Genomic DNA, 285787 nt, shown 5'->3' on the forward strand with positions numbered 1-285787 from the left:
GTCTGAGGAGGATGCCTCTCGCTCAGATGAATCCGCTTCCTGCACTGGCTCTGGCTCCGGCTCAGGGTCAACCTCTGGGATCAGGATCACCACTTCAGCTCTCTCCTCAGCAGGTGCAGCTCCCTGTTCCGGCTGTCTTGGAGTGGGGACTCTCGGTTGGAACTCTCTGGCAGTTGGGTTGAGCGGCTGAAGAGCGGGTTGGGGTGGCAGGACGAGATGGTAGTCTTCCTCACTAGAGCTCTCTGTACCTGCAGGCTGGATGTTGCACTTAACACTTGTCCCTCTTCCTGGCGACGTTCTGGTTCTCCTGCTTCTCCTTTTAGGGTTGGGGACGACAGGCGCTGGTTCAACCAGGTAAGGACAAGGTAAGAGTAAGTTTCTGTGCAGCACACGTCTTCTCCCTACAGCATTCAGAGGCTCAACCACATAGACAGGGCTTCCAGGGCCTTTGCTCTCCCTCACCACATGGACAGTGTCCTCCCAGTGACTGCGGAGCTTCCCCGGACCACCTCGAGGCGTGAGATTTCTCACCAATACATGGTCACCCGGGTTCAGCGTGGAGCTCCAGGCGCGCTGATTGTAATAATCTTGGCCCTTTTTTGCAGACTTCCTCATGTTCGTCAGGGCAATGGAATAGGCTTCCTGCATTGCCTCTCTCCACTTCTCCGCATAACCAGCAGGGGTCTGTTTCTCTGCGTCACCGAGCTTCTTGGGAAACAAGAGGTCAACTGGGAGGGTTGGTTCACGTCCAAAAAGCAAGAAGAAAGGGGAGTACCCTGTCGCCTCGTGGATGGTGGAGTTGTAGGCATGAACTACTTTGTTGAGGTGCTCCTTCCATCTGGCCTTTTGTGTCTCCTCCAGTGTCCGCAGCATACTCAACAGAGTCCTGTTAAAACGTTCGGCAGGGTTAGCTTGGGGGTGGTAAGGTGTAGTGCGAGAGTGTTGAATACCACCATATTCCTGGAGCTTCCGAAACAACTGGTTCTCAAACTCTCTCCCTTGGTCGTGGTGGATCCTGGATGGAAACCCAAAGCGTGGGATAAATTCGTCAAACAGCTTTCTGGCAGCAGTTTTCCCGGCCTTGTCTTTGGTTGCGTAGGCCTGAGCGTATTTAGTGAAATGGTCCACTAAAACCAGGATATACTCTTCCCCCCCGTTGCTTTTCTCCAGATGTAAAAAGTCTATTGAGACCATCTCGAATGGTGCAGAAGTTTCAATGCTTTGAAGTGGTGTCCTTGTGACTCTGTTGGGCCTTTTGTTTTTGATGCAGCTGCAGACACGTGTAACGTAGTGCTCCATCTCCTGCCTCATTTTTGGCCAAAAGAAGCGCTCTCGGGCCAGGGCCACCATCCGGTCAGCACCCAAGTGTCCCATCTCCTCATGGAGGTACTTATACACCAGGGGCTTCAAGGGCTCTGGCACCACCAGTTGCAGCCTGTTGTTGGTCTTCCTCCACAGGAGTCCATCTTCACCCAGCTGCAGCTTTGGCCATTCTCTCAGGAGAACTCTGACTTGCTCACTCTCTGCAGCTTTGTCTCTGTACTTCAGGTAAGTGTTTTCTCTTTTCAGGTTAGAGACCCTCTGGATGGCTGGATCTGCATTCTGCTGGGCCTGGATGTCTTGGATGGAGAAGGGCTGAAGGGGTGGTACAGCACTGCCATCTGGTGGTAGGACATCCACATTACAGGTGACAGCAGAAATCCAGTTGATCTCACCTGTTTGGCTGCTTTTGACTGCTTTACAGATGCTGTCCATGACCTCCGGCTCACACTCTTCCGTGCACTCCTGCATGATGGTTCTGATGGGCTTAGGTCTGCGAGAGAGAAAGTCAGCATCTGTGTTAGCTGTTCCAGGTCTGTACTTGAGTGTAAATCTATAGTCTGCCAGCTCTGCAACCCAGCGGTGACCCATGGCGTTGAGTTTTGCCGACTTGGTAACGTAAGTGAGTGGGTTATTGTCACTGTAGACTGTGAAGTGTGGCGCGTGGAACAGGTAGTCACGGAAACGCTCTGTGATGGCCCATTTCAGTGCGAGGAATTCCAGTTTTCCTGAGTGCAGCTTGTAGTTCTTCTCTGCAGGCGTCAGGGTTCTGGATCCGTAGCCAATCACTCTCAGTGCGCCATCTTGTCGCTGGTACAGCACAGCACCGAGCCCTTGCTCTGAGGCGTCAACATGGAGAATGAAAGGCTGCTCGAGGTCTGGATATGCCATAACAGGTGGATTTGTAAGTTGGTTCACAAGCGTCTCTAAAACTGCTCTGTGTATTTCTGTCCACTGAACCGGAGAGGAGGGTGGGAGCTGAGCACCTGAATGTTTTGTCCCCTTTTTGTGGCAGTGTTTTGGCTCACCTTTGGGCTTTGCCAGCAGGTCATACAGTGGCTTTGCAGTCCTGGAGAAATCCTGGATGTAAGCTCTGTAGTAGCTCAAGAATCCCAGGAGCTTCCTCACCTCTCTCACTGTAGCTGGGGTCTGGTACGTGAGCGCCTTTACTGCCTCCACCTCTCTTGGGTTCATCCTGTATCCTTCTGCAGAGATCACACGACCAACATACGTTACTTGTGGCTTAAACAACTCACATTTTTCGGCTCTCAGCTTCATCCCACAGGCTCTCTGTCGCCGCAGGACTTGTCTGACGTTTTCCACATGTTGGTCAAATGTGCGGCTGAAAACAAGGACATCATCCAGATAGGGCACACAGACTTCATCCCTCAGATCTCCCAGGCATCCCTCCATGTGGCGTTGAAAAGCAGCCGGGGCATTTGAGAGGCCAAAAGGGATCCTGGTCCACTCATAGAGTCCCCATGGTGTAATAAAGGCTGTGTATGGTCTGCTCTTCTCGCTCATGAAGCCTTGGTGGTATGCTTTGCCCTGGTCCAGGACGGTGAACCAGGAGTTTCCACCCAAGTTTTCCAGGATTTCTTGGATCCTGGGGATGGGATGACGGTCTGGCCAGGTCTTCTCATTCAGCAGCCTGTAATCAATGCATAACCGGAGAGTGCCGTCCTTTTTCCTGACGCAGACTACCGGTGAAGAGTAAGAGGAATAGGACTTTTGAACCCAACCTCTACTCAACAAATCCTGAATGTGAGCCTTGACTTCCTGATACAGGTGTCGGGGTATGGCATTGTATGTTCTCTGGACAGGAACAGAGTCTTTCAAATTAATGTCCATTTGCAAACCAGTGATACAACCAGCATCCCACTCATCTCTGGCAAACACGTCACCCTCCTCCACCAGCATCTGACGAACTCTGTGCTGCTGCTCTGCCGAGAGGTGACTCAGATCTACAGGCGGGACCCATGGCTCCCTCTGTGGTGCTTGACTGGGCTGCTCCGGTGAGGATGTGGCACTGCCCTCTGGTGACTTGGGCTCTAGTGGATAAACAGCATCAACACTGTGTAACCAGCCAAGCGTTGTGCGGCCACAAAGTTTAATATCACAGTCTGTTGTGTTTTCAACAGTTACCTTAATCCTTGTATTCTCTTGATGTTGAATGAGCTGTTCTCTTACTTTGAGTCCTGTGGGCCACGGTGTCTCCGGGTTAGGCTCCAACACGACGTGAGTTCCACAGAGCAAACCTTGCTGTAGATAGTTGCATTGCACTTGGATGGCGTTCCTCTTTGGGACAGTAACTGGCATTCTTCCCAGACGAGCAATGTGGGGGTTGTTTTCAGGTGACGGCTTCTGTAAAACAGTTAGAACAGCCCTCGCAGTTTCCTGACCCACATCAAGTGCTGAACAAAATCTCCTTACCATGTGACCAGAAGGAAAACAGCTTCCAAGACCCTCATTTGCCAAAGCCAGCTCCTCAATTACATTAAATCCAATAATAGGACGTTCCAGATCTGTAGAGGCAACTAAGATGGGAACAACTACTGGTTCATCACTCATCCCAGCAACAGCATCTTGTGACAGTGCAAACTTCACTTCAATCCAGCCCTGGTATGGAATCTTTGTCCCATTTGCTGCGGACAGATCCAGCCCTCCTTCTTCCAGTAACTCTTCCACAGGCCTCACAGTAACATGGGGTAAGTGTCTCTGCTTCCACTCATCCCCAATAATGGACACTTGTGAGCCAGTGTCCCACAGCACTTTGGTGTCAACATTGTTCATTGTGGCTCGAACAAGGCACCTCCTCCCCACCAGCTTAGCAGTTTGATGTTGTTTACCAGTGAGGGGCGCTGTGGTGCAGAATATGTCTGTGTTCTTACCAAGATGTACGCTAGTTTCGATCTTGTTGGTGGAGGCTGTGGTGTTCCTAGGCGCTCTGCGGCAACCAATGGCCCAGTGGTCTATGCTCCCACACTTGTAGCAGTGGTCGCATTTCCCCCCTGGATTGGTCCGCTGGCACTGGTGACACTGCCGGTTGGGGCGTGTCCTTGGTGGTGGTCTGTTGTAGCTGTGGCTGGCTTGTCCCCATGGTGGTGGTTGTCCGGGTGGCTGGTGCAGGCTTGACAGCTGAGTGGTGAGATTCTGAATGGCTTCACAGATTGCTTTGTTCCCCTGGTCTACTTTCTCCATCAATGTGTCACGTTTTTCAAACTTTTGCTTTTTATAACTGGTAGAGTTACTGTCATAACTGCTGCTCTCTGAATCAGTGAAATGTGGATCATTACTCACCGCTAACACCTTGGCTCTGGATTTGCTTGACAGCTTGCCCTTCCTCTCCATCTCCAGGTTGTAGGCGGCGGTCATTTTCTCCAGCAGAACTTCATCAGTTATTCTTGGATTTTGCAAATATGGCTTTAAGTCAATACGGATGGTGTTATCTTGGAGTCCGGTAAGTATGGTTTGCAAAAACTGATTTTGGATGAGCTCTGGGCTGTACTTCAAGCCAGTGTCTGCTCTCTCTGAAGCAAAGAGTATCTGTTGCCTCAAGTCCATAGCTCGAACTAAAAACTGGACTGGAGTCTCTCCGTGATCTTGTGCAGCACGAGTTAAGGAGTGGTATAGCTCATTAGCATCTTTTTCAACAAAATGAGTCCGCAATATTTGTTTCAGAGCTTTCAATGACAAATCATCTCTACTTTCCAGATAACTTCGCAGTTTTGTTCCTGGAATCATAGCTTGAAGGACTGCATCAATAATTTCGCATTCATCATATCCCTTCTTTAATGCTTTTGTAATTTGTCTTTCTAAACTTGCATATCCCAGCTTATCCGTTTGATTATGTTCACCAATTTGTCCATTAATTTTCAAGTCTTTTCTATACATTGGGTGAACAACAGTTTGAGTTCTTTCAGACAAATTATTAGCGGCAGTAAGCGTGGTGGCAGACGTGCGTGGTCTTACCACAGGTTCAGTGTTGCTGGGCGCAGTACCAGCTGTGTCCGCCAGAGGGCGGCGTGGCGACGTGGGACCAGACGTAGACAGCGTTTTTCTCAGTTCATCAATTCTGTCATTTATTTTCAATAACAATGACATTCCTTCATCTTCAAGCGACGTGACATCCTCACACTCCAAATGCTCCAGAATTAGCCTTCTCAATTTGCGAGGAGAGTTTTTTTCTTCATCTTCAACATTGATTTCAAGTGTAGTGCATATTTTAAGAAGTTCCGAAGCAGGTAAGGCAATTAGCTTTCCCTCGATTTCTTCCAGCATATTTTCCCATTCAGACACTTGTTCGTTAAAGTCTGGCATGATTGGAAAGTCTTTTACCTTGGCTTTGATCGTGACTTGCGGTGGGTTGTGTCGTCTTCCTTGACCTCGCTTCCGTTAGCATTAGCTCCGTGATAGCTTCGTGTTGGCGTCTCTCGTAGCGTATTCCACTCACGAATATAGTCCACACACGCGCTCCGGTAGCCACAATCCACGGTAGCGATCCAGGTCATCCACAAACTTAATCCAACCGGGCAGAAACACCAAGATTTTGTTGCCCCCTCGAAATCACCAGGGAGAATCAGTCGGCTTTTCAAAGTTTATTTTGAGCTCAAATATTTACAGAAAAGAAAAGGTAAACATAGGTCCCACGTCCCAGATGTGACAAGGCTTAGGCCACGGCCCGACTACTGCGCCACAGCTTCTGTCCTGAGGCTGTGGGCCTAGCTCTTTTAAACTAGCATAAACCGGTCACGTGATGGACGCGCTTCCGGTTTCAATTATAAAAAGGCAGTGTTTAATTTAGCGAAAAGATTAATAAATACTGTTATTTACAGTGAACCATTTACCAACAATAAGAAAGCGCTTAAATACTTTGTCGAAAATGGGCCGACAACACCACCGTTTTTATATACTAAGATATGTTCTTACCTCACTTTAGTCGAGTTAATATATCCCCGTCTGGTCATTGTCCGCGCGCTCTGTCACGCAAACGGAGCACATACGCAGCCTCTCCCATATGTGACATAGCTCCGAAAAAGCTCACGATAGAAGCTACCAAGCTCTTCCACGTGTTCCCTATTTAAATAAAGTTACGTGAAGTGTTTTCATGCGAAGTATATTTACACAGAAATGTAACGTGTCGATTTTATAAGCAAATAAAAAGGGGGACTATATTGTGAGGCGTAATGATACGAGGAGTAAAACGTCCGCGCAGTAACTCCTAAAGGTTATTGACGGAAGTGAGCGGGGGAAGTCTTTAGGAGTTACTACGCGGACGCTGTGCTCCTCGTATCATTACGCCTCACAATATAGTCCCCCTTTTTATTTGCTTATAAAATCGACACGTTACATTTCTGTGTAAATATACTTCGCATGAAAACACTTCACGTAACTTTATTTAAATAGGGAACACGTGGAAGAGCTTGGTAGCTTCTATCGTGAGCTTTTTCGGAGCTATGTCACATATGGGAGAGGCTGCGTATGTGCTCCGTTTGCGTGACAGAGCGCGCGGACAATGACCAGACGGGACTGCGGTCAAGTGAGCCGTCATCCGCAAAATGCCAGTCAAGCCAGCCGTAATGTTGTTTTGTAGTGCGCGATTACTGCCGCTAGCACGGTAGGCCAATGGGCTCAGGTTTAGGGACCGTCAACAATGTATTGTACGTTCTTTTACGACTGCACTAGGCCAATGCACTGAATAATAGGGACCGTCAACAAAATAATGTACGTGTAGACTACTGCGAATACGCGAGACCAATGTACGGAGAATTAGGGACCGTCAACAATGTAATTTCTCCTCTAAAAATTGAATCTTTCCGACATTTCGGATGGTATTAAAGACTCCTTTGAAAGGTTTCACTCATTTCTCTGTGGGTTGTTGTTAGTCACCTCTCACACTCACTATGTGCATAATATGACCCAATTTCACTGTACAATTTATGAATAAATACACTACCAATATGCCCATTTGGAACATGTAACAAACGGTCCTTTTTCCTACATATAGGGAAGGTTTTAAAGAGTCCTTTGAAAGGTTTCACTCATTTCTCTGTGGGTTATTGTTAGTCACCTCTCACACTCACTATGTGCATAATATGACCCAATTCCACTGTACAATTTATGAATAAATACACTACCAATATGACTATTTGGTCATTTTGAACATGTCACTAAAGCTCCTTTTTCCTACATATAGGGAAGGTTTTAAAGAGTCCTTTGAAAGGTTTCACTCATTTCTCTGTGGGTTATTGTTAGTCACCTCTCACACTCACTATGTGCATAATATGACCCAATTCCACTGTACAATTTATGAATAAATACACTACCAATATGACTATTTGGTCATTTTGAACATGTCACTAAAGCTCCTTTTTCCTACATATAGGGAAGGTTTTAAAGAGTCCTTTGAAAGGTTTCACTCATTTCTCTGTGGGTTATTGTTAGTCACCTCTCACACTCACTATGTGCCTAATATGACCCAATTTCACTGTACAATTTATGAATAAATACACTACCAATATGACTATTTGGAACATGTAACAAACGGTCCTTTTTCCTACATATAGGGAAGGTTTTAAAGAGTCCTTTGAAAGGTTTCACTCATTTCTCTGTGGGTTATTGTTAGTCACCTCTCACACTCACTATGTGCATAATATGATCCAATTCCACTGTACAATTTATGAATAAATACACAACCAATATGACTATTTGGAACATGTAACAAACGGTCCTTTTTCCTACATATAGGGAAGGTTTTAAAGAGTCCTTTGAAAGGTTTCACTCATTTCTCTGTGGGTTATTGTTAGTCACCTCTCACACTCACTATGTGCATAATATGACCCAATTTCACTGTACAATTTATGAATAAATACACTACCAATATGACTATTTGGTCATTGTGAACATGTCACTAAAGCTCCTTTTTCCTACATATTGGGAAGGTTTTAAAGAGTCCTTTGAAAGGTTTCACTCATTTCTCTGTGGGTTATTGTTAGTCACCTCTCACACTCACTATGTGCATAATATGACCCAATTCCACTGTACAATTTATGAATAAATACACAACCAATATGACTATTTGGAACATGTAACAAACGGTCCTTTTTCCTACATATAGGGAAGGTTTTAAAGAGTCCTTTGAAAGGTTTCACTCATTTCTCTGTGGGTTATTGTTAGTCACCTCTCACACTCACTATGTGCATAATATGACCCAATTCCACTGTACAATTTATGAATAAATACACTACCAATATGCCCATTTGGTCATTGTGAACATGTCACTAAAGCTCCTTTTTCTTACATATAGGGAAGGTTTTGAAGAGTCCTTTGAAAGGTTTCACTCATTTCTCTGTGGGTTATTGTTAGTCACCTCTCACACTCACTATGTGCATAATATGACCCAATTCCACTGTACAATTTATGAATAAATACACTACCAATATGACTATTTGGAACATGTAACAAACGGTCCTTTTTCCTACATATAGGGAAGGTTTTAAAGAGTCCTTTGAAAGGTTTCACTCATTTCTCTGTGGGTTATTGTTAGTCACCTCTCACACTCACTATGTGCATAATATGACCCAATTCCACTGTACAATTTATGAATAAATACACTACCAATATGACTATTTGGTCATTTTGAACATGTCACTAAAGCTCCTTTTTCCTACGTATAGGGAAGGTTTTAAAGAGTCCTTTGAAAGGTTTCACTAATTTCCCTGTGGCTAATTGTTACTCACCTCTCACACTCACAATGTGACTAATTTGACCCAATTTCACTGTGTAATTTATGAATAAATACACTACCAATATGCCTATTTGGTCATTTTGAACATGTAACAAAAGCTACTTTTTCTAACATATAGGGAAGGTTTTTAAAAGAGTCCTTTGAAAGGTTTCACTAATTTCTCAGTGGCTAATTGTTACTCACCTCTCACACTCACTATGTGCCTAATGTGACCCAATTTCACTGCACAATTTATGAATAAATACACTACCAATATGCCTATTTGGTCATTTTGAACATGTAACAAAAGCTCCTTTTTCTTAGATATAGGGAAGGTTTTAAAGAGTCCGTTGAAAGGTTTCACTCATTTCTCAGTGGGTAATTGTTACTCACCTCTCACACTCACTATGTGCCTAATTTGACCCAATTTCACTGCACAATTTATGAATAAATACACTACCAATATGCCTATTTGGTCATTTTGAACATGTAACAAAAGCTCCTTTTTCTTAGATATAGGGAAGGTTTTAAAGAGTCCGTTGAAAGGTTTCACTCATTTCTCAGTGGGTAATTGTTACTCACCTCTCACACTCACTATGTGCCTAATTTGACCCAATTTCACTGCACAATTTATGAATAAATACACTACCAATATGCCTATTTGGTCATTTTGAACATGTAACAAAAGCTCCTTTTTCTAACATATAGGGAAGGTTTTAAAGAGTCCTTTGAAAGGTTTCACTAATTTCTCCGTGGCTAATTGTTACTCACCTCTCACACTCACAATGTGACTAATTTGACCCAATTTCACTGCATAATTTATGAATAAATACACTACCAATATGCCTATTTGGTCTTTTTGAACATGTAACAAAAGCTCCTTTTTCTAACATATAGGGAAGGTTTTAAAGAGTCCTTTGAAAGGTTTCACTAATTTCTCTGTGGCTAATTGTTACTCACCTCTCACACTCACAATGTGACTAATTTGACCCAATTTCACTGTATAATTTATGAATAAATACACTACCAATATGCCTATTTGGTCATTTTGAACATGTAACAAAAGCTCCTTTTTCTAACATATAGGGAAGGTTTTAAAGAGTCCTTTGAAAGGTTTCACTAATTTCTCAGTGGCTAATTGTTACTCACCTCTCACACTCACTATGTGCCTAATTTGACCCTATTTCACTGTATAATTTATGAATAAATGCACAACCAACATGACTGGTCATTTTGAACAAGTAACAAAAGCTCCTTTTTCTTACATATAGGGAAGGTTTTAAAGAGTCCTTTGAAAGGTTTCACTAATTTCTCAGTGGGTAATTGTTACTCCTCGTAGTTGTGGCCGTAAGGTCTCTGGTGCCTGTCGCGGCGGCAATCCCCGAACCCGGTGGTGGCGCCCGGAAGTAAGGGATGCCGTCAAGCTGAAGAAGGAGTCCTACCTGGCCTTGTTGGCGTATGGGACTCCTGAGGCAGCTGAGAGGTACCGGCAGGCCAAGCGTGCTGCAGCTCGTGCGGTCGCGGAGGCTAAAACTCGGGTCTGGGGGGAGTTCGGGGAGGCCATGGAGGAAGACTATCGGTTGGCCTCGAAGAGATTCTGGCAAACCATCCGGTGCCTCAGGAGGGGGAAGCGGTGCTTCACCAACACTGTATACAGTGCGGGTGGGGAGCTGCTGACCTCGACTGTGGATGTCGTCGGTCGGTGGAAGGAGTACTTCGAGGACCTCCTCAATCCCGTCGTCACGTCTTCCAATGAGGAAGCAGAGGCTGGGGACTCTGAGGTGGGCTTGTCCATCACCCAGGCTGAAGTCACCGAGGTGGTGAGAAAGCTCCCCGGTGGCAGGGCTCCGGGGGTGGATGAGATTCGTCCTGAGTACCTTAAGTCTCTGGATGTTGTAGGACTGTCTTGGCTGACACATCTCTGCAACATCGCGTAGCGGTCGGGGACAGCGCCCCTGGATTGGCAGACCGGGGTGGTGGTCCCTCTCTTTAAAAAGGGGGATCGGAGGGTGTGTTCCAATTACAGAGGAATCACCCTCCTTAGCCTCCCCGGTAAGGTCTACTCCAGGGTGCTGGAGAGGAGGATCCGGCCGATAGTTGAACCTTGGATCCAGGAGGAACAATGCGGTTTTCGTCCTGGTCGTGGCACACTGGACCAGCTCTATACCCTTCATCGGGTGCTCGAGGGTTCGTGGGAGTTCGACCAACCAGTCCACATGTGTTTTGTGGACCTGGAGAAGGCGTTCGACCGCGTCCCTCGTGGTGCCCTGTGGGGGGTGCTCCGGGAGTATGGGGTCTGGGGCCCTCTGTTAAGGGCTGTCCGTTCCCTGTATGACCGCAGCAGGAGCTTGGTTCGCATTGCTGACCGTAAGTCAGACCTGTTCCCGGTGCGTGTTGGTCTCCGCCAGGGCTGCCCTTTGTCACCGGTTCTGTTCATTACTTTTATGGACAGAATTTCTAGGCGCAGTCAGGGGCCGGAGGGTGTCTGGTTTGGGAGCCTCAAGATCTCATCTCTACTGTTTGCAGACGATGTTGTGCTGTTGGCTTCAACAAACCAGGACCTTCAGCGCGCTCTGGGGCGGTTTGCAGCCGAGTGTGTAGCGGCCGGGATGAGGATCAGCACCTCCAAATCTGAGGCCATGGTTCTCCACCGGAAAAAGGTGGCTTCCCCTCTACAGGTCGGTGGGGAGTCCTTACCTCAAGTGGAGGAGTTCAAGTATCTCGGGGTCTTGTTCACGAGTGAGGGACGGATGGAGCGTGAGATCGACAGCGTCAGCAGTGATGCGGTTGATGTATCGGTCTGTCGTGGTGAAGAGGGAGCTGAGTCGGGTGGCAAAGCTCTCGATTTACCGATCGATCTACGTTCCCACCCTCACCTATGGTCATGAGATTTGGGTCATGACCGAAAGGACAAGATCGCGAATACAAGCGGCCAAAATGAGTTTCCTCCGCAGGGTGGCTGGGCGAACCCTTCGAGATCGGGTGAGGAGCTCAGTTACCCGGGAGGAGCTCGGAGTAGAGTCGCTGCTCCTTCACGTCGAAAGGATCCAGCTGAGGTGGCTCGGGCATCTGTTCCGGATGCCTCCTGGTCGCCTCCCGCGGGAGGTGTTCCAGGCATGTCCTAGTGGGACAAGGCCTCGTGGAAGACCCAGGACACGGTGGTGGGACTATGTCTCCAAGCTGGCCTGGTGTCGCCTCGGGGTCCTTTTTCTTACATATGGGGAAGGAAACAATTACCCACTGAGAAATGAGTGAAACCTTTCAAAGGACTCGTTAAAACCTTCCCTATATGTAAGAAAAAGGAGCTTTTGCTACATGTTCAAAATGACGTCATGTTGGTTGTGTATTTATTCATAAATTATACAGTGAAATTGGGTCAAATTAGGCACATAGTGAGTGTGAGAGGTGAGTAACAATTACCCACTGAGAAATGAGTGAAACCTTTCAACGGACTCTTTAAAACCTTCCCTATATCTAAGAAAAAGGAGCTTTTGTTACATGTTCAAAATGACCAAATAGGCATATTGGTAGTGTATTTATTCATAAATTGTGCAGTGAAATTGGGTCAAATTAGGCACATTGTGAGTGTGAGAGGTGAGTAACAATTAGCCACGGAGAAATTAGTGAAACCTTTCAAAGGACTCTTTAAAACCTTCCCTATATGTTAGAAAAAGGAGCTTTTGTTACATGTTCAAAATGACCAAATAGGCATATTGGTAGTGTATTTATTCATAAATTGTGCAGTGAAATTGGGTCAAATTAGGCACATAGTGAGTGTGAGAGGTGAGTAACAATTACCCACTGAGAAATGAGTGAAACCTTTCAACGGACTCTTTAAAACCTTCCCTATATCTAAGAAAAAGGAGCTTTTGTTACATGTTCAAAATGACCAAATAGGCATATTGGTAGTGTATTTATTCATAAATTGTGCAGTGAAATTGGGTCAAATTAGGCACATAGTGAGTGTGAGAGGTGAGTAACAATTACCCACTGAGAAATGAGTGAAACCTTTCAACGGACTCTTTAAAACCTTCCCTATATCTAAGAAAAAGGAGCTTTTGTTACATGTTCAAAATGACCAAATAGGCATATTGGTAGTGTATTTATTCATAAATTGTGCAGTGAAATTGGGTCAAATTAGGCACATTGTGAGTGTGAGAGGTGAGTAACAATTAGCCACGGAGAAATTAGTGAAACCTTTCAAAGGACTCTTTAAAACCTTCCCTATATGTTAGAAAAAGGAGCTTTTGTTACATGTTCAAAATGACCAAATAGGCATATTGGTAGTGTATTTATTCATAAATTGTGCAGTGAAATTGGGTCAAATTAGGCACATAGTGAGTGTGAGAGGTGAGTAACAATTACCCACTGAGAAATGAGTGAAACCTTTCAACGGACTCTTTAAAACCTTCCCTATATCTAAGAAAAAGGAGCTTTTGTTACATGTTCAAAATGACCAAATAGGCATATTGGTAGTGTATTTATTCATAAATTGTGCAGTGAAATTGGGTCAAATTAGGCACATTGTGAGTGTGAGAGGTGAGTAACAATTAGCCACGGAGAAATTAGTGAAACCTTTCAAAGGACTCTTTAAAACCTTCCCTATATGTTAGAAAAAGGAGCTTTTGTTACATGTTCAAAATGACCAAATAGGCATATTGGTAGTGTATTTATTCATAAATTGTGCAGTGAAATTGGGTCAAATTAGGCACATAGTGAGTGTGAGAGGTGAGTAACAATTACCCACTGAGAAATTAGTGAAACCTTTCAAAGGACTCTTTAAAACCTTCCCTATATGTTAGAAAAAGGACCGTTTGTTACATGTTCAAAATGACCAAATAGGCATATTGGTAGTGTATTTATTCATAAATTATACAGTGAAATTGGGTCAAATTAGTCACATTGTGAGTGTGAGAGGTGAGTAACAATTAGCCACTGAGAAATTAGTGAAACCTTTCAAAGGACTCTTTAAAACCTTCCCTATATGTTAGAAAAAGGAGCTTTTGTTACATGTTCAAAATGACCAAATAGGCATATTGGTAGTGTATTTATTCATAAATTGTGCAGTGAAATTGGGTCAAATTAGGCACATAGTGAGTGTGAGAGGTGAGTAACAATTACCCACTGAGAAATGAGTGAAACCTTTCAACGGACTCTTTAAAACCTTCCCTATATCTAAGAAAAAGGAGCTTTTGTTACATGTTCAAAATGACCAAATAGGCATATTGGTAGTGTATTTATTCATAAATTGTGCAGTGAAATTGGGTCAAATTAGGCACATAGTGAGTGTGAGAGGTGAGTAACAATTACCCACTGAGAAATGAGTGAAACCTTTCAAAAGACTCTTTAAAACCTTCCCTATATCTAAGAAAAAGGAGCTTTTGTTACATGTTCAAAATGACCAAATAGGCATATTGGTAGTGTATTTATTCATAAATTGTGCAGTGAAATTGGGTCAAATTAGGCACATAGTGAGTGTGAGAGGTGAGTAACAATTACCCACTGAGAAATGAGTGAAACCTTTCAAAGGACTCGTTAAAACCTTCCCTATATGTAAGAAAAAGGAGCTTTTGCTACATGTTCAAAATGACGTCATGTTGGTTGTGTATTTATTCATAAATTATACCGTGAAATTGGGTCAAATTAGGCACATAGTGAGTGTGAGAGGTGAGTAACAATTACCTACTGAGAAATTAGTGAAACCTTTCAAAGGACTCTTTAAAACCTTCCCTATATGTAAGAAAAAGGAGCTTTTGTTACATGTTCAAAATGACCAGTCATGTTGGTTGTGCATTTATTCATAAATTATACAGTGAAATTGGGTCAAATTAGGCACATAGTGAGTGTTTTGAGGTGAGTAACAATTACCCACTGAGAAATGAGTGAAACCTTTCAAAGGACTCGTTAAAACCTTCCCTATATGTAAGAAAAAGGAGCTTTTGCTACATGTTCAAAATGACGTCATGTTGGTTGTAAATTTATTCATAAATTATACTGTGAAATTGGGTCAAATTAGTCACATTGTGAGTGTGAGAGGTGAGTAACAATTAGCCACTGAGAAATTAGTGAAACCTTTCAAAGGACTCTTTAAAACCTTCCCTATATGTTAGAAAAAGGAGCTTTTGTTACATGTTCAAAATGACCAAATAGGCATATTGGTGGTGTATTTATTCATAAATTATACAGTGAAATTGGGTCAAATTAGTCACATTGTGAGTGTGAGAGGTGAGTAACAATTAGCCACGGAGAAATTAGTGAAACCTTTCAAAGGACTCTTTAAAACCTTCCCTATATGTTAGAAAAAGGAGCTTTAGTGACATGTTCAAAATGACCAAATAGGCATATTGGTAGTGTATTTATTCATAAATTATACAGTGGAATTGGGTCATATTATGCACATAGTGAGTGTGAGAGGTGACTAACAATAACCCACAGAGAAATGAGTGAAACCTTTCAAAGGACTCTTTAATACCATCCGAAATGTCGGAAAGATTCAATTTTTAGAGGAGAAATTACATTGTTGACGGTCCCTAATTCTCCGTACATTGGTCTCGCGTATTCGCAGTAGTCTACACGTACATTATTTTGTTGACGGTCCCTATTATTCAGTGCATTGGCCTAGTGCAGTCGTTGTAATAATCTACGCTTAAAAGAACGTACAATACATTGTTGACGGTCCCTAAACCTGAGCCCATTGGCCTACCGTGCTAGCGGCAATAATCGCGCACTACAAAACAACATTACGGCTGGCTTGACTGGCATTTTGCGGATGACGGCTCACTTGACCGCAGTCCAGACGGGGATATATTAACTCGACTAAAGTGAGGTAAGAACATATCTTAGTATATAAAAACGGTGGCCTATTCCTTTAAGTTTGTAGTCAGAGGTAAGCTACAAATCTCATTAGGCTTCTTTTACAAATGTTGAGATAAAAGGGCGGACTGAAACTCCAGGGTGAGTCCTCCTTTCAGTTATAGGATCTGGGACTGTGGGTGCCTCAGGCCTACACAGTGATCAGACGACCCAGGCAACCCCCCCAGCGACTGATCTTCCATGGGCTGTATATCTTCAGACACCTTTAGACAGACAGCTGTGTACCGTGTTGTTGCCAGCTGCAGTGGTAACCTCACAGACAGAATGCCCCTCTAGGTTGGACAAGCAGGACACCGGGACTTGAACCCGGCACATGCTACCCATTAGGCCATCAGCCCGTATTTGATCAACACTGCTATTTGAAATATGTCTATGGTACTTTCAACCTATGATGTCATAGCAAAGCAACAGAAACCTGTTACTATGTTATTAATTGTGTTATAAGGCCCAGAGTTGCTAGTCTCCAACCTACAAATCTTAATTATTGCCAAACCAGGGCTAAACCAGACCTAAATTCACACATGGCCATGATGGACTGTAAATTAAGAATGGATGAGGTGAGGGTGGCTTCCTCCATAGTGTTCAGCACGGGCTAAATAAGGCTTGTTCATGCTAGTGATTCAGCTGGGTTTTTGGAGCCAGCACCATTATTTAGAATACTATTTAGGATGGAAATTTAAAAAAAAAATTGTGAAGGGGAAAAGGACAAACATATAGAGGTCAGAATGACAAGTTTATGTTCAATAACGACACAAAGAGATGCGAAAAAGTTTCAATGTAAAGCATAGGAGCCAGGAACATCCGGAGCCTTCCCCGTTTCCTCATGGCTTCAGGAAGAAGGAGTCTGTAATTAGTCCATTCGTCATTTACAGGCTATACACACAGCACAACTTTAATTATTCTCAAAAACTATTTAAAAAAGTAGAAAAGTTTATCAGTGATTTTTATTCCCCTTGCGGATGTGCTCTTGGTGTGTCGTGCGCTGCCCCCTCCTGCTGTGGAGGGGTCAGTGCGAGGTGAGGTCCTGACAAACAGAGGACAGGCCAAAGTCTGGAGCCAAACGCCATCTGCTCGACTGGCCCCAAGGAGTTCCTACTGTTTCATATGTAACGCCCAGAAGGCAACAAGTCCCAAATAAACTTTCCAATGTTTGGATTTCTCCTTTGTGATCAGTAAAGTCTTTGGTAAAGTAATCAGTAGAATATTTAAAGTTGCAGTTCCCAGTTTGCGTGTCCCTGCGGTAGCCTTGCTTGACATTTCTTGGCAGCCCCTTGAAGAGTGAAGTTTTGCATGCATCTGTGTCCTCCAGTGATTTCTGAAAAATGTTTTTTACAAGGCACTTGACAAAAATGCCCCCCATTGAACCACATCACTATGGTAGTTTATTTTAAAGCTCCCATATCCACATTTCCCCTGGTTTGGGGCTGGAAATAACCAATGTACTGTGCAAAATAGAATATAAATAGACAAAATATATTTAAAATAATGCAATATATTGAACCAATAAATGCCAATGACTTCTCACTTTATGCCATTTGAAAGCTTCACTGGCAGGTTTGCATTTGAAAATCTATTGATTGGCTTAACCTGAAGTATCTACATGTGATGCTGAATCCATTTTTCATGGGCGGTGTGTTGTGTTTTGTGTACACACATGGATATGGATGTGGTAGATGCGACATGTGCACTTGTTAAACTCGGCACTTCACTTGAGCGTGTGGTTTGTGTCTATTCAAGGTCGCTGTGTGAATGGGCTCTGGTTTCCATGGAAAAAATGCAGTAACTTAAGTGTGCAGTGCCAAGCAACGGGCCATGTGTGTGCGAGTGGCAGTGCTGGTGGCAATACGACAATATCACGAAAGAATGGGCTGTATGCAGAGATCTTCCTTCCTGATCGCTGATTCTGTCTGTCTAATTCGCCCACAAGTCTAGAGATGGGCAGTTCGATCCCACCTCTGAGTCCGACCAGCGCATTCTGTTCTTGTGTCATTGGGCAAGACACTTCAGCTGCATTGCCTCCTGTCTGTGTGCACTGGTGTATAAATGCAGTGTGTTTGAAATGCAGCGCAACAGATGCAAATTCACTCACAGCTGTGGTCCAAAAATGTGACGCTAAACTTTTCCTCCAGGTGAGTGACATGTCAGCCCCGTGGGGCGGTGACTCGGGCGCGTCCTGTTGGGAGGAGGCCTTGGACACGCTGGCTTCAGAACGCCTGGACTTAGACGCGAGACCTTCTTGCTGTGACCTCTCGCTACTGTGCCACCAACAAATCAAAATGTAAATATTTGTTTTTACTTGTAATTGAGCAAGCACAAATCTGCTGTGTACTTTTTTCATACATCATACAAGTTTACATTGCATTACTTTTGCAGAAATGCTTTTCTATGACATCTCTACCGTGTTGAGGGTAATGTGCTCATTAGTAGCCCACTAGAGTACTCAGAATGCTTTCTTTAAGGAACGGTAATCTGAGAAACATATCACGCTTTGCATTCTCAAGTAATCTAGTACTATGTAGTATCTTTTTCAGTTACTTGTTAGTTCGGGTCGTCTCCTCTCTCAGCCTCAGCATTTCCCAGTGCGGCTAGGGACTTAAAAGTGGCAGGTGCGTGTGCCTGTGCAGCAGAGGAGATGCTGTAGCATACAACTTTACAGCACCTGAATGTACTTTCTTTAAAGCAGCTGTTCACCTGATTTTGCTTGTAATCTGGGTGCTTTACATTTCCACCTCCATTACTTTATGGGTTTTCAAAGGAGCTACTTTCCACTTTTGTTGACAAACTGTGCGAAGACCAATGTGTGTCTTACCTGAGCTTAGAGGAGTTGATGTGTACCTGTCTGGTCTTTGTGTGTACCCGTGGAAGAGCTTGGCCGCTTCCAACTTCACCCCAGTTTGGAGATATAGGAATAAGCTGGGAGAGGCCAAATGCTAGCAACATCTTTGGTCTTTTTGCATGACTGAGGGCACCCACAAAGACCAGACAGGTACGTATCAACTTGTCTAAGCTCACGCAAGAACATATCTCAGTATGTAAAAATGGTGGCCTGTTCCTTTAAGGACATTGATGATTGTGTTTTCAGTCATTTGTCAGTATAGATACATAAATAAGCTAGCAGAAGCAGATTTATTGTACTATTATACTGATATTAAGCTGTTGCTGGGTTTAGTTTGTACAATGGTTTGGTCTATGAAATAGAGGCCATGGCGTCGAGAAACATCCATCCATCCATCCATCCATCCATCCATCCATCCATCTTCTTCCACTTTTCCGTTTCCGGGTCGTGGGGGCAGCTGTTGGAGTTGCCCAAATCACATTGCACCAGCCCCCAATGGCTCCTCCTGCAGGTGGTGGGTCCACGGAAGGACGGCCTCACGATTAATCGGGCCTGTTGTCTCTTATAAGGGGCTTCTGAACCACTCTTTGTCTGACCCGTCACCTAGGACCTGTTTGCCATGGGAGACTCTACCAGGGGCACGAAGCCCCCGACAACTGAACTCCCAGGATCATCCGGGTGCTCAAACCCCTCCACCACGTCAAGGTGGCGGTTCCAAGAGGGGGTCGAGAAACATGTTTGGCAAAATGTTTATTACTGGTAGCACAGAAGTACTCTGAGGCGTCGCTTTAATTAAGAATGAGAGCCGTAATGTACGTTACCTTTCTAGAGGCATAACGAGGCCACACTACCCAACACTGCACCTCTTATAGAGATAGATTTGATCAGTCTTTGCAGCTGTTGTTTTGACATCACCAGAGAAACAGTCGTGGTGGGTGTTGGGTGACCCTGTGTGTCTGAGCAGAGACATAGGTGCAGTCAGAGTGGGCGAGTGTGACCCGGGGCATGTGTGAGAATGAACTATAAACATCACCACGGAGTATGTTTACTCAAAGGTCAAGTTATTCATAGGCGCTAAGTCACTGCTAACTTTCCCCTGCACTACAGAGCAATGACAGTCTGAAACATATGACGAAAACAGAAAGACTCAAAGGCCAATGTGTCTAGTTCAAAAAAGGCCCTGAATATTGATAGTCTTTACTCAAAACTAAATGCCTGTCTGGTTGGTGTCAGGATGCAGGTGGAAGAGTTAAGTTTAGCACCTCATTTCATCTCACAGATGGGGAAATCCTTATAAAAAGAATGTGATTCCGATGCAGCACGTAGTCATTATACAGCAGGTGATTACATTGTTAATTACAGGTATGGGAGGGCAACATCCTGGAGATTAAAGTGAACTGCTTCAGACGGCTCCTCTTCGGAACATCTTAGTGTGAAGGGATCCCTAACAGGCTTTACGTTTCTGTTTCTCTTCCAAACCGTCTTTTAGGGTTCAAAACTGGAGGACTAATTCCCCTGTCCATAAGGCACACGTTGCCATACCTATAACTTGTTTTATAAAGTGGTTTTATCACACTGAATGATGCCCCCGTGCTCCTCCAGCCCCCCTTGTTCATTTTCCATGCACTCACTGGGAAATCCCCTCCAGAAACTCGATGACACAATGTACTCAGACCTAGACCCGCTGATTATCTTACAGTGTGGGGGGTCCAACACCCAAACACTGGGTCTCCACTGCTCCTATGAAAGTACAGCTCGCCTGATCAAATGGGGTGATAAGAGATTTAAAGTGAGACAGTTGAGATTTGTAGGCTGGAGATTTGAATCTATTTTGAACTATTTAGCGACATAAACACAGAATTGCTTTTATTGTTAGTTCATTCTGTCTTTTCCACTCCTTATCATTTAAGAACTACCTGGATCAGAATCAGAATGGGTCTTATTGCCATTGTCAGTGAGTCAGAGTATACGTATACTAGAATTTGCCGAGTGACTGTGAGCAATCTTTAAATGGGGGTTGTTAGACAAGATTAACTTTATTTAGAGCTTTTTACCATGTTAAAATGTTGTTGTTTCATCAAAAACAGAGCTGGAGCTGCATCTCGAGTCACTCGTTTGTCACCCGCTTTGAGTAATGTTTGAATCTTCTCCAGTGGCTTTTCTTTGCAGCGATGTCAGCTCCCAAAAAACTCTTCCCGAGGTTCTTTGGTAAAGCATTTTCTGTGTCCAGAAAATGCTTTCTTCTCCATCTCCATCTCTTGCAAAGCTTAATCCTTACATTGCCGAGTAAAAACACTCGCCATCACTTCACTAACGCTACACAAGGCCATGGACTATTTTTTTCTCTTTATTGAAACAGCTGCACAGCAAAGGGGAGCAAATGGAGAGGGGTAAGAGGGGCTTACAGTGAGATCGCTTGAATAACCAGGAAGTGAAACTGCAAGAAATGTTTTGATTACTTCATCAATAATGCATTTTACAACCAACAAAGTGTCAGTGATAAAGTTGTGTTTTCCATTACACATACAGTAAGCGTAAGCATAACACCCCTTCAAACACTTGGCTCTGGAAAAATGATTTTGTTCCACATGAAACGTTGCCCTCATATGTTTTTTTTTTTCAAGTCTGGATCAAAGACTCATTATTGACTTGTTAATATATTTTGGACTTTTCTACTGACCCATTTTTATATGTAATTGCTCTATTTCTGAGGCACTTGAAAAGTGTGCTATAAATAAAGTTGAGATGACCAAGTTTCCTGTACCGTACAAGTACACAACGGCAATATGCTGCGATTGAACCATCGACCTGTGGGTCAGGGGGCAAACGCTCGACTCACAAAGCTATTGCTGCTCAAAGTTTTCAAACCAGGTTAAATATCATAGAGCTGAAGAGGCGCAACATATAAGGATTTTTTTTAATAAAGTACCCAATGTTACGCTCATGGACGACTAAGAGCTTCTACAAACAGGGAATCATTGGTTGAATCTCTAAAACATATAAATAAATAATGAATGTGAGAGCACGATCCCAATGTCCTTGCCATGCGTGTGATCTAATGATGTAACCGGGCCCCCTCCCCTCGGGCCAGTGCTATGCCCACAGTGCCCGCTCATGTGGCCAGTTATCTCTGCACAGTTGGAGCAGAGATAACTTTAGTTGTCCACAGCCCGTGCAGCTCCCCGCTCTGCCTTGCTTCTTGTTTGATGTATTTCAGTAAAAAAGGGTTGGAGCCGAGCAGCTATGGTTACTATAGCAGCGCGTCTCCGTTTATCTTTCACACAGGACTTCGCTCAGTCGGCAGTAGAGACAATGTAGTTTTGTTATGAGATTGGTTTGCCATATACATGCATGCGGCCCAGAGACGAATTTAGATCAGTATTGTTTATGAATATGAATTTGCAACGAACAAACCATCTTGGTGGGCCCATGCCACACATTTTCTGTATGACTAAGTATTGAAAATACTTTTTGACGGCCCCCTCCCTGCTCTGGGCCCTGGGTCAACAGTCTCCTGGCCTGTATCCACCAGGGCCCCTCCCCTGCCCCATGTCCACTGAAGCAGCACAGCCATCACCGTCTTCAGCTTTGTTAAAACACCAAATTCCATTGACTGCAGTCTCTCACTATTTCCCCATTAACGATCAGCCGTGTCTCGCACAAATGGCAGACCGCGAGTCACTGATGGACAGTCACTGGGACAAGCTAAAAACAATAGGTCTGTGTTTATTAAGGAAAAGGGAGGGTTTTAATCTCAAAGCCAATCAACAAACAACACCAGAAAAATGAAACATGAACTACTTATACTAACGAGAGGTTGATTATTTTTTGCGCTGCTCATTCTAAATCTATTTTAAATTGTGTCCACTGTCAGCCATGAACTTCAAGACGCGATGAACACGGTCGTTTTTTCTCCCGACAGGATGTTTTTAACATGTTTCTAGTGACTCACAGCCTGCCATCTTGAGCTATTTATTTATTTATTTATTTGGAAAAGACGCTGCTACTAACTCAAGGGGGAATATGGTTATGGTTAACCTGGCAAGAACCAGATTGATATTCCAGTGCCAATAGCATTTGCACTGACATCAATCTGGGGCTGCGCTCGAGGAGAGGTCGCACGTTTGGAGCAGCATTTTCTGATGATTGGATCAAGAACACCACAAATCCATTCAATGTTTAGTTTTGAAAAAAGTTATGTGTTTCAGCATACTTTGTGTTTTTTGTGATCAGCGCATTGTTAATTAGTGTCTTTTTTGCAAGAACCAATTTTGGTTCTGTCCGAACGGTGAAGGCAGGAGCAGTTCAAGATGGATTCTTGTGTGTTTGTTAACTCACACATAACGCAAGAATTCAGCTTGCTGGCAAGGTGAGGTTATGGTGTCTTTATTGACATAGTACGATTAGTACGATATTCACCTATTGTGCATGTTTTGGGTTAATGGGGAAAGCCGGTGCACTCTGAGGAAACCCATGCAGTCACAGGGTGAGAAACATGCAAACTCCACACAGAAAGGCCGCATGCTCGAATCGAGTGTGGGATCTTCTTCAAGAGCTCTAACCGCTCACCACCTCAATAACAAGAGAGGAAGATGCACGCCAACTGAGAAGTCACTCGGAAGTCACGTGTTGCTCACATGGCCCATGTGCCTTTGTACTTTTGGAAATTCATTGTGTTTTATCTTTTTCTACTCATTCTGGACAAAGTTGGTTATCTACTCTCATTTTGTCAAAGCACTGGTCACATTCCCACTCTGAACACACTGGTCATCCACAGCAACTGTAGTTTCCTTTGAAAACACCTTGATTGAACAGGTTGGACAGTAATGAAAGTGTGATGTGCAGTGTTTTTCGAATAGAGAAATGTGTGTCAGGAAATGTGTGCTATGTGTTTGGACGAGTCCTGTCAATTGAAAAAAACTCTAATGCTCAACCACTTACAAGTGGTTTTCATTTGGACACGTGTCTCTGTAGCAGCATGCCCTTTCATTTAGATGGAATCGATGCTGTCGCGTGCGCTCCTCTATCACTTATGCTGTGTCCTAAAATGTGCTTGGGGCATATGGTCGGGAGAGAGCACGCTGAGTCCTGGCTTGTGTCTCGGCCTCCCCTACAAGACGCCGCTCCTTAGAAATTACCCACGATGCATGGCGGCGGTACCACGCAGCAGATTGGAGAAGATAGCGCTGTTATCTTTGCAGAGGCAGCAGAGTTTGATACGATCTCTTTCTCTCTCCTTCCCCCTCATTGTTTCGCTGCTCCACGCCTGTCCGCCTTTGCTCCAGCGCTGTTCTTAGACAGAGTCAGGGACGCCATCTCCAGAGGGACTCAGCATAAAGACATGATGTTAGTGATTTGATTTAAACTCACAATGCGGAACTTTGTATGTTATGACTTTTTATTGTGTCTCTGTGGTTTTCCCTTTGTCACACATTTTACTCACCCTTACCCAGCTTTTGTGTAATCTCGGTCCAAAAAGTGTCCAAATATTTTATTCTAGTCTAAAGCACTATTGGAAGTAATATATACTCATGTAAACCTAAACTTAAAGCCACACTGTGTAATATTCACCCAATAAATAAGATACAAGCAGTTAAAGCAGTACTAAGTAACTCTTGCCATTGTTCATCCAGTTACACAATGGAGATTTTTTTTTTCACTCAAACTTGGCTGTAAACACTGTTTAAGTGGTGCTAGCCCGCAGTTAGCTTTACCCGTTAGCCTGATAGCTTCTTCTTCGTGATTCCATTAGTGTGTATTGGTAACTCCGGTCTGGTGGCAGTCAAGGTGCAATTGTGGTTTTCTGGCCAGAGACACCAGGGGGAGATGAAAGACCCCCCAAACAAGTTACTTAGTACAGCTTTAAACATGAGGTTTAAATAGGTTTGAGTCTCTCTCAATGTTTTGTATCAGTGGTTCTAAAAATTTTCACACCACCTTGTAAAATATTTGACTTTCTCAGTAACCCCAGGCCGAGCTCAAGATCAAATCAGGACTAAAACGGGTCTAGAAAAGGGTCTAGAAAAGACATAAACAGGACAAAATTATGGATTTAATTAGGTAAGTGTAATGTAAAAGTGGTTTCCCATCTTTGACTTGCATTACAACTACCAGTAGTCTCACCCCGTAACCCCTTTCCTCCAGACCTATTATAGCTCACTCCCTCCTCCTCTCTGACGATGTTACAATGTCCACAGTCATGCTGCCCTCTCTTACTTCCTAATACGTCCATGTATGAAGCCCACACCACACCACAGCAGAGGGGCTATTCCTGTCCCGCAGTCCAGTCTACCACTCATCACGTCCAATTAGAAACAACACTAAACGCTGCTATTTCCAGGCCTGTTCCTATGGGGAGATCATGACCTCTCATACAGACTTCCAGCAGACACTAAAACGGAGAGTAAATATAGGGTGGGAACACGTGTCGGACACAGATAGCTTTGCATTAGCGCAGTGTGTAGTATGTGTTGGAGGCTGAGGGCGGCTGTAGCTGGAACTCTTAAGTCACAGGAGTGTTTTCAAACATGACATTTCAAACACCTGTGCACCGCCATGTGTACCCGCCCACTGTTGGATCTTGTTGGACACAGTTACCGACCCAACCTGTGAAGAAGCGACATGGTTTGTGGCGAAATCTTGGCTTTTCAGTCGAGAGAAGACAGTTGGTTTGATTTATTGGGCCTTATATTATGAACCTAGCTTTGTTTGTTATTAAAAATACATTTATCCAATTCTTTATAGGAATGAGTTTATAAAAGTGATATTAGCACAGTAATATAAGCAACAACAATAACTCGAGCTACATAACTACTCTTTGTTCATGATATAAATATGCACAAACCTCTGTTTTTATTATGTACTTAAGGTAAACACACATTCATGTCAATTATGAGAAAGAAATTGGATGAAGAGTTATTAAAAATGTGTCTGATCCACTATACACGAGTAGTTATTCTAAAATCAGAAGAAAAACACATTGTGGAGACCAACCCAAACTTGAAGCCCGTTTATTTCAAAGCTCACAAGTTGAAGTTACAAAAGTACAGTGCTTCATTTTGGCAACGTTTGGAGTAGAAGTAGAAGTAGTTGGAGAACAGATATCAGTCCATTTGAGGATTCTCTCTTGAGAGTTCATGCAAAAAGGTGTGGGAGAAGGCCTCCGATATAATAGCACCTTTTGTGGAAAATAAAAATAAATCCTTTTGTCCATATAGTCAGTGCAAAAATAGTCAAGAATATTATATGCATACAAAGAAAATAGATATATATGCTTACTGTATAGAGCTTTCTCTTCCACGCTGAGGGCTACCACTGCAGAAAGTCTATTGAATCTTTTTGAATGTGCAAATATGTGAATTCATCAAATTAAATGAACAAAAGCTAAGCTCTACAGACTTGAGCTACTGTTTGGCTAAGTCATATTTGGGTATGTTGGGGGGTTTTTTGCCCTAGGATCTACCAAAAGGCTACGAAATTTGATACCATTTTGAGATTTTTCCCGCCATTTTGAGTCTGAAAGTCTGAACACGTGGCAAAATCCTGATTCCCAGCACAAATCCCCAAATACTTTTACCGCAGTAACAGCACCCACAGCGCAGTAATGGCCAGTATAGTGTCCCCCACGGGCCAAAAAGCACATAAAACATGCTTCCAGCCAAGTACGATACAACATTATCAGACCTTTACAAAGAAAACCCACTGATCGCACAATGTCTTCTTTTGAAAAACGTTGGCTCTTTTTCTGTCACCAAACAAATATCTATCACAAGCTACAAATGTGCATGAGAAGAATTGAGGAGCACCATGTGTTACGGCGAGATACAGCAACAGAATACGACAACTTCAAAAAAGGACAACCGCAAAGTCTTATAGCAAAACAGTCACGTGATTCCCGGTTGGAGAAAAGAGCCTGCTATATTTGTATTGCATAGTGAGTGTCTGAACTGTTGGGATTTATACGTGTAGCCTACTACTGCAACTGCTTTGAAACATGTTAGTCTTTCTCCACTTTTATCACTTGTATCATGCAAAAATCTTGATACTTCTTAACCATGAAATTGTCCCATCCTGTTCACTTTGATAATTTCTTCTACTGCTGAAGTGTTCCGATCTTTATTTTCTGTACAGGAAGTGCCCGCCTAATTTTTCCAGTCCAAAAACCATCACTGCATCCATTCTGAACCGATCAGCGCTCAAACTGTGCTTATCACAGCACCATTGATTTGTTGGCATGCTGTTTGCTTAAAATGGAGGCTTGTGCCTTTTTGGAAAATTCCCCTGTTGCCAGCGGAGGGGGCTCCAAACAATGGCAAAAGCAGTCTGTACTTATCAAGTACATTTTCAATGAATACAAGTTGGCAGATTTGCTGCATGGTAGTGAAGGAAATTTAAGCACTGAAATGATCAGAATGAGTCTAATGAAGATGTATGGCTGTGGAGACATATAGGAGCGTCTGTTCAGAATAAAAGTTCCTCACTCATTGTTTTTTTTAAGAATATAATTATAAATTAAAAAATGTGATTTAGCAGAATACTGGGCTATGCTTTAAAATTCCCTACACTACTGTGCATTTGCGATGACTTGAGAAAACATATCTCCACTCTACTTTGTAATACCCAGCGCCAACTTGATTTGTAATTCACAGATCTTCAAACGCACCACGAGACCAGAGTTACATAATGGGCATTTTACCTCCGGGTTTTCTGGCAGCTTCTGATGCAAACTCAGCAAACCGCTAACAAACTGCGCGGCTACATTAAAATGCTCTCTGTCTTTGTGGTTATAAAATTGGCTCAGTGATGGCACAGATAGAGCTTCACAGAGGCACTAGCAGCATGACAGCACCAAATGAGAACGAGCCAATCCAAGCAGGTCTGAGGTGGAAGAACTTCACTGTGTCAGTGTGTACTATGGAAGAAAATGTCACCGTGTTAATTACTAAACTAAACCAAGGGACCTTTGGATGGCAACTTTTTCACCACTCAAAGAATGTGGACCTCAACAGTCCTGCCCACCTCGAAATCCGCCTTGGTTCTGATCGTGACTTTTCTATTAATTTTTTCCCACAGACTTTAAGAGTTTAATAAAGGCATGGTGGAGGGTAAATCAGCTTGGTGGTAACTACCGATCAAAGCACATTGATACGGTACGTCATGAAAGAAAATACAAAATAAATAAATCTAATTATAATTGTGTGCTTTATGGTCATATGTTACCTTCAGTCACAGCTGATTAGCTCCCATCATTCTTTTTTTTATTAATATAGTTTTAGTTTCCCATAAATTCAATGGGAAAAAAATTGCCCCAAGGCTGGTATAGATACAGACAGCAACGCGGCATATTAGAGGACGTGGACTAACAAGAGGGGAAGTCTCTCTTTTTAAGAGGTTTTCTGGCAGACAATATTTAGCCCACACAAATAAAATTTAAGAAAACGGCACTCAGAGCTAGCATTAGCATGTAGCATTAAGCTAACGGTAGAATGATGATTAGCATTCCCTATTATATCGACAAATTTGGATCGTTGAACTACTTTGTCTTTCTCCGTGACACTGTATCTTAATTTGGTTCAGCATTTGTTAAAGCAGTACTAACTCTTGCCCCTAGAGGCCATAAGTGCAACTGCAGGTGTCGTAGCAAGTTGCGATATTTTTACTTTGTCCATGAGAGTAAATACTACGCTGTCAGAAAAGGCGTAGGGAGAGAGGGATATTGTACATCCAATTACACAATGGAAATGATTTTTTTCACTCAAACTTGGCTGTAAATACTGTTTAAGTGGCGCTAGCTCACAGTTAGCTTTGTCCGTTAGCCTGTTATCTTTGTCTTCGTGATTCCATTAGTGTGTATTGGTGACTCCGGTCTGGTGGCAGTCAAGGTGCAATTGTGGTTTTCTGGTCAGAGACACCAGGGGGAGATGAAAGACCCCCCAATCATCCTATAAACACTTGTATTACCGCCATAGGGACTATGAAAAGGTAAACAAGTTACTTAATATTGCTTAAAGTAGTAGTTGAGTAACTGGTGAAAGAGTAGTTATTTTCCCCTTTTCTTTTCCCCTTTGCCGTCTGTATCTTTACACTATCGGGCTCCATAACCTATACATACAGTGAAACAAGTTGATAATTCAACTGTATGAAACATTTCTGAAATTCTATTAGCCTGCTTCTCTCCTCTGAAGATAGCATTAGCATTTTACTGCAGGCACGGTGATAAAAATAATAATAATAATAATAATAATTGAGCTGTTACAAATAATCTCAATTTGTCCTATTATACCGTATTCACAGTATTTGTTATAAATTACCTAAAAGGAGAAAAAAAAAGCCCTACCACTTAGAAGCTAACTAGCTTAGCGCTGAAACAGACAGAAACATTGCTCCATATTATACCATATTATAGCCCTGTTGACAAAATATTTAAATGTACTTCCTTCTGCTGACAGTTGTTCTTACAAAAGCACAAATTGATCTCCAGTCTCTGGTAAAACATTGACTGTATAGCATAGGTCATTGCTAAAATGTGTTCGCCTTTAGCAATGTGTGAAAGCAGAACTGGAAAAATAGTAAAGCATCATTCGACAAACAACAGACTTTTGGCTAGCATAATCATAAAAATGTATATACGGCCAACAAAACGAAAGCTGCTCATTTTTTTTTGTTTTGGAGAGTAGGCCGCCTTCAAACTTGCATTTAAATCTTTTTATTACCTACAACAAAGTCAAGAAAAACAGTACAAAATTGAAATTTCTGCGTCAGTTGTAACACCACTTTGAGTAAGTGGAAAAGAAAATGCAGAATTATATTAAAGTAGGCTTCAATAGATTTTACGAGGTTACTTCCGAATGACCTTTTTTAGTCGCTACCGTCTTCCCGCCCATGTTTTATTCCTATGGGAGATTAGCCGAGTCTCGCTCAAATGAATAATATATGATATTTAAAGATTATGCTGCTGCTGTTTTTAACATTTTATCCAGGATGTACATACTTTTCCAGAAGGTACACTTTATCTCAAATGGTGAACATTAATGGAAATAATAATGAAATGACTAAATGCATTTTTAAATGAAAGATAGGCTCATTGATTTCCAGTAGGTGTTGTGGTTAACCATGTGATTAAATACGAAACTAAAGAGGACTCTTAAAAGAGATCAAAATGACCGGAAGGAGAAAAAACTAAACTAGATTTAAATGCAAAGTTTAAGGCTGCCTTTGACCTCCCAGAAATCCCCATAAAACATCTCCAACAGCAAAACAACTTAACCAGCAAAGCGCCGGTCGTGTTCCGTAAATGTTACCAATATATACACATAATATAATAAGTTGCATTCCGCTCTTTTAAAATTATTGCACAGTAAAAGCCTCAAATGGGCTGGTCAACCCCATAAACCCCTGTATAAAAATAGAGTAACATACACACGTCAAATATTAAGTACTTATATATATTTTTTTGTTTTTAGACAGGCACTGCCATGGCCTCCCCAGTCTCAGTTTTTCGTGTCAAGAATTGCCCTTTAGCTAATTGAAAATCTTTTGGCAAGTGTTTATTTCCGTCGATTCTTTTTGAGCCACTTTGTCCAGCTTTGGGATATCTGCAAAGTCTGAAAAGTGGCCATTTGTTTTGGCATTTCCTCCCACCTCGGTAGGTTGCGTTCACATGATGTCGATCACTCTAATCGGCCAATAGCTACTGTTAATGTCTCTCTAACTACTTGACCTATTGACATGAAACAAAAACTATCACAAAATGGATGTTTTCTCTGTGCAAATAACTTCAAATGAAATCAACATCAAAAGGTTGTGGTATTATTCATAAGCACAGGTGTGAATGTAAAAAGTTAAATTTGGATTTTCTATTGAGTGAAATCAGCCCTACATTGGAAATTCCCTGGAAAGTGAACGCAACCTGTCCTTTCAAACGATGGTCTCTACTCCGGTTAGCTTTGGCGCTAGGATCCGTGGCGTGATGCCGTTGTTGAGGTCCTCTTCGAACTCCAGCAGTTGACCCATGAAGTTGAGGTTGGGCGAGATGATGGGCCGGCGTGTCTTGACGTACTTGTAGGCGTCGGTCATGGTCATCCAGGTGTGCTTCATCAGGTAGGCGATGACTATAGTGGCCGACCGGGACACGCCCGCCTGGCAGTGGATCAGGAGGCCCGTCCCCGCCTGCTGCGCCTCCTCTGCAATGACAAGGAATAGGAAAAGGGATGGGAATCATTCAGCGTCACAAGAATTACTCAGTATTCTACAGGGAGTTTGTTGTAATGGTGACATGATTGAGCTCCTGGGGATGAAATGTATTTTGAGAGTATGAATGAAAACTACATCACCAGATTGTACCTGAATGTTTTTGAAACCAAATGTTTCAAAAACTCTTGCACACTGCGCAACAGTTTGGATTACAGGACAATACAAAACATGCTCTTAATGATCAGCTTTGTTTTTTGTTTTTGCTGTTAATCCAAGCTTTGGAACAACTTCCTCCTCTGGACTTTGTAGAATAAAGCAGTTTAAGACCATTCAATGCTTCTAGACAAACCTATCAGCCTATTAGGTTTAGGTTGATGGGGAGCGCTTAGTGGAAACGTACCAAGCGATGTGTAAATGCCAACCAGTGTGCCACCAAAGCACACTGCATCACTCCATATTTCTGTTTCCTTGGGTTTAAATCAATCAAATCTATTAAAAGAAATCCAATTTTTACATTAATTATCACAAGGACCTAGTTTTTGTAATATCTTTTCCCTGTGTTCCGTGGCTCAGTGTGTTTGAGTTTACTGGTTTCCCTGGAGATGAATGAATGAAAATTGTATTTGAATGTGGCCTATTACTTTGGCTTAGGGATGAGTCACCGCTGTTCAAGGTCCTTATCCAGATGATACTGAGAGAGCCTGCTTGGATCCAATGCCCGGACTACACATTTATTTACTTGGAATTATCCACTGCGAGAAAAACTGCATTAACTTATGTACGTTTTTTTCTATTATTTTGGTCATTTGTTTCTTGGGACCTATTGCTTTTTGGCTAGGTTTATTATGTTTGAATTCTAATAAATAGTAGAATCTTTGCTAGTTTGGGCACTTCAAGAATATACACACTGACAAAAAATACAACTCTCATAAAGAGCCACAAGCAGCAATTGTGGGCAATGGTCCACTACAGCAACACAGTGATTGAGAATTGATCTTTTATGTCTTTTACCGTCTTTACTTGGACTGGTACAAATGTTTGCTCCTTGTGGCTAATTCCTGTAATTAAACGCTTTGTAAGTTGCCTAGTTCTTGAATTACTGAGAGTAGAGTAGGTTAAATTTAACCTAAATGACATAGAACTAGCTGATTGTGAATGTACAATAAAGATATTTGTGGCGAAAACTAGGAGGCTCAGGGGACGACGGACACCAAACATGCAAAGTAGACAAAGAAAGGTCCCTCTCAGTTTGGAGGTCAACCCTGGACCTTCTTGTCACGTGGCAAGTTTGCAAGCCACTGATTGGAGCTGGAACCATTTGAAGCCAAATAATACAATACTAAAGTGCACATGCAAGTATCCTGCACATGATTCTTAAAAATAGACTTAAAAACATTATTTTGGGCGTTTCTCCATTAAAGGGGCTAAATGCAAGTTAGTCATTTTATGCTCACTACTGCCACCTCAGGTCTTATGCGTAACTGCAGCTTCTATATTAAGCTCGTGCATGACGGCACTTCGGACTGGATTAACACCTTATTGAGTGACAGTGCAGGATTTTAGCAGCAGTTGTGGTGAACAGGTCTGAGCTCATTCTACACATTAGGACATGGCTGGAAAATGTAGGGCAGGCCTACTCAATAGGCGGCCCGTGGGCCAGCTCCGGCCCGCCAACCAATTAAATCTGGCCCGTGCCATTTTCCATATGTATATCTATTTTTTGGTATTATCCCGGCCACGTTCGCACCGCTCCGCGGCGCATTCGCGCCGGAATCGCACTGCTTTGCGTAGAAGTGTGCCTGCAGCCTAGCTAGCGTCTCTCCTACAGCGCGGGCTCAAATGAAAACATGGCTCTTTAAAGCGGTGTAAACTGAGTAAACAGGAGGCTTATCGTTGGACGGACTGACAGGTTTTCTACACCAAAGCACAAGGACAGTGCAGCGTGTTTTTGGACTTTTGTTTGGATTATCTCACGCAAAAGCAGCTCTCTTCGCACACCGCGGCAGATGACCACATGTTTCCCTGTTGTCTTCATCGTTACAAAGGGCTTGACCAGCGACTGTCAGGTAAGAAACACCAGTTCAGTTGTGGATGTTTGTAAAGTGGACGATGAAGCTGATGGTGCGTGAGTTTTGGATAAGTGTACTGCACCTGCAGAGCGCGTGTTTAACCGGTCAGCGCTAAACCTCACTCTCTGGGCTCTAACTTAACTAAATAACATCTGAATCATGAATCTGACAGGTGCAGTTTCTTCCTTTCTCCCCCGACTTCATTCGATACGTCTTTGTGGGAAATGTACAAGCGCAGAGATGCTCTTTGTGAAGTTAACAGGCAAAAGAGAGGCTGAATATGTGGATGAGCTTCTTTTACTTTTATCATAAAGCTCGAGGTCTGGACAGAACAACGGCTCAGGGGTTTGGTCAGCGTATGTCCCTTCAGCCGAGGAGCAATGACTGAGCAGGAGTTAGTCATGTTTGAGATGGTCTCACATGTAACTCTCTTATTCTGTATCAGGCCTTTGCTCTGGTTTATGTGATTTAGTCCTGCCTTAGCCCTGATAGTATATCATTTTTTGCCCTGGTTTAATCCTGGTTTAGTTCTGAGTAGTCCTAGTTTATTATTAGGCTCTTTATTATTCTGTATTAATTTGTTATTGCAATGTTTCTAAAGCCTAAAATGCTGGAATATAATACAACTATTGTGTTGAGGGCCAATTCTATTCTATTCAAGCATTGATGATAATGAAATTATCATTTATTTATCCCAAAAATATGAATACGTTTGGTGGCAGTGGTTGGCTCACCGACTGACCGGCCCAGTGGCCAATGACCTCCCACAAATCTGGCCCAGTGACATAAGTAATTGAAGAGCCCTGATGTAGGGGGATGAAAATACTTAGTTTTAACATTTTTAAACTCTGTATAGTCCCTTTAATATTGATAATAGTTTTATCATTTTAAATAATGTATCTGTAAGAATTAAATAGTAATGATGAAATACAGGTGCCAGGGCTGGAGTGCGTGATACACACTTTGAGCAGAACGGCTCAGAATTGAACCCTCTTTGAGGAGGGAACAATGTTATAACATGGTTTAAAGATCTAAAAGTCCATTTTGCACAATATGTCACCCGTAAAGTACTATCCTGGAGTATCACATAGGCCACTGTGATGGAAAGTAAAAGCGCAATGCTAAAATAAAATGTTTGTTTTTTTCACATAAAAAGTTCCATAATGTACCTTTAATAATAATAATAATGCCTTACACTTGTATTGTGCTTTAACAGCCTGTTTTACCAAATTTCTCCAAGCACCACACTATAGTCTTTATTCATTCACTCCATACTTGGTGGTGGTAAGCTACCGTTGTAGCCACAGCTGCCTTGGGGTAGACTGACGGAGGCGAGGCAACTAGTCTGTGCCCTTGGCCCCTCCAACCACCACCAACCACTCTCACACTACATTCACCCAGGCTTCCTGGTGTTCCCAAACAGTCTCCCATCCAAGTACCGACCAGGCCCTTCCCTGCTTAGCTTCGAGATCTGACGGGATCGGGCAGAGCAAAGGCAGTGTGACCTATAACTAAATGCTGCTCTGCTTTTTCAGATTATACAGTATATTAAATATAGTATATAAAATAATATTCTAAATCATTTCCCATACCAATGAACTCAAAGGCCTCCTCAAAGTACTGGCGCAGGTTCTGCTTGGCGCTGTCCGTGGCGGGGAGCCTCTTGTAGACGAACAGCCCGGTGTGGTGGTGGAAGAGGGGCAGGTGGGTGGTGACGTTCAGGATGTAGCCCACATGGAGCCGCTGCAGCAGCCTCAGATTCTGGGCGTCAAGCTCGTTGCCCAGGTACAGAAAGGGCAGAATGGGGGTCAGCTCGGCGTTCTCGATGTCTGGAGTGGAGGGCAGGGGCAGAGGGTGAGGTAGCGCCCCCGTGAGGCCCGAGGAAGCAGCGCAGGGGTCCAGGCCGTCGTGCATGTGCAGGGAGTGCTCACACAGGTTCTCATGGCTCATTCGAAAACAGCTGAGACCACCTGGGACAACAGAGGTGCAGAGGAAGTCATAAGACATTCTATACAGTTGCAGAGTGGCCATTAAATGTGATAGTTGACTTTTTCCACACATATCTCATACAATTTACAGTAAGTAGGTCCTGACCATACCAAAAAGCATACCCACAAGGGTGAGCAGATAGCGGACAAAATTTGTAACTGTTGTTATTAGGGACATTTTTCAAAGATGTAAAAGGAGTGCGCTCACACCAACAGTGGCAGGAGCGAAACGAGCGGCCAGTTCCCATTCATTCCCAATGCTGGCTGGTGACCGGAAAACAGCTAAATTACGAGAGAGCAGCGCAATACAGGCGACCGGAGCGTGGGCTGCATTTGTATAAAGTTGAAATAATAAAAATCTATGGAAATGCAGAGCGATTTGCGGCTGTGACCTCCAATCACAGAACAGTCTCAGCTGCGTCTCAAAGCCCACCTCCACTGGCTCCTGCACGAGGGGGGCTCGTGGAGGAAGTAGAGTAAGCGGGGCGAAGGAAAACAAAAGCATTTTTTCCACTAGGTCTCATTTGATTTTTATTTTGAATCATGTGCAGCAGCTTTTAACTGAGTGCGTTGTGGCAAGGAACGAGAGCACGTACGGGCTGTGATCTTCGCATCTGAGCATTCAAAATAAAAATCGAGCAGCAGAGAGAAATATGCAAAACACAGCCCCAATTAGCGCGATGCAGGGTTTCAGCTGAAAATGCTGTGTCCTTGTCATTAACAAAGAGGACAATACCGTCTTTACTAAGCTACAATGGCACAGAAACGATTTAAAATGACTCATGTTGAATAGCAGTAAGTATGGACCATGTTCACCTTGGGAACAGCTGTGACTCACCCCTGAGCCAATGGAACGGTCCTTTATAATAATGGCACATTGTTCGGGTGCAATCCAAACATGCGGGTCAGGTTTTGTCCGTTTGCTTGTAATCAGTAGTATCATCATCCATCATCCAAATGTAGCCCACGTTGCCCACGTTGTGCTGCCTACGGTCACCTATCACTGCCTACTACGCTTCATCTCGCCAACAGTTGCATCTCAATCCATTCATATAAATGCACTAACGCTCCCCTAACATCATACTACATCTCCAGAACCACCAGTCTCTTCAGCCTCCCCATCTGTTCTTCTTCTAATTTATCCATTCAGTAAGCTAGTCATTGCTCCAGTCTCTCTCAGTTGAAACTGACTTGCGTGCGGCTGCAAGAAACCTGTTTTGTTTCCTGAACTGCACGGGTTTAAGGGTCACTTCTCACTAAATCTTACACGGCTAAAAATACATGCCGCAGTCTGCCTTGTAACGCCAATATCCAGCCAGAAACTTTGAAACAACTTTTTTTAAACAGTTAAGCACAAAAGGTCAAAAAAGTGAAAAAACTCTATCTACAATTCCTACTATTACCGCACTGAACATGCAGATCCAAATCAATATGGTTGTTGTGGCCACATTTTTATATATATATATATATATATAATAGATTGTTGCTGTAATTCAAATCTGCAATCTTGTTACTGCAAAATTCTGCTGCTAATACAGCAATAAGACGACGTGAAGAAAGGTTTTTGAGAAATCCTCTTCATGACTAGGCGCTAAACAGTGGCACTGAAACGTTCATGATGCCCCCGATGGACTTCTGCAAATAACCCCTCGCTTGCACCTGTTGGCCACGTTTACCCATGATGCTACAGCGTTCTATTTGCGGTGAAGGGTTGTGACACACACATACAACTGGATGCATTGTTCCAACAGGGGCTGATGTCATGCAATATTGTAGACTCTAAGGGACACGCAGCAGGAAACAACAAAGATGAAGTTGTAGTTCTCTTATAGAGCTTACAGTATTATTACATTTCTTTTACAAGAGTGCCGATTATAATCTCGATGAGATTTTTCCTGGTTAAATAAAGGTTTGAACAACTTGCAATGGGCACAGAATTTCATGAAAAGAACTTCTGTTTACCAACCAACCAGTTGGTCCACGTGTGTTTTGTGGATCTGGAGAAAGCGTTCGACCGTGCCCTCGTGGTGCCCTGTGGGGGGTGCTGGGGTATTGGGTCTGGGGCCCGGGGCCCTCTTCTGAGGGCTGTCCATTCCCTGTATGACCGCAGCAGGAGCTTGGTTCGCATTGCTGGCAGTAAGTCAGACCTGTTCCCGGTGTGTGTTGGTCTCCGCCAGGGCTGCCCTTTGTCACCGGTTCTGTTCATTACCTTTATGGACAGAATTTCTAGACGCAGCCAGGGGCCGGAGGGTGTTCGGTTTGGGAACCTCAGGATCTCATCTGCTGTTTGCAGACGATGTTGTTCTGTTGGCTTCAACGAATCAGGACCTTCAGCTGCTCAGTTTGCAGCCGAGTGTGAAGCAGCCGGGATGACGATCAGCACCTCCAATTCCGAGGCCATGGTTCTCTGCCAGAAAAAGGTGGTTTCCCCTCTTCAGGTCGGTGGAGAGTCCTTGCAAGTGGAGGAGTTCAAGTATCTCGGGGTCTTTTTTCACGAGTGAGGGACGGATGGAGCGTGAGATCAATAGACGGATCGGTGCGGCGTCAACAGTGATGCGGTCGCTGTATCAGACTGTTGTGGTGAAGAGGGTGAAGAGTTCAGTTGGGGGGTAAAGCTCTCGATTTACCGATCGATCTACGTTCCCACCCTCACCTATGGTCGTGAGATCTGGGTAATGACGAAAGGACAAGATTAGTGATACAAGCGGCCTAAATGAGCTTCCTTCGAAGGGTGGCTGGGCGCACCCTTCGAGATTGGGTGAGGAGTCCAGTTACCCGGGAGGAGCTCGGAGTAGAGTCACTGCTCCTTCACGTCAAAAGGAGCCAGCTGAGGTGGCTAGGGCATCTGTTTCGGATGCCTCCTGGTCGTCTCCCTCGGGAGGTGTTCCAGGCATGTCCTATTGGGAGGAGGCCTCGTGGAAGGCCCAGGGCACGCTGGTGGGACCATGTCTCTGAGCCCCAGAACAGTTGGAGGAGGTGTATGTGGATCGGGGAAGTCTGGGCATCTCTGCTGAGACTGCTGCCTCCGCAACCCGGCCCCTGATAAAGCAGAAGAAAATGGATGGATGGATGGATGGATGGATGGATGGATGGATGGATGGATGGATGGATGGATGGATGGATGGATGGAGAACTTCTGTCTAACTGCTAAGCCTGGGGTGGATCCATCATCCTTTGAGGCTGTACTGCATCCAGTAGCACGGGGAACATTTCATTGGTAGAACAAACAATGTATTCAATTAATGTCCAACCAATTCTAAAGGAAAATGTAACAACATCTGTGATAAACCTGAAGTTAAAAAGCCGATGGCTTCTACAAATGTGATGATCGTTAACACACTTCAGAATCCATGGTGGACGACATCAAGAGGTGCAGTCTGACAGTTTTGCCATGGCCATCACAGTCTTCTGAACATGAAGATCTCTGGATGAACCTCCAAAGAGCAAGATGTACTAGACAGCTCACAAATCTCTTAGTTCTGGAAGACGTTTCTTCGGAAGAAAGGGCAAAACTCCCTCAAACTAGAATCGAAAGACTCTTGGCTATCTAGGAAAGCCTTTAAACCTGTGATACTTATCAGTGTTGGTTATGATTTTCAGGCTGCTCAACCTTTAGTCCCATTGCTTCATTGTTCACATTAATAGAAATTTTGATCTGGGGTGCCTAAACTTTCGCACCCCACTAGAGGCACTAACAGAAATATTACCAATATCAAACCTGGACATAATAATTCACAGGTCTTACAGACAGAATAAACACAAGAACATGGCGTTCTTCAGTATGGAGCAGCATTAGTACTCGATTCATGTAAGCCGTGTAAAATGCATGCTTACATTTTATTTGGAATCTACAATCTTTATATAGTGATTATCAGCATGTCCAACCCCCTGAGTATTTTCGCTGTCGACCCCCAAACTTCTATATCAGTCTAGCCCTTTTTTTAAGCCAAAAATAGTCATTTTGTGACACTTTCATATTCAACATCACGATGTTGCCGGTAGTAATAGATCCAAGTAAATAATGCTTTTTCAATGGTCACATTGCAGTTGTGTAACAGTGTGTGTATACTGTTTGATGGCGCTCTAGTAGAAAGTATCTTGTAGAGATGACAGATTGGCCATAATTGAATGTCCAGAAGCAACATAGTTCAGTGAGCAGGGAGCGTAAACTGTGTCCAACTCTCTTAGCCACGCTCAGAAATCATCAACGTAACTCTATACTGAGTAGCTCGAGTACTTTTCAGAGCCTATATACTTCATTCAGTCGTTTAAGATTGCTTTAAGGCACATTATTATTAGTATTGTTGTTGTAGTATAACTTAAAATAATGAACGTGCTTAGAAAATACCCTTCGGACTTTAGATGTTATAAAATATAGTAACACAAAACGCCAGTAGAGGGCGCCAACCTGCCCATGTGTGAGTTTCAACATGTATCTCAAAATAATAATAGCCTCCATGCAAGCCTAACATGCTATTCTGCGCAGGTAAGAGGGTTTGACCCAGGTTTGACCACGGACAGGAGCAGAACAAGTTTGGTGAAGTCTCCGTGTGATGTATAAGTGTGTGCAGGCAATTTGAGGTGATAGAAACACACCATTCTAGGTATGTTTCACTTTTGATGACATAACATTATATCACTCTTTAGAATGGCAAGCAATAATATGCATAAAAAAATGATTCTACCATAAAATATTGTCTATTGAACCCGGAAAAATAACTACTCTGCCACTGTCCACAGCTGTCGTGATTTGGACCCTATTAAGAGCGCCCTTTAAAGCACAGAATGGCCTGTTGTCATGTTGTCATTTTTGGCATGCTATTAAAGCTGCCCATTCAATCATCTATCCACCGGTGCATAGTCCGTTATAGCTACAAAATGCTTTCAAAATGCTAATTAGCTTTTCCTCAAAAGCCCCTAGCCATCTTGCTCAAACAGTCCCTTGTAAAATAAATAAATAAATAAGATACAAGGTACCCATCTAATTTCTGGAGTTGATGGCATTTCCAAGGGAAGAAACAGGCTTCTCCTCAAGGGACAAGATGACAAGATGAGCGCCATAGAAAGTAAAAAAAAGTTGATGAGCTGGGTGTACATACGTTACCCTTGCACATATTTGTTTCCATAAACGGGTCGAAAACAGTGCAAAAACAGGACCTTATGCTAAGTCATAAGACCAACTAAACTGAATAAACAAATATGTACGCGATTCAAAACGGCTCTTAATGATCAGCGAGACACGGGCAAAAAAACATTGAAAAGGACCTAATGAAGAAGCATAATAGTAATGGTATGAAAATAGCAGCAGTTGAATAGACTTTGGCGGTAGTAACAATATTTTTTAGCAGCACGAGTTGACATAAAAGTCACATTTGGAGTAGAAGTTAACTGTCTGTATCTATTAGTACCAGTAACCAGTAGTGGGTTTACATTAGTAGTAGTAATAGTAATAGCAGCACGTACAGTATAACAGTTAGAGGTACTGTTATAACAACGGAAAATGGTGCTGTTGGGTGATGGAGAGGTGATTCGATTTCTGGTGCCCTAGCAAGGTTGGCATTTTGCAAGTGACACACAAACACGCACAAAAAAAACACAGTTTTCTTCCCAGAGGACCAACCCGGAGACAAAACAAGCAACCTATTTTATGAAGTCAACATGCGGCTGAGGAAATACAGAATAAGAATGGAGCAGAGAGATCAAGCCACCGTGATGTTCAAGTAACTAGAAGGAGGCATTGTGAAAACACAACAACATCGCAATAATAGCCCAGACAGCTTTTTTTCTTGCTAAATACTTGCGCTAGGGATGCCAGATTATTCAAGTCAAAATTGCTATTTGAATTCTCATAATTAGCTAACTTAACAGAGGAACTAGCTTTAAAACACAGCAAAACATGCGATAAATATAAGGCTTGCAGCATACATCAGTGGGGCTTCACACTATGAAGACCTGCCAGTCATCAGCTGTCATAAAGCTAGTTTTATACATAGCCAAACATCTTGCACATTCCAGTTTCATTCATATCACTACATTTTACCAATAAGCTTTCCCTCTTTTCAAAACTGCACGCGGCTTTCAGGTGTCTCAATGATTTATGTGGCCAGATGTCAATTCAATGCATAGAAATGGTGGTGTATAGTCTCTTTTCGAAGTGGAAAGCCTATTTAGGTCTGGTGCTCGCCGTGGCAATGCATCTTCTAAGAAATACATGTCAAACGCTAATAGGCTCTGGGGCTAAATCTGCTCCTGTGTAAACGCACTGTCTGGGCATGTGTGATTATTTAAGCGTAAGGTGCAAGGATAGAGGAGGTTTATGAGGTAGTGGATATTGGCACCAATATAATTCTGTTTGAAAGATTTTCGACATATTGAAAGCCTTTATGACATTTGTTGATGCAACATGTGATAAGTTGTATTTGACGCGTGGGTAGTGCACTATAGAATATGTACCTTTGAGGACGATGGGGTCCTTGCCCTCGCGCCGCAGGGACTCCAGCAGCACATGCAGGGGCTGGGCGGGATTGAGGCGATGTGGGTCCATGGTGCTGTCATCATACACCACGATGTCTTTGGAGAACAAGCCCTTGAAGGAGTCCTGAGCCTCCCTGCAGGACAGCAGGTCCAGCACAGTGATCTTGCCCTGCTGCAGCCTGCGCCGGCTGATCTTGTCTGAGCAGTTAATGTGCACGGCTCCTCGGATGTGGCTCTTGTTGTACTCTGTGAAGGGCCTGCAGTCGATGATGACAGGGACAGGCCCCACTGGGTGTCCCAGGGGACAGCAGCTTAGCCGCTTAGCCAGTTCATTGGGGTGCATGAGGCGCACAGAGGGCAGCAGCTTTGGCATGGCCGTGGGCAGGGCTTTGGGTAGGGTTTTGGGGGTGCTGGGGGTGAGCCCCGAGGCCAGACTGGGTACACTGCGGGCCTCATGGCTTCTGAGCGGAGGGAGTACAGGGCTGGGGGTGCCAGCGTACGAGAGGTTGGGGCTGCTGTGGCTCAGACTGGGACTGTCCCGCTCATAGGTAGTGACAGAGCAGCAGCTGGCACTGCTACATCCACACGACAGAGAGCGCGTGGAGCCCTTGGAAGAGGGCATATACGTGGCCCGGATGGTCACCACTGTGGTGCTGATGACCGTGTGCTCCTCGCTGCTGAAGGCGTCCACGTAACTGGAGTCTAGTGACAGAGTTAGCTCCTGAGGTCGGCTGGGCCTGGGCAGCGCCACCACAATCCTGTCGTCCAGAGGAGAGGGAGGCATGGGGAGGCCGCGCAGGAACACCGGGAGAACTCAACACGCCGCTCTGAGATAGGAGCAGAGAGCAGGTCACAACAACAGCCTGTATTATGGAGGCATGGTCCCTATCCTCACTCAGTCTTTAATGTGCAGTCACTGCGCTCAAAACACAGCAACAACATAGATCAGAGAGAGATTACTTTTTAATTTCCCATTCAACTCTGTTAGCCCGTTGCACATTATTCTAGGTCTCACATTATTCTTAATATTCTTATTATTATGAAGTTGTCCAACACGTCTCCTCTGTTAACTTGATTACACGGTGCAGTCTGTATGTGAGCTCTGAGAGGCAGAGGGAGAATAGGAATTACACGCAACAATTGGTCCAGATGGACTTAGACTGGGGGCATGTTCACTCATGTGCACTTTAAGCTGTGTCATGCTATTGCCCTGATGACTGGACTAAAATTCAGTACATTGTACTACAGAATGATTATCATATTATAACCATGTTTGATAAAAAATAATAATAATGCATTCGGATATGATTCATTATGTCAGTGGACTATGGCCAGATGATGACCCGTACAAAACATCTAGTAACCTCATTTATTCAAGTTTGACCAGTCAGTCAGAAAAGACCACGTCTATTTGTTGAACATACAAAGTCAAGTCAGCTGTCATGAAGCTAAATATTAGTATAGTGTCAACACCTGCAGGGCTACACCCAGAATTGGAGGGAAAATTGTATGACATAGTGGCCCCTTATTAAGAAACGGCCCAGTCATCAAAGCTGCATGTCCAAAACGGCATCTGACAGCGCGTGTAATGTGAATCATCCGCAAAATACTATGCAGGCTCCTAAGGTAATGTAGAGCAAGCATGTCTAAACCCAAAGCGTGTCTGCTTCAACGCTGTATGTGCTGCAGTTTTGGTCTTTTTCCAAATTGCTGCAAATACAAGACGGCATGACAAATGTCTTTCTTTTTTTATATTCATGAATAGCCGGGAGCTTGTCTCAGCCAAGAAAAAGCATGTCATCTGGCGTGTTATGTAAAAAGAAAAAAAGAAAAAAAGCGCAACGGTTCGTTTGGGGAGCAAGCGAGGCACAAATCATTGATGGCAAATTCATTCAAGAAACCCGGCATGAGGACGTGAGCCGAATGTAATGCACGGGATTTTAGCTTTCTTTGAGGCGATTCGCACTCGCCAATGCTGCTGTGTGAGCTGGGCAACATCGACATTTCCAATAAAACAAAGAAACAAATAGTGTCGTTGCCATGCGTATCGGGAACTTTAAATTGACGCAGGGATGGGCTCGTAATGACAAATGTTACAAGACACTTAACACCCCCCCCCCCCCCCCCCCCCCTAAAAAAAAAAAAAAGCTATACGTGCCCAAGTTCTAACGCAAAATGGCACGAAATGGCTCGACATAGTCCTTTATAAATTATATATTGAGTTGCGTAAAGCTGGCGGACCTACGTCTTTGGGCATGTAACTTGGAGCGCGCTGCACGGTTCCAAAGTTCGTGTGTGCGATCTTACCGGAGTGTAGTCTGCTGCTGCCGTGGACTGGTAAAGACGGGTTTACGGTGTCCGCGCGTTAGCAATACAGTCCCCATTCAGTCACTGCGTAAACGCGAGCATAATTTAGTAGCTTTTGATATCCCGGAACGATCTAAGGATAAAAAAAAAAAAAAAGAAGAAGAAGAAGAAGGAGGACGTGTGCCAGCCTCCCTCAACGGTGCCTGGCAGACGGATTGGCGGAGTAGTGAGCCAATGCAGCGCTACATGGATGTGAGAGAGTCGGGGCAGGATGGGGAGGAGGGGAGGAGGGAGTCGCTCAAAAAAAAATAAAAAAAAAATAAGGGGGAGGGCTCGGAGCGCCGAAGAGGCTGCAGGGGGCGGGGCCGACGGGAACAAGCCACGCCTTATAATGCAAGGATGATGTCACTGAGAGCCAATCAGAAGGCAAGGCATAAGCTATGTGGAAGTTTGTGTTATTTTAATGCTATGTTAGTTGGTTGTGAAATACTTTTCAATCGGTGCGAGATTTAAAGAGTCATATCTGATGCTTTCAAAAAGGAAAGTGTTAAGTAATCTGAACTTTTTTTTCCCCGTGACCCAAGCCTGGATAAATAGTGAGATCTATCTGTATTCTTTATCAAAATTTGAATTCTTGCGCTTCATTGTGTGTTGGCCGATGCTCTGACCAGTGTCACGTCCACACTTTGGGGGTCATTTACCAAGCGTTTACTCATGTGCAACACAAGCAGCATGTGCAAAAGTGGTTCCACACTCATTTTTATACACGAAGCATTCTCTAATTTACAAATCAGATTTGGGGCTCTAATACTGTAATATCGGCCATTTCAAATACTACACTGAACCCAAAGTCATGACATCTTTTTATATATATACTGTACTATGGACTTACTTCTCTCTAATATTGTTCATAAATCTGTCTAAACCTGTGTTAGTGAGCACTTCTCCTTTGCTGAGATAATCCACCCCCCCTCACAGCTGTGGCGCAACAAGATGCCGGTTAGACCGCATGAATATCTCACAGGTGTGCCTTTGGCTGTCCACAATAAAAGTCCCCTCTGGAATGTTCATGTTGGCTTTATTGGGGGGGTCTTGGGCGGTTGGGTCAGAAAACCAGTCAGTTTGGTGTAACCACCATTTGCCTCACGCAGTACAGCACATCTTCTTCCCCTGACATGTCAACCAGTATTTGTATGCTATTTTCCAGCCTGCACGCGCTCTTTAGCACCCATATCTTTATAAATTACCAGAAGGGGCGGGGGGGGGGGGGGGACTTGCACATGGAAGACTTGGACTTTATGTACCAATTTCTGATCACTGTTCCAGAGACAGGGACTGGGATAGCGCTAAAGAAAGTTGCTTGGCTCAAATAAATGATACAATTTTTTTTTAAATGGTCTTCTATGGAATTAATTAACATTATTATTCTGTTTTATAGTTCGAGATGGCAAATATTTTAGTGTAAGTATGGAAAAAGTATTGTTCAAGTCTTAGTATTGTAAACCAAGTATTGTTAAAGTGCCGGTATAAAAAAATATATATTGAAAACAACGGTTCCGTGCCCAAGTCTTGAGGAATGAGAGGAAATCATAAAAAAAAAAGACATTAAAAAATTACGCCGAATTGAAGACGGAAATTTCAATCACAAATTTCAAAAGTCACAGTAGTCAGAGTAACCCTATGTGGCAGTAAAAATGTGCCCATACCTACCTTTGCTATAAAGTGAGTCTTTTTGTCGGGTTAACCTACATTGTTCCCTTTATGTAACTCTGACTCCGAGCCGCATTTTTGTGAAGTTAGTCACTCCTCCTCCACGCCTGTGTTCAGCTCACTAAATACTGTACAATACCGTTTGTTTGACCTTTCAGTGCGTTTTAAGCTGCTAACGCTAAATATTTAGACACCAGACTGTTTGCAATCTGGTAAAGAATCTTAAATGATACTTTGACTTGAGTTGTTGGAAAATGCTCCTCATCAGCGTCATAACAGAATGAGTTTAATATTTTGGACATTGTACATGTGGTAATGGATGCGATAGTTAGTCGCCTAGTATGTGAAGTGAGAGGTCAGTCACACTCAAATTGAAATTGCAATGCGTAAAGTATACAATTTTGGTACTTTGCTCGAGTAACTTTACAATGAATACTTTACATTCACTCCACTACATTACTGCAGGTATATGTTCTGTAAAGTAGTTTAATCCCAAACATTAGTACAATAAAGCCAGGAGACTCCAACACCATATTTACTCTCTGCTGTTCACCCAGTTCAATAACGGCTTTCGAAATCTGTGGGAAATACTTTTTTTTTTTTTTTACTGTAGTAAATTTGAAATCGAATACTTTACTTTTTATACTTAAAGGGACAATACGGAGTTTAAAAATGTTAAAATTATGTGTTTTCCTTCCCTACATGTTCCAACAATGTCCTAATGTGTAGAATGAGCCCCGACCTTTCACAACTGCCTCTAAAATCACTCAAAAAGGTGTTACTTCGGGTGCCGTCATGCACAAGCTTAATATAGAAGGAGCAGTTACAAGTATGACCTGAGGTGGCAGTAGTTAGTATAAAATGGCTAACTTGCATCTAGCCCCTTTAAAGCAGTACTAAGTAACTCTTCCCCCTAGAGGCCATAAGCGCAACTGCAGGTGTAGTAGCAAGTTACGATTTTTTAACTTATTAATTGTCTTGGAGAGTAAATACGACGCTGACAGGAAAGGCGAAGGGAGAGAGGGATACTATGCATCCAATTATACAATGGAAATATTTTTTTTCACTCAAACCTGGCTGTAAATACTGTTTAAAGTGACGTTAGCCCGCAGTTAGCTTTGCCCGTTAGCATGTTAGCTTCTTCTTCGTGATTCCATTAGTGTGTATTGCTTTCTCCGCACCGGTGGCAGTCAAGTTGCAAACATGGTTTTCTGGTCAGAGACACCAGGGAGAGATGAAAGACCCTCCAATCATCCCATTAACACTTGTATTACCCCCACAGGGACTACGAAATGGATTTATTAAGGTAAACACGTTACTTAGTACTGCTTTAAGTATTAGTGTCGAAGAAAAAACAATAGTGTTACAATAGAGATACAGTAGATGAAGAATATAGGCATACGTCTGGATGTCTTATGCAGGAGAAGTTTATTTACCATCGGTGCGGGACCTGGAGACATGAACTCGAGACATTGCGCTAGTCTAACCACTAACCATTCAAGCCTGCCTATATGCTTCCACAGAAAAGGGATAAATACCCTCTATCGAGCGTCATACTGATACGCAAGCAAAACAGTCAGCGGCTGAGAGTAGGCACATGAGCACCACAGTCAAGGCTACGACAGAGATAGTACGACTGTACAGCTTGACCCACAGGGACAGTACGACTGTACACAGAACAACTTTTAGTCGTACGCTGCATAAATCTGGCCTTTATTGCAGAGTGGATAGAAGAAGCCATTTTTGAAAGAAAACCAAAAGAAGTCATCAGTGGTCAGTGCTGTCCTTGTTCGGTCAGTAAGTTTAGGAGGACGGCCGGGTCTTGGTAGGTTTGCAGTGATGCCAGACTCTTTCCATTCCTGGATGGTGTATTTAACTGTACTTTGAGAGATGTTCAAAGCTTTGGAAATCTTTTCATAACCTAACCTAGCTTTATACTTCTCAATAACTTGATCCCGGACCTGTCTGGTGTGTTCTTGGACTTCATGATGCTTCTGCTCCACAATAGTCTCTTAACAGACCTCTGAGACCATCACAGAGCAGCTGTATTTGAACTGACATTAGATTACACACAGGTAGACTCTGTTTAGTCATTGGGTCAACATGTGATCATTCAGAAATCATCAGGCAACTTCTGAAGGCAGTTGTTTGCACTAAAAGGAAAGGGGGGGGCGGCACTTATGCACATCCCACTTTTTTATTTACAAAAAAAAATCAACCAAATAAATGTATGTTTATTAGGGGTGTAACGGTACGCTAAAATTGTATTCGGTTCGGTTCACGGTTTTGGAGGGCTCGGTTCGGTTAATTTTCGGTACAAATAAATAAGAACTAACAAAATTTTTCTTTTGAAAAGCTGCCAATACACAATAGAATTCTTGCATAAAATGAATAAAAGTGACCCATTTGGGTGATATTTTAAATAAATTGCACTCTTATAATGAGAGAGTTACTGTAACTCATGAGAACCATGTGGATTCAACTCAACAAAAAGGGCACGGAGAACGGCTTTTTACTCTCGTCTACTCGCCAAACTACTGTCCTGATACTCTAGACTCACCAGACACAGTAAGAAGAGAGTTTAAATGAGAGTGAGGCCCAGAGCTGCAGCCCAGAGTCTGCGCAGAGAAAACATGAGAGCTGCGCCCGGGACACAGGTGACATGATGCAGCCGCGGAGGAGCCGCGCATGAGGCGAAGCACCGGGAGACCGACGGCCGAGCGGGACACGAGCGGAGAAGCACTCGCGCTTTGGAAGAGACAGGGGGAAGGCGGTCGGTCTCTCCTGCTCATTCACTTCACCAGACTACTCCGTTTTGGTGTTATATGTGGCGAAGTAGGCGGAGAGTGAGTGCGCGCTGGAAGAGCCTGTCCCCGTAACAACAACGCGTTGATTAATCAATGAAACAACACCACGCACCTTGCGTAGTTTGCGTATAGGAAGAACCGGCTCTGAGCGCTGGTGTAACTTTTTGGCTGAAGTGCGGACGTGATGGGATATTGTAGCGAGGCTCAAGACTTTTAATCAAATACTTAAAGCCAGCGCCTTCAACGACTGTAGTTTCTCTCGGCTACTCATGCAGCTTCAATGTACGTCACTCAATAGCGTCCGTGCGGAAACTCGCGTAGGAACTTTGTTCCGCGGCACTTAATATGACGCTAATAATAAATTTACATTATTTAATGAAAATAATACACCGAAACGGTACGCAAGTGGACCGAACCGAACAGGCCGAACCGAACGGTTCAATACATCCCCGTGAACCGTTACACCCCTAATGTTTATGGTCCATAGCATGGCAAAATGTCAAATAGTTAAAGGGGGGCCGATACTTATGCCAACCAGTCAATCAAACAAACCATCTCCTCCACCGCAGCTGCAGAAAGACCAGCCTCCAACTCTCCTCCTCTCCACCACCACCACTTTACCCAAACGTTGTAAACAATTCTCTTCACATACTGTAACTACTCAACACTACCTACGCTTTAAAAACTTTCACTTCTTGTTTTAGATGCCTGTCAGATCCAGTTTTGTCCTGATTTGATCTAGGAGACACAATCCCAAGCACTATTGTTATATGTGAGGGTTTTTTTCTTCTTTTTTTTAGTATGTATATATACAGTATAAATAGCAGAGTTGGCCAAAAACCAGCATAGGTGAAAGGGTCCGTTTGGCAGGCTGCAGCTATCACAACATGATGTGTGTATTTATTCCCATGGGCGAGCCTGAAACAATGTAGGGCACGCATTATCGCCGCTATTCTTAGTGCACCGTGCAGTTATTTATAATGGGACACAGCTGATCAAAGCCCGAGCGGATCGGGTTTCCAGTCACTCCGGTTTCATTGTGTTTAAGGGAAGTGGTCAAGCAGCTACTGTAAGGAAATGTCGCCTACCGTAGTGGTTCTTTGGTCACACTTTCAAGTTTCAAGTGGCTTTACATCCAGTTTATGCAACATTTCATCCAATTTAGGTTGAGTTCTGATTTCATCTTGATCTCTGCCTGGTGTGGGGGTATTTAATTAGTTGGTACAAGGATGATCAGACATTTTTTGAGGTTGGTTCTTTGTGGGGAAAATTTAAGTCCCACAGACCTGATGGTTATTATTCCAGGTAATACAGATTGGAACACTTCAGCATCTGAAGAAGAAACAACCAAAATGAGCAGGATTATTGTAACTTATTCCCCTTTGAATGAATGTATAAAGCATATTCTTTTCAACCTGAATCTTGTCTTTGTGGCAGAGGCGTTGAATGTATTTCCAAATAATAGTAAATATGGGGATAGGCACAAATTCATGGGTGCAAGTTTACAGAATGTTGAAATTGTGCCAATCGAAATATCAAAAGCAGGTCCTTAACCAAATCCCAGGTCAGTGTGGACACAGAACACTTGTCTTGTCAGAACATTTTCCGCAGTAGCAGAAGAAACAAAGTGACCTGGGCGGTTCCAGAAATGCAGTCTGACCAGTGAGGCCGCTTTACGAGGACAATAAGAATGACACTAAACCTTACAAGCATTTTGAAAAAGTCTGTTTAATGTGTTTGTTTTTCATCATTTAGACCCAATGTCATGTATTATTGTCATTCGTCACAGACACTGGTGATGTCGCCACAGCTGCTCTGGGTCAAACTGGCAGAAGTGTGGCTGCCATGGGCCACACGTCTGAACTGTGAATTTATACTGTACTTCATCCTTCTGGTTCTGCAAAGCACTTTGAATGAGTTTCTGGTATACAACTGTATTTGGCTTGTTGTTACTTTATTTCCCCTCTGACCACTGACCACTCACACACAAGTGGGTAGAGTAGCCCTGATATTTAATTTAAGTAAATTTTTAGGTTACTCAAGGGGGGAAAAAACATACTACTTCTGAGTAACTGTGAGTGTAAGAGTGTTTTTATGTTTTAACAAACAATCTTGATATTTTCAAAGCCAAAAACATAGATAAAAGTAATGTTTTTTCTTTTTTAAATGAAATGGCATAAAAATATATTGAAGTTTTGTTTCTTCTAAGACAATGCGATTGTCGCTTTTTTTTACTCCTGTAAATAATAATTGTCAAATAGAAGTACTTTGTGCTGAAACAACTCTAAGAAATACATTACTGAACACTGCCTGCATCAACTCACCATTATAGTAATTTGAGTAATTATTGACTGCTTTTTCTTATACTTCAAAACAGTTACACCTCATCTCAGTTCCTTCATAACACATACTATCTCCATATCATCATATAATATCTTCCTGTGTGAACTAAATCGAGTGATTCTATGGAAACAATTTAATTTTTTCCATCATTGTAAGACAGTGGGTTGCGCGCTACCCACTTTTAATCACAAGATGATGGGTGAGGTTTTGATTATAAATGTCACCTTATGGAAAGTGTGACGTATATGCGAGACCCGTACAGGAGATACATGCTGTGAGTATGTTTTATCGAGCAGAGAATGGAAAATGTGACTAAAGCAGTGACAGGCCACTTCCTCTGCTCCACGCTCGAGATACCGTGTCAAACCGACCTCACATGACCTCAAAACCACAGTACAGTATGTTTTCTGGAGGTGTTACTTGAACAAAAAATAATTTTAAACATACTCAAATATACCTGACTAGACCACTTGCCTTTTTGGCCAGCTACAATGGGGAAAAAAAGGATTTGGTCAGTTCCCCATAGACTTTCTGTTGGATTTTGGCCAAATACTTTTTTCCCACTGTACGTCCCTAACCACCCCAAAATTAAACTAATTAAAAATGGTAAGTGCACAAGTGTCAACAATTGACCTTTCGCAAAAGCCCCGCCCCCCCTTGAGAAATGTTAACTTGCTCCAAGTGGAGAAGTGTGTGTTAGTGACTCTTTTTGGTGTAATGTCAGTGCAATATCCTAACTTAAAGCAGTATTAAGTAACTCATGCCCCTAGAGGCCATAAATGCCACTTCAGGTATCGTAGCATGTTGTTTTTTTACTCATTAATTGTCCATGAGAGTAAATACTACACTGACAGAAAAGACAAAGGAAGAAAGGGATATTGTACATCCAATTACACAAAATCATTTTTTTCCCTCAAACCTGGCTGTAAATACTGTTTAAGTGGTGTTAGCTTTGCCCGTGAGCCTGTTAGCTTCTTCTTCATGATTCCATTAGTGTGTATTGGTGACACCGACCCAGAGGCAGTGAAGTTGAGACACCAGGGGGAGATGAAAGACCCCCCAATCATCCCATTAACACTTGTATTACCCTAGAAGGACTACGGAAAGGATTTATTAAGGTAAACAAGTTACTTAGTACTGCTTTAAGATAGCCGGCATTTCAAATTATTTACTGACCGTTTTTTGACTAAATATAACAAAGAGAAGCCTGAAAACTTGATATTTTCGAGATTATCAGTTAGTCAGTGTTCAGACTGTGCGTGCTCGTTCCTTCATCTCAAATGAGACACGAAACTCACTCCTCCAGTTTTCACTGGAGCCAGAGCCAAAGTCAGGTGACATGATGTATGTTGTAATGTAAAAGACACTTTTGTCAGACACCATGAACTGCCGCTCTATACGTTTGTGAAGTGTCACACACAATAATAAGCTACATCCGGGTCCAAACTGTTGAGACCGTCTGTATCGAGAAACGTCCAGCTGTCTCAATCTATTGTACTTTATCGGCCTGGATGTCTGAGAATAGCTGTTTCACACCCTTTAAACAGGAATTAATACCTATTTAATACCATGGCATTGGTAACAAAACATCTACATAACAAGGCAATCATCAGTGTTGATTTTTTTGAATTAGAAAGACAATGTGTTAGACTACAAATCAAAATAGTTAAAAGAGACCTTTTGAATCCACGCTACTCATTTGGAAAGTACTACTACCACCACCATGTACATTTATGAATTACTCTTTTTCCTACAGCACACAGTCTCCTATCTTTTGAAAGCGGTGGGATTAGAAAGTAGCGCGTTCACAGACAGAGAGGAGCACAGATGGGCCACTGCAGACTGAGCAGCTTGAAGCACATGTCGATAAACAACCGCGAGAAACAAAGCCAGTTCCACAGAAAACACGCCACGGCAGACGCAAACCTGCCGCCTGTTTACAGCACACAATCTGGCCACTCAGAAAGCCGAGGGAGAAGACGAGTTAAATGTGTTATACCAAGACAAAGAGATCTACTGAGGGAAAACAAAAGTGGCCACCAGATTAAAATGTGTGCTGCATTTTTATTCAAGCTGTTGCAACTTATTCGGATACTTAAGTCTTGGCAGTTTTATGTGTGCGTATGTAATGTATCAAGAATGTATGTTTCTAGAAAATAACCCTAGGACGTTATTAATTATAATAACGTCATACAAATGCCAGCAGAGGGCGCAATCCCATCTTTGTCGCTCCCGTGACTCAAACAGCAGTGCAAAAATTAAAGTTCATGGTCACTTTATCAATCCGTCTCCTTCTGCGATTGTAAATAAATTAATACATCTGTTTCTCTGTTAATAAGTCTAATCTGATTCATATTTTTGCTTATTCCTTCATTCTTATTATTATTTCTTGCACAAAACACTGGCTGATCCAAAAAAAAGTGCCACGGCTAATATAAGCTTCTGCAATGTCAAATGTTGGATTCGTTTAATAGTTGGTATTTCCGGTTTTCTCAAATGCTCCTGGACGTAAATTAAAATTGCGAAGACATTTCTCCATTACGGCTCGGTCCCTGTTGGGAGATGTCGCATTGGCCTGCAGCTGTGACAGATTACTGCTGGGAGCGTGGTTTACTCCTGACCATAACAGTGTGATCGGAGGGTCTCGCAGGCCCGCACGTCTCCGCCGCGGCCGAGGGCTGACTCATCCGCGCCGTCACGTAGCAACAAGAAAATATTGTTGAGCTAATGGTCCAAAAATGTAAACATTAGCCCTGGGCCTGAACACTGTCCCACTTAAGAGAGACGATGTGGAGACACTGGGACCTCCGAATGTTCACACTCTTAAGCTTTGGATGAGTGTTCGTCACAGTATATGGAACTAATGCTAAATACTGCAATGTGAGCATGCCGAATGTGTCCGAAACCTAGAGAGTAGAAACAATAGCAACTTGAGTAGTAGTACAAATAGTTGAGAATTCCTTCCATGAGTGGATATAAACCTTTTCATTTCCTCTCAAAAGCAATTTAGGTAATTTGTTGCTTTTAACAGCCTTCGAGTGCCTGTATCACACAAAATCAACTTTTTTTTGGAGGTTTCAGTCATTATAAAAGTTATATTCTCATCGAAATCATACCTGAAGTGGTGTTTTGTGTTGTTATTGATTCTGCATATTCACTGCATCGCTCCCTCTTCCACACTCCAAACACCAGCCCACACTCTGAGAAACGTTACATAGGTTTCTATAAAGGTCCTCGGCGTTTTAAAGATGCACTGCCTAAATTATTCCTTTTTACAGCCGTGAAAGTCAGAGGTGGTTGAGTAAATTCTGTGTGCTGCTGACAAACGCACAGACCGTCCCATACATCCTGTTTGTTCACCCGATTCTACTTTTATGTTTTAACATTGTTCTGTTGTCAAAAACAGACCTGGAGTAGCATTTCACTTCATTCACATTTTTGAGTGATCCTGAGGTAATCCTGTGTAATTCAGCTGCATCTTTTTCTACGGTTCCAGCTCTTCGTTCAGTTCTTCCTCTAAAACCTGAAACTGTCCTCCATATTTTAAAAACCCATAATCCAACATTATGGTTCTGAGTCGTTCTGTGCTTAAAGTGTGTTGCAGCTGTGAACCACACCATGAATCAAAACTGAAAGTTTTTAAGATAAAATATTCCCACAACTGCCTGCAGGAGGAGCACCAGGCAAAGTCTTCTCCAGCTCTGGGCCTGTAATTCCTTGTAAGCAGGGCTTAATTTGTAAATTAGTAGTTTCAGATGTGATGGATTCGGGGAACAGGCCGGGACACTCCCATTAAACACCATTATATCAGATCAAATAGTTGCCGGATCCTTTACCCTGAAAAACTGAAAGGTGGGGGAATGTGTTCCCCCAAATGGACTATCAGATTAAGCACTGATTGTAAAAATTTATTTCAATAATTGCAAATAATGAAACATAAAAAAATCAATGCAGAGTTACCTATAATAATGTTTTAAGTATATTCTTAAGCCCCATATGCCGGATATGTCCACTTGGATGCACGTTTCAATTGGAGTTGAGCGTGATTCTTTGCTGAGAAGTGGTATTAGTTTATTTGGTTGGGACACATATGTTACAAAAACGCTTCAGCGGATTAGTCAAACCACATTGTATATACTAGACAAAAAGACCATCTTTTAAAGATCTTTAAACGTAAGATAAAAGGCTTAAAAGTTTTTGAATTATGAAGATTTGTGCCAATTGTGTGTAGTTTTGGACTGCAGATGGAACAGGCATTATGTCACTTAGAAGAAAAGAGATTAACCAGACCAAAAATAAGTCACAGGCATGGAAAAGAATGCATGTTCACTTGGCAGTCCTCTTTTAAAGGGGCTAGATGCAAGTTAGTCATTTTATGCTCACTACTGCCACCTCAGGTCTTACGTGTAACTGCAGCTTCTATATAAAGCGCGTGCATGATGGCACTTCGCCCCAAATTAACATCTTTTTGAGTGACAGTGTAGGATTTTAGAGGCAGTTGTGGTGAACAGGTCTGAGCTCATACATGTTAGGACATGGCTGGGACATGTAGGGGGAGGAAAATACTTGTTTTTAACATTTTTAAACTCTGTATAGGCCCTTTGAGATTGTCTGAATCCACTCAAAATCAGCATATTCTCAAAATACTTTTTCTCATCTTAGACACTTATTTTTTTCCAGTTCAGTCCAACATCATCACTGGGCTGCACCATCATGACTGAATTACAAACAGGAACAGTTTGAAAACCAGCAATGACACATCAGTGAAACCGACACAAACAAATGTAAAGATGAGCAGCTCGGTTAAAAGTGGAGATTACACACATTATCAGCTCTGACGTGGGTTCACTTCATCTTCACCCCAAAGCGGACGGTGACAGGTTTATTCAGACCACTACCACATGATGTCTCTGGATATTTTTACCCATCGGTGTGTTTATATACACCCAGCCCACTTCAGCTCAGCGCCTCTTCCTCCCCTCTTACTGCGCTCCATAACTTTCAAGTCATAACATAATATAAATAAAAATGAATGTGCTATAATAGCCGACAAACAGCAACAGTCTCCAGGACAGGAGGGTAGAGCTGTCTTACTCTGAGGGGGGTCGACAGGCTGCGGGGGAACTTAAAGGACAACGTGTGGTTATTTTGCATCAGTGCAAATGTGACCAAACTGTAAGGGCAGAATCTGCTGCTTTGTCACCACAATGATGTGATGATGTATTTTTAAAGGTATTAGTCATAGAACTGTCTTAAAGGGTATGACAAAGAGCTGTTTTGTGCTTTTCATGTGGAGTTGTGCCCCTGTTGGAGGAGTATTGTGAATGTGAGCTACACTCGGCACATGATGTCACTGGGTTTATCATTTCCTTGTGTTGAGTCGTTGTGTCGAGCTTTTTTTGCCTATATGTGTAAACAAGTATCATCCACCTCCACAGAGCTACCGGGACGAACGAGCAGCTATAATTAACATGTTTAGTGGAAAACACGGTCAAGCACCAAACATGAATTAAGAGATCATGTGCAACGTTAACCCTTGAGTGAAGGAAAAGTGCTCCACTGACACCAATTCCTAAGAAAAGACTTGTGTGTGAATGAGTAGGTAAAACAGGTGAAGCGTTGGGTTGTATGCTGATAACTGGCGCCCCCTATAGGACATGTTTTTAAAGGTCAGGACAGTTTTAGTGGATGGTTCTGGTGATTTCCCCCTCTATCTCAACTCTTTCACTTCCCTTTGTGCCAGCTGGTGTTTTGTTTGATTGGACATGATAGGACTGATTACTCTTTCAGTGTTGTTTTCCCAGCTTACTGTGAAAATAGACAGCTTTTGGGGCTTTTGTCACAGTTTCCCCAGTTAAAGACAACCTACAGATAACATCTTCCTGTTATGTACTTTGTTTGAATGTTGAAGTGACTCAAAAAGAAGAAAACATTGAAACTTTTACAGATTCTTTTCATTCATAACATTTCACAGACTAGAAAAAGAGCCTCTCACAATCTTTGTATCTATGTCAACAAAACAGCAAACAAAATCTATACGACATCTACTATATCTACACCAAGTTCCTGTTCCCAGTCTGTAATTCAAGTCTAAAATGTACAGGTTTTGCAGGTTTTCTGACCTCCTTACATGTTTTCAAAGCATGAAGTTAAGTCGCAACATTTACAGTCAGTCACAGAGAAAACTCCTGAAGCCTGTTCTGCCTCAGGTGAGCGGCCGCAGCCTAAAGCGCTTCGTATCACGTTACACAACTCTCCTGCGCTACTTATCTCTCCACTGGGATGAAAAATGCTGTGAACTGCTTCTCTCGCGCTTCAGGATTTCTTTCTGCAAACCGCTTTTTTCTGAGAGCGAGACTGTATATGTAAGATTATGTATTTATTAATATAGGTGTTTGATTAGCATTTTTCTTTTCTTTCAAAAATCCTGCTCCTCACCTCGCCCCTCCATACCTGACTGACCTCCTTCATATCTCCACCCCTGTTCGCTCTCTCCGCTCCTCCTCCTCTCTCCAGCTCGTTGTCCCTCCTGCTCTCAGCTCTGGAACACTCTCACCCCACTGACCTCCGCAACACCAACTCACTCCCACACTTCAAATCCAAACTCATCTGTTTAGAAAGGTCTCTCACCGTGACCAAAACTGCACTGACCTCAGACGGTGAGTCGTTGGTGTGGATGAACGGAGGAGCCCCGCCTGCAGGGATTGGACAAGAAGAACTGAAGCTCCAACAAGGACTGGGCGTTCTTCTGCGGCCTTTGTCTGTCTGCTGAGGGACTCCCATCAGCCCTGGGTCTATCTATAGCCTGTCCGTCCATGGGAGTGGATCTCTCCTTCTGTGGTTCTCTCCGAGGTCTCTTTTTTCTCCCAATGGATTTTTGAGTTTTTCCTTGCCGAGTCAGAGAATCTAAGGACAGGGGACACCCACGCGGCTCGTCACCACCTGCTGCCGACATTTTCCTTGATGTTAGGTGACCTTGATTGCTTAGAAAGGCGCCAAATAAAATGTATTATTAATGGGGGAAAGTTTCTCTGTCTTGGACTTCAGAGCAGTTACCTTAAGCACCTTTTCTCCTCTAAGATAAGCGGACGTATCTCAACACTGCTTTGAATAGTTTGATCGATAAAAATGTTCAAATGAATTCATTTTTAGGACCGGCATTGAAGAAGTTTGAATGATTAACATTTAACTGGCAACAAAGCAACCAAGAAATACGGCTACACAAAAATTAAAGGCCTTCTACCTGATTCTCTTTTTATATCAGTGGCGCACACTTAAGTATATTGTAAACTCAGAAAAAATAATGTGTAAGGGCTTAAACTAACCCCTGTGAAGAATTAAAGAGTTGGAGTGAGTTAGCAAAGTTAAAAAGTCTTTCATTGACTGTAAACAAACACAAAATCAGGTAAAGGGCCTTTAAGTTGTTCTATTTATACTAATTCAAGATTAATATACATAGATTTCCATTGGAATAGAACTGCAGTGAGACACATGTACATTTCAAATCTACTTTCTTTTCCAACACCACAGTGGACTGGACTTTATTGACCCAGGAACATCTGCGCTGGTGATTGAACTCTGGCACCGTCCCAATGTCCTTTTCCTGAAACAGGTCGACTCCAGCTCGGACTCTGTTACATTGCAGTGACCCCTCGGTGGACTTTACCTGGCCGCTTGCGTAACGAATTACAATTTTCAAATATGTGCAGTGAATCCCCAGATCACTGGAGCAGCTGTGGCGGAGCGACTTAGGGGAATTGAATTATGCAATGACTAAAATGAACAAGAATGAATGAGAAATGGACAATGGCCATGTTTAAGCATACAAAATGGTAGCTCTGGTAAGGTTTTTATTTTTTATTATGAATGTGTGTTGTAGGTTAAGAAATATTTATAGACTACCAAAAAAGGGAGTTCAAAACCTGGACTTTGACTTTGGGGCTACAAGTCAATACCATTGCTCCGGGGGCAGCTTCTCTCAACAGTTTGGAGGCTAACAAACTGTTAAAGTTGCTCTTGAAGGAAAAAACAACAATGAAAAGCATTCGAATTGAAACAAAAAAAAGATCTGTCTATTTTTGCATCCAGTCAAAAAATAAAATCTGTGGACGATGTGTTGAAATGAAACGGTAAAGGTCCAGACATCCAGAAAAGTCTGTCTAAGTTTTGTAAATTTGCCATGGCTTCTCACGTGGCTCCGCCTTCCTGGCAGTACCTCAGAGTCAGATCTGTTGAACAAAGAACAGCTCAACGATGGCACATGTGCAGTAACAGCTTCTCGTGGCATATCGTTACCTGGACAGAGGATTTTGGCGAGGGGGGCCTTGATTCTGCGCAGCTCTGGGTTCTCTCTCTCGTCATGAGCCGCGTGGACCTTGGTGAAGTGGAGAGCGGGCCACCAGTCTCTCCTCCCCGACATGCCTTCAGACACAGCCACCTCCCAGCCTTCTCTGGTTGTGCGCAAAAAACACACAGATCATCATGCAGAAGTGCCAGGAAAAGTTTAGAAATAGTCAGTTTGTCAAGAAATATTATAATTACTCAGACTGTAGTCTTTCAATAATGGATTTCAAAGTTTTCCAAGTGTTCACATCGTTTCTCCAGCAAGCGTAGTCCAGCATATCCAGGGTGACTGCCAACGCTTTTGTAGTTTTACCTTCAAACAACAACAAATAAGAAATCATCATGAATTATATTCTAATACATAGTCTTGATTCCCATCAATTAAATGAAATGCTAATTTGATTAATGTTTCAGAACAACCAAATAAAACAAATGTGCAATAGAGAAAACTGTTTTATTCTCTGAAAATAAGACTTTTTATTTTTTTTTCTATTTATTTATTTATTTTTTTCATTTATTTTTTTTTATTTTTTTTACTTACATTCTACATTCATACACATGTTTTGGCATTGTTGCATCTCTTACATTTCTTCCTAAATTGGTCATAAAATGTGGTCTGGTCGTTAATAAAATCCTAAAATAAAAAAAAATAAAAAACAGTGTCTGCTTAAACGAATACCACCCAAACAATTACATATTATATTCACAGGACAGGGTGGAAAAACTAAGTGAACACGTTTTATTCTTCTGAAACCATTCTGAAATAGAGTTGTTTTTGTGCTTTGTGTCATTGTCTTGTTGCGGCACCACCCTCGTTGAGCTTCAGCTGTTGGACAGATAGATGGCCTCAGGTTTTTCTGCAAAATATCTTAATAAACTTGTGAGTTCCTTTTTCCATTGATTTTAGCACATTTTCCAGGCCCTGAGGTAACAAAGCACCCCCACACCATGATGCTCCTGCACCATACTTTCACAGTGAGGATAAGGTTTTGATGTTGGTGCTGTTTCATTTTTCCTCCACGCATGACATTGTGTGTTCCTCTAGAACTATTCAACTTTGGTTTCATCTGTCCACAGAATATTTTGCCAGTAGTGCTGTGGAGCATCAAAGTGCTCTTCAAACTTAGTTTTTTTGACAGCAATGGCTTCCTCCGTGCGCCGTGGTGCACATCAGACAATGCTTCTCAACAAGAGACAATTCTTACCAATGTGTGTGTGTTTTCAGTGCCCAGGGCAGCTTTAAGCCACACTCAGTGATTGGACTTCAGGTTGGCTCACACCTGACTCGAAATGTCTGCATTCATTTATCTGATTATCTATTGGAGGATCCTTAGCCAAGAGGTTCACTTACTTTTTCCGGTGAACGTTTGCATGTTATGGCCAATAAAAATATGATAACATGTAATTGTTTGTGTGGTTTAAGTAGACACTGTTTATTCTTTTTAATAAAGATCAGACCACATTTTATGACCAGATTAGGCAAAGGGTGTACTCACTTTTTCCTCCCACTGTAACTAGTGACAGATGATTTTCTAGTATAAAAAAAAACAATAACACTGATTGACCATATCACCAAACAGACCCAAATATAGTCCTCCGTTATATAGAGCAATATAAGTCTATAGAATGATGACTTTACCTGACTCAAGCAGAAGAGAGCAGTACTCAGTCATCAGTGCATGGCTTGGGACTAAAGAGTGGAGGATCTAGACACAGAAACCCCCCCAAACAGGCAGAATTACTTTTATGGATTACTAGGGAAAAGAAATGGTGTTTCTGTACCTTCAGCACTTGAATGAGATTCTTTGCTGGATGGTTGTGTCTCTTCAGATACTGGTAGAGGTAGACATGGGCGTTGGGATTAGGAGGGAAAGCATTGTCGTAAGCGTAGTCATTCAGGAGCCTCTTCGCTTCCTCGTAGTCTTCGTAAAACTCCAACATCTGGAAACAAATGTCACGGATCACTGATGCTATGAAAACAACTACTGAAATTCTGATTTCTGACCAGCACTATTAAATCACACATTTTAAACGGTGCACAAGCACTGACTCTCACCTCGATGTAGCCGAGTATAAAGGGATCCCAGACTCCGGGATTTTTGAAGATCTCCTTCAAATTGACTGAGGCCTGTCTGAAATAGTTGTGCATGGACTGGTGTTCTTCTATGTTGCCAAAATCTGAATGTGAAAAAATGACATGCAAGATAAGAAATTGATATTCAAATAGATATTTATGTTAAGTAGTCGTTAATATGTTCCAATCCAAGGACATATCACCTGTAGTAGCTTCAAAATTACAGCAGGTGGAGTTGTGACAGCACATATCAGTAACTTAGTGCAGGAGAAAAGTATAAAGTACAGTTTTATCTTTAAAATAATAATAATTTCTCACTTACTTTAGGAAGTCACCAGAGTCTATATTTCACTTACAGTATATGTATGGTCCATTTTTGTTTGTGTTTGTAAAACAATACAAAATAATGACATTTATAATCTTTGACATAATCTAAATAATCTAAATACTGTTTATAATAGCTAAGTTTGTTCACTTACAGGTCTACAATGCATTATAAAATTGTAGACCTGCCAATGATAGTTTTTCTCACTTTTTGATTGTAATAATCACTATTAATTGAACATTTCGAGTGACTCTACAGCCCTGACTAAGCACCTGAGAGTCATTGCCTTACCTCTGCTGGAACACGCTTCTTTCTTCTCACACCAGATCATATAGTCCAGTAAACTCCTATAGGCCTGGATTAGTTTGACACTCTTTGACTGAACGGCAGTTTCTTTCCCATGTCTCCAACTTTCGGCAACAGACAGTATGTTTTTTGCCTCTTGAATGTGTCCCACAAGAAGCAGGTGGAAAGAATGCTCCAAACACCGCTAAAATGACAAATATATTACATATATGTATATTTCACATACATAAAATAATGAAAACCATGTACCTGCAAGTATTGCTTTACTCCTGAGTGTTTAATGCGCTCGTAAATATTGTTGTAGTCCTCCAGTTTGGAGTCAGGGTGATGGTGGAGAATCTCGATGCCCATTCTCCAAATTACCTTTAGAAGAGACATCATCAAAGGTATTTTGAACTACTTGTAGATACCTTCGCTGTGGCATATTTGTAGTTAAATGTCGTGTAGTTATACTGTAGTTAAAAATGTGTCCAGAAATGATTGCTATTATTGCTATTATTAAATATATTATACAAAACACCAGCATCGGGTGCAAAGATGCAGAGTAAAGTGAAGTGGAATCAAATTAAAAGTAGTAACAATGAGTGCAAACGTGGTCCAAGGCCTTTCTGTCTGCAAAGAACAGGTTACCAGGCCCAGGAAGAACCAAGACAAATCGATCTATGGATGCAGCTCTACAGGACATTGAGTCAGTTGGTGTGAGAGCAGACAAGGATGAAGAAACCAAGCATACCTCTTTCTGATGCACTTCTTGACCCTTTGTGGTGTCCTCTAGTATTTGGAGGAAATATACCATCTCCTCTGCGGCCTCCTCCCACCTGTGGTGCAGCATGGCTTCTCTGATCCGCTCCAGGCACAACCTTGTACTCTCATGAAAGCCACTTTCAAATCTTGTTGCTACAGACAGAGCACACAACAAAAAATTACAATAATGTCAAAGATTTCTAAGCCAAAGGGGTTGAACTGAACATATAATCAATTCAACTGTGTAATAGCTTGTTTTAGTTGTACCACTTACTGTTGAGCATGGGTATATTAGGGAGGGGTAGCTTCGCCTTCTTTGCCGATGCTGAGGAGAATACCGAACAAGTGTCGCTTTCTGGTTCCTGAGGGAGTCCGAGCTCAAACTCGAGGTCATCCATTGTAAACAACTGCGAAATAAGATGGCAAAATAAGATGGTAAAATATGTAGTAATCGTGGATCTTTAAAAGTTTAGGCACAAGGTATTTCATATTTTAACCTAAACGCATGTGTATAGAAACAGATAAAAGTAATTCAGGCTTGACTTCTGCACAAAAAAACTAACCACTACTCGTGAGATCAGAAAAATACATGTTACTTACATTTTGTCTGCACAGCTTTATTTTCTTAGTGGAAGATTTTCAAGTTGCTGCAATGGTGCTTATTTGGACAACACATCAGAACGTCTATTAGACAGAAAACCCTTTCAAGCGTACACGAAACAGTCATGTATTTATTCTCATGAATGTGAATAAATACATGACTGAGGCGCTACTGCGCTACATTCGTTGCCTCGTTCACAACAAGGAAGTGCATGGGTGAGCTGCTACTCTATTGGTTGAGGGGGACAGAAAAGGCGGGGCTTGTGAAACATTTCAGAATAAAACAAATATAACTTTCATTTAACTTTCTTTTGTTTTGTTTTTGTTTTGTTCTTTTCAGCCAGCCATTGTATCGGCAGTGAAATGAGAATTAAACTCCCAACACATGTGTTCTCTACATTTCTTCTTAGTTAAATAAAGAATTTACATGTTCGTTTTGTTTATTCGATGGAGCATTGTTGTCAGTAAAAAATATTTCATTATTTTTTTTATCTCGTAGTTACGAGTAATTATAATATAGTATCTCGTAATTTTGTAGCCTATATCTATCATGTGGACTGATGTTCCTCCCTGCATTCTGCCCACTCCAGAGATAGACATGTAAGAGCTGGCTACTTGGAGTTGGTGAATCAGGCTTTAGGTAGCACCTGGGAGGGATTTCTGCAAATATGTAGGCTACTGATCCCAAAAGATCCCAAGACCGGAAAGACTGGATTTGCTTTTTATTTTTTTTTAAATATTTTTTTTTATTTTTTTATTTTTTTTATTTGCTTTTTCTAAAGAATTTGTTGCATTATAAAAGACTTCCTGATGTGTCTGTGTACACCCTGAAATGATGGCTATAATTACTGCTTTGCATACTAAACAAGAAAAAACAGATTCAGCATCTGTCTTGGAATCTTTGGAGAGAGATGGAGCTAATGACAGGCCTGACCTCATCTTGTTGTACAGAATTGAGAGAGGTGGGGGGAGTGTGGGATTCCTGTGGGTTCCATCTCACGTGGGTGTGTATGGAAATGAAATAGCTGCAAAAGGGGCTTTAAAGAGAGAAATTGAGGTCATGGTAAATCAACTATCAAAAGGTTTCCTTCAGCTGTCTGGCAGAAAATGTGTGAGAGCGACACTAGGGGTCGCCATTACTATTCAACACTGCAAACACGTTCTTATTGACTGTCCAGCAACTCAACGAGCTGAGCTGTTTCAAGCAGTTGCGCCTTCGTCTCAGAATCAATACTTAGTCCATCCCAGGGCCAGGGTTTTGCTAAAAGCGCTCCTGGACTTCCTTGTCCTTCCGTCTGTTGTGGATGTAGTTGTCTTATTTCACCAAGAGAGGCAGCAGTGTGCCAGGAGGTCGCATGGGAGGCGCCTCGTCTGCCGGAGAAGAAGATTACGCAGATTACGCTCTTTGCTTCGTGAATACCATGGTGTTGCGCATGTGCTGACGGTGCTGACGGTGCTGACGTGTCTCGCTCCCAGCTGCTCTGCACTCACTGCACTACAGCAGCCCAACACACACAAGTGCCAGCATGGCAGCAAAATACATCTACCACAACGGATTTTTATTACTTTTATTTAATTTTATATCTACTGCGGCCTTGGAAAAGCGGTTCTCTGACTTGAAGCGATGTGCTGACGAGGAATGCAGCCGTAAGTTGAGGTGTATCCCGACTTCCAGAGGAGGATGCATCTCCCACATCCCTTTGCTCAGCTAGTCGCCATAAACTCCCTTATCTTTTGAACTGTTACCCGGTCGATAATCGCGCCCTGAATCAACCTTTGTAGTGGCAATGATGCTTTTTATTAGTGTGGTAGTTGTAGGGATGCTGCCATAGTGTTATTGGCATGAGATTGTTGATTGTGGATATGTTTTGATGGTGTTTATTTGGCCGGGCAGCCTGGTATTTTCGGCCTGCCCATTAGCTAATGTTAGCTACAATTAGCTCCCCGGTTTGACTAAATTGTGGTAACCTTTTGTCCCCCAACAAACACTAGTTCACCTTAGCTAAGAGGTCATGCAAGTTAGCCCCATTGTTTTCCATTATTTACTTTTTTTAATTTTGCCATCTTCCACCCTGTTAAACCATTTGTAGCTTAACAGATGATGACCTAAAATACAAACAAATCCTATACTGAGGTTTGCCTAGACCCAGCCAGGTTTGTGCAAATAGCCTAGAGAGTGTATTTGTTTTTTGCAGTCCTCTTTGCATTTGTTGATAAGTAACCAAATAGGCTAGAGTTGATTCCTAAACTGTACCTTACTGACTTAAAATAATGAATGCTGCACAAGATTGTCAGCATCTTTGAGTGAGTGTTGCAGTAATGAAATGTTTCCATTTTCTGTACAGTGCTGTTGGTCCGGGGGAAAGCCTTGGATGATTTTCGTGGACCGGACTGTAGATTTCTTTCTTTTAAGAAATCAGAAACCATTTATGTTTACTACAAATTGGCCGGCAAGAGAGCCGACATGTGGGCTGGAAGTGTAAGTCATCTCATAACCAATCCAAAATGTTAAAATATTGTTGCGTTTAATCAAGTAAGCTGTATCTTTCCACAGGTCGGGAGTAACTTTGGGTATTTTCCTAAAGATCTTCTTGCAATAAATCACATTTATACAGAGAAAGAATATGAAGTTCCAGCTGAGGTGTGTATAGCTGTTGTCTCTTAATAACACTCATCTATTGTTGCTATTCTGTCGCATTTGTTGCATTTTCCACAAATTTCTTCCCAGCCTTGAGGGATAAGTTATACTTGTAGTTTAAATCAATACAAATTGCCTTTTTTAAGTCTTTTAACAGTCCAGAGTTGTAAATTAAATTTGGTATGTTTATACAATAAACATGAAGCATTTTTGATGCAACTTTATTGTTCAGCTTGTTTTTGTCTCAGGGGGGGAAATAGACAGTGAAGAGTCACTAAAGTCTCCACAAAATGCTGAATTTTAACACTTTAAATCCTACAGCAGTTTATGTGCAGATATTGTTGATTTATAAAATGAAACAGAAAATCACTGTTGTTTGTGTTTTTTTGTTTCAGGAAACAGATTTTGTCTGTTTTGAAACTGGATTCGATAAGTTTCAAAGCTACGATGTCGACCATCTATTAGCATTTTTGAAAGAGGGCAGTAAAGATCCAAGTAATGTTACATCATCCCACGTCACAGAGTCCATACCAACAGACACAAAGCCATTGGAAGAGGAAATCCCACCGGACAATATCGAGGTCCCGGATGAAAAAAATGCGTCACTACGTGAGACTGAAACGGCATTAAAGTCTTTGGAAAAGCAAGTAACACCTGACGCCACAGTTGTGGACAATGAGAATGAGGAGCAAACATTGCAAGAGAGTGTTGAAAACATTACAGCGGAGGTCAACGAAACCAAAGAAGACTTGCTCCAGCAAGAAGAAGAGGATACTTTTCAGCCGGAAGGCACTGATGAACCTGAACTGCATGTCTCTCTATCTGAAAATGCGCAAGTTCCTGACCTAAAACCTAGCTATGGGGATACTTTTGAAGCTGTTGTGACTGAAGAAACGGCGACTGATAAAACAACCCCTCCAGAAGAAGAAATGCAAGAAGAACAAGCAATTGAATCGCAATTGATGACAGAAGATGATACTAAATCAGTGGATTTGGAGGAGGAAAGACAAGATGACAAAGAAAGCGTGTGGTCATCACTTGGAGATGCGGTGTTTTCTGTTGTAACGGGTGGACAAAAACCAATGCACGATGACAATGTTGGATCGGACGAGGATGATGACGATGATGAAGACGACGTTGTGCCACCTCCTAAGACATTTGATGAGATAAGAGCGGACAAGCACCCACTAGATGTTAAATTTACTCAGCCAGTCGAGCCGCCACAGATCATTTCAAAAGAAGATGAAAAAGAATTGCAAAATGAAAGTTCGCAAGACGGAGATGATACAAAACAAAACAGTGAGGAACTTGTATTGGAAGAGGTGGTTGTCCCGGAAGAAACACAAGTGGAAATGGTAGAGACACAGCAAAGCAATGACCTTCACGGGGAGGAACCGATGCAACAAGATGAAGCTTCGCAAACTCAGGAGAAGGTCGACTCTCAGGATCAAACACTACAAACGCAGGATGAAGACTCAAGTGTGGAGGATGTAGAGATGATTAGTGAATCACCCGTAACAAATACAGTTGAAAAAACAGAAGAAAGTGGTGGTATTATAAACCAAGAAGAGAATTTGGAGGAAAATGCAACTGAAATAAATGTTGAGACTGATTCAAAGTCATCAATTGAAGAGGAAGACTTGCATGATTTAGATATCGTAAAACATAAACCGGAAAGTATTGCAGAAAAGTTATTCAAGAGAAAGCTTGACATTTTTGACCATAGCGGTCAATCAGACACTAAGGAAGAACCAACGCACAAGAACATTGAGGACATTGAGCCGGCTTTAAAAGAGGAGGAAGCATTACTTGAAGATGAAAATGCACTTTCTGTGTCTCAAACGGACACTGATGACAATGCACAGTCTCTAGACTCACCAAGCGTGCCTCAGATCTCCACACAAGAGCCATCAACGCCAACGGATGAACTTTTGGACACCCATTCATCCGAAACAGTGCCTCCGGTGTCTTTGCCTGAACCAGAATCTGAACCAGAACCTGAACCTGAACCTGAACCTGAACCTGAACCAATTTACAGTGACGACATTATGCGACTGTCCATTTTACGAGACCACTTGTCCGAAGAGAAAATGACACGTTGTCAGAAGTACTTGGGCCTGAACAATCTGTTCAAACTGGAAGCCATGTTCGAAGACTTGCGGATGGAGCTACAGGCCACACGCCAGTCAGAAATAGGCAGCGTCCAGGAGATCGAGAATTCTCTGGAAAGGATTCTGGAAACGAGTGAAAATGCAATCCTGGATGAAGTGGAGAAGATTTTGGATAGACGTGAATCGAAATATAGCAACGATCAGCATGTCGGTTCAAATATAGATGAGGAAACTGAAATTTTAGATGATTTCCAGGAGCTTGCATTCAGCCTGAGACACAAGTACTCCACAGCCAGTGATAGTGCGCCTCTAGCAGAAGTGAAGAAAGACGGCGAACAAGGTGAGTTTGATACATTTATGGTAATAACTTAGTTGGCTGGCTATTGGTCTATAAAGCTGGTAAATTACTATCAAAAGAGTTTCATTGGAAGGTTTTGCCGTACTAGAAAATGCTGTAAATTCCCCCTACAAGCCATTAATCCTCTCATTATAGTCATATATCAAACACGTAACAATTGGTGTTTTTTTAACAGTACTGTTTAGTTCAGCCAGGAGCTTTAAGTAAAGGTAATACTGTAACAAAGTGACAATTTCATATTAGTCTTGCCACTATAGGTACTTGCATTCCCAATCATTTAGTGCTGTGTACATGTTGTAAAACGGTCTGTGAAATTGAATGAAAGGCAGGTGTGATGTATCCGTCACCGCCTGAATGTGAAGAGATCAGATAACTGCTGCTCCTGAAACTCTGCACTGGTGCTGAGAGCCAGGGACATGGGCCAGTGTCACCTTCACTGATGTGCTTTTAAAGACCTATTGACTTCATGTGCTTTATGTACTGTAATGTCCTGTTGGTATACTGTTGGCAATGGACAAATCTGCTTCCAATTGTGACAAGTTAATAAAAAACATATGTGTTAAAAATTTGCATTATTAACCGTCAAAAACAAGGGTCAACTTCACATATTAACAAACAATAATTTTTAATATTTTGTACATTTTGTAATTACCACAAACTTATATAGGTTGCAAATCCACTGTAGTTACATTATAAAATGAGTCTGGGCGGTAGAAACGCTTACTTCATGCTTCAACAGGATGTCGTTCTTTGGCGTTGTCTGCTGTACAGCTGCCAGTGTTTACAAAGACAAATTACTTTGTTACTGCACTGTCCAATGTACAAAACTATTGTTTGAATTGGATTAGGACAGATACTGCATCTGCCCTTTGCACAGTATTAGTGGGTATGGTTTTATAACTCGCATTTATAGTTGTTGAAAAATAATCTGCTCTGGGAAAACAACTAACAAACCTTGAAATATTGTAGTGCTCCGTACTCAGGACTGTGATATATTTAGTCAATTTTCTGGTCCTTGTGTGATAATGATGATTATTTGGTTGTAAATGTGGTAGTAAAGTTTATTTGTGTTCTTTTTTCTGTGATTTTCTCAGTTGATCAAGAGTCAAATGTCAAAGAAGATGTGCCTGATATCAATGAGGAGACGCATTTTGAAAACTCAACAGAGGAATCACATGACCTCACAGCATCACATCTGGAGGAGCAGCCCACCGACACAGATGCTCAAACCCCCCAGGGGATTATTTTGGATCAAGTTCAAGGTGGTGCGCCAGATGTCAGCCTGGACGAGGATACTGGGCATTTTAACAGAAACAAAGACAATCGGCAGAGTTTCAGCACAGGGGACGAGCTGCCTAAAGTCCCACATGCCACACTGGAGAACCCGCTGGACATGGGGCTAGGCGTAGAGGTGGACAACTCTCCTTCAGGTTAGTCATGGAGGTCAATATATGATTTGAACATGGTTATCGCTTATCTGGGAACACAAATAGGCAATGTTTTAGAAATATTTCCAAAACATCTTACTTTAAAGAGTAGGTTTCCAGCTGCCTTTTTTAGTATTCCATTCCATGAGGACAATATTTGTGACGTCATTGCTTTAATCCTTTAATTATGTTATTGTCACACTCAAAATAACTCCAATTTGGTAAGGAGATTTCATTTGGCAACGTATTTCTTTCCAGTTGCGCCACAAATATCACATTTTATAATCTATAACTCTTAAATCATCAAGGCCTCTCTGCAGAACAGTATTAAACCTCTGTAATAATCATCTATTGTAGTTGTTATGGAGTCCATGGATCCCCCTCCTGAATTCCCTGAAGATGAAGTGGGGCTGTTCTCTACTGCTCTCACTTACCTGGCGTGTGTCACTGCAATGGTCAAACGTAAAACTACAGAGTGGGCCACCGTGGTAAGTTTAATGCACACGTCTGTTTCATGTCATTACTTCTGTGTTATCAAGCACCATTGGATTAGATATAATACATCATAGGAAATGGTGTTTTAAATGTGGACTGGTGGCTCAATGGGTAGCACTACATAATATCGCTTCGATCTGTGAGGTTACCTTTGCAGCTTGCATGGTACACAACTGTCTGTCTCAAGGCGTCTGAAGATAGATAATATATTCTGCCCATGGAAGATTACTCACTGATGGGGTGCCAGTTGCCTCGGGTGACCCTGCAGCCCCCATGGTCACTGATCGCAGGACTGATCACTAAGGAGGACTCACCCTAAGCTTCAGGCCACCCTTTTATGACAGCATTTGTAAAAGCAGGCCTGATGAGATTTTTCAGCCTGCGACTGACTCAAACTTAACACAAACAGACTTGGTGATACTTGAATCCAAACTTCACAAATTTAATCCATATAAAACAACCTGTTCCATGTTATAATTCATGCACATTGGATTATTTGTAGCAGTATTTCATATTAACAAGGATCTCAAGTGCAATCTGTGTAGCGTGGGTTAACATATGATTATTTCTGACTTGCCATCGACAGTCAAATGATTAATTTCTTACCCCCCGCCTTAACCGAGCACATTTTCTCCAGTTCAGTTTAACCCAAATATAAAAGCTCTAGGCCAGAGTAACGCCTCATTTGAAAGCTAAGACCTACAAAACTGATGGTGACTTTTTTGTTATGTTGCCGCTGCTTTTATGTCACATTGTAGAAGAATTTTTGTCTTGTTTTTGTGTGTTTTTTTTAGTTGCGTTTTTGTAATTTTTTGTCATTTTGTAGTCATGTTTTTGTCGATTTTTTATTGTGTTATTTTTGCTTTTCTGGCACTTTTTTGTGGCTCTTTTTTTGGGGGGTTTCATCGCTTGTTTATTGTGTCCTTGTCACTCTGTTGTTGTTTCTTTTTTATGTATTTTTATTTTGTTGTGTCCCCGCTCTCGTCGCTGTTTTGACACTTCGTTCAAGAAGCTTTTAGATTTGGGAAACTGGAGAACATGTGCTCGGTTCAGGTGGGTGTTAAGAGGTTGTTTGATTGAATTCCCACGCCACTGAACGCCTCGGCGCTGTCCGCATGTTCCCTGAACGCAGCCTCGTCTTGTTGACTGTCGCGGTGTAGGTTGAAGTTCACCACAAGCAGCAGCTTCTCAAGCTACTAACCGGCAGGCCTGACCGATATGCTTGTTATTTACTACAGCCGGACTAGACCGAATAACTGCGCTATCGAGGCCGTAGTATCAGCCTTTTCTTTGTTTTGATAAAGCCTTTCATCACGTCTAACGCTGTAGCTTTCTTGTTTAGTTACCATTGTGTTTTGACAGCTACCCGGATTATTTTGATTTTTTTTTTTTTCCATTGGCACTTACATAATATATTTACTCAATCAACTAACTTGTTAAACCCAATCTCCGAATAATCTGAGGTTGTTTTTTTTGGTCACTAAAACCTAAGTAGTAGCGCAGCAGTTCCGTTTGATCACCGCTAGCATCCATCTGTCAAAGAAGCTAACACCTGCGCTAAAGCTAATCTAGTTTCAGAGCGGGTTTTAGTGATTTGGCATGGACAGTGACACCGTATCCCGCCCCGTCCTTCAACAGGATCATGTGTACGTGTTTTTCATCAACGAGCTGCGGCGTGTAAGTAAATAAGTGTCCGTGCAGGTCATGTTAAGTCAACAAAATAAAGGCTACAATGAAAATACACCGCCTGCTGCTGTACCGTGATGACGTGTTAGTAAGCAGCATATGACCGCGGCTCAATAACGTGTCTGGGATTACTCAATAAGATCATATCTGGACCTGGATCACAGTGTGAGCTTTGAATGAATGGGATATTGTTGGTTTATTAGTGTGTGTGCACTCTCTCTGTAGCATTTATTGTTTTGGGTTGGCTGCAGCCTGTTATAAGGAGGTTGTGCGCCGTTAATCCCTTCAGGCATTGATGCTGAGTTTATTGGTTTATTTTCAAGGCTGTCCAGTTATTTATTTGTTGTTGGTTGCAAGCAAAACCTTTTGGTAGACATAAGTGTCAGTTCCAGCTGGCCATTTTTTGTTGCTGCTTGGATTGGTTCGGCCAAGTTAAATGGGACACATTCAGGGATGGGGCTGAATTGCCGTGCATACTAGGCTATTTCTTTTAAGTACACACTCTACTTAGTGATGACTTCCCTAAATCATTGCAACAGCATGGTGCAGTAATTTCCTGTTGCCTCAATATCCAGGATGCTGTTAGTATTCCTTGTTACACAGACCCTTTCAGCCGACAGTTTCTCACCGAAGATGCTGCTTCTCAATTTGCCAATATGTAGTTAGTTTGATGTTATTGCCTTGAATTATTGCCATTAAAGCGGTGTTGTCTTCCCCAGATGATCGCGTTGCTGCCAGAGGAGTGGCGACCAGGGGAGACTCTGATGGGATGTCCCTGGCAGGCCGTGGTTGTGACCGCTCTGGTCGGGATTCTGACCTTCACCCTGTTTTTCTGGAGGACCGTGTTGGCTGTGAGTTTACCACAAACATGACTGAAAGAATGTTCGGGACAAATCAATAAAGCGGCTTTTGTTTAGTGGGGAAAGTAGTTTGCAGTAAGTGTAAGAATAAAGTCTTTGTTGACGCACTGAAAAAAAATGCAACTGCTCAATTCTATTTATTTTCTGAAAGACAAACTAATAATGAGTTGATTAAATGTGCAAGTGTTTTTATAATGGTTTGTGTCTCTTTCTAGGTGAAGAAAAGGGATTATCTGGGTATGTTTTTCCTCTTCTTTCACCATACAGACTTTATGCCTTAACATTGTGCAAATACAGGCTAATTATGCATGTCTGCTTCTCTTACATGTGAAAAGTGGATCATCAAAAGCTCAATGAACAAATTGAGCGATTAAAAAAAGAGAAGGAGGAGGCGCTGGTTAAAATAACAGAAATGCAGACACAGGTAAGACATTGATTAATTCATTGACGTATTTGGAAGGTTTATAAAGGTCAATGTCGCTTACGGTTTTCTGTGTTTACTATGAAGACTGAACTACTAAAAGAAAACCAGAAAGAGTCTGCAGAAACAGCTACTACTGCACTGAAGAAGATGCAGGCTCTTGAGGTAAGGAAGTTGTTGTATGAAGTATTGGCCGGTATCGTTACTACTAAGTATTATCGGCCAGTCGTAATGGACAATTTTGAATAATGTGACAAACGTTTTTTCCATGATTAATGTATAGGCCATTGTTTTGACTCTTTTTATTCATCTTCTCCACAGAAGAGAGTAACAGGAGCAGAAATGCAAAACGATAAAATGGCTCAAGAAAAGAACAGATATATTCAGCTACTTGAAGAAGAAAGGGTTGGCTCTCAGAGAAACAAAACCAGAGTAAGTTGACGATAATGTAACATTGCTTTACTACTGCTACTATCACTAAAATTACTAACTGTTGTTCGACACAGATTGACAAACTGGAGAAGTCCAATGAGAAGTTGCAGCAAAGCAGGAAAAAGATTCAGGAAACGCTCGCCAAGGTATAGCTTTTTCAGTTCACGATGTCAGTGTGTGTTTGGGTGAACGTAATATTTACATTTCACGTGTGTTGTAGACGACCGTTCTCCTGGACGAGGCAAAGATTCGGGAAGATGCCCGAAATGTGCAGCAAAAAAGTCTGGAGAAAGATTACACTGCACTTAAAGAAGAAAATAAATCAGTAAGACCATCATTTCTGCCATGTTGTTGTATCTTTTTAAGTTGTTCTAAATTTCTTTTCTTTGTTGCAGCTAAAAAACACTATTAAAAGCTGGGAGGACAAACATAAGGAGCTGAGTGAGCGGATTAAAGTATTTCAGAAGTCCCAAAAGGAGCTTGAAGACTCTTTGGTTCTCAAAGATCACAACATTGAAGTCAGTCACTACAACCACAGATTATTTTAATCTTCAAATATTTCAAACTAATGTTGGCTGTACATCTTTGAAGGTTTTGTCGGACCTTCTGTCAGACCTTGACGCTTGTGATCTGCAGAAAGGAGACCCCAAAGTGGCAAATGGAGAGTTGTCTATAGGTCGGTAGAAAGCTGCATGTTTATGTTTTTAGAAGTGTAACATGTCAAAATGTTCTAATGTGCGTGTTTTTTGCCAGATAAGACAACAGCCATAAAGAACAGAATCAAACAGATGATGGATGTTTCACGGGTAAGTCGCCGACATTTTGCAGACCAAACCGCTTTAGGTCCAGTTGCGACTGATTGTGTAGCCCCTCTACTCTCCTTCTGTATGTTCACAGGTGCAGACCACTCTCACAGTTGTAGAAGAGGAACGAGACCACTTCATGTCCAAACTACTCACTGAAGAAAAGGCCAGAAAAGCGTTGGAAGGTTGGTTTGCTACTTAAATTTCAGAGTCGGTACTGGTTATTATTGTTGGTTTTGACAATGGTAATGTGTTGAAAACAGAACAGCACCAGGAGCTGGAGCACGCCATCGCAACGCTCAAAAGGGAGAAGAGTCATGTGGAAAACCAGCACAAGATTCTGCAACAGAAAAATGACATCATTGTGGAGATGTACCAACAGAAGGAGAGCGCTCTGCAACAGTGAGTGGAGCTGACACGTTTCGCAGGTCTAGTTGACGTTTGAAGAGTTTCAGTCTTAGCTGATCAGAGAAGTGTTGATGATCTTCCAGGAGGCTGACTAAAGAGGAGATGGAGCGGCGCAGTAAGGAGAGCATGCTGACGGAGGTGGGAGGGAAGGCCACGGAGGCCGAGGAGCAGGTCAAAGTCCTGCGGCAGCGCATCAACGAGATGGAGGAGCAGATGAAGAAGACTGAAGAGATGTACAAGGAGCAGGTGCGAGCAGTCTGTGGAACAACGTAACAACGTTACTACGTAACAAGATGAAGATGATTAATGCTCTTACCTTTTTGTTTTTCGTAGATTAAAGAACAGGAAAACAAGACCCACTCAAACTGGGTAAGTGCCACAACGTTTCTCTTCAGAGTTGTCTTGCTAAGCTATAAAATACAGTCAATATTTTCTCTTTTTTGTAGATAAATGCAAGAAATGCCGAACGAGCGCTGAACCAGGAGAAGCTTGAAGCATCTAAGCTACGAGAAAAGTGAGTGTGACGATATGTGGACCCACACGTGCAACATGGTGGTTACCCCTTATCAATGCTGAGTACTAAGAAGCTTTTGTCCCCTTTAGACTGACTGTTCTCACGTCCCAGCTCAATGAGAAGAGGGCTCCTCTCTTCAGACCCAACTCTGGGCAGTTCCCTGGAGCGCGACAAGGTACCAATGTGTGTAGTATTTTGAGAGGGACAGTTTGCACGAGCGTTACAGCGGAGCCCACACCGAGGAGCCTTTAGCCGCTTTTGTCAAGAGTGCTTTTGCCTGTTTTTTGCTGTGTGTAACCGGGCTGGTTTGATTGCGACAGGTGACTCGTACGGGCCGTCTCCAGTGAGTGGGGGAGCGCCTTCTCCTCCTATAATGATAGAGGGACCCAGGCGGCCCCCCTCTGCCCCCGTGGGCCGAAAAATAGACCAGTATGGTGAGTTGGAGGCTTCTTCACCGGTTGGACAGCTCTCCCCTGATCCAGCTTCCCTCATAAAGCCCTTTGATTTGCTTTTGCATCCCTCACTTCACTTCTTCTCTTCTTAGTTGTGTCTCTTTGGGTTGTAAGCCCTGCAGTCTGCCTTACTTACAGAGTCCTTCAATACATTTTCTGTCTTTTCTTTCCTCTTTCCTTTGTTGTAAGTGTTAAGCATCACCCTGGCTAGGCACCTGAATGTTTTGGTTTAAAGAAGAAGTCTGGTTAAAAGTGGCTGATTTGAGCTTGTAACAGTGTGATGTATTGTGTGGTCTGCAGGCCCCAGACCGCCGTCAGACCCTCACGGACGTTACGCTGAAAACAAGCACATGTCTGGGATGGGTATGTCATTTTATTACACACCAAGATGTGAAATAATCAGTAGTCTTCTCTTCTCTTCTATTCCTAACATTAAAATGATCTCTCCATCTTGCCCCTTTGTTGCAGAAATGATGGGGCCTCGTAACTCGTCGCCGGCCAACATGGATGCCCCGGTGAGTCTTGTTCTTTGGTTGTTTCTTTCGATCTGTCCCCCGCCTCATCCATGTGTGTGTCCCTCTGAAGCAGCCTCCTCCTCAGGGAAAGGCTGAGGGACAGGTCTCCTCAGAGAGCCCAGAGCCCGTGAGTACTGCAGAGGCATGGGATGGGCCTTCAACTAACATGAGATTAACACGCATTTAGACCCGCCTTTAATCTCCGTTTACTCACGTCATCTCTGTATGATCAGTGTTATGTTTGATGAAGCTTTGTCCTTCAAATATTTACAAAGAAGTGAAGGACCAGAGTAAAGGAAGTGCAGTAAGAAGAGTCGGAGGAAACTGCATTTATCTTCTGCATTATCTTCTAAACCTTGAAGAACTTTGACAAGGATTTTAGCAATCCTTATAATAAACTATATCTTCAGTTTTCAGAAACCAGGTGTCTTGGTTGACTTGATTTTGACCTAACTTTTGGGCTGACTGGTCTCACGGATGTCAAATCAGAAAATAACAATTGTTTAGTAGATGATCATCTATTCTGTGCTTCCTCAATGACAGTTTGTCATATACTGCATTAAGAGCATCAACAAATCAAATACACATCAGTTTGCAGCATCATTGAGGTTGATTTTCCTCTATACTGTGTGTGGATTTGTTGCCATTTTCTGACAATTTGAGGAAGTGCAGCAGTTTAACACGAGTGAACCATTTTGTAAATGCATTATTTATAACATGGATGTTTGGACAAATGCTGATGTTGTGTCTGGGTCAGATGTAGCTTGTGTTGGGCCTAAAGAGCGTCTTGTGTTCAAATACATCAGTGAGAGCTGCTCTGGTTTGACCGGTCGATCTGGATGTGGTTTGTATATTTGACACATGTTTGTGTTTAGGGCCTGGGCTCCTTCATTGCCTCTCCCATCAGAGACTCTCCTGGCCCCGCTGTCCCAGGACCTCCTCTTGGGCCTGGACCCCATGAGCCCCTGCTCCCTCCAGGACCTCTGGGACCTCCGGGGCGGTTCCCTCCTCCAGGAGCATACAGACCCATGCGCCCTGGGCCTTACCCCTACCCTCCGCCCGGCCCGGGACTGCCTCCCCACGGGCCTCCACTTCAAGCCAATGGACACCCAGGGGTCCCCATGGGAGGCGAGTTTGGGCCTCGCCCTTCAAATGGACATGCCTTTCAGCCCAGACCTGGCCCTGGTCCCATGGACTCCAGAGGCCTGCCACCGCCACACTTCCGTCCCCCTCATCCAAACTTTGGACCGATGCCTCCTCCACACGGTACGTGCCCGCTACAGCAACTTTTAACATTAAGCTTCACTTTTTCAATGACTCATTGTCTCCATCTTTATTTTTGTTGGGTGATATTCTTCTTCTTCAGTTATTCGAGGGCCTATGGGACCCCATCCACCCCTCCATCCTGACATGCGCTACCCTGGGCCAAGGGCCAGCCCTCCTATGGACCTGCCCCATGGTGTCCCACCCCCAGGTGCTCTGCCTCCTGGAGTCCCACCTCCAGAACGGCTGCCCCATGGCGTCCCGCCTCAAGGACCACTGCCCCATGGCATGCCACCTCAAAGAGTACCGCCCCATGGCGTCCCACCTCAAGGGCCACTGCCCCATGGCGTCCCACCTCAAGGGCCGCTGCCCCATGGCGTCCCTGCACACCCTCCGCACAGTGGCCCCTATGGTCAGCCACCTCCTCAGTCCCTCCAGAACTCTAGTGCTCAGGGAAACCCGGGCCCGGATAGTCCCCAGAGGGCTGCGGGTCCGGCTGGGATGGAGCCTTAGCCATGCGGCCCTTAGTGGCCCAGGACTGAACACCCCTGGAGTCGAAAACCATCCCATCACAGACACAGACTCAGACACAGTCTGATGTGACGGCCAGTCTCTGTCTCTGGCTCATTCTCCAGGAGGCCAGTGTCACACCCCACTGTGTTATTGGTAAATGTGGCGTCTGAGCCAGTCTCTGGGCACATGTCTGACCTTCACTGGGCTCCTCCTCTTTCTCTGCTGCACCATCTTTAAAACAGATGAATTCACCTTCTACATAATCCTTCATATGGACAGCATTTAGTCTGAAACTTTTTCCCGCCGCTTCACGTGCAATAACGGCTCATTCTCATGTGATCTTTTAATTGGTTTGGAGCATTGATTTTAAAGGGGCAGTTTTAATGTCATTTCCTGTGGAAATTATTTTTAAAAAAAGATTTAGCTTTGAGCATTTCAGGAAAACCATCATTTCCCAATGTTTTTGCTTGAGAATGGACCTTAAAGCAAATGTGTAATGGCCAGATGTATAACTTATTTTACTATGTTGGTAGTTTTAATAATAAAGAATGCAAAAGCTCTCTCCTGTTACACATCTTTACACAGGATAAATCTGAAGGATTTCTTGGCCAGTGATGCGTTTGTGGACGTGCACATTCAGGAACAAAACGCTCAAACTCTCAATAGTGCTTTGATTATTTATTACAATAATGTTTATTATCTTACAATTAATTTACAGTCCTTGCAGTACAACAGAAAGGTGATGTTATAAAATCAAGATACAAAACAAAGACAACATGCAGCCACAAAATGAGCCTTTACAACAGGGAGGCATTCAGACTTCAAAATAAAAGCACAGGGAACAATAGCAATGATTTCAGTTCGGTTTTACACCATCCATGTAAGTAAAACGATGAAACAAAACAAGCATTTTCACAATAGCAACAGTCATAAGTATTTATTAAATGTATCAAATGTGCGCACATTTTCCTTCACAGTTTTTTCATCTAGAGCTAACGAATTCAGGGCTGCCAACTTTCACCAACTTTTAATTGGTGACTTGAAATCCTCTTTAATATGATTGGCTCCGAGTGAAGTAGGCGGCAGGATAGAAATCCAAACTAACAGCTTTGAGGACGGACCGGGCTGTGGACGTTAGTCCTGGATATACAGAGCATGTCCCACGTGTTACGTTCTGTGATTGTGACAGGTTAGAAACCGAATGAAACGATATGAAACTGTGGAGCCAAAGCTCTGAAGATGAACAGCTGCTTCTCACCACCGTCAGCGCCGGCAAAGGTAAGACTGGGTCCAGGGGCGTTGTGTTGCTCTGGTGTGGACGATGGTCTTTGTTTTGATATATATATATGTGATGTTACATTAGTTTTCATGTAGACGTTTCTATGCAACATTTGGTTGATGCAGTTCTGGGCGAAACAGAATTACTGAAGTTATTTTAACCAAGCCACGTTCCCTATACAGCCTGACTTAAAGTATTGTGCACAGAGCCCTATAAATAACCACTTCTAAGGGTAAAACTGAGTACAATTTCAATATTGTTCTATAAGAAAAGTTATTCTTAATTATAATGGTAAAGGTTTGAGAAAATTATTAGAAATTCATTTTGAATTTGACAAGTCTGGTAAATAAAATAAACAGTTTAGTTGATCACTATGTAAAAATTCTAGCTGGATCCTCGATGTAAAAATTCTAGCTGGATCCTCGATGTGTAGGGGTTTCTCAGAGCATAAGACTTAAGAGGTAAGCAAGACAAAAAAGGTTGGGAACCACCGCATTATTATTTTTTAAACTTGTATAAAGTCTCCTTGTATAATCAAACATTTGCATAAAAATCTCCAGAATACAGGAACAAACTTTTGGAGGATCTTCAAGGTCCCACTGGCTTTAGTTTCTTCTCTTTAGTCTTAATCAACTACACTTTGAACAATGTCTCTCCAAAGTTGACAACCCTGAATTCAACACACCAGTCAATAATTGTTACAGAATAAAACCAATTCTTTACATTAGAACATTTTTTTCAATATAAAATCTATGAATTGTGTTTGTCCGTTTTCTATTTGGTATCTTTAGTTCAAAATATGCCTTCAGTGCATTAAGTGTCAGATGACTGTGGACAAGCAGCGAAGGGGAAAGGTTTCATTTAACTTGATGTTAAAGATTATAGAGTGATCTTTGTGGTAAAGGCATCTCACATAAAAAACAGATAATATTGTGTGAAAAAGTTGTAGCGACGTGTGGATTGTGTCTGTCGCTCCCTGGTGGCGGGGGAGAGACGTGGACAGCACAAAAGGCCTTTGGCACATTGATACTGATATAAGTAGCCACAGTCATGAGCTGTGCTTCGTACTAAAGGCAATTGAGGAGCTGAAAGGGCCAACACGAGGCTATTGAATAAATATTTTAAATTCTATTGCAGCGTTTTAAGGGATAAAATCTGAATTATTGTATAGCAACGTTTATGATGGGAGCACCTGTTAAATACAAAGACATTTGTAAGACTCAATTTAGACAGGACTTCATTATCAACAAATCCTTCACTTGTTTTTTTGGTGAAAGTTTACTCAAAACCAAAACATGCAAGTTGTTTCTGCAGCGTCTTCGCTTCAGAATGAACGTGCGACTGCTCCGCCAATGTTTATCGTGAGGAATCCACCACATAATGTTAAATAAGCGCTCACCCAAAAGAAAGCCTGCATAATGTGACCTTTCCTTTTCTTGGGCCGATGCTCCTCGACCTCGGTTAAAAACACCCCATTTAGAAAACTATCATAAATAACCATTTTGGTTAGTGACATTGGATAAACGCTGTCCCTACGTGACCTGGACACTTCTGGAATAATATTTAGCTGGATCAAAGTCCACCGATTCACCGACAATACAAGCCGGAAAAGTTGTTGGCTTTAAGCACCTCTAGTGTTTCATCACGTGAAGGTGAGGAAGACTGGTCAGGAGTCCAAAAATCGTTTTTTAAATCCTTGCAACAGAACAAGGAGCCATTACTGTCACAAAAACAACGGCGTCGTAACAAGATTAGTCTGTAGAAGTCAGTGTAATCCGCTGTGTGTAGTCAAATGTGTCTGCATGCCAAGTTATATTCACGTGTGCTGAATGATTTGTTTTAAAAGAACAAAAAATGTCCCACGCTCCCAGCTCTATCTCATCTTATTACACAAGACTGACGACGCTCATTTCTCATTACAGACCGATCTAGTTATGCTGGTACGAATCTTCTTGCAACAATAATGCTCCACATGGACGGATGTACGAAAGTATTTGGCTGAGAAGAGATGGCAGAAGTAGATGACAGACGTTTTCAGTTCCCTTTTCAATAAGTGCTAGAACTGCAGCGTATTTGTATTGCTGAAGGATGAGGTGAACTGCACTGTGGATAGAGAAAATAACGGAACCTAGCTGTCCTTGTGCAGCGTCTGGTGAAGGTGAAGATAAAGAGGTTTCTTCGTTAACAGCTGCAGTTTCTTCCTCTTGTAGTCGGTGGGCTTCTTGTATCTGAAGCAAAGCGACACACTGTTGAGTTGACATGCAGCGGAGATCAAGGGACATCACGACTTTACAGAAACTTACAGTTCAATGACAATGGGACCTGGCTTGATCTCGTCCATTTCCATGAAGGCAAAACATTTGGTGCTGGTGAACCTCTTTTTAGGTTTGTAGTGCTTGAATTCAAAGAAGATAGCTGCGCCTGCAACACATGGCATATCATTCAGAAACTAAACGTGTAACTGAGTCAAGTGTTGAGTTGAAGTCAGTTGAAGTTGGGCAAACCCAGATCAGCATGAGCACCTTTAGGAAGTCTCTCCACGTGTTTCTGGACCTCCACGTCCACGTTGAAGTGAATGTAGGTGTCTTCTTTCCTGGAGGCTACGGGGGTGTCCTGCGCTGGGTTCAAGTCCACACCGTTCGCATCTGGATTGGAGGCGCAAAATCAAGTAAACTCCACAGTGTTCAGATGCAACTATTAAAAATAACGCCTATATTAGGTCTTTTTAGTCTCTTTGGTTGAAACACATATAAAATGCAAGAAAATGTTGATTTTGATGTAACTTTTGGAAATCTGGCCCACGGCCTTTAAGCCCGCAACAAACACATTAAAGGCCTGCAAACTCCTGGAGGGACTCAAAACAGTATTTTTATCACCAATACTAGTAAGTAAAACTGAACAAAAATAAACACAATAAAATAATTTGGGGGTTTTCTGCCCCATAATTCCAGCGTCTCCTGAGCCCATACCTTTGACAGTGAAGGTTATGTAGGGATCTATGCACTGGCCCGCGTCCTTCAGGCCGATCTTTTCTATCTTTATGGTGAGGAGTGTCATCCCTGGCTCTGACGGTAACCGCGGCAACAGGGTACCTGCAAGACAGCGACGGTCAGAAATGTGAGCGCTTGACCGGCACATGAAACAACAGATTACGAGGGTTAGGGTGCTACTCGTCTTTCATCAGGTTTGTTTTTACCGTGTTGGAAGGACATGTATATATATATTTTATTCCTCATGCACTGGTCGTTTTGATTTTGTTTCACCGTGTATGAAACCGGCGCCGCTGAAGCCGTACCTTGTGCCGCTTGCGTACGAACCCGGGGCAGGAGTGAAAGAAGAAGCCATGCACAGCACCCACAGAGAGACAAACTCAGAGTCAGACGCCATGCCATGACCAGCCCACAGCAACGTACAGAATAACAACGAAAAGGCCAGTGTAGCAGCGGGGCCCGGACAGCGGCAAGGACTCACCGGGAGCGCGGGGGGAGAACACGTCCGCCGAGCCGTGTCCCGCCGCCGCATCTTCCTCCTCCAGCTCCAAGTTCTCCTCCTCCCCAGGGGCAAGGATTTTACTGCGGACGCAATGGATTATGGGTCATCGTCAAAGTCACATTTATTTCTACGTTTAATAACTGTTAAATTAAAGTTTACCTGATAACTGTTTTGTGTTGAGAACATGCTTTCTACACTACATTTTACCTCCAACTTAATTTGTCTGATTTGTTCATTTTAGGCCTAATACACTCCAGAACAGTAGGTGGCGCTGTGCAGATCTACACTTTTACTCAAGTAATGAAATCCAGTACTAAATGTGTTTTCATGTTATTTCTTTCCTGCTTCACTGTCTACAAACGTCATTATTTACTTTCCTTTTCTCTCCACTCGTTTCCTCGTGCACATGTGCTCGGAACTTCTTCAAGCAACTCTTGGGAGTCGTTTTTTTTTTTTTTACCACACAGCGCTGACTAAAGCTTTATGTGACATATCAAAATGGTTTTTTTTACCGCGATGGCACCGGCTGCACGTCAAAGGGGAACTCCTTATTGAAGGTCAAGATGTTTGTAATAACTAGAGAAGAGAAAAAAAAGAAAACAGTCAGAACATATGTCGCATTTATCAGCGATTCCATTACGCAGACTTACTCGTCTCCAGTTTCTTCAGATCTTCCAACTTGAATTCCTCCTTTATTTGATTGTTGCACTACAAGAGACCAAACAAGCCACTGATGATAATAATACTGAATCATTTAGATTTAGATGATGACAATTTGATGACTATGACAAATTGCTTAACGTTTTTGTCTGAACTAATTTAACATATGGTGCTGAAATGAGTGAAATACTGCAAAAGTAGCATTTTATTCAGCCCTAATCAATAGCTTGGTTGCTTTGAATTTAACACCTTTTGCCTCATGCCAACAATCTTACACTCTTGTCAACACATCTCTGACCAGGAAGTGATTTTAACACCGGCCTCCTTAGTTGTTTATTTACCATGAGACATTTTCCCTTTTCCGGGCGCGTTCCTCCACTGTTAATATTCAACGCTAAAAGAGTCAAGTAAACCAAGATGGTGTGTCATCATCTTACCTGTAAACTGGCACCTCTCATTTCCAGACACGTCGCGATTTTCCCCAACGTTTTCTGGAACACACAACGATGCAAAACGATACACTCTAATCATTTCATAGTCAGAGCGTAGGTTTTGTCAAAAGGGCACCGTTTTTTGAAATGGCGCTACAAAAACAACAGAGGTTTCCTTAATCAGTCATACATTTACTTTCATCACGTCATAAAACTCAACAGGTGACTGATACTGTAGTAACTTTTAGTCACCGAATCTGGCAGCCCCAACACGTAAACTTAAACTCATGACCTAAATGTAAAAGAGGGTTTTAGCTGTCAATATATTAACCTCTTAACCCCCGCCTGAACCGAGCACATTTTCTCCAGTTCAGCTTTACCCAAATCTTAATGCTCTTCGACTGGAGCACACAGCCTCTGCAGACCTACAAAACTGATTGCGTTGCGGTCGCTGCGTTTTAGTCACATTTTTGTTGCGTTTCAGACTCTTTTTTTTGTTTGGTTATCGTAGTTTTTTTTTTTTTACTTGTTTTCGTTTTTTCTTCTTTTTTGGTCATGTTCTTGTCATTTTTTGTTGCTTTTTTGATGCTTTTTAATCATTTTTTTTGTCGCTTTTTAAATTGGGTTACTGGTGCTTTTACGGCACGTTTTTGTTGCTTTTTTTTGGTCACTTTTTTTGGTTGTAACTTCATCCTTGTTTTGGCTGCGGTTTAGATGCTTTGTTCAAGAAGCTCGGTTCAGGTGGGGGTTAAGAGGTTAACTTTACAATAGCTGATATTTCATTTTTAATCTTTTACCTTAAAAGGGACTATACGGGGTTTAAAATGTTAAAATGACTTATTTTCCTCCCCCTACATCAGGGGTGTCCAAACTTTTTTCATGGGGGGCCGCATATTGAAGCATACACGGGGTGAAGGGGCGTAGATCGGTAGTTAGTGCCGCAAAACCTTCGACTAGCAGAGGTTTAATTTGTGCCCCATACCTCTATTTAAGCTTAAAACCTTCATGCCAACTCAGTCTAACAGTAAAATGTTAGTTGTTAGGTTAGCATTGTATAGAATGATAATAAAAATAAAAAGGTCCATCTCTGGTGAAGAGGCCGAGGGCCACCATAAATTGGTCTGAGGGCCGCATTTGGCCTCCGGGCCGCACTTTGGACACCCCTGCCCTACATGTTCCGGCCATGTCCTAATGTGTAGGATGAGCTCAGACCTGTTCACCACAACTGCCTCTAAAATCCTGCACTGTTACTCAGAAAGTTGTCACTTTGGGTCTGAAGAGCCGTCATGCACGAGCTTAATATAGAAGCTGCAGTTACATGCATGACCTGAGGTGGCAGTAGTGAGCATAAAATGACCAACTTGCATCTAGACCCTTAACCGAGTGCATTTTCTCCAGTTCGGCTTTACCCAAATCTAAAAGCTGCTTGACTGGAGAGCTTATAGGCCTGTGTAACGCCTCATTTGAAAGCTAAGACCTACAAAACTGATCTAAACTGATGATTTCCCTCGCATTATTGCCGTGTATCACTTTTCTCACTTTCTTTTTCATCTTATTTTTGCCACTTTTTTTTCAGTTTTTGTCCATTTTATTTTGCTGCACTTTCATCCCTCTTTTGTTGCTTTCTTGTCACATTTGTGGCTTTTGTGTTGTTTTCGAAATCGTACCTTCTGTTCTTCACTGAAGCCTGTTGAATTGGTTGCCTGGACCTCCTTCTGCAGCTGTCTCGCCAGGCTAAATAAAAACAAAATAAGATATAAGACAAAATGACTGCAGATACAGCACTGGGTGTTCACACTCGTATCAAAAGAAAGAAAAAAAACATAATGTTGTGCAATATAGGGATGAGAGTGTTATACAATGGTAAACACAGTGGTCCAGTGTGAGAGCAGCATTCATCAGGAGGGTGTGGCTGACTATTTCTCAACACTCTGAGGAAAAATTGTCCTGTTTCTGCGCTGCATGACACACACACACACACACACACACACACACACACACACTACCCTCGCATCCTCGGAGGTTCCCCCCTCTTGTCAGGCCCCGCAGCTGATAAACAAGCCAAAAAAAAGTGACCGACAGGCAGGGGACGGGGCTGCAGCGCTCCGTACACACACACGCGCGCCTCTATTATGCGGTCACTACATCACGTCATGGATGCGCAGGCTTTATTTACTGGCACACACACTCGAGAACTTGTTACTGTGGAAGCATGCAGCTCATCTCTCTGAAACGAAATCCCCCAAAGAAGAAGAAGGGTCTGAGCCGAAAGGAAGGCGCGCAGAGGGCGTAACAGCCGCGCGTAAAAAAAAAAAAAAAAATAGAAAAAAAAAAAAGAAAAAAAAAAGGACACACATGTTGAACATCACTTACATTTGATACTCATCTATCGCCTCCACTAATTGTCCCCACGAGTCAAAGTCCGTGGCTTTCCTGAAACTGGCGTGCCATTTCTGGACAGTCTTGTTGACATCAGACATCGTGGCGGGGCGGCGGGGGCAGCAGCTGGCGGCGGCGGCGGCTCTCTATCAGGGCATAGCCACGTGAATGTTGTGGTCAGTCGCGGCGGGGTCCAGGGGCAGCGGTGGCGGCAGCAGCAGCGGTGGCCAAGGATCCCCTCGGTCTCACACATACACACAAGCATGCACACACACACGCACACACGCGCAAGCACAAGCAGCCCGGTGACACCCAGACCAAGCCCTGCTACAACAGCTCTGCACCGGAGGAGGACGCATCCGCAAGAGGAGGAAGTCCCGCCCGGCGCTTGGAGCGAGGGGAGGGGAGCGCGTGGTTTGCGACCCGGAGCGGCCCAGAAGCACTGCAACAGGAGGAGGCACGCTTGTTTCCTTTCCTTTTTATTTAAATTAGAAGACTTACTTCATCTGTAAAGCCCCGCCTTAACCGAGAGCATTTACTCCAGTTCCACTTCACCGACATCTTAAAAGCTTCTTGAAAAAAGCAATAAATTAGCGACAAAAACACAACAAAAAGGGACAAAAACGCGACAAAAAAGTGACACAAACGCGACAAAAAAGCGACAATAACACAACAAAAAAGCAACAGTGACACAACAAAAAAGCGACAATAACACAACAAAAAAACCACAATAACGCAACAAAAAAGTGACAAAAACGTGACAAAAAAGCGACAATAACACAACAAAAAAGCGACAATAACACAACAAAAAAGCAACAGTAATACAACAAGAACGCGACAATAAGACAACAAAAAAACACAATAACGCAACAAAAAAGTGACAAAAAAGCGACAATAACAACAAAAAAAGCGACAATAATGCAACAAAAAAGTGATGAAAAAGCAATTAAAAAAGCTTTCAAATTAGGCGTTACACTGGCCTATAGGTTGTAAGCTCCAGTCAAAAAGCTTTAAAGGGACTAGATGCAAGTTGGTCATTTTTATACTCACTACTGCCACCTCAGGTCATACGTGCAACTGCACCTTTTATATTAAACTCGTGCATGACGGCAGACCCCTTTAAAAACACCTTTTTGAGTGACAGTGCAGGATTTTAGAGCCAGTTGTGGTGAACAGGTCTGGGCTCATTCTACACATTAGGACATTGCTGGAACATGTAGAGGGATGAAAACACTTAATTTTAACATTTTCAATCTCCGTATCGTCCCTTTAAGATTTCGGTAAAGCCGAACTGGAGAAAATTAGGTCGGTTCAGGTGGGAGTTAAGAGGTTAATCTGTAACAATGGCATATGTCCCAGAGAGAGCTATAACTTGAACGACTACTAGCTCTACTTTTTTTTATTTATTACATTTTTATTACACATAACGCTAAATTTTTAATTAAATTAAAAATAATTTATAAATAATTTGCATTTTTATTGAAATCAAGAGAAGACGTTGCCATGGCAATCGCAATTATGACGTTTCAGACCGGAAGTATCTATTAAATACTTCCGGTGGCTCAATGGTATGAAACAAGACAGCGAAAAGTTGATATTTTCGTGCTGATATTGTTGCTTTTTTTGATATTCAGATGTGAGGTAACATGGATAAAGCAGCTACACAAACCCCGGTAACCGATGAAGAGGACACGGACGTTTTGTGTTTGATGAGAGTGGGCAAAAGTTCTGGCTGGCTCCGTTTGTTCGAAAACACAGAGGTGCAGTGTGTGTGTGTGCTAAAGTTGGCTAAATGGCTCACTTACTATTTTATGCTATAATACTTTTTCACCTGATTATCTTTACAAGCAACTGCAAAAATAGCGTCATGAACCGTTAAATTGTTTGCTGACATATGTATTATCGCTCATGTACAGGTCACCATTGGACGTGGTGTTGATGTGACCTACCAGCTCCTGTCTCACAGCTTTCCCCTGATGATCTCCAGGCTGCACTGCACTTTTAAACAGAGGGAAGACGGACAGTGGACAGTAACTGACAGGAAGGTAAACATCATTGAATGAGCGTTTGAGAAATGAGGACAAATGCAAAGGAACTCTCGACCTGTAAACCGACTAGGCTACACAAATCCCAAAATCATAGGTTTGAACCCAATTCAAGGCTCAAGGCTATTGAATTGATCACCTGGATGACCTGAGGATTTCAAAGCACTAGACAAGCATGATTGTTTTAATGTGAAGTTGGAAGGGTATCTCTATTAAGCTTAATCATGTCTGTTTTGGTTTATCTTTTGCCTGATTTTTTGTGTAATGTAACTGTGATGAAGCCACAAATAAAGAGGAAGAAGCTTAGATGAGTTTTGTCGGTCTTAGCTTTAAAGTTCAGTCGAGAGGCTTTTCGATTTGGGTAAAGGGGTTATGTGGACCACTAGATCAGTGTTTTTCAACCACTGTGCCGTGGCACACTAGTCTGCCGTGAGATATCGTCTGGTGTGCCTTGGAAAATGATCCAATTTCACCTAGTTGTTTTTTTTTTAAACAAATTCATTATTATCCGCAAATAATGTGTTTTCGAGTGTCTGTGCTGTCTAGAGTAGAGTAACCATGTAATAAATACTCCATGTTAGGTCGCTAATTTCTTTGAAACAAGAGAAATAGTGATGCATGGATGCGACAGGTGGCGGTGACTGTGGCACTGTGGCTAGTGAGACTATATGGTGTTCCTATTCAAGACACTTTGATGTGAACGACTGAATATAGGCTACAGGGTTACATTTTTTTTATATTTTCTGCTGGTGGTGTGCCTCATGAATTTTTCCATGAAAAAAATGTGCCTTGGCTCAAAAAAGGTTGAAAAACACTGCACTAGATTCTGTCTAATTGAATGTTGTTGTGGGTTCATGTGGTTTTGAGAACAATAACTGTCGCCATTTCACTGATCTGTCACTTCATTTAAGAAAAAACAACAAATCCAAATGGCACGACCTTACCCAGAGCTGTTTATTTCCCCACAGAGCATGAATGGAGTGTGGGTGAATCGATGTCGCCTTGTTGTAGAGAAACCCCACCTCATCCAGCCCGGAGACTCCATCCAGCTGGGCGTCCCCGTGTCAGGAGACCTCGTGGAGTTCGACTACACTTTGGTTGAAAGGCCACTTAAAGATGTTAAACCTTTTCTGGAAAGAAATTGCACTAAAGCCACACACCTGTTTAAAAAGGCCAAAAGGAAAATGGCAGAGGAAACGGAGGCTTCCACGTCTTCCAAACCTAAACTGTACCGCTCGTCTGGGACAGATACGTCGTCAGCGCAGGCCTGTCCGCTGCCTGCAGACGAAGGAGAACAGAGGTGCAAACAGGACACGAGGCTTAGCAGAATCACTCCTGAGGTCAAAGCAGATGACACTGCGGGGGACATGGACAACTTACAAGTGTAAGCTACTCACTATGACTTGTCAAAAACACTATTTTAATTGTCTCAATCAGTGTTCATTTTGACAACATATTTTAATTTAGTTTTAGCGTTAGTCATTTGATGAAAATGTCAATTTTAGTTGAGATTTAGTCAAATAATTTTCTTACATTTTAATCTAGTTTTTTAAATCTCTTTAGTCTCTTCTGTTCATTTTTATTTAGTCTTATTTTAGGCAACAATAATATCTTCACATTTTAGTCACTGTTTTCGTCTCATAAAAAATAATAATTTAGTTTTAGTCCAATTATAATCAGCCAAAATTTTACTTTGACTAAAATTATGACAAAATATTTTAGTCAACAAAATTAAAAATGTTCTCAACAAAATGGAGTTGCTCCATGTGGCTTCATCATGTATAAAACCCGCTAACCTTGTAGTTTAACATGCTCCTGGTGGAGGCCAATATTGTTAGCCTCCAGGCTAATTGGGTTTAGGATCAATGCTACTTCCGTGTTGACGATCACTCATAGCGGCGGTCTCTCTTTTTCACAAATGTCGGCGTGCACTAAATACTGCAAGAGAGAAAAATGTACTTAATTATACCACAAGTATTTAAGTATGTACAGCACTCAAGGATGTGGTTCATGTGTGTACTTTGTCATATATACCTTTGTAAAATATTACCCCCCAAGCCCCAAGTTTGTTTCCTTACGCTTAAACCTCATTTGTAAGCTACTTTTCATGTGATTTGTTATTTATTGCCACATAACCTATTTCACTGATGGAATTATTTACAGAAATCGCTTATTACAACTATAGGTTTTCAGTTTTGTTTTATACTTTAAATAGAACCCCAAGCCTTTGTAGAACATGGATGGATCACTCTAATGTGTCTTGTTATGCAGGTTCAGCCAGAACATCTTGATGCTGAGGGAGCAGGTGGATAGCACGGAGAAGCAGGTGGCTTCGCTGGAGGGACAGCCCAGTCCGAGCGCTCCCTTCAGGGAGCTGCAGAGCCAACTGGAGACGCTCCGAGCCAAGACGGACAAGATGAAAACATTAGAGAAATCTTTTAGTGAAGCGAAAAGGCAGCTAGAGGTGAGACAACTGTCGAATAATGTATTTTCCGGACTATAAGTCGCACCTCTCCAGCCAAACTACTGACTTGTACCCCGGTGAATACGGTATAATCAAAAGATTTGTTAAAAAAGAATAAATTCAGCGTATCTTGATGTTAAGGAACAAAAGACACAACAAGAAGAAGAACATCTTAAAAAGAAACTGGAAGATGCATTACATGAAGTAAGGGCGACAGTTCATCAAACCCGTGTGCTTGAAGAAAGCTTTTTTTGATAATTTTTCTCATTCTTTTCAAGCAAAAAAAGGTCATAGATGAACTTGCCCTCTCACGCAAAGGCTTTGAGGAGAAGCTTCTGGCCAAAAACAAGGAGCTGGAAGTGACGAAGGTTTGATATTTGACTTTGAAAGAGTAAAATTATGTTTGTGTATCGTGAGTAAAGCCGACGTGTGTTTGGGCGACAGGAGGAGAAGGAAAAGGCCCGTGCCCAGAGGGAGGAGGTGGTGACCCAGGTGACGGAGGTCCTGGAGAATGAACTGCAGTGCATTATATGTTCAGAGCTCTTCATAGAGGTAAGATGGCGGTCCAGTTCGGCTTTACCCCAATCTAAAAGAAGAAGAATCGAATCGTTCCGTCCATATTGCTTTGGCATTTCAAATTAGGCCTTAACCCCCTTTGTTGTTTTCCCCAGGCCGTGATATTGAACTGCGCCCATGGTTTCTGCTTCCGCTGTATCCAAGCCTGGCGCAAGAAGAAAGAGGAGTGTCCCATCTGCAGACAGGCCATCCAGTCCCAGACGCGCTGCCTGGCCCTGGACAACTGCATCGACCGCATGGTGGAGAACCTCAGTCTGGAGATGAAGACCCGGAGGCAGCAGCTCGTCAATGAGAGGAAAGGTGAGAGGTGGGTCCGTGTTTCTGTGCACCAATCTGAGACTTGACCTGATGTATTGTTAATATTGTGGTATTTATTTCTCGTTTGTGAGTAGCACTTTTCTGTACAGCACAGTATGGAATGGAAAAGGCATATTACCTAAAAGTGATACATGGAAATATATCAAAAAGATCACAAACTTACTTTTGATGGGAATAGGATTCAATACTTTGACAACATTTTCACAAGAACTTAGTTAGCACAATGATTTTTCTGAATTTTCTTTTGAAATAAATGAATAATTATTTATCTGCCCTTCTTCTCTTGGTCAGCTGTAAGCCTGTATTCGATTTCTGCGGTGAATGATTTATGCCTCGTCACGGGCCGGTCCTGTAGCATTAATATCTTTGTGACAGCAGAGGGAGCTCCCAGTGCCGCGTTCACGCTGCATTTGTCAAACCAAAACCACTGCACGTCCTTGACTCCTCAGACAGGACCCACGGACTAATGCTCTCCGCTCCCTCTGACCACAGCCTTTTCTCTGTTAGAGATGTCCTCCGCTGCAAGGTTATTGTTTTTTTCCCCCATTTTTAAAAGAGCTAGTTTTGAAAAATGGAGGCTTTAAGGCAGCGTGGGAAGTAGTCGGGAGTATTAGCGACTGACTGGCCTTCGCTCAAGTGTTAAAGCTCCAGGGCATGTTTAAAAAGCAGCAACTCCATGGAGACGAGATTTTTATGTCCCACTCTCAGGAAAGTTACAGGTCAGGTGTGTGAAGAGACGACCTGCTCACACTAAAGGCACAAGGTTTTATTTTAGGTATTTTACACCAATAAAAACAACCATAATTAGATGAATGCTTGTATTTTATTACATGTATTGGGTGAAATGTTTAAATAACTTGTTTTTTTTGTTACTGTGTCATGAATTTCTGATTTGTTTTTCTGTTTCTCCACAAAGAAGCTATACAGGTATTTTGTTATGTGGTTTTGTCCACTTGGGGGCGACATTTGCTGTCGCTATCTTTGCTTATGTTCTCATGATTTGTTGCAGGAGTCGTAGCGCCCCCTCCTGAAGTGTTGGTGATCCCAGATGAGGACAGTAGTGTGATCAGTGAGCCAGAGGCGGTGGCTCTGGAGGAGGATGAGGAGGAAGACCCAGTGCTTGTGATCAGCAGCCCCAGCTCCTCCCTGGAGACTCTGGACTCCGAAGACCAGAGCTGAGCTTTGCGGTCGATGATAGCATAATTCTCCTGGACTATATATGCAAAACCTTTTCAAACAGATGTGTAAGGTACTCCCGCTATGGCCTCCTCAGAAAAAGGGTTCATAATTTATCCGTTCTGCTGTTGTAAGTAATAAAGTTCTTTTTCATGTTTCCCACTGCCTCTGAAATATATTCAACACTTTACAAGCCACACTGCAGAACATTCTAGGTCATGTGGAAGTAACTAAACTTTGTACTTTATCCAAATGATGGAGAGGAGCTGATGCTGTCCTGCTCCCTAAAAAGCTACAAGTCAGGTCTGAAAAACAAGTCTTGCAATGCAAACGTATTTTTAATTTTTTTTTGTTTTTGTTTTTTCTCACATCCATAACCTCTTAATCCCCACTTTAACCGTACCCAGTTTTTCCAGTTCGGCTTTACTCAAATCTAAAAGCTTCTGGATTGGAGCTTACAGCCTATATGTGTAAAGCCTCATTTGAAAGCTAAGACAAACAAAACTGAGCTAAGATTTTTCCACATGATGTCGCTTTTTTTTGTCACGTTTTTGTTACATTTTTGTAACTTTTTTGTAACTTGTCGTTTTTTGTAGAAAATGGGCTCGGTTTAGAGGTTAATGAAATAATTGCTTTAGTCTAGCCGTAACTCAGACTCATTTAAGGTTTGACAACATTCATAAACAAAACAGGAGACTTCGTTACATACAGATTAGGATTTCTGATAGCTAATATCATCCGCCTGTCTTTCTGCATATCTTGTGTGTGTGTGTGAGTGTGTGTGTGTGTGTGTGCGTGTGTGCGTATGTGTGTGTTCCTTGGTGCATTGGCTCTCCTCCACCTGTTCTCCTCGACAACAAATGTAGCTTCCCCTGGTCCATCTGTGCACTCTGAAAACCCAAATGGTATTCACAGCATGATACTTTACTCTGCAGCAGCTCCACCCTTCTATAAAATAAAACATGACAAGCATTTTGAACATCAAAGAACGAAACAGAGTATTTTGGTGGAGTCAGGCAATCTTCAGTTCTAATATTTCCATAGTAGTGGTTATAGTATAGTATAGTTTGGTAGTGATTTATGTGTTTTCCTCCCATAGGTTTATATCAAGCCCTGTTACTTAACCTCCTAACCCCGGCTTAACATTTTATCCGGTGCGGCTTTACCCAAATGTGAATGTTTACAGCCTATAGGCCAGTGTAACGCCTCATTTGAAAGCTAAGACCTTCTTTTTGTTTTGTCACATTTTTGCTGCGTCGTCCCTTTTTATTATTGCTTTTCTGTTGCGTTTTCATCACATATTTTTGTCGCTTTTCTATGACTTTTGTGGCTTTTTTGTGGGGGTTTTTAATTGTTGTTGCACTTATAACGCTCTCTGTTGCTCTTTTGTGGCTTTTTTGTTACGTTTTTGTCACTTTTCATCATTTTGTTTTTTAAATTTGGGTAAAGCCAAACTGGATAAAGAGTGCTCGGTTCAGGTGGGGGTTGAGAAGTTAAAACGTGCGAATTCGCATTTATTGTGGTTTTCACTTTATTCTAATGCGATTTATTGGCAGATATGTGATTTCAGACGCTCCGTAAAGTGCACGCGTGCCTTACCGTTTCCATGGTGACACGTTTTTCTACAGTAACGTGCTTTGAAAAAAACTTTCGTCAAACTTTTGCTGGTATCAAGTTTACGTTAAAGGTAAGAAGTAATATCTACATCTCTAATGCATGGCGTTTTTTCTGCGAATTGACTTGAATAAAACAAAGGTGTTTTAGCATTAGCAACAACCGCCTAAATGTGTAAGCTAGTTAACGTTAACCTTTAACCTAGCAACTGTCAAATTAACGTTCAATGTCCTTTGTCATCTAAAATCATAAGCAGTGGTAAACACAAACTACTGTGGGCTATAAATGATCATTTTTTTGATATGTGACATTTATTTATTTAGAAATGACAGAGTGCTCTCATGCCTTGGGGCTCAACCAGAGTTCCCCCAACAAAAACATGAGGAGGATCATCGCTGAAGACCCCGACTGGTCCCTGGCTCAGGTGCCTTGTCTATCCAAGCTCTGCCTGCAAACTATCATGAAGAACATTGGAGGTAAAGTCTATTATACAAACACAATACACCTTAGCCTTGGCCGAGTGCATTTTCTCCAGTTCAGCCTTACCCAAATCTAAATGTTTACCGCCTATATAGCCTATACTAGACCTGCAAATCTGATGTAAATGGATTATTTCCCCTTGTGTTGTTGCCATTTGTCGTCACTTTTTCTTTACATTTTTATCTCTTTTTCATCACTTTTTTGTTGTGTTTTCATCTTTGATTTCTTCTTGTTTTTGTTGCAATTTATGCTTTTTTTTCAAGAAGCTTTTAGTGCCAAACTGGAGAAAATGCGCTCCGTTCTGGCGGGGATTAAGAGGTGAATAGTAGTTGACGCAAAGTAAGACAGAGCTGATCCAACAAGATTTTTTTCATTCACTGCTGGCCAGCAATTGAAATTTAAATAAATGTTTCTTTGCTTGTGACAAAGAAGACCTCGACTTATTAGGAACATCCTCTGGTTCAGACACTCTTTTTCATTTGGCCTAAATAATGTTACAATACAATAAAACATGTGTGATGCACAGCTGCTTTTGGCAGACATTTGAAGTGTGGTGCTATTAATGTGGCTCCTCCCTTCAATACAATCACATTCACACAGGCTACAGGCAAGATGGGACACAAGTCCCCACAGGAACAGGAAGCAGTCTATGGATTAATCCTAAATCAAGCACTTTACTGAAAACATAAATCTAAATTATTAATTCATCATCATTTGTATAACGTGAAGTAGCAGATAAAGCCACTGTGAAATGTCTGAATGATTTTCTGCCTTGTGAAACAAAGAAAGCTGCCAATTTGGTATGATTTGGCATATGAAGAAACGATGCATGTCTGGTCTGTGGCCTTGTATGTTCTTTTCATTATACAGCACTGCACTGAAATCCATAGTGCTGCGATTGAACAGTGAGCAGGATCAATACCCACTAACCCATTTACTGTACATTGGTCCAATAATGACCTTTCTTTTCTCATAACAAAATCATTAAATTACTTAAGTGAAAACATTAAAACTAGTAAAATCCAAAAATCCCCCAGGCCATTGACTCCCATGAGGTAATTGAAATGCTACATCACCTCGTTGTCTTTCCACTTTCAGTTCTGCCCATATATGACCAGCTGAGCCCAGCAGAGCAGAAGTTCCTCCAGGAGAAGCTGCCTCTGACCGCGCCCCTTACGGTGACGGCCAACCTGATCCCTGACGGCGTGTACTGGCAGCGCCGGTGCAACGAGCTCTGGGACCTTTGCGACGTCTTGGACTACGGCAAGAGCTGGAAGAGGATGTTTTTTGAGCGATACTTGGAGGGCCTGATCGAGCTCTTCATCCCCGGAGCGTCGGAGCCCCACAGCGTCCTCGCCATGGTGCCTCTCTGCAAGAACTACGTCCAAAGGCTGAACATCACCCAGCTACTGCCGCCCATCAGAGAGGCGCGCAGGGAGGAAGAGGAGGAGCGGTTCGAGCTCAACAGCCCCGAGGATGACGATAAACCCACTCTCGACCGCTTTAACTTCAGTATTTTATTAGAAAAGCTTGTTCGTCTGGAAGAGGTCCACCTGAAGTACACGGTCAAGCAGTGCGGCATGAACTTTGAAAGGGGGATGTTCGAGATGACGCAGAGTGACTGTGAGACGCTCGCCCAGGCTCTGAAGTCCTGCAAGACTCTTAAGGTCACAGTTTATATCACATTTATTCTCTTTTCCCTTTGAATGTTCACTTAAGTTGTTAAGTTGTCTTGCAGAGAGGAAAGTTGGTAAGGTTTTTTTAATATCCATGCTCAAAAGCAAACCAATTTATGTGTAAATAATTGATCAGCAAATTAAAACTTCAGTACATTTAGCATTGGGTGGATTAAAGAATGTTTCTTACAGTGCAGCCAATAGTCCAGTGCTTGAGACGGCTGCACATTTGACATAACACTGTTGTGTCTTCAGAGTCATAGGTTTAAGTCTCGGGGCCGTTAATATGCTCTTTTTACTCCTTCACCCACTCTGCTCTGTCCGGTCTAACAAAGCCTATGGGCCCCGGGTGAGGAGTCCAAATCCTTCTGTACTGCACACCGAAAGCCCGGTTTAGAATGAGCTCCTATGAGGAGAAGAGGGTGGATTTAACTTGGTTGATTGTTTCCATTGTTTTGTATTGCAGGTCGTGCATCTCTACCTAAGCGTTGTGGACGACGGCCAGTGTCGACTTCTGGTTAAGAACCTTTTGGACCACCCCTCTTTAACCACTCTGGATTTCAGTTTCAACGTCATCTCTGACAGGGGGGCCAGAGCCATCGGCAAACTCCTCACCTGCAGTAAACTGCAAATCCTCAACCTCTACAGCAACATCATCAGCAACCACGGGGCTAAAGCCATCGCCCACGCCCTTTCCACCAACTCCACCTTAGAGCACCTCAGTCTTGGCGGGAACTGTGTGGGGGATGAAGGAGGGCAGTACTTGGCCAATGCTCTGCTGAAAAACACTTGCCTGAAGACATTGGACCTGAGCGGGAACGATGTGGCCGAGCAGACAGCCTGGGCCATCTCCAATCTGCTCATTCACAATACCACCTTAACAACCATCAAGCTGGTCAACACCAAACTGGGAGTGGTGAGTTTAACTGTGACTGTGGTGGAATGTCTTTTAAACCTTTTTGTTGCAGTGGAAAATATGCCCGAAACCTGAAAGCAAAGTCGACGCGCGTTATTTAAAGACCTTATACCGTAAAGTCTGGCCATAGGGCGCCTCAAAAATCACTCCCACAGCAGAAATATAATACACAAAGTACCACTGTGCATTGAATAGGGCTAGCACTCTCCCATCAGGAAGATTAGACATGGGATATAGGAGCTGTATCCACGTTTGTGCCAATTAGACAGGGATTATTTATTTCATTTACTACCGTCAAAGTCAATTATATTTGAAGCACTCGCTGAAAATGAGAACTGCACAGTGCACAGCTTCGAGACCCCTTGGACTGCACAAATTCAAATCACTGTTTGCAGACCGCAGCTAGTACAGCCATTTAATTAAAATTCATGTTTTGATTTTTTTGCAGGATGGAGGTAAAGCTCTTCGCGAGGCCATGTCCAAGAACACCTCTGTGATGGAATTGGACATAATGCTGACAGGCATGGAGGAGAAAGACGTGGACTTCATAGACAAGGTGCTGTGGGCCAACAGAGACCGAGCCCGACAACAGCCGGGCGACAGTGTGGAGTGACAGGCTGCACCTCTGGATATGAAATAAAAAACACATTGAACACATCCACTGGTCTCTATTTAGTCCACAAGCTGATCGTAAAGGCTTTATAAGTATTAGCATTATGCAGTAATCAGTAATCACAGCACTGGTCATTGAGAGACGATGTGGACAAGCACCACCCGGACTGGACCGCTCCCTGGCTCTGACACGTACTCATATACAACACTGTTAGAGAAATAACAATGGTGTTCGAGAGGATAGATGAATGACAGGCAGCAGTCTGGATGTCTTATGCAGGAGAAGTTTATTTACCATCGGTGCGGGACCCGGAGACATGAACTCGAGACATTGCGCTAGTCCTACCATTCAAGTCTGTCTATGCTTCCACATGCTGTCTATGCTTCTGTCTATACCCTCTCAGAGCCTCATACTGATACGCAAGCATTCAGTGGCAGAGAGTGGTCGCCTGAGCACCACAGTCAAGGCTATGACAGAGATAGTACGACTGTACAGCCTGACCCAGTATGATAAATAGCGATTTAATGTTATCCTCTAACAAACACCAGTTCTCATAATCTTAAGAAAAGTTAAATTAGGATTCTTTCTAAAGGGGCCATACTGCCTTTGCTCTCCCCGACCCTGTCAGACCTCAGAAGTTAAGCAGAGCAGGGCCTGGTTGGCACGTGGATGAGAAGCCTGGGTGAATTTCGTATTTAGCTGTGGCTTCTGAAAAAGTGCTATAGAAGACTAATGCATGATTTTTTAACATGCAACATTCAAATTATAACGATGTAAGCTGCTCTTCGTGTCTGCGTATCCATGAATGAGTGATAATATAAGGTGTTTTTCTGCTCTGCTTGAGGTCAGCGTTACAGCCCAGTTTGAACCAGCCCTCCTTCCCTGTCAGGTACCAAACTTGGCTTACAATATGAAAGTCGTTTGATTTCTCTGTGTAAACTCTATTAAATATTTTCAGGCCCACTCATGGTGTCCTCTGTACTGGTGGTCAACGCAACAAACAGCAACTCGCAGTAAGACTTTGCGCAATCCTTTGTGAGTTCCTGCGATTTGGATTACACATCACCTTATTCTGTGATAACATAATCATTTGGACATATACCGCGCAGCCCTCTTGTAAACTCTTTAAGGGTCTGATAGTTGCTTTCTATGTGTCAGAAACGACTAAAGGTTAACTGTGAACAATAATGAAAACATGTGTGTTGATCATTAAGAAAGTCAGAAAAAAAATGAGTTGAGCAGACTTTATTTCGCCTCTTGTTGACAATTTGACATTGTTCCTGGAGCCGACTCCTTTTCATTTTTTTAGTGTAACCAAAAATTGTTCATTCTCAGTCTTATAAAACCGACAGAACGGAACTAATTGAAAAAGAAGCAAAAGCAAAGTCACTCTGCAGTGCTATACGACGAACATAATACTGAAACGTGATTCCCAAATGGTGCATCTAAAAGTGGATTGTGGGCAGCTTCAATGCAAGTATTCTAGCTTCACTTTCCTATTATTGTTGTCCTCGTATTGTTTTTGTGGTCAGATTTGTGGTAAAAAATGTCAGGGGACTTCAAAGCACTTAAGCTTCGCCAACAATGTACAGAAAGATGTAAGATATCCATGTCTTTCTGTATCATTTATGTCAAATCACCTAATTTCTACTAAACATTAATCACTAAAATCCAATATCTATTATTCTAACTACTTGATTCTATTTAAAGCCATACTGCGGAACATTCCTGGTTATACGTCACAAAAAGCAAACAAACATGATCAGCAAGACACTAACAATGTGTGAAATGTTTTGCAGTATGCTTTAAAGAACAGCACTAATTCATTCAGTTCTATCATCTAAAAATACCCACAATTCAATATCAAAAGACTGGCCCTTCAGTTAAAAAGTACATGTCATTACAAGCCAAGACACATCAATAAAAAGAAAATTAGAGGCCCAATGATGCAAACTTCAGCCAAAAGGGGACAGTAAGAGTGATCATTTGTGGATTGTTGACAGGGTACCACTGCTGGGTGTTGTGATCATGGATGTAAGGAAAGACCCGGATATGGTACCGCCCCCTCAGACCTGCCCAGAAAGGATTACTTCACAGACCGTCAGCCTTCAAAAAGGTTGGATCCTGTTGCGATAAATTGCAGTTGATATCAATATGTCTTTGACCTTTTAGTGGCCCGGCGGATGCTTGCTAACCACCCAAGTCCTATAGGATGCTCCAGGATCAATTGTTTTTTTGTGTTTTCACTGCTGATTGAACCATAATCATTCCGTTCCATTCCGAAAACTTACCAGAAATCCTAAAAAAGCATCTTTTGCATCATAGGAGCCAATGGGAAGGAAAGTAAATGACGCCAAGCTAGCCACCCATACAGCCCCTGGATCAAATACGCACTAATATCAACAGGGGCGCTCCATCAGAAGAGCACAATGGCCTCGCCTCTGAAAACTAGTAAAATACATTGGAAATTCCAGCATGTCTGTGGATTTTGGCTGCTAATACCTGGCAACCCTGGTGCGCATGCGTCAGTTGTTGCCAGGGGAATGCAGTGCACATGCCCAGTGGCTCCAATAATGTGGAAACAAACACAAAAGTAACATGGAACGATTGCAATCAGTACACCATTATTTACGCAGTTGAAAATACATTTAAAGTAACTAACAGGCCAGTAGTGTCACCCAAAAGGAAATGAATTCTATTAAGAGGATGAAATGTTCCGCAGTGTGGTTTTAAGATATAAAACGGTAAATATCCAGAAGTGTTTTAAAAAGCCAGTATGAAACAAAACATGCCTCCTATTCCAGGGACTAATGCAGATGTTTACTATTCTTAGAAAATCCGATGGCTTTGACTTTAGCCCGGGTTAAGTTGCAGAAAACATATCTGCTAATGATCTGCTTGAGTGTAAGTTTCCCAGCAGCCCTGGGGAGACGGGTCTGCTGAGTGCTGAATGTCACCGTGCTTACAGGAGACCAAGAAACGAAATCGCGAGAATTGTTTTAACTCCTTTTTTCTTATTTACTGAACTTACTCTGTGACGTTAGCCAAAATCAATATTTAAACAGTAGAGAAGAGAGCGACAGAACAACCCCTGTAGTATCTAAATGCTTTTATGTAAATGATAACTCCAGTGTTTTAAGTTTGAAAGTCTCCACTGGTTTATTATTATGGAATTGAGCAGCCCTATACCCCCCTAGAGTCAGAGAAAGCGCATACTAATCTAGAGTCTGCCGATTCAAAGTGATCCCGTCATATTATTACATGTGACACTATCAGCAGTGAATCCAGGCCTCTTCCTATTTTAGGCGTCTTTGATGGCCAGCTCTCCCTGATACGCATCAGCAGCAGCCCACATCCAGCTAAAAGAGCTACAAATAGAGGAATAGTCCCATGAACAAAAACATTTAGGCATTGCATTGTCGTCGGTTTGGTGGCAACACTTGGATGAAATGCTTGCTACTTTTAGTCCAAAGGCACTTAAATAAAGAGGTAGGCTGAGTACAAAATCATTGGCGTGAAATAAACAAAAGTCCAAAAACCAGCTGGTATGAAAGAACAGTTTGTAGGATTGTAGGTTCAGTTGGAAGTGTGTCCTTTAGCCCCCTGCACTCAATTATTCATAACCTCTGCCTCTATATTTAGAAAGCCAGGAAATATAATGTCATCGCTACCAAGCTGCTTCATCACATTTATTTTTATCAAAAGTGTCTTCCCCTCAGAGGGAGTTGCCACAATCTTGCACATTTAGAAAGATACAGCAAGTTTGAATGCAAGATGTCACTTTTATAAAGCGAAAAGAAAAGCTTGGAGTAGTTTTGCGGAAGTATAAGTAAATTATTAACCATTTTCCCCAAATTATTCACAACCTCAGAGAAATACAGGCTTTTATCCCGTCAAATGTCACCTGGGTCACAACAGTAATGTTTTATGTTGGAGCTGTAACTTTCTACGGTAATTGTTTTTAAAGCAACATTATCAGTCTCTGAAGACTTCCCTGCAGTTTTTTGCTTGAAAGGAAGTAAAGGTATATCAGTCCCTGCTTCAGCGTGTGCGTCAGAGCGAGGTCTCCACACAGGAGCCGTTCCTATGCAGCGCGCGGTGGTCGTGGTTGACGCAGCCTTCGTTGCGGTGCACTATGAGCACAGGGAAGCACAGGGCATCCTGGTATTCTGGGGGGCTTTCCTCTCGAGGCGAAGGTCCTGAGAGACGGGTGTTCTCGGTGGGACAGGCCTGGTTCAGGCTCCCGCTGCTCCTCCACAGACAGCTCCTCCTGGAGCCGTAGAGGCGGCTCAGAGACAGGCGGCTGGAGCTGAAGGGCAGGCGGGGCGTGGTGCAGATGCTTAGGGCACTGCGGGAGAAGATGGAGGAGCTGCTGATGGCGCGCTGGCAGCGTTCACAGCTCTGTCTGTAGCTGCTGTAGCCTCCCTCTGACGCCTGGGACAGGTCCATAAGCACCGCCTCGGAGTAACTGGGCACCAGCTGCTGGTTGGAGCGGATATGCCACTCTAGCTCAGTACTGTCTACGGTGTTGACCCGCGGGATGTGTCGGCAGTACGGCCGCTCCTCGGAGGGTGTGGTGGGAACATAGTCAAAGCCAAACAGCTTCTCCACATGGTAGTGTGCACACGCTGTCCGGTACTCCATCAGCACCCTGTGGGGCCACGACAGGGTTAGAGCTGCTGCCACCCAGAAGGTGGAGTGGGTGGCATACCACGGCAGGTGGCTGGGGTCTGAAAAAGCGATCATGTACTCCTTAAAGTCCACGTTCTTCAGATGCATGCCCTCTCGTGCCTCCATATAGTCGTCCAGACCCTCGTTCTCAGTGAAGAAGCGGGCCCTCTGTGTGAGGTAGGAGTTCTCCGACTCCACGTTGGCAAAGCTAAAGCACTTGGTGAATCTCAGTTTGGTGATGGGGAAGCTCATCAGGCCCAGTAGGTTCTTGGAGACGTCTTTAACCCCACAGTTTCCATAGTCAAACTCAGCCTCTGCCACGTGGGTGTTGACCCTCTCGTGGTAGACCTGTGTGGTGGTGTAAGCGTCTCCGTTGCGATAGCGTGTTACTTGGCGAGTCCTCCTCACGTAGTGATAACTGATGGCCTTCCACCAGATGCAGGGAGTGGCCTGCTGCATCCTCTGTATGCGCTCGGCCACGTTGTCCACATCCACCTTGTACTGCAGCTCAGTGCGGGTGTGGCAGTGCCAGCACTCCACCAGGTACACCACGTAGAGCATGAGCAGGAAGGCCAGGGGGATGTACAGGTAGCCGTTGGAGCAGGGGCTGTCGTGGTACATCATGGACTTGCCTTTGTACGCACTGTCAAAGGAGAGGCGTGTGACTGTGGTCAGCTGGCACCAGGCCATGGCCCCCACACAGCTGTACATGAGCACGGACAGCAGCAGGCACTTCCAGTGACTCTCCGGACACAGACTCTTGGACAGGGACTGCTTCTGTGGCCGCTGCTGCAACACATAAATAAACAACAGTGTGAACTAAGGGAACAGGCTGATAATTAAGCACATGGCTTTAGCACCTTTAACAGAGACAGCCTTATTTATGAACTGGAGAACAACCTCTGGGATAAACTTAGAAACAGTTCAAAGGCAGTGCCTGCTGCATATTAAATATTTACAGGATTATTCAGCCTTTTAAGTGCTTTATCATTTTTTATGCATGAGATGTGAACCAGCTACATGTCTCAGACTGTGTGGTCATTTATCATTTCAGATGAAACATACTGTAGTAGATAGACTGATGATAAAACATTTTACAGTGTGAGTTTTTGGATACATGCAATTGCAAAAATATGCATTTGACATTCGTGGTCATGTTTGTAACAATTGCTTTAAAACGTAAAGCTTTTAGCGATATTGTTGATCTAGAGCTGTGAGTTGAGTGTTAAAAGATTATTTGTATTTGACCAAACAGATAAACAGTCTGATAATCAAGCAAACACGTGGATAAATGTCCTTTGACCCTCCTTTTCACCGGGGAGCAAATGGGACAAATACAGCTGAGGTCTGTATCAGGAAGGGCACCCAACACATCACTGACTTCTCTTGCTCGACTGCAAACTCAGACTACCCACTCCCTGACAGCACACATATACTGTCAGTTCAGCTCAGCTTCTGTCTTATTGATTCCTTTATTATTACTAAGCTTAGTGGTATGGCATATTAGCCGGATTGAGCCTGTTTTGAGATGAAGGCAGGCAGAAAAAGCAGCGGGTTGCCTCAGCGGATACAGTGGGCTGGTGCCATCCTTTATCACCTCGGGGCGCGCTGGGGCTTAGAGCGAATCAAAACACGTCACACCTTCTGGGATCGCAGCTATAAACCTGGCAGTGAGCCTACAGCCCTGGGAAGAGTGTCAGACTGCTGCAAAATGAATTCCCTAAAAATTGGTACAAAGACAATTTCAAAATGGAATTGAGTTTAGCAGCTCCATTTGTTTAGTGAATCATTGTTTAGTCGATCATCTGGGGTGTGTGTTGAAACGCTTTTTAAATGGGACAAAATAAGGAGCCAATTTTCTACTCTCTACTTTAATTGTAGTGGAGTCAGTGTAATAAGTCCTTACCAATAATACTACTTACGGAAGAGAAAAATCCCCAAAACTCTAAGCACAGTTCTAAAGTACATTTTTCAGTACTGACCTCTGATTGTTGTACTTGAGATCAAGTGTCCCCTGAATAAGGCTGAAATAGAATGACTAAATCATGACTAAAACTGACCTTTTGCACATTTTAAAGTTTCCATCTGCTGATAGAGGACTGCAGTGATACTGTGTCGACACTTCTCATGACGTGGAGTCACCTTATTTAGTGTTCCTCCTCGTGTGTGAACACTTCAAACCGAAAAGTCACTCAAGATAGGGTCTGTATGTGACCGCAAATGTCGAATCCATCATCCGCGCTAGGCTGACAGTATTGAACCGACCCGCTCTGTGCGCATTCTAAGGCACAGGCAGCATCAATAATAAATGCTCTCTCCCTAATTATCTCCCCCCACCTCAGCCGCGGGGCGCTGGCTCCTTACCAACCAAAGGCAACACCCCGCGGAGACCGGAGGATTAGCAGCACACCAATTCCCCATTGAGACGAACCTGGTGCGGGAGGAAGAGCTTTTACTCACTTGGTTGAAGCCTTAGAAATATAGTATTACATGTAATTCAGTCTGTGCTTAAGCAGCAGGGAGGAAGGGGAGGGAGTCAAGAAGTGGAAGCTAAGGATGACATGATGTCAAATCAAATGTGATTGTTAGGATTATCATGAATGCGTTATTTGGTGACATTAAATCATGAAATGGAAAGATGTATTGATGTTTTTTGTTTTTTAAGATCATGACCAAAACAAGGCTCAAATGGATGCAAGTGAGGAAAGTCATGACTATGTTTGGAGGGGATTTTGCTAAATATTGTCTCTTCTTGCGATATGGATAGAAGAGATGTGATGATATTGTGCAGCCCTTATAATAAGTCACCCTATTACAAACAACAATGTATAGTATATCGCTACATTAGGTATATTTTTTCCCATATGCAAATCATAACAAGATAAACTAGTGAAGTTGAAATTGTTAGTTGCGGCACAAAACGTTTCCTAACTTTTCACATAACCGTCATTTAAATAATAGGCAAGTTAGATCTCACATTTGGGTAAAGTGTCAGCTATGGCTGCGAATGATGAAAAGTGAGATGTAGGAAACGGCTGCGATTCCAATTCTACCGGTATGATTGTGATGTTATTTTTTGTGTAGTGGATGTTACAACTTTTGAAACAGTAGGCTTGCTGCTGACGTAGCTTATTATCCATTTAAAGGCTGTCACACTAAATCACTAGAATGCCTTTTCAAGATGGCGTATCACTAAATTTACTTTGTTTTTTTTTGTTGGCACTTAAAAACACAGTGGTTAGCAAGAAGGTCCACAGTTGGATTTCCGGCCTGTGTGGAGTTCGTAATTACTCGTCCAGTTGTAAATTGCACATGAACGCTCCCTCATCTCATAATTTCCACTGGGAAACTGGGAAAATCATTTTGATACCCGGGTTTCCAAGATGAGATAACATCTGCCCTGTACTTTACTTTGTTCAAGCGTGGTTGTTGTAAAGTGCTTTGGTAATAAAATGTGATGGATTGATTTGAAATGTGCTGATGTTAATTCTTAAAGCAGTACTAGGTAACATTTGCCCCTAGAGGCCATAAGCCCAACTGCAGGTCGTAGTAAGTTGCGATTTTTTTACGTATTAATTGTCCTTGAGAGTAAATACTACGCTGACAGAAAAGACAAAGGGAGAGAGGGATATTGTACATCCAATTACACAATGGAAATATTTTTTCACTCAAACTTGGCCGTAAATACTGTTTAAAGTGGCGCTAGCCCGCAGTTAGCTTTGCCGGTTAGCTTCTTCTTCGTGAGTCTATTAGTGTGTATTGGTGACTCCGATCCAGTGGCAGTCAAGTTGCAATTGTGCTTTTCTGGCCAAAGACACCAGGGGGAGATGAAAGACCCTCCAATCATCCCATTAACTCTTGTATTACCCCCAGAAGGACTACGGAGAGGATTTATTAAGATAAACAAGTTACTTCACTGGACTTGTTCGGATCATTTCAGGACCAACTTTTGACTCACTACGAAGCCTCTCAGTGCAACATTGGCAGTTAGCCTTGCAGCTAATTTGTCCGTTCAAACTGCTTCACTCCTCATTGTTGCAGGCAGAGGGCGCCAGATAGTCATCCGAGCATACAAAAGGATACTTTGTAATGTTGGCAGCATGATGGCGCAGTGGTTAGGCTTACAGGAAAGCATCGCGTTAAATGATTGAAACATCTGGATCATGTGAAAACTTTTGGTATGGAGTTGCGTGTTCTCTTCTTGTGTGCGTAGGTTTCCCCTCATGCTATCACCACAAACATGTACAATAGGGTTCCATCTGCAGGACTGCCCTGAAAGATTCTGAATCTGCCTGTGGGACTTAATAAGTAAAACAAGAAAACGCATAATTGCCATCTTTTCTGGGGCAAACCTTTGTTGCAGTTCTTATTGCAATATTGCGCTTTTCAGGGTAGTTTATTAAGCCACGCATAACACGGACTTTTTTATCCCGTTGTAAGCTATTTTTCTTCTTACCTCATCCCGCGGGCTCTCTGGCTCTTCCCCGGGGACCGCGGCGGTGCTGCTCTCGCTGGCTGTAGCTGCTGAGGCTGGGGACATTGTTGTGATTGCGGCTCCGTTTCGGACGATGTGGGGTTTCCATAGACACTCCGAGGTTCCCTTTACGCATCATCCGAGCGGACACGTCTGAATGGACCGGGCTGGCTGCAAAAAGTGCACATCTTTCTTTCCCGGGTAGCGGAAGGATGCTGCGGGGGTGCGATCGCCTGCCCTACGAGAATCCGCGCATTGTGCCTTGCCTTTCCCAAGACGCAAAGAAGAAGAAAAAAAAAAAGCTGAGACAGGGAGAGAGGCGCCTATGCTGCTGCTGCTGCGGCTGACTTGGTTGCAGTGGTAGTAAAAAGCCAAAGGCGCCAGTCAGTAGCCGTAGATCGCCCTGGTGCGCGCGGAAGACATCACTGGAACCGGGGCCGTTTATGCACAAAGGCGAGCATGCGTTTTCGGCACATGTAAATAAAACACACGCACACATCCCTTTAGACAGAGGGGTAAAAATCACAACAGCGAGAGGGGAGGGGGGGGGGGGGGGCACCGTGGCACGAGAGAGGCGGCGCTGCGCATGATACCTCCCTCCCCCCACTCCCCCCCGAGTCTGCCTCCATCAACCTCTCAGCCCCAGGAGCATTTAATAAGACTGCGCATAATCAAACGGGCCGAGTTGGACATTGATTTCAAATGAATAATATTAATGGGGGGGAAAAGAGAGAGAGAGAAAAAAAAGACATGGGCAACGTATAGCCCCCGAGCCATTCGCGGTCACCTGGGTCCTGCTGGGGACTTGGAGTGACGGAGGAGATAGGCTTATGTGTGAGAGCTACTCGGTTAATCGAACACAACGGCTGGGCTTTGGCTTATTTGGACGTTAGCCAATACTTTACTACAAGTACTTTTCACATATATGGATGCTAGGATGCGATTGTACTTCGGTAACTTAAAGAGACTAGATGCAAGTTGGTTATTTGTATACTCACTACTGCCACCTCAGGTCTTACGCATAACTGCAGTCTCTTTTTGAGTGACAGTGCAGGATTTTAGAGGCGGTTGTGTTGAATAGGGACCGAAGTGCCGTCATGCACGAGCTTAATATAGAACCTGCAGTTACGCATAAAACCTAAGGTGTTAGTAGTATATTGTGATAGCATAGCCTACATTTCTGGAAAAAAAAAGACTACTCCGTGCTGTGCGTCTAAATATAAAGTCTTTCTTTAGATAATCAGATCGTTGTTTACATTACCGTGACATTGTTCCCTAAAGGTTGTAAAGTACTACCATGTGAAGAAGTATATGTATGTTTTTGCTACTAAATAAAGTGTTGTAAACAAGTCAATATACCGGGATGCTCCCATGTGGCGCACTAAGGTATAAACGGGTTGCTATTGTTGAAACAGCGGGGTACCAATAGTCACGGGGTTTATTGGACATATTTTTGTGGGAGTTTACTCTTCAGTGCAGGGATCTCCAACCAACCCAAATGTTTTCTACATTGTGAACCTTTAAATGTAAGAAGAAAAGTACTTTAATTAGTTGAATTTTCAGAATGAGTAGCTCTCTGCCATTTTTGTTTTGCATAAAAGTAAAAAAAAAAGAAAAACACAGCTGCTTTAGTGGCACAATTCTGGTTGTTAGCGATCATAATAACATTATATTGACACCTGTTGGTAAATATATAGCCTATAGCATTTCAGGAAAAGAATTGTTCCTTCAAATAAGCCTTTATCAGATACAATGCAGGAAGTGCAGCCTGGCGAGTAGTGCTGGGAACAGTCTGACAAATATTTACATAATAGTGGTGCTAAATATGACTCACAAAGTAGTAAGTGGCATAGTAAAGGCCCACATGTAGTATTTCCATAGTGATGCCATAGTGACATTTAGTTTATTACCTGGAACATATTAGGCATATTAGACAGCTGGACAGAAGGTCTAATATTTCCTCATGGACTAAAGAAAACGTGTAGAATCCCCCCCTTAAAAGTGCAGAAACAAATACTGAAAATGCATTGGCTTAACTTGACAGTACTTTCAAGTGACGCAAATCATTAAAAACCCAACGTTCAAAGGCTTAAAGATACGCGCCTGATTTCTGCTTTTACTTTGAAACGCTGCAGACTTTTGGCGTTGGGCCGATTCAAACGCTGCGTGTGTACGTGCGTGCACGCGCTCTGGGGAATCCCCCGTGCACCAAAACAGCTTTGCTTCACATGTTCAGCCTGTGCGCTTATCGCCTTTCAGTGCTCCAGACTGCTCATATGAGAGCGCACCGGATACGCACACGCTTCCCCCCGTTTGGCTCGCCTTTAGCAAACGTTTTCATGCGCCGAGGGGTTCAGGTCGTGTCGGTGTGTGCTTCGTAACGGCTTATGACAGCGGAGGAGGTCAGATCCAGCGGTGAGTGGCATGAAAGCTTGGGCTAAGTCTGACCAAAGTGCACCGAGCGGACAGGGGCCACCATGAGCAGCAGCTGCGGCGGTAAGCATGACCCGCTGGAGGAGAGCCGCATGGACTCGGGCATCGACTCGATCCGGTCCGTGTTCAAGTCCGAGGAGCCCCGCGACGTGAGCTGCGACTTCAGCGGGAGCAGCGGCGGCAGCGGCGGCGGGTCCGGGGATAAGTTCATGTCCGCGGACGAGCGCCTGGACTCGGCTTACGGCTCGTCGTCCATCACCGTGGAGAGTCTGGGGCAGATCGTAGAGGAGGAGTGCAGGATTTCCACCACCACCGCCGAGCAGGTCTCCGAGGAGCCCCAGGAGGAGGAGAACCCGCTCACAGCCATCACGGAAGACGGGGACACGTAAGTTTGATGTTTAGACTTTGTTTGGTCACTTTTTCTGCTGCTGCTGCTGCTGCTGCTGCTGCTGGAGTCGGCAGAAGGCGATCCCAGTTGCAACCAGTGCATGAAATAAAGCAGTAATGTATGGTATTATGCTTTCATGTAGGGTGGCCACCTGTTCCTCCTTTGGTTGTCCTAGTCCATTGTCCCATATGTGTCCCATGAATGTGGAGAATGCCATAATATCCCCCCATTGCATATTGGGTGCTCCTAACTTTATGGGTGAGAATACTTGAGGACCTTTTGCTATCCCTGTGTTGGTCCAAAAATATCAAAAGAAATGCTTCTAACGTTTTCACTTCCCTGGTCTGTCCCACCACATCGTACCACTTGGCCCCACTTTTACACTATTTTAGGTGGTCGCCAACGATGCACCGATGAATCGAATCGTTTGACTGTTAAAAGGAAGCAACTCATTTTATAGTCAGCCATTGTTTTCTGTTCTATACATGGCAATCCAAGAAGAAAAACTATTTTCATTTGTACCTTCATATTGAAATCTGAACAAAGATTGCAGAAGCGCAATAAAATATCATCATTTGACGAGTTGGCAGCAACTGTATTACTATACTGTCTGCCCCTTTCAGTTCTCTAACCCTATTTTGTATCTTAAAAGTAGCATTTTGCCTTGCATGGCTTGGCCCACTGTCTGCTCGTTAACAAAACAAGTTAGGCCTGCAAAACATGTCGCCAAATTGCCGTTATTATCGTGGTATTAGGAGACAGGATCCGATTCAGAAGAAGCCACAATACATCGCAACAGTCACTCAGGACTTCAGTCTGGCTTAAAACGTATGGTCACTTACAAAAGTGCAAATCCTCAACCCCCACCGTGACACATTTTCTCCAGTTCAGTTTTACCCAAATCTAAAAGCTTCAAGACCCGAGAGCTTAAAGCCTATTGGGGAGGGGAACGCCTCATTTGAAAGCTAAGACCGAAAAACTTATCTCAGCTTCTTCCCAAATGTAGTTTTTGTAAGATTTTTCACCACATTTTTGTCACGTTTTCATTGTTGTGTCGCATTTTGAGGAAAGAGCTTGGGCCTTAGCTTTCAAATCAGATGGCCTATAGGCTGTCAGCTAGAGCTGGGTTAAACTGAACTGGAAAAAATGTATGAGTCTCAGGCAGTTTTCTCATATTGTTCACTTTGCAGTCATATACAGCTGCCCACTGTACATGCCCATTGATCCAAGTACTGCAAAGCTTTTTACTCTTTCCTTCACCATCTAGTTTGCAAAGCATTTTCTGCATGTGCACTCCGTAAACCCCCGACTTGTTTAACTTGTTCCCGTTGCTTTACAGTAAGGCTGAGCGCGGCTGCTGAATGACCATGAATCACTGCCTGTCTGCTCCCCAGGCGGCGCTCTCGCAGGCCCGTTCCCCCGGCCGGGCGTCTCTCCCTGAGCTGCTGGTTTTTAAGGGGATTTCAGGGCGATGTGATATTTTATACTTAGCCATGGGTCTGTACTGAACTTTGGCCCCGCGGTGCTGTGAATGTGGATGCGGCGCTTTTAGGCAGAAAACAGAAGTGAAAGAGACTCGCGAGGCTCGGACTTCCCCCACGCACGCAGACACACACAAAGCACATGCTGTCAGCGCCGCTCAGGCTCGTCCTGCCAAGAAACTAGTCCGGCTGGAAAGGACACAGAGGTGGAGATGTCGTTTCTAATTATTGTTTTAAGTTATGCATCAAGGAAGTGGCCCGGTATTTTCAAAGGATTTTTACATGAAACCTGTCGCACTCGTTGGGAAATCCACAGCTGCAAGTGTCAGTTAGCTCAGGGGTTGAAGGCATTGCAGTTGCGATTAGATAAGCAAATTATTGAATAAAGATTCAGCTTATTGTGCACATTTGAATTTAATGACTTCATAAGCACAGCGAGAAGGTCCTGGGTTCGGCTCCCTCATGCATTTGTTCCACATAGGGTTGCCAAAGTTGCAAAAACTTTCTATTTTGTATTAGAAAGTTTTGTCCTCTTCAAATCCGGGTGGACAGGCATGGCAGTGATGATTTCTTGCACACTTTTCATCACTCCCTTGCTAGATACTGTAAATAAAGTATATTACTGTTAAATCTGATTTTTATGTTGCATGTTTTGTCTGTCTGCATAGAAGCGACATTCAGTTGTGTTTATTCCCACATATTCCCGTTCATTTCCGCGGATGAGGAGAGACAGAATGAGCCGCTGGTGTTTTCACACTATTATTGTTTCTTATCCAAACAACTTTACTGCAGCTTTAGATTGACCACGTAAGCTCATAAAGAGGTGCAAATGCATCTAAATCACAATTTATATTACTTTTACTTGTAACCCAGTTTAAAAAAAGCACAATACAGGATCCAAAATGTAGTGAAGTAGAAGTATTCATCATCAAAAGGAAAGTAAAACTATCTACCATTTGTACTTTGATCTTGAATTGTACTTTTGGCTTTGTTTCTTTCCACCACTGCAATAAAGTGTCTCTTAACTGTACTGTAGAAATGCTACTTATCATCAAATTAATTTTTCCTATCCTGTAGTTCTGAAAGAGAGCAAAGGGTCATGGTCTATGTAGTTTTTTCTTTGCACCACTGCCACAAAAGGATGCATTGTTATTTTATTTTTTTATTTATTATATTTATTTATTATTTTTATTTTAAGTTTTTTACCACCCATTGCTCAAGTGTTGGTGACTCGTCAGTGCTCTGTCCCTCCAGTTTCCTCACACTGTTGTATAACTCGTTCCTAGTAAAGCTAGATGTAGTTTTGGAAGTTATGCAATAGAGCAGGCACGCAACAAAGGCTTTCTTGGCACCAACAGTGGCACTAGTATTGGAACACTTCTCTCGTAAAGTGTCTTGAATCTGTGTCCTTTGGCAAGACACTTCCCCTGGCTTGTCTGAACGTGGTCTGAGACGCCGTTGGCACAAAAAAAGTAAAAATATTTTTTTATGTTGTAGAAATAGAATATTTGTAAAGTGGAAAAATGACATTGAGGGTGGAATCCTCTGGGCAACTCATGATTCAATATGATTTTGTTATTTTTTGTGTGATACAAGGCTCATGAACGATACTGCGATAATTGATATAATGCAGAAAATAACCTACATCATATGACTATTTAAAAAAACAACACATCCAAATTTACTATTAACCAATTTTAGCGTTGTTGCTTAATGAAATACATGCACCATATTTTGGGGGATTTACATTTGTTTTCATGCATTGTTCCCATTTTTCTTAAATAAGTAAATAAACAATATAAGTAAGTGATTTATTGCCATTATACAAGCGAAATAGTGTCCACTGTCCAGGTCCTGAGCTGCCACTGTGTGGTATCTGACTTGTTCATTGAAAATGGGCCTTTGATCGTCAGGGGCATCACTTCATCCGCATACATTTAAATACACATAAATCCACAGTCCTTCACCAGCTTGTTTCTATTATTATAAATATAAATAAGCAATCTAATTATGCAACTGTTTAAAATGCTGGTGCTGCCCTCTATGGTATTATTGACTATCTATTGACTGAAAGCAATAGAGCATTCAAATTCATTAAAATGCATGGCGTCATCAAAAGTATTGATATTGGAATAAAAAGTATTGGTATCATATTGTGCCACAAGAAATATAGCTAAAACCCACACCTAAACGACATATTCCAAGTGTAGAATTGGACTCGCTCGTGGCCCTTGAAGCCACATCGCGTAGAATTTTACCCAATAAATAAAATTGAAATACAAGCATTTATTTTATGACAGATAGTTTCATCATTGAAAAAATATCTAATAAATGTACAAACAAACATTTATGAGGCTCACCCCTGCTAAGATATGATTGTAAACTTTACTGGGAGTGGGTACGGCTCCAGATTTGAGATTAAAACAGGTTAGTTTCTCATCCAAGTCCATTCTTTTATCACACACTGCAGCATTTTCTGTGTCATTAGGAGCATGTTTTGTTTTGCCTCAACAGTGTAGTCCAAAATGTTACGCAGTGTACCTTTAAGTACAGTAGAGTTGCACTGAGACAGTTATAGGATTTGTGTCGTCAAAGCAGGGAAAACAAGGGAACATTATGAGCTAAATCAAGTTAGCAGAGTTAGCTCATTATCCGCTAGCGAGCAGTGTTTTGGAACCATGGGTAATCAAGCTTGTCATTTCCACTTAAATGAGGAATTTAATTTGTCTTGTGTTTGACAAATGTTCAAATCCTTATGGCAAACCCAGGATTTAACCCAATGATAGTGAAATAGAAATAAAAATACATTGAGTGTTATTGTGAGCCCTTACGTGTTTGACCTGCTTTTGTTTCCGTTTGGCAATTTTTCAGGGCATCGTGGTTTCATTCTCACACGCCAACTTTAGAAACATGTCCTCAGTCAATTGAACCAGGAACTCCCGGCTAAACAACAGTTTTATCATGATCAGTTAGCCGCTTATCTGTGACACGTGTAGGAACACCTCTAATGGTGTTCACTGTCTTTCCAAAGTACTGCAGTGCTGGTTGACATTACTATGACTCCAGCTGTTACATGTCTTTATGAATGGATTATGTCAAGACCACAGCTAACATTTTAAACTTGACTTATCTCGGTTACGATTTGGAAAATAACAACATCGATAAACACAGACACCACATTTGAACTCGTTTAAAATACACGGTGAAGGAAGTGGTCTTGAACGGTTGACTTTTGTGGGAAAGTTTAGGTCCCACGCTGTCTGCCTCTGAGAATGTTGTGCTACTTTTCATCTGACGTAAAGGCAGGCAGCAGGGACACAACTGAGATGCAATTTGATACCTACTGTTTACGTCAAGAAAATACTATACTTACTAATCGTGCTGCTGATTAATGAACGATGCATGTGGCCAGGGGTGCTGTAGATTTTGGTCCTCGATTTGGGATTTGGGAAGCTGGAAATACAGTAGTACTAGTTGTGAGACCTGGGGGAAAAAATAATTATTGTTATGAATGTATTTTAGTGTTTTATTGAATTATTATCCCGGGTACGTTGTCCCTGCCCCAGCCCATTTTCTTAACAACATAATAGAAACTGGTGGCTGGGGGGGGTCATGTGAAACCTTCTCGCCCTGGGCCCTCGCATAATCTGTTGACGGCCCTGATTTTACCCAAAGTCTCTGTGGCAATAACATAAATCGACTTTTTCTCTACTTCAGTTGGTGTTTTTGAAATATCAGTGCTTTCACACTTGTACAAACCCTCAAGTTCTGCCTGTTTTCCTTCTGCCTTGCGGGTTGTTTATCACTTGCAGTTTTGTAGAAGTCGCAGAAGCACATCGACACGGCTTCTTTATCCGTCCATCTTTCAGTTATTGCTCAACTTCCACGAGCCACCAACTTTTGCCGATCACTGCGGTGTACAGTAGTTCTCCTCTTCTGAGATGAATACCGAGGAAAGGGTGATGCAATGTTTTCTGTCAGACTTTGTGAAACGCGGTGATGCTTGGTTTTGATTGCTCAATGTCAGAAGAAGTCAGAGCCTACAGATATTGTGCAAGTTTCCAATGATTGAATTAGCTACTTCTTTTTCGTATTAAATGAATTCGTTTTTTTTTTTTGTTTCTGCAGAATCTTGCACTTAGCCATCATCCATGAAGACGAGCAGTTTGCCCAGCAGCTCATCGACATCTTTCCGAAGGAGGTGCTGGACATACAGAACAACTTGTATCAGGTGATCACACTCGAACGCTCCTGAGGATGATGCGGCACGGTTGATACTTTAAGATTCAGCTCATCTAGGGGGTGCGAAGTTACTCCCATGGGTTCAAATGTGACTTTTAGATCGTGACTAAAACTGAACCTCTAAAGTGTGGGGTGTGTCTGCGTATGGGGGGGCTCGTGGGTGTCGGGGGAAATTTGCAAACAGTTCACCGTGGACATGTTTTGGGCAACATGATGAAGCCGCCTGCATGGGGCTATTTCTGCAGACGTGGAGGAAAGAGCTGCACACATGTGGGGGCAGAGAGGCTGCATTTACCTCAGGTCCGTCTTCAGGATGAGCCGGGGCTTTGGCTGTGGCGCTCTGCAGCACTCCTCTTCTGCTACTTATGTTTATTTGTTAAACTCTCTGCTCACTGGCAACTTTTTTTTTGACAGTCAGCCTTTCTTAGTTTTGTGCAGCTCATAAAACACCTGTAACTGGCTCATACCAATTGTTATGGAAGGAACTGAAGTAGCACAGACTTTACTTACTTTTTATTTGGAGCCATTCAGTATTGTTACTTTCTGTGAATGTGCCACATTTAGCCATTAGCTACTTTCCATCCATGATCCCCCATACAACAAATGCAGAAATGTCTGTGTGTGGGATCCCCATTGAACATCTACTGTGCCATCTCCTGAACGCTTTGTTCACGGCTGTTAAAAAATAAATAAATAAAATGCCTGATTATGAAGGCCAAAACGTTGCAGTGTTTTGAATTAAATCACTGGTGATTGCTGCTTTTTTTACGGCCATGTCACCACACCTGCCCCAGCTAAAGATGTTCAAACTGTGAAGTATCCCCCCGTAACACATCAAAGTCAGTCATTGTCCTATTGTGTAAGAACCAGGAGTGCTTTACATATTACACACCACCACACCTTTCTGTGGAAGGGCAGTGCTGTGGTTACAATGACACTGACTTTTTTCTGAAAAGTGTGTGCTAAGGTCTGCTTTTGGAGTAAACTAGGTGTTCGCTCGTCTCCCATAGTTGCATAAAACATTGCATCAGGCTATTTTAGGTCAGTTTATTTTCCGTTCAACTTTTTATTTTAACAATTATATATTTTGATGTCTCTGATTCCGTATATGTAAATCAAGCTTCATATTTGTATTGCTGACCTTTTTCATGACTCCACTCCCTCCAAACCACCTTTCTCAAAATGACCCTAACCTTTTGTTTTCATTCTTACAAATACATCCACCACGCGTTTTCAGTCCGCAGTAACTTCCCCAAAAGCCCTCGATGGTGGAAACAGATGCAGTATTTTTACCCTGTACTTCCAGAGAACTGCAGTAGTGTTGGTAGTAGTAGTTCCTCTTTACCCGCAGTCCGCGCCTCCGCAGGCCCTCTGTGTGTCTCTGCTCCTGATATCCTTCTGATGGGACAGGGCGCTGGGAACTCCCCTCCTTTAGCTCCTGTGCAAATAGCAGCCCTGAAGTGTGTCCTGGTGTGAAGAGGGCGGTTATTCCTGTCCTCCCGGATGACAGACGAGTAGGAAGCAAAGCGCAGAATACGTCTGCCAAAACAACTCAAAGAAAGTCCCTGTCTTAAGAAGGTAGACCTGGATCTAGCATTTGTTACAAAACTCCGAGGAATTTCTGGCTTTGTGTCTTGAATTGGGCTGCAGCCGACCACAGTCAAATCGAAATCGCAGTTTGAACGGTTGCAATTACCAAATACCGGACTGCATTTCACTGCAATACTTGTATACAAAATACATTTTCGCTATGGTAATATCTTTGCAGCCGATACCATATAAATATTACAGATTGAGACCTTTTGCTTCTCTACTTCTGTTTGAAGATGCCCACAGATGCTCAATAGGGTTTAGACATGCTCGGCCAGTCTGTCACCTTTACCCCGAGCTTCTTTAGTAGTGCTTGTGAGATACTGTATTTTTTGTCAATCACCACATGTAAAAATACAAACCAAAAAAATTGAAATTTCGTCTCTTCCAATCCCTCGGTATGAAGAACAAAACAGAAATATGCATTCCTAATTTACTTTATTGTGCTGATGTGGGTCAGCTGGTCCTGGCCTGGAGACTCCACCTCTCCTCCCTGAAGGTAGTACACTGAGGAAAGTGAGTGCATGAGATTACCCATGATGCTGAGGGCTTGACACGGGCAGAGGGAGATTTTAAGCATGTCCTGTATCAGTTGATGAGAGCATTATCACGGTCATTATTATGAACTGAAAGGTAATGAGAACTTGTGTGTTTTCCAGAGCCCGCTGCACCTGGCCGTGTACCTGGACCTGGAGGCCGTGGTCCAGAGCCTGGTGGAGCGAGGGGCCAGTCTCCACCTTCAGGACAGAGACGGTAACACGGCGCTGCACGTGGCCTGCCAGCACGGGCAGACGGATTGCGTCAGTCACATGATCAGTGACGTGACCCACAGCAAGCTGGCCACGGTGCTCCACACGCACAACTGGAGGGGTACGGCACTTTTCCTGTTCGTCCACTGTAGTTATAAAGCCATGCTTTATATTGGTTTATTTCTCCTAGGTCTGGCCTGTCTACATGTGGCTGCTCTGTACGGGCAGCACGAGGTCATGAAGCTCTTAAGGAAAAAAGGCGCTGAGCTAAATATCCAGGTCAGTGTCGTTATGTGCTTTATTGCTTAAAGTTTCTTATCAGTATTAATGTTATTCTGGAAGTTCATGTGGGCGCCGCCATGAACTGTGCCCGCCCCTTCACTCGTATTAGTTTACATAAGATTGGAGAAGTCAAGAGAAAATCAGTTCTAAACAAACACAAAGCAGTTTTTAGGCCGTACAGAGAAACGTTGCGGTTTTGACTTGTTGGTTGAAATGAACATGGGACAATTTACACAATTTACACAAATCAATCTACTGTCTAGAAGTTTGTTCCCATTAAACAGTGGAACGAACTTCCAGACAGTCTGAAACTGTCTGTGGATCTTAATCGTTTTACTCGAAATTTGAAAAAGAGCATTTTAGATCATCAGTCGTGTCAGCATTAATGAATGTATTGTCAACTATAGAGATTGTTTAGTTCTTTTGTGTACACTTTAAGGAAAAGTATAGAAAGTATTTTATATAGTGATTTTATTGTAGATTAGATTTATAGATTATAATTGTAATGCTTTATGTTCTCACCTGTCCAGGGACTGCCGATGGAAAATAGCTGCTGAGCTAAATCTGGTACAAACCATCTCCTCTTGTAAAGACTAATGATTCTGTACATTGTCCCTGTTTCAATAAATAATGATAATAATAATACTAAATATCAGATTTTAGCAGCAAACTTTTCCCCTCGTTTTCCTCTCAATGAACAGACTCCGCTCTACCGGAAGTGTCAATACAATGGAAGTGCCGATCTGTGACAAAAAATGAGCATTTATTTCAGTGGACGAGAGCATCTCAGGGACCTCGACGTGGCTCCCATCCTCTTTGGGGTGTTTCCTTCACTTCCTCGCCTGCATTAGCAGCAGAGGATGATTTGTGTGCTCACCAAAGTGCGCAGACAGTGATACAGCAACATGCTACATTCAGGACGACAGAATTAGATGGAGATATGATTAGTGCTGCCAGACACACTGAACTTTCTATGGACGGAACAGTCCCCAAAGAACCCAGACATGCCTCCCTTTTCGAGTCAGCCTCTCTACATAATACTGTCTGTTTATTATTAGTGTTAAGTTTATTATTAACGTTTGCTCGGTTTCATTTTTGACCTGGTATAACAGGGATTTACCGACTGATTACAGAACTGAAAGTACAGCTCGTATGAACAGTCCCCTCACATTCCAGTTGTTTTCCAGCAGCAACCATGCTTTTGTTATTTACCAATTACCGTCTCCTAAGAAATGTGAAGTGTGCACATGTTCAAAAGAAAGTAAAGGAATTAAAAATCCTATTCAATGTTCATATACACTTCACAGAAATACATGTAGTTATATGTAAATGAAAGGCATTTTTTTTATAGCTTTTTGGTCTGTAAAGTTAAATTAAATGAGTGTGTTTTATCACCACAGAGCTCCTTTGCTTCCATCTTCTTTTAATCGATTTAACGTCTACAACTGGAGCAAGTTTTTGAAGTGGAATAGACTGTAGAGCTTTTTTGCAACTCATGATGCTGCAATTTGACACATAATCTATGCACAATGAATAAGTAACTAAATGTGCATAATATGGCTGAGGGCAGAGGTGCTCAGGAAGTTTGTGTAAGAGATTGTTCTTTGGTATTTGGGGAAGAAAATGTTATAAAGCAAAGTGTGTTTTGGATGTTTTGGTCGCGACACATGGGAAGAATTAACACCCAGCGAGCTATGCTTTTTTAGATCAGGAATAAAGGCTGCATTTACTCCGCGACTTGTGCCTGAGCATTTGTGTTGCAATATTGGTGTAAGACTCGGGTTTTCCGAGACAGAATACATTTTGACATTGTGTAAAACATTTTGGAAAGTGCACATGAGACATTACAACATGAGAAATATTCTAATGTCATAATGATTCACCTTAAAGGGGCTAGATGCAAGTTAGTCATTTTATGCTCACTACTGCCACCTCAGGTCTTATGCGTAACTGCAGCTTCTATATTAAAGGGATATTTCAGGATTTTTGACACAGGGCCTCATTTCCTAGTTATGCAGAGTGTTGCTGATACCTGGATATCTATTTTTTGTAATTCATGCAGTTCTTATGTTTGAAGAGTTTCGTGGCGCTAGGCTAATGCAAGGCTAGCGCATTTCTACGATATCAGCTAGCCTGCATTAAAAACAGTCTCACACGCTCCACAGTGCACCTGAGGCAAATCACTTATAACACCAGACTCAGACTAACCATATAAATGTCTGTGTCGATAGAATAATTTTAACCATTTTGCATTTAAAATACCTTATATTTGAGCAGCATCAGCTTCGTGGTTGTATAAGCTACGCAGCGGCGGAGTGATCTGCTAGAAAATAGTCCCTCAAAATGTGATCATTCATGTGATGCAAGGTCTGTTATATTCCAAAAATTACTCTATCGACACACACATTTATATGGTTAGTCTGGCGTTATAAGTGATTTGCCTCAGGTGCTCTGTGGAGCGAGTCAGACTGTTTTTAATGCAGGCTCGCTGACATCGTAGAAATGCGCTAGCCTTGCATTAGCCTAGCGCCACGAAACTCTTCAAACGTAAGAACTGCATGAATTACAAAGAAAATATCTCCAGGTAACAGCAACACTCTGGATAACTAGGAAATGAGGCCCTATGTCAAAAATCCTGAAATATCCCTTTAAGCTCGTGCATGACGGCACTTCGGACCCGAATTAACACCTTTTTGAGTGACAGTGCAGGATTTTAGAGGCAGTTGTGGTGAACAGGTCTGAGCTCATTCTACACATCAGTCACATGGCTGGAACATGTAGGGGGATGAAAATACTTGAACGGAGATTGCAAGCTTTCAAACGAGCCCTTGCTGATCCTCATTCTGTGAATATGTGTTGTATATTAATTTGTCCAGCACTATTGACTGATAAAAGTCCACAGTTGTCCAGACAGAGCGTTGACCATTGCGTGTTTTCTGCCTCAGGACGGCACCAGTGGGAAGACGCCCCTGCACTTGGCCGTGGAGCTCCATGACGTAGCGCTGGTCCGGATGCTGCTGAGCTGGGGGGCCAACACGGACGCCTCCATGTTCAACGGCTGCACGCCCCTCCACCTGGCCGTGGGCCGGCAGGACGCGGACATCGCCAACCTGCTGTGTCAGTCCGGAGCCGACAAGATGCTGCGCAACATGGAGGACGAGACGCCGCTGGACCTGGCAGACGGGAACGATGACGTGAGTTTTTTTTATTTTTTTTTATGTCAAAGCAAGATAACAAAGCACAACAAATAATCCTGCGTTACCTTTTTTTTTTTTTGGCAGATCCTGGCCTTGTTCCCGTTCGATGACATCCAGATTTCGGGGCGCTCCGTGGTGGGGGTGAACTATTGAACTTTGGGGGATTTGCAGCTGGGACGTCGCTTCACTGTTTTAAAGATGCATAGAGCGGTGGATCTCCCATTTACATAGACTTTATTCTCATTGTAGCACATGTTAAAATATCTATTTATCGTCTTACAGTTCAAACATACACACCGGATTTAAAGGTGATTTCAGTGCCTGAGAAAATTAACCTTTGTGGATATCAATATTTTTTAGCAATGCCAAATGAAACATAGGACCTTTTTATCTTTACCTTTTGAATTCTTAATATCATTATTATAACATGTTAATTCTTTCACTTTGTTATTGCAAGTTGAGTGAGTCCCTGCAAACAGAAAAATGACATAACAAATTTAGACCCAGAGCCGTTTTTTCCTATAGGCAAACTATGCAAGTTGCGCAGGACCCCGCAGCCACAAGGGCCCCGCATCTCAGTCAAACTAAGGTGTTGTTTCCCTGATTTAAGATGAGTTGAATCCACACGGTTCTCATGCACGCAGTTACTTACAGTAACTCTGGTTCTCTGAATGTGCACAGTCTAAAACGAGTTGGGAGACTCACAGGCTAATTGTCAGTGGTCAGACAGAAATAGGCGGTTCCCAAACTGTGGCTCAGGGACCAGAGGTGAGAGAATGCCATGTTAAAAGTTGGGAAATGGAATAGTCATCCGTGGAAAGTGATTAGTGGTTCTCACACCCAGGTCAGGGCCTGGATTGAGGTCATTATGTTCTTCTGCTTCTGTTTTTGACCGTAAATGGATTCACTCTTCGTCGAATAGCCATGGGATGCTACTGTAGGGCCCCCGTGTGGATTTTTGCTTAGGCCCCCAGAAGGGCCAGCACCGGCTCTGTTGTGACCTATTAGTGTTTGTTACTTTTGACCCATTTTCAATTCAGAAACCTGCATCACTGTTCTAAGTACACACTCCTAAGCATTTGCAAAGCACTGATTAATATGTATTAAACATTTACAAACCATTTTCATCGTTTGTTAACAATTTAGAGGCGATAAAAATAGTGAATAATGTTGACTGACCCAACTGGTGTTTTTACCACTTGAAAATGCCAAGATCTGACCTCAGAGCGATTAACTCGATCAACTAGGCTGTAACGGTTAGCTAAATAAAAACATGCTAAATATTGTCATGTGGCTTTGAGCAATAGCAAAAGTTCACGTCACTGATGCTGTGGTTTTGTTGAAGTTTTATCATTCAGTCACTTCTCTGCCATTGTTGTCCTTCGCTCTTATCTGAAGTCAGACCACTCTGATCATGTCCGAGTTTACAGACACAGGGGCGGATCATCTCCGTGCTTACAAATGATTAATAAAGCTTTGTAAATGTTTTATTAATGAAGTATGTATTAATGCTTTCCAAATGTGTAGCAGTGTATCGTTATTAGAAGTTAGTTGCCTAGAAACAATGAACAAAAAAGTGCATCCTGAATACCTGCCTTTAAACGCATCTCTTGTTTTTGCTGCTTTGCGATTTAAACCGTCTTCCCTCATTATTTATCTCTTGTGTGTGTAATGCAATACACTGGCGGCTTGATAGTTCGATAGAAGCAAGTTATCTATTTTTTAATAAAAATTTGAAAGCAGTTTTTTGGTGTTCATCATCTTTTGTCCAGAGGGAAATACGACAAAACATTTTTTTGTTGTTGCATAAGGTGGGAATTTTAAGTATTAAAATAATGGGGAAATCTTGAATGCATGTGATCTGATTAGAACAATAGGTTTAGTCATTAAGTGGTAAGTAGTTGCCACAATAAACTCTTCCTGTTTTCTATTTTCAAGTATGATTAACTGTTGCACTGTAGTATTTCTCAGACTTACGCATTGATACTTTTGAATAGTAGCCTATGTGTCCCCAGTCAGTCTGGGTCAAGCTGTCTATCCAGTTACCAGATACCAGCATGCTTTCATAATAATACCAATAAAAGATGCTGTAATGGCTTTGAGTTTCCTGGTGCACACTTTGTTTTTCTCTCTGCTGCGTCTTCTTCTTGGCACGTGGCTCTGAAGGAGTGTCTGGAAATTCCACTTAATTTTTTGCTGCGTTAACTTATCTTTGTTCCTACAAGGATATTGGCAAACAATATTCATCTCCCTGACTGATCTCTCTTTCTCTGTCGCTTGTGTCAACAAAGGCTTGACATTTGGTTTGTGAGAGACCTGGTGTGCATAAAGGTTAGGTTTTCTGCACACCGTGTATTTTCACAAGACAAAACATTTCTTGGTGACATTTTTAAAAGCAATCTTTACACAAGGACACTGACTGTAGCTGCTCCTTTTGTCATCAGGACAATGAAACTCATCCACCTGTTTTGGAAATGCCTCTTCACTGTAGCTTTTTGGAAATACTTTATTCAAACTAATAAATTCTCATGTTCATTTTGTTTTTTACAACACTTGTAGCTCTAAACAAGAAGAATTCTATGTGATAATTTTTTTTATTATTTTTGCTAAATTTCATATTGATAAATGGACATTTTCTGAGGGAAATTTGTTTATTAAACTCAACTTCCTCTAAATAATACAATATCAATAATTAAGACAATTAAGATAATTCAAACTCCAAACTTCATGCTTTAATTTTTTTAAGTGCTCTCTCTGTGTTTTGTTTTTTTGTTTCTTTGTTTTTTATTCTATGTTTTGCTTGTTTTTAACTCTGGCATAAGTGTATGTAACTTCACTATTAGGGGAGACCGGGTATGGTTGTAACACGTTTTGCTTCAGCTTCAGCACCTGTACCTCACAGATTTGAGCTAGAGTTCTCCAACTTTCATACAAAGGACCCACATTTGTTTACAACAATGGCACCAATTCAAACCTCTGTGAGAATATCACAGATCTCATTAGTTGAGGTCAAATACATGGTGGTCCTTTGTTACTACCTACCCCGGTAGCACATGCTGGGGTAAGTTGTAACAGTTAAACAAAAGAAGCAAAAACAGAGGCCACGTCATGTGATATGTTTCAAATAGAGGTTTATTTAAATAAAAGAACAATGTCTCTCTCTCTAACCTGTCACATGCTTAACCTCACGTGGAGACAGTCAATAATACAGGTCTGTGTCGGAGTCAAATAGGCAGCCAACACTTCCTCCTGCACCTCAGAGAAAACTCCTACACTGGGAAGATCACTGGACCCTGGTCTCTCAGCTTCTGTTGTGTTTTGCAGTATCTGCTCAGTTTTACCTGGCAGATCCCATGAGCCTTTGCAACTGATCTGACTTGCCCTTTTTCTGACCACATCAGATGCTTTTTTTTTTTTTTTTATCAAGTGTCATTAGTTGTATGTAAGGGGATGGTTGTGTTACCCCGTCAGCCATTGTTTAGCTGTATTAGCATAATGATTTGAAATTAGCAAGGGAAATGTGCATCACGTTTTGCCTGAGAAACTACAATTTAATCTAATGTAAGTAAAATGGTTTTATGTGCAATAGTATAAGCACTAAACAAAATGTAGTCTTGCCAAAAAACAACCTTTCTTACCTCAAAGTCATTTTTTTCTACATGAACCTGGTGACAATCTTGACAACCGCCATGTGGGACCAGGGAGGAAGTGGGTAAACACTGATATATTCATTTTGCTCATGTCTTATCCCTGAGTGGTAGAATTGGTGGTGTTACAACTCCCCATGTTACAACCATACCCGGTCTCCCCTACTACTTAATAATAATACAAAAATATAAAAGTAAAAAAGTGGCACTGATGCTAAATCCTATTAGCCTGGTGGAGGCTAATATGTTAGCATTACCAGGTCACTCTGCTCCCTGAAAGATGTGATGAATGTTTAGAAACTTGAGGAGAATTGTTTAGAAAGTCTGAACCACAATTTACAATGAATTAGTTGAATATTTTTGGTGTGAAAACGAAGAAGAAATAGGTTCATGGCCTAAAAAATGCCACTTCATTGGGGTAAAACTATATGATGTCATTATCCCAAACTAACTCCAACATGAATTATTGTTGGAAAGAGTTGATCAAAGAAGATATGCTGAAGTCACTGCTGGGTATTTTTGCAAATGCTTTTTTAATCATAATGTGGTGACAGTATTCAAACGCATGTTCGAAAGTCTTAACTAACTTCCCCATTCTCTCTCCGGCCTGGGAAAGTGCACATAGCCTATTTGTGTCACATTTAGAGATACTAAAGAGATGAGTTTGTGGAACTATTGCCATCAGCCATTTTGAAAACAATGGCGTATTATGGAGAACTTGCTCAAAGCAGAAGGGCTGGACCACAAAGCATTTTTTTAAACAATCTTTTCCCATGCTTTTTAGGCACAAGTGTTAGGAAATATGAAGTATGTTGGAGTTTAGAAAAACAAGCCTGACCCTGGACTGTTCACTAAGTGCTTTGCCCAAGAACAAGGGCCTGCAAAGAAGAATCTCAGAGGGACTTTCCTGGTAAAAGAAGAAAAAAGCAAGCTCCTGATAATGAGTTCCTCTATCTACAGTGGGAGGAAAAAGTCTGTGAACCCTTTGGAATTTCTCACATTTCTGTATAAATTGGTCATAAAATGTGGTCTGATCTTTTTTGCAATCACAAGAATAGACAAACAAGGTCTGCTTGAACTAATACCACCCAAACAATTACACGTTGTCACATTATTATTGGCCATGTTAACATTCACAGGACAGGGAGGAATAAGTAAGTGAACCTCCTGGCTAAGGCTCCTCCAGAGTCAGGTATGAGCCAACCTGAAGTCCAGTCACTGAGGTGTGGCTTAAAGCTGCCCTGCCCAGGGAACTGAAAAACACATTAGTGAAGAATTGTCTCTTGTTGAGAAGCATTATCTGATGTTTTGTTGCCTCAGGGCTGGACAACGAGCTATCATCAATGGAAAAATTAATTCACAGGTTTATCAAGATATTTTGCAGAAAAACTTGAGGCCATCTGTCCAACAGCTGAAGCTCATAATAGGATGGAGCTGCAACAAGACAATGACCCGAAGCACAAAAACAAATCCACTTCAGAATGATTTCAGAAGAATAAAATGTACGTTCTGGAATGGCCCAGACAAAGTCCTGACCTATATCCTATTGAGATGGTGTGACATGACCTCAAGAAAGCTATTCACACCAGACATCCCAGGAATCTCACTGAACTGCAACAGTTTTGTAAAGAGGAACGGTCCAAGATTCATCCTGATCGTTGTGCACGTCTAATCTGCAACTACAGGAAATGTCTGGAATGGATGAAGTTATTGCTGCCAAAGGAGGGTCAACCAGTTACTAAATCCAAGGGTTCACTTACTTTTTCCTCCCTGTCTTGTGAATGTTTACATATGTTATGGCCAATAAAAATATGATAACATGTAATTGGTATGCGGTAAGTAAGTAAGTGGTATTAGTTTAAGTAGACACTGACCAATTTAGGCAGAAATGTAAGAAATTCACCTATTTTTTCCTCCCACTGTACATCTGTGGTGACTCTATGGTATAGAGCAGTTTCTGAAGTAATGTGGCTTGGGGACTCAGGACCTGCCATCACCATTAGGGTGTATACAAGCCCAATTAAAAGTTTTTTAATGCCCAAAGTTTACATTTTTAAATCCACAAATGCTAAAATATGTATTTATTTAAATGAAGATTTGCAAACATCCATCAAACTGGGTGCCTTTAAGGTTGCCTTTGAGACCTTTCCAATTATTATTATTATTTGTAGAACAGAGGGGTGTCTGACTGTTTCATCAGGACATTTAAGGCCCGAATTTTTGCACAATTAATTTAATGACATTTAATGCTCCACTCTATGACAAGCCATGGCGCAAAACGACTGAATCTGTTATTCTGTCACGTAAAATACAGTATTTTCCCTCAGCCTACTGTTACTCTAAGCCTTAAAGTACATATGACACATTAGACACATTTTTGGCTAAAACATGGTTAACACAATTATATTTAAGATTTTGCTGAAGATTGTACCCAGTTTTCTTTAGTTTGGAAATGATTGTGATGTTTATAGTTTCACTTCCTTATTGGACACTGACAGAAAGTGACACAGATAGAGGCAAACAATTTTAAACTGTTGCCATGCCGACCATGTTAAGTCAATGGAAAATGAGTCAAGTTATCAGTCAGTTATCTATGTCACTTCCTGTTAGTACCTTAAAAAAATAACAATAATAACTTTTCTGCCAACATTAACATTGCTGCTTCACTGAAATAACTGATGTCATATGCACTTTAAATCATCTCAAATCATGGTCAAAACACTTTGATGATAGCCTAACTGTTTTAGGAGATAAATTATACTAAAAGCTGGACTGAATCTACAAGGGGGGAAATTGTGAATTACTTGTAAAGTGCAATAAGCCGTTAATAGCCTTTAATCATTTGTTGAAAAAAGTATCCTCAATAGTATATTCCCAAAGAAAAGACATTTTGCACCGTTTTAGACTATAATTTATTTTGTCCCTAGTGATTGCCTTATTACATCACCATAAAAACCTATGAACCTGCCATGCCTATGTGAGAATAATTTCCAGCATGATAGAGTTGATGCACTTCTGATCAGCAGTGTTGCAGTTCTCCCTCCTCACTGTTAGAGGGCGCCGCTCCTTTCCTCTATGTATCCGTGTCAGGTGCACTTCCGGTCTTTTCAGAAGGGGGCGGGGGGAGCTGTAGACGGGCACTTCCGGTACACAGTGAACACATCGGCTTTTGAGAGGAGAACTCCAGCACGGACGGGCCACTGGGAGCGGCTTTCCCCCCTCTAAACACTTTCGCCGTTTGTGAATAATTGAAGACTCTCCGGCTGGATCCGAGGGGCGGCTTCATGCTCCATCCCAGCGGCGGCGGAGGGCACTGATCATCGGCCGGTGTGCACAGCCAGGTGTCGGGCCAAGCGCTGAACAGGGGAGGACATGCCTTCGATTTCGCGGAGGTAATGTGTTAAAAAATCATCGTGCTGTCGCTTGAGTTCTGTATAAGCGTGAAAACTAGCTCAGGACCACGTTTCACGCTGTTGGCTGACGCTGTCTTGCCGCCGATCTCACACGTAGGGCAATGTTTTTGGGGAGACGATGTAAATATCGGAGTCAAGACGATATAAGATGATAGAACTGCAGCAACCGTCCATTGGCATCACGTTTTCATCCATCTTGGGTTTATGCTTGAGTTTTATTGGTGTTTGTTTTCAGATCTGTTTTCATCTTTTCATTCGCATTAGAAGCTTGCATAGATATTGAATGTTTGGACCCTTTCTTAGCCATGTGAACTCACACCTTCATAAAATATTTGACTTTCCAAGTTCCACCAGGGCTAAACTGGGTCTTAAAAGGGCTTAAATGGTCTAAATGTACTTTACTTAATTTGAGTTTTTTTAGGATCTTTACTTTACTTGAGTCATGTTTTTGTGGTGAACTCATTTCTTTTACTCCACTGCATTTGAAAGACAACGTTAATTTGGCCATGTGTTTTTGTCCATTTTAAATCCCCTAAATGCACACTCCAGTGCTGTAGGTGGCGCTGTGCAAGTGTACCGTCAAATGTCACTGTCTCACAGCAAAGAAGAAGGTTTGTCCCTGTCGTGGTGCCGTACAAAGTGTGATTCCGGGGCGATTTTTGTGTGTGTGTTTTTTTTTTTATTCGATTATTTTGTAATCGATTACTTTTATGATTAATCGATTAAACGCTTGGCTGTGAATGGTGTTGGAAAATTGTATTGTTTCAACAACAAAAAATCACATTATGGCTTAAGTGGCGCTGAGGATGTGTTGATGGAGTAAACTAAATGGAAATGTTTTTTGAAGGCTCTATTCATGAAATGTATTTGTGTGAACCAGAAACGATTAATCATTTACTAAAATAGTTGTCGACTATTTCAATAATCGTTTAGTCATCAATTAATCGATTAGTCATTTCAGCCCTAGTTTTTTTTTACCTGCAAAGTTGTTAATTCATACCACTTAATACTCATATGTACTTTCTACTTTGAATACTACTATTTTCTACAGCAAAAACTTTAGTACTTCAACCAAAATAAAACAATTGACTTTTACTGTCGAATACCTTTACTCAAGAAGCTAAATCATGGACTTTGACCATTACGGTTTATGCTGCAGCTTTAGTAATTCATTTATTTGAAAACACTGTTTTAGGAGATAGAATCAAAGCAATGAAAGAACAGGGACGACCAGCGGCATCATATTTATAATATCTATTGTCCGAGTCCAGCTTCTGGTTATGTTTGAGTCTGTGCCTGGTTTTTAGCCTTGGCTTTCAGTCCTGTTAGCAGATTAAATGACAATATCAATTTTCCTGGTTTACTTCCAGTGTGGCCTTGTTTTGCCGTTGATTTAGGTTAAATTAGATGTTGTGTTGTTTCTTTGTGGAGAAATTAGTCTTGAACAAACCAGAGCAGGTCTCACAAAAACCTGTAAACCTCAGATGTGACATTACTAGAAAACAAGGTAGACGACAGTTCAGTTCATGTCATGATGGTGGTCAGTCTAAGGCCCCAAATGAAAGATAGATTAATTAAAGTGTATACATACTGCAAAATGTTTACCAGGTCAGTTTCCTTCATCATCGACAACCCGACGGCAGTTGAAAGTCTTGTTCTTGAAATGGGTATATTGAATTTTACAATTATTTATCGCAATATTCAAGGCTCATTACTTTTCATGTGTCCCAGCCCTAATTGGAAAAGTACAAATAGACACTGTTTTGCACTGATGGTTTTAAGTTGGTCCAAAACAGCAAAGAAGTGATCACTTATATTCATGAACAAATGAATTAGACAAATGAACTTATCTATAAATGGCTCGCCTTTTGTTTTGGTAGTATTTAAAGAGACACGGCCACCGTTTTTCCATACTGAGATATGTTCTTACCTGAGCTTAGGCAAGTTGATACACACCTGTCTGGTCTTTGTGCCCGTGGAAGAGCAATGGTAGCTTCCAACTTCATCCCTGTTTGGAGCTATAGGTATATGCTGGGGGAGGCCAAATGCTAACAACATCTTTGGTTGTTTTGCGTGACTGGGGGCACGCACAAAGACCAGACAGGTACGCATCAACTCGCCTAAGCTCAGACAAGAACATATCTCAGTATGGAAAAACGGTGGCCTGTTCCTTTAAATCAAGTTCCTGCCATGTAAAAGTGTGCTTTAAGGTTTCTGTCAACCAGACACGTATATAAATACACATATAATGGGAAAACCCAATTGCAGTAATATATTTTAGATAATGGAATGGGCCTCGTAAATGACAAAAGTGGTCAAGTCACCGTATTTACTGCTGGTTCATGAACATGGCAAAGACAGGCCTTTTAAATAAACCCTTCCATAGTATTGTCTGAGCTTATGTCATAACGTCTTTAGACACAGGCCTCATCAGGTGAACTCGGAGGACATTCCTCTTGTTGGAAGACCCAGCGAGTGGCCCGGAGTGTAGCTGTTGCGGACAATGGGGGCAGTGTACTAAGGCGTTCCCTCGCCCCCTGGGAGGAGGCCCTGAAACTGCGAGACTTGCCCAACGCCACGAGTGCAGGCGCAACAAGCACACCGTTTCACAGGGGCGCTCCGGTTACAACTCAGGTGGAGCTGACTGTGTGATCTCCTGGAGCTAAACATGATCAGTGTAGTCCCAGCCCTTTGTTTATTCTGTTGTTTTTAAGTTGCAAGGTGAAGCTGAACATGTTATGGAAATGACAGTGTCCACATATCATTCACACTCACTGTTAACTTGTATTTTGTATTTATGAGGTTAGACATCATAGAAATAGTGCATTTAGAGTCGATCTGTTTTATTTTAGCATTGTTGAGGAATCCCTTGGGTTGTCGGATACATCCCTGGGCCATTAATCAAAATCGCAATCTCTAGTGGTCCATTTCAAAAATCGTCACGTGACTTCATAATCGTCAGGTTTACAGACATTTCTGTGAAGAAACGGCACCAACTTTCAGAGTTTGGACGAGGCAATGGAAGATATTTGTGGTTGAGTGACACTGGAGGATGGCATTTGTTTTTGTTTGGGCTGAGGTTTGTATAAAAGTTATGTCTAAGTTCATGAATCAGCTACATGTATTTGTTTTTATTATGAAAAGATCAAATGGAAAATCGAGACTGATCAATATGAGGCATGAATTTCTTTGCCATATCGTTCAGCCCTACCCTGTGGTAACTTCAACCTCAGAGTCCTCCCTCTTTTAGCAACTAATCAAAATCGTTGAGCTCTGAGTTCCGATGATGCAGACTCTTCTCTCTCACTAAAAACCAACAACATTGATGGCCTTGAATTTGATGATTTCCCATTTGAAAGCACTGACGTCATCGCACTCTTAACGTGGCGGTAACTGATGATGATGATGATGATGATGCTGTTGTCGTCCTGTAGGATGTGGCCCGCGCTGGTGCTGCTCCTGCTCCCCTCCGGCGCGGTGTCCCAGGAAGAGGGCTCTCTGCTGCAAGGATGGCAGGAGATCTGGCTCTTCCGATTCCTGGTCAATGTGCTGGGCTACTCCACCATCATCATCCCGGGATACCTGCTCATCAGATACTTCAAACGCTCCAACTATTTAGACACAGGTACTGCTAGAGAGATACTATGAGCTAACGTCCACAGAAGAAAACAAAGTCAACTGAATTTCTGCTTGGGGAACATTTTGAAGTGACCACAAGATGTTCATTGTTTTGTGTTTTCAGGCAGTGGACTGTGCTTCCCGGTCATAAGGGCCTGCGTGTTCGGAAACGAAGCCAAGAGCAGTTTGATCGATGACATTTCGGCGCCGGCGCGAAATGAGGGCGACTCCGGCTTGTCCGTTAGACAGATGGTTAAGTTGCTGGTGTGCGCGGCCGGGCTACAGGTGAGCAACGCACACGCCCACAAAACACACACAACAGCATTACGCCATGTTTGGAGAGACAATTCAAATAGCTCTTTAAATGTGATGATAGAATTTGGCCATGAGGCGCTGGGCTAAGCTGTTAATCACTGCTGCAACACGGGAGGGTTGGTCATGTCTGACAGGCTTATGGTGGCATTAGAAGCAAACCGTTTTAAGAGCACCCAAGCTTTGTCTCAAAAGTTCAAATGTACAATGGCACAATGGCAGGACTTCCCACACTTTATATACGCCGTAAAGTGCAGTAAAACCGAAATGGGAAAATAGGTAGGAGGTCAAAGCCAAAACTGGATGTGCGTCGGCATCCGCCATGATAAGAAGCGTCCAGATAGTGCTGTCACTGAATAAGAAGGGGGGGGACGGAGCCTGTGTGCTTCCTAACATATGCTCTTTAGCATAGGGACCTCTGGTGGTTCCTCACCAGCGTTATGGAGCTATGTGCCTTCCCAGTGATGCCAGTGCAGATGTAGCCTACAGGCTGTAGGGTTTATGAAGTACTGCTTGTTTAACACAGCAGAAGTTTGACTTTAATGAAGATTGTGATTGTGCTTGTTTAAAATAAAAAAAATAAAAAGCAATCGGCCTGGGAGAAAAAAAAAATTGTTGTCCAATACCATATAGGGCTGGGCGATGTGGACCAAAATTCATATCCCGATATATTTTGGTTGAATATCGTTATATACGATATATATCCCAATATTTTTTCCGCAAAGTGAGAGCTGTGAAATGAAATGTAAAGTCAAAGCCAAATACGAGTAGTTTTTAGTTTAGTTTTATTGAAAACTCAAAATGTAAAATGTAAACATAAACAATGGATAACAAAGCTCCGTATGTTGCACATTTAAAAAAATAAAAAAAAAGAACATCTTAAGTAAAAATAGCCTAGAAAATAAACTAGGGCAGCATTTATATATTAAGAAATAACTAAATAAATTGCTCAGTTTAAAGGAATAGGCCACCGTTTTTACATACTAAGATCTGCTCTTACCTCACTTTAGCCGAGTTAATATATCCCCGTCTGGTCTTTGTCCGTGCGCTCTGTCACGCAAACGGAACACATACGCAGCCTCTCCCACATGTCACATAGCTCCAAAAAAGCTCACGATAGAAGCTACCAAGCTCTTCCACGTGTTCCCTATTTAAATAAAGTTACGTGAAGTGTTTTCATGCGAAGTATATTTACACAGAAATGTAGCATGTCGATTTTATAAGCAAATAAAAAGGGGGACTATATTGTGAGGCGTAATGATACGAGGAGCAAAACGTCCGCGCAGTAACTCCTAAAGACTTCCCCCCCGCTCACTTCCGTCAATAACCTTTAGGAGTTACTGCGCGGACGTTTTACTCCTCGTATCATTACGCCTCACAATATAGTCCCCCTTTTTATCTGCTTATAAAATCGACACGTTACATTTCTGTGTAAATATACTTTGCATGAAAACACTTCACGTAACTTTATTTAAATAGGGAACACGTGGAAGAGCTTGGTAGCTTCTATCGTGAGCTTTTTTGGAGCTATGTGACATGTGGGAGAGGCTGCGTATGTATATTAACTCGGCTAAAGTGAGGTAAGAGCAGATCTCAGTATGTAAAAACGGTGGCCTATTCCTTTAAGAATAAGATAAAACTTTTTTTTTTAAATCAGCTTGAGATTGCGCGTTTCTTTATGTTAACATAATAGCTTATCTGAATTTCAAATATCCCGAGATACGCGATATAGTCTAATTCCATATCTCATTCAAAAATATATCGATATATCTTAAATATCGTCTATTGCCCAGCCCTAATACTATATGAATGATGTGTTTTTCATGAAACGGCTGTTGGCGATGTCACTTCCCCTGTTGTTTCCGCTGGTTGAGGATGGTCAGATTGTGCAAACGCAGCAGAAGCTCTAGTCCCTTACTGCACAGGGACCTAGCGGTTGACCATATCATGTGACAAAGGAATAGGAGCTGGGATCAGGACTTATGATCTATCATTTGAGGAATTGGGCCTTACTTTCAGAGCTGCTATTGGTTATGTCATAGGTCATGTGGGCTGTTACATTTACACCAGTGGTTCCCAATATTTTTTTTGCGTGCTGGATTCACGCTGTGCCGGTTAAGGATTTATACTTTTAAACAAACAAACCCTAGGTACATTCATCTCCCCCCTCTCTCGTCTCCAGGTTTCCTACCTGACATGGGGTGTGCTGCAGGAGCGCGTCATGACCCGCTCGTACGGCGCCCAGTCGGCGGAGGACAAGGGCGAGCGCTTCCAGGACTCCCAGTTCCTGGTGTTCATGAACCGCATCCTGGCCCTCACTGTGTCCGGCCTGTGGTGCGTCCTGTTCAAACAGCCGCGGCACGGCGCCCCCATGTACAAGTACTCCTTCGCCTCGCTCTCCAACATCATGAGCAGCTGGTGTCAGTACGAAGCACTCAAGTTCATCAGTTTCCCCACACAGGTGCTGGCCAAAGCGTCCAAAGTCATCCCCGTCATGCTCATGGGCAAACTTGTGTCCAAAAAGAGCTACGAGTACTGGGAATACCTGACCGCCGTGCTGATCTCGCTCGGGGTTAGCATGTTTTTACTCTCGAGCTCGATGAATAAGCACCCGTCCACCGTCACCACCTTCAGCGGAGTGGTCATCCTGGCCGGGTACATCGTTTTCGACAGCTTCACGTCCAACTGGCAGGACAACCTGTTCAAATACAAGATGTCGTCGGTGCAAATGATGTTCGGGGTCAACCTGTTCTCCTGCCTCTTCACCGTGGGCTCGCTGCTCGAACAGGGAGCGCTCTTCACGTCCATCTCCTTCATGGCGCGCCACTCTGAGTTCGCCTTCCACGCCGTCTTGCTCTCCGTGTGCTCGGCCTGCGGTCAGCTCTTCATATTCTACACCATCAACCAGTTCGGCGCGGCGGTTTTCACCATCATCATGACGCTGCGCCAGGCCATCGCCATCCTCCTCTCCTGCTTCCTCTATGGCCACGCGGTCACGCCAGTCGGAGGCTTCGGGATTTTTACGGTTTTCCTGGCGCTGTTCCTGCGGGTGTACGCGAGGAGCCGCATGAAGGCCAGCCGCAGGTCAGCGCCGCCCATGGCACAGAAGGTGTAAGAGACAAGCGAACACGGTACTAAAAAGTGAACTAAAGCCACGTTTTTGGTGGTACTTTTTGCCCCCGTCTTTTGGGGTTTGATTTTGTTACTGTTGCGGTACAGCAAAGGGATTTTGTGGTAGGGGATATAAAGAGGTCAATGTACATCATAAAGGAGGAGTTTGAGTGCCTGAAATAGTCTATGTCAAATGAAGCCTTTTATTTACATTTCAATGTAGTCACACATTGTTGACATTTCTCCTTATAAGGTCCTTACGAATGGGCAGTCCTCCGCACAAACGGGTTAGTTCAGTTATCTCGATTGACTAAATGGGGAGAGATTATGCTGAGTAGGTTGTGTTCACAGTTGGGATGCACCGGAGTGAATCCTGGAAAAAATTCCAAATGTCTGAGACTGAACCTGTTTAGGCTCTCGCCATTATAAAAACACAACTTTCACCAACTAAACCTAAGTAAATATGTGCATGCTGTACCTAATTGTAAAGCTCCTGACCTGTAGTATTCAATCGCTGAGATTGTTTTACAGTCCTTGAATGCTGTTTTGATCGCCACACAAAATACCGCAGCCTTATGCTAATGCTAGCAACTAGTCAAGACTCGGTCCAAAGCTATGATGAGGTCACACCAAAACTAATGAAACATATTTGGCCACAGTTGAAGGTCTCGGACTCTCGGTTTGTATTTCGATATAACAAAATTCTAATGCACAAGTTGTTCAATGAATTAAAGTGATAGTCTGGAAGTCTTAATGTTTTATACATTTTATCCAAATGTTCAAATTTCACCACCTGGCCTTGCATTTTAATGTAAAGTAAGTAATAATATATTTATATATATATATATTTTTTTTTCTTTCATTTTTTGTAAAGTCCTTCCTTCCCGGATCTCAGCAACTAATCAGTCTAATGTCCTCCCGTGTCGACCAATGAGAAGAGCTTTTCCTGTAAACCAGCCTGTCAGGTCCAATCAGGAGGGGAGGGGGAGGAGCTTGCAAACTAAGAAGGGCTTTCTGGTTAAAGAAGGGAGGAATTTGATTGTTTATTTTGAATTTTCCCTCCATCTATCCTCACTTGACAAACTTACAGACCATTACTTTAATGTAACCAAATAAACTGGAAGACATTTACAAAGCGTTTGCACGTGTGCAAAACGAGTAGCCAGTTCAAAAGTGGATCCACAGAAGTGACATTTCTGTGTTTTTTTTTATATATATATCAGATGTGTGGCCCTAAAACTGTAATAGTTTACATGGTAAATTAGGTGCAGCATGACCACAAATTGGTATTTAGCACTTGTTTTGATAAATGACCCTCTGTCCATTACAGGAAACCCCTCGATATGTAGCATCTCGTTTGCAAAGAGGTTTATCACATGAACACAACCTATTCCCCTATTTCAGCTTTTAACAACACTTTCAAGTTGGATGCACCTCAAAAAAGCACTTTCCTTTTACACTTCATAATTTCAAACTCCAATCGCCTTCACTCCACAACATCTGCTCGTTGTGTAGGGAAGTAGACGCCAACCGGTTCTCGTCCAAATGGAAAGCGAAGTAGCTGCTCAAGAACTCTAAATTCCTCTAATTACCAGCGCAAAGATGTACAAAAGTGTGTAAAGCATAATGTGTCTCTTTATTCAAGAGCAAACTCCAAGGCAATTACGCATCTTCATGTGAGTTTAATTTGACAAACTGCGAACACACAGTGCATCAGCAATAGGGACACGTTTGGGGGAAAAGGTTTGACTCGTGACATTGTTTACATAATCTTACACCCATTTTTAATACAGCTATGACTTTTTATAGGATGACTCAGCTGTTTTTTCCCCCTTCGCAGAGGTGGGTAAAGCAGATAAAATATTTACTCAAGCAAGAGTAAGGGAGAAATGGACATCATGCACATTTTTGGCTGTTTTTTCCAGATGTAATAATCCTATAATCCTGTAAAAACAAAAATACTTTGGACCCTCCAGCATCTTAATTAAACCAATTATATTTTATTGCTATAGGTGATTCACTGATCATTTATGTCTCCCCTTTGATTAGTTGCCGTTAGCATTAGCATGCTGTTGCTAGCATTAGCATGCTGTGGCATTTTGAGCGAGGTTAAAACTACCTCAGCGATTGAATTCTCTGTTCTGTGCTTGAAAATGACATTCAGCATATTCAGATTCACTTAGGTCGTGGTATAGAGCCTTTAAAGGTACAAAACAAACTTGAGTCATTGTTACTTTTATTAGATACTTCAAAACGAAAGTACAATTTCTTTGAAAAGTTACTCAAATAAATGCTGATTTCTGCCCACCTCTGCCTGTTACAAAAAAACCAGGTCAAACACATCTCAATAAATTACAATAATGTGAAAATAGACACATTTTATTTTATTTATTATTTGAATGTACATCATATAGACATTAACAGAAAATGTATTATCTGTATTTCATTTAATTTTCTGTTCTCTTTTGTTATCTTAGTATTAGTTAACAGTTAAATGTTCCATGTACTGATGTAGGTTTTCAGTGTACGAGCTACTATAGAGTCTTTTTACCGCCGCATTTCATGTTTTACTAAACGTTTTACTAAAGCGAACACTCTTGTAAATAGAACTGTAAGAAAGACTTTATGGACTTTTGTAAGCGCTCTTCTTATGTGAATGTCTGAGAGACCGAAGTCGGGCGACACAGTGCATTAAAAGATATAAAATGTGTTTGTCGTTTTAATATTTTGTCTGAGTTATAATAAAACATGAGTTAATTGAAGACATTGGGTGCTGTTTGTGTTGAAGTGGAAAAATACAAAAGGATGGAGGCACTTTTACTTACGGCATCTAGAGGTGTGCAATATATCGTCTACAAGATCATATTGAAATAGCTGATTTGGCTAATTATGACTAATTTACAATATAGTTTATTTGCAATGTCAAGCATCGTTGCCGCAATATTCAGTGACGCAATATCTGTATCGCAAGAAGCTTCATTATATCCCAAAATCACCAAGGTCTAAAACATGTGGGAACTTAAAGTATGCACTTTAAATTCCCAAGTTTTACTTGGGATTTCTTTTTTTCGTGTTAAATTTTAGTTATCCATCCATCCATCCATCCATTTTCTTCCGCTTTATCCGGGGTCGGGTCGCGGGGGCAGCAGTCTCAGCAGAGATGCCAGCTCGGAGACATAGTCCCACCACCGTGTCCTGGGTCTTCCACGGGGCCTTGTCCCACTAGGACATGCCTGGAACACCTCCCGCGGGAGGCGACCAGGAGGCATCCGGAACAGATGCCCGAGCCAGCTCAGCTGGCTCCTTTCGACGTGAAGAAGCAGCGACTCTACTCTGAGCTCCTCCCGGGTAACTGAGCTCCTCACCCGATCTCGGAGGGTGCGCCCAGCCACCCTGCGAAGGAAACTCATTTCGGCCGCTTGTATTCACGATCTTGTCCTTTCGGTCATTACCCAAATCTCATGACCATAGGTGAGGGTGGGAACGTAGATCGATCGGTAAATCGAGAGCTTTGCCCCCCGACTCAGCTCCCTCTTCACCACGACAGACCGATACAGCGACCGCATCACTGCTGACGCCGCACCGATCCGTCTGTCGATCTCACGCTCCATCCGTCCCTCACTCGTGAACAAGACCCCGAGATACTTGAACTCCTCCACTTGAGGTAAGGACTCCCCACCGACCTGAAGAGGGGAAGCCACCTTTTTCCGGTGGAGAACCATGGCCTCAGATTTGGAGGTGCTGATCCTCATCCCGGCCGCTACACACTCAGCTGCAAACCGCCCCAGTGCGTGCTGAAGGTCCTGGTTTGTTGAAGCCAACAGAACAACATCATCCGCAAACAGCAGAGATGAGATCCTGAGGCTCCCAAACCGGACACCCTCCGGCCCCTGGCTGCACCTAGAAATTCTGTCCATAAAAGTAATGAACAGAACCGGTGACAAAGAAAAGAGACCAACACGCACCGGGAACAGGTCTGACTTACTGCCAGCAATGCGAACCAAGCTCTTGCTGCGGTCATACAGGGAACGGACAGCCCTTAGCAGAGGGCCCCGGACCCCATACTCCCGGAGCACCCCCCACAGGGCACCACGAGGGACACGGTCGAACGCTTTCTCCAGATCCACAAAACACTTGTGGACTGGTTGGGCGAACTCCCACGAGCCCTCGAGCACCCGATGAAGGGTATAGAGCTGGTCCAGTGTGCCACGACCAGGACGAAAACCGCATTGTTCCTCCTGGATCCGAGGTTCAACTATCGGCCGGATCCTCCTCTCCAGCTCTACTTATAGAAAAACAAAAACATTTTGGATTTTATTGTTGCCAAAAACACAGAAAAGGCTGTTTTTGCAGTAATCCACATAATGGATTTAGATGAGGACCTAAGCCTGGTGAAAAAAAATGGAAAAGGGTCAAACTAAAGGTGTAGTTTATTAAAAGACTCATTTGAAGCTTGGTCAGAAGAGCTGTGTCACCTGTAATATTACGGTTCTGAGTTTGCAAGTACGATCATGAAGTTGACAGAGGAAGTGGAGCTTTCGGCTATAATCTTATGTAGTTCATAAGTTCAGCCACAATGAGGTTGGAGTCAGAGGCAATCGTTTGAACCCACTGAGTAAGGTCAGTTTCAAGGTTAAGTTCATTCAGCATGTCCGGGGGTGGAGCTTGTTGCCATCATACCCATTCTTAGTGTGGATTTAAATGATAAATGATCTGACTTTGTTGCCTGTTATGTTGCAATGTGAAAGTAACCAAGACCATGTTCACACTAACAACTAAACATCACCTCTCCCACTGGTGCAGTATCAGCAAGGGGGCGTGTCCTAAAGGTCAAAGGGTCACAGACAGTGGCTTGCAGTTTTCAAAGCCAATCCCCGAAAATACCAACTTGTCACTTTGTTTAACTGTAGGTTTTGCTCGATATGACTTACAGCGTGTCAAAGGACACATATGCTTTTTCTTTTGTTTTGAAATATTTTTAAGATCAGTGGAGGCACAGACTTTGTTACAGTTGGGAGGGAAATCCCCGTACAACAAGCAGAGCCTGGGGGGAGCAGTTCCATTGACAGTCATGAGGGCGACAGCTACAGGAGGGGCGTCAAAATCTGTCAAACTGCAAAGATACAGAAACATTAAAAGTGACACAGAAATGTTTAAACAAGTTCCCAACTTACAGAAATGACCTGAAAATGTTGGTCTCCAGACTTTAATTGGTATTTTTAATTTGGAATTGAGGACTTGTGCACTTTGAGTTGCCTTGTGTTGTACGAAATGCGCTGTAGGATAAATAAAGTTTCCTTGCCTTTTTGAATAAAATTACTTTCTTGTTTGTAATTGTTACTTAAAATGTTTATTTACTGCTACACTGCAAAAAGTAATCTTATAGTAATCTTTTGTTCTTCATTTGAGAGTCGTAGATTAAGATAAAACTTGATTTTTCATCTAGTTTTGCATGATTGCTTTTATCTTAATTTTAGTGTAAATATCTTGCCCCTGCACAGGTTTCTTGAAATTAGACTGATTTAAATTGATTTGATTAGATTGAAATTACATATTTTCAAGATTACTTTTTGCAGTGTACAAATAAAGTTGAGTTGAGCTAACTCACTAAATGCAGGTTGATTTGTCTATTACTTTTACTCTTACAAGCCACCAGATTAATTGATATTGTGTATTTAGGTATTTTATTGTCAATATCCTCATGTTCAGATTTATGGATCTAAAAGTAGTCATACATTGACTGTAACAGCTCAGTCTGCTGTTCAAATCCCACAGGACTGTCTTCGTGACAGTGTGATCGGTCCTCATGTGAGGAACCTTGGGGTGACATCTCAGCTCGTCTCCATGGAGATGTTGACCAAATACAACATTTGAATAGGTTAGAGATCTCCAACCCTATATTGGTCACTTTTTACATTTCTACATGTGCTTGAAAGGTCACATTTTAGAGGCATTATCTTGTTTGTTCTGTTTGTTACGGCCCCAGGCCTCCAGGCTCCCTCCTTTTGTACATCACTTTGTATATCATGAAAAAGTCATTCCATTCAAAAAGTTAAACTTTTATAATGTATACATTCATTCCACACAAACAGATATATTTCAAGTGTTTATTGTTTAAAAAAAAATCTGAATATTGTGAAAAGGTTGAATATTGAAGACAGGTGGTGCCACACTCTGGTCAGATCATTGACTCAAAACACCTCAAAGGCCTTTAAATGGTCTCTCAGTAGTTCTGTAGGCGACACAATCATGGGGAAGACTGCTGACTTGACAGTTGTCCAAAAGACGAGCATTGACATCTTGAACAAGGAGGGCATGACACAAACGGTCATTGCTAAAGAGGCTGTTCACAAAGCTCTGTGTCCAAGCACATTCATACAGAGGTGAAGGGAAGGAAAAGATGTGGTAAAAAAAAGTGTACAAGCAAAAGTGATAAGCGCACCATGCAGAGGATTGTGGAACAAAACCCATTCAATAATGTGGTGGAGAGTCACAAAGAGTGGACTGCAGCTGGAGTCAGTGCTTCAGTAATCACCACCACAGATGTCTGCAAGACATGGGTTTCAGCTGTCGCATTCCTTATGTCAAGCCGCTCTTGAACAAGAGAAACCGTCAGAAGTGTCTCGCAGATTTCCTTTTTCCAACAGGACTTGGCGCCTGCACACAGTTCCAAAGCTACCAGCACCTGGTTTAAGGACCATGGTATCCCTGTTCTTGATCGGCCAGCAAACTCGCCTGACCTACGGGGTATTGTGAAGAGGAAGATGCCAGACGTCAGACCCAACAGTGCAGAAGAGCTGAAGGCCAGAGGGCTGTCATAACACCTGAGCAGAGCCACAGACTCCATGCCACCCCACATTACTGCAGTAATTCAGGCAAAAGGAGCCCCAATCAACATTTCTAAAAAAAAAAAAAAATGAATTTGGGATTTCCATTAGTTTTCAGCTTTAAATGTCAAAACAAAAGAAATAAACACTTGAAATATATCAGTCTGTGTGTAATGAATCGATATAAAATACAAGTTTCCCTTTTTGAATGGAATTACTGAAATAAATAAAAGTTTTCATGATATTCTAATTATATGACAAGCACCTGTGTATTAGTTTTATTTGTGCCTTCAACGTGTTTTTTGGATATGGATCATTTGACTGTGTGAGCCCTCGTCTTCGATTGGTGGATTATCCTATCGTTCACATGTATAGGGTTGCTGTAAGCCATTCATCTGTGTCTCTTTTTGGAAACGCTCCCTCTAATGTGACTTGGAATTAACTGACACTTGTTAGTGCGCTTGTTTACTTTGTTTTGATCCAGCCACTGTTATTGCAAATCCTCACTGGCCTTGATCAGAGCACACGTACAGGACTGGGATTGGGGCTCAGAACCTTCAGATCACCAACTCATTCCTCTACACTCTGAGCTAAGGCCACCTCCAACCAAGACACTGTGGAATGAACTTAACCTTGCTCATTGGGTTCAAACTATTGCCTGTGACTTATTATAGTAACCCTGCATGCTGGGGAATGGTCCAGTGGGAAAGATTGCTAATCACTCTGAGAGCAGGAGGTTGAGGGATCAATCCTGGCTCAGTGTCTCTTCATTGTTGGAGATGCCTCAATATTTATGAACTATTCAATTGAACTATATAAATAAATAATGTGACAACGCTCAAAGTTAAGTAAACTGGTAATGATGTTTGCTTCTCTGGTCCGGTGGTTAAGTTGTAGGGCCGTGGAGAATCTCAGCTGTTGAAATGCTGTGTCCCTCTGCTCTGTGGGATGCAGCTTTTATGTGATAACTTAACGCAATACTAGTAATGGTAAAAAAGAAAACCTAGACTGTAGTTGAATTTGGTCGAGCACCCTTCAACACTGCATGTGTCCCGGTCCAGATCATGCTTACCCAGAACCTCCGGCTTCAAGTCAAGCTTTCTACACAATGACCCACCCAGGAGGCTCCTGCAGCACAAAGCACACTGAAGTAACTAGAAGAACCTTACAGCACATGGTCAATGACATCTTGTGGGAGTCGGACACATGAATCTTTACAAATTACAATCTAAAGCTACAAGCTGCTGTATGTCAAACTCAACAACTAACAGGGACACAGGTCTTCTGAGTGCTCTTCCACTGAGCTACTGTCACCTTAAACAGTCCAATCTGCAACTCACAATGACTAAAGCAATAAATATGAAACGCAGTGGGTTAAAAAGTCCCCTGTCAGAAGGTTGTGGGATCGATCATCCTGTGTGAAAGTTGGGGTCAGAATTTTCGTGAATAAAATTGTTCTTTTCAGTAACTTACACACACAGGCTTTAGATCTGCCTCAAGTGACTTCAGTGTTGTAGGGTGACAACTTGTCCTATACGGTCTTAAGATTTACATAGAAAATGAACAATCATCCATTCTTATTGCGTAAAATGTACATGTCCAAACTTTCTCAGTTGGAATAGCCTACTATGTTGTTAAGTGAAGAGTTAACCTTTGTCCATTAGTGCAAAAGTCAAATATTTGTTTAAATTATTGGTCACGGCATGTATGTGCATACACTTTACCTTCTGCCTTTTTGGAACCTAGAAAAATATCACTTGTTCATTTTAATCGAAAGCCCAAGTAACGCCCCCCCCCCCCCCCACCTCTTTTCCACCGGACGCTTTGTTCTCACATTTTCCACGACCACAGACCACAGCCCCCCCCTGGTGTGGGCTCATTGACTGCACCTCTCCACCGCAAAACTTCCATTGTTGTGTCATCGCAGAAATGTCTACTTGTATTTAAATGTCAATGCAAAAATATTAAATACATGGTGGACCCCAACTGTTGCTACACTGATAACATTTTTGTTCTATAGAAGTCTCCTGGGCCTTCCTGGAAAAGTGTTTCACCAGGGACTGCACACTGCTTCAAATGCTTTATCTGGCGATAGAAGTTAAAAAGCAAAACAAAAACTCAACTACATAGACCACAATCCTTTGCATTTCTACATCTACAATATGACAATTGTGCATTTTAAATGGAATGGTTGCAGAATGTTAATCTGAGTGACTGAAAGGCAGCAGCCTTTTCTTTATGTTAGAGCTCCATCTGCTGGTCACTGAAAGTAGGACACCTCACCCAATTCTCACAGCTTCAACCTGATTGGGGTTTGGGGAAAGGTAAAGATTTTACAAAATTTGGAAGCATACCACCAGCCGCGATCATAGCGCCTCATGCCAAACTGTGCCAAGAACACGATCAAAACAAAAAACAAAAACGATTTCTTATCAATGAAGGTCTTTAACCGGGGTGTCCAAACTTTTTCCCCACATATTGATGTATAGACATTATGGAGGGCCACAGATCGGTGGTCAATACCTCTCAATTCAACAAGACGCCTGAGAACCCACTTCAGGTACCATCCAATAGAGCAACATGATTACCAAGTTTATTGGGGCAAGTGGCAAATACAATTCACTTCTAAAAAGACTAGGCATGTTAGCCCCGGGACAAAACCCTGCCTGGGAATGGGCAGAGGATAAATGTTCAGGCCCCTGGGCCTGACATTTCATTCCCCCTAATCTAAACCATAAGTGAAATGGGAAAATACAAGTTCTGTGTTTTCTATTCATGGTTGACTTGTGTTCTTGATGTTCTGGTGAAATGTGTGGCCTAACATCATAAATAAGAGCGCAAACAGTAAAATTAAGGGCATTAGATCTTTTAATTTTCTGCAAAACAAAGACTTTAACACAGACAGGGCCTGGACTCAGGCAAATGACTCTTGGTCCTCTCATGCAGCGTGCGGCGTTGCACATGAGCAGACTGCCCCCTTCAGGCCTGGAATGTACCTTCTCTCCTCAGCTCGGCTCCGGCTTTAAAACTCAGTGCAACAGGTTTTTATGATAAAACAATGAACTTTACAGCAAAACAGTGTCCAGAGAAACGCTCCCCACATTGGTCCATCAGACGGGAATGACTTTACGCATTTAGGGATGAACAATTGGAAAAAAAGTGAGACTAAATGGTTTGAAGCTTAGTCGACCTCCTCCATACGTGAAGCGTCCTCCTCCAGGTCACCCTCTAGTGGTGGGATTTCGTCTGGGACAGCGGCGGAGGTGGTCTCTTCTATAGGCATGTCGTCATCGTCGATACCTGCGCAAAACACCAGGGTTATGAACAGGAATACAGAGAGAAGCAAGTGAAACCAGTTTTCAAAAGCAGATTTAACTGCTTTTTGTACAGATGAGCCCCCGGGTTCTGCGGTCACCCACTGCTATTGACTATTGATTATTATCCATCCCAGTGGCATCCAATATCTGTTCCAAGTACTCCAAAATTAACAATTGACACATTAATTTGATACCTTGTATGTAAAATGCTAATAGTGTATAATGTGTTGCTTGGAGCAGTATTTCCTCTCGAGTATTTAGAACAAGGTTTTAACACATCAGCATGTAGGTCTGGCAAATCAGGCCACATCCTCCCCCACATAAGCGCGTTTGTCATTGTACAAGCGCACAACGAAAGAGTGTTCAGGCGTTTGTCCTGAGCCGCCTGTGCCACCTCTGTGTGCCAACCTGACCAGCATGTTTTTGAGGAAGGGGAAACATGGCTGGCATGTGGAAAGGAACCCACTAAACCCCTCTCACTAAACCAGGGACTAAAACAATTAAAGCCCTTACCCAGGCCGAGCTTGATCATGCGGTAGATGCGGTTGGAGTGGGTCTGGGGGTCATCCAGGGAGAAGCCGGAGGAGAGCAGCGCCGTCTCGAACAGCAGGATGACCAGGTCCTTCACTGCCTTGTCGTTCTTGTCAGCATCAGCCTTCTTCCGCAGCGTCTCCATGATGGGGTGGTCTGGGTTGATCTCCAGATGCTTCTTGGCCATCATGTAGCCCATGGTCGAGTTGTCACGCAGTGCCTGGGCCTTCATGATGCGCTCCATGTTGGCCGTCCAGCCGTAGGTGGACGTGACGATGCAGCAGGGCGAGGACACCAGTCGGTTGGACACGGTCACCTGGGGAACAGCGACAAAGTGATAGTCATTAGCCCTCTCCTCAAACTGTGCGGTCCTCAAAATGCAGGAGATTTTGGTAAAATGGGTTCTCCAAGACTCAAACGTAAGGCGATAAATAGAATGCAAACAGAGACCATTAATATTTAGATCTCGACATATGGACAGTGTTAGGAGTTTGACAATCCCTTTCCTACAGCAAACAGCTTTGTCAATTAGTGTTCAAATCATGCGGCGAAATGTTAGAGACACCATGTGGATCGTCAAAGTCAAAACTTGCCAAACTTGTCTAACTATGAACATGCATTCACCCAACAGGTATTTTTTAAAGAACATTCACAGTCTCAAAACTGCACTTCTGTTAAGATTCCAGACAACAGCACACGGAATCAAGGCTTTCTATCAACTCACCATAACAAAATGACCCACCCTGTCACAATGATAGAGGTAATATTACATTTAACATCAAACAGAAGTCATCTGCTGTATCAAGGGTCTCTTAACAGAAAAATGTACTGCATGTTTAAACAAAACTACCCTAGGATGACTGTACATTCTCTCAACTTCATTTTGACCCATTTAACAAAAATAAAACAAAAAAAAGGTCTAATGAATTTACAAAACCGAGTATAGAAAAGATTAATGCATCATCCTGAAACCCAGTCCTGAACTGCGTGGGTTGTGAGCCGTCGCTAAACATAAATGCTGATAAACTGTCGTCGATTTAAGTGGGTCCTGTAAGAGCATCAGGATTCATCATTGATCATGAGTCCAACTTACAAGACGCACCATAATTACATGTTCCTAAGTGAGACTTTTTGCTCGTCAGTGTTATGAGTACACACCTTCTCCACTTTCTTGTCGAGGATCTCCTTCATGAGCTTGCACAGGTTTTCAAACTTAGCCTTGTCCTCCTCCATCTTTTTCTTCTCCTCCTCGTTCTCAGGCAGCTCCAGGCCCTCCTTGGTGACAGACACCAGGTTCTTTCCGTCGAACTCCTTCAGCTGCTGGATGCAGTACTCGTCGATGGGCTCCGTCATGTACAGCACCTCGAAGCCGCGCTTACGCACGCGCTCCACGAAGGCAGAGTTGGCCACCTGGTCCTTGCTCTCACCTAAACATCAGTTCCAGTAAAGTTTATACCTTGCCCATTGGCTTCATTTGACTGCACAGTTTAGGGCTGGTTACCTGTGATGTAGTAGATGGAGTTCTGGTTCTCCTTCATGCGGGCCAGGTACTCGTTGAGGGAGGTCATCTCGTCTCCGGACTGGGAGCTGTGGTAGCGCAGCAGCTCGGACAGCTTCTTGCGGTTCTGAGAGTCCTCGTGGATACCCAGCTGCAGAGAGACGAGAGTCAGGACTGCAGAAAAGGGCTGCTGTATTTTCCTTCTAGTGTTGCCTTTCCTGGACGTTTACCTTCATGTTCTTGGAGAAGGCCTCGTAGAACTTCTTGTAGTTCTCCTTGTCCTCCGCCAGCTCAGCAAACAGCTCCAGGCACTTCTTGACGATGTTCTTGCGGATGACCTTCAGGATCTTGCTCTGCTGCAGCATTTCTCTGGAGATGTTCAGGGGCAGGTCCTCAGAGTCCACGACGCCTCGGATGAAGTCTGGGCACAGGCGAACGCACAAGTGTCATTTGACCATAGTGTACAGACCATTTACCACACCGCATGTTTAGTCAACTCACTGAGGTACTCTGGGATCAGCTCCTCGCAGTTGTCCATGATGAAGACTCTGCGCACGTACAGCTTGATGTTGTTCTTCTTTTTCTTGTTCTCAAACAGGTCGAAGGGCGCGCGGCGCGGGATGAACAGCAGTGCACGGAACTCCAGCTGTCCCTCCACGGAGAAGTGCTAAAAACACGGCACATACAACAACATGTGAGTGTGGGGAAACAAAAGTCCCTTTGCGCTTCTAACCCTGAAGTTAGAGATGCAACATGGAGGCTTTTGCCGTCATAAATACACAAAAAGGCAGATATTCATGACCTGCCTGCTTTTAAAAACTACGTCACCAGGGTACCGTCAAAACTTTCAACAGGCATCATTTAGGGTAAAAGATGTTCCGGTAAAGCCCTGGTTTGAACAAGCTCTAGTAGAAGTCTACGTAATCCAGAGCCAAATTGCCTATTGCCGTACTAGTTTTGTGAAAGAATGCAAAAACATTCTGGCTCGTTAACGCGCTCACCTTGACGGCCAGGTGGTCCTCCCAGTCATTGGTGAGGCTCTTGTAAAACTCGCCGTACTCCTCCGCTGTGATGTCATCGGGGTTGCGGGTCCAGATGGGCTTGGTCTTGTTGAGCTCCTCCAGGTCCATGTAGTGCTCCTTGACCTTTTTCTTTTTCTTCTTGTCCCCCGCCTCATCCTCCTCCACGTCCTCGATCTTTGGGGCGTCGCCGTCTTCGCCCTCCTTTTCCTGCTCCTCCTCGCCCTCTTTCTCCTCCTCTGCCTCATCATCGCTCACCTCCTTTTCGCGCTCCTTCTGCACCTACAACCGCCACAAAAAGTAAAAGGCTACAGTTCTGTCCGGTTTGTTGCAAAGATATTCATGCAGCTCAAAAATGGGAGGGGGTTTAATCTCACATGGAGGGTGATGGGGTAGCCGATGAACTGAGAGTGCTTCTTCACGATTTCCTTGATCCTCTTCTCCTCCACGTACTCCGTCTGGTCGTCTTTCAAATGCAGAATGATCCTTGTGCCGCGGCCAATGGACTCGTTCACTGTAAAGGATACAATTGTGAGGGAATTAATAACACCTTTCATCCTAGAAAATGGGGATTTTAGATTTTGAATTCAACAGCACTGGCAGTAACCTGGCTGGATACGCACCAGTGTCGTGCATGACAGTGAAGGAGCCTCCTGCCGAGGAGCTCCATATGTACTGCTCGTCATCATTGTGCTTGGAGATCACAGAGACCCGCTCGGCCACCAGGTAGGCGGAGTAAAAGCCCACGCCGAATTGGCCGATCATAGAGATGTCAGCGCCAGCCTGTGACAAAGAAAGGTGAAGTTTGACTGGACATCCTGAAAAGCTCATCATTTAATGTATTTTATGTATTATTTTTATTTCAAAAAACAAACAAAAAAACCCACAAGATGAGATTATGGTCATTATTAAATCATTCAAAGTTTACACCTTTAAAAATGTAATACATGCGCACCTGCAGGGCCTCCATGAAGGCCTTGGTGCCCGACTTGGCGATTGTTCCCAGGTTGTTGACGAGGTCCGCTTTGGTCATGCCAATACCAGTGTCAATTATAGTGAGGGTCTTTTCCTCTTTGTTGGGGATGATTTCAATTTTGAGATCTTTGCCAGAGTCCAACTTTGACGGGTCCGTCAGGCTTTCATAACGGATTTTGTCCAAAGCCTTAAAAAACAAAAAAACAAACAAAGTTACTGCATGCTAGTAGTAGTGCATGTATTACTGAAGATGCTGCTAAAGAACTTACGTCAGAGGCGTTGGAGATGAGCTCCCTGAGAAAGATCTCCTTGTTGGAATAAAAGGTGTTGATAATAAGGGACATAAGCTGAGCGATCTCTGCCTGGAAGGCAAAGGTCTCAACTTCGGAATTTTCGTCGGCAGGCATCTGCCAAACACAGAAGAAGAGAGTTCAACTTGTGGATAGGGAGAAGAAGTTAATAAAGGCTGGTACTTGCATTTAGAGTTTCTCAAAGCGTTGCAACACTGTCACTCATTCACTACATACACAGCTGGCCTGGGGTGGACTAACAGAAGCGAGGCTGTACACATCTGCTCTATGGTAGTTACAAACCACTCACGCGCAGGCATTGTGGGTGAAGCGTGTTGCTCAAAGACACAAGTCAGCACCAGAGGGAAGGTGATGTACTGTCCTCATTGGAAAGTCATTTGCCTGGTCTACTTTATTTTTCAAATTCTACCCAAATACAAGGATTTTAACAAATGGTGCCAGGCAGTACCAAAGGAGGGGTTTTCTTTAATCTTTAGGACTTGCACCCAAATTGTGACTAAATAAACTGCTCTCTGGTGTCCTGCGCTTTTACTTGGCAATATAGCAAATCTTTATTACAACATTCTACACATGGCCACAGATCTGTTTTCCGGACGTTAAACCGGTTCTTTAGAAGAGGCGGAAGTACTCGCCAGATCCAACATGGCGCAAGGCGGCAGACAATGGAACCCAATGCACGTGTTTGTGAAAAAGAAATCAGGTGTATCAAGCCGGTCGGCGAATTAAAACAGAAGATTTCGGATTGAGCGAATTAAACAAATACATGCGGCTCATGTGAAAAAGGCCCAGTTCAAACGCCACGTTGTACAGACTCTAATGTTAAAAAGGTCAGTGAATCACGAGGTTGCATAACTCTCCTCACACTCATCCGAGAATATGGACTACACGCTAAATACCCTTTGGATTATGATCAACCATTTAACAAACTAGTTCACTTGGTGGTAAAATACAACACACACAACAACAATCCTAATGACCCTTTAGAATGAGTAGCGAATAACATTTTAATGCGTTCGTTTATTTATTGTTGATGTGGTACAGCCATATATTACAAGGCCTTAATTCAGAACCATTTAAATGCAGCCAAGAAAATCAGGACACAATGTCACCAATCGCCCCAGTACACCTGCACACCGAGGCTGGACACTGCAGAGCAGTGCCGCATCCCAGTCATAGTGATGCTAGCCATCGTGCCTGGCTAGCACTTACATGTAAACAAAAGCAGGATACTCCCAGCAACACGACAGATTCATTATGTCGGTTTCTCCTTAGTGGCAATCCGTCATTATTGTATAAAAATCTCTATCAATCTTAGATATTAAGCAAAAGGGTGGACTTTCACATATTAAACATGGCGATCTATGACACGTTACATCGTGTTCATCTAGATAAACTCATATAAATAGAAAATGCGCACTTACGTTGTCTGTTTTTGTGGTTTTTGATGGTTAAAATGGGACCAAAAGCGTATCCCTCTGCTCTCTGACGCAGGGAAAATGAAAGAGACTTCCGTTACATAGACCGGAATCTTTATACACATGGCTTCAGCGGGCAGGCATATCCCTCCGCGGGGCACCTTCCCCCATTCATTATCGTTCAGACAAAGAATCAAGAAAAAAGGAAAATAACATTATTTCTCATCATGTTGTGACCAGTGATTGTGCCTCGCAGTTCAATGTTCAAAGCAGCTGTCTATAATGACATCGAATTACGAAACTATGGTTAACCGCCAGTGCTACTGTTGAACTCAATGTTATTTTTGAGCGAATATACGGTATTTATACATGGTTGTGGTTTGAAATGAAAGGCGCAGCATTTACTGTAAACAGGTTTTATTTAGGGGGGGTCTTGCTAATACGGCGGAAGGATGCCTCGAAACTGAGAGGCGGTGATTCGTTTGTTCCAGCACCTTCCATGAAACCCCGCGTGCGCCCCAGACATGTCAGATGCAGCTGCGCGTGTCGCTGCGCAGCTGCCGTACAAACGCCTAGCAACCACAACAGAAACCTTGGAAACGCAAACTGTAGCATAAAACAACATGTTTGACCATTATTTACAGAGCTAACCTCCCTATGAATGAAAAGTATTTGCTGTTTTACTGATGATTTACAACGAACAGTTAACATTCGTTCGTTATATCATGTTTCTGCTCAGGAAATACTAATCTCCCATGGATTTAACACAAAGTTTATGATTTATGGTGGTAATTTTTTGATTATTTTGTGTTCAGGCGCCTTGGAAAAATACAATGTTTATAAAGCACTATAACATTTTGGATTGTGTATTGTTGCCATGAAACATCTGGATAAGAACCTAGAGCTTATCCATCATAAGAAACTTGAGTGGCTATCTCTACTATTCTTGTCCCTCAATGTGACGTGCCATCTTATGTTATTGATTTGTTGATTGATTTGAGGTTCCATTTCTTGAATAGAATCTGCATAACCTCTATTTAAATCTCCAATTCTGCTGCCTTTAGTCATCTCCAAGGAAATGAGCAGGAGACTAACCACGTAGGAGGGGTGTGGTTTACGATCGTCCATAGCCGTTTATTGGGCGCTACGAATGTCTATCATGCGTCTGCACTTAACCACAGCCAATCGTATCATCGTATCCGATGACGTATACGCTGTAAACTTTCGAGCTAAACTATTTAGAACACGGCTTAAAGCTTGATCGAAAAATAGCGTCGCGTCTGCTGCTGTCATGTTTGATCCGTAAATAAACTTATTTTTTAATCCGTAAATAAACTACAAGCTTCCGTATATCGAATAGCTCGTCATCATCTTGCCGTCCCTCCTCCTTCTGTGATTGGTTCCCAAATCCATGCGAAAATTTCGGCCATGGTCCCCAGGCTGCTGTGCAGTTCCAAATGATTCGAGCGCACACAGCAGTCTGGTGTTAGCCAGGAGACTTGTGCCGCTCACAGCAAAGGCACACATTTGTACATTTATGAGGTATTTCTCAAAGATGTGTCATAAAATCAAAGCTTGTATTTCAATTGTAATTATTTGGTCAAATTAATAGCTAAGGTGTTTCCATTCACAGTAATGATCCCGAGTCTCCTACGGAGCCTGTCCTTTAAAAGGGCAAAAAGGCGGGAAGCCCCGCCCCGGGACCGGCTACGAGCCTCTACAGTGCTCCAGAGCCTGTCGATCTTAGATTTAGGCTTCCACTTCCGAAAGCCACAGCCCGCAGCCGGTCAAAATGACCCAAAAGCCACTGAATATTTTTGTAAAAAGAAGCAGAAAAAATATGAATGTATGGTTATTTTGGGGCTTTTTTTTTGGAGTGTACATGTTTTGGCATTAGGGTCTTGAAAGGGTAATTGAAGGATCACACGAGGGTTAAAAGTAGGCTCATTAAAGAAGGGTTGAAAAAAGTGCAGCCTCAGATCACACTGCGTCTCGATCAGAAATCGCGGTCTTTTGAAGTTTATCCTGAATAAGACTCATTTACCCCTCATTTAGCAAGTTGGACAGAAATCTAACTAGCACCGCGGGTCTGCAGTCGGCTGTCAAAACTGCGTCCGTCTAGCTCAGCCTAATATGACACCTTGCCCAGCGTCACATTTTTCTAAAAAATGCAATGACATGTCATTGCATTTTTTAGGACAAAGAAAACAAAAAAACTCTTTGGAGCCAGGCTTTTAAGCTAGGGAGGTGTAAAGTCACCAATGGAATCCTGTGTCTTTTGGGGTCACCCTTGGCCAACAAGGGGGTGGCATTACAGCAATGTCAGCTCCCGCTATGAGGACCAAAGAGAAGGATTTTCCTCACCCATTGGTAAAAATCTATGCAGTGTGGCTTTAACGAGGCTCCATTTGAAATGAAAACGTCACATTAGTTATTGCATGCAATGATAACTGCGATCGAGTCCAAATGAGACTAAAAGGCCAAGTGGTAAAACGTAGTGACCCAAAGAGAAAAGACAAACCTAGGGAAATACTACCCAAGTATTCAGAGTACTACAGCTAGTTTTTACAAGACTTATTTGTGTTTGGGTTGTAATCTGACCAAAATGGAAGATCATGCAAAACTCTATTGCCAAAAAATAAAAAAAAATCCCTGAAATTAGATAACACATTTACAAGACAAAGTTTGTGGGTTTAAAGAAACAAAATACATCAACACTAAAAATTGGGAAGAAAATTCTGGGTTTGATCTAAAGTGGATAAAACGCTTAAATCTGTTTTTACAAAAATTTACTTTTATTCAAATGTTCACCAATACAAAAACAAAGCATCCTTCTTAATCCCCCAGTCGCTCATATTCCTTTAGTGGTTATGTGTGCTTCGAGCTTGCCGTTTTCAGCCACATCTCATGGGCGTGGTCTGAAGACGACCACCTGTACGTGCCAAACCTTATTTTAGGAATGTGAAAAAGCTCAAAATTAGAAGACAAAAACAGTTTGTGGTTGGTTTTACTGGAAACAAACTAGCACTGATCGTGTATATTGACCTAAACCAAGCCAACAAAAATGCCATGAGTTTTCAAGTGTCAGTAAGTGTCCTTCCAACATAAAAAAAACAACAACTTTATTTACAACAAATGGACATGGCACAGTGAGCACCTGAATATGGGAGAGTTGAATGCGCCTGAGTTTGCAGATAAAGTAAAATGTGCAAATGTCCAAAGATGAAACAGTTGTTGAGGGTGACATAATGGCGCTCCTTATTTTACACATTAAGTAAAATCTTCATTTACATCACTTATTTTACAAGTCCGATCTTCTTTGCTTCCGTTTCATAAATAAGCAGTCTCCACATTTTTACAATAAAGACTTCGGCTTCTTCATCGAGAACCTGACGGAGAAAAAGATTGAAATTACATTAAAACATCGGACTAATTGGCGTACAGTCAATCTACTTCTATCATGACATGTCTGCATACAAAATGCCAGCAGAGGGCGATAGTCATCATCGCAAAAACAATTTGGCATTTATTGAACCAAGAAAGTTCCACTGAGATTCAAAATATTTCTGTCTTCAGAGGAGTAGGTTTGGCTCACCACTAGAAAACATGCGATAATGTTATTACACAGGCTCTGATAGAATAACATGAACGCAACCCATTTCACTTGGAGGGCAGGTGCCGATACAACTCTATGGGAGAGAGAGTTTATGAAAGAAAAAAGAAAATGTCCAAATGTTTTCCCTGATCATTATTTGATAGTGATCGGATTCACAAACCTGCCACATTGTTATGACTGAAAGTCCTTTCTACTGGCCAACCTCACGCACATGTTTTTGAATATTGTCAGCACTTTTGGATGCCTTTATGCGGAAATAATTAGACCATAGTTCATATGTGCTGGTAGAGAGGACTTTGAACTTTGTGACAGTTTTCGTTTCATTTGAATTGGCCCACGAATTACGGCGAAATTAGCAATAAACTAAGACTAGAAATCTGCATGTTGTTAGCAGTATGGCACTCTCAGCTGCCCTCCACCTCAATTTTAAACTATAGGCTCTTTAAAATGTTGTGAGGTCATGTGAACACAACCTATAAGGGTCAGCCTATAGCGGCTCTCCACCCGAGAGCAGTGGTTTTGGGTCAGTGTAAATCGACTTTGGGCTGAACTGAATCAGGGGGTGTTAGAGCGACTCTTGCCACCCTCTGGGCCGGAGCAAGTGTGGTGAAGGCGGCCAACCTCCAGCCAATTTAGTTTAGCTTTCATTCCTCTGTTTTGATCACAGGTGACTTTTGAATAATGCATGACAATTGGATTACTACTCTGACAAGGCAAAATGGATCAACTTTACGTGGCTGAAGTAGATACAGTTGCAACTATTGCTGTCTCGAGTCTGCAAAGCACTCCAACATGTGTGAAAACACCCTAAGAGCGAGGAAACCCGCCCGACCTGAGACCTTCTGATTAAGAGTGCCAACCACTGCGCCATTGTGAAGCATGTTTTTGTTAAGGGGGAACTAAAAGATATTTTTTAGTTATCTGTTGTAATGTAAATAAAGCAGCACTCACCATAGCAACATCATCTAGAATACTTTGTGGCATACTATGGGCCATCACCTGGGGAAATAAAAAAACAGTGTTAAATATTAACCGTCTATTGACAAATTTAACAGCACTTTTAGTCCGAGTACCTTTGAACAGACGAAGTCCACTAACGTTGGCTCCTCCTCTCCGATGTACTCAATGATTTTCTTATTGATCCAGGGGCGAACGCGGCGCTCCATTAATGTCTAAAGTAGGAAGCAACAAAATGTATTCTTAGAAATATCAACAAGGAAAGAAATCATCTATTGAATGAATCAGCTGAATGTCTCGACAAATGCTGGTCATCTTTCACCTTAGCCTTTGATATAAAAATTTGATATAAAAGCTCACAATTTTGAAAAAGAAAACTACACATCTGAGCAATCTGATAAATGAAGTCAACTGTACTAGTTTATGGAGAATAGCCGGGTGTACGATGCACAATTTTGGCCGACTTGAGATGACAGATCACGCATTGTGGAAAAAATAGTGAGATGGGGAAGAAGAAGAAACGACCAAGACGAGTTGCAACAGATATTTAACAGTGTATGAACTTTTGGACCATCCTCTAAAACCAGTAGCACTGCTAGCTTAAGAATGACAGAGCCCAGGCATGTTGCTTTTCCTGTACCAAAAATAAAGACTGCTAAAAAGAACCCCCAACCCTCACCGAGTCCACCATGGCCCAGTCCAGTGGGTAGGAGAAGAGCTCCGGTTTGCCCGTGGGGATCTTCTCGATGAGGCTCTTGATGTGCTTGCGTTTCTCTTCGGAGTTGGCCCCCTTGATGTTGGCGAGCCCGGCCCCGTCCACGCCGAGGCTCTTCTCGTCGTCGTAGTCCAGGGGCACCAGCTTCCTCTTCCTGGGCTGCTCGTCCGCCTCCTCGTCGTCGAACTTACCGAACACGCTGTCCACAGGCAGCTTCTTCCTCTTGCCCACGTTTGGCTGGCCGGGACTCCCCGCAGAGCCTGCAGAGACACGTGGAAAATGTCAAAATGACTCGGACAGGCCTTGTCAAGTGGACGTATGATGCAGAATGGAGGATTAAAACCGTTCTTTTAGGTACCTCAGCACTGGCATTTGAAATAAATCTATACATCTATGCAAAGAAAAGACAGAAAGGATTGGCAGCAGTGGGAGCTGGCCTAGTGATCAGGGCATATATCAACAAAAATTATAAGAGGAAACTCTGTATTTTGATAAGCTAAAGTTGAAACATACACACCGCTCAAATTATTTATTTTTTAAACGGGTGTGTGTCCAAGTGTTCCCTTTATTTGTGTATAAAATAAAGGGAACACTTGGAGTTACATAGTGTTGTGCAAGTGTTCCCTTTATTTTGAGCAGTATATAGATTTGGGGAGTCACAGCGTCACATGACTGGTTAAAAGGTGGGTTCTTCAATGGATTTTGCGCTTAAAAAATGTGTTAGAGTTTCTTTCCACACTATGACAGAATGAAAATCAGGAACTTAAAAAGAGCACTTCAGCTGTAGAAGAAGAAACGACTGGAGTGAATGAAGACGGATCATAACACGGCTAAAAGATCAAGAGCGTTGCATGAAACTTCTTGTTCCGACAATAAGAAACGCCTGTTCTCATCGTGGACCACTGACCCAGTTTGAGGCTCAGTCCGATCTTGGGCCGGTTCTCGTCCTGCGGCAGGGCGTCTGGGGGAGAGTTCTCGTGGGGGATGATGATGCCGCAGGGTGACTCCTCCCCGGGGGGGCTGTTGGGGGACACGTTGCCGCTGGCTGAGCTGACGGAGGGGGCGGCGGTGATGGGCCTCATGGTGGGTTTGAGACTCGGCGGCTTGACGTCCGGCGCCTCCTCGTGGTCGTAGTCGTCGTCCTCGCCCTCCTCCACCTCGTCGTCTGAGGGTGGGTGTGGACGGGGCTCCCCTCTGTCCACCTCCCCCCTGCTCTCCCCTCGGTGTTCGCGGTGCTCCCGGCTGTGGTCTCTGCTGCGCTCTCGGCTTTGGTCCCGGGACGACCTGTGGTGCTCACGCTCCTCCTCCGGCTCGGGCTCCTGGATCAGGGGCGGCTGCCGCAGACGCTCCTCCTCTTCCTCCTCCATCTGCACCACAGACAAATGCTTTAGCTGACATTCTCAACTCTTCTCTATTTCAAATATCACAAACAAAATGCAAATCAGAAATGGATTTCAGATTGGCTTGCACTAAAAATGTGTAATTTAATGCTCAAAAAATAATACATTCATCTCAAGCAAGTAAAACTGGACTAGTTTGTGTTTGCAGGTGATTTTTGTATTAGTTTAGCAGTTTGGATCAGCCTTCTCTCTTGATTTTGAAACAGAAACAGCAATGTTTTCCAGAAAATTAAAGACCAGCAGCATAATCTAAAATCGTACAGTCCTCATCTGTGTCCAGACAAAGGCGCGTGGTCAGTGGTGATGAGATGCTGCAGGACAGACTTCCTAATGACCTTCAAATCTAGAGGCTCCTGTCGTCTGATCACCCCCCTGCTCTCGCTCCTCCTCCTCCCCCGGTCCCCTCTCCCCTCCCGCACTCACCCTCCGGAGCTCTGCGTCGGGATCCGGGTGGCCCTCGTCCAAAAGCCTCTGTCGGATCTCCTCCAGCTCCTCCTTCTCCCTCTTCCTGTCTCGCTCGTCTGCCTCCGTCTCCTTCTCGTGGTCTCGGAGGCGTTTCTGCAGCGCACTGCCCCTACAGGTCGCACAGAGGAATGGCGAGGGTGTCAGAACAATGGGGCAGAGGTGTGGCTGGTGGAAGCATGTGGGGCTTGCACATGTTTCACTAATTATCCAGGTTAATGATATTGGATCCTTCAGCATTTACAAATTCATTTCCATCTGATTACATTTTCTTGAACACCACCTCATGACATCAGCAGGTGAAAAGGGTTTTGAGCCCGAGAGAACGAGGGACTGAATATGTTACTCAATCTGAATCACACTTAACACTGGGGGTGCCAATCTATGAGCATCTCACGTTTCCATCACGATTCAGTAACGATGGGTCAATGCTTTACCTATACTCTCAAAATGCAGAACCCAAGGATGAGGCAATGAGTTTTATTTCTCACCATTTAAAAATAATTATGCGTTATGGGCACATTTTAATTCTTCGCTTATTGAACTAGTTAATTCTATTTAGTTCTATTAGGTTTATTTTAATAACCAATATGTCTTTTTAACTGACCAATGATTAAGCTAGAAAACAAGGAAACAAATATATAAATGATTTCCCAAATTTGTTTATAAGACATAATACAGCTTCCCCATCTCTGTTCGGTTCCCTGAGCTCATGGTAATAATTTGGACAACAACAAAAGTAAAGTCAGCTGATTTCCATGTGCACAGAGGCAGCAACATGCATTTTTGATATTTGCTTCATCCTTTTTCGGGGGATGTAGGCTAATTCGGGACACGCTGTTTCTTCCAAGTCTGCAGCGGGCACCAAAATTAGCAACGGGCATTAATGTAACTGGAGCGAGGTCCAAGGCGAACACTCAGTGTTAAACGGGTCGAAACCTTTATCCAATCTACTGGTAAAGCGCTGTATCACTCCCAGTAGTGACCAGGAGACAGGTCTTTAGTTTTTGCTGGTTTACCTGTAATACTTTGGGTCATCTCGGTCGTCGTCGTAGTCTTCAAGGAACTCTTTTAAGCGCTTGCCTTCTTTGACCTAAACATAGAAACCAAGTTAACCTCACGGACAAACTTACTTTGTGTAAATCCTAATGGAAGTGCTTTTCTCTTGCCATTTCTCGCTTGCGTTCGTCCTCCCTCTCGGATTCTTTGGCGTAGTCCCGGGCCTTCTTCCGCTCCCGCAGCTCCCAGTTTTTCAGTCGCTTGGGTCACAGACGGAAAAGGAGTCATGTTTCTGTCTACTCATTGGTAGAATGATTTAGTGATGTAGTGAGAAAAGCCAACCTCTTGATAGGCTGCTTCCTTGTCCCGGAGCTTCCTCTCCAGTTTGCGCCGCTCGTAGGCCTCCTCTTCGTCTTCGGGGTCGCGTTTCTTCTCCCGGTCTCTTTCCCGCTCTCGACTCACCTCTCTAAAAAAACAATTAAAAACATAACATACTTGAGACTTTTATGTACGTGAGTGAAGAAAATAAACTGATCTATAGGCAGCAGCAGCTACCAAAGTCACTGCTTTTAATGCTTTTTATGCCTGAAAATAAGAATATTAATGCCACAAAGCATAAAACAAAGCTTTCATCAGATTTGCAAACATTCTATAAACTGTAGATGTACAAAAGCAAACAACAGCCCAAACTGCAGCTAAATATGTTTATATGACTTTATATGATTTTATAGATTTTTTGATGAACTGTACAGACAGATAAATTAAGCGAATATGTTGCACTCAACTTATTCACTTTCTTAGCTTCTCCAACACTGACCTGGAGCGGCTGCGCTCGGTGCTGCGGTCTCGGCTGCGGGACCAGTCTCTCTCCCGTTCCCTCTCCCTGGTGCGCCGCTCCTTGTCTCTCTCCCTCTCCCTCTCGCGCTCCCTCTCCCGCTCTCTCTCGCGCTCTCTCTCCTTCTCGCGCTCGCGGTCCCGGCGCTCCCTCTCGCGCTCACGCTCCTTCTCCCGCTCCCTGCGCTCCCGCTCGAACTCCAGACGCTCCTTTTCCCGCTTGTCTTTCTCCTCCTCCAGTTTCTGCAGAACAAAACGCAGCTGGGTTTGAGCGGGCGCCACGCGGGGCAGAGGAGGTGGCATTGCAGAAACTACATTGAACAGATCAAGTGGTTTCCAGGTAGTACATAGCTGATCGATGTCTTTATGCTTACAAAACAACTAACCACACAAAGCCCTGAGCGGAAGAGCATTGTTTTTTTTTTCTTCTTCTAAATGTAAAAAAGTGTGAGCGTTTAGCAAATATCAAACTGGAAACCACTTGCAAAAGGATAAAGAATTCAGTGAAATGCATTAATTTAAAAAAAAAAGAGAAAAAGGTGCTGCTTTTTCTCTGCTCCTTTTTAGTACGAGAACAAGACAGTCATAAAAACAGGCGTCAGTCTTTGTGGAACTAGTTGGTTTTGAGACTTACAGGTGTCGAACTACGGATTCTGGCCTTCGCTGCCCCTACAAGCCTGTTTAGTTAGGCCTGGGAGGAAAGCAGGTCACATGGTATACAAGGGAGAAACGGTTATGGGAGTCTTTGTCTTTGCTCATGATACAGCAACAGATCATCACAATGTTACAACACAGCTTTTCGTTCAACAGCATTTGATACAAAGCTTTTAAAACGGTCACATTATTTCTGCAAAGGTAAATAAAAATGGAGAGAGGGGCTTACCCATCGACAGCCGTCTTCAGGAGCGCGCCAGGACTTGACTTACACACACAGAGGTAACGGACACAAGGCTCTTACACTGCAGGAGGCGCTTTACTAAGGGTTTCGTACTCAAACGGGTCATTCGCTACAATATAAAAGCCTTGTGTCTGACAGGGAAAAGTGTATGAAAGAAATGACGAGAACAAGGAAATATGGCAAAGTGAAGGCGGTGTTGGTCAAACGGACAGATACTTAATGGAACTCCATTCTGGTTCTTTACTCACCTGTTCATGGGACGGCACAAACAGACTATTTTACTTGTAGGTTTTTTTTAGATCGTACTACACAACACAGAAGGCTCCTTTCCATCAAGTTTATTAGTCAATGGGCAGCTTCCCGAAAATGTGCAGTTTTGAACCATAATTTTGTTGTTTTTTTATTAACAGGTCAGGTTTGGCAATGCCACTATTTTTCAAGAAATTTTGATGCAATGTTTGTTTAAATCCAATTTAATGCTTTTTAATGGCATTCAGGGCCTTTATTTTACCACCAATAATTTGATGACTTTCCAAAGCTTGGTAATCCCCCACGGACACACGAATGATTATACAACATCTATTTTGTATTACTCGGCTGTTTATGACCATATTTAAAACACCATAAACAAAGCATTTCCCCCAATTAGTAAATTGTATTCTCAATCCTTCACAATTTGATGTTGAATGAAAAGTTATAAAGGGAGCATGACGCTTACTCTCAGTGCATCCAAAAGCCTTGCACAGTCGCCCATGTAACTGAACAATGCAGGTGTGATGCTGCATGAGAATCAAAAAGGATGGGATCACGTTGTTCTGCGATGGGGCGCAGAGATGAGAACACAGGACAGAGCACAGCAGCACAGACAGAGCACATACCTCCGGGTCTTCAGAGCACATCCTGCTGTGGAGAGGGCGCCCCCCACCTCTAAACATGACAACTGCAGCCAAGTCACTGCAGCGGTTATTCAATCAACACCATCAAAGACAAACCATTATCTTACAGAGGACTCACACAGGTTCACCGCCGCCTGCTCTGAACGACCCCAAAGGGCCTTTCACAGACATTAGGACGGCGTTTTGTTTCAATCTGTGGCTCGGAAGGAAGAGAGTCCTTTTTTTCAAAGGATTTACTGAAGTACAAATACGTTGCGGCTGCCCCTGTGCAAGTCCCCGCGAGGGGGGCACCCGGCGTATGTAGAGAAAATAAAGTCTGATACTTACATCCTATCCTGGACACTTTTTCCAAAGCTCTGAGATTCATCTTGCTTTAGTCACCATATGATCACTATCATAATGGTGGGGTTTAATGAATAGATTAGCTTTACGTAACTTCACATTGTCTCCATGCATTTGTGTGATGAATGAAGAATGGATCTACAATAGCCACACTAAATTACTAGATTACTAAGTAGTGAAAAGTTGTGTCAAAACTAGCGGGTACTGTCTATTTGTAATGCCTTAACACTGAACAAGCACTTTTTTTTTAAACATATGCTTATTTCCTGTAGCCTGTGTCATTTTTGCAAAAGTTGTAGCTCGTGTAAAATGTAAATCTACTAAATTTGAACTATGTGAGCAGCTGCTTTCCAAAAACCTGTAATAAACGAGATCAAAGAGCCCCATTTACCTTGTGCGTGTCACGAAATTTACTAATTTCTCTGGAAATTAGGTCTCTCTTGTCCTCCTCCATATCGATTGTGTTAATGTCGTCCTGAAGAGAAAAAGGTAACAAACTGTAGAAACAACTTTTTTCATTTTAACTGTGGTAATGGCAGGAATAATGGCAAATACCTCTTCTTTTTTCTCCTTTCCTTTGCGTTTGCGCCGCTGCGAGTCGTCTTCCGATGATCGCGCATTGAGCTCTGCGGCGTACTCTCGCATGAGGCAGTCAATGGCACCTTTCACAATTTGATCTTTCTGCTTAGTCTCCTCGTCGAGCTGCTCCTCTTCATCAGCTCCACTCTCCGACTTCTCTTTCTGTGAAGATTTAATAACATAAGCTTTACTCTATATATGGCCATCCTTCTGGCTTTATTTTGCTTTCTTCTTGTACCAAATTAGCTGGACAACGTAAAACACTTTTTGGCCACACAGTTAACGAAATTGGAACCATGTATTTGGACCATCCTTGGTCATTTTTATACTCGCTACTGCCACCTCAGGTCTTATGTGTGACTGCAGGTTCTATATAAGCTTGTGCATGACGGCACTTGACCCGAATTAACAACTTTTTGAGTGACAGTGCAGGACTTTAGAGACAGTTGTGGTGAACAGGTCAGGGCTCATTCTACTTTCACCTCACTCAGCGTTACAGCGCTGATCCATTCCCGCAACCCGCACTGTTCCTCGTGGTGAAGGGAGTGTTGGAACACCGGCCCAGAGGTGCAGTAGCGGCCACAGCCCTGGGGCTGTAACGAGGCTGTTGTGGTCAACAGTCATCGTTATGAGTGCCAACCCCTCCAAATGTTTCTAATACAGATCTGCCCAAACCACGTGGATAACGCAGCCCCGTCAGGTGCAGCAGAACATGGATCATCTGTCGCCGTGTGTTTCTTCCAGGGTAAATATGACGATCACTTCTGCGTGACGTACACCAAATCCTTCACTACACAGTATCCTGCAGCATCAAAAAGCCAAGAAGCAGTACTCCAAAAAAGATAACGGATCACTTCAGAGACACTCAGTCTGTGGGAAAGGATTGAAGACTGAAGAACTGTTTCTTACACCAGGCCATCAGGACGCTGAACTCCCCTGCCATCCCTGTGCTCCCGCCCTTCTCCCCCACCTCCCGCTCCACAATCAAGGATGAGAGAAATATAACTTCAAATCATTAACATGGTTTGACCAATAAAAAAAAATCTTTGAATAGCACTAAAGTCGAAGAAACTGGCTGATAGGAAGTCTGACACGGAAGCACCCGGCTGGCATGTACTTGTGTTTATGTCACGGCAAAACAGACGTGGCCAACAGAGATGTAGTCAAACCTGAGGATATTTGAGATCATGGGCTGCGTCTGAAACCATCAAATTGTAGCCTCTAAGCACTAACACTAGCAACTAACTCCTTAACCTTTCATGGGGTCAACTGTTAGACCTCTATGCAGTTTGTGAACTAGAGCTTCAGCAGCATTTTGAACAATCCGTCCATCCTTAAACAGGGGAAAGGGAACAGCTGTTTTTCTTCTTCTTTAAAGTTATTGGTGGAGTGCAGGCCAAACAAAAGTGCATGTCGCCCCCTACTGTATAGTGTCCAACAACAACATAGTGTCCAAACAAAGACATCTATTATAGAAACCGCAATCTCAATGGCCGCCGCCATGTGCGCCGCCATGTTTATTTCCTATACCGACTTTGAAGCTAAGCAGGGAAGGGTCTGGTTAGGACTGGGATGGGAGACCGTTCCTTGTAAGCTAAGCAGGGAAGGGCCCGGTTAGGACTGGGATGGGAGACCGTTTGGGAACACCAGGAAGCCTGGCGAGAGTAGTGAGTGTGTGTGTGGTTGGTGGTGGGGGCTGATGTGCGCAGACTGGTTTCCTCGCTTATCATCACCGAGTATGGGGTGAATGAATAATGCACCAAATTGTTAAGCGACTTTGAGCGTCTGGAAAAGCGCTATATAAGACTTATGCATTATTACTAGAGGTGGGCATGGATTCATTTTATGAAATCTAGATTAATTCTGAAATTTATCTAGATTAATCTAGATTAAAATGGCTCGCTTGAATTCTGCCGAAACCATTCAGAATATGTGTGCTACCCAAAAAATGACTAAAAGTAAGTCTTTGAGAACGAATTTCTCAAGTCAGGTGGTGCATTAGACCAGGACTTTTATCGATACTCCTTATCGATCCGGGACTTTAATGGTGCTCTTATCGGGGCTTTAAAAGAAAAAAGAAAAACGTTAGATAGAGGCTACTGTATATTGGCAATGTAGCCTGTATTGCAAAATGTATTCCCAATTTGTGCAAACACTTAATATATGGGAGGTAAAATACAAGTATAGACCAAAATGTAAAGTGTAATATTTTTGAAAATAATCTAGTAAGTAAAGGATTAAGTGTCATACATGTTTTGTTAATCAGGCTGTTGGTTAGATTTGGCTGGAGCTATTGGGAATGAGCCTAAAGGAAAACTGCTGTAAAATAATGACCTGGAGCCACTTTTAGCTTGTGTCCAGTGGGTCAACACCGGCTCGCACTGACACGTGTGCGCGTTCACGCCACTGTGTGCGCCGTTTGCGGAACATAGACTCCAGTCGAATCGGGTATTTGTGACAGTGCGAGGCTCTGTTCAATATGTAGGCGTTACGTTTCCCTTTTAACAGCGGGTCAGCGGCAGCAGCTCGGGGGGGGGGTTTACGCAGCGTGTCGTTCCCGTGCACACCTGTCTCACCGCGCGCACGGCTACAGAAGGAGGCACGGAGCGGGGCAGGTCCAACACCGCGCTCTCGTGCGGGGCTTTTAGTGCTTAATTTAGCGCGGGTGATGCGACCCCGTTAGCCCGACTGTACTCACAGAATAAGTAAATAAACTCACTGTGGATCAGTCGTAGAACTTGCTGCTCTTCGCCGCTTTATCCGATTCTCACTCGTCTGATAATAGCGTCCATTTGGCAAAACTTAATCCATAACAAAAGTAGCTACAGCATCCGCGTGGCAGTTGTTTTGGTTTCAGAGGAATCACGTAACAGCGAGGCTGCCTGTGAGATGCATTCATGGACCGTAAGAAGTGCGGGAAACGTGTGTTTTTCACAAATGCGCGGAAAAACGGGACAAATAATTTGCAGTCTGATACACTTTGCTTGCGCCAGAGGCCTCAGGCCGGAATACTTTAAGCCCTGCATAAAATATCACGGTGAAAGTCATCATAGCTTGCAAAGTATAGACCCAGCTCCCAACCCAGCTTTGAGAATAGATTAACAGCGATATTTTTTTTATCGCCTGATAAGAGTCTCGCGTTAACGCAGCACGTTAACGCCAATAACGGCCCACCACTAATTATTACTCTTATTATTATTACATCCGCGGCCGGCCCCCACGTGACTGTCCCACCGGCCGCGGGCATTGACCACGGGTCCATATGGACCACGGTGCTGCTGTCCGAGGACAACCCGCCGTCACAAAAACGCGAGTGCACGACATCTGACTGCCGTGCGTGTGCACGCATCCAAACAGGGCGATGTGTGCGTGTGTGTATGTGTGTGTGCGTGCGTGTGTGGCATTGCCAATTTTATTGTAAGGTTATAAATACTGTCTAACAACGATCATTAGGCTATTTCATTTCAAAACCAACTTATTATTTTTTAGATTGCACTTGCACCGTGATGCACCAAACCACGGGTCCTGCACCGTGAACCAAACCGTTAGAGCTGAACCCCTAATATTTATCCATACTTATTCCACTGTCTCTTGAATTCTATTCCCTGAGTTTAGCGAACATATTGTCGTTGTAGTTTATAAGAAAGGAGCACGGGTGCATCAAACACTCCAATTGCAGTTTCTTTGAAATTATTTTTAGCATTCATTATTTTAAACATTTGTAGTGGCCATAGTTTTTGGAATGGGTTGGGAACCACTGGTCTACAGCTGAACTGTGTGACGGGTTGGACATTTCTTTGTAATCACTCATAATCTCAGAATATCAAATGTGGGCGAAGGCCGGGTCTCAGCTAGTTTAAGGAGAAAAATAAATCCAAATGATCCATACATTTCCCTTTAGTGTTATTTTATTTCAACAGCTGTTTCATAAAGCTACATTATGCAAATGATCCATGTGGCTTAAGTTTCTACTAAATGAATACAAAAGCATTTAATCCGTTTACTGAGTTTACTCTTTAACACTGACATGTGACTGAGCTGTGGGGACGACAACATGGATTTTGTCACTTTTATAAAGTTTGGCTTGTGCAAAATCTTAATTTTTAATTATTATTATTTTTATTATTAAATGTGCTCCTGTCAATCAACAGTGGTTGCGCATGAATCACTGGAGGGTGGGGGCGAGGGGTTGGCGCAGTGGCTTGTGGGATGGCACATAGCTCCTAATCACCGGTTAGTTAGCATCAAAGGTCCCTATGCTAAAGTGGCCATGATAGTTAGCATCAAGGCTCCGTTTCCTAACTACTTCCTAACTGACTTACCAATTCGGAAGCAACTTGCCATGGCGGACGCTGACGCACATCCGGTTTGGCGTAAGAGCTCTTACCAATCTGCTCGTTTCGGACGCAGCCATGGACAGTGACGGAAAACTACAGCTCTAGTTGAGTATATGGATGTATGAGGACAGTACTCGTTCCCCTTGAGTGTTCAGTTGTCTCTTGCCTACATTTGAAATATAATTTTATACTCATACCCCATTTTTCATCTTCTTCTTCGCCTTCCACTCATCCAGCTGAGCTTTTGTCTTCGCGTCCACTTTGACCAGTAGATTTTTGTCTCCGACTGGGAGGTCATGTAACAACCGCAAGGCTCTGAGTGTGGACTCGGGCTCCTTGTACTCGCAAAAACCAAAGGCTGAGGAGAAAACAACCACTTTCAGGACACTAAATCAACAAAAAGTTGTAGCACTGTTTTTGTGGAAATATCTAAATATCTAATCAAGTTAAAAGACAACTGACCTTGCAGTTTGCCAGAAGCACCTTGTACCCTCTTCCAGCTCAAGACAATCCCACATTTCTTGAAAGGAAGAAGATGCTATGTGAATGAAAACACTTGAAAAAGAATTACACAAGGTTTTTTCCGTGTCTTACTGCAAGTAGCTGTCTGATGAGCATGTCAGAGGCCTTCTCAGAGATGTTGCCCACAAAGACCGTTGTGGTGGGGCCACTGTCTTCATCTTTGGCTCTCACTGCCTGTAGCTCTCTCTTGGGCATGGGAGGTTTGCTGACCACCGGTAATGAGGACACCATGACTGGGCCTGAGGTCATGATGCCCATGTGGACTGGGATCATTGGACCTCCTGGAAAAGAAAGACATTTAATAGTGTTTACAAAGAGAAATCTTAATGGAAGTTATGTTTGGTACCTGAAGGAAAGCCGGCATACTGTGGGGGTAAGCCCGGAGGGGGCAGGAGTGGCCGGTTCAAATGAGGGGGGAACGACATGGTGGGCGTTAACGCTGACCTGAAACAGAGTGGAAAACACAAGTTAGATTAGCCATTTGAGGACAAACATACAAATGCATTTTACACCATTAGAATTGAGCGTAGACAGCATACTAGAAAGAGCTATATTTTAATCCACAATACGCTGATTGTGATATCAAATACTGCTAAAATGTGGCGAGTAAGATTCTTTGGTGTTAACAGTTTGAAATTCGCTGTAACTTGGTAATTTTTTGTCTTTGTAATTCGTGTTAAAATCACCTCGAAATTTTAAGCCCAGCTGGCTAAACCTTGAAGCAGTATTATGGAAAATTATATGACACAAAGAACATTCATGCAATAAATTGAAATAAAAGGAACACTACACATTTAAAAAAAGGGGAAAATCGGCGATATATCACAAAGCACGCTACTGTCAGCCGGCAGTGATAAACGCGGTCAAGCTAATGCTAGCTCCTGTTACCCAACAAATCCACGAAAGCCATAAAACGCAGCAGTCTGCTGTTCTAAAGAAACCTCTAATATGTTTTATAATACGTACCCAGTACCGGCTGGTATTTTAAGGGCCTAAACTCGCCTGCAATATATAACATTAAATGTTACGAAAGGCCTGAGACATTCGAATAGCAAGAAGGCTAGTCATGGGCCTCCAGGTCCAGTGCGCAGGCGCAGTGCGTGATATTGGAACACGGAGGAGCGCTTGTTTTGTTCTGTGCTCCGCACCGGAGGATATTTGTCTTGACCAAACATACTGTAAAATGTATATATATTACTTTTCGGGTTTCACCTGTTCAGCTGCCCAGTACATATGTTTGTACATTTAAGAGGAATTTTTCAATTATGAAAATATGTGTCATAAAATAAATGCTTGTATTTAAATTTTATTAACTGTATAAAATTGACTTTTTAAGTAAGAGTAATGTCACTGTGAAAATTTTTTTGCTGATTGTGCTATAGAACTGACCTAGGTGATCCCGAACTAGTAAATATAACTGAGTGCCAGTAAAACCCGCCTCAGGTGGAAACATAGATCAATCAATCAAAATATTAAAAAGCTGTAGCTTGTACATGTTTCGACTTTTTTTTATTTTTTTTTATTAAATGTACAAAAAACCCCACACAAAGCGTTAAAAAGTGACACAAAAGACACAATTGAAAACTTCCAGAAGTTTATTGGCGCCATTTGAGAGCTACACATGTAAATAGATCTTACCAGTAAAAACTCCGGAACAAAAGCAGCATTTATGTCAATGCAGTTGGTAATGAAAAATGCTCAAGTGAAGGCAACTGCACGTAAACAGCTTTAGTTATTTATTCCAATTCCTGTACTTAAAAATAGCCTATATAATTTCTTGCATTATGTCCATGTTGGTGGTAAACGTGGAAACTCAACTTAAACCGGGCGTTGGCCAAAGAACAAAGGCGCACAAAAGGTGCTGGGGACTTCTGCTTCCAGACAGAAATTTCTCATTCATTTTTCCCATAGAAATTTACTAAAACTCCCAAAATCAACTGTTTTAATTGAAAGGGACGACAGAAGTTGAAGAACAATATTAGAGGAAAATATAGAAAACCTGAAAATATGCCCAAATTCTCTTTAAAACAAGTTTTTAATAAGATTTCTGATAAGGATTTGATGGGAAAAAATATCTTGAATCAAACTTTTAAACTTCTAATTCATGATAGTAAATTCTTTTGGAAAAACCTGTTTGAAAAATGAATAGGGCTTTACAATCCGAAACTGAAGTCCCTGCTCGCTGTTGCGCTGCGCTGACAGTTTGCATTGTGAGGCTGACATGTGGGACCCAGAGACCACATGCTCTGGAGTATTGGAGTATTACTCTTGTATCTTGAGCTAATCTTCGGTCTTGGCCTCCATCTCCTCTGCATCGTCGTCTCCGTCCACTTCGGCGTTCTCTCGCTCCAGTCGCTCCAGTTGTCGGGCCAGCTCCGTCTCGTCTGTGTCCGTCACCACCTTCGGCTAAAGGAGGACATTTACACGTCAAAATAGTTTTAAGTTGAAGGTCCTACACTTGATTTTTCTAATCACAAACGATGAAAGAGGAAGCCACTAAACTAAAATGTTAGTTGTGGTCCAAACTCATTCCTAACTTTCCTAACAAGAGTGTTACATCCAAATTCTTCAAATGGATGAGTTTAAAGTGACGAGTCACTTTTCAGGGCTACTTTTACAAAAAAGCGTATCCGTGTACTATAGACTAAATGAGAACTAAACATATTTCGCTTCACTACTGAGAAACAAAAAACAAATAAAAAAAAATCAGGTATAGTGCCTTTTAGGGTTCCAGCCATTAAGCCTGTAACCGAGCCACACTGAGGGAGGATCAGGTGCTTCATATCACTGACTGGAGTGTGGCAGACAGGGACAGTGGGTAAAAGATTTGGGCCAGAGCTGGTGCCACCCTTCTATAACCAAATGCTGTTGATCAGGTAACTTAAGGTGAACTTAAAAAGTACAACAAATAATCAAGACCAATATAACAAAACTTTAGATGGTTAAATGTAAATTGTAACGTATTCTATACTTTAACAAGTAACAAACCCGTCTGCCACTTACTTTCTGTGTCACACAGTAAAAGGATTGCCTCGCCTGCAAGCTAAATTCTAGCAGTATTTGAGCGTTCACAAACACACGAGAATCCATCCTGAACCGTTTACACTGTTTAGGACCAAACCAAAAGTGGTTTGGGCCAAATAGATGTTAAGAATGCAATGACGAAAAAAACATGGTGTGATGCTACACAAACCCATAACACTTTTCGGGACTAAATGTTGAATGGATTTTCAGTGTTTTTAATCCAAAGAGCAGCAAACGCTGCTCCAACAGTGAGTCCTCTCATGTTATCCCAGATCAGTGATAATGTTATTTCAATCTGGCTCTCGCCAGGTTAGAACAAAGAGGGACAAAGGCGTACCTCCATTTGTATATTAAAGACTCCTCTCTTCTCCTCGATCTTCTCCTTTATGGCGGCCATGGCCTGGTTGAGAACTGACAGTCCCTCTGTGCGCTCCAGAGTGGTGGTGGTCATCACATACCGCGGGGGAGCGATTAGGTTGATCTAAAATGTAAAGCATGAATCAGTAAATTATCTTGTTTCTTTGCGTTTTTCCTCATTTTCAATGGAGTGCAGGTTTCCCAAGCTTCTGGCTGAAATTAAACCACAATTAATAGATGCCTTTACCTTGATTGGCATGTTTTCTGTGGAACAGCAGAGTCCTGCTCTCAAAGCTTCCTTTACTGCATCGATGCCCTCATAGCCGTAACAGGCCACCTCAATGTCTGCAACACAATGTTCACATTCAATATAAAGTTATATAATATATAATATAATGTGTAGGATGGTGGCTGTACCCGCTCTGATCTTCACGGCCTGTGGAGTGAGCCTCCTGTTAATGTTGTCGATGAGCACACTCCGCTCCTCTTCCGACAGCTCCAACCCATCCAGGATTGAAGGGTCTCTGGAGGAAAAGGGAACAGCCAATCAATACACAAGACCACATTTATTTATAATCATCTGCATTCATCTTCCAGTTTTCTGAAATCAGAATTTATCTCATAGAAAATGTGTTAATATCTGTGTTTTTAGTGACGGGGCTGTTCAATCCTTTCATTCCATACAGTAGAAGTAATCTCTGGACTCACGACACTGCCTGTTTGAAGACATCGTAGGCTCCGTATCCGGGCCGTTTGTACTTCTCATCAAAGACCCAGGCCGTGCGCTGGTACAGGCTCTCCAACTGCTCATCCTTACTGTACTCCAGCACCTCCGCCACGTGCCGCAGGATACTGTACACCTGCAATCACACGCGGACAATAAAACAGGTTCAAACGTCTGGATGGAAGATTCACAGCACTTTGACAGGACCGTGAGGTTGAAAGTCTGTCCCTCAACAGAAAACTGCAGACCGTGGAAAACAATGTTTCTCATGCACTATAACACCCGATAAAATCAGAATACACAACCATGGCATTACTCACAGTTTTAGATTTAGTAAATTTATCTTCACACTTGATGGCCTCCTCTGGGGACACTCTTCTTTTGGATAAATCAATGTATCCTAGAAATAAGAGGAAAACTTTCAGGATTAATTTACTTTACAAATACGTTAATATCACGCCACAGAGGTGCAAAAGACCCTTACCCTTCTCCTTGTCCACCCTGATGACCACCACACACTCGTTGCGGCCGATGCGGATGAGTTTGTTGATGGAGCGGATACGTCGCCTGGACAGCTCACTGAGCAGGATCATGCCCTCGATGTTGTTGTATTCTAACAGACTGACATAGGCGCCCATCTCCGCGATGGAGCGCACATTCACCATCACCACATCCTCCACCTCCGGGAAACGGTGCTGATAGAACCGACAACTCAGCCCCGGCATCGCTGTACACAAAGCATGTTCAGTCAGTGACATTTACTAAATAATAAGCATTAAAAATGCATAACACATAGGCCTGTCACGATAATTACAATATCGACTTATCGTTCAACAAATAACAGATAAACGATATATTATTGTGCTCAATAATTATCGTCTGTACATTTATTAGCATTTCCTCCATATTTTTTCTTTGTAAAACTTCGATTTTTAACTGAAGCAAATTGAGTTACATTATATCTCATGTTAACTGCAGCTTGTGTGGTGTTTTAGGACATGATGATGCACTTTTACAACAAAAGTTCACTATCATTTTATGCCCGAGAGTTGACCGTATCCAGTATCGTTAGAGTCAATAATATTGTTTATCGCAATACTTTCCTGCCTCAATATATTAAACTTCAAATTTGCTGTTGTGACAGGCTTAATAATACTTCAGTTTATCTGTGTCATTTCATGAATAGATGCTGTATTTCTATTTATCTATTATTAATATTTTTTACATTTTTGTTTGTGTGAACCAATGACCTAACAATTGTTGTGATGCAGTAATACAAATGTGACCTAGATCAATGGTTTGTATGAGCATTTGCAAAATAAAACTAAACTAAATTGTAAATGTTTGATCAATTTCCTTTCCTATTGCTATTATCACATAAAACATGTACAATAAGGTAGGGCCCAGTATAAATGGGATGGTGAGGGCAGGACATCAGATAGAAACCAGCCCTTGCCTATAATCCAATGTGGCAGATTTACATGCACAAGTCGTGTGTCATGTGTTCATTAGCAGGGAGGTCTGTCCTGACCAAATAAGTAAAGAACCAAATTCATACTACATGATGGATTTGGCCCCAAAACCCATCTTTATTTTAAGAGAAGTTCATAGTCAGGCTCCACAATATATCGCAAAAAATATCGTATCGCGATATTAGGTGATGCAGTACGATCCCTATCGCAAGAAGTCACAATATATCGCGACATCATTTAGTTACATGTTTACCCTTGTTTTGCTCCTGATTGTGTTTTTTGACGACCTCTGCGAGCTAAAAAACTTGCGATTTGTGTTTGAATAGAATTCAACATATCAAGTAAAATATACCCTTTTGCTTCTCGGAGTGTGACAATGTATACATTTTCACACATATCGCGATATTTTGTGGGACGATACTTTTTATTTCCGATATCGATATACTTTATATGACGCCATGCATATTAACGAGGCAGCAGTGCTCCACTGTTTTCACAGTCCAAAGAGGACAAAAAATGATAAACAATTCAGTCAGGACAGCAGGGGGCAGCACTACAGTTTTAAGTACTTGCACCAAACACTGTCACACAAATAATTTACTTACAATAATTGTATATTTATGAATAAGATGCATTTGGGGTTGATTAATACCTTTTTAAGTAGGACAGTGGTTTCTTGTTTATTTAAATGTAAATGTAGTTGCTGACGGATCTATAGACCCATTTTCAGTGTGCAAGTCGGGATCTTTTATAAAAGTGGTACAAAGCACATGAAAAGAAATGTAAATGATGAATAATATGCAGTATGTTAAAATAAACGTTATAAAGTGTTTTTCTTTTTAATCGTGATGTATCGTAGGTTATTTTTGTCCAATATCAGTTATTGCTGTATCGGCATTTTGTGAGATAATCGTTATCGAAAGCCATGTATCGCATATCATATCGAACCGTGAGGTGCCCAGAGTTTTTTCCCACCCCAACCGTTAACATATCAAATTACATTATACAAATCAGAAGGAGTGATTCACGTAAAAGTGTCGTTATAAAAACAATAATGGTATGAACAAAAAAATACTGAAATTGTCTTTGTCCCCATAGTCTCAGTATAAATGTGTGGGAAACAGTGTCTCCTCATCGAGGATGCTACACCCTTCCCTGAAGAGGACCAGGACCAAACACCGTTATGTTTATGAACTAGTTATTGAAAGTGGAGCTGATGCGAAAACAGAAACTTTAATTTTGTATGATTTTTAAATGATCCACTTCCTTGCAAAGAGTATAACTTTAACTAAAACGGCTAACTATTATTAGCACTCTGATTCACTGACAGTGTGCCGTATAGGAGCCGAACATAAGACAATTGTCCACATTTTCACAGATTTCCTATGAATGGGATGATGCAATTCAGCAGAAACAGAATCCCCTTTTCAGTTTAGGAGCATATGGCACAACTCCGCACCTCCATTTCCATCTTCATAATCATATATGTGTCAAGTGTCAAAATGTCTAACTACACCTAAGATTCATACCGCTTCAGATTATGTTCTTTCATCCACGGTTAACTCACACCGGCTCCAGCTCAGCCTCACATGCGGCACATGCACTGCTGTCGCGGGGTTAGCATTTAGCTCAGCAGCTAGCACCCCATCACTGATAACCAACCCCTAAAACAACAATATCAACCCGACCAAACTCACCTGTGACATATATTTAGCCTCCTTTGCGCTGGAATGGTCCGTGTTGACGCTGTTTGAACGTGTTTTGGTGCTTGTTTGGTGCAGATTTTCGGCCCGCTAGCTCACGTACATGGGTGTGCTGCTAACGCTGTGCTAACTCTGCGACCCGGAAGAGATCGCGGCAGAGGATCGTGTCGCGGAAGGTTTTTCACGGTCACATGATCGCACCAGCTGACCATCACGGAGAGGAGTCGGACTGATCACGAACATCCATCTATGCTCCTAATCCTGCACAAAAAAACAGATTGATTTATTTCATGCACGCGTAATACTGTATGCTAGGAGTACGCGTGTTGCCCTGTTTTAGTTTTGAATAGTTGTAATCTATTTCCAAGGACGTTGTCTTCGACCAAAGGACAAGAAGATGTCCGGGAAAGACAGGATCGACGTATTCCCCTCTAGAATGTAAGATGCCTGCTGTTAGCTCATGGCTAACCCTCTAACATCATGTTAAAACATTAGCAAGAGGTTACGTTCACGTGACATCCTTACATTTGAATGAGGATATTATTGATATAACAATGGATGAAGGACAGGTCAGATTTCTGGTAGAATTTGCTTTGAACTGTCAAAATGCAGATCTTTAGTCCTGGTATGTGGTTAAAGTCTCTGTATATTTTTCTTGTACTTGAACAACATTTGTTTCGTCCTTCTTTGGTTCTAAACACAGATATTTGTGGGCGGAAACGCCTTGCATCTAACTATAAAGCAGGTGTATCATTTTCTAGCATGTCTGTTATGGCTGAGCGATATTAACATAAGTTGCGATATGGCGGTGCAATATCGCGATAACGATTTTACGATGTTTCACGGAACCATTTCGACACTACATTCCATTCTAATTGAACACAAATCATAAGTCAGTAGTTTTTCAGCAAACAAGACTAAAATTGAACTAAAAGAGAAAATGTTTAACTGAAACTGAACTTTTACACATATATAAGTCCAATGCTTTGTTTGTTTTGGGCTGAGTTTGCAAAAAGATGTTTTGATCTCAGTCCGATGAAGACTTAAGTGATGTTGCGATATACTGTGGGTTCTTACAATACGGATATTGGATCACCTTATATGGTGATAAGATATTTTTTATGATATATTGTGGAGCCCTAATGTCTATGAATGTGACCCTGAAAAGTTGGGAAACATGCCTGTGAAGAATTGGTGAATATGTTACTGTAAAGTTAGGAATGAATGACAACTCACATTTTAACTTAAACAGAATAACTTCTGTTGTTGTTTGTAATAAAAAGAAAAAGTATGAGGCCTTGAATTAATAGCTCCGTAACTACTGGGCCTATCCAGAATAAACATTAACAGACACAAAGGCCAACATCTTCTCTGTCAACAAAAAAAAATAGGTAAATATTATAGATTACACTGAATAATTTAATTAAAAAGCCGGTTGTTATCAGCTGAATGAAATTCAAGTGAGAAAATGTGTGAACTCGATTCCTACCAAAAATAATGAAGCTGAATGACAAGGCTCAGTTAGTTTGAAATCAACAATTGTGGATTTTCTGTTCTTTCAAGAGTTAAACAGCTATTCTCCCAAGTCCAGTAAGTCATTGCGATAACATAACATTGTGCATTGAAATAACAACATGCTGCTGGTTGCCTTCTATTTTCACAGTCTTCTTTTACTTCATACCAGACCTTGACAGTAATTTAAAAGAGGAACAGCCCACATTGTGTCATGTGATGCCCCTGTCACCCTACTGTGAGCTGTCAGACTGATACACTGGCACTCGTTGTATACAGGATATAGACATGCAGTACTCATAATTTGTATTGTTTAGAATTTCTCAACCTGCTCCGGTACAGGAAGTTAAAAATCCCATTATAATCGTACCAAAAAAATCAGGAAATTAGGAAAATGTGAACCCTTTGGAATTTCTTACATTTCTGCCTAAATTGGTCATAAAATGTGGTTTGATCTTTAATAAAATCACAAGAATGAGTATGAGCAATCACAATCAGTGTCTGCTTTCAGTTTCATGTAGTTGCAGATTAGACGTGCACAATGATCAGGATGAATCTCGGACCGTTCCTCCTTGCAAAACTGTTGCAGTTCAGTGAGATTTCTGGGATGTCTGGTGTGAATGGCATTCTTGAGGTTACGTCACAGCATCTCAATGGGGTTTAGGTCAGGGCCATTCCAAAACGTACATTTTATTCTTCTGAAATCATTCTGAAGTGGATTTGCTTTTGTGCTTCGGGTCATTGTCTTGTTGCAGCTCCATCCTCTTCAGGTGTTGGACAGGTGGCCTCAAGTTTTTCTGCAAAATATCTTGATAAACTTGTGAGTTCATTTTTCCATTGATGAGAGCACGTTCCCCAGGCCTGAGGCAGCAAAGCACCCCCACACCATGGTGCTCCTGCTCCAGACTTCACAGTGGGGATAGGGTTTTTTGATTGATTGATAACCTTTTCTGCTGTTTCATTTTTCCTCCCCACATGACGTTGCGTGTTCTGCCCAAACAGTTCAACTTTGGTTTCATCTGTCAACATAATATTTTGCCAGTGCCAGCATCCAACGTGCAGCAATGTTTTTTTTTAATGGCTTCCTCCGTGGCGTTCTCCCCTGAGCCCCATTCTTGTTCAATGTTTTACATATTGTAGATGTGTCACAGAGATATTGGCTTGTGCCAGTGACTTCTGTAAGTCTTTAGCTGACACTCTAGGGTTCTTTTCTACCACATTGAGCCATCTTTACAGGACGGCCACTCTTTTTAAGTGAAGCAACAGGGCTGAATTCTCTCCATCTAACCGTGGATTTATGAACATCAAGACTTTTAGAGATGGTTCTCTAACCTTTTCCAGCTTTATACAAATAAACGATTCTTGATTATAGGTCTTTAGAGAGCTCTTTTGAGCGAGGCATGGTGGACATCAGACAATGCTTCTCAACAAGAGACAATTCTTAACTAGTGTGTGTTTTTCAGTGAGCCAGGGCAGCTTTAAGCCACACCTCGGTAATTGGACTTCAGGTTGGCTCATACCTGACTCTAAATGTTTGCATTTGTCTAATTAGCTCTTGGGGGATCCTTAGCCAGGGGGTGTACTCACTTATTCCACGCTGTCCTGTGAATGTTGTTATGACCAATAAAAATATAACATGTAATTGTTTGGGTGGTTTTAGTTTAAGCAGACACTGTTTACTCATTCTTATTATTTTGATAAAGATCAGACCACATTTTATGACCAATTTATGCAGAAATGTGAGAAAGTCCAAAGCGTCCACATAATTTTCCTCCCACTGTATCAACAGTTTAATGGCATGGAGGTTAACCATCTATGTGTTAACTACTGATCATAGCTCAGATATTTTACAAGAAAGAATATTCCTAATACACTTTTATTTCCCGAACATCTGCGGCAGGCGGCGGTGGCTGACATTTGTTGAAGGTTCATATATGTATTGCTGTGTGTTTGCAGGGCTCAGACCATCATGAAGGCTCGTCTGAAAGGGGCCCAAACCGGACGCAACCTGCTCAAGAAGAAAGCCGACGCCCTCTCCATGCGTTTCCGGCAGATTCTCCGCAAAATCATCGAAGTCAGTAACTTTCCCAACTGCAACATACCAGAATCATTGCTTAATATTTACATTACGACATGTGTTACCTTGTTTATGTGTGTTCCTTTAGACTAAGACTAAGATGGGCGAGGTGATGCGGGAGGCAGCCTTCTCTCTGGCTGAGGCCAAGTTTGCTGCCGGAGACTTCAGGTGAGACGGCAATGTTTGCAGATTCAAAACCACATTCCTGTAATAATGCACCATTGGAGATTTAAGATTTAAAACGCTGCATTGTTGCATAACCAAGTGTTTTGAACCCACTGGTGTTAAATGTAGCTGCATTCTAATTGATAAAATGACACAATATTCAGCATGACCATAAAAATCTATAAATCAGCTGCACTGTTGTATAAGTCACAAGGTCCAAAGCGTGGGGGAAAAGTAGCGGCTTGTAGTCTGGAAATTACGCTGTATTATGTAGTGATGGCAAGATGAAGCCCCATGAAGCCTTGAAGCCTCACAGCCAATTGCGTCACACATGGTTTGAAGCATCAAGGTGCTTTATTTGCTCCACTATGCCATCATGTGGACAAGAAATGTATCAATCAATCAATCAATCAATCAATCAATCAGTAAAAGTTTATTTATATAGTACTTTACAACAACACCAGGAGGACCAAAGTACAGGCGGCTGCAGGGGGCCTAGCTCATCTTAAACACACCTAACGTCACTGTCGCTTTTGTTTTGAATCGCGCTTCAAACCCGCGAATCAGTTCCTGAATCAGTCACGTGGTACGGCCACTTCCCGAGGCGTCGAACGCCACCACACACGTGATCAACACATGCATCGATACGCGCCTCAATAGACACTCCTCTAGATTACTCGGCACACGCTTCGAAGCCTCGACACGATCGGCACATCACTAGTATTATGCCATAATATTTACTGCTGTTTCATTTCATCCACAGCACGACTATAATCCAGAACGTCAACAAAGCCCAAGTCAAAGTCCGCGCCAAGAAGGACAACGTGGCAGGTCTGAATGCATATTTTCATCACCGATTCAAATTCAAGTTTATTTTTTGTCAACCTGTATTCCTCCTTTCCGCAGGGGTGACTCTGCCTGTTTTCGAGCACTACCAGGAGGGAGGGGACAGTAAGTCGACTTCACCGGAGACACCGAGATGTTTTACGCTCTCATTTACGACTCATTTTCTCGTCTTCCACGTTTAGGTTACGAGCTGACAGGCTTGGCCCGAGGAGGAGAGCAGCTGTCCCGACTGAAGAGGAACTACGCCCGGGCCGTGGAGCTGCTGGTGGAGTTGGCCTCTTTACAGGTAGAGGGAGCGCTCTTCTAAGTCTCATTTTTATAATAAAGAGCTCTAATTACAAATGTCGAAGTATTATATCAACACACTCTCGCGTTTCTTTCCAGACCTCCTTCGTCACTCTGGATGAGGCCATTAAGATAACCAATCGGCGCGTGAATGCTATCGAACACGGTGAGATTTGAAGCTTTTAAACAGTTAGCGCCTCGCTGGGAAATGCATTTGCCGCAACTTTTTTCTGTTCCTCCACAGTGATTATTCCCAGGATCGACCGCACGCTGACTTATATCATCACAGAGCTGGACGAGAGGGAACGAGAGGAGTTTTATAGGTGAGTGAGAGAAAGGAAAGCGTCCAGTCCAAAGTAGGATGAATCCAGCCAGGTCATAACTTCAGCTCATGTTTCATTTGTAGTTTGGCAGAACACACACTAAAATGACATTAACTTAGGTTGTACCACAATAAGTTATTTACCTAAAACTGTCTCTCCTTTTCCTACACTATCCCACACAAACCCAGCACAAATAAATTTTCCGGGCACAAGACTAGCTTTTTGGTTTTCCATTTTGGTGCAACAGGGCATAATTAAGTCGTTCTACTTCAGAACTGCCCTAAAAGCAAGGCCGTGGGAACCTAGGGTGCTGAGGGTGCTTCATCACCCCCTGGTGTATAGTTTATGCATTGCAGGCGATATGAATTAATAGGAAATAGGCACATAAAAAGTGTTTTTTGGGGGGGAAATCTTGTCTTTCAGCACCCCCTAACAAAAATATGTTTCTACAGCTCTTTTTCTGCCCAAAAACATCTATGGCAGGGGTGTTGAACTCGTTTGGGTCGAGGGCTGTATATTGTAAAGGACTGTGTCCTCATAAATAACAACATCTTACACTTATTGCGCATTTATCAGCCTGTGTCACATGTTTCTCAAAGTGCTTCATAAAGTTTTTATTCATGCTCTCCACATTCGATGGCAGTAAGTCACTATTGTAGCCACAGCCGCCCTGGGCCAGACTGACCATTGATCACATGGCTATAATATGCTGTTTATATCCTGATCTCTTATTATGTCAGTGCCCTCTGCTGGACACGTGTAGAATTTTTTCCTTTTTTAAATTTAAGCTGCCCCCTAGTGGCTGCATTGAGCAAACTGGTTATTTAGTTAAAAATGCATAACTCCGCACAGGAATGGGCTGGAGACTTTTTTTTTGTGGTGCTCAGGAATTCACGCTCCTCAAAGGGCCACATTAAATCATGTGGCTGCATGTGGCGGTCATCTGCAATTTTAGAATTGAATCATTTTGCCATTTATGCCAGTGTTTCCCAACCAATGGTACGGGGACTGTACTTTACTTTCAGTTCAATACAATCACATTTTTTAAATTTGAGTGTGTTTTAGATAAATAAATAATGAATAATCACGACTTTAGTTGATCACTTTGATAACCTGTTTGAAGGATCCGCAAGATGGGGGTACTTGGATTATACGTAACATAAATGACTTTGGGGTACACTACAAGACAAAAAAGGTCGGGAACTACTGATTTCTGCTACAGGCATGCATTGGTGGTTTTCTGGTTTAGACCTGGTTTACTGACAGTATACACATAATATAGTCTAATTTCTATCCATTTTAGACCCTCTTTACGTAGACATGGTTGAACCTCTTAACCCCGCCTTAACCAAGTGCATTTTCTCCAGTTCGGCTTTACCCAAATCTAAAAGCTTCTCGACTGGAGCTCGTTCGTGACTGTCTTGATTTTTGTTGCTTTTTCATCACTCTTGAGTCGTGTTTTTGACGCCTTTTTTTTGTTGCGTTATTGTTGCTTTGGAAGTTTGTGTTCTCGCCTTTTTTAGTTTGCTTTTTCTTAGCTTTTTTGCTGCATTTTCGTCACTTTTTTGTGGCTTTTTCATCACTCTTGTGTGTGTTTTTGTCGCTGAGCTGTGTTTATTTATTTGTTACGTTTGGTTTCGTGTCGCCCAGGCTGAAGAAGATCCAGGAGAAGAAGAAGCAGATGCGGGCGAGGACCGAGCTGGAGATCGCCGCGCGCCTGGCGAAGCTCGGCCCCATCGCGGAGCCGGCGAACATGCTAACAGAGGAGGCGGACGAGGACCTGCTGTTCGAATAGGAACACCCCCTCCACCGGCACTGCCCTCCGTAATTTATTCATGTGCCTCTCGGGCGCCGTTCTCCTCATTCAACGTGATGGAAGTTTGTCTTTTGTGTACGTGTTTTGAACGTGAGTGAAAAATAGCGAATTGCAACTTGTCGCCCGAATGGAGCTGTACATATCTATATAAAGCCATCGCACGCTGTAAAAAATAAAATAAAAAATGGTGGTAACAGATTTCACGTCAATTGTTTCCTAAAAGTGATGATTTTGGGAGGATATTGTTTACTGTATGTATTTTAAATTTGTCTCGCAGTGAAGTATGTGGCGTGTAAGTGACCAAGATTCAGCATTTCATCAAAATAAATCTATCTATCTTAACACTGAAATGTGAAGGTTTCTTATTTTGTACACACAAACACAAAAAAGGATGTACAGTATTTGAGTTTATTTACACAATGTGTTTTGGTACTTTGCATAGGAGTAACACATGAGACGTAGCAGCCGGACGCTACATAGACATGAAAACATCATTTACGGTAGAAACAGCAGCAGGTACAGTCTCACAACCAGGCGTAACATGAAGACAACACTATGTACTTTTTACTTTGCTACGCCTGATTGGAAGTTGTATAATATGACAAAAAACAACAAAACATTCGAAAAAAAACTACAGAAAAACAAAATTCACTTAAGGTTCGTATCAACTTCCGTCACTAAACAACACGAATAATACTGACAATGGTATAAAGTGAAACAGCAGATTTTGACTGTCCGAAATGCCCTTTTGGTTTGTTACCTATGATACATCTATGACAAAGCCCTTTTTAACCACACAATTGTATTTATTTACAAATGATATAAATAGTGAGCGTTTTCTGTTTGGTTCATAAATGTGCATAATAACCCTTTGATACTGTATATAAGGAGGAAATAAAACAAATACAAATAAAGTTCTTTGTTGCATCTCCGCTTCAAAATGTGCAAGTCCGTCTTGTCCGCTTGGTCTCGGTATAAAAAGGTAACACTTTGGTAACACCGTATGCTCTCAAAATTGTATCCATTGGTCTCTGCAAGTGATAAAAAAAATGAGGGATATCGCCGTGGTGATGGAGCTCAGTAGTCCTGCCTACCTCTGATTTCTAAAAGTGAATTTCCCATTCATTTTCATGGGGATTGTCAGAGGTATTTTCTGGATTATGTTTTAACTACAGATAAAACACAAATTGAGTTACACAACGTATTTGAAACTTTATAAACTAAAGCATTCCATAGTATTTTGGAAGTATTTGGTATTTTCTTTCATTTAAAAAAAATCATGCTTTGGGACTGGGGACTGTCGAGCTCCGTAAACTTCAAACTTTAAACAAAACATTCATTGATAGGGTGACCAGATTTCCTATTAAAAACTGGGACCCGATGAGAATTTGTGGAGGGAGCCAACATGGGACGTTTGAATGGTTAATTGTTTGTCTGTAAAAGTCTAATGTCAATTTAATTTAACAAACAGCAGTGAAGTGATACCTTTGTGCTTAGCTGTAACTACTGACGCACACAAAAATCATAAAGTTTCAAGTCAAAAACAGCTGCTTCGGGGGCGTGGCAGCGATGGAAAACCGGGAAATTGTGTAAAACTGGGACCAATCAATGGTTTTGGAGAAATCTCCCGACACATGGGACAGAGGGCCCCAAACTGGGACTGTCCCGGGTAAACTGGGACATCTGGTCACCCTGTTCATTGGTCAAAAGCCAATGTGGAGATTTTTTTAGGTTTGAGAACAATGTCACACCCAGATATAGAGAGGCAGGAGGCTATAGGCTCTGCGCACAGAATGTATAACATGATGCTAATGACTGCTTCCTGTCTGTGTTTTATTCCTGTGAAATAAATACATTTAAACAGTTCGTGGCAGAAAACGTGCAGCAGTTAGATATCAGATCGCTTCACTGGAGGAGACTTCTGTGTTTAGAAATGTAGGTGTTTGAGCCTTGAAGCTAAAGGCTAACGTTGATTTGATGGTAAAAGTTCTCTTCAGGTTTATGTTTTGGACTTGGACAGAAAGTAACTTTTACCCTACACAGGAACTTAGCCAAAAACATTCTATGCACAGAGCCTGTTGTCTTAGTGTTTTTACAATGAATTTCTAAAAAGAAAGTCCATAGATGATAAAACAAATGATTTAAATTTGTCTTTAGGTGCATCATGTCATCATTCCACCCAAAAATGTGCTCTTTGCTAAATATTTTCCTCCCGCCCTAAGAGATGGACAGGAGGACGTTATTGTCCTTATGCCAGCTGAAAAACCCGGCAGTCGCCCTGGCGGTCACCCCGGCCGTTGCGGTGAAGTGATCTGCAGACGTGTCTAGCAGAGCCAAGAGGTGGGGACCCACTGGGGCTCCGTGTCCAGCCGGTCGATGAGGCGTCGCAGCTCGTGGAAGGTGTGTTCAGGCTCCGCGTTCACCATGGACCAGTCAAACAGGTGCCCGACCGTCTGCTCCATCTCACGGGCCTTTTCCTGCACCTCCTTCAGCTCCTCCGGCTGGAGACAAAGCAAGACGTTTTACAGTCACTATTAAAAAGTTTCAACTGTTGTGGACAATGCAAAGATGGCAAATACGTAAGTATATTCCTCTCGCATTTGCTAAACTACTTTCAAAATAATAATCAGCCACTTCATTAGACCGGACCTTTGGTGTTTTCCCCTCCACAGCCAGCAGGGTGCGTAGTCGTTCCTGTGATGGGGGAGCGATGAAGATGACGTAGGGCTTTAGGTTGGAGCTTCTCAGCACTTTCAGTGACTGCACAAAAACACAATTTCCACAGGAAATAAACATTACAATTTCAAATGCAACAGAACCATTTTTCTAAAGGAAATACATGTATATACTCAGTATTGAAGGCTGGGCTAACAGTTACAGGGTTCTCACCAGGATTTTTTCACAGTGTAGGGGCAAGTGCGGTGTAGCCACATGGTGAGAGTCGCAGGCGCGAGTACTTTAGGGATGTCCGGAGTCATCGTCGTCCCCCCGTAAAATTTTGAAATTTAAACCCAATTTCCTACATTTTTTGAAGATGTATTTTTAAAAAATATTTAAATCAGGTATTATTACGACGGTATTGATTCAAAATGGAAAAAAACTCTCCCCTACATTGGTTGAAACACAGGGTGGGGGTCTGAAATAGCAGGGTGGAGGTAGAAATTCACAGCGTAGGGGGCCCTTACACTCAAATGCTCTGGAGAGAACGCTGAATAAAATTGATTATGCAGTTATGCAGTGCTCATAACGCAGGGCACATCGGGCAACAAACGCTCCGAGGGGCACCACATTTAGGCCTTTGTGACTGAATGGTATTGGGCAGACTTTGTGCCGCTGTCTTACCAATACGGTTGAGAGCAACGAGAAAAAAGAGCAAAGGAATATACGTAAAGTCTCCTCATTCATTCAACAGCAAAACGTAACACTGTCAACAGCTGACATAAGTTCAGATGCCCCGACAGAAAATTAGCAGCCTGTAGTGTTCTCTGGATCCGGTGCTCACTGCAGCGAGTAAAAGAAGATCTTTACCCGGGTGTGTAGGCAGAGCAGGCAGATCTTCCCGGAGTTGACCACATGTCTCACAGAGTCGGTGCTGGTGCCGTACAGGTTCTTCTCGTACTCTCCAGACTCGATGAACTTCCCCGCGGCCAGGTCGGCCTCGAACGAAGACCGGTTCACGAAATGGTACTCCCGCCCGTTACGCTCGTGTATCCTGGGGCTCCTGGTGGTGTCTGGGAACAACAGTACAGATACTTTTGTTCATGAAAGCAATATATGGGTTTCAGTCGCAGGGTTGTTTTATGTTTTTTAGTTGCCATTTGAGGAATGTTCACTATTCAAAAGATTATTCACTGCTACAACATAATAACGTATTTGTTTATGGAATTGAGCCTTTTTCCCCAATGTCTCACAAACCTATATGAAAATGATACGAGTTTTGACTTGAAATATAAAACATGTAGGTAGGTCTCACGTGGCACGGCGACTGCGTATTTCTCTGGCTCGATGGACAGCAGCCTGCGGCGGAGCTCGTCGTGGCCGCTGTTTGTGGGACCGATCAGAGCGATGGGCCGCTTCCGATTGGCTGGCTGGTGGTACAGGGACATCTCCTCATAGGTCAGGACGTCCTCACAGTCTGAAGAAAGCAAACTTTAAAGTCAGCAAGATTGAACTGGGCGCCTGGGTCGCCTATGCTCAGGGCTCTGTATCTCTAAGGTATGTTTTTTGTTCATCTTCGCTGAGAGCGGGAAATCACAGATTCGTATCCATGGAGATATTGTACAAACATTAGGTTTAAATCAAGTAATGTTTTATTTGGAAACACAGCACTGGCAGTGTGAAGCTGATCATTAGGAGCTTGGTTCAGATTGTACCGCAATCTGTCTTTAAAATTGTTATACTGAAATACAGAGGCGAGTGGTACAATTACATTTACTCAAGTACTCAAGTGACTTTTGAAGTAATTGTAATTTTGTTATTTTTTAATACAGTACTTTTTCTGTGTAAAAAAAAAGTAACTCATGCCACTGTGAGTAAATCTCTCACTGATTTTTTATCTTGTTTTGCTGACTAAATTATTCATAATGATTTATTTACAAGTTATACATAATTTCATGTTTTGCTTCTACTACTACTATCTACTGAAACAGGAATCAGACTTTTACGCTCAGTTACTCAGTTCTCACAGTACTGAAGTAAAATGTACTTTATTTTTTACTCTTACTTGAGTAAATATTTTGGCTTCTTTACCCACCTCTGCTGAGTTATAGTATAGAACCTATTGAACTGCTTTCTCTTTGGGCTGCCTTTAAACATTCATAAAGGAAGATACAGCCTGAACGTTTAAGATTATAATAATATATAATATATATCATTTTCAGGATGAGATGTGATTTGCTTTAAGCCTGTGTCCTGAGAGTGTGGTCCAGTGGTCGGGGAGGTGTTAGCGCTGTTTCACTTGAAGCTCATGTGGACACCTGTTCTCAGACTGATCCCATCCACAAACACTGGGCTAATCCGAAGACAAGTCTGGACAAGCTGCTGCAGACTCTCCGACGTCAAGTATATACTACTACCACCACTACTAATACTACTACCCCCTACGGCGAGTTCAGCTACATGAGCCCTGAGCCCTTTGGGCCGGGCTGGATTTGTTTGAGCCCAATAGAAACTCTAATTTGGGCAAGGTTTGATCTGGTAACCCCCCCACCCGCTGTGCCGCTGATGCCTCTAAATGAAGGGGAGGCAACGTAAGGCCCAGTGGCAAAATCAGTCCCTCTGGCATGAAACCTCTGGCCCAAAAAGAAGATTTTTGTACTATGAAACAAATACAAATACATACAAATTCCCCTTGTTGGAGCAGATGACGATAAAGGATGTTGGGATGTTGGAGAAAAAGTGGGACTTTACTTTGGGCCACAATTGGGAGGTTTGGCTCCAAGACTTTCGGCGAGAAAGAAAATCGTCCCATCGCAAAACAAACTTACCTACCCCTGTTCCAATAGTCATACTCTGTCTCCATCAGTTACTTCAGTTCTCACCATTTCTGCTCATACAGGTCAGACTCTTCTTCTTTTGCTTCTTGCTCTTCTTCCCGTACCAGTGTTTTCCTGAGGCAGAGCAGAAACAAAGCGCTGATGTCAAACACCACATGGAGGTTTAAGACGCTCCGTACTCTGAGTGAGGAGTAAGTTACTACGTGGTAAAGTTTACCTTGGTGGTGCTCACGAGTCCTGTCCGTGATCGTCCTCCTCAAGGTCTCCCTGTGCTGCTGGAAGCTTTTCCCTGCAAACCACACACACAAAAACAAACAGAAGCGTTGGCACCAAACTTTGAATATATATTTCGTCTTAGCCAATTATTTGCTCCAGACGCAACAGACCTGAGTCACTCTAATTACACATGACTGCCGAGTGCGTGGTTTAATCTTGAGGACGGGCCAGCTGGGTGGTGTTCGGTGCCAGGGCCGTGTCACAGACTTACAGTAAATGTCCCTCCCAAGTTGACTATACAAACCACCAGCAGAGGGCGCAGAGCCAGCTAAAAACAGCAGCCTTTGTCCTGGGTACTTTCGAAATGCTTTACTCAATGTCAAACTGACATTTGGAAATGTGTGTGTACTTTTTCTATATCTCACAGTTCCTTATATCAAATCGTATCGTATCGTAATCCCCTAAATCATGCTGGCATAAATCATGCTGGCATGATTTATGGGATTTAGGGCCTTCCCCTAAATCATGCCAGCATTCTAAAACAAGAGTGTTTCTGAACCATTGCCCTCTTACCTGGGACCAGTCCCGCCAGCGGCTGGTTCTCCTCGTCCCCATCCCGGTACGCCTGCCACCAGCTGGGGTCGTCCTGACTGAGCACATGCAGGATGTCCCCCTTTTGGAAGGACAGGCCCAGCTCCCGGCACGGCACGAACGGGTCGTCCAAGGGGTCGTAGTCAAAGTAAGCCTTGACGTGCATCTGCGAGCGGGGATCACGTGGACAAAACAGGGTTTTTACTTTTAGGATTAACTCCAATAATTCCATTTAGCTTCAGTCGATAAAATGCAAAGTAGCTTTATTCTAATTGCATGGCTTCAGAGACTTTTGAGCAAATGTGGATATGACTAGACTCTGTGGTGTTTCACAAATAACTTATTATCATTATTCTTAAACGGGACGATGGAGGGGAATAGTAGTATTTGCAGCACATGTAACAGGTATAACTTCAGTTTTATCCGGGGTCGGGTTGTGCAATAGCAGGATTGTAGGCAGGCTGTAGTAGCAGTTAAGGTAGCATGCAGACAGAAGCGCAGACTCACACATGTGCTGTTGACTTACCACGCTCTGTCTGTGAGGGGCAGCTTTAATCTGGGAGCTCGGGATCAGGAGGAAGGTCAGCGACCCGTGCATTTGTTGCTGATGGAGAGACAGGAAAAGTTCTCAGACAGACAGGACTGGAGCGGTAAATTCAAATGTATATGACATTTTGACTTAGTTATAGAGTTTGCAATCTGTACATTCTTCAATTAGGTCAATTAATATCCAGTAACAAGGTGTCCTATCACAATTACGCAGACGATACGCAGATCTGTTTCACTGACAGCGGGTGAACATGGGCCTGCAGATACACTGTGTCATTGTATCAAGGACAGCTGAGGACGTGAGACAGGCCTCAGCTATAGTCCAGGCTGAAAGCATAGTTACATATTTCAACAAATAATAATATAATCAAGTATCGATATATATTTGTGTATATTTTTATAAGGTATTTAAATAACTTGATATAATTGTATTTTCATTATATTTCTGTGTGTTTTGGTGTTGTGAAGCACATGGAGTTGTCTCTGACATGAAATGTGCAATATAAATAAACTTGCCTACATGCACTTGAGTCCAGGTTATTGACGGGAATGTGAGTTTCCTGATTTTGTCTGTGTCCATGACAGAATCCTGGTTTGAGTTTCCTGCATAATCTAATATCTAGGTTTTTAAAAACCAGGATACTCTCATTAGGACATTCTCACGTTGCCACATAAACAGCCTCCTGGTTTATCATCAATGCTGACGTACTGAGCATGTGCAAACTTTTGAAAACAGATACAGCAGGAGCAGTAACTATCCTAAATCGCCTGTATCTGACCTGACAGAAGTCTAGAGTCTTCTTGTCTCTGTGTTTAAAGAAATGTCAGAAAATGCCATGTGCTAGCATTCGCACTAAAGTCATTAGCCCCGCCCTACTCTGCATTACCTCCGCCTCACTCTGGAGCATAATTATCCAGGGATAAGAGTGTCCTGGTTTCTCTGACACATGAATACTGTCATAATCAGGATATGGCTAATAATCAGGAAACTCCAGCGCATGGAAACGCTTTCAAGACTAAATAACACAAGTGAAGTATCAATTTTCAAAAGTAGAGTAAGGATTCCAGCTGTAAGGATAGAACCGGGACTCGCTCATGGCCCTTATGTACAGTATAGTTCCCCATAGTGATGGGTGTAAAAACTAAACGTCACAGGAAATGTCAAACCAGGAAAAACTCTAAGTAAAATACGGTTGTGCTAACTATGTTTTAATGAAATGGCTACCAAAATATTCTTGTCAACCATACAAGTTGAATATTCCTGTGACTGAGCCTAAAACATCCTTTAGTTTAAACACACAGTGATCCTCGTCTTGTGTGGCGTCCTCACCAGAAGGTCGTGCACTTCGTTGACGTGTTTTCCTCTGATGGGAATGCCGTTGATCTCCAGGATCTCGTCTCCTTCGTTCAGGAGGCCACTGCGCTCCGCCGCGCCGCCCTTCACCACACGGCTCACCACCACGCTGTCCACGTCGTTACGCACCGTCGCCCCCTGCGGACCGCGTAAAGCATTTCAGCGCATCACCTACTATAACCCGTTTACCTTCTGACAGTAAACGGCAAATCCAAACAGCCCGAGCAGGATGAAGAGCCCTCACCAGTGGCGTGTCGGGGTTCTTCTCCAGCCGCACCAGTTTGACCGACTCCCCCAGATACTGCGTGAGCACCTGTCCCTCCGGCAGCTCCTGCACAGCCACGTTGTCATGGGCCTGCATCAGTGCCTGCCACACAGAGGAGAACACACATGGAGACAAAACACACCACAGTGGACAGACAGACACACAGACATGACATTGAACATACAAAGAGGAGACAGAGTGGCAGGGGGAGTTAATGAGGCCATGGTGGAAGTCTTTTTGAGTGAAATGAAACAAAGTGGCTGCTTGTTGGTAGTATGTCTGTAGAGGTCTAAAATACAGGGTTAGAATGAGCGCTAGCTGGCTCTACCCAGCCTTCTTACAATGAGGTGAAAGCACAAACCACTACCTCCTAAATGTTTGCTTTAATGTTCAGTAAGAAGCGCCAATGAATGGATATGACACAAACTTTCTCTGTTTTGAATGCATGGAGATGAGCAATGGAGGACCTCGAGAAACCTAAGGACATGCTAAGCTCTGGTCTGGCCACGATCCACTCTAATCCCTCAGCATTTAACAGTCAGGACTCAGGAGGCACTATCACTCATCAAACACCTTGACATCCGATCAGTCCGACAAGTTAAACATCTTCGAAAAAGCTTGTGAAGATAAACCATGTTTTGTTTTTTCTACATTTGACCACAGCTCAGTGTGCCTGTGAATGGGCTAACTTTACATAGTTGTAATAGGCTTGTTGAAATATTAGAATGAAATGTCCTATAGCATGCTTTATTCAAGCTTGTATTACTTTTATAGCCAGCAGGGGGAACACTTCCTCTTTTTGTACTCCAGGAACCAGAGCCGAAACAAAACTAGTGAAAAAGATAAACTGGAAAACGCAAAACCAAGTCTTTTGAGCTAAAACTCAAAACTGTCCACATTTTATAGCCCATAATCCAACATTGAATCTGCTGAGTTGCTAACTATGCTGTTTGTAAAAAGTCAGTTTGTTTTTACTGCATCATTCACACTACTGCCTGCAGAGGGAGCTCTATGCGAAAGTCTGATCAAGCCCTGGCCCCTGTGTCCAACATAGATGTTATTTCACATCATGAAAAGTTATTCAGCCTCAATTATGAACGATAAAGCCACTTTAAATTAGCTTAATGGAAATCTCTGGGTGACGTCTGTCGGAGTGCATTGAGTGCCTCAAAACATATGGAGAAAAATTATATTCAATTTTGAATAACACAAGCCCTTTAAATGTTCCAAAATGAGGAACTAAGCTGTGCGTGTGTTTCCTAGTTGCCTCCTTTCAGCCAGACAATTACACACTGTTTCCATGTCCTTGTCTCACATTTGTATACGCTTCATTTTACATTCATCCAAAGGCCTTGGACATTTGCCTGGACTCACTGCTTGTCTTCTAGATCTCTCATTTACAGACGGGGCACTCTCATTTCCATAATGGCCTTTACTGTGGCTAGTTTCATTAATCTTCAGTACAAATGGCTCCCAACAGACCTGGGCTTTGACTTATCCCAAATAAATGGAGTAAAGTTAAACGAATGTGCCCGCAGTGTTTTAAGTATGTGGCTACTGGAATTTAATATATCAGATTCTTGGAGGAACATTGGTGTTTAGACTCCTGGACAGAATGTTTATGTGAACGATAACTCCCTAATTTTACAATTTTCAAATCTACTTTAAGGGTCCATCTCACCGGCCGAGAGACTAGTTGGAGACTCGAGTTGCCGCTGGTCACAGAGATGTCTCCGAGACGTCCCCTTGAGATAAGGTGAGTCTCCAGGTAGTCTTGGTGAAAATAAACATGTTTCATGTCAGCGAGACTTGAAAAAGTCTCCATGTGGTCTCCATATGGTCTACATGGTCTCAAGCAGTTGTATCGCAAACACTATTTGTATTCCTCAACTTGTGAGACATTTCTGTGACGTCCCTGCAATGTCTCCGAGACCTGTCTACCAAGGAGATCTCAGAGAGTCTCGGACCTGTCTGTTTCACAGAGACTACCTGGAGACTCACCTTATTGCCAGGGGATGTATCGGAGACATCTCTGTGACTAGCGGCAATTCTAGTCTCGTCTCCAGGCCAGTGAGATAAGCCCTTTGTATGCGCGCATTCCGGAGACTGCCAGTCGCGGCAGTATCTGCAACTTCTCCGGTGAGATAGGCCCTTTAGCTTAATAGTATGGAAACTATGTAATTTAATTACACCACACTCCCAAGTTCTATTGTTGATATGAACGCACAGTTTTCAGGAAATTTACTTTTTCCTGTTATACGCACCCTTTTGAGGACTTTCACCATTTAAAACATTAAGTATCTTTTTATACTTAACTGCCTTTGCAATGGTCCTCATATTCACATAACCATGCAGTGTTGATTTGTACAACATACTGTATTCCAATTTAGTTTTAGTCTTGATGAAACTGCAATTTAACTTTATCTAAGATTTAATCAAATAATGCTCCTCAGTGTCTCAGTCTCAGTCTAGTTTTATCAAATCAAATCAAATCAAATGTATTTATATAGCACATTTAAAACAACTGCTGTTGACCAAAGTGCTTCACAAAAGGTCTACAGTACAGAGAAAAAAAATATTTATATTTATATGATATCAATGTAACGTTAGTCAACGTTACATTGATATCACTTCGTTAAAAGATGCATCATGGAGCTTATTATGCAGATAGACAAAAAACTTGATATTGGTGCTTGAACTAGACCTTTGAGTGACCCAGTGGCTGTATGTGTGGTTAGCATGGCGTTTCTATCACAGTGGCGCTCCAGGGCTAAAAACAGGGCTGTTTTTAAGGGTTCCTGACATAGTAGGCATAGAACTGCTTTTAGCGATCTGAGCCTGCTCCTACAAATGTGGACCCGTTCAAAATGAGCATTCTATCCCTATACAAATGAATAAGGAAGCCAGTCACAATACTAAAGTATGGAGACGCAGAGGTATGTTTTGTCTGGCATTTATACAATTTCTTTGGTGTCTCAATCATTGTCTTCTTATAAGATGATGTTTAGTGGCCATTGGATGTGTATCTTACCCCACAAAAAGCAGAAACTTGATTTAGCATTTATCTCAGAGGTCACTTTTGTGCCAATTTGTATTTAAGTAAACTCGACAACTTTCCATAATGCACATTTTTTAGTAGTTGACAAAAATATCTGGACATTTCAGTTGCACTTCTAATCATCATTAAGTGCGTTTAATTTTAAACTAGTTTTAATTTCGTTTTTGTCCAATTTGAGTCTTGAGTGCGTGGCTAGATCAGGAGTGCCAAGGTGGAGAGAAGGCGGCACGGTAGCACAGCGGTTAGTGCTTGTCCGGGTTCGATTCCCACCAAGGACGGGGCCTTTCTGTGTGGAATTTGCATGTTCTCCCCGTGTCTGCTTAGGTTTCCTCCGGGTACTCCGGTTTCCCCTACCACTAAAAACATGTACAATAGGCCAGGATGTTTGAGAGTGTGCATGGGGTACAACGGATGGAAATTAGCCTAAGGCAACAATCCGGTGTGGTTTGTTCATTAACTTGCACTGTCCCTACCAAAAAAGAAAAGAAAAAGTGGAGCACCTGGTCAAAGCCTATTGAGAGAACATGCACCCCCATAGGACAGCTAAGCTAAGCTCCCCAACTGTAAACATTGGTAAACAATGAAATATCACAGTTTTAGGTGTGTGTGCTGAGGTATAACCTGTAGATGGGGGTTGGTGAGCAGTGTCTGCAGCTCCAGACCCTCCTTCTGTTGGCTGGACTGAAGAATCTTCTGCACCTGAACACGACACACAACACAGAGCAATGTTATTTCACATTAAAGGTGAGTTTTAGTCACAGTTTTCCATAGTTTGTTCCCTTGATTTAGGATTTTTAAGAATTGTTTGATACAGTTTGAAAGAGAAAAACTGCTGTGTTGAAATGTTATTTATCGTAATATTCAAGACAATTATTGAATGGTGTAATTTTTTGGTCTCAGTATGGACAGCTTTAATGTTGACCTATTGCAAATTCAGTGGTGATATGTTACACGTTGCAAGAATGTTTTTTGTTATAAAAGGGATGACGATAAAGCCACATTTTTAAATCATATTGTATCAAAATAACACTTAGCTAAAGTTTACCTTTCCCAACCCGTCATTCCAACACAGGAGAGTAACACTAGGTTCACATTCAACAATAGAATAGAGTATAATTTTACTTGCTGGTGCAATTTATAAAGTGACTTTTGGTATATTACAGAAAATATTATTACCTCATCTCGTAAAAGAACTGTGGTTTTACTTAAGGCCACACAGCAGAACATTCCAGATTATATATTGCGATGTCATAACAACTAAACTGTCGTAAAACAAACAAACACACAAACTGGGAGACATTGCTGAGGTAAGGTTCCAAGCCTAAATAAAAGGTGTGGCACATGGTCTAAATGAATTAAATGTTTCACTGCACCAATCACCATAAGTCAGTTTGTTTGTGAAGGCTTGTGGTTTGTGGAGTGGGTTTGGTTGAGTTTTTAAACAGCTGTGTATCTGGAAAAACACGGATAACTGCATTACTTCAACATTAATGAACCCTTTTTCTGTGTTTTTCCGTTGGATTTCCATTCCACTCCATTTATCTCCATTTTAGGAGCTTTGCGCTTCCAGCATCGAGTCAGGTGCAAGTAAAAGCGTGAAGATGCATGTTGTTAAAGAATTTTACTTATATATTACAACATATGGCCGTTTATAAATTTAACCCTTGTTTACTTTTGTAGGCCTGGGTAGGTGAGGTCAGTAGTATCAGATCCCCTCCCCCTGCACTCTGTCTGGGCTCTCACTGCTATAAGCTGCTTTCTTTGCCTGGCCCCACTTCTTTTACCGCTCAGGCTGCGCTCAGGGCGGCTGCTGGAGATTAGCTCACCTCTACCTGACGGCTACTCGCAGACATACACGTTCACAGTATGTATAAACCAACCTGTCGTAACTAGGAAGTAAAACAGACAGAAAGATTGCACTGACAAAGACAAAATCCCGTTGACTCAAGTGGTTAGAGGAGCGTCCCAGTTGCTATGATGGCTGCTATGATGCTTTAGGATGAATTTTATTTCAGGATTTCTGGTAGGTTTTGGTTCAATCAACAGTGAAACCCTGTTTATCCGCTTAGAAAATCAACATGTTTAATGTTGTGTAACTAGACTTGGATCGTGTAATTGTATTTAAATAGGGGAAAAGTGGAAGAGCTTGGTCGCTTCTAACTTCACCCCTGTTTGGGTCCATAGAGGAGAGGAGGAGAGACTAAATGCTCAACATCTAAATAACAACATCTTTGGGCTTTTTGCATGAATAAGCGCACACACAAAGACGCAGTGCCCTGTTTCATCCTCGTTTGTAGGTCTAAACTTCTAACTGGTAGACCTGTGGGGTTGGTACCTCAGTGCAGAGGTCTTGAGCCTGCGCGGTGATGGGGGACGTGGGGGTGACGTGGCTCATCTGCTGGGACACCACACTGTATATGCTGTAGGCATTGTGGAACTCGTCCGTGGACAGCAGCCTCAGCAGCTGCTCGGCGTCCTGCTGGCTCTGGGCGTCAGGCAGGCATCGCTCGGCCCACTGCAGTGACTCCACGAAATCCTCCAGGTCTGAGCAGAACAAGTCCGTCAGTCAAGTATCCAACAAAATGATCATTGCCATGTCTGACCATCAAGGTTTTTTAGCTGCAGGGCTAATAGGAAAGGACTTTTGGAGATGGAATAGACTTGTTCCATATCTGTATCACCTGATGCACTGCATGTTCACTAAATGTGTGTATTTTAGTTCTTGTTCAAAAAACTATTTAAAAGTTATTTCATAATTTATTAATTGAAAAATGCAAGACATTTTTTTTTATTTGATTGTTTAGACAGTTTGAAATGTTTGAAACTATCCAAGTTCCTGTTGAAAGTTTCTGGAACTTCACCGGGAATCTTGCTGTCCCTTTGCAATCCTTCTCAAAATATAAACTTTACTCAATATCCTAAGTTTCCTGTGTGTTCAGCTGGCTCTAAAGTACAAACTAAATACGGTGAAGCCCAATTAAAGAACTCCTTAGCCTGTTATATTTCATTTCTGAGGCCTCTGGTCTGTATTACAGCAGAGCCTGGCTGATTGCCTTTAAATATAAAATACAGGAATAATATAAGTGAACTGTGATAAACGCAGCCCTGAACAAGGCACTTCCAGTAGGACAGTATGTGTTGTTCCTTCATTAGGCCCCAGTGTGAATGCGCTGAATGTGCCTGGAAAGTGGAGCGATCTAAATGTATCTTTCACTATAGATAGTAAAATGGATACGTCGAAAGCTTGTTGTTTGCAATTTTCTGCAAAACAAGCGAACACCAATGTAATGGTGTGCTATTGCATCATGGCTATTGTCCTTTCACTAAGACTCTATTGCCCTGGATTCCTTTGTGCCATTTCTTAAACCTTCCTGTGTCTTTGTGACCCCCTGCAGCTTCATGCCTCTTACGCTCCCCCCCTAAAACCACTCTGCTTCCAGTGGTGCTGTCTTGAACCTACTTCACTGAGAGAAAGTCAAGTAAAAGTACTTGACAGAGGTGCCCCCTCTCACTCACCAGCCAAGTGCTCCGGGAGACCCTCTTTACTCGCCCTCTCCTTACTCTCAAAAGTGGGATTATCGATGCCCACTTTCTGGTTCTGGGACAGCTTCTTCAGCCGGAGCGAGGCGTTGAGGTCGATGTCGTGCTTTCCCCCCCTGGACGCCTCCTCTTCCTGCCGTTTCCTCCTCAGCTCCTCCTGGTAGTGCTTGATCCTCTCCATGTGCGCGGTGCACTGTGGGGACCTGACCAGGTTGGGGCCACATGTGCTCGCCTCTGCCCCGCCACCGTCTCCGCCCCCCTCCTCCTCTCCGGGGCAGTCCACGGCCCGCTCCCTGATGCCCGCCGGCAGCTTGGCCTCCTGGAGAAAGCCGTTCATGTGCGTCGTGATCATCTCTGCCGCATCTGAGGGACTTTTTAGAGGCTTTTATCTGGCGCGCCGCAGCAGGTCAGCAGAGGACATCATGAAGACTTTGAGGCGTTCTCCTGGAAAATACACAGGGGGAAAAAATATCAATAAGCGCCAGGGGTGTGCTGTACTTAAGTAGAGCTTATGAGGATGATCTGCACTTTACTTCAGTAGCGTTTTGGTTGAGAACCTACAGTACTACCTTATGCTGCTTCTGTTGTGCTGCTGTTGCAACAGTGTAAAACCTTTATTTGTCCCTATCATTTTTCAGACTCATGAGATTTTGCATAGTTGCACTCCTCATTCAGAGGTTAATCGAAGACAACGTGCTCCCAACTCTCCATCACTCTCTCTAATCTAACTGGTTCCATACAAATCCCTGTCAAATCCCTCGCCCGCCTGGTACACCTGTCCCATCTGTGATCAACAGCTTAGCCCGCCCTGCCCTCACACAAATCAACGGCAGTAGGCGTCACGGTGCGTGGAACGTATTCTCATCCAAGTCCAAGACAACCATGTTCAATCACTTCATTCACTGCGGGAAAGAGTCGCCAGTTCATCTTTGAAAAGGGTGAAAGTTCATCTTCTACATCTTCATCAGTATCACTATCCCTACACTTTGGTGGTTAGAAAATGCAATATTGATTTAAACAGTAAAAGAATCTAAAATCCAGTAGTTTCACGTCCTGGTCCTCCATGCGAGCTACCACAAGCCCCTCCCACGCTCGCAGATGAGCTTCCTGACAGTTTGTGTAGAAATTCTTCTATGCAAACCGATTCTTGCAGCAGCTGTCCGAGTGGCTGGTCTCAGACGATCTTGGAGGTGAACATGCCGGATGAGTAAGTCCTGGTTAAAGGTGCATTATACAACTTTAAATGTAAAAGAAAAAGTTGATATAAGTGCATATTTGACCTTTCAGTGACCCTGTAGCTGTATGAGTGGTCCGCTTGGTGCCTATCCTTTAACATCCTGGTGGCTCTTATGAGAGAAAAAAAAGATCTTGGAGCGTCTTACAGGCCATCAGGATGGTAAATAAAGGTGCGATGCTAACCAGCCAAGCATCCGCTGGGTCACTGAAAGTCAAAAACGTATTAATATAAAAAACCTTTTTACATAAAAATGTCGGCTTACGGTAGAGAAATGGACATTCAACGCAGGGGTAACAGCTCTGGTGGACATTCCTGCAGTCAGCATGCCAGTTGCACACTCCTTCAAAACTTGCCCCATTGTGGCATTGTGCTGTGTGTAAAACTGAACATGTGTCCTTTTATTGTAGACAGCCTAAGGCACACTTGTGCAGTATTCATGCAGTCTGATCAGCATTTTGATATGCCACACCTCTATGATGGGGGGTGGATTCTTTAACCAAAGGAGAAGAGCTGGTCCCTTGAACTTTGACCCACCATCACACACGTGTCAGCTCTTATTAACTACTAATAGAACCTAACTTGCATACATACATAGTCCAAACTAAGCTTCTAACTGGCTTCTGTCCTCTTCAACTTCATCCACTGTCATAGATATCATCAAGCACATTAGCCCCGCACCCAGTTAGTCCTACTTCCCACGGCTTATTAGTCCTGGCAGGTTTAGATCTGAGCCGCACGAGGCCCGCCCACTCCTCCGTTTAGCATTTAGCTGCTGCCTTACAGTGGAAGTGGTAGCGTAGACTGCCAAAGGGCCATCTGCTCCTGTGGGCTTAAACCAGGCCAAGGATCCGACTGTGCGAGTCGCTCCGGATCAGCACTCACTACTTGCTAATTGCAAACGTTCAGGCGTAGCACAATCCAATTCTTGCTAAGATGAATGTTAACCTCTGTTACCAGGACTTTTAAATGTGTTATTACAAAATGTGTATTATGTGTATTATCAATTAATTGAATTGAACAGTGGAAAGTGGTAGTTGGCTAAAGCATTAAGTTATGACTTACCTGGCTTGAACCTTTTAGACAGCAGAGTCGACCACCTTGAAGAAGAATGGGTTCTCAAATCCTTGATGAGAAGACAGACCTGACACAACAAATATAACAATCGATGACTTAAAGCTTTTGCAGGAGAGAGCAGTTTTAATAGTGTACATTTAATGTAGTATAAGCTTTATTTAATTACACTTCTGTACCTGTGAGTCTGGAGGCCTCCCCATGGAAAATCTAGATAAAAAACTTATTCCAATGCATTATGGGGATCTGAATCTACTACCCAGGTTCAGATGACTCTCCCAAATAATTCATATATTTAAAGGTAAAAGAATATCTGCCTATATTCACGTTCAGTTAAAGAGCACATGACACAACAATATTTGGATTTTTCTAGCAGCTTCACCTAGTTTTCCCTGATTGACACTTTGGTGAAGTTAATTATTGATCCTCATGCTCAGGATGTCACATGCAAAGAGGTAGAATTTTCATACTGAACCAATGGGCCACGAGCAAGTCAGTGTTCTTTGGAATGTCCTGTTATTGACGTGAATTAACATTTAAGAAATGTTAATTCGATAATAATTCGAAAACCTGTGAAATCCACATTAATGCCACTGCACTGCGTCATGATTTCAAATGGAGAGCAGTATCTGATCTACTTATCTATGGGCAGGCATTTAAAGTAGGCTACTTCTCCACTTAACAACCGTATAACTTCAGTGTAAATTATCAAAGAGCATTATAGCAACTTTTAACCAGTCTTTAACCCCTCGAAAAGCATAATAAACTAATTTTCTAACAAATTCTGCCCTAAATTAACTTCCAAACAATGGTAAAGCAACTTAGCTAGCCGCGGCTAACTTCACAGTGGAGCCTCCGCACGTAACGTTACTCACCGTAAAGACGGCCTGTTGACGGGGTAAAAGTAGCTGGTTTATTCCTTTAAGTCTCCCCGAAGTGGATAAAAGTCGACAAAAGTGTGTTAAAGTCCGCTGTATTGGGATGTGTCCGGCTGCTCAGTGAGTGTGTGGGACTCCCGTGGACATAACGGTTTAGCGGAGGAGCAGAGAGTCCGCAGCCGCTGTTTGGGGCCGTTTCCCCGGTAACACCGCGGTGCAGCACTGCGGTGAAACAGCGGCGCCTACTGGAGAAAAGGGGAACGACAGCATCACTACCGGCATGTGTCCAGGGGCAAAGGTGGGTATAGAGTTGGCATTATATTATCTCAAGTCAGAGTATTTTGTGAATGTATCTGTATATGCAGTAACATTTATTTTTAACCAACAGGGTCTTCATGAGGGTTAATTGTTTCCTGCAAATACAGTGCCTGAGCTTCTCCTTGCCTTTCTATGAGTTTTTAGTCCTCTGAAGAGCACCTGCAAAAGATCCCGTCTTTTACTTTGTTGATCCAGTGTGGCACTCTCTGTCATTCATTTTGTAAATATAGGTATTTAGCTTTGTGTTGTGCATAATCACTTAATCACATTTCTCAAAATCACCTGGGCCAGAGGATATATGCTAGGGAACTGGATTTTTGCCCCCGGCCCGACTTTCTGGTTTGTTTTTTATTTTTCTAAATAGACATTCTTGTGAAAGGCAGTCCTTTAAGGAACAGGCCACCGTTTTTCCATACTGAGATATGTTCTCGCCTGAGCTTAGACGAGTTGATGCGTACCTGTCTGGTCTTAGTGCGTGGCCGTGGAAGAGCGTGGTCGCTTCTAACTTCCCCCTGTTTGGAGCTATAGGAATACATTGGGAGAGGCTAAATGCTAGCAACATCTTTGGTCGTTTTGCGTGACTGAGGGCACACACAAAGACCAGACAGGTGCGTTTCAACTCGTGTAAGCTCAGGTAAGAACATATCTCAGTATGTAAAAATGGTGGCCTGTTCCTTTAACATATTTTCTGTATTAAACGACTTTGAGATAATAAAAAAGTTGTATTTTTCCCTTAAATGTTAGAAAGTAGGCCTGTATATTTTGCACATCTTTCAGCTTTCTTCTAACTGCTTCATTCCATTCTAAATGCCACCTGAGCATCGTTCTAAAGAATCTTGTCATTAGAACTGAAAATGTAATAATTATAAAAATGTAATTCAAATGTGTAGGAGAAAAAAAAGTTGTAATAACCTGGGATGTAGACATTTCCTGCTGCATTGTGTACATGGGGTTAATCCTGGCTGACACCCCGTAGCTTAACCTCTCTTCCCTTTTTAAGCTGTCACTGCTGCTCCACTTTTGAAAAGACTGTGCTTACCTTTCAGGAACAAGAGACGCCCAATCCTGTTTGCCCTCTTACAATTCCAATTTCCAATGCATTTATCATATTGATGTACAGTGTGCCCCATCGGTCAGTGTACTCAATATCAGTACATGGACAAATGTATGGTGTGGAGAGAAAGTAACCGGATCAGATTGTTGAGCACACAACAAAAACTAGTCATGGCTGCTGAAGAAGTGCACACGTTTGTTGGGTCTTGGGGTCAGAGAGTCTCCAAATCTATGCAACACATAAATCTTTGAAAAGTATGGATGAACATCTTGGAGTCAGGGATGTCTTCCCCGGAGCCTGGACACTGGTGGTGGTATGGAAGACCCGTGAAGATGCAGCAGGGAGAAGCCGTGGACAGAAGAGGCGGAGATGAGGCAGAGGTGGGTCGCAGCACAGCTGGGAAGTGAACGAAACATGATTCCTGGGGCTTAAAAGCGGGACCGAGGGCGATGATTGGCTGCTATGGAGGTGATGCTGAAATTAGTCTAACAGGTTGAATTAACACCTATCAAACAGTGCGTGACAGAAAACATGCAGCTGTTGAATAATTACATGCAACAATGTTTAAAACTGGAAGACTAAGGGCTAGCGCTAATTTAGGGCTAAGTCGCTAACAAATAAAAAATAGCACCACTATCCAAACACATTATTTATGATGCACACTCTGCTTGATCTTTATTTACCTTTTTTTTTTGGAATCTTTTTTATGTTTAATTTACCTTAAAATGTGGACAGGAAGTAGTCTTTACCCGCCACTGTCCTACAGGAAGTTAGTCAAAAACATTTTGGTACACAGAGCCCTGGTTCCCAACATTCTTAAGTTAAAGAGCCTTATTTGTGTGGATATGATGGTGGCCCCAACAATCGGTCAAATGAAGACACAACAACTGTTCACCACTTTCTTACCGCAAACTCTTCTGTTCTAACATAAATAATCACTCAGCCTCCACAATGGCATGCATCGGGGCCCAGTGCGACGTCACAATTTTTTGCCCGATTGCAGCTAATATAACAAGTATAGGGACCTTCTTTTTGAGAGCCCTGGGGAAGTTCTCCACACTTGATGGATGATGATTAAGATGAAGAAAAAAATAATCTACCCATGGCAAAGAATGAGGCAAGCATTTTCGTTGTTTATATGGATTTTATTAAAAAAGGAAACCAACAAGAACTTTTTTTTTTACATAATGATCAAGGATTTTTATTATCGTAGTCTCTTCATCAGTTTCATCTCATTACAGAAAATGTTATAGTACAGCGGTGTTCAATGTCTCCCCATTGCTTAATAATTTCCTTAGGAGTGCTGGTCACATATATCTGTACAATACGGTTCCATTTTTTTCTGTACATTTTTTGTGAAGTTGGTTAAAAAGGCTGTCAGCACTTAAAGAAGCTGCTTCTTTTTTCATATAGTATTTTTTTGTCATAAATATTTGATCAAATAAAAGATTATTCTCCCAGGCTCGCTCGCCCGCCCCGCTGTAATGAGGCGAGGGAGGTCCCAGTATAAGGAAGCTTTGGGCAGGTCCCTCTCTCCCTCCTCCCACACACACACACACACACACTCTCTGGCTCCGCCCCCTGCCCAGGCATTTGGCACTGCGCACATAAACAAGACTCACAAGATAAACAACAAGCAAAGCTCTTTGTGAAGCCGTTATGATGCATTCTAATGAGAAAAAACTCAAGTGTCCCCTTGAACAGGAAGTCGGGGACGCCAGGACAGGAAGTGGTCGAGGGACACTCTAAAAAACAGGCATTTCACTCAGAGTTGCGTTTTAAGCCCTATAGTCGTCACTTGATTACCTGTTGAACACTGTAATGATCAAACAATAAAGAGATATTTTAGTATTAAGTTAACCCAACGCACACTGGAGCGCGGCACAGCACGGTACTTGAAGAGGATTTCTCAAACCGTTGTAAAATAAGACACATACTATAGGTCAGTGCAAATAGGCCAACTGTACCATTCTTCAGAGGTCCCATACTCCCATAAAAGTAAAAGTTCCTCAGCTAAGTTATATAAAACTAATAAAAATAAAAATGTAAGCTTGAAATTCTGAATTCTCCTTTATAGCAAAACACAATGGGGACAAACCTTCTTCCTTGTGGTGAGTCAGTTGCCTTTGACAGTTCTACCTGCACAGTGCCACCTGCTGCTCTGGAGTGTTTGTTACAAGGATTTTAAAATGGACAAACTGTTTTTTTTTACTTTGCACCTCTTGTCCAAGTCCAAGTCCAAGCGATAAAAAGATTAATAAAAGCCTATTCCTTTACCAAAACCTAACAGCTAAACTTAACCCAAAGTTGATTCTGAACCCTAATGCTTGACCAGTTTAACAAATAACGCCATGTTAGATTTAAATTGCACTTGACAAGCTTCTTAAAGCGCTACAATAGACCGTTTTGCATTCACTCCAAGGTGGGTGAAGAAGTGTCTTGCCCAAGGACACAACTACCCTTCCAGTTAAGACACACCCGTAGAGCTCCAGATTGTGTCGTCAAAACCACCAAATATACTGGGATTGGTGGCACATTTCATAATAATAAACCAATGTTTTTGTTTTTAAATGAATATACTGGAGTTACTGTTCACAATCGCATTTTGACGCTAAAGTGCAGAAGATATATTCACGTAAAGTGTAACGAGTTTGTCCCATGTCTCTCTTGTTCACTTTTCGCTCCGTTTTTAACCATGGGAGGCTTTTGATCACTAAGTATGTACCATTTGTGCCCCTGGAACTCTATGGAACTAACGCTTTCAATCGAAGCGAGCATAAACGTCACCGCGGCCGCCCCGAGCGAAATGCCTGGAATCCCGAGAGTTCCCCTTGTTGGCCACGCCCCTCCTTCCTCTCAGCTGAGCACCATGGGAAATCTGAAAGTCTTCCTCAATGTTTTTCTCCATTTGTCAAAAAAAACAAAAACAAACAAACAGATTCTTTTTTTTTTTTTTATCCCTACTAAAGATGAAAATAAAAAATAAATAGAAAATCATAATTTCTTCTTTTTTTTTGTCCCGGCAGGCACCTACAGCTGTCTATTAAAATGCTACTGCTATAGATAAGGTCTAGCATTGAACACACAAAGCAATTGCAATGAAAGGAACAAAGTCGCCTTAATATAATAATAATAAGAATAAGAATAATGGTAATAATAATAAGAATAATCATAATAATATATTACAGAATAAATCTCTTTTTATAATTAGATTTTTTTTTTCCATTAAAAGTTATATTTTCGTTTGTTCGAAATACTATAATCTTTTTAAATGAATCTTTTATATGTTATCTAGGTTGTGATCGAGATGTCGACTATACCTCAACGTTATCCAAATCAATAAAAACTAGCTGTGCCGTTGCATATTACAGAATAGTCAATGATATGTGGACATGCACCGTGAACCGCCGCTCCGTTCGCGCGCCCCCACCCCCCCGCCCCGCCCCCCAAACCCCCAAACCCCGCCGCGTCCCCCACAGTGATGACATCATAGCCGGCCGATCACCATCACGTCCACCACCTCGCCCTTGTGCAGCTCCACGTATTGCTCTGTTTTGGGAGGTAGCATCAGGAGCCCGTTGGCGCTGCGCATGCTCATCAGCCGGCAGCTCACCTGGTTACCTAGAGTGAGCGGGTGGGGAGGGGGTGGGGGGGTGGGGTCGGAGAAAAGACACGATCAATAGATGGCGATGGCGCTGCACGATATTGGAATAGATCTAATTAAAGGCGAGACATAGGGGAAAACTGTCATGTAGAGATATCAATTTGAAACTTTTGACTGTAGATTACTGACATAAATATGAGAAAACAAAGTATTGCATGTTTTTGGTCATTTGATCTTTTGGTATAAAATTAAGGCATTTCGAAATTGTCATTGAAATTTCAAATGTCAAAATTGCCTATACTCTCAGCGACAAAATTGCAATATGGATCAAGGCAGGTTTAATGCTGGTCGATGGTTTTATTTTGTTATATTAGTCACAAAGGTTTTCTCAAAGTGGATTTTTTTCTTTTGGAGGCAATTTATAAGAGAAAACAATCTGTAAAAATTCAAATTTCACCTTGTTTCACAATTCAAAAGCTCAATGAATTACGTTAAGAATTAGATATTAAAAATATTGTCTTTACGAGCTACTTAAAGAGACTAGATGCAAGTTGGCCATTTTATACTCACTACTGCCACCTCAGGTCTTACGCGTAACTGCAGGTTCGATATTATTTATTTGAGTGAAAACTAATATAAAGTCTACATAATACAAAATACAATACAAAACTAAAACAAGAGTGACATGCGTTTGAGAACATGTTTGTAGGTGTCTTAACTACAGGCCGAGCAGGTTTCATTTATGTGAAATCCTTATGGAGAAAGTATTTTGAATTGTTTTCAGAGGACACAATACACTAAAAAGCGCATCATTTTATTTCATCGCCTCAGTAAAAAGTAAGAAGGAACTACATAGACCACAATCCTATGCACCACTTCAGAGAGGTCAACATGAAAAATCTTCAAATCGAATACTGGTTGTAATGATTTGGGGTGTTTTGTGAGTCACGTGACCAAAAACGCCGCCATCTTGAACCGAACCAAAAGCTACAAACTTTTTACTGTCACAGAGAGACAACAGGAAATACTACAACCATGTCGTGCTGCACAAAATGTAGCGACCTCTTAAAGCATTAAAATAACAGATGATTAGCAACTGTGGCTAGCTTACAGGTCTAACATAATGCAATATAAAAAAACTTCTTCTGAAATATGCCGTGTGAATGTGTGTGTGGAGGCGCTGCTGGACAAAAAGACTGTTTGGTTGTAATAAACTGCTTACAAATGCTCAAAAAGACACTACGTTTTGGTTTATTACAACAACATGTAAAAAACACATATATAAATGTGATAACCACAGTGAAGGAATCCTGATCCTGTCCACATTAGTGCCCTCTCCTCATGTTACCTGTGCTCTGTGCCCACGGCAGAGGCTCCTGGTGATGCCATGTCAAAATGCAGCGGTGATATTCAGGGCGAGGGTCCAGCTTCACGTCACACGATAACTGAAACACAGACAGAAACCTTCTTACTGGGGCAGGGTATCAGAACATTGCATTAGAAAAACACTAGATGGAAGTGTAGACTTGTTTTGGTTCTTCTCACTGTCAATCATTTCTGGAGAGCAGCCATATTGGCACAGTGTCCCGTCTCTCTTTGGCTGATTCTTGTTTCAGTGCATATGATATACTTGTGTACAGTCCAGGAGTGTGAGTTGTTGTATCCTGGAGGTCAGTGACAGTATCCTCGGCCCAGATCAGGCAAAACATTTACCAGGAGGGTATGAAGTTGATGCCTACCAAAAATGCATCACTTGGCCATTTAAACTGGTTTCACCCAGGAGGATATGAAGTCGATGTCTGCCTCTTCAACAACTGAAATTGAAAAATCTTGAGCAAAGATACATATCAGTCATTTGGCAGTGTTATGTTTGTGCTTTGTGTCTGTTTATAGACCACACACATTCCCTCTCCCCAACATGAGTGAAGGGACCGGCATCTCTGGATCGGCAGCAGAGGCGCAGGTTCAGGACCAAAGATCATGCATGTCCCAGTGCATAATGTCTCACTGTCTGAAATATCATCAACAACAAATGAAGGCAACTTTGCTAGTTTTGGTCCACATGGCTCATTTGCATAAATGCGAGCTTTAGCAATGATGCCGTTTCAATCAAAAGTACTCCACCAAAACTGATATCAGTTCAGTATTGAGAGATTTGCACTGATTAAGAGCACATTCTTTAGCCATTATCTTGGAGTCTACGAAACAAAGAGGTGCATTGTGTCTTTACAAACAGCAAGCAATGTCTAAAAACAGGGGTCTCCAACAGGCGGCCCATGGGCCAAATCCGGCTCTAGAGATGATTCAATCCAACCCCTGACTTATAGAGCACACAGAGCAGAGGCAAGAATTTAAAGAAATGTAAAGAAATAACCAGAATGCTCATTCCAGCCACTAGGGGGCAGCTTAAATAAAGAAAGTAAGAAAGTAAAGAAAAAGTAAAGAAAGTAAGTTCCCTCTGCTGGAAAACGTGTCCAGGGGCCTTTCCGAACCTGCTCCCTCCTCCCTCACCCTACCCCCTAACACTCAATTTTTGCGCGTGCCCGCGGAGTGGAGTTTTGTCCAAAACGGATCACTCAGTGAGGGGAAGAGGGTGAAAAGCTCCTTCTCAGCGAGTCTGCATCGACACCACACTTAACAGGTGTGTGTTTCACCGGAGAGCAGTCCCACGAGCAACACACCAAACAACTTCAGTTCCACGTGTATTTAGGAGCGCCTAAGTGTTCATTTGAACAACTTTATCGTCATATAGACATTTATTAATGAGAAAGAAAATGACAGTGAGACTTAATATGATTTTATTATGAAAGGAAAAGTTCTCACCTGTGAGTTTGGATAAGCTAAATTACAACATATTTGAATCTGAATTACTTTGTAAACTCATAAGAGAACCTTCAGTCGAATTTGTGATTTTTGCCACATTATGGGCTGTGCAGTTTGTAAGGGAGAGGAAGAGTGCGTCTGAAAGTCACAGCTCGAATTTCTCTGTTGAGTGAACCTCAGAAGGTGCCCTCACTGAGGCCTGAGTGGAAGGGTGTAGGGGAAGGGAGGAGGCAATGGTTTCGGAAAGGCCCCAGCAGAGGGAACTTATAAACAATCAGGATATAAACAACACATTATAGCCATACGGTAAATGGCCCCAGGGCGGCTCTGGCCACACTAGTTACCACCACGGAGAGTGAAGTGAATACATAATGACTAGCAGAATCTTGTGACACAGGCTTGTTGAGTGCAATACAAGTGTAAGCCATTTTTTATGAAGCTACAGTTAGACTCATTATTAATCATTTATTGGAAAAAGTTTCTTCAATAGAATACTTGGAGAGCCCTGTCTTAAAACTTTTGGCTGCTAAATAACTCACAAGCTCAATTACTGTACATATTAAGTAATGTGTAAATTGAATCGTCATTTTAATTTATTTAGTTTTTACTTTTTTACAAGGAAGCTAAACTGTCACAACATAACAAGTAATCAAACATACATGAAACAAATCCATATTCAGACTGTATGTATATCCGACATTACAACCTCACTCTGTCATTGTTCTGTCATTCCACTTACCCTCGCCTTGATAATGGTAGGTCTCGGGTCCAAAATCCCCTGCATCTTTCTCAAGGCAGGAATTACAAAAAGATTACAGGTGACCACGGCCGACACGGGATTTCCTGGGACAGTCGCAGGGGGGCAGAGGGAGAGGGATGGACAGAAAGAGCGAGCGAGAGGCGGGAGAGAGAGAGAGGACATCATATGAGTACTGTCTCCTCCACAGCAGCGGAGTAAATTAGCTCTAGCTCTCAACTTCACACACTACCTGGGAGGGCGAAGATGAGCTTGCGAGCACCGTCAATGTCCAGCGTGGCGAATGTCGTCGGGAGACTGCAAAGGAAGGAGAGACTAGGGGTTTAGCGAAATGTGGCGTCTCCATTTGTTCTTTACTGATTGCAAAATTGTCGAAGTTGCGGCTACTCTGCTATTCTTCTGTGACCACTCAGTGACACACACTCATTTGCATCGTGGTGCCTCTTACCCTGGTTTCATAAAAACACGCCCAAAATGGATCTGAGCGTGAAGATCGATGTCCATCACCTGTTTAAGGTAGTCCTGAAATCATAAACCACAACTCCTTACAAACGTTATACGCTAATCCAACGATAAACAAGACAAAAGCATTTCCATTCAAGTTAAACAATAAATAAAAGTGGAGGTTGGTGCCGTTTTATGGCTCGATTCTGGTCCTGATATTGTAACAACCAACAGTGCATGTATTTGCTATTTCCCTTTTCTGCCACCAGGTGTCAGCAGAGCACAGTAGAGCATGTGCACTAGAGTCCCAGAGCTGCTACCTTCTCTCCCATGGACACTCCTCCTGAGGTGATGATGACGTCGGCACGACTGATGCCCTCGTTCAGAGCGTTGAGGAGGTCATCAGGACTGCAGGGAGTAAAAAAAAAGAAAGAAAAGAAAATGGCAATAAAATTACACTCTTATGAATAGTACACACATGGTCTACTTCAGGGACACTGCAACCAAGTTTCGTCTTTTAGTAACTTCTGGCATTTTTTCACACCCATAACATCAGGAAGCTAAATATTTGTTGACTAACTTTTATCTCAAACACTAAATTACTGCCTTATTTTGTGACCTGGACCAAAATGTGTGAGAAAAACACCACAACATGTGATTTAAGTCCATAGATGGTCATTTTCCATGCTGTTGTGCACAGACCCATTCGGTCGGTGTAAACTCCGAGAATATGGAGCTAAAGTCTAGCTAGCAGCTCAAGCAGTGCCAAAATGTACTAAAATCAACTGGATGCCGGGGAGTGAGACATGTGTTACTTTACATGACGTTTTTGCAGCAATTGGTCAAAAAACGCTCTAAAAAACAAATAAAATGACCTCGGCTCAAAAGCTCTATGGATGGAATGTTTTAGGCTAACTTCCTGTTTGCCAGTGTAGGGTAAAGACTACTTCCTGTAAACATGTTGCCGTCAATTACAAATAAGACTGAATAAACTGCTGCGTGTGTTTCATTAAACCGCGTGTCGTGGTGTGTGTTGGGCTTTACAGTTACAAGTTCTTTACTGTTAGAAGTCTCCTACATCCTGAGTAAAGTTTTGAACATGTCGTAAGTGATTATCAGACAGCTCCATGTTTTCTGCCATGTTTAGATACGTATTTATTTCAGCGAGACACAGCTAACTCTCCTTAGAAATAAAACTATGACAGAAAACAGTCATTACCCTTGGAAGTTAGCATCATGTCGCTATGCAACATTCCGTACAGAGAGACTTTACCAGCTGGCCAGACACCCCTGGCTGAATGGACTTCCCACACGCTTGACAAGAAGTCGCAGAACTGTTGACCCATGAAGAAAAGCTGGCCCTTAAGTGAGTTACGGTCAAATCCGGTCAGACTTTGGCTTTTATTCCCCTCTAAAACCAGACGGATTTCTTTTAATGTGAATGGAGACGTACTTGTCGCCCACAATGCCCAGGTTGATGGTGGGGTAGCCGTGCTCCTGGATGGTGGCCAGTAGAGTGGAGCGGTTGCTGTCCCGGATCTTCCCCGGATGGAGATCGTCCTCGGGGTTTAGCAGCTGTTCCCCAAACAATAAAAGACAAGCAACAGTGATGACGTATGACCAGTACGCAGGGGTCTTTTTGTACAATCTAGGATGATGTTTTGTCCACATATGTTTCGAGTTATCCTGTATTCTCCGGCACTGCCTTTCTGTAAGCTATAAATACCATGCTACACACACACACAACAGAAAACATTGGGCATTAATAATATAAATATGACAAAATGACCCATATTCAGCAATAGAATGTAAACAAGGGATAGATTGGGATTGTTGAAATACTAGTTACAAAGATTTTCAGATGTTATTTTGGAGGTACAAGACTGATAAGTTTTGAGTATGTACTGCTACTGTCTCCCAGAACAGAAATGACCATATTTGGATAACAGTATCATCTCAGTCACCTTTCATGCTACACGTGGATACCATGTAACAGATAACATGTCAATATTTGTGAATTGTAGTTATTCCCTGGAAATAAAATAAACATCAAAGGGAGAGTTTGGTTTATTTTTCCTTTGACATTAAAACTAAGATGTTAAAAGAGAAGACATTAACCATCACATGAAAAATCGATGTTTTCACCTGCAGCGTTTCGACTTAACAGGAGTTTTCATTACAAGTTGGTGATGCTGTGTCCTTTTCAGCCCCCATGTTAGGTGGAGTGCCCCAAAGGTCAGTCCTTGGCCCTCTGCTCTTTTAACTATGCCTGTTGCTTCTTAGGTCTAGAATTTGGTCGAGTTGTGGAGTAATCAAACCCTCCAAAAGTGTTTGAGGGAGTAAAGGGCTTTTCCCTTGACTGTTTCTAACGGCACTTTAAGTACTAATGTAAGACCATTTCATTTAGTTCAGATGACGCTTTTTATGAACAGGTTTTTAAAATGCTGTAACAGAGGCCACCAAGATAAACTTCAATCAAAGTTCAAATAAATCATAACGTAGCGGTTGTAATATTTTCATACCATATATTTGCCCATAGTCCTGCTGACCCACCTCGTTGCCCGTGGACATGACAGCCACCACAGGGAACTTCTGGACCTCCACCTCTGTGACGCCCACTGTGGCCAGGAGCCCGATTTCAGAGGGGCCCATGTGGGTGCCCTTGGCCAGCACACACTCCCCGCGCTTTATGTCGTGACCAATGGGCCTAGACGGGACAGGGGGATACATGAGTGTAGTAAAGCCCCAAACAAAATGAATGTGGCATTAGCGCGTGGCGTGGGATCTTTTTAGTGTCGTGATTGTTAAAACTTTTCTCACCAAGTACTCACCTCATAACCTTTTCGGCTTTCCAGGTAACGCCAGGACAAGACCAAGACCAAATCCAGACTAAGCTATGTCTTAAAAGGGACTAAGTTGCCTAACCATTGACTAAATCCTGACTAAACTGGGAGTAAATAGGTCCCAACCAATGAAATCCCAAACTTTGATGTTATACAAAGAAGAATACTGAGAGGACACTGACCTGATGTCTTGTCCAGGACGGGCCTGAACTAGGATTCGTACCTCCAACTCTTCCGTACCCTGGAAGACAAAACAGCTGTGATACCCTTTGTTTAGCTAGCCTGCCTAAGGGAAAAGGACCTTGAGTATCCCGTTGCATGATTTGTGCGTGGAATCTAATCTCAGACCAGCGTCAGGCAGCGATCTTACGTCTTCTGATTCTCGTAACAGCTCGGTGTCTTCCACCTGGACCACTGCGTCGGCGCCACAAGGGATGGGTGCACCTGTCGTCACCCGCATCACCTGACCGGGCATCACTGTGTGGGTTGGCTAAACAGCACAAACACACACACACACACACACACGGACACACGCATACATTTATTTTTTCCTGCCTTTGCAACTCACCAACGTTGGTTTTCTTTGGCTCCTACCTGTTCTCCAGCTTGTGATTCTCCAATGATAAACCGGTCACCTGGTCCATCGGCCGCTGAAATTAAATCGGTTTGGTGAAGAACGACTGCTAAATTTAGGAAACCTGTGTCGTAACGTATGTGCCTCTCCAACTTTTCAAAGTTTAAAGTTTGTTATTGTCCGCTATTCCACTTTTACTGACTGATATTTATTGGAGGTTTTGCCAGACTATTTTACGCAGTATAGCAGTGGTGTGCCATCAAGGCCAGCAATGTCCTCTCTGCTGGCCTAAACATTATTGAATTAATATCTAAATATAATTTTGAATAGCTCAAAATATTAATCCATTGCTCATAATGCAAAATATTATAGTGTCATCCAATCACTTTATTATCTCTCCGATCTCTCTCTGCCTTCGCCTTTAAATCAGTTGGTGAGGAACACACTTTTGTTTGGTCCACATGGCTCAGGGCGACTCCAAAAGGCTCACTGTATTATGGAATCCAATGGGGACTTTGCATGTGTCAAAAACAGCTTAAAAGCCTGGCTCCAAAGACTTTTGTTTCTTAAAATAGAGCTTCCTCCTGTGAGACCACTGCGGAAGGAGCGATATTTTCAACAATACTGTTTTTTGTTCTATGGACTTTTAAAGTTTTATTTTTGGGCTTTGATTGACAGTCTAGTTGCTGCTCTGCCCACCTTTTTCAGGACCTGCTCTGTAGGACTGACCTACCATCATGGATTCTCTCTCGAATGGTGTTATTAATCTAAATGGGGAGGAGTAAAGAGTGACAGTCTATGCCCAGCTAAACTACTGGTTAGGTTTAAGTTCAGGTACGTTTTTAATCCTGAAGTGGCAGAACATTTATGTAATCTAGGAACTATATTTCAGTCTGGGTGTATTTGACACCTCTTTTACAAGAACGTTTTTAAAGCTGGACTTTGTTTTTGGAATGGCCCAAGCCTGGAGCTCATGTTTCCTATCGACATATCAATATAGTGTTGCTGGATATGTCGGGCATCTAGCAAGACTAAGTATAAGTAAGGTCATCATCATCTTCATCTCTGTAGTACCGGCTGGGGTTAAGGCCTTACTGTCCACTTCTCATTTGGCTGTCTTTTTTGGCCACTTACCTCTCACAGCGTAGCCATCTTTGACGGAGGCGGGGAAGGGGGGCAGGTTGTCTTTGGCATAAACGTCCTGAGCTAGGACTCGACCCATCCCATCTGAGGAGGGAAGAGAAGGTCAAAGGTCAGAAGTAAGTGTTCCTGTTTAGCCAGAAAGGAGAGTGTTTAGTATCAAAAGGGCTGTACAAGACTTTTGAAAACGTTTTATGTATACAGTAAAAGCTGCTAACCCTGTAGTTTAGAGGTCTACAAACATGTTATCAAAAGCATATATTTCTGTAGTCTCTCTGATGTGTTCATGCTCCTGGACATTATGTTTTTGATGTAGAAATGGCCAGCTGTATCAAGTTTGTGGATTCCATACACGTACAATCCTGGATGTTCGCGAATTCTTGCTAAAATTTAAAAAGACTTTGGCATTGTTTGGTGGTGACTGTGCATTTTTTCAACACCTGACTGATGTATCACCACTCGCACTATAACCTGACTGAACATCTTTGTGAAGAACACGCACAGAAAGCATCGCCAGTTAGACCTTTTTTAGAGAATTTATAAAAAGAAGAGGATCAAAAGCAGGCCTGACCCAAAAATTACGCTTGTACCGTTTTAAAAAGTTGAGTCAGTTTATAATAAAGTCCCTCTGCAGGCCAGCTGTACGCAGAGGTCTAAAATGTAATCAGTCAGATACTTAAAAAAAAAATCAGTTTTAAAGTTAGCTGCAGAATTACTCTATTATTTCCTCTTAGCGTTAGTTCCGTTTTCCTACCGTGACATGATTGGAATATAAAACCTTTCCAGATCAGAGGCTGTTAGCAAAGTTCTAGACGGATCTTTGACCCGAGGGTTGCAACTCAAACTCTGAACTCTCTCTGAACAGAAGATGATTCGAGTCGGATAATATTTTCACCACTGACAATACAGAGTGTGTGTACAATAAACGGCCTTGAATCCATGCATTTTTGTAAAAGGCTTTTGACTACTGCTATGACAGAGCTATCTAAGAAGATAAAGTTTGACATTTTTATTTCACGTTGACTGGATTCAGCCGAGCCCCCACAGTATTTGCGTGTGGTCTAGCAGCTGACTGAGTACAAGCTTTTCCCTCATGTCGTCTCGGTAAATCAGCATCAAACCCTAACCTCTGATCTATTTTTTACTTCTGCGCGCTTTCAAACAAAGACTTCTCATCTCCGCATCTTAAAATAGAAATCAGCACAGGCATGTGAACCCCTGCCATCTTGTTTCAGTGTGTAAAATTGTGTATTAGATCTTTGATGTAAGAGCATGCATATTCAAATCAGTGCCCACATACAGTAATCACAGCTCGGGGACTATATATAGCAAGGCTGCGGCTTAAGGTACTTTCAAAGCAGGATTTTTCTCATCCGCCCACTCTCTCCATACCCCCACACTCTGATGTATAGTATTACAGAAAACGCCTCATTATAGGGCTGAACGGATTTCGGAAAATTCATTAAATAAGTTTTGCTTTTGCGATTCAGGAGATAACAAGAATCCCATGCATTTCAGAACATGTTGTGAGTTTAAACCAAGGTTAGTAGGATGTATTGTATGAAAAGATTCCAGGAAGATTGTTTAGTTAGAGGGTCAAGGAAAAAAAAGTCAGGAACAACTGGATGAGTTGCCCTCCCCTTGTGAGAAGCACTCATGGGTAACTTGTGTACATATATAATTCCCTTCCCCTCCCTAAAATGCATGCTGCTGGTTTACTACTGTGAATCCGACCTCTGTAGTTGATGATTTCGGTGCCCAGAACAGCGGTCATCTCCAGCACAGTGATGAAGGCCTTGTCCATGGAGGTGAGAGGGAACGGGGACATGCGGTGTCTCCTCGCCACTTTGGTGATGTCCACCGCACTGTGACCTGCACAGACCGAATCACATGAGTCAAACCACATCTGAATAGAAAACCACCTGTTCCAAAGATTTGGAGAAGAACCAATCAAAAAAAGTTAAAGCTCAATAAATGAAGTAAGGTTTGAGTGATCCTGCATCTTTAGTCAGTCTCCTTTTCTGAATACACGTAAACACACAGTTTCCACTTCCCACATAATGTAAACAAGTGTCCATGTAGTTCACCTTTCAGCCATGAGGGGCAGCACACACACCAGTTTAGATGGTTGGACCATTAAAGTGCAAATTACACTAGTGTAAAGATGGCAAAAAATTAACTGGGAACAGCCGACAACACATTGCAAATAATCTTGAACTGAAAATAGAAGTAAGTACGTAACAGTGTTGGGCAAGTTGCTTTAACATTGTAATATATTTTATATTAGTAGTAGTAGTTTCAAAAATGCAACTGAGCTACATTACTTTGAGTTACTTTAGAGTTACTTTTGGCAAAATTTAAACTGAAAATAGTAATAATGTCACCGAGCAAAAGTGCAGTCATAGATTTCCTTTTCCTTCACTTTCCCCCATTCTTTGGTGTTTTGTTTTGACGACATTAACTACACGTAACTGCAGATCTTACTCACCAACTAAGTTTGTAATTTCTGTTCATACATCATACAAACTATGTAAATGAACTTGTAACTTGAGTTACTTAAATTGTAATGACTGATATATTCCTATATTCAAATTCGGTTCAAATTAATATATATATATATATATATATATCCTTTTTTTCACACTCACCATGACAAAATAAATAGTTATTTCCTTTAAATAAGATTGTTGTTGATGTTTGCATAAAAAGTTCCATTATGTGTAGAAACCGTGGACAGATTTCTCTTTCTAGATTACATTTTGTATTGTACTCTGACACATTATCAGCCAAAGTGGAACTTAACACTAATACTAGTACTTTATATGGACGACTTACTGTAAATTATTAAGAAATATTTTTTTACAAATACATTTTTATTCATGAATTTATTTTACATTTTTATTTTATTTATCTTGAATGCAAAGTGCAATCCATCCAATGTACCTTAGTCGAGTGCCCGTCATCAGTAATTTCCAAAAGTCTACATCTTCTAGTTATAGCTGCACTACCTGAATTACTACAGTGAAAATCGGCTGTAGTTGATCTCTCTGCTGTTGCCGAAACTCATTTCTAGCTCTCACAGACCCTCCCGCACATCCTGACGGTTCACTTGAATTAATTATAAGCTCGTCTCAGCCGGAGTTCAATGCGGGACTGAGTTGAGACGTGAACGACGCGGCCCACTAATGCTAACACTGCGCTAATTTAGCCTCGACTTCCTGGTTCGCGCTGGAGGAAAACTATATTTAGATGCACAACAGCTCACCTTGTCAGGTTTTTTTTGTGGATCTATAATACTCTACTTCAAGAAAATGCAATGCTTAGTTACAACAGCTTTAAGTAAGCTATTTCCATCAGATGCTACTTCCCGCTCCTGCTAGTCTTTCTAGTTAAGCACAAGACAACCCCGTCCAGTAGTTAGAGGGGCTTGTTTCTTTTTTGTGTAATGATCTTAATCCTTTTTTCTCTCGTGTGTACTGTACATGTGCTTTTTATGTACGCGATGTTTTTGCCTGAGGTGTTGGGAGCGTTGGAAACAGTTGCGTGAGCGCATGTTTAGCGCGCTGAAAGTGGGTCAAGGCAAATGAGTGCTGGGCCTGCCCTCCGCTCAGAGGCAGCGAGGCGACGGGGGAGCAGTAAGAACACACAAGGCGCGTGTTAGTGCCACCGTGGCGCCTTCATTCCACCTCCTCCACATTATTATAACATGGCGGCCATCGAAGCTCAAAGTCATTGAAATAAGCAAAATGTTCTGAGTTAAGAATTGTCACAGCTCGGTTTGCGATGGATGTCGTTTGCCTAGCGGTCCAGTCGGTCGGAGAAATCAAAGATATTTACTTATCTGGACTCTTGATAACAAGGTACCTGCTTATTGGATGGACTGCCCTGGATTATCGGAAATTTGGAATGACGGCAGCTTGCAATGGGACCCCGCTGCTGTCGATTGAAATTAACAAGCTCTTTGGAGCAGGGAGTGACCGAGTGATGGAATTACGCCGGAAAGTAACGCACAACAATGATGAACTGTTCTGTACGACCTGGCAGCTCGCTGTGGAGATGGACAATAGATGGACTATATCTTGGAGAGGAAAAGGGATGAACTGTGAAGGGAACTACTTGCTGTGGAGAACTGAACCAAGAGCCCAAGAAAAAAGCCAATTCGTTATAAATTTATGAACTATTACTGGAATAATTTGCTTCCCCCTGAGAAAGGAAGCAGCTGGACCTCTTATCTCTCCTACGCCCTAAACACTTCCCTTCAAGGCCAAGCCATGGAGCTAAACAAGATAAGGACTGAGCTCGCTGGGTCATATTTTGCATAACACTGACTTTCAGACTGTAAATAACAGCACACACATAACCACGCCCCCGTCGTTCTGCGTCTGCCTCAACACATTTCTTCAGCTCCATGCCCACGTCAAAGACCGGTCATCGTGTATTTCCCATATGTGCTTTGCCTTAACTTAACCTGATTGTAATTTTGCATTGTCTTCTTTTGTAAGGCGCATTGAGTAGCCTTGTGTACGAAATGCGCGGTATAAATATGGAGCAAATGACAAATCTAACTAATATCCAAAAAATCAGCCCACACAAACTGAAGAAACCTTTCAGTTCAGGGATTCTAGAACTGTACTTTTTCAAAGCCTGTGCTACAGAGGAACACTCCTGGATTACTCAGATATTATGCCCTTCAGTAAGTAACTCCACATAAATGCATTAATTCAACTTTATATATGTCTTCTTACGTCATTTGCCCTACAAGCACAGACTTCTGCTTTCAGATCTCTTTTCTGCGCATCTCGATCCACCAGGAGTTCAGTGTTTTGTCCCGGGAGATTGCGCTGAGTGACGAGTTTGCGCCTCGGGAACATAATGTATGAGGATGTAAGGTAAGGTGATACTTTATTGATCTCACAGATGGAGAAATATGGAGTAGTAATGTCCTGGGACCATATCAGACCCCAACTCCACCCCCCTCCGTGTCTTCTTCCCTTTTACTTTGAAAAAAGAACTGAGCTTAAAGTGCTAAAACGGCTGAGACGTAGAATTTAACTCTGATTTGTGATACATCAGCTTTTTATGGTGTTTCGTAAAAAAAAAAAACTTTTAACATTTCATAAGGACACAGTATTGGTAACTAACTTGTAACGTTATGTACATACAACACATATCTTTAATAAAACTCTAGATAGGACATAGCCATAGGAATAATACGTTGGAACGAATGGCAATTCTGGCGGCCATGTTGTGACTGACCCTTCTAACCCAGTGCAGCGTAATCAAATGGAAACACCACTTATTTCCTTGATACAGTTTTGATCTATTTCTATTATATTTCATGACTTTTGATAATTGTGACTGACCTTATATGTCATATCTGGTAAGAAAATATATTTTTTTTGCAGTTTTTTCAATGTTAATTCAGTTTTATAATAGTCATAGAGTTTAGCTACATGTGTTCATGGATTTTCCTCTATCAAACACTTCAAATCATTCACTTCTATTCATATCAAATATAACCTTTGTTTCCTACTTTAAAACAGTATTTCTGTACTTTTTAACACTACATGAGCAATATTTATTGAACATGGGACAGTGATACAATAAATGCTAACCACTGGAATGCTAACCACTGAGCCCTGGGAATGCATGGAGAAAACAATGCTAAACAACACGACTAAAAAACAAGATGTTTCAAAGACTTAGAAGTAATAAACCAATCACAAACAATGAGTGCATCTCACATTCTGGTTTTGCATTGGTTGCTATAGCGTTAGCCTCGCTAGCCAGACACAAGATGGCTGCCACGTTTGCCACCATCTAGAGTTTTATTAAATATCTTTTTACATACAGTATAGCGAGAGTTTATGCTGCTGTTTCACGTTCCTTCACTTGTATGTGATCGTAGCCGGGTTAGATTCGAACTGGTGACCTTCCAGTGGGGGGGGTCCATAGTTGTTCCTACTACTGAAAGGAACAACTATGGCTAGCGCAAAACGTGGATTCAGAGCGTTTTGAATTGACTTTTGATGGTTGGGGGGATTTGTGGAGTAAGACTTTTGAGCTGTTACGAAGGACAGAGGCTGAATATGCAGGAGCGGCTTACAAGGCAAACGACAAACGATAAAAAATGGCCAAAAACACTCACTTGCTCTGAGTATGTTCTCCTTGCTGCTGCATCTGGACTGCACCTGTACGGGGGCGAAAGGAGAGATGGAGAGAGACACGGGGCACAGGAGGTACAGCGGTGACTTTTTAACAGCATGCTTCAAAAAACGAACAACACCACGGTCACGAACACAAGCGGGGCGGCCCGAGCGGCGGCTTAGTCCCAACGCAGAGACACTTGACATCTCCCACATTTATCCAACAAACTGCAGACACCGCAGACTGATTTACCCATGTTGCTCTTATTGATGTCAAATACGGGAAAAATGCCGGCATCCACGACAAAACCTATGATAATGGAAGTGATTTTCTGTTGCCAATTTGGAGACACATTAGGAACATATATGGGTTCAACTTTGGTACGCAAACAAACTATACCACCTTCCTATAGCTACTAATATGACGACTACGACAATGATTACGACGACTACTGCAACTGTATTTCAGAAGAGCAGCAACACAGGGCAATCAGACTACGTTAAGACCAAAGCATATAGATACATATACGTAACAGAGTCAAATATCGGGACTAAGGCAGCGACACAGAGAGTGACGGTATCCAGAACACATGTGGCGTAGTAAAAGTGGAGTGAGAGAGACAATGGCCCGCCCCAAAAACTAATACTGGGCTTGTGTATGTATGAGAAATACTTTGCTACCTGGACTCGTAAACATATTGGGGAGACTTAAAGTGGACATAGCATCATGCGAAATATGCTTTTTTTTTTTTGTAAACCATGTTATAACTCTCATCAAAGACGTATTATTTTACTACAATCACGCAGTTTTGAGTAATCTGTCAAATGTAGCTGTTTCTATTTCTCAGCGCTTTGTTTTGTACTTCCTGACTACAACTGTGTCACTGTTAAAACATGATATGTGTGTTTATCACGCCTTGCTGAAGCTGCAAACCACGGCGTAAATCGAAACTGGGAGTTCATTTTTTTTCAATAAGTTATTCCTACAGCTGCCAGCAGGAGGAGCCCCAGTCAAAGTCTTCTCCAGCTTTCGCGCCTGTCTTTCATTTTTACAATTAAATTTTTAGAGACATCATTTCATATAATAAAACGTAAAATATTAAAGCAGTACTAAGTAACTTGTTTACCTTAATAAATCCTTTCTGTAGTCCCTCTGGGGGTAAGTGTTAATGGGACGATTGGGGGGTCTTTCAGCCACCAATTCACACTAATAGAATCACAATGAAGAAGCTAACAGGCTAAGGAGCTAACTGCGGGCTAGCACCACTTAAACAAAAAACAAAATAATTTCCATTGTGTAATTGGATGTACAATATCCAACTCTCCCTTCGCCTTTTCTGCCAGCGTAGTATTTACTCTCACGGACAATAATCAACTTAAAAAATCGCAACTTGCTATGAGTTACTTAGTACTTGCTGCTTTAATGTTGAGGCACAAATTATGATTTTAAGTCTATTTTTAAGCCCAATATGCATGATATGTCCACTTTGAATTAAAATTAAGATTTAAAATTAATTAAAAGGGGAAAAAAAAATCCATTCATAAAAACATAACTTTCATTTAAAGTTTAGTGGCTCTTGGGAAACTGCAAATAATTTTTAGGCTACTTAATTTCTTCTCCTTGCCTTCTATAACATTCAACCCTTTTCTGGGAGGGAGGTGGGTGATGGCGGTGGTGAAGGCAGTGGACAGGTGTAGGTCAGCATGACATGGTCCAAAATAAAAAACAAAACAAAAAAACAGCAAATACCAAAAGTTCAAAAACAGCAACGGACTCGACAAACTTCACTAAACTACAGGCTACACACATCACCACCACACCAGACGCACACGGCTGCTACTAAAGCAAAGCATGTTATTCCCCCAAAAAAGAGTCGACACACACAAATGCACAAGAAGACATCGGACGGGCGGCTCGTCAAAAATACTGGAAAATAGGTAGCAAGACAAAAAAAGTGGACAAGACCAGGGCGACAAGAGGAAAAAGAGAAAACGCACCGCAAAATATATCAAAAAAGAAATCAAAATCCACAAGAGTTAAACAGACTTGAATTTGGATTATTAATATGAAGTAGTTTAGATTTATTTACTTATTTACTTTATTGTTTCGTGGCTGAAGTGCCTGTGACTCCAAATACATGTATGATTATATTCCCTATAAAGATACAGATATACATGGAGAGGAACAAAGTCAATCAATATAAAGAGAATGCAAACGTTAGCTTCATGCTACCCACTAGCTTCAGGTGCCAAATTTTCACTTCTACTGGGCAATATTCTACATTTTTTAATGTTTTGTCTCATTCTTGCATAAAAAAATTCAGCAGATTGTCTAGTGGAAATGAAAAATCGGTACTCAAAGCTCTTCGTTAGAATGTAGCATGAAGCTAATGTTACAATTATCGATAGCATTCTGCATCCCCAAGGAAACTAGCAAGCAGACATACAGCCCTTCTCACCCAGGCGCAGTGGGGACTGTTGATAACCTGGTGGGAGGATTAACCTATTGCGCATGTTTTCTGTTGATGGGGGGGAACTCTGGTTAAGCCCATCCAGAGAAACACAAACATTTCACACAGGACCTTCTTGCTTCAAGGCGAGAGCGCTAACCACTTAACACTTTGCTCCTCTCCACGCCTCTGTATCTTTATTTGGTAGAAAATGAATCCATAATTAAGCGTTTGTTGATGGAGTAGTTGCTTTGTTTTCCCTCTGGCAGATTCGAACGTGATTTATTTTGTGGGCGTTCCAAGAAAAGCCACACGCATCAATCGTTACAGCAGTGATATGTGGGAATCTCTGGCTGGGTTCTCTAGTGGACACACACCGTAACTGCAATGTTTAGGTTCAACCTGTAAAACGTCTGTATGTTGAAAACACTGAAAACGTCACAGAAAGGCCTACATGAGCCAGTTAAAACACTGTTAGTATTGAAGAAAAGGGCATGTGCCTTTGAACTCTGGTGTGAAAATGTGCTGTTGTCTCTTCACATGTGATCACAATTACTCAATCGGTGCATTCCTCTGCAGTGCAACTTTCTAACCAAGGAAGGCGTTGAAATTGTCATCGAGGTCAAAATGTGGAGAGCGATGTCCACTGGAAATGGAGTGAAGTGAGTTTGATTCCCTGAGGTTTCTCATCGTCAGCTGGACAGACATGACCAGCCGAAGGAGCCAAAAAGACGACTGGGGGACGTGAGGAGTCAAAGCAGGAAAGAGGATTCTGTGGAGCCATTTCAAGTGCCAAATAACAGCAGAATTTAAACTATTGCAATTTTTAGAAATACTTTCAGTGAAGTGGCCAAGTACTTACTTACATTTAGACATACTTAGTGTGAAAATCAATGATGATGTCACAGTCTGGATTTGAATATTACATTTAACCTAAATAAAGCGAGACTCCCCAAACATTGCAGTTATGGTTTGTGTCCACCAGAGAGAGCCATATATCGTTGCTGTAATGCTCGATCAGTTCCACCTGCAGCACCAGAAGCAGGTGGTGATTGCGCTTCCATATCTGCATATGGAGTCACAGGGCTCTCTGTGGCACTACACTTTACGTGTTCGATGGCTCAGTGGGTAGAACACCTGGTTAGAACCAGGAGGTCAGAGGTTCAAACCCAGCTGATGCCTATAATCAGCAAAAGTCTTGAAAAGAAATTAGACTGACTCCTTCATTTGTGTCCAGTTTACGTAATGATAGGTTATTGTCAATGGTTACATGACTCGAAGTGTTTCTTGAAATGATAGTTGTAGCAGTTATTATCACAGAATTTCTAGTTGTTTAGTCTACAGCCAACAATTTGTCTCTCGAATGTCTCTCCTTGCTATTCACCCCCTTTCACCCTGAGCAGTAAGTCGATCCTTAAGAGCAATTAAAAATGTTATTTCCATCTGAAATTTTAATATTAGGCTTTATTCAACTTGAAAGTTCACGGTGAAAGGGCTTGAGGAGTGAGACATTTGCAAATTGTTAACCACTAAGAAGTCGGTTAAGTGAAATTATTGCTTTGAATAAACATAAAACAATTCAGAGGATTTAAAAATGTATTTTAGCATGTCTTTTTTGTGTGTGCTCATGACCACCTGTGATATTGTACCAACAGTTTCATTTTAAGATATTTATCTTTTTTTTCCCTTTCTTTTTGAAATAAACCTTTTTGGTGGATGAAGAAAATTTAAGTCATGTTGCATTGCTTTAACATAAATGTCTTAGAGTAAAAAAATAAATAAATTAGGCCAATAGTAAAAACAATATTGCAAGAGGTCAGTACAACAACAAAAAAGGCCTAATAACTAAATCAATCCTGTTAGAACTACCCAAACTCAAATTCAAGTCATTTTAACTCTTGCAAACGTCACTTTTTTGCAATGCAACTTGGCTGGTAAGAAGAAAAAGAATGGTATTGGAAAAGACATAGCACATTGGAAAGGAGGGAGACGGGGGCGTTTGTTTTGCGCGCTCCTTCGGAGGTGGGTGGGGTCAGGTGGGGATAGGGGTAAGATGGGCGGGGATAGTTACTCGAGAGCTGAAGGTCCTCCTGCGATCATCTTTAAGGCCCTCCAACCTACACTGGAGCTAAAGTGGAAGATAGATAAAGCAATCGCATCACATCAGTGCTTCTGCCCGCACAAGTCAGCAGCACACATACAGACAGACGGACACACGGGCGGGACAGGACGGAGGACACACGCACTACAGAGCAACTACGGCAACACAACAAGGACAAAAAGAAGAAAAAAAACAACAACAACAACAACAAAAGAAGGCTTTGGAAGAGCGAGGTCAACTGCCTGCACAAGAAAGAGTGAAGTGTATCTAAAATAAGTATTTCAATAAATCTGACTAAAAACATGGATTAAGTGTATGAAATAGGCTAATTGTAGCTAAGGTGTTAGCATGTTGCGGCTAACTTCCTGTGTGCTTGTAGCTGTTGTTTTAAAAGCAAAACAAGAAGATACAGTGAATGATACACTGAATGAAACTCAAATAAAAGCCAAGCTGATTGTTTTTCATGCAAATATGTTCAGATTTACACTATTATAACATTTAGTTGCGTCAAATCCACGTTGGAGCAATGCTAACTCTTTGTAGCAGCACGACCCCCGGCACCAGCCTGATCGTCGGCACTTACACATCACCTACGCATGAATACACTAACTTTGGAAAAACAATTCTTATTCACAACTAGACATCAGAGGCACAATCATAAGTTCAAGTTAGTATTGTTAAAACCTATTCTGTTTTTTCAAAGATGCTAATGGTTAGCCTTGCGAGCTGCGGCAGCTACACCTCTCTTCCAAGGCGGGAAATTTTAGAGACAATTCTAACAAACTCAAATGTGTTCAATATCCATCCGCATTAAAGCGATGTGAGACCAATTTTCCAATCGTTAAATAATTGACAAACATTTAAGACAATAAAGTGCTCAGTTGTGTAAGTGCCGACGACTGCGCAGCCGCCAGGAATCGCGAGGTGACACCCCAGTAATAACACAAGGACAGGAAACAGTTACAAGCACAGGAAGTTGACTGGAACTAACGTAAAGTCAGCACACAGTTCCGACTGAAAATGCTTTGTCTCTCATCCAACAAGCTTTCTCAATTCTGGAAACTGGATTTGGATGACTGAGAGCTTACACAAACATCTATGAAAATGATCTATAATAGCCTAATATTAAATGTGTGCAGAGCCTTCAGGGGGAAAAAATCCAGAAACAAAAATATGGAAAAAAAACAAGATAAAAGAATATTAAAAGAGCTATAAACAGCTGCAGCAAGACACAAGAGATAAAAATATATATATACATGAAAAGCACATTGAAAACTAACTAGACAACTTCACCACAACACACCCATTTAATATAAAAAACTGCAAATGCAAAATTTCATACTGTAGTAATAACAACAATACAAACGTCTTGCATACTGTCCAGTAAACTAAAGCTAAAAACCCCAATGCTTTGTGGGTAAGATAAAGCGACGTCTTAAGTGACAGGGACAATCCAAAAAAAGGGTCCTACCATTAGCTGGTGGGGGTGGGGAGGGGGGGGATTTGCAAATATGGAGATGCAACTATGACATGGTGGGAGGGGCAATGGAGCAGTGGCCGTGGTCAATGCGGAGGATGAGGAAGGGAGGGGGGGGGGGGGACAGTCAACCGCAGACAAGGCTAATCTAGTCTATGCTAACATACATGTTTAGAAATGTGAACATGAAAATGGAAGAAGCAACTGGTAGATGACAATGTTGAGATGACCCCTGCGGATTCCTATCCTGATCCGGGTCACGGCATCAATTGTTAAGACCCGGCTCTTTTGTATCACTTGAGAATAGATATTTGGAAATAGCCAAAGCATACACTGGAGATAGAAGTTGTCTCAAAGATAAGGCGTTTATGCCATTGTTCCTAGTTACAAGGAAGTAAAACCAGCTCATAACTTCAGAGAGAAAGAGAAGAAGTGAAGTCCAGACCTCCGTTGACAGTCCCCTTTTATCCTAGTCTTGCACTCCTCTGCTCAGAGAGGATGACTGCCTAACAGTGAATCAGTTGTTTGTGTCTATGTGTTTGTATTTTATCTGTAAAATCTTGTTCTGTAGCGTGTGAGCAAAGCAAGAGTCAGACGCTTGTTCAGATTTCCTTACAGTCCTTACAGTCATAAATTAGTTTAATTTGTTTCCATAAATACAATGCAAATATGTATAGAGCAAGTATGTTTGTACAAATGGCCGAGTACATAACACACTCAGATGTCAGAAACTAGCCTAGTTCTAGCATTAGCATCTTACTATTTTGCAAAACGAGAATTTGCCTGTCGCACACCTGGGACACGGAGGATGTCACAGGCCATGTGCAGGGAATTGCGTCACCCAAAAACTGCCAAGAAGAAAAAAAAAGGTTCTGGCACAATATCCATTATTTAAGACAAACTGTTGTACATTCTAATCCTATCCTAATAATAAGCAACCAAACGGTTAGCCAAGACCAACGCTTATCGCAAATGCAGCGATAAGTGACAACAAATCCATCTGGCTCTGAAACACCGATCACTCTCCTCCCCTGTCATCACCACGGAAACGGGCGACAGGTCTCCATGGAGATGTGTGCCAGCGAGATCAGAGATGGCGTAAGGGACGAAGAATGCACCCGCGCCAGGATCCGTGTACCGAATCCGTAACAGGGCCAAGTCGGAGACAGGGGGAAGAAATCAATGGGCCAATAATAGGACTGTTAAAGAGGCGCCCCGGGAAAAGATGAGCTCAGCACCTGAGCTAACTGAGCTGTCACATAGATTATGTAAAAAAAAAAAAAAAAAAGTTAGCATTTAGCATTTAGCTGAGAGCAGGATGTGACAGCGGCAGGATGGGGAGGGTTCTGAAGTAGGCTTGACTTATTTTCTTTGGGCCAAACAAGGTGAAGAGTAAAAAAGTAATGCTAATATGGTCTTACATAAAACTATGAGTAAGCAGCCAGTAAGTTTAACCAGAATTCAAATGATACAACCAAAGAAATGTAACAAAATATGCCAATTACCCCAATAACTTGAGTGCACTGCAATAAATAAGCTATAGAGAAGCTATACTACAAGGCTTTATTAAAAATTGACACAAAACATTGGATTTTCTGGACAAATTAGATTCTTAATGCTATCCTACATGTGATTCATTGATAGTAACAGAGGTTGCTTGAGTCTTGTGGCATGGCTGGGTGAGTGGGTGGTACATGGATGAGAAAGGGGATGACAGCGAGTGAGAAAATGTAAAAGATTCCAATGCGCTTAAGATCGTTTCATTCAAACTTGTAACCTTTCTCTGAATATTAGTCCAATATGGGAAAGTGTATTGTGTAATATATGACATTTTTACAACTTGTCTTAACATGGACTGGATGGCTTTTTGAAACAGTTGCATTACGTGCTGTATTTATAATTCTTCACTGTTGTTATCTGTGAAATTAAATTACTATTCGGGTAGTGTATTATTGGCTTACGAATTAATCTTTTTACTGGAGAACAGCGGCTTAGGAACGTTCTCAGCCTGCCCTTTATTACTTCATTTGCGGTGTGTCACAGTCTCTAATACCAAAATCAAATAATATTATTCTCTATTGGTAAAAAATACAGCCTGGTAAGTGATACCCAGTAATAATAATAATAGAAAAAATAGAGAGAAATATAACAGGTTGTGGATCTGAATTTCTAGGTTGTTGTGCCGGTATTGTTTTTTATTTATTCATATCATCACATAACGGCTCCTAATCTGTCTATATCTTATCGTTTTCCTGTAGCACTGACAGCAAAGTTATGCCTGAAAGTCAGCGATGTTGTAGATGGAGGGGCCATTGTCCATAAAAAAATTAAAGTGTCCCGTTCAGCAGATGCCCTGGGCCGGCCCTATCTGAGAGCCTTCACAAACATATCTGAGTGGAAGTCCAATGATTTACCGAGTGAGCTAAACTGCTGTAGTCTTTTGGCGAAACATTTAAGGAACTCCTATTGATTTTCAATGCCCTGTTCCAAAGACATCCAGATTCCGTGTTAAAACTCGTCAGCTAGATCTGTTTCCTAATTTGAGCTGCGCACTTGTACTGAACATACGCAAACTTTCTCCATGCAAAACATCATGTATGTAAGACTGTTCTATGTTGGTGCATTTGGCTAATGGCTACACTAATGCTGTGAGATGCCATGCCGGGCGAGTAGGTGCTTGGCAGGAGGGTGGGCGGAGCTTTTACCTGGTCCAAGGTGGAGTACCTGGACTTGAGCGTGATGACCTCATCCAGGTGCGCCCTGAACTCTCTCCGCGAGGCCTGGGGGGAACAACAGGATAGTCAACATCCATGCAGTACACGACATAGGAGCAGGCAAAAGGCACGTGGACGCTAGCAGAGTCAACACACTGGCTAAGCTAAAACTGACCTGACGTGTTACTTTGCAAGGAGCGGGACATTACCCGGTCGTCTCCATGCGGGTTTTAATACACTAGGTTTACTGCCAAATGCTTTGTTTTGATAACCCCCTTATGTCCATCACTGTACAACACCAAACATTTCTATAATAGCACTATTATTTTCTCTGCCTGTTCAATGTTGTAGGTGTTTGGCATTTTGCGATGCACTGATGCTGATTTGTAAACAGACTGGCCAGTGAACCAAACTGTCCTGAAATTAATATTTAAATTCTACTCAGTTTCACCTCCTTTTTTATTGAAATAATCCAAGTACCCCCTGCTATGTCTTCAAGTACCCCAAATATCAAATTATAGTACCCAAACAAACATCACTAAACCTGATTTGAAATGTTTTACTCTTGAAATGATCATTAATGCTAATCTCATTTTACAGTGGGGGTCCCGAGTTGCTGGTCTAGTGATTTTTGAGTTCTGAGAACTCCTGTTGTAGAGCACAGGTCTTTGCTTTTGAGATTTTAATCTTATTTATTAAACCCCTGAAGCACTTGTCCTCATCTGTTTTTCAATTCAGCAACATCTCCATGGAGATAACATGGTAATGTCCTGCTCCCAGTAATGTTGCAGTGGAAAGATTGTTATAAAAATGCTGGATTTGTTTCTGTTCTTTGATTTTTTTTTGCACTTTTTGGGTATGCACTTTAAAATTAACCCACACCTTCTTAAATATTCATTAGAAAAAAAGCCGATGTACTTTGGGCTATTTTCTCATTATTTGGATGCAAGCCTTTAATTCTTTGGTACATTTCATTACCGCACAATTACGACCAATCAATATATCCCCAGACGACCCAGGAGAAGCTTTCCACCCTGCTCAACATAACTTAAACGTCTTATATATAGCAACAACAATATCATTCAGAAAACACACGGAGCGTCTTTCAACTTCATTTCTGACGTTGAAATGCATCCTGGAGGAAAAAAAGAGCATGGTCTGTTTGTCTATGTGAGAGAGTGGAAAGGATTAGAGGTGGAAGACGTTGGACAGCAAAGACACGACAGAAAAACACCATAGTCTAGAGGACAGAGTGGGACAGAGACGGTGGGACAGGGTGCAGGCAAAGCTGATAAGGTAGTAGACAGGAGTACTCCGTGTTACAGTATGTAGCATCTATTATAGAAAACGCTATCTCAATGGCCGCCGCCTGGGCGCCGCCATGTTTATTTCCCATACCGACTTTGAAGCTAAGCAGGGAAGTGCCTGGTTAGAACTGGGATGGGAGACCATTCCTCGGATGCTAAGCAGGGAAGGGCCTGGTTAGGACTGGGATGGGAGACCGTTTGGGAACACCAGGAAGCCTGGCGACAGCACTGAGTGTGTGCGTGGTTGGTGGTGCTGCTGTCCGAGGACAACCCGCTGTCACAAAAACGCGAGTGCACGAGATTTGACTGCCGTGCGTGCGCGCGCATCCAAACAGGGCGATGTGTGCCTGTGTGGGCGTGTGTGTATGTGTGTGCGTGTGCGTGCGTGCCCAAAACCTGCTCAAACACGAGCCTCTAATCACACGCGCTGCTCCGACTGATTTATCCTCCGTGTGAGTAAAAGCGAAAATGAAACTACCACTTAACGAGCGCATGGCCTGCACTGCGTAGTTTTTTTTTCTTTTTTTTTTTCTTTGCTGCTCTACCATTTGTTTTCTATTTTGCTTTCACGTATTGTGAGCCCAGAGGTACATTTTATTCTAAAGCAGCTTTGAACGCATTGCCAATTTTATTGTAAGGTTATAAATCCTGTCTAATAACGATCATTAGGCTATTTCAGTTCAAAACCTACTCATTATTTTTTTAATTGTACACTACCGTGATGCACCAAACCACGGGTCCTGCACCGTGAACCAAACCGTTAAAGCTGAACCCCTAATATTTATCAATAATTATTCCACTGTCTCTTGAATCCTGTTCCCCGAGTTTAGCGACAATATTGTCGTAGTTTATAAGAAAGGAGCACGGGTGCATCAAACACTCCAATTGCAGTTTGTTTGAAATTGTTTTTTGCCTTCATTCTTTTACACATTTGTAGTGGCCATAGTTTTTGGAATGGGTTGGGAACCACTGGTCTACAGCTGAACTGTGTGACGGGTTGGACATTTCTTTGTAATCACTCACAATCTCAGAATATCAAATGTGGAGACTAGCGAGGCCCGGCCGAAGGCCGGGTCTCAGCTAGTGTAGTTATAAATGTCTTTATTTTCTCCTCCTTCAAGCCAATAACCGTATGAACCACACATCTGCCTTTGTGTTTGCCCCTTACAAATGTATCCAACTATCCAATGAAACAGTATAGGTACATAACGTTGAGTTAGCAATACGACTTACAAGATCCTTGTAAAATGTTGTCACTAAAATAACCGCATACAAGATATTTTTGATGCAATTTACCAAGCTTTGTGCATGGAATATCGGAGCCATAGCAGTGGCTAACCCACACAATCCCCCAGTCCCCACTTGTTGTAGAAGCCATGTTAAGCTGGAGGACACTCTTCTAACAATAATCTGGTCAGGGCCCATTCAGCCGGCTTTCCTGTGGCAGAGTGAACAGGGTTATCTCAGAGGGTGATCCCACACCTATATATGTACTATTGTGTTTTTGTCAATATCATCCAGACTGAGGCAACATGGATTGCAATATGCAGTGGAGAAATATAAAGCACTGGCCTCATAGCCTGGCACGAGCCAGACTGATCCTCCATGTTAGGAGATACATGAGGATACAGCTTGGAATTGTGCGATTTGAATCTCGCTGAATCCGGCAAAACCAAGAGCCAATCATAGCACGGGAGGCGGGAGTTTATGGTGCGTCATATTCCGCGCTAGGATATCCCATCAACCAGTGCTCCTCCGGGCTGTAACCAAAACAGTGAAGATGGCTTTTACCAGTGCCCTTTCTTCTGTTTTAAATGAGCTGGACTTGTCCTTAAAGCCACAGCAAGAAGCTGCTCTGAGGGCTTTCACCGGAACATTTACGCAAATGCACGTGTGGACAAACAATCATGGCGGAGGACGTGTTTGACTGGTCCGCTCTCGTTCAAACTGCGATCGTTAGCCCCCCCTCAAGTCTCGATTTGGAAATTTGTCCTATTACGACATTCTTTTTTATTGAATGCAACTGGTCAAGTTCTCTTCTTATGTTACTCCAGTATTGAAAAAAACATGAGCAGTGTTGCTAAGTGAGCTAGCTTGCTAAACCTACAGGGCCAAAGTGGCTCACAGACTCCTGATGCTGACTGCAGTGGCTCTGTCTACCCCGCAGCTGTGGCTCACATGTAGCGAGGTAACATATAAGTCATTATTCTCCAGCCGCAACATCCCGTGTGCTATCAGTGTACTGGCCAGACAAAGCCCCCCGCGGCTCTGCAAAAAGCACCCGCAGCTTCCTGCAGCACATGCCAGATATTCCAGCAACGAAAAGATAAGACAGAGCCTACCTTGGCTTACAAGTTAGCAGGCACTGATTTTCTTTTTTCGGCTTTGAAAGGGAAAAACACACAGCGCTTCACTACTTTCGATGGCAGGATATCCGGAGAATGTCTGATAACCTCGGTTGCTATGAGGTATGATTGGACAATGACCGTTTGGCTTCAAAAGTTGTCATTTGATATTATTTTGAACATATTTCTTAACATGTATGAAGAATCTACTTTGACCATTGGTTACTCCTGTTTACTGTCACTAACACAAGACAAATAAAAGTCGATATTGGGGGGAGGCAAAGCCAGGCAGGTACGTAGGCAGGTGGGGTGGGTGCGCTGCAGTCTGGAGCAGGCGTGATGGTTGGAGAGTACCCGACACACATGCAGGCAGGAGTACCTCAGCAATGCTTAGGGTGGATGAGCAGGAGGGGAGCCGCGCCTGGTGCCACAGAGAAAAAGAACAGGGTTAAAAAAAAAAAAAAAAGACAGTGCCAAAGCAGGTTTAGGACGGGAGCACGCAGAGCAGCGACCCCTGCCTGTGTAAAAGGGGGAGGACGGCGGTGTCTGGTGTCTCTGAGGGACAACAGCATCTTTAAATATCAAAGACAGCAGCCAGAATTCAAAGGACAGGGGACAAGTCGGGACAGTCAGAACGGGACAGCAGGCAGGTCTCATGATTACACATTTCAATGTATCAATCAGAAAGAGGCATCTTTCGTTTGTATGACAGTAAATTCAAGCTTTCACTTTAAGCACTTTTAACAGCCTGTTAGCAAATCGATAATGGTGCGTAGAATGGCTTAGACTTGTGCCCAGTAATGGTTCATGTGGAGGACAGTGCGGTGCCCCATCTGTGATGCAGTAAAATTTAGGAAATACAGATTATTGCGCGTGAACAGTAGAAGAAAATTACCATAGCAAACAGGATTTCAGAAAATGACGAGAATGGGGTAAAATCCTTCTCCAGGTGATGTGGTTAAAAGCTCATCAAAGTCCATTGTGTGTATTCTGTGAGTTACTCGCAGCGCTGTCATTAACAAAGTCAATTTACTTCAGTAGCGTTTTTCAGAATCTGTACTGAACTTGACTAGTATTTTTGTTGAGATCTCGTTTTCGGTAACACTTTATAATAACTACACCTTATTTAGCCTTAATATTTGATGAGTTAACACTTAATTAATCATAAACAATAAATTAGTTAAAGCAGTACTAAGCAACTCATGCCCCTAGAGGCCATAAGCGCCACTGCAGGGGTCGTAGCATGTTGCGGTAAATACTGTTTAAGGGGTGCTAGCCCGCAGTTAGCTTTGCCCGTTAGCCTGTTAGCTTCTTCTTTGTGATTCCATTAGTGCGTATTGGTGACTCCTACCCGGAGGCAGCGAAGTTGCAATGGTGGTTTTCTGGCTAGAGACACCAGGGGGAGATGAAAGACCCCCCCAATCATCCCATTAACACTTGTATTACCCCCAGAGGAACTACGGAAAGGACTTATTAAGATAAACAAGTTACTTACTGTTACTGATGCTAATTCATCATTAAGGCATAGTTATTATAAAGTGCTACCATTTTCTCTTTTCTATAAAGTCTCCTAAGTAAAAAAGTCAATTTGGCCATTTTCTAGGTTCATTTTAAAAGCCTAATGCACTGACTATGAACAATAGGCGGTGCTGTGCATATTCACTTAAAACAATCATTTTACCCATAATGTCTGTGCTCGATCTGCATGAGCTGAGTGCTGTGACAGATGGAGGAGACAGCGTGTTGTTGTTCGCGTGAGAGCAGACGGGCTGTGGATCTCATCGTATCACACAACTAAGCGCTTTCACCAGTCATTGTTTCTCCACCTGACACCTTCAGGGCTAAATGATCAAAATTGCAATTGGAATTATAGAAATTTCCCATGTCTCTTACAAACAGCAAAATAAAAGTACAGATACAGACGGCGTCTCAGGAATTGCTTTCAGAACTGCTTTCTCAGTGAGAGAGAGAAATGGCACAATTTTCAGAGGAGCTCAGTGGGCATTTTTTTCTGATATTTTTGGTTGGATTTTGCTGCTCCTGAAACCTGGCAACGCCATGTTTGAAGCTGACAGCGGGGAAATAAAGAGGGACAAGAACTAACCTTTCACCTATGAGACAAGACATTCACAAGGACCTGGCTTTCCCTTAACTGTATTTGTGTGCCCTAAATATGTTAATGGAGTTTGGGAACTGAAGATACGCCATGTTTGCAGGTGTTAGCATATATTTTCCATAGACTAACATTGGCTAAAAACAGTGGAGAAAAAAAACAGTGAACAATTAAATAAGATTTTACGTTTTAAAATCTCCATTTGTTTATTTTTGCTGCAGATCCCATGATGCTATATGACATCACGATACTTTTAATTTTAAATGAAAATGCACCAACTGTGAAGCCACAACTACTTCTAGTCAGCGCTGCTTTTGAATCAGTCCATGCTTAACTTGTGCTTATAGTAAGCCTTTGTAAGTGTCTTTTAGAATTCTTCCGACAATTGTCACATTAACCCAACGGCGCACGCAGCAAATAGGCCACGTTTTGACTGTGCGCAGCCTCGGATAAGTTCAAGTGCATAATGAATAAGATGCAGGCGGACGCTGTATTCCCACACGGGCGAAGTGCACTGAACCCCAGCTAACAGCAGTCTGACTGGGGCCCGAACTCGCTTGAACCCGGAGACGGTGGACGAGGGTTCCTGGATTATAGAAAGAAAGGAAATGATTCTATTTGAAGGTATTTAGTAGATTTAGTAAGATTTAAGATTTTGCAAAAACATGCCTTAAAGGAACAGGCCACCGTTTTTACATACAGAGATATGTTCTTACCTGAGCTTAGACGAGTTGATACGTACCTGCCTGGTCTTTGTGCGTGCGCTCAGTCACGCATTTGGCCTCTCCCAGCATATTCCTATAGCTCCAAACACGGTGAAGCTACCACGCTCTTTCACAGGCACAAAGACCAGACAGGTAAGAACATATCTCAGTATGGAAAAACGGTGGCCTGTTCCTTTAATTTATGAGGCATTTTCTGTGTAAAATGACGTCAAATTTGCTTACTTTTTGGCAACGAAATCTGAATCCAGGGAAAAGATGCATGACATACTGGGTTAGGCTTAGACATATAGTGCAAGACTGGACTATTTGGTGTCTCTAGTTGACTATCCAAGCAGCACGTCATAAAATATTTTGCTTTCCATCAACATCAAAACTAGCTCCAAAATTTAACTAAACTATGTCGGAACTGCAGTAACCAGAAAACAAAGTTACGTGCTCGTGCAGTATTCGTGGAATTGTAGTATATTTGAGTACTATTGTTGTTGTCTACTGCATTTGAAAGATACATACTTTCTAAGCCACTGCATTTCTAGGTGAAAAATACAATCAACTCACTGGCGCTTCTGTCAATGCCACTGCCTCACAATAAAGACCAAGGTTTGCCTCGTCGTGCCGCTGTTCAGGTGGAGAATTTGAGCGTGATTGATTTTTGAAGCCCTGCTTTTAGTCATAACTGATTTGTACTAAGTATTTTATATTGCAAATCATTTATTAAGTATTAACGGCTGCGCAACTGTTGATCGTTTTGGAGCAATATTTAACCGCTGTAGTTCTTTGACCACCTCTGTTTAAATGCATTACCACAGCACACAGATCTCGAATTAAAATTACGTCTAAAATTGCAAATGAAAACCCACTGGATTAGGCAAGTTTTTTGTTTCCAGGTAAAAGCGCATGTTAAGGACAAACCTCAAAACAAGGTATTATCCCTTTTTATCTTCCCATTAAGCCAAACAAAGCACTGTCCACATTACCACGCGATACAGACACACAAGAATGACATCCACAAACAGAGTCAGAGTGTAAACATGCAGAGGTTTGCGCCACTTACCATCTTGTGCTCAGAGACGGAACAGAATGAGCTCTTTGGAGCGAGCGAGCGAGACACACGCGCTACATAGTCGCTAACTGACAGAGGGTGAGTAAGAGGCTGAGGAAGGAGGGAGCGAGGAGGAGGAGGAGAGGGAGGAAGACAGGGCTAAATCACGCTCTGTTTCTAGTGCCGTGGTTTACACACGTAAGTTCAACAGCTTAGTCGTTTCTTGGTTTTCCACCGGCGTAACAGGCAAAGCTGAGGGACAGAGGTCAGAGGAGGATCTTTCTTAGACGTTAAAGCGAGACAAAAATACAAAATATATTTAGATACATCCATTAGAAACGTTCAATGTAGATTATTGATATAAATACGAGTATTATTATTTTTTCTTTAAATAAAAAAATAGCCAAAGATTGGACAAAATCTAAATAACGGCCAGTCAAGCCAGTTTTTGTTTTTTATTATTGTGTTTGAATTTGAGTAATTAAAAACATTTTTTTTTTTTTTAATCTATTCTATTTACTGTATACAGGAATAAAACATTTCTACTTCACAACATTTCTATGAAAGCTCCAAAGTAAAAAAAAACTTTTATCATGTAAACTCCCCAACAGTAGGTGGCGGTGTGGGGATGTAACGCCAATGACACTGAGTCACGACAAGGAAGAAGTTATGTATACTCCCATTGTTTGGATGACATTTGTATTTTCAACTTTATTTTCTATTTTTGGCCAGTTTGCTTTCTTAACATATTGAGTGTCAAAAACTAAAACAGTTGTTGGCAGAAATGAACCTGCCCCTCGTTAGTTCATCGTGTGTTTTCAAACCCCCGCCCAGTGTCCTGCAGCAGCAGGGCTCAGACAGAGAGGAGGAAGTGACAGCAGAGAGGATCTCCTGCACAGAACAACCATCTCCACACCTTGTGCTTCAGATTGCTCTTTATTTTTATCAGTCGGCCTCATAATCGCAGACCAATGAGATCAACAAGCCGACAGTTTTGTATGATCTAAAAATAAACCTTTCATAAAACACACGATATCTCAGTTTCTAGAAGAAAAAAAAACAGTGATTTTGATCAAAATCTAAACCTGTGTTTAGCTTAGTGTAGTGAGGTGGGATAGGTGTCCCTGCGTTAAGCCAATAGCACGTAGGGGGCGCGCTATAAAAGGGGCCCTTCCCCATCACCTGCCCTCTCACCTCTCTGACGTCACACCTGCTGCGAGGCTTCGCTAGCGGCTAGTCTGGGGTTGCTGGGTTGTGCGTCGTGTCGGGAGCGTCAAGCCGGCGACGTAGGCTTAAGGCCATCAACTTTGTATGCAACTTCCATGCCTTGATGGTAAGCGTGTTCTTCGCAGTTTGTGTCTTGTCATGCGGGTGCATGGTCTAAGTTCCTGCTGTTCACATAGCGCTGCACTGATGCCGGTCCGAGTGGTGCCGTATAGCTGGACGTGGTCCGGGGTCTGCGGGCTCGTAGGGTGTCTCGCTTCGCTTTCGCTACCTGGTAGGATCTTTGTTTTGTTTTTGTCAGCTGTAAAATGTATTCATGTACTCATGTTAAATGTAATTGCAGGGTCTTTGCAGCACCATCATGCCTCCCCTGCCTGTATGTCTGTCCACTTGCTCTCCTCTGAACGTCCTGGATTCAGCTTTTAAAGAACGAAACAACAACATGAACTTTTTAAGAAACCAAACTTAACTGGTGTAATAAAACAAACAGTCTTTTGTAAATCATTTGCCTCTGCCCGGTCCTTTTTAACGAACTTGTGTGCCTTATACTGGGTGGCGTTGTGGCAACATATTTATTTTATTTATTTTATAGTAACCTCCACTCTGCTACATTAGGATTCCTTAGGAACGGTTTTAACCTACGGAGAGCTTAGAGTCTCACCTTTCAAACGAGCCATAGCATGTGTCCATGGCAATAACATAGAATATGGTGCTACAAATATCATGAAAAATGGTCTGGATTGTTGGCACTCTACAGCTAAATCCCCAAAACAGCGCGGCCTCAGTGTGTTAACATGTAGCCTACAAGTGCACTTGGACGCACACCATTGGCTAATCTTCACAATAAGGTGTTTAATTTTAGCACTGGCTCTCGATCGATTTTTTCTCACAATGGCGCTGACATTCACACTTAAATCATAACCTACAGCCAACATTTGACAGCCCTAGCCTGATTTATTGAGCTTTAAATCCCCCCAAACAAGGCAAAATACTTTATTACAGATCAATTTAGTAATAACATTAAAAAACGAATATATCCAAAATCCACTCAGATTATTATTTTTTGGGATATCAAATTTTCCAACTGAATAAAACCATTTATTATACGGCTCTTCACAATGTAAGTAGAACGCTCCGTTGATTTGAATGGGATTTCCCAACGTTCTACTGGTCATTATTTTCTGATAAAGGACCTCTGAAAAAAATAATGACCGCTGCCCATGGCAACGGAGTTCGTGCTTTCATATCACTCCGCGCGTACGTAGTAGCGGACACTCTCTCTGTCCCCGTCACTGAGAGAGAAGTTGGGGGAATTGCTCGTGAAGTTAGCGTGAGTCTGACTTTCAATTTACCCAAAGATTCACCACCATTCCTCCAACTGCGCCTTCAACTAAGTAGCTAGGCTAGCTGCTAGCCTTGCTGCTTCTAGCCTAGCCAAACGCTGCAGCGCAACGCGCAAACTTTTGGGAACTATTTGTCACGGATGTCATTAAATAAACCTTTCGGCCTTCATAAAAGCGTACGAAGTTTATGTTGTGTGTGTTCAGTTGGCAAATGGCCGTATAATAAGCGGGATAATGTATAGAACGCTGGTCATTATCGGGAAAATAAGTACCGACAGGGCGAACAAGACCTACATACAGACTTACATATAACCCATCCATTATTCAGCCTTTGTTGCCGAATATACAGGAAGAAACAATTTTAACCCCTTTTATGCATTTATTTCTTACAACTACTTGGATAAAAAGTGTATCCATGAATACGCAGGCCTTAGTACTCAGAGCCTCGCTGCCATGACGAAGCTCTATTTCCCTATTCCCAGCCTGTACTTCGTTTATATCCGTCTCCTCTCTCCTCCTCATTATCCCTCCATCTCTCGCTCTCTTTCTCTGACTCATTCTCACCATTCAGCCACACTTTCAATCATCTTTTATGGAGCACAGCAACACGTACGGCACAAACGCAACTCATCAAACTGGGCCTCAAGGCATTTTCTTTTGTGGAGGAAAATTAAAATCTGATTGAAGTATTTTGTGTTGAAATTGACAGATGTAGTGACTGTATATGTGCACTGTCGGAAAAGTTTTCTGTGATTTTGGTAAAGGTGTAACTCTGAGGGCGTTGGCTGTTTGTTTCCATTAGACATTAAGCTAACTCCCGTTAGCCTTTGTTTTATTTTTTCCGGTAGGGTTGTGACTAGTTGAGCTGGGTTGGTTGTTCACTAGTCTAGTTTAAGCTGAACATTACATACGTACATCAGTCTATTTGGTTAGTCACTGTAGGTAGCTCTAGCTTGGTGATTATCTTTGGGTATCTTGTCTGTGCAAAAGTGCCTGGGCTAGGCTGAAATTGAGGGCCTTCCACACCAACCCGATAATCGCCAGTCGGGAGTGATTGGGTTGGTTTTGGCCGACATCGGGACACGTGTGTTTGGTGTGAAAAGCACCATCAGTCATAGACTGCGGTCAGTGGAAGACGGTGAAGCCGGTTTGCAATTGCATTTGTCAAATTGCCGTCTCTCGTTGCTCATTAGGAGCGCTGTGATTGGTCTAGTGTCACCGGCTGGTCAGCGAATCAGCTGGATATTAGAAGGAGAGCTTTTCTACTGTGTTTTTCAGTTCATAAACTCTCCAAATTTAGCTTTATCCCAAACAGACATTTATCCCACTACAGACATTATATGCACATGCACGGTGCAGCTATTGAGTCTGGGGTTCAGGACGCTTCAGTGTAGATGTTGACTGGGGCAGACGAGAGGTAACCTGAGCAGACAAATAGTCGCCCTGTCCCCCCAAACAGCCACAGTGCGTCGGGTTGGTGTGAATCCTCCTTGAAACATAGAAATAAAAAGGCGTTTAATCCTAACGTATGTGGACAGTTAGCAAGTCGGCTTGTCCTGAAGACTTTTCAGCGTCCGTTAGCCTGCTCAATGTATTTTCCCTATAGCCATTAGCATTGGCCATCAGTCATCGCAAATTATGAACGATCCAGATGTTTTCAAAGATGATGACAACCCATCGACCACATTTAGGTCTAAGCTTAGTTAAAAATCATTAATGAATGTACAGACCTTTGAGGTTAAACTTTAGTGTCCTCTGAACACTTAAATGTAATACACACAAATTCAAATGGGAAAAATTGCTGCAAATGCCCACAAATAGATACAGTATACGCTATTATACAGGTTGCACTCGCTATTTAGCACCTGTCTTAGTAAACGACCCACTTTGAGCGCAGAACTGCTCAGAAAGCATTCAGCAAGGGTTATTTGAATATGTGCATGACGACTTTTTGCTGTATATATGACGCAGTATTTAATACAGAAAGTACATCGGAGCACTTCAGCAGGAGAAGGAATGACAAATTATTTTTATTTATTGACCTTTATTTAACCAGGATAGTCCCACTGAGATTAAGAATCTCTTTTTCAGAGGGGAATCTTTTGTACATGTTTTTAGTGGTAGGGGAAACCGGAGTACCCGGAGGAAACCTACGCAGACACGGGGAGAACATGCAAACTCCACACAGAAAGGCCCCGTCCAGGTGGGAATCGAACCCGGGACCTTCTAGCTGTGCCACCGTGCCTCCCACAAATGAAGTGATTGAACGACATTATTCAAAACTGAACCGAGCAAAAATACTACTCCAAATATGCTTCTCAGGAAGGAAAAATGTTAAAGCAAGCTCAAGAATGTTGATTTCTCCATGACATGTCCCCTATAAAGCTTTATAGTGATAGCTGCGGCCACGCGCCTCAGCGACATTCCACTCCCCTCGTTCCCTCACCCTCCACGGCGGACACAAAGTGCTGCACAGGCTGGATGTGATTGATCTGCCTGCCTGTAGTCAGCTGATTCTACAGTGTCCATAAATCACCCCCTTACTGGTCACTACATCCTATCACTGCCCCCTGGACAGCTAATGCCTGCCCTCTCAGTCTGCGGGGGAGTTCTTTTGGCCAAAACCATGCGCTGATTTTAGTCTAAACATCTAAGCATTTGAAGCCTGTGATTCACATAAATAACCTTGGTTTCACAACTTATACGTTTAGCCTCTTCCAAATAGTTTTCAGAACAACATGCAGTAGAAAAGCCACAGTTGTGGGCTAGCATAGGTCGCTTTTTAATGTCCCCGTGTATTTCGTCACTTTGAGGAGAAACAGGCAGCTTCCACTTGTCTGAGCATCTAGCGCACTTACATAACACAAAGAGTTAATGAAGCGTGCGGCCAGATGGGCTTTGCCTCAGACACTGGGTAATAAGAATATGCCAGTAGTCGTGTTCATATTGTTGTTGTTTACACCTGGGAAATAACGCTGCTCAAAAGGCAGCGCCGCTCATACAGACAGTGTCCTAAAGGCAGCAGAGGAGACGGGAGACGGCATCTTTCGCAAGCATGTTTTAAGGGGCATATTGATTTAAGTTCTTGAAATACTTCGGACACCGATGCCCCGGGATATCACATTTTACAGCAACATAACAAGCTAATTTTAGAAAAAAAATATAATGCATTTCAAGTGCAATCTGGTGTATTACAAATGACCAAACTAAATTTTAATCAGTGTCATTACACACTGCTTAAAGTCAGAAAACAGGATACATTGTGATTTTGTTTTTTTCCACTTACAATGAATGGGGAAATTATATATTTTATTTATTATTTGTTATATATAGAAGAAGAAGAAGAAGAAGAAGATCTTTATTTATAGACACAGGGCCAGATCTTGTGGTTCATAGCGCAGGCTGTAGAGAAGACGAGTACGCAGACGGGTGGTGCTCCTTGCAATCTTCAGTGTCATACCTGGCGCAAAAAGTGGGCAGGACAGGGGGGGTGGACAGACTCGCATTGCGATGTTGTGGTGCCGCCCCCTCCCCATGCTTTCCCCAGACCTGCGGAAGGCGGTGGTTTGCGAGGGGGGGTTCTCCTATAAACGCGTAACATGCATGATGCAGCGCGCAATGTTTAATAAAGATTAAAGAAATAAAACTGTCCCTCGCTGCAGATCCAAGATGAGCGGGCGGGGAAAGAGAGGCAGCAGCCTCGCGCTGGACACCGTTCGAATGCGCAAAGTTACGAAATGTAAAGGATTTAATTGATCAGAAACTGTCATATTGGCTGTGCAGGAGTTGCAGAGTAATACAGCAGTTGCACGAAAACTGTAGCGTATTAGAACATTTGCACTACAGCTGCAGGATTCTTGGAGTGGTTGAACTGGAAAAAAAAAGTTGCAATGCACCCTGTAAAATGCGCTTCTTTCTTTTGGACTGAGCTGTGGCTACACAAGGAGCATCATCAGTAGGTAAACACTGACACACGATAGAAACACAGTCCTTGAAACACAGATTAGACCTGGTGTTGTGGCACTTAAAGGCATGTGTGGTTTATTTATGGAAAACTGTTGTTGTTTTGGTGTTAGGAGTGTGCGCGTTGATCTACTGTATCAAAGTAGGCCCGTGCGTATAACCTACGCTCAAGCAGACTTTTCAAGGCAATTTTGCTTTTGTTTTCAATTCGACGTCGATTCTAAGGAAGAAGACAAGGCAGCGCGATGTAAAGAGTAATGTGAACATAATGTGACGGTTTCCGTAGAAGAGTAGCGCGAGTGCTGCTTGTAATGAACCACGCCTCAGTCGACCTCTCTTTTTTAAATAACGCCCTCTCCTAGTGGCCTTTAGCGCAAAACCTGCGCCACATGCAAGATCGCGCGTGTACCTCGTTGCGTTTAGAGTTGCGCACGGACTGCGCCAGTCACAAGATCTGGCCCATAGTCACAAAGCCCTTTACATGAGACAATTGTACATTCACTCCATATATTTCTAATTTATTATGAATTTAGGTGCAATGAGATGCTTTTTTTATTTCTTAATTCAAGCACAAAAATGACTTGTTTCACTGGCAGATTCAGGGAAATTGTAATGGATTGACTTAATAATAACATTGGTTCAATGGTAGTAATATAGTTTACTTTATTTTATTTAAAACAGATGAATAATGTATCTTAGCTTATATTAGGCTCTGCATTTACTAGACAAATACAACTTTTTGAGCTTTTAACCAAGTTATGTTACATCCTCATCAGAGACACACCTGGAGTGATGTTCTGATCCATGCATTTCTTTACACCATACCCAGAGCATACCTGAAGAAAACTTCAATTCATTGAGGTAGGAGTTTTTTTTTTCCTTTTTTCTCAGAGCTAATGGTGTTAAATAAAAGCGATATGTAATGTCAACAACTTTGATTTAAAGTAAGAACAGGCCAAGTCTACACGTGCTGCCCGTTCTGTACTTTATTTCCAATTAACACTATTCGTTGTCCACTGCGTAATCCTGGGACATTTCTTCATTTGTATGAGACCTTGGTAATACCTCATAGGAAAATGATGTGTTTTTAAGTGAACTGCATGTGCTCTAATTCAAACTGGAAAAGCACATGCTAAACGAACTGCCAGGAGGACGACTCAGAAACCTCCATGAATCACTCCTACACGACTCTCCATTATCACAAAATACACATTAAGCAGAAACAGCTTTGAAGCTCCCCTATGTCCTAATTATGTTCGGTTGGTCACACATAAGGCGCGTGCGAAGTTTTTCGGCGTGTAAAAGCCCAGATTTGGGAATATGTGTGAGAGAGTGGGGGGAACAGATAACACCACAGATGGAGCGAGCACCGCAGACTGCACATTATGAGGAGAGAATTTTCAGGAAATGTTGTTACACTATTCCATTTCTTCCTAGTATAAGTCAAAAATCTTTTCACAATACGCCATAGAAATAAAAAGGAGAAGTGGCGTTTGTAACGGATGCGGACAGCTAGCAAGTCGGCTACTCAGGGAAACTTTTCAGAGTCCGTTAGCCTGCTCAATGTATTTTCCTATAGCTGTTAGCCTTCAGCTAATTTTGCAAATTATGAACGATATAGATGTTTTCAGCTGTTGTTAACTCATCAACCACATTTAGACGAGGTAAAAACGTTAAAAATCGTTAATGAATGTACAGACCTTTTGAGCTTTCACTTTGGATAAGAATTAGCATCTAAAAGAGGCCTCTGAGTTAAATGCTAAATCCTGTTCTGTAAAGTTCACAGTACACATCCAATGCTCACTAAACATCATCTTATAATATGGGAATGTAGGAAAAATCATAGAAATGATATAAATATCATGAAACCGACATGTCATAACTCTCCGTACTTTAATATAGGGCCTGACTTCACCATTTATTTGTATGGGGAGGTCTGGTAAGAAGTTGGCCGAAGGATTGTAGGAACAGGCTCAGAGAGCTAAAGGCATTTTTTATGATCTTTTAAAGAAGAACTAAGTAACTTGTTTACCTTAATAAATAATTTCCGTAGTCCCTCTGAGGGTAGTATAAGTGTTAATGGGATGATGGCCAGAAAACCACCCTTATAACTTCCCTGCCAATGCACACTAACAGAATCACGAAGAAGAAGCTAACAGGCTAATGGGCCAAGCTAGCTGTGGGCTAGCGCCACTTTAGCAGTGTTTACAGCCAAGTTTGAGCGAAAAAAATATCTCCATTGTGTCATTGAGTTGTGGCACAATGTACAATATCCCTCTCTCCCTTTGTCTTTTCTGTCAGCGTAGTATTTACCCTCACGGACAATTAATGAGTAAAAAAATGTATCATGCTACGACAGCTGCAGCTGCGCTTATGGCCTCCAGGGGCATGAGTTACTTGGTTCTGCTTGAACAGGAATCAATCGGTTTCTGTGACAACTCAAATATTTGCAGACACCTGCCCACTGTCCCATCCACATTAAGACAACGAGAAGAGGGCAGAAAGAACAAGAAAAAACCTGCAAATGTAGAGTAAAAATCATCCGTAAGGTTAGGTTTTCACAAATTATATGCAGTGAAACACAGAAAAGTGATATTAAAGCGGCTGTACCCAAAGTGTTTCCTTCTGGTGTATTTTCGACAATAAATACCATGCTGTTGCCAAAAACATGTCATTTGTACTTTTTTAGGGGAGAACAATGCATATTTTTTGAGGCCCCCTGCAATTTTGGGCCTCCAGACAAATGCCCAGTTAGTCCACTTCATTGTTACGGCCCTGCCAATAAGTACAATTAAACATAAAGCTTTGTCCCCCATGTAAAGCGTCTTTGAGTGTCCAAAAAAGCTATACAAGTTTGATGTAGTATTATTATTATTATTATTATTACTTAGTGTCATACAAGTGCAGGTCTAAAACATTCTTTGCACTGATGTCTGGGAGAATGAATGTTTGACTCTTCTTGATATCACTTTGAAAAGGCTTAGGGTTAATTTCATGGATAAAAACGAGTACAGCCCCTTTAAAGTTACAAAGAATTGGACAGAAAAGAAGTCAATTTGGACTGACAGAATATGGCAGACATGGTATTTCACATTTATAAAACAGGTATGACTGAAAACAGGACGGACATAGATAGTCAGAGTTGTACAGACAGAGAAGTGAAAGCCCAGGAGAGCTCTGTGGAGGTTTGTGTGAACGTGTGGCCATACAAAATGTTAATAAATGTATTGGAAATAAAAATGTGGTAAAAAAAAATCAGAAAAATCAGCCTTGACTCTGGCCTCAATAATATTTCCAACCAAACATAATCCATCTTTCGGTTTCTATGGCAACCCGAGCCTCTGCTGCCACCTGCCTGCTGTCCCATGCACGCATGGATTCTCAAATTCATAACTGCAGTGCTTTCCCACTTGTAACGCAGACATGAGCATGTGTGAGGGGGTGCAGCTGTACTTACTTTAGGCGTGGGACAGGAGGCGGTAGAGAGGCGCGACGTGGCCTGAGCGCGGGGCGATTCGGACGGCGTGGTGCTCAGTGAGGCCGTGTCCCGGGGCAGGACCTGCACACCCCGCGAGATGATGGAGTCTGGAATCTGGAGCACATGACACACACAGACACCACACGCACACGTAAACGCCAGAACCCGACACGCACAGACATTTAGAAGGGGACGTAGAGGAAATACCAGGGATGTGCTTTAATGACCCGCACGACCAGTGGAATGTGTCAACCAATGAAAGCCCTGGTCTCGGCAAAGGATCGGCTAGTTTGAAGATCTAGCCTGTTATACATGTTTTGGGTTCACTGCTACTACTACTGGAATCAACATGAGCTTTTTTATTGGACAATTGGGAGCAGTTGTGATTAATGAAGGGCCAATCATAAACAACTTGTACATCCTGCAAAATGTTTTTTTAATAGCAAATAAATCAATATAACAATTAGACGCATTATCTCCGAAACTAGAAAAATCAGTGGTTTTGATGAAAACTAGCCTCTGTTTAGCTTAGATTTCCCAGGAACCGAGGTACGTAGAATTAAATCATTTTCATCTACGGAGAGCTTTGATTCTCATCTTTCAAACGAGCCTATATTGTAGCTCTGTGTCCAGGGCTATAATATAGAATATGCTGTGGTGCGACAAAGACCATGAAAAATGGTCTAGATTGTTGGCACTCTACAGCTTAATCCCCAAAACAGCGCGGCACTCAACGTGTTAAAACGTGATTCAATACCTTTTCTGTACATAAATATTGCGACCCACTGAAAACGGTTCTGCGACCCACATTGGGTCCTGACCCACCAGTTGAGAACCACTGGTTACATGTAACACACAGTTGTATCAGTCTGGGATCGATATTGCAATAGTAGCCTGAATGTTGCTTAGTCTCAAAAGTCCCATAATCCCTGACATCGCCCAAATCACTCACATAATAACTAATGTGAACTTACTTCATACAGTACTTCATACAGTACTTCATACAGTACTTCATACAGTATTTACTTCATATCTGGGGACACGCACAAGTCTCACATTCCCGATCTTTGATATCAAAAGCAGTCATGATTTGTCCAACCCTGGTATTTCTTATGCTTACACAGAAAGAAGGTGTCAGTTACAACAACCAACGCGTCACATTTACCCCATAGACTTTATGATAGAAGTGGTATGAAAATGAAGTCTTACCTGCAAACGCACGACCCGGTCCAGGCTGCAGACGTGCAATGAGTGGACATGCGTGGAGACATGGAAGATGACAACACATGATGCACTGAGAAGGCACAGATGAAAAACACATGGCATCTGAAAACTGCACTGCTTTACTTACTGATCTGAAAGTGCAACTATATGGATGTCATTGTGAACAAAACTATGGTCAAGATCTGTTCTCTCGGATCTGTTTGTGAAGATGTCAATGTGGACGGGGGAAGGCGCTTATCAGCTAAATCTGCTTTTCTTACTTTTTTACTGTCTGTTGCACACTGTGAAGCTGCTCAAATAAAAATGATGAATGACTGAATTCTTAATAAAAGCCATCATAGCAGTGTTGTTTTTGGCCGCCCTCTTATTTCAACAAATAATGTATCTCCTCATTGTGGACAGGGCTTTTCCTTACAGTGGCCTCTCTCCTCATCCTTTGATCGTTGCTTTGAGCAGTCCCTCCAGGATTTTGCAGCCTAAAATGCCTGATTTCGCATCATTTTATTTTTACATCAACATAATCAAACTTCCCCTTGCATTTTACATCAGTTTGAACCAAAGAAAGGGGCTCTGGGGAATAAGACAAAACTGAAAACGGGTGTTGTTTTAAATTGTTGTCATCTAAAAACAGAGCCGCGTGATCCTCCTCTGGACAGTGGGAGGAGCAAACAGGCACCTGTCGGTTACTCTGGAGAACAGACCTAGGAGACGAATGTCTGTTTATTTTAGTCATTAGAGGAACAGGCCACTGTTTTCACATACTGAGATATGTTCTTACCTGACCGTGACAAGTTGATCCGTACCTGTCTGGTCTTTGAGCCCGTGGAAGAGCTCGGTCGCTTGTAACTTCACCCCGTTTGGAGCTATAGGAATATGCTGGGAGAGGCCAAATACTAACAACATCTTTGGTCGTTTTTCCTGACTGAGCGCACGCACAAAGACCAGACAGGTACGCATCAACTCGTCTAGGCTCAGGTAAGAACATATCTCAGTATGGAAAAGCGGCGGCCTGGAAATCCTGGAGGGACCTTCATTCATCAACATGGTTTCTGCGTTCCCTCCACTACAGTATTGAATGGGGGGAAAAAACACTTTGTCCTGAGAAAAGACAAAGTCCCCATGACATCACTGTTAGCCGCTCGCTCAGACCTGAAAAGGAGAGAGAGAGGGACAGGGCGCAGCGTGCGGGACGGCCCAAGCCCTGATAGTGAACGTCCAACGCTTTCTAGCATTCTTGCCTCGTCTCATCAACGAAAACTCATAAACGTCTCGTCACTGTTGGAGTCATTGGAAATGGCCGTATATCTGCAAGGTTTTCAGATGATATCAGGTGAGTTTGGCTGTTATCGTTATCGTAAGAACAAGATGCCACGGTCACAGCTACACAAGCAAACGGATGAGCCACGGCCATAGTGGAGGGACCGTGTTGGATGGACGTCACATGCTGGTGATGGACCTGACGAAAGACCAGTGAAGCCGTGTTCAATGACAGAGAGTTCCCTCTGATAGACACGGGAACAGCACTATCGCGCCAAATCGAATCCTTTCTACGTTCGACTCTCAATATCGATGCAGTTCAATGGCTAAAAGTCCGGTTTGACATGACGGCTCGACTGTTACGATGTCTTTCAGGGATCTGCAGGCAAAGATAGAATATGCAGGACATCCAAGACCAGATTAATACTTAATACTGTGACACTGAAATGTTGTTTTTAGTCCCCTCTTTTCTTTTCATTATTATTAAGTTATTAAGACATCAAAGAAACTATGGGGTGATTTAAGTCATAGTTTCAGTAATTGTTTTTTATGTAATTTTAGTCCAATATTTCAGCCTTTTCACTGAATGTTAATTACTGTTAACTTTTCCCCATATTTGCTTTAAGTTCATAGTAAGCGAGAACTTTAAGTAAATCTTTTGCATTTCTTGAACATTTTCTATAACAAACACAAGACTGGTTTATCCTTCATAAATACGTACATAAAAATCCTACATATTCTATCTCCCCACGCAGTAGAAGTCGTAGGTTCAGGGAGTTTTTCGACCGCTCTAATTATCACTATGTTATTGTGCTGAAGTCTGACTGGAAATGCCTAAAACATCCTTACCCAAGCGTAAATAAAGGCTGTACCTCCGCTTTGTAATTGAAGGGACAAATGTGGGCACCATTTTGAAGACGTTTAGCACCCTGATAATGTCATTACCTGGTCGTCCAACGCCGTACACGCCTAATCTCTGAGACCTGCGCTTCATTCACAGGATTATCATGAATGCATGCTCTACTACAACATGCAACAATATCTACTGAGGATGAAAATGAAGGACAATTGATGGACTGTAGCATTTGTATCAGTATGTAATCATTAATCACAAAGATAACTGCACATGTTTGTATAAACAAACCAGCATGTGGTTATGTTTATAAGGCAAAGGCGTGGCAGAGATGTGAGTCCAGCTACAGCAGGAATGACCAAACATCTGCTTCCACTCCTCAGACTAAATGACCGTATTGAAAAGGTATCAAAAAACGATTCTTTGTGATTTTTACACTATAATGTCAACAGAACCTCTGTCATTAGCATGCTAACGCGGCTAATGACTTATATGACTTGTACAGTATACCCTCCACACGACAAACACATCTATGTATGAACCCTCTGAGGAAAAACTGCAGTAACAGTTCAGCTCTGACCTCTGGCACATGTTTTATCCAAGGCGAGATGTTTGGAGTGTGCAGAGATTTCTCTTGGAGACGTTTGTAGGACCTGTAGCTTTGCAGCTGTGGCGAATGTCCACACAATGTTCTCCAAGGCAGGCTTTGTGCTTTTTAAGTGGTGTCAGTAACTCTCCAGGCAGTTTATCAGGACCAAATGCTAAGGTTGTGGTTTTCTTAAAGTATCTGCTCTGCATGGGGTGAACTGTTTTTGGAGGTAGCTTCTTGATTTCAGTCAGTGGAGATACATCGTTTGATATGATATACACCAGCCTGGGGTCCTCGGGATGGCAGCCATAATAACAAAAGTCCGTGACTGAAAGGCATGGATGTGATATTGATTAAATAGTATTGTTGTGTCTGTTATGGCTGCCCCCTGTTGGTCGTGTAGTCGACTAATTAGTCCATGCGGTCTCAGTCGACCACAATTTTCATTGGTCGACTTAATGCACACACTTTTGCATTAATTAAGATGCTCTGGATTTAAATAACATCAGAGGCTTGTGGAAGGTCTATCTTTTACCTTGGGCTAATATTTCATTATAAAAACAGATACATCAAAGTTTTACAGAGTGACGTTTGAATTGTTTGTGTGAAATGCTTTTGCTCAACAGAACAAAACAAACTTTGAGGAGAGACATGAGGACGTTAGAGCATCTCTCCTCCTGGGGCGCATAAGGACGCTGAGATGTTGCCAGACTTCTACAAGCTCTGAGTTGTTTGTTTAATCCACAAATACCCTGGTCCTACACAGAAATAGCCTATACTTGAGTCTGATGTCTGTCGTCTGTAGTGAAACACATGAAGACTGAAAGCAAAAGTGTGACGTCCGGCACAGCAGCTCATTGACCCGCTGTGTCTTTCTCCGCTTCATTCTGGCCTTTTCCGGGTTAAATAAGACGAGGAGCTCCCTAGTGTCTGTAAGTGTTTCTACACATCCAAACTTTTGAGTTGAAAACAGCGCCACCACTTGACTTCAGCACAACAGAATAGCAATCATTCAGAGGGGTGTTTAAAAACTCCCTCAGCCCCTCTGAACAGGACGAATGGACGATGGCGTGTCCCGCACCTGTCTCCGTCTGGGCCCCCGTACCTTAGCAGCGATGGAGGCGGCGGTGATGTGGGAGGACGAGCTGTCTTCGGTGGACGCCACGCCGCTGTCCTTCTTGTCCTCGTCCTCGTCCTCGCACTGCACGCCCTTGTCCTGCGTGTGCATGCGGGGCGGGGACAGCGGCACGCCCGAGGAGGAGGAGGGGGGCGGGGCCGGGCTGCGCGGGGGCGGGGACAGCGGCGGGGGCGGGGACGGCAGCTCCTCCAGGCCGTCCGCCACCGCCTTGACCCGCACCACCGCGTCCCGCAGCAGGTCGATGGCGTGGGGCAGCGCGGGCAGGATGAACTGGAAGCACTCCTGCGGGGCGGAGGGTACAGACAGCTTTAGAAGGAAGCAAAGAGCAGGTTAGCGCCCCCTTTGGGTCAAACAGACGCCTTCGCCCATTGAAGCGAATGGGTAGAGAACTTCTAAATTACTTCTGAAAAAAAAAAAAAATGGTTTTATTTGTCGAATACAAAAAGGCAAAGGAAGAGACCTGTCGCTTCAGATGATTCACAGAGAAGACAGTTAACACCTTTAACCTCTTAACCCCACCTGAACTGAGCACATTTTCTCCAGTCTGGCTTTACCCAAATCTAAAAGCTTAAAAAAAATAAAGCATAAAAAAACGACAAAAACACAACACAAAGCAACAAAAAGTGACGAAAACGTGATTATCATAAAAAATTTGAAGAAATCGTGACAAAAACGTGACAAAAATCGTGACAAATACGTGACAAAAATGTGACAAAAGCGCGGTGACGACGTGACAAAAAAGTTAGAATTACTCTTGTAGATCTTAGCTTTCAAATGAGGCATTACACTGTTGCTCTCCAGTTGAGAAGCTTTTAGATTTGGGTAAAGCTGAACCGGAGAAAATTTGAGACTCTTTGAATCATAAATTAGGCCAAATGCTGAAGATGTTTCACCAGGCTGAATATTTACAGATTTTAAAAGTCCTTAAAGGAATAGGCCACCGTTTTTACATACTGAGATATGTTCTTACCTAACCTTAGACCAGTTAATATATCCCCATCTGGTCTTTGTCCGTGCGCTCTGTCACGCAAACGGAGCACATACGCAGCCTCTCCCACATGTCATATAGCTCCAAAAAGCTCACGATAGAAGCTACCAAGCTCTTCTACGTGTTCCCTATTTAAATAAAGTTACGTGAAGTGTTTTCATGCGAAGTATATTTACACAGAAATGTAGCATGTCGATTTTATAAGCAAATAAAAAGGGGTACTATAAAAAGAGGCGTAATGATACGAGGAGCAAAACGTCCGTGCAGTAACTCCTAAAGACTTCCCCCGCTCACTTCCGTCAATAGAAGCTGTGTGACTTGTAGAGAGCCTTTTACAACAGCAGAAAGCAGAAAATATATTTTCGGAAAGTGCTTGCGCATTCCTACCTCATGGTAGAGGTCCTGAGTCCTGTGTCGTCGTCCGGGGTGAGTTGTAAATCTGTGAAACATTACTACACTATATACTTTCTGCTTGTCATCACAGCCCGGTGCGATGCACGTAAAAGGCATTGTTCACAAGTTATCCACGCTTCTTCAACTGTTCTCTGCTAGCTCTCTACAAGTCACGCAGCTTCTGTTGACGGAAGTGAGCGGGGGAAGTCTTTAGGAGTTACTGCGCGGACGTTTTGCTCCTCGTATCATTACGCCTCACAATATAGTGCCCCTTTTTATCTGCTTATAAAATCGACATGCTACATTTCTGTGTAAATATACTTCGCATGAAAACACTTCACGTAACTTTATTTAAAAAGGGAACACGTGGAAGAGCTCGGTAGCTTCTATCGTGAGCTTTTTTGGAGCTATGTGACATGTGGGAGAGGCTGCGTATGTGCTCCGTTTGCGTGACAGAGCGCACGGACAAAGACCAGACGGGTATATATTAACTCAACTAAGGTTAGGTAAGAACATATCTCAGTATGTAAAAACGGTGGCCTATTCCTTTAAGTGCATGATACACGGCCACCAGGTGGAGCTGTTTCCCCAATAATGAGCCTTGACAGATGGTAACAATGGATAAGACTGGCTCTTATTTACATTCAGAATAAAAATAGTTCCCAATCGTCTATAGACAGTGAACTGCAGTGTTCGAGAGCAAGACTGGCCATTTTCCTGTGGTTCTGATGCTGGTTTAGAATATTTTATCCACAGGACGAGACGAGATCAGGGATTTTGTCCGTCCTGAACTGAAGGAGGATGTTTTCAACAAAAGGCGGGGACTCTGCAAAAGTGCCCGGATATTGCTCTCATCTGTAGAAGTAGTCAAGTACCGTAATTACGAATGTACTAGTACTTTCTATTCCTACTTCAAGGCCTGTACTGTATATTTTTCCTGATAGTGGAATGAAATTAGTTTCATTAAATCGCAAGTAGACATTTGTCAAGGGACACTGCACATAAAATCAGTATAATCATAATTTTAGTCAGAGTAATACTTTGCTGCCAGCTTTCTAATTATAAAGCACTTTTTTGTGTGCTTTTTTTGTTTACATTATTGCTACAGTGACCCTGAAAGTTCCTTATAAACTCAGTTAGGATCCTATAGGTTTGGACTCAACTAATAATTCAGACTTTACAAACAATGAAACCAAAACAGAGTGAAAATAATAATAATCTGATATAGGGCCTTGAAGATTTGAGCATGAATGCTAGTATTACACTGTACTGCACAATAGGTGAAAGGAGGAACAGGACGGAGCCTGGTGAATTTGTATATCACAGTGCCCTCTAGTGGCCACATTTCTCTATCTTCGATTTCTCCCTATTTGACTTTTCCTCCGGCTCTTCTTCTGCAACACTTGACACATGGTTTTGTCAAGACAGAAGTTCACATTAGAAATCATTTTTCTAGCTTTAGGAAGATTAGAAAGTGATGGCTGAAAGGCTCAACAAGGGGCATTTTTTTTTTTATCAGAAAGGACGATTCAAATTACTCCAAAGTCTATGTAAGGGCTTTACCAGGGCAGATGTGACACACGCAGTACGTCATGGCAGGAAATAGGAATGATAGAAAACAACGATTGAGTCAAGAGCAGAATTGATCAAGACTTCCGTGTGGAATGAGAATAGTAACGGTGGGTGGAAGTGCTTGGGACAAAAATACATGATGACGACTTATTTTGGAGAAAATCCTGTTCAGTGCTTGGTATTTTTGGAGTTCAACTTAAAAATAATGTAAGATACAACAAGTGAAGTTGAGAGAATTGTTAGCTACCTTAAAAAAATGTTGTAAAAAGCGCCAGGAAGAGAGTTTGACCACGAAAACAGAACGGAAGCAAGTTTGGTGAAGGTGTCCAGACTTTGTGTGACGTATACCAGAGAGTGGGCTGGTGTTTTGAGTGTGGCAGATGGAGAAGTGCAGAATTCTTCTCAAAGGAAACTTTTAAAAGGTTTATCTCACATATGATTGACGGTCTCTTTTTCCACAATTTCCACAATAAACACACTAATAATGTAAGGATTTCCCTCTACTACAAGTAAACATAAAAAGGATCTTAAGTATATTGAGGATGTTATATAGTCCAGGCAGACTCCAGTGACTTGTATGTCCAGTCTCTTACCTGTGAGCCCTTCTTACTGCCCGGGAGGTTAATGATGAGTGTCTTCCCCCTGATCCCACACACCGGTCTGAAACACAGCCACATTAGAAACCGTATTTCTACGCAGTGGTACGGATAGAGGGGGTTAGTTACCTGGAGAGCATGCCCAGCGGCGTGACGTTCAGGGAGCCCATCAGCATGGCCAAAGACATCCCCGGGGCCTCGCGCTCTATCACCTCTTTCGTGGCCTAGACAGAGAGAGAGAGAGAGAGGTTTTGTGTAACTTACTGAGAATCACACTTACTTATCGCTGTCACATATTTACGTTGAAAGTGGAGCTAAACACCTAGCTCTGCTCACATCTGCAGTCCAAAAAGACCTTGCTCCCATAGATAGTGAAAATCGTGGCTTTAGCATTGCTTTTAGCTGCTGAAGCCTACAGGAAAATATGCCCCTCTTTACGTCATTATTGAACACCTCCATGTGTTCCACCTAACACGCCACATTGTCCTATTCCAAACAAAGAGGCTAGTTCCAAAAGCCGAGCAAATTGCTAGCATGAACGAGCTTCAGTTAGCCTGCGCTCAACGATATAGGGGAAATCACCCTCACTTAGTCCCTCGCTGTAATACATGGTTGCGCCTGGAGGGCCATAGAAGCTCCCGATAGTTTAACAGCTCAAGCTAAAGGTCAGCAGCTAACATTAAAGATCTGTCGCTGTCTATATTGACCTGTATAGTGAACATCGCTGCGCACTCCCTCTCAGAATGCATCGTGGGAAATTTTGGGTGCAGTACTTTTTTTCTTTCTGGACATTCAGACAGCTCTACAAAATGGTGTGACCACTACTGTATATAGTGCTTTGTACAGGGAATAGTGAGAATTTTCAGACACAGTCAGTGAGTCACTGATGGAAAGTCACTGGGATGTGTTAAAAACATTACGTTGGTGTAAATACTTGTTTTTATTCCAGAGCCAGAGCCGTGGGAACATATTTGGGTTGGGGTGCAGAGGGACAAGATTGCCCCCCAAAACTGTTTTTTTTTATGCTTATTTCCTATTTATTTATATTGTGAGCAATGTGCAAACCATCCACCAGGGGGTGCTGCCAGCGCCCTCAGCACCCTGGGTTCACAACAGCAAATATCAAAAACAACACAACTAAAATGAAACAACAAAAAAGTATTAATACTAAAGACAGCGGCTCTTTTAAAATCTCAGTGCTGTTTTAGTTTGTATTCAGCGTTAGCCGTTAGCTTAAAGACAATAACGTCTACCGCTATGAACATGGAAGTTTCCTCTAGTAAATGCAATTTCTCCATCTGTGAGATCAATAAAGTATCATCTTATCTCTTAAAGTCTTAGAGATTTTTTCTTTGAGATTTTTGCAAAAAGCATTTATGCACTTTTTGAGAGATGGAAATAGATTTTTTTTTGCATAAAGTTTGTTGTAGCGAATAAAAAGAACCCGTAATCCCAAATGTGAGGAGCTCAAACACTGTGGCCGCTGCGTTCATGCTAATATCAGTGCATTGCCACTATGGACTAAGCCGCCCAGAGATGTAGACGCTCATGATTTTCAGCAGAAAAAGTAGAGTAAAGTTTTTGTTTGTCCAGCTTTTACAGTGCTGCGAGACTTCAGTGTAACAGTGAAGATAGTTTGCTTAGCTTTAGCATGTATGTGGCTGAAATGAACATTTATTCATGACATCACAAGAAAAAACAAGCAACGAAATCTGACAAGGTGACCGAAAACAGAACTGCTGGGAAAATGCTGCAAAAATTCTTTGATTGAAACGCATGTAAATTGAGCCAATTGAAAACCAATTACTTTACTTTTAGTGAGAGCACATTCGTATTCACCCACAGTATCATGATTTACTTGGTGTTCACAAGGAAGGAAGGAAGGAAGGCATTTCTATGAGTTTAAAAACATCTCCATGAACTTCACGTCTACAATGCCGTAGTAAAACGGATTACTCGGCTCAAAATGCTACACGGGGAAAAGTAAACACGCCGACCACCAGCCCCGCAGTGTCCGTATGCATCCATAATCCGACCACAGCTGTTTGTGAATGCGCGTCCACTCTGCGCTCATCATGACTGCCCTTCTCATATTGATTTACAGTCATGCTCCGAGCTGCCCGAGTGTCCTTACACGACCTCCCTCCTCCTCTCCTCTCTCTCGCCTCGGCTCCCACGCAGTCAGTACATCACCAAAACAATGTCAAATCAGGGAAATTCTTTGACCAAAAATCTGAAACATACTAAAAAAAAAACGCCATCTTCAAGTAGTGTAAGTAGTAAAAAACTCCCCACACTGGTCACATGCGTCTCATAGAGTAGACGGAGTGTGTCTGATCAGATAGGCCCATAGTGTTATCAGTCATTGTGGTAGGTACACTCTACTAGCCTGTCCAGCCACAATACACACCTTTCCTATTCCTATTTTACAAAGACGTCTGGGGTCATGGACGATTTCTTCAAAATCCTGATGGCCGTGATTGACAAGCGTGTTAACCAATCAGAAAAAAGACAGATATGACTTTGCGGTGTATTTTGTAAAGAAAGAAATTAGTGGTATTGCAATATGTCGACCAGAAGAGCGGAGACAAATGTGAACCATCTATGTCATTTTTGGCACAAAGACTTAAAGAAAAAAGAGTCTTAACCGTAGGAGATTTTAACGCAAATGTTTCAATAAACGTATGTTTGGAAAGGGACAAAAATACTTTCGGTATATATGGACAGATGAAGCATCAACATCTACACAAGTACATTCTTGTTAACTTTTAAGAAAATATTTGATTTGTGGTTAATCCGATCTTCCTGTCGTGACAATGCCATCAATTGGATTGATATAAAACTTTTGGATTTGATACAAAAAGCAGGGGTGGATGGGGCAGGCAAACACTCTACACTCTACTCCTTTAAAACTAGACTAGTGGTCATAACGACAAGGTTCATTGTAGGAGTTTAAAGGGACAGGCCACCATTTTTACATAATGAGATATGTTCTTGCCTGAGCTTAGACGAGTTGATACGTACCTGTCTGGTCTTTGTGCGTGTACTCAGTCATGCAAAACGACCAAAGATGTTGTTAGCATTTGGCCTCTCCCAATGTATTCCTATAGCTCCTAACGGGGGTGAAGGTGGAAGTCACCACGCTCTTACACAGGCATGTACAAAGACCAGACAGGTAAGTATCAACTCGTCTAAGCTCAAGTAAGAACATATCTCAGTATGGAAGAACTGTGGCCTGTTCCTTTAAGTGTCACAAATGAACGCCTATGAACGCCTCAGCCGTGAAATAAACACAGTGAGAAAAGTCTTCTCTTGTCAGCACCTTGTGTGTTGCTTTGAGCTCCCTACACTGGCAGCAGGGGGAACTAGGCAGAGAAAACACAAAAAAACAAGCCACCATTTTGAGCCGACAGCATGCTAACAAACCAATGGTTCCGTGAGTAATGCAAATGATGTGTGGTTGAATGGACTTTGAAAAATGCGGAGGACACACATTATACAAGGCCGCACATGGCAAAACCCAGGTAACATAGGTTGGCTCGCTAAGAATTAAGCAAAATACTACTCCAGGTATGTGACAAGGGAATGTTGGACATGGTTACATGCTCTAAAAAGTCGACAGTGAGTTTCAGAACATGTTTGTAAATGTCTAAACTACAGGGTTAGAATGTCTTGCTACATATGACACAATGGAGACAAAAAAGTGTTGTTTGAAAAGGACATTACGACATTTAAATGCTGTTCTCAACTTTCTTTGAGTTTCAAATGAATTAAAACATTAAACTCGGAGGTCGGAGGGGCCGATGGCGGAGACTGGTTGCCTCGCTTCCGTCAGTCTACCCCAGGGCAGCTGCGGCTACAATAGTAGCTTACCTCCACCAAGTCTGGAGAGAACGAACAATACAATGTAAAGCATCTTTGAGTGTCCAGAAAAGCGCTATATAAAACCAATGCATTATTATTATTATTATTATCCTATCTTATGAAGCCAGTCTCTATACTGAAGTATGGTGAGGCGTGACATGTTATTTATATAATTTCTCTTGTTACTTTGTCGTTAACATATTACAAGAGGAAGTTTAGAGGCCATTGGGTGTGTATTCGACCCCACCAAAAGCAGTAACTGAATATGATTTAACATTTGGATCAGATTTAGATCAGCCACGTTTATACGCTACTTCTTATCATTAACAAATGTATTATTGATTTCTAACTAGGCTTTGATGTCACCTAAATATGGTTGATGGAAACACCTGGGTCGTTCAGAATTTGGAATGCTTTGAAGGCTAGCTGAATGCTAATAGGAAAAATACTTTACTTTCACCTTGTCTAATATGGCCCCGTCTGTTGTTTTGTGTGTTCTGTGGTTTTCATTTCGTAAACTGACTTTGAATACAAACCTAGATGCCTTTTCAGTGAGTGTGTCGCTGAAGGACGTGGTTCGGGTCCATGCACAGAGAGGTGTTACTGCCGGGAAGTGAGACATTGCTACTCCTCCAAGCCAACGCGCCAAGACTGCAACGTGTCAACAACTATCAACAAATATGTCCGTTTTAGACATCCAGACAGATCTGTGCAGACGTCCTTAAAATGTCTGAGACTTTCAACCTTTCGATCTCCAGCAGAGGGCACCAGAGGGCAGCTCTATGGCGCTCCTTTGCACAAAATTATTCAACTTTTTTTGTATGAAGCCACGGTATATTACTTTCAAATTAAAAAGTTGCTTTGAGAAACAGAAGCTGCGCACAAATGACTACAAATATTTCATCCAGAGATTTGTTAAAGTATGGGAGTATGGCGACGTACCTCTGGTGTGACATCTCGCGGTGCAAAGCCAGTGCCCCCGGTGGTTAAAATGAGGTTGAGTTCTTTTTCATCGCACCAGTCCACCAGTGTGTCCTGCCACAGCCAAGTGTAAGAACAAATATATATAGTGAGGAGCAGAGGAGAGGGGTAAAAAAGCAGAGGAGAGGCGATGACGAGCTAAATAATCGTGTAGATTTCTTATTTTGGATCAAGTTAAAGGTGCAGTATGGAACTTTTTTATACAAAAAAACAAACTTGATTATTGTGCGTAATAGACCTTTTTGTGACCTGAATGGGTGGCTAGCATGGTTTCTACAACAGTCCAGAAGCAATCGTTTTGTAGGTTTTATGGTCTGTCTGTCACCAGTGAAAACCTACCAGAAGCTCTGAAAATAATTGATCCTGGGGCATCATAGAGGCGACTGTGATGGGGAGTAAAGGTGCCATGCTAAGCACTGGGTCATTAAAAAGTTAAATATTCACTAATAAGAAAAAAAAACCTTTTTCACTTAAAAAGTTCCATACTGCACCTTTACGTTTTTGAATGAGCTAGTTCTTATATAAGCTCAAATTATGTCTTGTTTTTGTGATTCAAAACTAATAAATCAGGCTAAGAATTAGATATTGAAAAATATAACTCTGCAAAAAGCTTCAAAATCAGTGCGAGTCTATAGGAGCTGCTCAAGTGGAGGTATTGAAAAGAAAACCTTATAAAGGGAAAATTGGCCTAAAGGACCTCCGTGGTTGGTATTTTCTTACCCTATTTGGATAACACTGTCCTATAGAGGAGATTCCGTGCATCAAGTGAACGCCACACTTATTTGTATTATGTAAATATATATTATTCAACAATGTTGTAGTGATTTCCTGACAAAAGTCGACAAAATGTCATAATAAAAACATTGTAAAGGGTGAGTTTATTCATTTTCTTTACTTTGGTTTAGTTTAGTTTTTTTTGTTTATTTGTTTATTTGAGAGGCTGAAATTCTGCTCAAAAATGAGTTCCAGAACAAAAACACCAAATGAGAATAAAAACATTACATTTTGGATTGAAAGTGGAAGTAACACATACCTTGATTTCGTCTATTTCATCTGGCACTATTTTGTAGGCTACGATCATTCCCCCCAGCCTGAAAAAAGCACAAGGGCAGATCGGGGGTTAGTATCACAGCGTTTACATGAACAGTATGTTGTGCAGTCGTCAAAGTCAGAGTTGGAGTGGAGAATGGAGGTGGCTGCAGATTCATACATTTACATTTCCTCTCCAACAGATAGAAAATGACAATTACACACTATTTACACACTATTATAGACTCTAAACCATAATACTCAACTGGTGGAGCTTTCAGCGCACCACGACAGGACGTGACCCAAAGAAAATTATGAATTTCACAAAAAAACTAGGGCTAAGTCCCTCCTGTTGTTGTATGCATATGATCACAATTTTTGCCACAAAGAACAGAAAACTGACAAGTTTTTTATTAACAAACATGCATGGTCCCAGTCCCAGCGCACACATTGGGACTCGATTGGGACTGAGTCCTGGAGCATGCAAAGCAAGGCTCCTCATTGGTCACGTTCACTCGCACGCGGCTTTTCAAAACACTGGAGACACGAGCTAAAAACCGGTGGATTACGCAAGTATGTTCGTTTTTTTTGGCGGCTCTTTGCAACTGGACTTTTTACTGGTGACAAAAGGTGAAGTGTGGAAGCCGCCGTGGAGTTTGTTTCAATAAGGCTAAACAGATGCCCTGCCAGCTACTGCGGGGGGTCCATTAGTTTACTTTTGACTCATTCATCATGTCATCATGTCATCCATCTGTGTGCTGCGCTGTTGTTAACTTTTAACAGGACATAAACGTCCTGTTTATGCTCTCATATCATTGTGCTTAGGGTAAATGCATTGTGAGGGAAAGGTTTGCTGTTTGAATGACGTTATGTAGCAGTTTGATTGGAGCTTATAGTAAACACTTTTGCCTGGTTGTGTCTGTAGTCACATGATGCTCTGAGTCTGAATGAGAGTTGTCTGTAGTTAAATACTTCTTTTAAGTCTGACAAGCAGCAGTAAAGGAATTCAGTATTTTTGATAGTAAACATGTATACGAAACACCCCACCTAGAGTTTCCATCACCAGCCGTCACTGATAGTTACTTTAAGAAACAGAGTAGAGTATTACAGTATCTCTTCAAAGTTCTGTTGTTTTGTGCAACGATCATAAGGCTAACTGTGGAAAAAAGATACGCTACGGGATGACTGTACATCTATACACTGCCTCCTACTGTCCTGGAGGCTTTTAAATGGGACAAAATACGCTTCCAATTTGGGATCCTAGTCAGTAATGCTTCTGTAAATTGACTTTGCTATTGTCCACCTCTGCTCCAAAGCCCCAAATTAGTCGTAAATAACAACCTGAACAACCAAGAGCCTCCTCTGGCAGAAAGTGTGTTCCCAAATGCCCTTGACCGCAGCTTCTACTATACAATACTATTCCTCCAGAAGGACGACCCACAGCACTCTCGTGTGGCCAAACGGGGCACTGCGGCTGCTCGAACAACCCCCCGGCTCAAGGTGAAGCCTCTCTGCACAGACACTGCTTATGTAACCGCAGCTTCTTCTTTTTCTTTTTTTTTTGAAGGGAGCGCTATTTTGGGAAGACGACTGCATCATGCCTCCCATATACACCATGCAGCAACACTTAGGACAGTCTTCTGGAGCAGCCACAAACTATAAATGTGACAAAACGAACGGCGTGGTGAAGAGAGTTGAAACAAAAGTACGTTGAGTTATCTTGGACGGAAAGACGAAAGAATGAATGCAAAGCAATGAATCGATGAATCGTTTGGCTGTGAAAGGTGCAGGGAAATGATTTAACCACATGAAGCTAAGTTGACAACTATTCAATAATCGATCAGTTGTTTCAGCCCCACCCATGCCCGTAAGATCATTTGATCTGGCACCAGACTTGTAGAGCATAAATGTCTGAGTATGTTAGGGGCCACTAGGTGGCAGCGTAAATACAAAAAAGGGAAAAAAATTAGCATGTGTCCAGCAGAGGGCACTGATATAACAATAGATCAGGATATAAACAACACATTATGGCCACGTGGTCGGGCTTTTGACCAAATCAGCACTATTTTAAAATCACGGCTCATTATTGTTATTCATTTATTGAAACGTAGTATTCTTCTGTTCACATATTGTGGAAATACCGCCTTTGCTCTGCCCAATCCCGTCAGACCTGGGAAGCTAAGCAGGAAGGGGCTGGTCGGCACTTGGATGGGAGAGCGTTTGGAAACACCAGGAAGCCTGGCAATTGCAGTGTTTGAGTGAGTAGTTGGTGGTTGGAGGGGCCGATGGCGTAGAGTGGTTGCTTCGCTTCCATCAGTCTACACCTGGGCAGCTGTGGCTACAATAGTAGCTTACCACCACCAAGTATGGGGTGAACAAATAACACAATGTAAAGCGTCTTTGAGTGTCCAGAAAAGAGCTATATAAAACCGATGATTATATGTGGCTCACGACCCACCGTGGGGGCTGAATTTTGGCCCACGACCCAAACTGAGTTTGACACCCCTGGTATAACACACTTAAGTTCAGGGGCTTTTCTAACCAAGTACCATCTCGGAACATATTTGACCTTCGAAAAGTACAAGCAGGACTAGATCAGGGTGGAATCAGGACCAAACCGAGACTAAAATGAACAAACATTGAATTAAGGTATGTTAAAACCAGAAAGACATCGGACTTAAATGCATTACTGAAGCACAAATGAAAATGGTTAGTTAGAGTGAGCCTGTAACATGCAAAATACTGTTATTCCCACAGATCATTGTTGATTAAAGCATTGCATAACCTTAAAAAGTGACTAAAACAACTTGCATTAAGGCATTTGGAGGACGGGATTAATTTGAATATAATCCGGGAATGAAAATAACTTTAAGTATCGTTCATGTTCACATTGAGAGAAAGAGAAGACTGGAATAAGAAATACAAGAAATACAATTATAACACTTCAGGACATTATTCTAAAAAACCCAGTTCAGTCTAGAGTTTTGGATAGTCCGATCAGATTCCTGCCTGTAAATAGCTCAGATCTGATTACGGGAGTGATCTGATTACTGTGCTGATCTGATTGAGTTGATTGAGCGCACACTGTCTTCTTGAACGCTGTGCTGCTCGGGGTCATTTCAGGTGAAAAACATTGCACGCACAACTAGGCAACTCTTCCTCTTCGGTTTCCTCCTGGTGCAGCAGCGCAAATGAAAATATGCCCAACGCGAATAGATGGGGTTCCTTGCTGGTTTCCAAGGCAACATCCTCCTCCTCTCCCCTGTCTGAGGGAACAGTGAGAGAGACAGCCAAATGTCTTTTTCCTTTTTTTTCTTTTCCTTTTCTCAACTATCGGGGATGCCATTTTCGCACAAAGCAGCAGTATGTTGTTGACTAGACATTTTTGTGCGAGTGCGTCCTGGGGGAAGAGTGTGTGGTTTTTCGGAGTGAGCGAGCGAGCAGGAAACACATGTCAGTCAATGCAAATGGAAACACACATTTATCATGGAATATTTGTCTTAGTTTTGCAGCAGTGAAGCAGCAATTTTACGGAGAAAGGTTTGAAATGTTGAAATGTTTACTGGCGACAAAGGAAGAGGTTAGCCTGGTAATCGCCAGACAAAATGTCACAAGTTATATTTAGTCTGGGAACCATCAATTCATTTTCTCGTAGGAGAGGTGTGGTTTATGATTGTTCATAGCCGTTTATCATATGTGTCTGCAGTAGCCAACAGCCAATCGTATCATCGCATGAGATGACATATGACGTACCCACTGTAAACTTTCGAGCTAAACTATTTAGGACACGGTCTAAAGCTTGATCGAAAGATTTGCTGCTGTCATGTTGGATCTGTATAAACTTTTATATTATTTTACTAGCTGAGACCCGGCCTTCGGCCGGGCCTCGCTAGTCTCTACATTTGATATTCAGAGATTAAGAGTTATTACACAGAAATGTCCAGTATAGTCCCTATAACCCGTCAGTCAGAATAGCTGTAGACCCGCAGTAAGTAGACCAGTGGTTCCCAACCCATTCCTAAAACTATGGCCACTACAAATGTGTAAAATAATGAATGCTAAAAATAATTTCAAACAAACTGCAATTGGAGTGTTTGATGCACCTGTACTCCTTTCGTATATACTACAACGACAATATGTTCCATAAACTCAGGGAATAGAATTCAAGAGACAGTGGAACATGTAGGCCTATGGATTAATATTAGGGGTTCAACTGTTACGGGTCGGGTGACGGTGCAGGAGACGTGGTTTGGTGCATCACGGTGTAAGTGCAATCTAAAAAAGAATACGTTGTTTTTTATTAGACAGTATTTATATCTTTAGAATACAATAGGCAATGCTTTCAAAGCCGCTTTATAGAATGTAAAGGAGGGAAGGAAAAATAGAAAAGAAATGGTACAGCAGCAAAGTAAAAAAAAAAAAAAAACGCTACAGTGCAGGCCATGCGCTCGTTAAGCGGTATTTTCACTTTCGCTTTCTGCACACGGGAGGCTGAAGCTCTCGGAGCAGCGCGTTTCATTTGAAGCTCGTGTTTCTGCGTGTACTTTTTTTCGGAGACATAACTTTGGAGACCGAATATGGCCAGGATTGGATCTTACGCATTTGTGTGCGCTCTGACATGACGCAGCACTGGATCTATAATGAACCACAGCCTCGGTCACTGCAGGAGAGACGTAAACAAAGAGACGCAGATGTGTTTTGGAGGAGGTAACTGTACCGGTGCGGAGCATCTACAGCTGCAGTTTAGCGGTGAGTGACGATGACACACATCGCCCTGTTTGGATGCGCGCACACAGGCACGGCAGTCAGATCTCGTGCACTCGCGTTGTTGTGACGGCGGGTTGTCCTCGGCCAGCAGCACCGCGGTCCATATGGACCCGTGTCCAATGCCCGCGGCCGGTGGGACGGTCACGTGGTGGCCTCTGGCCAATGCCCGCGAGCGGAGGGACCGCCACGTGGGGGCCGGCCGCGGATTTTTGGGAAATGAACATGGCAAGTCTTATATAGCGCTTTTCCAGACGCTCGTCGGTGTACAATTGGTTGCAGTATTCATTCAGTCCACTGCGCACCTCAGCCCCCACCACCAACCACGCACACAGTCACTACTGTCGCCAGGCTTCCTGGTGTTCCCAAACGGTCTCCCATCCCAGTCCTAACCAGGCCCGTCCCTGCTTAGCTTCAAAGTCGGTATGGGAAATAAACATGGCGGCGCCCAGGCGGCGGCCATTGAGATAGCGTTTTCTATTATAGATTTATCCGTAAAGAAACTACAAGCTTTCGCATGTCAAATAGTGCGTCATTGTCTTGCCGTCCCTCCTCGTTCTGTGATTGGTCTCAAATCCATGCAAAAATTTTGGCCATGGTTCCCAAACTGCAATGCAGTTCGATAAGATTCGAGTGCACACAGCAGCATGGATATTCCAGGATATCCCCAGGCGGAGGGAGCTGGGCGAAATAATAACAGACGTTACCTTAAAAAGCGTCAAACCAGGGGAAAATCTGGTGATTTGTTTCAGCGTGTTCTGGTAAAAAAAAAAGGAAAAAAAAGTCTAACACTATAGCTTTAAAGGGACTATACAGAGTTTAAAAATATTAAAACTGAGTATTTTCCTCCCCCTACATGTTCCAACAATGTCCTAATGTGTAGAATGAGCTCAGACCTGTTCACCATAACTGCCTCTAAAATCCTGCACTGTCACTCAAAAAGGTGTTAATTCGGGTCCAAAGTGCCGTCATGCACAAGCTTAATATAGAAGCTGCAGTTACGGATAAGACCTGAGGTGGCAGTAATGAGCATACAATGACTAACTTGCATCTAGCCCCTTTAAAGCCACAGTGCCGAACATAAGTCAAACTCTAATTAAGTCTGACTAAATAAACACTGCATACTTTTTTGGGTTTTAGGCCACTTTTCTCTTAACTTGCTTTAACCTGTCACTGTTTTCCTCTTTGTCTAAGAACTCTAGTCTCTTATTCAGTCCTGATTTAGTCCTGTTTTTAGTCCCCAGTTTAGTGGGTTTAGTCCTGGCTCAGACTACAGCTCTGCCATCTCTAATGATGACTAAAGTAAGTTATAGCTTTGCTTTGCTTTAAGAAAACATCTGCATTTGCGCTGAAGCTGCTCATAAGTTCCGTTTGCTCTTCTAGACTCACTGCGAATCATTTATTGACGTCTGGAGAGAAAAAAGTACAGAAAATTAGCACCGGAAAAAAAAAAAAAACGTTTTTTGATACCCAGCCCTGGTCAGGGGTCAGCAGAGTGAACAGGAGGGGGCTCAGCACACAGCCTTGGGGAGCCCCCGTGTTCAGTGTGATGGTTCTGGAGGACTTGCCGCCAACACGTACAGCCTGTGGTCTCCCCGTCAGGAAGTCCAGCAGCCAGTTGCTCAGTGATGTGTTGATCCCCAGGTGGAGCAGTTTGTGTATTAGCTGCTGTGGGATTATAGTGTTGAATGCTGAGCTAAAGTCTAAAAACAGCATTGTAACGTAGGAGTCCTTTGTTTCAAGGTGAGTGAGGGCTGTATGAAGCGCAGTGGAAATGGCATCTTCAGTTGAGCGATTGGACCAATAAGCAAACTGGTATGGGTCCAGGGTGGGAGGGAGAACAGACTTGATGTTGCCGCTTGAAGCACTTCATAAGAATTTGGAGTGAGTGCTACTGGGTGGTAGTTGTTAAAGCGGGAGGGTGGTGACTCGGGAATGATGGTCGTAGCTTTGAGGCATGTTGGGACAACAAATTGCTGCAGAGATGTGTTTGGTACCCAAAAAATCGGCCCGACATATTGGTCGGGCCCTGTCTGTTGCCTGACGTTCACAGGTACGGAGTCTGCATACTGGACCGAATCGTGCCCCTCACAAAAGATTTCCGCACTTTTTCTTTTTTTAGGAACACAGCTCAAACCATTTTAGACTTACAAAATAAAGCTCTCCCTTGAGACATGAACTCCTTGTGGTTTGAAGGCGAGCTTTTTACCGAAGGTGTGGGTACGATTCCTGTTATAGCAGCGCCTAAATGTTGAATGGAGTGGTCCAGCGTTGGCCCTTGAAAGTGGACATGCCTATGAATAAAAAAACGACAGAGAATAAAAACAAGTGCGCGATCAGTGAGTGGAGATAGGGGTAAAAAGCTTTGGCGCGTGTGAAATCTCGGCCGATTGTAGGACACTTCCGTAAGATAGCTCCAGTCATTGAATAATAGACGTGACTTTGTCCTCGTCTCTCCTCTGAAGGGGAGTAGTAGTGGCTCAGAGTCCATTATCTCGCAGTTTTTGGGGGGTGGGGAAGCGCTCTCGAGGTCAAACCTGCACAAGATCAGTCAGAACAAAGTCTCCAGAAATGGCAAATCCTTCCACAGTGAACACGCAACGAAAAAAACAATTGATTCAATGAAATTCAAACAAACTCTAGAGGGAAACATGACACCATCTGTGTCAAGGTTTAAGTAACGTAAAAACTATTACTTTTTAAGTCCCTCCCTTTGCAGATCTTAGACACTAATCTCAGCCACCACTTTGACCAAGCTTTCCTGTAAACCGGAAATCCTTTGAGATTTCTGTCTCTTACCGCATTTTGAAACTAAGAGTGGCCTTATGGTCAAATCAGGAGTTGAGGGCAGAGCTTAATCGTTTGATTTAAAAATCTCTCATCATTTTGCAATCTTACAGACTGTCACTTTAATGCCAATTTGAAACACACAAGGCCATGTTTATAGATTGTGCTCTACAAATAAACTTTCCGTGGCATATCTGAAACATTAGTGGCAAGGGAAGAACTCTGACCTGCATACGGCCCATTGGTACAGTATGCACACATGCCTACAGTGAGATTTTCCTTCATTTCTTTTCAGAGTATAAACAAAAGTCCCTGCCTACACACCCTTATTGAGCTCTAAACCACAAACACGTGCTGCACCTGTAGCTGACGTCTGTGTCCTTGAGCGCGTATGCTCTTGCTCTCGTTCTGCACATCATTTTTCAGCTTCACCTCGGGAGGCCCCCCACACGTCGGCCCCTGATGGATGACAGGAGCGAGCGCGGCCCGGCGTTGTGTGCGCGGCGGCGAGTCTGTGATGATGGCTCGTGTTACGCGGCCCGCTGCTCCCTGTCCCTCTCCTCCTGCCTCTCTTTCTCTTTCCTCGCGAGAGCTTTGTCTTTCCACGGATTTCTTTACAGCAGCAGGGTTTTGCATCTCCGTTTGAGTGATAGACATGTCAGCCAATCAGGATTAAAGTTTTAATGGTGATGGCGTAAAAGGGCGGAATGAACTTCTGCGGGAACACAAGCGGATGGATCAAAGTGGAGTTTTAGCAGCGATATGGAACTAAAGAGTGTCTGCACTTGCACCGAAAGAAATGTTTGTAAACTCAGCAGCTTACTGAGCTCACTGCTAACAACAAGTCTGAACCATGAAAAACAGGGATTGGTGTCGATAATGGCATTTTGATGCATATCGGCACCGACAAAAGATCCATTAAAAACTGGGTTATTTTGGCTGCTGTCCCTCCTCTGTCTCCAGCATGTCCCACACACAGAATCAGAACCAGAATTGTTTTATTGCCATTGTCATGAACAGGTTCACAACTAGGAATATTTTACGGTTCAATCATGCAACATGAAACATAAAACATAAACTATAAAAACTTAAAGGAACAGGCCACCGTTTTTACATAGAAATGTTCTTACCTGAGCTTAGACGAGTTGCTGCGTAAATGTCTGGTCTTTGTGCGTGCGCTCAGTCACGCACAACGACCAAAGGTGTTGTTAGCATTTGGCCTCTCCCAGCATATTCCTATAGCTCCAAACGGGGTGAAGCTAGAAGCGAAAATCCGACAGCTCGTCTAAGCTCAGGTAAGAACATATCTCAGTATGGAAAAACGATGGCGTGTTCCTTTAAAACTACAAGACTATAAGAGCACGCATAAGAAGATTTGCACCATCTGATTGGTTCCACACACCATGGCACAGGTAACAGCCAATCAGCAGTTATTTACTTTATAAAAGGGTCAGGGACCTACATATTTACTACATATTTACTACATATTTACTCAGTCATTTCAACTTGAAAACGTTGCAAATCTGGCATTCAAACTAAGTGTAGGAGTTTGATGCTAATATTCTCCCTTTTACTGCAAATGAATATTGGCTATCGGTAATCGACCTCCTCTGACTTCCTGGTTTGAGCTGGAGGAAAAAACTTGTGCGTTTATTTCATGCATTGACAGTTTCTCCTGCTTCAGGCGTGTCACATGACGTTGCTGTGACGTGTCCAGTTGCTCTATCACTGCACCAGAAGAGCCATCGAGACCCGGAAGTGCACCTCCCCCACACTGTCAACCGGGACAAGGGGGTTCGTATCGACTTCCTCACACCCGAGACACCGCTCTGAAGAAGCCGGGCTGCAGATGGCGCTGTTTGCCTGCCACTCCAAGAAGCAAAAAGTGATTATACGTCACACCAACATCGTGCGACACATCTGAGGAGGACAGCACAAGCAGCAGAAACTCTCAATGCCTGAAATAACCTTTTGGGGAACAATACTCGTGATTCTCAACGTGCACGTAATCCGAGTGTTCACTGGACAAAAAGGGAGAAAACCTACTGTAAGTGTAAATTTAATGCAATGGTTTCCTGGATTTTCCTGTGTATCTGCATGCTGTTATGGAAATATGTACGAACCCCGTCAAGAACAGTGTTTATTGTGACACCAATTGGTAGACTATTGTTAATTCACAGAAAGAACAAGCCAACTCTGATTAGTTCATGCATACACCCTGTAATTTATGACCAAAGCCTATAGTAACGGGGTAATTCTGAACGAACACATCCGATTGGTGAAAAAAACAAAATCCATAAGTAACATCGCAGGGTGCATTTAAAATCAATCTCTTCAACCGGCACAAGGTAAATTGCCAGGGTCTAAGCACCGCTATAGGCAAATGTTAATAATTGACAGAACCAGGATTATTTTCATGGTTTCATTTTGTCGACATATTAGTTCCAAAGTTTTCCCGAGGGGATTTTGGATCTTGTTTTTTGTGACGCTAAAGTTGGAATTGCTGAACTTTTTAGAGAAATTCCACCAATCAGGAGCTTTCCAACAGTGACGTACACCTGCAGATGTAAACAGCAGAGTCACGGAGGTTAGCTTCACCGTGTTGTGAACCGGAGCTACAGCGGCTCTGGGACTTTTACAAAGACACACATGGGTGTTTCTTTACCTAAACACCAGGATTAAAAGCAGCGAAACAAGAAACCTTATTTGAGTGGCTGGATCTGCTTTGGGAATGTGTTTGGGCCTTGATGATGCTCGAAACATTCCCAAAGCTAATGCTACGAGCTAAAGCTCCAATCAATGTGAAAACGAGAAATATGCAAGAATAAAGTCAATTAAGCCCCATCTACATAAAGCAACCGTTTAACAATGATCACACACTGAGCCGGGCTTGTGGAGTTTGAAGTTTATTGCTCACATTTCATCTACAGTGGGTCGTAGTCGATCGGTTTTCTCCAGGAGCTAGCTGCGGATAGAAATAATTATTTTTATGCTAGGCGCTTAATTAACGTAAATAAAGCCGGCAACTACATAAAGCAGCCTTTATGGTGATCACACACTGAGCTGGACTTGACACATTTGTGTTTCATTGCATACTTTTAACCAACAATGAGCTGTAGGCGTTTGTAACAAGCTAACTGGGCTAAACTAGCCAATAGCCACTTGCCACCAGCACAAATGTCCAGCGTATAGGCTGGATATAGGCTTAAATACAGGGGAGATCCTGACATAGACCATGGAGGTATAGTTAAAGATCCATAGGATATGGGAAAGGGAAACTAGCTAGCCTCCAAACAACTGTAGTTTTCAGGCAAGAGCTACTTCCAAGATGGCTACGAACACACTCTGATCTGACGAATACACTCTGAACTGTTAGAGCGTCTTGACGCTCGGTGACATTGTGACCAGCGTCTGACTTCAATAAGCACAAGTGTCCAACTAGGGGCTTTGGGCGTGATTTTGAAGACTGAGAAGCATGCAGTCTGAACGCAGCATTATTGAGTTACCATTCTACTTGACAATAAGGAACTGATATTCACTGCTGTTTTGGATAAGTCTTTTATTTTCAAAGACACATTTGAGACAAATAAGAAGGAAGCGCTGTCTGACCGAACAGTAAGGATGAAGGACACATGGTCCAGGTAAATAAACACACGCTGGGTTCCACGCACAGAGCAGAAAGACACTGACATGAGAGCTGTTGAATTAGAGACAGAAAGCTCTGGATTGAGGAGCCTGGTCGTATATGTGCACTGCAGAGTAGCGGCTCACAGCCAAATGAGTACACTCCGACATGTTCAGGGCTTTGGTTTCCTTCACAGACAGCAACAGGAAAAGAGTCAACCCTGCAGATGTGCTTTGGGTCGTGATAAAACGATCACACAAAAATGACCGATCTTCAGCTATGGAGATCGTAAAACAGTTTAATATCGTCACATCCCCACCTCTAGTTGAAATCTCAATAGACAACAGCCGGAATTACATCTTCAAAAATCCCCCTAAACAAACTTTCTAAAGCAGTGCTAACTGCTTAACTCTTGCCCCTAGAGGCCATAAGCACCACTGCAGGTGTCGTAGCAAGTTGCGTTTTTTACTCATTAATTGTCCGTGAGAGTAAATTCTAAGCTGACAGAAAAGACAAAGGGAGAGAAGGATATAGTACATCCAATTACACAATGGAGATCATTTTTTTCACTCAAACTTGGCTGTAAATACTGTTTAAGTGGCACTAGCCCGCAGTTAGCTTTGCCCGTTATCCTGTTATCTTCTTCTTCCTGATTCCATTTGTGTGTATTGGTGGCTCCGACCTGGCGGCAGCGAAGTTGCAATTGTGATTTTCTGGCCAGAGACTCCTGCTTCAAAATGTTGGAAAAGAGTGTAAGGAATACCTAATATTGCGAAAAGTAGCGCTAAAGTTTCTTGTATGTTTATTTCTGTTGACTTTCGCGGCTGGCGTCTTTCAGAACGGAAATGACCATATTAGGATTGCACAGTCTTGCCAGGGGGATTTTGCACATCACGCGGATACCGAAGGTGCCAGTATTTGTGAAGAGATACGGGTCATGTAATAAACATCGTAAAGGGTGAGTTTGGTCTAATTATTTTGTACTTTGATGTGAAAACTAAGATGTCAAGGCAGAAAAAAGTGACCATAGCATGAAAAATTGATGTTTTCACCACCGTGTCTCGCCGTTAAAATAAAAACACAGTGTTGTGGCTCCATGCGTGGGGCCTGTCAGTCACGGATGTATTTTTAGCAGGTAATAACAAAAAGGTCGGCACTCACAGGGAGGGGTCGTGGACGAGGTCTTTGAGGTTGACTCCGCTGCGGTCCTCTGCCAGGTTCCGATAGCAGCTGTCACTCACTGCAACGACACACAGGAAACGCTGAGGGTTAAAATGGCGCCACAATAGATAGATGCTTTGTGCTTTTGGATACAGTTTCCGTAGATATCCCATCGTCCCAAGCCCGTAAAGTTTCAAGAACTCATTGACCTGGAGCCCCACCTTCACACTGTGTAATGTAGATGGGCCCCTGACTGCGGCTGGTGGGGGGGCCCCCATGAGTCATTGCAGACTGAGTGATGGATGTGTAGACAGACATGTAGAGGAAGGAGAGAGAGACTGACAATGAAAAGTAGAAGGAGGTGGACGGGGTGTGCCTTAAAGGGACTATGCCTAATTTTGAACTTTTTTAGTCAAAATAAGATGAAGTTGGTATTTTTTACTGCCAAAGCTGTCCTTCAGAGTCAATATGTGACGAAAAATGTAAACCCCTTTTTGTCACATATTGACTATTGGGTTGACCATACACAACGTCAACGAATCGTAATATGGCACAAACTTCACACATCAGGCTGATATTTTTACAAATTACTACTTTTAAATGGTCAAAAAGTGGTCACATTTATATAGCACCTGCTTTAGGATCTCAAAAATCCATAATTGGGAATCGATTCCAAACACATTCCGACACTGAACCGATGCTGATGTTTTGGCTCCAACTTTCACCAACTCCATAAATGTTCTTTTGATTCTTGCGCACAAATACCGCAGCAACAGCTAACATCCAGGGATGGATGTGATCCAGTGATCTCACAGTGGAGAAAAGAGGACCATTCACATGTTCACTCTCTTGGTATCGGTTGGTATCAACCCCCACAGTATCAGTATCGAAAGCAAAATAGCTGGATCTGTGCGACTCCACTTTGGACGAGCTCAGTGGACTGTGCTGGACTGTGGTGTTTTTGACAACAACAATGATCTGGACGGGGAGAGCTGTCGCCACAGACACTGGAGAAACAGGTGGGCTAGCGGCTCGAAACACAATTCCAGGTTTGTTTTCAATGAGAAATCAACATTGTAACATTGTAAAAAAAAAAAAAAGTTTAAAAAGGCGATTAAATTTGCTGCTACCTGTATAAACCCTGTGGGGCATAGATCAATGCCAGGTCCATCTGACTGAAGGACAGCTTCATCCCACAGGCTACCAGGAAGCTAAACTCTTCCCTTCCCCGCCTCTGCTCATTCCCATTCCCCGTACGTGCTCTACATGTGAGAATATGGCAAAGGCATGTTTTCGATCGGTGATGCCAAAGTGCTGGACGCCGCTTTGGGCTTTTGCGAACACATGCCGCTGACATTTGCTCGCGCCCCTCCAGAAACCAGGATGTCGGGCATATGTACACGGAATTAATCGAGCCTGCGACTGCTGCATAAAAAAAAAAAAAGGAAAAAAAAAAAAAACGGGGGAACTTCTTTCAAGACTGCAGTATTCCTTACAAGCATGCACCCTCTCTCTTTCTCCCTCTCGCTTTCTCTCTCTCTCAGCTTCCCCCTTGATCTAAAAATAACCGGCTCCACACTCCTACAAGAGGCAGCAACTGTTCTGAGCCAATCAACATGCACTGTCAAAATCGGCCATCGCTGCACCTCTCATCCCCGGCGTGTCTGTGGGCAACATTAAGGGGGAAACTCCGGAGGGGACGGAGAGGCAACGATAAAAGCAGCGAAAAACCTCCGGAAACGTGTTGGGATGAAACGCTTTATGGCGACAAAAACAATCAACTGGCATGAGAAATCTGCAGCTGAGGAATGGAAGTTGGTGCTAAACCAGCCACGGGTCTGGAGGGATGAAATGTTAAATCTTTTGTAAGGTCAAAAGAGCGTTGGGGTCGTAAGACCTGGGCTGTGTCCTGTAATGTCCACCCTTGCCCTGGACTCTTCAATCACTATATAACCAAACTTTACCGCACACTGTACTGCATCGTGAACTCATTCTCTTGGTGATCCGGACACTTTCCTCCTCCTCGCAAACCAGGTTTTTATGCCATCTTGGTACTACGGATTTTATGTTAATGAAAAGAATGCCAAAGTTGTTAATCTCTTTGCCAGAGAGTGGAGGCAATTGGTCATTTCAAAGCTCAAGATATTCAAGATAAGCAGCAGACTTTAGCTATATCCACATGAAGACAAAACGCTTATATTTTCAGAAACGCGTCCACATGAGTCGACTCAGGTCTGTGAAAACAGAGCATTTCATCTTCCAGGCCTGTGTGAGGCGCTGTGACGCTGATGTAGAGGGGCATGCGCAGTAAACTTATGTGGAATGTAAACAGTGAAAATCTACAGAAGAGACGAGGAGGAGAGTTTATTCTTCAGATGTAACGGGACTAAAGCAGAAAAACCTGTCAGTGACTTTTACTGCCAGTCTAAAAACACAGACTGACTCGGCCGTGTTTTTCTACTTGTCACCTGTGGCTTGTGAACTGCAGTGGAGCAAAGAGGAGCGGAGTAAAACCATCATAGATCCATGAGTAAAACTCATTTTAAGGTCAGTAGATAATGGATAACAGACACCACTCTGGAGCTGTGATGTCATCGTTTTAGTAAACGTTGCGAAGATGTAACAACGGAGCCACGTAAACGGTGTATTAAGATCTTTCCACTCTGGGACCTCGTTTGAAAAATGTTCGTTTACAAACCCCCAAAACGCCGGGCTCGTATGGACGATACACTGGATTGATAAAATATCTTTGCGTTTGGTCCTCAGCTTGACTTCGTATGGACAGGACCTTTGACAACTTTTCAACCCACAGCCATATTTTATATTATTGGTAAGAACTTGACAATATAGATACTAGGGCTGGGACAAAGTATTGTTCATTTTGGAATATATGCATTATAATACTCCTATATTGCTTAGACGAGTTGATGTGTCCCTGTCTGGTCTTTGTGCGTGCCCTCAGTCACACAAAACGACCAAAGATGTTGTTAGCAACATCTTTGGCTCTCCCGGCATACTCCTATAGCTCCAAACGAGAGTGAAGTTGGAAGCGACCACACTCTTCCACGGGCACGCACAAACACCAGACAGGTACGCATCAACTCGTCTAAACTCAGGTAAGAAAATATCTCAGTATGGAAAAACGGTGGCATGTTCTTTAATGAAAAAAAGGCATTTCGTCAGAACAGGCTAATCCACACAAGTCGCCTGTACAGGCCGTCGCATGCTCTTTTGACTCAGAATGCACCAATCCGATCCTGCCATCCGAAATCTGAGCTGATCCTGGCCAAAAATACGGAATTGGGTTCCAAATATCCAACACTGAACCGATACCGATGTTTTGGCTCTCATCGTTTCAACTTTCACCAACTCCCCAAACGTCCTTTTGATTGCTGCGCAAAATGACCGTGGCTAGCAGCAGTATGCTATTGTTAGCGTCCAGGGATGGGACAATACTTTGTGCACTGGAATATGTTGTATCACAGTATGTATCGCATCGGGCCCTCAGTGTCGTAACTGGGCCCAGAGATATTTCTCCTCAAGAGAACAATGAAAAAATATCTGCAACAAAGGTCTATCAAGGAAGGAGGATGTGACAGTTGGCTATTTTCAATGTAGTTTGGACCCTTTTCCCATGGAGTTTCTATAGTACAAGTAATAGAGTAATGCTGAAATCCGACGTAGTACTCCAGTTGGCAGCGCTGACAAGGAGCAGAGCTTGTGTTTCCGCCCCGTGGGGACATACAGTGTTCCCCTTGGAGTATATCGCACACAGGGCAGTGCACGGCTGGATAAACTCTGCATCAGAGAGAAAAAGAGCGGTCAGCGATGACAGAGATGGTCGGTTGTGGTCGAAATTCCGGAAAAAGCATGACAAAAATAAAGTGGTAGTAAGTTGTTTCATCTTCTTTTATTATTTATTCAGGCTTTTATTTGGGCTTTATTTGACAGGACAGCTCAGGGTGAAAGGGGGTGAGGAAGAGCAGAGGGAGACATTCAGTAAATTGTCGGTAAGAATAGTTTAAATACAACATCCTCAAATGTGTTGTCTTTTAGCATTTCCATTATTTTTATTTACTTACAAACTCATATCCTACTGCTTACTTTAAAAATGGATTTTTCAAACATTTAACCTGTCTTGGCCCTAGAGGGGACTCTGGAAGGGCAAACCGGTGTAACCCCTGCCAAGTTTACACCTGGGCATTGTTTGGGAAAGACATGACAAATACATGTATTTAACCCATTTTAGTGATAAACGTGTCCTCAGAGGTAGTCAGTAAGTAGCCAAATACTTTGCTTGATTGTTCTTGCTGAGAACTTACTTACTTTTAGTCTACTATACTTGAAAGATCAATAAAATACTTTCTTCACTGCATTTCTATGAAGTCAATCAAAGCCTAAGAATGCACACTCCAGAACAGTAGGGGGCGCTGTGCATACAAACTCTCAAATGCCGCTGACTCACAACAAGGAAGAAGGTTTGTCCCCGTCGTGTTGCCGTACAGAGGCGCAATAAGGGCGCGATTTTTATCTTTTTGAAGCCGTTATTTGAAACAGTTTTTTTCCTAACACTGATTTAAACAGTATTTTCTAATTTAAATACTTTCACTTCAGAAAAAAAACCTTAACATTTGACTGGGCAAATATTACTTTCTAATGGAGTATTATTTGACCAGAGGTATTACACCATAGGGGTATTCCCCATCTGGATGCTAAACGTACCGTTAGCACGCCGCCTCTCCCTGTCACATTAGCCAGCGGGTCCTCCTAGCTAGCGGGCTACGTGCTGTCAAGTCTGTCAGCCTGCTATAGCTTGCACAATGCATTCATACCGCAGCTCCGCTTCACTCCATCATTTCCGCAACATAAAGCAGTCAGCAGTCTTTATCTCCCCGGGATCCCGCGCTAATGGGGCTTTCCCTTATAGCAGCCACACTCACTCACTCACACACACACATACACACACACGCACACACACACACACGCACGCACGCACGCACGCACGCACGCACGCACGCCGCAGGCCTCTATATGCGCGGGTTAGCATCAAATATAGATGACAATACGCTCGGAATGTGTGAAAGTACAGGTTTATTTAAAGACTGGAGCGACGGGGAAAGCCTCGGACACCTGCTTCGCTGCCAACGCGGCGGAGAGCTGAAGATGTGAGGCTTGATTTCAGTGTGTTACTATCCCGTGATTTCCATTGAAATTAATTGAGCCAGTCCCTATCTTAAATTATGGCAAGTTATGACATGTCCGTTTCATAGCATTTATATAATATCTGTGTTTTTTTCATAATTAACGTAATATAAGATGATATTTAGTGGATGTATTTCCTCTCCTACAAGAAGCAAAAACTTAACTGAATATGATTTAGCTTAGAAACCACTTTAATGTGCTAATTTGTATCAAAAGTATCTCGAGGTCTTGTTCACGAGTGAGGGATGGATGGAGCGTGAGATCGATAGACGGATCGGTGCGGCGTCATCAGTGATGCGGTCGCTGTATCGGTCTGTCATGGTGAAGAGGGAGCTGAGTCGGGGGCAAAGCTCTCGATTTACCGATCGATCTACGTTCCCACCCTCACCTATGGTCATGAGATTTGGGTCATGAACAAAAGGACAAGATCGTGAATACAAGCGGCTGAAATGAGTTTCCTTCGCAGGGTGGCTGGGCGCACCCTTCGAGATCGGGTGAGGAGCTCAGTTACCCGGAAGGAGCTCGGAGTAGAGTCACTGCTCCTTCACGACCCCACAGAGCTCCAGAGACTCCACAGACCCCACGGACCCCACAGAGCGAGGTGGCTCGGGCATCTGTTTCGGATGCCTCCTAGTCGCCTCCCGCGGGAGGTGTTCCAGGCATGTCCTAGTGGGACAAGGCCTCATGGAAGACACAGGGCACGCTGATGGAACTATGTCTCTGAGCTGGCCTGGTGTCACCTCAGGGTCTCCCCAGAACAGCTGGAGGAGGTGTGTGTGGATCGGGAAGTCTGGGCATCTCTGCTGAGACTGCTGCCTCTGTGACCCGGCCCCGGATAAAGCGGAAGAAAATGTATGTATGTATGGATGGATGGATGGATGGATGGATGGATGGATGGATGGATGGATGGATGGATGGATGGATGGCTGGATGGATTGTCCATCCATCCATCCATCCATCCATCCATCCATCCATCCATCCATATATAATAGATGCTAAATGCTAATGAAGATAGGCAAAAATACATTGAGCAAGCTAACAGGTTCTGAGAAATGTCCCAAATTAGCTAGCTTGCTAACTATCGGCATAAGTTAGGACTGAACACTTCTCCAAAGCACATGATGAAATTTACTTTTCACTTTGAAGCCTTTGTAGAAATGTCATGGATTAGAACGTTTCAAAATGTAGTGGAGTAAAAGTAAATGGTAAATGGACTCAACTTATGTATCGCTTTTCTACCCTTATCAGGCCCAAAGCGATTTACGGTAAGGAACCAGTCACTCATTCACTCTCTCATTCATACAGCAATGCACGCAGACACCGGAGGCAAGTAGGGTGAAGTGTCTTGCCCAAGGACACAACAACAACAACAACCCGCTCTACCAACGCCACCGTTGCAGAATGTAGAATGTTGATAGTTCGGCAGCAGTTCAGCAGCCCCCTCAGCCTCTCCATCTTCTCTTCCTCACCATAACCTGAGGGAATTTATTTTCTCTCACAATTATTTTCATCCTCTTCCTCCATCACCGTCTCTGTAAGTCCCTCATGTCGCTTTTATGTTGCGCTGGTTCATGTTGTATATCCAATTGAAAATGCAGCCCCTAGCATCGGATTAAATGATAAACCGTGATATAGACCCTCCTACAGATCCGCAAAAAAGGGGCTGGGGAGGACATCTTGACTTGGGGCGCTTTTGGTTCTCTTTAATGGGAGCCAAATCTTTAGGATCTGTTGAGAGGCGTTCAAAAGGCTGGCTCGTGTTCATAATGATTTACCGAAGAAGCCAGGACTAAGCGCTGAGAGGTTTATGCCCAATAAAATACCAGTGTGTAAGAAAATAATGAAATAGAATCACACCACAATTGGGTTTTAATTGAATGTTATGAATTCATAAACATATACAATAGGCCAGAATGAATGATGTGTGCGTGAATGCATGGTGGTCTCCCCCTGAACACCATCGAGTGTGGAGTGAATGTGCAATTGTCTCATGTAACGCGCTTTGTGACTATGTCTGTGAAAGGCACTTTACGGATAAACTTCTTCTTCTACTTTTGAAATGTCTTTTTCTCTCCTCATTTTGCAATTTTACAAACTGTCACCATAAAGCGTTATCCCGCACCCCTCATTCCCCACCATTAAAAAACAAAGCTGACAAGAAATTAGGGATGCACCGATACCACTTTTTCTAAAACCGATACGAGTACGAGTACTTTGATTTAAGTACTTGCCGATACTGAATACCGATACGAGTACAATGTATTTTCTTCAGCAGACTTTTTGAAGTGAATAGACGGTTTATAGACTTTTTCATAGCAGACTGGTGAGCAATTAGTTAATTTACTCATTTACATTTCCTTGAGTAAAGTAGGCGACACTTTTAAGAGAAGTTGTATCAGAATTGAACAGACATTTTATTTTTTTAATTTTTTCATTCAATATTATTTTTCCCTAATGCTTGCACTTTATTCATTAATCTATTTTTATTTAACAATAGTATTGAGATGGTTACTTATAGGGCTGTGCAATTAATCGAAATTTAATTACGATTTCAATTATTACACTAGACGATCACAAAAATAGCATCATCGAGAACAAACGATTATTAAAGATGCCCTCCCGCTCGTCCATCCAAAGCGCAAAAAGTCCGTCCAGTGTGGTTTGTGTGAGGCGTCTGATCAGCTGAAATACCAGCGCAGCGTGACAGAACTGTAAATAATATCGTACTAATATTTTTTATACCTAACTTTTGAGATAACGCCACTGTTAAGAGCTCACCTTGTGCTGAAAGGAGAACAGCTGTTTGAGAAGCCTCGACATCCTTTGCTCAGGCACTGGTTTTGTTTAGTAGAAAAGTCTAAAACTCTTCTTCAGGAGCAGATCTCAACGGAGCTCAAACAAACTCTTATTACTTCATGCTGCTGTGATGATTGTTTCTGTTCTCTTCGCATTTCACGTGCTAAAGGCTCATGCTTTGGTTTGACATAAAAACATTAGCGCTGTGTGATGATGTCATCAGGCCGCGCGGCTCTGTTGGACAGGTGTGAGGGCTGGCCAGCAGGGGGCAGGGATCCCTATAGGATTAGTTTAGAAACTTGAGCATATTAAAAAAAAATGCTTTTATTGTCCAAAGAAAATGTAGTCCATAGTTGTTTTTTAAAATAATAAGATTTTTTTTTTTTAAGGCAACAAATAATCGTTTGAATAATCGTGATTTCAATTATTACTAAAATAATCGTGATTATTATTTTTTCTACAATCGAGCAGCCCTAGTTACTTATTACTGCAGCTAAATGGTCTCTTTTTTGGATTTTCTGAGGACTTTTTAGTTGCTGGTTAGTTTTTCAAATGAATAAGCCCCTGGGCATAAAATAGCGTAAGAATCGCCAGTACTGTTAGCTGCGAGTTAGCAGCTAGTTAGCGGCTAGTAACACAAAAAAATCCTATGTATTTTTAGCGATGACTTTTCAAAAAAGTAGATTAATCAGCCGGCTAATCAGCTATGTGCTAACTACCGACTCTTGCGCGGGTATTTTACAAGAAAGAAACAAACAACACTTGAAAATACGACAAAATTACTTTCATAATTTTGCAGTTCATAACGTTTTAGACAAGTCTTCAATTTTACCTTTCATGTCCGTGAGTTAGCACATAGCTGATTAGCCGGTGCCGGGATGTTAAACTCTTAATAGTTGACTTTTTCGAAAAGTCAATGCTAATAATACATGGGATTTTTTATGTTGGACCCCGACACGTGACCTGGAATGGGTGGGACTGTTGAGCTCTATAAGCCCCTGGGCAAGAATTGCCAGAACTGTTAGCCAACAGCAACATTTGCTTGTATCTTGTAAACAGTGCAGACTCCACGCTGCAGCACTAACAACATTTGGTTAAATCCAGCACAGACTCTGATTTAGGGACTGTAGTCGGTAATAATGTCAGCTCTATGTGGAATATTGTATTTACACTAAAGAATTCTCCAGTTGTTTCTCTCCTCAGTGGAGAGCTGCGCCCCGTAGGAGCGCTCACTGCATGTCAAGTGGTATCGGGCTTCTGGTAGGCTATTGGGACCTGATGAATGAGTACGAGTAGGCTATGAGTACAAGAATGTGGTATCAGCTCAATACCCAATACCTGTATCTGTATCAGTGCATCCCTACTAAAAATGTTACAAAAACAACAAAAATATTAATGAGTGATAAAAGCTGTGTATAATGATAGCACAGAAAGCAACAGATCAGTCTCTGTTCACAAATTAGATACTATTTGCTAAAAAAAGAAAAAAAAAAGTGTGCTCTCCTATCCCACGGCAGCCGGGCTAGATTCCCAAATTAATAAAAAAAAAGTCTTGATGGGCGCTGCACGGTGAAATGTAGTGGCGGCAATAACAGGAGATAAGCTAATCTAATATGAGGCGCGGTATCTTAGCAACCTTGTTAATTCAAAGGCAGCGGCGGAGGCATCCATCATCGGCGACACACCCGGGGCAACGCACCAATTACTCCCGAGGCTGGGGGATTCAACTCACGCACAGGTGTCAGAAATGGTCCGGAATATACAAACAAAAAGGTAGCGTGTTGTCACTGGTTTGAGAGGGCATTGAGATCACAATTCAGCCTTCAGTTCTACCTGTTTATGTGGACATGGCGGACCTCATTGGTGTAAGCCTCAAAGTTTGGTCCGGGCGTCCTCTGCCAGCAGCCGGAGAAATGAAGATATACCCAAAAAACTATATACGAGCCTCCATTTTTAAGTCAACAACATGATAGCAAATAGATGGCGCAGTGTTTTTTGAGCAGGATGGTTTATGGTAGTGGTTCTCAACTATCGCAGTGAAGCTTTAAATCGTCGACTGGACTGAGTCAATTCAGTTCATTCAATCAACTCAGTGCAGTCGACAATTTAAAGCGGAACAAAGATGAATACCTCCTGAACGATTGAGAGCCTACTCAAATTTACTGTCCCCAGCGGCGTCTGGACCCAGCAAATCGGAGGATGATTGACATGAAATGTAGAATTCTATATTTTTCCCACAAAACACTGCATTAAATGAGCCCATGGAAACTGAAAATAGGATGTAAACAACTCGGCAACAGCCAGTTGAACAGACTTTCTGAACTATGTCGAAAGAAATGTCGAGGCACTTTGATTCTCTCTATGCAACAAAATTCACAGTTTAGAGCGCTCCAAGTGAGAAGATGTGCTGACCAAAGTCAAGAGGAATAGTTAAAACTGTGCGAATGTCACACCGAGTACACAGTTGTGTTTCTACTACACTACACAACCACAGTTGTTGTGGGCAGAGCCCCCACAGAGGAGCACGCTGTACAGAACATCATTAAGCCGCGATAAGAACAAATGTGGACAACTGCTGCCTTCCAGTGGGGGCTATGGTATCATTCAGAGGTACGAAGGCAAATACTACAGGAAAGAAATAGCTAAAACACGGACTATGAAGGTAAGCAACATGCAAATGTTATGCTAACACCAGCTAAAGTTGGGCGAACAGTGGCTAAATGCTAATATGGGCAAAATCCCCTTTTAGATCATTGAAATATTAAATCCGTACGACCTGCACGTTAAAAAAGTAAAGGTTGCACAGACAAATTATTACTAGTGAAAGCACTGAAGTATTTGCAGAAAATACTTCTATATTCAAAGTAGAAGTTACAAATCAGTTTAATAAGTGTTAGGAGCTTTAAAACATGGAAATTCACCTGTTTTCACTGCCCTCAAACTTTCTTCCTGGTCCTGAGTCTATGACATTGACAGTAGATCTGGACAGTGCCACCTATTGTTCTGGAGTATGCATTGTTAGGCTTTTATAATGAGCAAACCACATGGATACATTTTCTTGTCTTTTTTTTTTTTTACTTTGGATCATTGATAGAGATATTATCAGTTAGAAACAAAAACACTACTCAAGTAAAGTACAGATCCTCCATAAGCCTCAGCTCTAAAATGGAGAATCCCAAAGTGAAACATTCCGACGATGAGGAAACAGCCTCTTCCTCTCCCCACTCCCGAGCATCCGCGGTGCCATTAGAAAGCTATCTCCAGCCCTCCGTGTGTTCACATGCGCGGGGGGCTTACTGTAAGAAGCAGCGGAACAATAGGATCCTAATCGTTACGGGGCCGCATTTCAAAGCTCCCCCTACAACACGCTCTCCAGATAAGATTTTGAAAAAAAAAGGAAAAAAAAAAGCTATTTATATCCACCGTGCAGGGGTAGAGGAGCAGGAGCCGACCAAGCAGCTTTCATGTTATTCATCTAAATTGGGGAGGAGTTACATAATGCCACAGCACAGTGCGACACTCCAGCCTGCTGTACAGCCATTGAGAAACCAACCAACTCACACAACCCAGGAGTAAAAAAACAAAACAACGGAGGGCGTGCGCCGCCGTTTGAGAAGCACAGTCACGTAGAAGTGCGCAATTTCAGACAAAGATAGTCTTTGTGAGTCTTGTGTTGGTCTTCAATTGCGATGACAATTTTTCTTCTTTTTAAGTCAATTCAAGATACACTTTTTAAACAGGTCCAAGAGCATTAAAGTGACAGTCTGTAAGTTTGCAAAGTGAGGAGAGTCCAATTTAAACAAGTAAACAATCAAATTCCTCCCCTCTTTAACCTCTTAATCGCCGCTTTAACTGAGCACATTTTCTCAGTTTGTGAAGCGACTTTAACCAGAAGGCTGACGGTCAAAAGCTGGTCTCGTGGTGAATATTTATCAAAATGAAATCTCTACGAAACAAAACACATGGCTGTTTTGCATAGAGACGAGCTGATAGCTTCTTGTAAAACACTATATTGTTGTTTATGAGTCGGCCGTCACACGCCCACCTATCACTGCATTGATTTTCTTTAGTGCTGAGCTCTGCCATTTACAGTAGTACGCTCGAGCTGTCTATACCACATACCCCGCCCCCCACCACACACAATTCACAAGCTGTCCATATGCACATAGACGGACGTCATAAGATCTGAAATACCAAGAGGAAAAGCATTCCAAAGCTTTATTGTCATTGCAAACCTTGAAACTGGTGCAAAAGTTACATTTCTCTTTCTAAAAGGGACAAAATGCACCAATTCTTCATTCACTACCATTATCACACA

The 285787-nt window shown here is 42.6% G+C and overlaps 15 protein-coding genes across 29 annotated transcripts in view; 6 read left to right on the forward strand and 9 right to left on the reverse strand.

Annotated features, from left to right (window-relative positions):
* Positions 1-29769: 29769 nt before the first annotated feature.
* dusp10 (dual specificity phosphatase 10) lies at positions 29770-44045 on the reverse strand. The gene is made up of 4 exons (XM_079572761.1): positions 43786-44045; positions 41458-42305; positions 34609-34986; positions 29770-30937 (listed from the first exon to the last, which is right to left on the reverse strand). The coding sequence occupies exons 2-4, from the start codon at positions 42260-42262 to the stop codon at positions 30672-30674; spliced, it is 1449 nt and encodes a 482-aa protein (XP_079428887.1). The 5' UTR covers positions 42263-42305; positions 43786-44045; the 3' UTR covers positions 29770-30671.
* Positions 44046-58832: 14787 nt separating this feature from the next.
* On the reverse strand, positions 58833-63147 carry taf1a (TATA box binding protein (TBP)-associated factor, RNA polymerase I, A; the record flags this gene model as incomplete). Its single annotated transcript, XM_079572783.1, has 11 exons — positions 63038-63147; positions 62712-62844; positions 62427-62590; positions 61943-62056; positions 61679-61877; positions 61045-61166; positions 60771-60929; positions 60628-60694; positions 59187-59301; positions 58941-59095; positions 58833-58873 (listed from the first exon to the last, which is right to left on the reverse strand). Exons 2-11 carry the CDS (start codon positions 62833-62835, stop codon positions 58833-58835), a joined length of 1260 nt encoding a protein of 419 aa, XP_079428909.1. The 5' UTR covers positions 62836-62844; positions 63038-63147.
* Positions 63148-64525: 1378 nt separating this feature from the next.
* Positions 64526-78030, forward strand: mia3 (MIA SH3 domain ER export factor 3). Its single transcript, XM_079572585.1, has 28 exons — positions 64526-64684; positions 65383-65516; positions 65592-65678; positions 66071-68126; positions 69239-69574; positions 69929-70059; positions 72472-72603; positions 72828-72849; positions 72948-73036; positions 73121-73198; positions 73355-73465; positions 73540-73611; positions 73686-73790; positions 73861-73983; positions 74057-74141; positions 74219-74271; positions 74363-74453; positions 74532-74670; positions 74760-74922; positions 75010-75045; positions 75123-75190; positions 75280-75365; positions 75511-75624; positions 75943-76005; positions 76111-76157; positions 76231-76284; positions 77033-77423; positions 77524-78030. The coding sequence occupies exons 1-28, from the start codon at positions 64564-64566 to the stop codon at positions 77931-77933; spliced, it is 5397 nt and encodes a 1798-aa protein (XP_079428711.1). The 5' UTR covers positions 64526-64563; the 3' UTR covers positions 77934-78030.
* Positions 78031-79906: 1876 nt separating this feature from the next.
* aida (axin interactor, dorsalization associated) lies at positions 79907-86505 on the reverse strand. Of its 2 annotated transcripts, XM_079572816.1 has the most exons (11): positions 86169-86505; positions 85463-85529; positions 83802-83855; positions 83355-83412; positions 83217-83280; positions 82684-82784; positions 82508-82516; positions 82182-82304; positions 81735-81857; positions 81516-81633; positions 79907-81440 (listed from the first exon to the last, which is right to left on the reverse strand). In XM_079572816.1, the coding sequence occupies exons 1-11, from the start codon at positions 86273-86275 to the stop codon at positions 81341-81343; spliced, it is 924 nt and encodes a 307-aa protein (XP_079428942.1). In that variant the 5' UTR covers positions 86276-86505; the 3' UTR covers positions 79907-81340. The 2 variants fall into 2 exon arrangements, with proteins under 2 accessions (XP_079428942.1, XP_079428943.1); XM_079572817.1 differs by lacking the exon at positions 82508-82516 and having other exon boundaries at positions 79908-81440; positions 86169-86504.
* A 1235-nt stretch (positions 86506-87740) lies between these two features.
* On the forward strand, positions 87741-94440 carry rnf8 (ring finger protein 8, E3 ubiquitin protein ligase). 3 transcript variants are annotated; one of them, XR_013793691.1, is made up of 10 exons: positions 87741-87934; positions 88091-88219; positions 89188-89603; positions 90491-90683; positions 90825-90887; positions 90962-91051; positions 91128-91235; positions 91355-91559; positions 92587-92826; positions 94324-94440. XR_013793691.1 is itself a non-coding variant. In XM_079572757.1 (9 exons), exons 1-9 carry the CDS (start codon positions 87821-87823, stop codon positions 92754-92756), a joined length of 1488 nt encoding a protein of 495 aa, XP_079428883.1. In that variant the 5' UTR covers positions 87741-87820; the 3' UTR covers positions 92757-92904. The 3 variants fall into 3 exon arrangements, 2 of the variants coding, with proteins under 2 accessions (XP_079428883.1, XP_079428884.1); XM_079572757.1 differs by lacking the exon at positions 94324-94440 and having other exon boundaries at positions 92587-92904; XM_079572758.1 differs by lacking the exon at positions 94324-94440 and having other exon boundaries at positions 91355-91566; positions 92587-92733.
* Positions 94441-94694: 254 nt separating this feature from the next.
* drc5 (dynein regulatory complex subunit 5) lies at positions 94695-98052 on the forward strand (the record flags this gene model as incomplete). Its single annotated transcript, XM_079572778.1, has 4 exons — positions 94695-94843; positions 95946-96514; positions 96990-97439; positions 97888-98052. Exons 1-4 carry the CDS (start codon positions 94747-94749, stop codon positions 98050-98052), a joined length of 1281 nt encoding a protein of 426 aa, XP_079428904.1. The 5' UTR covers positions 94695-94746.
* A 3984-nt stretch (positions 98053-102036) lies between these two features.
* Positions 102037-107711, reverse strand: tmem151ba (transmembrane protein 151Ba). 2 transcript variants are annotated; one of them, XM_079572756.1, is made up of 2 exons: positions 107180-107711; positions 102037-103509 (listed from the first exon to the last, which is right to left on the reverse strand). In XM_079572756.1, the coding sequence occupies exons 1-2, from the start codon at positions 107261-107263 to the stop codon at positions 102106-102108; spliced, it is 1488 nt and encodes a 495-aa protein (XP_079428882.1). In that variant the 5' UTR covers positions 107264-107711; the 3' UTR covers positions 102037-102105. The 2 variants fall into 2 exon arrangements, with proteins under 2 accessions (XP_079428882.1, XP_079428881.1); XM_079572755.1 differs by having other exon boundaries at positions 102037-103512.
* Positions 107712-109275: 1564 nt separating this feature from the next.
* Positions 109276-121911, forward strand: nfkbie (nuclear factor of kappa light polypeptide gene enhancer in B-cells inhibitor, epsilon). The gene is made up of 6 exons (XM_079572807.1): positions 109276-110015; positions 115628-115730; positions 117991-118201; positions 118271-118359; positions 121308-121556; positions 121644-121911. The coding sequence occupies exons 1-6, from the start codon at positions 109675-109677 to the stop codon at positions 121710-121712; spliced, it is 1062 nt and encodes a 353-aa protein (XP_079428933.1). The 5' UTR covers positions 109276-109674; the 3' UTR covers positions 121713-121911.
* A 6325-nt stretch (positions 121912-128236) lies between these two features.
* slc35b2 (solute carrier family 35 member B2) lies at positions 128237-135881 on the forward strand. Its single transcript, XM_079572775.1, has 4 exons — positions 128237-128598; positions 132054-132244; positions 132362-132522; positions 134732-135881. The coding sequence occupies exons 1-4, from the start codon at positions 128579-128581 to the stop codon at positions 135662-135664; spliced, it is 1305 nt and encodes a 434-aa protein (XP_079428901.1). The 5' UTR covers positions 128237-128578; the 3' UTR covers positions 135665-135881.
* Positions 135882-145337: 9456 nt separating this feature from the next.
* Positions 145338-151704, reverse strand: hsp90ab1 (heat shock protein 90, alpha (cytosolic), class B member 1). Its single transcript, XM_079572714.1, has 12 exons — positions 151560-151704; positions 150097-150234; positions 149808-150014; positions 149476-149635; positions 149230-149366; positions 148835-149134; positions 148335-148500; positions 148064-148254; positions 147837-147984; positions 147494-147762; positions 146318-146651; positions 145338-145787 (listed from the first exon to the last, which is right to left on the reverse strand). Exons 2-12 carry the CDS (start codon positions 150232-150234, stop codon positions 145669-145671), a joined length of 2169 nt encoding a protein of 722 aa, XP_079428840.1. The 5' UTR covers positions 151560-151704; the 3' UTR covers positions 145338-145668.
* Positions 151705-154319: 2615 nt separating this feature from the next.
* On the reverse strand, positions 154320-169205 carry rbm25b (RNA binding motif protein 25b). The gene is made up of 17 exons (XM_079572870.1): positions 169077-169205; positions 168457-168554; positions 168183-168391; positions 168051-168108; positions 167786-167946; positions 163228-163413; positions 163064-163147; positions 160520-160779; positions 160045-160168; positions 159873-159962; positions 159723-159796; positions 158665-158815; positions 157749-158208; positions 156806-157101; positions 156243-156341; positions 156121-156168; positions 154320-154942 (listed from the first exon to the last, which is right to left on the reverse strand). The coding sequence occupies exons 2-17, from the start codon at positions 168533-168535 to the stop codon at positions 154850-154852; spliced, it is 2472 nt and encodes an 823-aa protein (XP_079428996.1). The 5' UTR covers positions 168536-168554; positions 169077-169205; the 3' UTR covers positions 154320-154849.
* A 1042-nt stretch (positions 169206-170247) lies between these two features.
* eif2s1b (eukaryotic translation initiation factor 2, subunit 1 alpha b) lies at positions 170248-175540 on the reverse strand. Its single transcript, XM_079572812.1, has 8 exons — positions 175385-175540; positions 172700-172942; positions 172536-172615; positions 172200-172351; positions 171909-172015; positions 171739-171836; positions 171472-171615; positions 170248-170516 (listed from the first exon to the last, which is right to left on the reverse strand). The coding sequence occupies exons 2-8, from the start codon at positions 172938-172940 to the stop codon at positions 170391-170393; spliced, it is 948 nt and encodes a 315-aa protein (XP_079428938.1). The 5' UTR covers positions 172941-172942; positions 175385-175540; the 3' UTR covers positions 170248-170390.
* A 66-nt stretch (positions 175541-175606) lies between these two features.
* Positions 175607-182575, forward strand: atp6v1d (ATPase H+ transporting V1 subunit D). The gene is made up of 9 exons (XM_079572838.1): positions 175607-175828; positions 178859-178976; positions 179068-179147; positions 179908-179975; positions 180051-180095; positions 180173-180276; positions 180375-180441; positions 180520-180598; positions 182249-182575. The coding sequence occupies exons 1-9, from the start codon at positions 175788-175790 to the stop codon at positions 182391-182393; spliced, it is 747 nt and encodes a 248-aa protein (XP_079428964.1). The 5' UTR covers positions 175607-175787; the 3' UTR covers positions 182394-182575.
* A 1990-nt stretch (positions 182576-184565) lies between these two features.
* On the reverse strand, positions 184566-200880 carry pals1b (protein associated with LIN7 1, MAGUK p55 family member b). The gene is made up of 16 exons (XM_079572720.1): positions 200666-200880; positions 199778-199860; positions 197459-197923; positions 196278-196486; positions 194564-194641; positions 190864-190986; positions 190596-190757; positions 189243-189320; positions 188699-188882; positions 188127-188198; positions 187955-188023; positions 186388-186549; positions 185943-186145; positions 185064-185174; positions 184704-184915; positions 184566-184604 (listed from the first exon to the last, which is right to left on the reverse strand). Exons 3-15 carry the CDS (start codon positions 197832-197834, stop codon positions 184739-184741), a joined length of 2004 nt encoding a protein of 667 aa, XP_079428846.1. The 5' UTR covers positions 197835-197923; positions 199778-199860; positions 200666-200880; the 3' UTR covers positions 184566-184604; positions 184704-184738.
* Positions 200881-204765: 3885 nt separating this feature from the next.
* Positions 204766-285787, reverse strand: part of gphnb (gephyrin b) — a 114697-nt gene continuing 33675 nt past the window's right edge. Inside the window, exons 2-25 of one of the 11 annotated variants that reach the window (XM_079572694.1) lie at positions 273472-273550; positions 261139-261196; positions 260067-260159; positions 255390-255484; positions 255258-255324; positions 251679-251993; positions 246630-246764; positions 233145-233186; positions 229105-229179; positions 224893-224949; positions 220374-220416; positions 215960-216097; positions 214220-214312; positions 213106-213161; positions 212882-213001; positions 212694-212752; positions 212222-212375; positions 211122-211243; positions 209989-210076; positions 209673-209746; positions 209457-209521; positions 209207-209310; positions 206993-207089; positions 204766-205661 (exon numbers count right to left, since the gene is read on the reverse strand). In XM_079572694.1, the coding sequence (XP_079428820.1) occupies positions 205528-205661; positions 206993-207089; positions 209207-209310; positions 209457-209521; positions 209673-209746; positions 209989-210076; positions 211122-211243; positions 212222-212375; positions 212694-212752; positions 212882-213001; positions 213106-213161; positions 214220-214312; positions 215960-216097; positions 220374-220416; positions 224893-224949; positions 229105-229179; positions 233145-233186; positions 246630-246764; positions 251679-251993; positions 255258-255324; positions 255390-255484; positions 260067-260159; positions 261139-261196; positions 273472-273550 (2363 nt within the window). In that variant the 3' untranslated portion in view covers positions 204766-205527. Of the gene's footprint in view, positions 205662-206992; positions 207090-209206; positions 209311-209453; positions 209522-209672; positions 209747-209988; positions 210077-211121; positions 211244-212221; positions 212376-212693; positions 212753-212881; positions 213002-213105; positions 213162-214219; positions 214313-215959; positions 216098-220373; positions 220417-224892; positions 224950-229104; positions 229180-233144; positions 233187-246629; positions 246765-251654; positions 251994-255257; positions 255325-255389; positions 255485-260066; positions 260160-261138; positions 261197-273471; positions 273551-285787 lie in introns of all 11 variants that reach the window. The other 10 variants (XM_079572693.1, XM_079572692.1, XM_079572689.1 and 7 more) reach the window with 10 other exon arrangements.

The sequence above is a fragment of the Gobius niger genome (assembly GCF_951799975.1).
Source record: "Gobius niger genome assembly, chromosome: 15".
Classification (NCBI taxonomy): Eukaryota; Metazoa; Chordata; class Actinopteri; order Gobiiformes; family Gobiidae; genus Gobius; species Gobius niger.

What these genes read in the sequence shown, in the direction of transcription:
- rnf8 (XM_079572757.1), top strand. Translation starts at nt 87,821, where the DNA reads ATGGATAAAGCAGCTACACAAACCCCGGTAACCGATGAAGAGGACACG. An exon ending in GGACAGTAACTGACAGGAAG is followed by an intron (nt 88,220 to 89,187) that starts GTAAACATCATT and finishes ATTTCCCCACAG; the next exon opens with AGCATGAATGGAGTGTGGGT. An exon ending in GTTCAGAGCTCTTCATAGAG is followed by an intron (nt 91,236 to 91,354) that starts GTAAGATGGCGG and finishes TGTTTTCCCCAG; the next exon opens with GCCGTGATATTGAACTGCGC.
- slc35b2 (XM_079572775.1), top strand. Translation starts at nt 128,579, where the DNA reads ATGCCTTCGATTTCGCGGAG. An exon ending in CTCCAACTATTTAGACACAG is followed by an intron (nt 132,245 to 132,361) that starts GTACTGCTAGAG and finishes TTGTGTTTTCAG; the next exon opens with GCAGTGGACTGTGCTTCCCG. An exon ending in TGTGCGCGGCCGGGCTACAG is followed by an intron (nt 132,523 to 134,731) that starts GTGAGCAACGCA and finishes TCTCGTCTCCAG; the next exon opens with GTTTCCTACCTGACATGGGG.
- eif2s1b (XM_079572812.1), bottom strand. Translation starts at nt 172,940, where the DNA reads ATGCCGGGGCTGAGTTGTCGGTTCTATCAGCACCGTTTCCCGGAGGTG. An exon ending in GGCCGTGAAGATCAGAGCGG is followed by an intron (nt 171,837 to 171,908) that starts GTACAGCCACCA and finishes ATTGTGTTGCAG; the next exon opens with ACATTGAGGTGGCCTGTTAC. An exon ending in CAGAAAACATGCCAATCAAG is followed by an intron (nt 171,616 to 171,738) that starts GTAAAGGCATCT and finishes TTTACATTTTAG; the next exon opens with ATCAACCTAATCGCTCCCCC.
- hsp90ab1 (XM_079572714.1), bottom strand. Translation starts at nt 150,234, where the DNA reads ATGCCTGCCGACGAAAATTCCGAAGTTGAGACCTTTGCCTTCCAGGCA. An exon ending in CCTTCTCCAAGAACATGAAG is followed by an intron (nt 147,985 to 148,063) that starts GTAAACGTCCAG and finishes GTCTCTCTGCAG; the next exon opens with CTGGGTATCCACGAGGACTC. An exon ending in CTCCATCTACTACATCACAG is followed by an intron (nt 147,763 to 147,836) that starts GTAACCAGCCCT and finishes ACTGATGTTTAG; the next exon opens with GTGAGAGCAAGGACCAGGTG.
- pals1b (XM_079572720.1), bottom strand. Translation starts at nt 197,834, where the DNA reads ATGATCACGACGCACATGAACGGCTTTCTCCAGGAGGCCAAGCTGCCG. An exon ending in AGAACCCCGACACGCCACTG is followed by an intron (nt 190,758 to 190,863) that starts GTGAGGGCTCTT and finishes CGCGGTCCGCAG; the next exon opens with GGGGCGACGGTGCGTAACGA. An exon ending in TGCTCTGCCTACACACCCGG is followed by an intron (nt 185,175 to 185,942) that starts GTAAAGATCTTC and finishes GTTTTTGTGCAG; the next exon opens with TCACTGAAAGTGCTGAGAAG.
- tmem151ba (XM_079572755.1), bottom strand. Translation starts at nt 107,263, where the DNA reads ATGTCCCCAGCCTCAGCAGCTACAGCCAGCGAGAGCAGCACCGCCGCG. An exon ending in CAGAGAGCCCGCGGGATGAG is followed by an intron (nt 103,513 to 107,179) that starts GTAAGAAGAAAA and finishes TATGTGTTGCAG; the next exon opens with CAGCGGCCACAGAAGCAGTC.
- nfkbie (XM_079572807.1), top strand. Translation starts at nt 109,675, where the DNA reads ATGAGCAGCAGCTGCGGCGGTAAGCATGACCCGCTGGAGGAGAGCCGC. An exon ending in TACAGAACAACTTGTATCAG is followed by an intron (nt 115,731 to 117,990) that starts GTGATCACACTC and finishes TGTGTTTTCCAG; the next exon opens with AGCCCGCTGCACCTGGCCGT. An exon ending in GCGCTGAGCTAAATATCCAG is followed by an intron (nt 118,360 to 121,307) that starts GTCAGTGTCGTT and finishes TTTCTGCCTCAG; the next exon opens with GACGGCACCAGTGGGAAGAC.
- mia3 (XM_079572585.1), top strand. Translation starts at nt 64,564, where the DNA reads ATGGCAGCAAAATACATCTACCACAACGGATTTTTATTACTTTTATTT. An exon ending in TAACAGAAATGCAGACACAG is followed by an intron (nt 73,037 to 73,120) that starts GTAAGACATTGA and finishes TTTACTATGAAG; the next exon opens with ACTGAACTACTAAAAGAAAA. An exon ending in AGAAGATGCAGGCTCTTGAG is followed by an intron (nt 73,199 to 73,354) that starts GTAAGGAAGTTG and finishes TCTTCTCCACAG; the next exon opens with AAGAGAGTAACAGGAGCAGA.
- aida (XM_079572816.1), bottom strand. Translation starts at nt 86,275, where the DNA reads ATGTCTGATGTCAACAAGACTGTCCAGAAATGGCACGCCAGTTTCAGG. An exon ending in TCTGAAGAAACTGGAGACGA is followed by an intron (nt 83,281 to 83,354) that starts GTAAGTCTGCGT and finishes TCTCTTCTCTAG; the next exon opens with TTATTACAAACATCTTGACC. An exon ending in CGTGGAGAGACTTCCTAAAG is followed by an intron (nt 81,634 to 81,734) that starts GTGCTCATGCTG and finishes CATGTGTTGCAG; the next exon opens with GCGCAGCTATCTTCTTTGAA.
- atp6v1d (XM_079572838.1), top strand. Translation starts at nt 175,788, where the DNA reads ATGTCCGGGAAAGACAGGATCGACGTATTCCCCTCTAGAAT. An exon ending in TTTGCTGCCGGAGACTTCAG is followed by an intron (nt 179,148 to 179,907) that starts GTGAGACGGCAA and finishes TTTCATCCACAG; the next exon opens with CACGACTATAATCCAGAACG. An exon ending in CTACCAGGAGGGAGGGGACA is followed by an intron (nt 180,096 to 180,172) that starts GTAAGTCGACTT and finishes TTCCACGTTTAG; the next exon opens with GTTACGAGCTGACAGGCTTG.
- dusp10 (XM_079572761.1), bottom strand. Translation starts at nt 42,262, where the DNA reads ATGCCTCCCTCTCCTCTGGACGACAGGATTGTGGTGGCGCTGCCCAGG. An exon ending in GGACCCCATCGTCCTCAAAG is followed by an intron (nt 34,987 to 41,457) that starts GTACATATTCTA and finishes CTGTTGTCCCAG; the next exon opens with GTGGTCTCAGCTGTTTTCGA. An exon ending in GGAGGCCTTTGAGTTCATTG is followed by an intron (nt 30,938 to 34,608) that starts GTATGGGAAATG and finishes TTGTCATTGCAG; the next exon opens with AGGAGGCGCAGCAGGCGGGG.
- rbm25b (XM_079572870.1), bottom strand. Translation starts at nt 168,535, where the DNA reads ATGTCGTTCCCCCCTCATTTGAACCGGCCACTCCTGCCCCCTCCGGGC. An exon ending in TCATCAGACAGCTACTTGCA is followed by an intron (nt 168,109 to 168,182) that starts GTAAGACACGGA and finishes CTTCCTTTCAAG; the next exon opens with AAATGTGGGATTGTCTTGAG. An exon ending in TTCTAGATGATGTTGCTATG is followed by an intron (nt 154,943 to 156,120) that starts GTGAGTGCTGCT and finishes TTTCTCCGTCAG; the next exon opens with GTTCTCGATGAAGAAGCCGA.